We start from the raw sequence: 288358 nt of genomic DNA, 5'->3' as shown, positions 1-288358 counted from the left end.
AATGAAAGTGTTTTCTGTAAAAATTATAATAGTGCTGAAAATTGGTGCTTATTATTTACCTTTCAGATTAGAAAGGTTTTTTTTAATTTTTAAGTTTTTTTTATTGATTTTAAAAAATAAATGACAGCAGAATGCATTACAATTCTTACTACACATCTACAGCACAATTTTTCGTATCTCTGGTTGTATATATAAAGTATGTTGATTCCAATTCGTGTCTTCATACATGTACTTTGGATAATGATGTCTATCACATTCCACCATCATTGCTAATCCCCTGCCCCCTCCCTTTATCTCCCACCCCTCTGTCCTATCTAGAATTCATCTACTCCTCCCATGCTCCCCCTCCCTACCCTACTATGAGTCAGCCTCCTTATATCAGAGAAAACATTTGGCATTTGTTTTTTTGGGATTGGCTAACTTCACTTAGCATTATCTTCTCCAACACCATCCATTTACCTGCAAATGGCATGATTTTATTCTCTTTTATTGCTGAGTAAAATTCTATTGAATATATATGCCACATTTTTTTTATCCATTCATCCACTGAGGGGCATCTAGGTTGGCTCCACAGTTTAACTATTGTGAATTGTGCTGCTATAAACATTGATGTGGCTGTGTCCCTGTAGTATGCTGTTTTTAAGTCTTTTGGGTATAGACTGAGGAGAGGGATAGCTGGGCAAATGGTGGTTCCAATCCCAGATTTCCAAAGAATCTCCACACTGCTTTCCATATTGGGTGCACCAATTTGCAGTCCCACCAGCAGTGTATGAGTGTGCCTTTTCCCCCACATCCTCGCCAACACTTATTGTTGTTTGTCTTCATAATAGCTACCATTCTAACCGAAGTGAGATAATGTCTTAGAGTCATTTTGATTTGCATTTCTCTAATTGCTAGAGATGATGAGAATTTTTTCATATATTTATTGATTGATTGTATATCCTTTTCTGAGAAGTGTTGGTTCAGGTCCTTGGACCATTTGTTGATTGGGTTATTTATTTATTTATTTTTGGTGCTTAGCATTTTGAGTTCTTTATGTACTTTAGAGATTAGTGCTCTATCTGATGTGTGAGGGGTAAAAATTTGCTCCCAGGATGTAGGCTCTCTGTTCACCTCACAGATTGTTTCTTTCACTGAGAAGAAACTTTTTAGTTTGATCCATCCCATTTATTGATTCTTGGTTTTAATTCTTGCACTATAGGAGTCTTATTAAGGAAGTTGGGGCCTAATCCCACATGATGAAGATTAGGGCCTACTTTATCTTCTATTAGACACAGAGTCTCTGGTTTAATTCCTAGGTCCTTGATCCACTTTGAGTTGAGTTTTGTGCATGGTGAGAGATAGGGGTTTAATTTCATTTTGTTGCATATGGATTTTCAGTTTTACTAGCACCATTTGTTGAAGAGGCTATTTTTTCTCCAATGCATGTTTTTGGCGCCTTTGTCTAATATAAGATAATTATAATTTTGTGGGTTAGTCCTGTGTCCTCTATTCTGTACCATTGGTCTACCAGTCTGTTTTGGTGCCAATACCATGCTGTTTTTGTTACTATTGCTCTGTAGTATAGTTTAAGGTCTGGTATAGTGATGCCACCTGCTTCATTCTTCCTGCGAAGGATTGCTTTAGCTATTCTGGGTCTCTTATTTTTCCAGATGAATTTCATGATTGCTTTTTATATTTCTATGAGGAATGCCATCGGGATTTTGATTGGAATTGCATTAAATCTGTATAGTTCTTTTGGTAGTATGGTCATTTTGATAATATTGATTCTGCCTATCCAAGTGCAAGGTAGATCTTTCCATCTTCTAAGGTCTTCTTTGATTTCTTTCTTTAGGGTTCTGTAGTTTTCATTGTATAGATCTTTCAACTCTTTTGTTTTTTGATTCCCAAGTATCTTATTTTTTTTATGAGGTTATTGTAAATGTGGTAGTTTTCCTCATTTACTTCTCAGAGGATTTGTCACTGATATACAGAAATGCCTTTGATTTATTGGTATTGATTTTATATCCTGCTACTTTGCTGAACTCATTTAGTAGTTCAAGAAGTTTTCTGGTGGAGCTTTTTGGATCTTCTCGGTATAGAATCATATCATCAGCAAATAGGGCTAATTTGAGTTCTTTTTCTATCTATGTCCCTTTAATTTCTTTCATCTGTCTAACTGACAAAACAAAAAGTTGGTTCTTTGAAAAAAAAAATAAAATTGACAGACCTTTAGCTATGCTAATGAACAGAAGGAGAGAGAAATCTCAAATTACCAGAATATGTGATGAAAAAGGTAATATCACACTACATAAATAAAGAGAATAATTAGAATTATTTTGAAAACTTACACTCCAATAAAATAGAAGACATTGAAGGCATTAACAGATTTCTTAAGTCATATGATCTGCCCAGATTGAATCAGGAAGATATACACAATTTAAACAAACCAATATCAAGTGATGAAATAGAAGATGCCATCAGAAGCCTACCAACCAAGAAAAACCCAGGACCAGATGGATACACAGCCAAGTTCTACAAGACCTTTAAAGAAGAACTAATACAATACTCTACAATTTATTTCAGGAAATAGAAAAAGAGGCAGCACTTCCAAACTCATTCTATGAGGCCAATATCATCCTGATCCCAAAACCAGGCAAAGACACACACCAAAGAAAGAATACTTCAGACCAATACCTCTAATGAACATAGATGCAAAAATTCTCAATAAAATTCTGGCAAATTGAATACAAAAATATATCAAAAAGATTATGCACCATGATCAAGTGGGATTCATCCCAGGGATGCAAGGTTGGTTCAACATACGGAAATCAATAAATGTAATTCATCATATCAATAGACTCAAAGATAAGAATCATATGATCATCTCAACAAATGCAGAAAAATCATTTGACAAAATACAGCACCTTTACATGTTCAAAACACTAGAAAAACTTGGGATAATAGGAACATATCTCAACATCATAAAGGCTATCTATGCTAAACCTCAGGCCAACATCATTCTAAATGGAGAAAATTTAAAGGCATTCCCTCTAAAAACTGGAAAAGGAGAGGGATGCCTTCTTTCACTTATATTCAACATAGTTCTTGAAACACTGGCCAGAGCAATTAGACAGATGAAAGAAATTAAAGGGATATGTATAGGAAAAGAAAACCTTAAATTAGCACTATTTGCTGATGATATGATTCTATACCTAGAAGACCCAAAAAGCTCCACCAGAAAACTTTTAAGTTTTTAGTTCACCTCATGTCTTTTACAGATTATAAGGACATTTTAAGAAAATGAGTGATTCAAGAAAACTCTTAAAAATTGATAAAGTGATCTGAAGTAAGCATATGATGAACCAGGATACCTATTTATAATAGAGCATCAGTTCTTCTTCATTTTAATCAACATTCAATCTCTATATTGAGGAAAATAATAATGCAAATAATAAAAAACACAATAATCAGAATAGTTATTCTCTTTATAGGGTGCATTACAGGAGTTCTGGGAACAGACTTTTCTTTCTGTTTTTCTCAGGCTAATGTTAAATGAATTTATGTTTTTTTCCCCAAGAGAATATCCTGGTCAGATACACAAAGAATGTAAAATTTGTTGTAATTGAAGATTACACATACACACCCAGAATATAGTAACAGACTAATCTTAGTTATCCATACAAGGTAGATAGAATTTTTTATAGAGCATTAAAGTATTCTCACACAAGGGCTGGAGTTGTGGCTCAGTAGTAGAGCACTTGCCTAGCACATGTGAAGCACTGGCAAGTGCCTCAGCACCATGAAAGAGAAAGAAAGAAAGAAAGAAAGAAAGAAAGAAAGAAAGAAAGGAAGGAAGGAAGGAAGGAAGGAAGGAAGGAAGGAAGGAAGGAAGGAAGGAAGGAAGGAAGGAAGGAAGAGAGAAAGACATTATGTCCATCTACAACTGAAAAAAATTGTTTTAAAATTGTTCTTATGCAAGAGGTGGCAAAGTACGATGTTCAAATCTGGGTAAATGTATCTATCTCCTCAAATTGTCACCATAAGGGGTTTGAGGTCCCTCTCAAGGCAGAAAATACCTCTCCTGGGACCTTTCAGGCTTTTCAAATGTCACAGCAAAGAATATAAGGATGAGTCAGGCTTTAGCAAAGAAGGACTTAGAAAGTGAGAGGTGAAGATATGTATTTTCAGGGCAGAATGTGGTCTATATGGAGAGCACAAAGCAGCACTTCTAGGGTCTCAATCTCTTCTTTTAAAGGAGAATTTGTGAGGGGTGGGCCTGGGAAGGATTGTGGGGATGGCATCAGCCTGGTGATCACAAGACAGTGTGTGGAGGGCTGATTTTTTTCCTGGATCATCAGGTTGACATGTCTCATCTATCTAGATAACATCTGGAATGTGCCTGTTACAATAGATTTTGTAAAATTCATCCCCCTTTGCTTTATCTAATCTGAAAACACATTGTATAAGCTAACTAACTGGGCTCATAAGCATTAAAACAAGGTAATTTCCCATAGATGAGAGAACTTACAGTAACTTTTAAGATTTATAGATTTCTCAAGAATTTGGGAGTGACTGGGAAGGAAGGAGGACAGGCCTGGGGAGTAAAGTGTGAGTCCGTACCCTTGATCCTGGGGCTTCTAGATTTACAGCTGCAGTCTCTCTTTCTTCCCTTTGTCTTCCTTCTACACATCTTTTATTTCTTTTCTACCTCAAAACTTTCATCATTTCTATATAACGAAAAGATTTCAAATAATTTCTGGCCACTTTTTTGAAATGTAAAGTACATTATTGTTACTGATATTTACCCTACTGTGCAATAGCATCCCAAACATTCGTTCTCCAGCTGTAACTTGGTGCCCACTGATAACCTTTTCCCATTTCTCCTTGCTTTTTCTCTCCCCAGCTCTGCTTAGCACCATTGTGAGCCCTGATAGTTTTTTACAGCCATCATCTTTATTACCAGGCTTTGGATTTTTATCTTACCATCTTGAGTAAACTGTCAAATTGCCAGGATGTTTGTTTTTGTTTTAACAACCAGGGAAATAAGATCTCTTCCCACTAGCCTTGAGGATTTATTTTAAAATACCCTTAAACTTAAAACTGACCATTAAATGGGATATTTAATGAGTTGCAAGTTATCATACATCTCTAGCACTGGCTACTAATTGTTGGGGAAATTCAGTGTATTTCTATTCCTGGGGTCACTTTCTTTCTGAATCCTAAACAAAAGATGTATGTATGCTCTTTTGAGTCTTTGTGTTTTTGCTGTCAATCAGTGTTTCCTGAACACCCATGAAAGGAGGAGGACCACAGTGAAAGCTGTGTTTGTTTGACAGTATTGACTGTTGCTTTGCATATTTTATATTGGCCTTTGGGACTCTATTTTAATTGTCTTTGGGACCTTCTCTTTTCTGGTTTGGTTTGAACTGGTTTTACCAGTTTGAACCATAAATGTCCATTGAAACTTCCTTTATAAGTCTTTCCTTTTTCTTTGACTTCTTCCCTTGGGATACGTCTACATTGATTTCAGTTATATCCAGAACTGAATCTTCAATCCTAATTAGAGTGATTACAGTAAATAACCATTGTCCTTGTGTCAGATCTTTCAAAAGATGAGTGCATCTTTTTCTTTCTCAAGTGTTTTCTCATTATCATGATCTCCAGGCTCAAATCATAGGAAATTCTATTCCTCTCTCCTATGCCCACACACCTGATTTCTCTTCAGAAGGGCTTAAGCTAATGCTTTTCTCCTTCCTGAACTTTGTGTCTTTGCCTGCACCATCATCTGTAGCTACGAGTCCTTCCCTCTCTTCTTCAAAGTCGACTTCAGATCATTCGTCATGTGAGGTCTTTCTTAGTTGACTTCAAGTGATTGTTCATACCCTCATTACCTAGTCTTACATATTCAAACTAAACCAGTAAGCATTCATAAGCAATTGAGTTTCTAGATGATTAACAAAAGCTACACAAATCTTAGAACAAGCTAGATTCAATGCAGCAAAACTCAAATAATAAAACACTTAAACTGTACCTAGAAAATTATAACTGTAGTTGACCTTAATTTTTTAAAATATTTTTTAGTTGTCAATGGACCTTTATTTATTTATATGCAGTGCTGAGAATCAAACCCTGTGCCTCACACATGCTAGGCAAGTGCTCTAACCACTGAGTCATGACCCCAGCTCTTAATTTTTTCTTTATCAATATGTTCTTGTTAAGAAGTTATTTCATGGCTGAGGTTGCAGCTCAGTTGGTAGAGCGCTTGCCTAGCATGTGTGAGGCACTGCGTTCTATTATCAGCACCACATATGAATAAATAAAATTCTATCAACAACTAAAAATTTTTTTCTTAAAAAGTTATTTCATCTCAGAAATTATCTGCAGCATTGTAGAGTCTACAGAGACAAGAAATGTTTTTCTACAAGTTTGTGTTAGAGGGTGCCTCCGTTTTTTTTCTTATTAATAGCTATCTTTCTACTTGATGACTTATAAACATGAAATAATTTTAACACATGAAATGGTTTTACAATCCCCAATTTGTACTCCTCAATGGCACCCTTTCAAGTTATTTGTATTAGGGAGAACTTGACTTAGGCAATGCCATTTTGAAATATATTCTCCACCTTAGAACAACTGTTAGCCCATGGTCACTCTGACCCAGAGCCAAAGTCAGCTTGACCTAAACCCTAGACAATACCCTGTAACAAGAACTGATTTGGGGGACTGAAATCTTGAGAAACATCCTGTTCAACATGGAACAGAGACCACCACAAAGAATGATGGTGACCCCTTCCCTAGATCCCCCTAGCAACAGCCAAAGCACAAAAATTTTCCCACCCCTTCACTGTCCTATAACTTCCCTAGGCTGTAAGTACATGATGGACTTCAGTCTCACTGGGACCCCCTTTTGCAGGTTTATCCCAAATAAATCTGTGTGCTGCTGAGCCTCCTCTCCTCTCTCCTTATTCCCTCCATTCTGTTCTTTCCTTACATTTTGACTGATCTTTTATTTAATATTATTTGTTGACTATGAAAGAGTCTCATGTTTCTATTGTGAAAAAGAAAATTTCACCATCTCTATTCACCTCATTTCACACATACAGACACACTCCCTTTTCCTTCCTCCAATAACACTATAAAATCATTTTTCTCCTACCATATGCTGTGGCTCATGCCTACAATCCCAGCTGCTGGGAGGTTGCAGCAGGAGGATCAAAGTCTAAGGCTAGCCTTGGTAATTTAGTGAGACTCTGTCTCAAAATAAAAACTAAAAAGGGCTGGGATGTAGCTCAGTGGAAGAATGCGCCTAGGTTCAATCCTCAGTACTGAAGAAAAAAAAAATCCCCACTTCAGTTTAGTTCTGGTGTTTGTGGCAATGTAGTTTATTCAGGATTAGAGTACTGATTGTCAAAGTATTGTCCCAGGGGTTCCTAGAATCTAAAATAAAATATTATCAATGATTCTGAATCAGAATAGAATTCTCAGGATTCGAAAAACATATTTTATACTAGACTTAATGAAGAAAAGATGTCAAGATATCTCAGAAAAATAGCAATAACAAGTTGAACAAAGATTTCAAATGAGTATTAAGATAAACTTTATTTGACTAGCAATTTATGTAGTATTCCAGGTGATTCAGCATGTATTATTTCATTTAATCCTAATGATGTCTCTATGAGTTAAATGCTATACACTTTTTACAGATGACTGACCCGGGTCTTCAAATGGTAACTGACTTGAGCTAAATATTAGGTGTTTTGACTTCTGATCCTTAACTTGTACTGTATAAAAACATCCAAGTAGGATGGTACCCAGTCATATCCTGGTGATGGTAGCATCTTCCCCTCCAGAGGCCTGGAGGCCATGTCTCTGCCTCCTGCTCTGGGCCCACTTGCTCTGGGTGGTGGCTGGGATGGGGTTATGGTTGTCCTCCTAGAGGACAACACATTGCATGAACAAAGACTGAACTTTTTGTTTGTTTTCTTTTTCTTTTTTGGTACTAGGGATTGAACCCAGGAGTGCTTAAACTCTGAGCCACATCCCCAGTCCTTTTTATTTTGAGACAGGGTCTTGCTAAGTTGCTTAGGGTCTCACTAAGTTGCTGAGGCTGATTTTGAACTTGCAGTCCTCCTGCCTCAGTCTCCCCAACCACTGGGAATACAAGCGTGTACCAACATGCCTGGCCAAAGACATGTACATTTTATAAAAGGCATCTGTGGAATAATGCTTCCATTTGAATAATAAATGAGTTCCCATTTTGAGCCCCCTGGTTCTTAAACAGCCTCACTATCTGAAGAAAGTTCATGCTAAAAATCTGATATAATGAATGGGTAAATATGATCAGATATCTGCACCAAGTTCTCAGCCTGATAAGGAGAATCCTTTTGTGTCAACCTAATGAAGCATTCAAAGAAGTCATATGACTCTTTTCAAGATGAACTTGAAGATTATGTTAAAGCACAGAAAGACTTGTTCCAGGAAGATGATAGAGAACTATTTGGAAACCTGTGGGTACAGAGAAGAGGTTGATTCCAGACCCAGATATAGAATGTTTGATCAAAAACTCCCATCTGGAACTGTCCAGACCTACCCAAGATCATGCAATATTTCATAAACAATGGGAAACCAGTTATCTCAGTGCTTACCAGCTCAGGACGGCAAGCTGAGACTAGACTCTCTGAGTACCACCAGTTCCCCAAGGACTGTTTCTCAAAGAAACCAGTGCCCATGAGCCTTATTCAGCAAGAATATAATTATGGTTCATAAGAGGTAGAATGCAGAGTTCACAAGCACCTCTCCTCAAGAAATCATCCCAGCCAGCCATAAACAGGTCCATCAGAGGAGGAAGAGGCACCCAGAAGACGGCAGAGAAAAAACAGAGGAGGAGTGGCCCATGCAGCAGAGGAAAAGTGGTTCTGAGGAACTGGATTTAGACAGGCCCAAGAGCAAAGAAACAAAGGTGAAGACAGAAACTGCACAGGTCAGTGGAGAAAAGCTTAGTGAACAAAGAAAAAAGTGCTGAGATATAGCCTCTCAGGAAGAAGATCATAAGCGTAGAAAAACAAAGAAGGACCAAGGCAGGGAAAGGACAGAGGGTGAAATGCTTTGGGACCAGTCCATCCTTGGATTTTGAAACTCTATAGCTGATTCTCCTGAGGTTAAATTGGAAAATAAAGAGAGAGAGAGAGAGAGAGAGAGAGAGAGAGAGAGAGAGAGAGTTGAGGAGATGGTTTTTATGGTGTTCATATCTGTATTGCTTTTCTTTTGTCAATAGGTACTATTAGAACATCTTAACAGAGGGACTGGGGTGGTGGCTCAGTGGTAGAGCACCTGCCTAGCATGTGTGAGCAACTGGGTTCAATTCTTAGCATTGCATTTAAATAAATAAATAAAATAAAGGTCCATTCACAACTAAAAAGATATTTAAAAAAAGAAAAAAATACTTTAATAGAGGCCACAGGAACCTGAAGCATTCTGGGTGCCTGCTCCCCAACATAGGAGTTACTGCATTTCCTCATTTTCTAAAAGCACTTATTACCTTTTTCTGACATATAATGTGATTTCTCTTTAAGAGAGTAGCTCTGCTTTTATTCATCAAATTGCCATAATAGTGAGATTATTTTTCCTTGGGAGATCATTTATTTTAAATTGAAGGATGAATAAACTTTGCAGAATCTATTACTTGGTTGAGACTGTCTTAGTTTTGAGTGGGATTTTTTAAGTTCATTGTTTTCTCTATTCAGCAATTTAGATTTTTTTCTTTGTTAGATCTAAGTTGGCAGTATATTTTCTAGGTTGGGAAGTGGGAAATGAGATACATTATAATAATAATAAACTTATTAGTTTTTGAAGTTTTGAAGAGTCTCAAAATCAGTTAATAGGGGTTGGGGTTGTGGCTCAATGATAGAGCGCTTGCCTAGCATATGTGAGGCACTGGGATCGATCCTTAGCACCACATAAAAATAAACAAATAAGAAAAGGTATTGTGTCCATATATAACTAAAAATATTAAAGAAAAAGTTAATATTCTGGAAATATTTATAATAAAGTGTTCTAGTTTCTGGAAAAAAAGACTCAAAGAAGTTGTCTTTCTGCTACACATCAAGATATTTTGGAGAGTATAACAATATCTAATTTAAAGGACCTGGCCATTGTAAACTCACTTTCTAGATAAAATAAGAATTTTCATTCTAATTATAGAAAATATAAACTTTGTGAGAGTTTAGACTCAAGTGTGAGAGCATAGTTTTTAGCTAAAAGGAAATTTTTTTATTGTTTCAAACTATTCGGAATCTTCAAATACATTGTTTTACTGAATTTAAGGGCTACAATCTCTGATTCAGAACATTCAGCAAATATGTTAATTAAAAGATACTCTTTTGCCCACAAGTAGTATTAATTTCTTTTTAAGTTTTTTTAAATTTAGTTGTAATATGGATACAATACCTTTATCTTATTTATTTTTATGCGTTGCTGAAGACTGAACCCAGTGCCTCACGTATGCTAGGCAAGTGCTCTACCACTGAGCTACAACCCCAGCCTCAGTATTAATTTCTTAATGAAATATCCTAAGAATTACATGGCTTAAGAGATTTGCCCACATGCACAGATTCAAAGATTCAGTCACCCATACTAGCACAGAAAACTCAGCTATTAGAAGTCTCCTATTAATTTGGTTATTTGTTTATAAGTTTTAAAATTCTCTCTTCCTCTCCTCAAAAGTTTGCTAAAAGAATGGACTTGGTCAGACAGAGAATGTTGAATCAGGGATTTCTGAAAGAACAAGGTGAGGGACTGGGGTTGTGGTTCAGTAGTAGAGTACTTGCCTAGTACAGGAGTGGCACTGAGTTGGATCCTCAGCACCACATGAAAATAAATAAAATTTAAAAAGGTATTGTGTTCATCTACAGCTAAAAAAATTTTTTAATTAAAAATAATTTTAAAAAAGAAAAAAGTTTCAGCACAACTTTCAAGATATGACATGGTGAACAATGGCATAAATTTACACTTTCGGCTTTTGCTTGTTTTTGATTTTTTTAACTTTAAATTTTTTTGTTAAAACAGAGTTGATATGTAAACTGGTTTCCAAATTTTTGTAGCAAAGGACACACAGATCATACCAAGTGATTTCTATTGTCATCTGTCCAGTCTTGCCACTTTTTGTTCAACATTTTACTGGAGGTTCTAGCCAGGTCAATTAACAAGAAAATTAAATAAAAGACATCCAAGTGTAAGAAGAGCAAGAAAAACTTTCCGTTCAAGGATGACATGTTATTGAATGCAAGGAATATACTAATGACTCACCAAATTACCAAATAAACAAGGTCAGTGAACATTCAGAGTATAAGATCATCATATGAAAATCAATTGTATATCTAGACACTAGTAATGAATGGTCTGAAAATAAAATTCAAAAGACAATTTCATTTATCATAACATCAAAAAGAATAAAATACTTGTAATAAATATCACAAGAGAAAAACTCCCGGGAGGGGGTAACAGGTGCCCTGTTTCCCACAGTTGGAATATTTTGCAGTCTTTCCCAGGCACTCTTGAGATAACCAATGCATGGTTGGCCAGAGCACATGTCTAATCCTAAGCAAAACATCTTACATTGTGACCAAATGTAACCTATTGATATAAGTAAAGCCAACAGCTCAGACAAGCGGCCATTTTGCCACTTAGCCATTGCTGCCTCTGCATCTTGCTTCTCTCTCCTTTTGTTTTCTTCGCAGTAGAGCATGTGCCTAGCATGCGTAATGCCCTGGGCTTGTTTTCTGTACCTCCCAAAAAAGCAAAACAAAACCCAAATGTTCAGAATATGCATATCCATAGAAACAGTGGTTGGCCAGGGCTAGAGAATGGAAGTCATTGATAACGGTTGTAGGCTTTCTTTTTGTGGTGATATGAATGTTCTAAAAGTAGATAGTGATAATGGTTTTACAACTCTGTTAATATATTAAACACCATTAAATTGTACACTTTAAAATAATAAATTTTATATTCATGTGAGCTATTTATTTTTCTTTCTTGGAGACAGTGTCTTGCTATGTTGCCTAGGCTGGCTTCAAGCATCAAGACTCAAGTGATCTTCTTGCCTCAGCCTTTCAAGTAGCTGGCACTATAGGCATGAATCACCCACCACTCCTGGCTATATATGTTATTTCTGAATAAAACTTTGTGTGTGTGTGTGTGTGTGTGTGTGTGTGTGTGTGTGTGTGTGTGTATGGTGGGGATTGAACCCAGGCCCTTGTACATGCAAGGCAAGCACTCTACCAACTGAGCTATATCCCCAGCCCCTGAATAAAACATTTTTAAACAGTTTGATGAAACTAAATTTTATTAGCAAAAAAATATGGCCTCTTGTCTGTGTGTCACCAGGATGAGTGAGAGTCCTGAGGAGTAGTCCCCTAAAAGGGAGGTAGACCTCAGTTCAGGTAATGAGGATCCTTGACATTGTCAGAGAAAGGAATATAAGGATGAGTCAAAGTGAGGCACAATTTGAATTTATTGAGAGAAAGAAAGAAGTCCACACTCGGAGGCAGTATAGGGTGTGGGTATTGGAGAGGATGTGTTAACTTCACCTTACCAAGGCCTATTTATATGTGTATGATGATCTAAGAGATGTTTTTAGTTCTACTTTGTGTTATTATGTGGCCATGTTGACTCTTACTGGGATGCAAGTCATTTACTGATATGTTGACCATTACTAGGACAGGGTAGGGGGTCATTTTCTTCTTTGATTATTTTACTTTGTGAATTTAGACTATACCTAATTGTGCATCTGTGGAAATTGTTGTGATCAGGCATTTGAAAATGACTTTTAAATCTGGACTTTAAATCCATGCAAAAGCAGACTTCATATCTGAACTTTGAATCATGACCACTCTTGTTTCTTCCTTTCTACCTGTCTTTATGTCTTCTATCCTACCTCATGTGTCCATGTATAATTCTTTCATAGATCAAATTTCTCTGATTCCAAAAGCAATTCAAGTTTGTATAGTCATAAAACAAAACAAAAATTAAATTAATTTTTCAAATGAGGTGATTTTTTGGAGGAATGTTGGGGGTGTAGCTTAGTGATAAAGTGATTACCTAGCATGCATGAGGCTCTGGGTTCCATCTCCAGAAGAGAAAAACACGTGTGTTTGGTTTTTTTCCCAAATATTTTGTCAGCATGAATTTAGTTCTTAGCAAGGTTTTTGTTTTTATTTTTGTTTTCTTTTTGGTGGTACTGGGGATCAAACTCAGGGGCATTCTTCTACTGAGCTGTATCTGCAACCCATTTTTATTTTTGAGACAAGGTCTTTCTGAGTTGCTGGAGCTGGCCTTGAATTTGGAATTCCTCCTGCCTCAGCCTCTCAAGTTGCTGGGATTACAGCTATGAGCCACTACACTTGGCTTCTTAGCAAGGATTTCTGTGCATGGTTATTCATTCATCATTATACTTGAATTATGACCCTATTGTAGATTTCTAAATGAACATGTAAAAGGCAATTGAATTGCTTTTAGCACTTTAATAGTTGCTATTTATTTTTATTATTATTGTTGGAGAGAGTCAAGAAAGGAGAAGCAATTCTTTACCTCTTCGTCAGACATTCTTGTTGCTCTTGCTCCCAACCCCCATACTGGTGGTTGAACTCAGGGGCATTTTATTAATAAGGTTCATCCCTGTTCTTTTTATTTAAGACAGAATATTCCTAAATTCCAGAAGGTCTCAATAAATTGCTGAGTTACTAAGGCTGGCCTCAAACTTGCAGTCCTCCTGCCTCAGCCTCCTGTATCACTGGATTACTAGTGCCTGGCTTCTAGCTGCTTTTGAAATGAGGCTGTCACCACTAAATTTGACTTTCATGAAATATGTAAATTCTGATCTGCTTCACCCCACAAAAGGTAATATAAAACTGCTCGAAGGATATGAACAATCGGCTCCAGAGAGGAAACTTCCCTTACTGTTTCCCTCCCTGCCCTCTTGCCCCACCCTAAATTAATCCCACCACCAAAACTCCTTCCAAGACCTGGCTCTGCTAAGGCCCTAAAAAACCCAGAGCCTCACAGCGGCCCACCGCCATTCGCTACCTACAAGATGTGCCCGTCCAGTGCTGAATAAAGCATCACTGGTCTATGAGGTCTCCCTCCATTTTCTTTTTCTTTTTGTATTCTCTTTCGGGTGCTTTCACTGCTTACCCAGAGCAGTTGCTGGAAGAAAAAATTTTAAACTAAATAAAATAGCCAGGTAGGGTGCTGCACACATGCAGTCCCAGTGACTGGGGAGGCTGATGCAGGAGGATCCAAAGTTCAAAGTCAGTTTCAGCAATTTAGTGAGGCCTTAAGAAACTTGGTGAGACCTTGTGTCAAAATAAAAGGGCTGGGGATGTAGCTCAGTGTTTAAGTGCTCCTGGGTTCAATCCTGGCACCAAAAAACAAAACAAAACAAAAATACAACAAACAAACAAAGAAACCCTAAATGAAACAGGTAGGAGGGGAAAGTTAAGGAAATCACAAGTAGAACAAGAAGACAAAATTGGAAAATGAGTTAAAATGAGAATATAGGTAGTTCCATGTTCAACTACCTATATTTGTTTGCTAAACAGGTAGATTAAAAAAAAAAAAAAGAGTCTTCCTCACCCATACTTGCATACAGGCTTAAAAAATAGTATAAAATTCATTATTGTGACAATTTAAACGTACGCATGATACAACTAACTGTGTGTTAGAAATGTGGTAGTTGTTCACCACATTTGGGATGTACCATACTTTTTTAAAACTTAAAAATATTTTTCACAATATATTACTCCAAGCCAGGTTGGGGTTCTGCAGGTGACACACACACTTCACAAATGTTCTAAGAACTTGCTGTTGTTAGAGATGGTGAAGGCCAATGTCATACAGCTTGCACAAAGCAGCTCAGTGAATTTCATGCTATAGATATTTCTGAGAAAAGCACAGAAGTTCCCTGTAGGTCATTGCCCCTTCAAGTGTGGTCCCTGAAACAACAGTCTGAGTCAAGTAGGAGCTTCTCTGAAATGTAGGCTCTCGGGCCACATTCTGGACAAAAATTTGCATTTTAACAAGATCACCAAGTAGTGAACTTTAGAATTTGAGGAGTGCTAGTGTTGGATACTCCTGCTACTTTGAAACTAAACCCTAACCAACTCTTAGTTCCCCATGTATGCAGCAATCATAAAGAAAGGTGGGGTGGAGTGGGGAAAGTTTGGAAGAATAATAAATTTAGCATTGGCCAGGGACAGCTTTTATTCTGAGACCAGCAGAAATCATGGCAATCAGCCAACCCAAACATTTGGAAACAGCTTCATCACCTTTAGTGTCATAGAAAGTTTTTTCTATTAAAATCCCCATCTAGTAGGAGACCAATCACCAAAATTTGAGAATAAGGACTATAAAAATACTCACAATATCAATAAGAGTCTGGTAAATGTGCTGTGCTTAATCTTTTAAAGAGAATACTAGGTAGCTGTAAAATGAGAAAGTACTTTTTATTGTGGTAAGGAAAAATCCTCAAGGCTTCCAATTTAAATATTGAACAAACATCTGAAAGTAGTAGATTTTACAGATATTTGTGCTAAAAAAGAGGGAAATAGTATACTGCTATCTAGTTGGATGTATATGCATAAAGAACTCTGGAGAAAATATACAAGAGTGTATTTTGATAAACATAAGTTGATAACAATGGTTATATTGGGGGCTGGACAATATAACAAGGGGGATATGTTAACCTTTGGTAATGAGGAAAACATTCTATGCTTTGTGGTGGTGGTGATATGGGCATATTGCAGTTGTCCCATTTAAAGAATGAGGGGTTGGTACTCCATTCACAATATCCCCCCAAAAAATAAAATACTTGGGAATCAACCTAACAAAAGAGGTGAAAGATTTATACAATGAAAATTACAGAACCCTAAAGAAAGATATAGAAGAAGACCTTAGAAGATGGAAAAATATACCCTGCTCATGGATAGGCAGAACTAACATCATCAAAATGGCGATATTACCAAAAGTTCTCTATAAGTTCAATGCAATGCCACTCAAAATCCCAACAGCATTTCTTGTAGAAATAGATAAGAGAATCATGAAATTCATATGGAAGAATAAAAGACCCAGAATAGCAAAAACAATGCTAAGCAGGAAGTGTGAATCAGGCGGTATAGCGATACCAGACCTCAAACTATACTACAGAGCAATAGTAACAAAAACAGCATGGTACTGGTACCAAAACACGTGGGTGGACCAATGGTACAGAATAGAGGACACAGTAACCAATCCACAAAACTACAACTATCTTATATTTGATAAAGGGGCTAAAAGCATGCAATGGAGGAAGGATAGCATCTTCAACAAATGGTGCTGGGAAAACTGGAAATCCATTTGCATCAAAATGAATCTGAATCCCTATCTCTCGCCATGCACAAAAGTTAACTCAAAATGGATCAAGGAGCTTGATATTAAAGCAGAGACACGGCATCTGATAGAAGAAAAAGTTGGTTATGATCTACATACTGTGGGATCGGGCTCCAAATTCCTCAATAGGACATCCATAGTGCAAGAGTTAACAACTAGAATCAACAAATGGGACTTACTCAAACTAAAAAGTTTTTTCTCAGCAAAAGAAACAATAAGAGAGATAAACAGGGAGCCTACATCCTGGGAACAAATCTTTACTCCACACACTTCAGATAGAGCCCTAATAACCAGAATATACAAAGAACTCAAAAAATTAGACAATAAGACAACAAATAACCCAATCAATAAATGGGCCAAGGACCTGAACAGACACTTTTCAGAGGAGGACATACAATCAATCAACAAGTACATGAAAAAATGCTCACCATCGCTAGCAGTCAGAGAAATGCAAATCAAAACTACCCTAAGATACCATCTCACTCCAGTAAGATTGGCAGCCATTAGGAAGTCAAACAACAATAAGTGCTGGAGAGGATGCTGGGAAAAGGGCACTCTTGTTCATTGCTGGTGGGACTGCAAATTGGTGCAGCCAATTTGGAAAGCAGTATGGAGATTTCTTGGAAAGCTGGGAATGGAACCACCATTTGACCCAGCTATTCCCCTTCTAGGTCTATTCCCAAAAGACCTAAAAAGAGCATGCTACAGGGACACTGCTACATCGATGTTCATAGCAGCACAATTCACGATAGCAAGATTGTGGAATCAGCCTAGATGCCCTTCAATAGATGAATGGATAAAAAAAATGTGGCATTTATACACAATGGAGTATTACTCTGCATTAAAAAATGACAAAATCATAGAATTTGGAGGGAAATGGATGGCATTAGAGCAGATTATGCTAAGTGAAGCTAGTCAATCTGTAAAAAATAAATACCAAATGACTCCTTTGATATAAGGGGAATAAACAAGGACAGGGGAGGGACGAAGAGCTTGAGAAGAAGATTTACATTAAACAGGGATGAGAGGTGGGAGGGAAAGGGAGTGAGAAGGGAAATCGCATGGAAATGGAAAGCGATCCTCAGGGTTATACAAAATGATATATAAGAGGAAAGGAGGGGTAAGACAAGATAATACAAATGGAAGAAATGATTTACAGTAGAAGGGGTAGAGAGAGAAAAGGGGAGGGGAGGGGAGGGGAGGGGGGATAGTAGAGAATAGGACAGACAGCAGAATACATCAGACACTAGAAAGGCAATATGTCAATCAATGGAAGGGTAACTGATGTGATACAGCAATCTGTATACGGGGTAAAATTGGGAGTTCATAACCCACTTGAATCAAACTGCGAAATATGATGTATTAAGAACTATGTAATGTTTTGAACGACCAACAATAAAAAATAAATAAATAAATAAAGAATGAGGGGTTGGGATGGAACTCAGTGGAGGAACACATACTTAGCGTGAGTGAGGCTCAGATTCAATCTCCAGCACCAATAAATAAACATTAAAGAATGCACCTTAAAATGGGTATGTTTCAATATTAATTTTAAAAGATGATAACAAAATCATCAATTCTTCTAACATCTTTCACTTTAACTCCTCTTTCCATTGCCCTCTCTGACATTCACAGTGCTAAGACTCAAAGATAGCTAATGTGCACTACTATACATTACGCACTTATGTATATAATTTCACTAGGAAATATTTGATCATGTGGATATTCTATACCAGACCTTGTTTATCCTCTCACCTGCTAACAGATAGGAGTGTTATTTCTAGATCATTATCAGTTGAATCTGCCACGTGTAGTTATGTACTAGACTTGAATGCGTTCAGTTCTCTAGGGAGAGTAGCTAAAATGGAATGGATGAGTCACATGTAGGTGTATGTTGGCTTATCACTAGATAACTTTGGTGGGGGGTTTTGGGAGAAGAACCCAGGCTCTTGTGTAATTCCAGGCAAGCAGTCTACCACTGATCTACATTCCTAGCCCCCTATACTTTTTTTTCTATTTTGTAACTACAGAAATTATTAACTATTCAAAAATTAAACTAACTGCTGTGGTCTGAATGTTTGTGTCCCCTCAAAATTCATATGTTGCAGGATGCAGCAGCCCACACCTGTAATCCCAGTGACTGGGAAGGGTGAGGCAGGAGGACCATGAGTTCAAAGCCAGCCTCAATAACTCAGTGAGACCCTGCCTCTAAATAAAAAACATAAAAAAGGGCTGGGGATGTGGCTCCGCGTGGTTAAGCACCCCTGAGTTCAATCACTGGTACCAAAAAAAAAAAAAAAATCACAGTTGAGGTCTAATTCCCCAGATGGGATATTAGGAAATGGGACTTTTAGAGGGTGATAGAGATTAGTACTCTTACAAAAGAGACTTCAGAAAACTCCCTCACCCTTTCTGCTGAGTGAGGTTATAGTCAGAAGATGGCAAGAGGCAACCTTGACCAGACCCCAATTCTGCTCTTGCCTTTATCTGGAACTTCTCAGCCTCCAGAACAGAGGAAATGAATTTCTGTTGTGAATAAGCCACCCAGTCTATGGTGATATGTTAGAGCAAGCCAAATAGACTAAGACATTAATAAAAAGAAAAAAAAAACATATTATCTTTTTTGTTTGTTTAATTTTGAGGCAGAATCTTGCTAAATTGCCCAATCTGTCCTCAAATTTGAGATCCTCCTGCCTCCACCTCCTGGATTACTGGGATTACTGGCATGTATCACTGTGCTTGGCATAAATTTCATTCTTTTGAAAATAGTATGAATTTACTATAACTGAATCTTGGTACCTTGATTGAGGTATGGAGAAAAGAGACTTTAAAAGAACTGATGGTTATCTTATCATCTTTATTACTGTTATGGAGGAATTCATTAATCAAATACAATGTGGCCATTTTTAGTGTATAGTTCTTTAAATTTGACAAATGTAATATACCCACATCACCACAATCGGGAAACATGTTTTTTTTTTCCACCCAAAAGTTTTACTTTGACCCTACCCCCAGACCATATCCCCAGATCCACTCCAGCCTCAGACAAACACTGATCTGCTTTTGATCACTATAGATTAGATTTGTCTTTCTACATTTTCATATATGAAAGAAGTCAGGCCAGGGCTGGTGGCACATCCCTGTAATCCCAGCAGGTCAGTGGGCTGAGACAGAAGGATCATGAGTTCAAAGCCAGCCTCAGCAATGGCAAGGTCTCAACTCAGTGAGACCCTGTCTCTAAATAAAATATAAAATAGGGTTGGGGATGTCTCTGTGGTTGAGTATCCGCAAGTTCAACCCCCAGTACGAAGAAGGAGAAGGAGAAGGAGAAGGAGAAGGAGAAGAAGAAGAAGTCATCAGACAGCCTTGTATTTTTCCCCTGAGTAGGGCTTCTCTCATTTAATGTATATTTTTAGATTCAAGCATAGGGATGCATCTCATCACTATAGTTTTCTATCATATGGATACACTGGATCAGAATTTGTTTATCCCGTCACTTACTTATAGACACCTATGTTGTTTCTACCTTTGAGTATATATAAAAAATCTGCCATGAACAGTCATGAATAATATTTTCATGAACATGTTTTTACTTCTCTAGGAAAAGTACCTTGAAGAAGAATGGCTGAGTCAGTCAAGTGGCAAGTGTATGTTAAGCTTCATAAGAAACACCAAACTTTTTTCCAAAATAATTAGAACATTTTACCTCCTGTCACGCATGTATGAGCATTCCAATTGTTCCATGTTGTCATCAACATTTCATATAGTTGGCCTTTTTAAAATAAACTTTATATATGTATATGTATATAGATATATTGATATATTCAGCTGCAGGTGGACACAATACCTTTACTTTATTTTTATGTGGTGCTGAGGATTGAACCTAGTATTTCACATGTAGTAGGCATGCATTCTACCACTGAGCCACAACCCCAGTCCCTGGTCAACCTTTTTCTAATAAGGCAATTTATTAACTCAGCAAAATTTGTTCTAATGCTAACTGCCAGCCCCCTCTTAGTTGCTTACCACCAAAATGCTCACTGTTTTGCATACACCCCTTCAGCTTGAAATACCTCTATAGAGTGAGTTCTTTGGGGTGAATTTTGAAGCTCTCTTCCTCTGGCCTGCCTCTCTGTCTCAGCACAATCCTAGTCTACCAGTGGAGAAATAAAGGGAAGAGCAGTGGCTTGCGTCCCTCTTAAGGACAGCCTGGCTTTATAAGCAGGGTGCTAGGTTGAGCTGGCCGCCTCTTGTCTTCTTGGCATGCCCATTCCATGGGCAATTGGGGCAAAGGTGACTGATTTGGTCAGCTAGGATCAGGAAGCAGAGAGCGATTTCTCACTAGGCACAAGTATATGTCTAAAGCCACGCCCCCAATGCCCCATGTCCTCCAGCCACACCCCACCTGCCTTCAGTTACCACTTAATTAATCCCATCAGGTGATCCATTCACAGATTGGGTTCAGGCTGTCTTAACCCAGTCATTTCTTCTGGGAACCTCCTTACATTATCTCATATATGAGATTTTGGGGGACACCTCACAGCCAAATCGTAGCAGTGATGATGTCTGAGGACTCAGCCTGCCACAATCCGTGTAGAGCCTCCACTTATGAATGAGTCAAGGATGGGAAGGTGAATGGGGCCCTTTACTACCTGGCTTCACTCCCCTGGATTTTAGCCTCTGCCACACAGAGCAAGTAGACAGGGATGAGAAACGCTGGCAACCTATTCTGCCAAGGAGACACTGTGGTCATTGACAGGGAGATGGGGGGATAAGGAGCTCTATCTTTTAGGTCACACCTTCCTGGAGTGGAGCATCTGTCATGCTAAGCTGGAGTTGAGGGGAGAAAGAGTAGTGTCATGCTGCAAGTGCCATAGACACTTTTACCGTATGCACTTAGGACAATTGATAGAGACTTTAAGTAGTTGTTAGAGTAGTTTTGTAAAAATTTTCACCAGTTATGATGGATCCACAGAGCTACTCACCCCTTCATTCTGGAAGTATTGCTGAAATATTACTGGTTTGTGCCTTTGATTTACATACCCTTGATCAGTAATAATGGTGGGTATTTTTTTTTTTTTTTACATCATCCTGGGCCATTTGCCCTAGTCTGTGCCTGTTTGCCTTCAGACCCATGCCTCAATGTTTTCCTGTCTGCACTGCAGAGGGCCCTGGCCCTCTGTAGGTTCTGTTTCCCGTGCTCCAATGCCAGCTGGATTCTGGCTGAGTCTGGCTAATGGGAGACACGAAAGAAAAGAAGGGAGGGAGACGCCAGTGATTTCTCCCTTCCTTTATCTACCTTAGGCTTCACCTGCTTTCGCTCCAGCTCTGGCTGTGTCTAACCACCATGACTCCTGCCTTCACTGGGTAGTGTAGCATATTCTCCTACCTGAGGAGGGATCAGGAGTGGACTGTGAACTCTGGCAATTGTCCTCCCTGTCCCCATTTGCTTCTCAACAATCCTGCCCCTTGTGTATCCAGTGCCTTGCAATAAGTTCCTTCTGTTACAAATACCTGGCACAGTGTCTGTTTTTTTGGTCAGACCTTGACTGAGGCAGCACTAATACCTCCTTTTTTGTTAAATCTTTCTTTATTTTGCTTATTTTCCCCCTATTCTTCTGCCCCTATTTTCTTCTTGGTTTTTTAAGAGTCCTTCACATTTTATCTACTAATACTTCCTTGATTGTATTAGAAATATCTTCTCTCAGTTTTTTATTTATCTTTTCATTCTTGTTTATTGTGCCATATTTAACAGTTTTTAATTTCAAAGAAGTAGTTTACTTTTAAAATACATTTTATCTTTGCTTGTTTTTAGTGCTGGAGATTGAACTCAGGGCCTTGTGCATGCTAAGCCTATGCTGTACCACTGAGCTACATCTCCAACCAAAAATATGTATTCATGATGTTTTGCACTTGAAGACATCCCTCCTAACCCTTTCTAAGTAATATAGTCTCCTAAATCCAAAAGTTTCTTGTTTTACATTTAAATTATAAAGTAAGTTGAACTAACTTTATTGTTCAGTATGAAGTGGGTTCAATTTCATTTGAAAATTTTTCCTTTTCTTCACTGAACTTCTAGTTCACATACTTACAGGATTTATTTCTGGACATTCTATTTATTTATATAAATTTTATCCATGTAATTATCATGATTAAAAGGTTGAACTTAATAAAGAATGTTTTATGTACTTTTATGAATTAAAATCTGACCAAGCTTCCCATAAGCTTATACCTGTCAATACCATTTTTAGCTCTCAAGTGAATAATTACTGAAATGATCATAAAAGTGAATTGCCTACTTGAAAATTTAAAAAAATGCGAAGGGAAACATCTATCTAGAAAAGCATCTCCATTCCAAAAGTATGATTACTCTCATCTGAAATTTCCTAATATCATCCAGAACTATTCAGATTTATCGAAGCTTTTAACAGTAGACTGGCTAGAGTGTTCCAGAATAACTGGTATGATTACAAATCATTTGGCAAGACCAACAAGAAGATATGAAAGCTAGATAATGCATTAAGAACTTTTGAAACTCCAAGGTATTTTATTTATACTTCTCTTAGTTTACTTTTCTGTTCTTAGTAGACATTAAGAAATTTTAAAAGTACAAACTAAAAAATCATGCTTATACAATCAATAAAGATATATCCAACCTAGAAAACGCTATAAATCAAATGGACCTAACAGACATCTATAGAATATTTTGCCCCAAAACAGCTGAATTCACCTTCTTCTCAGCAGCCCAAGGAACCTTTTTCAAAACCATATTCTATGTACAATATAAATCTTAGGAAATATAAAAGAATTGATATAATCCCATGCATTCTATCAGACCATAATGGAATAAAACTGAAATTAACAGTAAGAAAATAATAGAAACCACATAAATATATGGAGATTCAACAATATTTTTAAATGAAGAACGGATCAAAGAAGAAATGAGACAAGAAATTTTTAGAAACAAATGATACAAAATCACAAAATCTCTGGGACAGTATGAAACCAGTACTAAGAGGAAAATTCATTGCATTGAGTGCTTACATCAAAGAGAGAGAGAGAGAGAGAGAGAGAGAGAGAGAGATATCCCAAATAAATAATACTTCACCTCAAAGCCTTAGAAAAAGAAGAATAAGATAACACCAAAGTCAGCAGAAGACAAAAAAGAATAAGAATCAGTGCTGAAATTAATGAAATTGAGAACTTAAAAAAATAAGATCAACACGACAAAGAGATGGTTCTTTGGAACAATAAATAAGATTGATAAGCCCTTAGCCAAATTAATCAAAAGAAAGAGAAGACCCAAGTCAACAAGATTAGAAATGAAAAAGGAGATATTATCACAGACACTTCTAGAATTCAGAAGATCATTAGAAACTATTTTGAAATCTTATACTCCAATAAACTGCAAATTCTAGAAGACAATATAGTTCAGTTGGTAAAGTGCTTGCTTTGCATACACAAGGCCCTGTGTTCCATCCCCACCACCACCACACACACACACACACACACACACACATACACACAAACACACAAAAAAAACTTGAAAAAAAATTCTAGAAGACAGATAGATTTATAGATATGTATAACTTGCTCAAACTGAACCAGGAAGATATAGAGGACTTAAACAGACCAATATCAAATAATGAAATTGAAACAGCAATTAAAAGCCTACCAACAAAGAAAAGCCCAGGATCAGATTGATTGTCAGCAGAGTTCTACCAAATCTTTAAATACGAACTAACCCCAATCTTTCTCAAATTATTCCATGAAATGGAAAGGGAATGAACACCCTGCACAAAAGTCAAATTAAAATTTATCAAAGACTTAGAAATTAGATCAGAAACCTTGCAACTGCTAGAAGAAAACTTAGGGTCAACACTCCATCATATTGGTTCAAGTACACAATTCCTCAACAAGACCCAGAAAGCTCAAGAAATAAACCAAGAATCAATAAGTGGGATGCCATCAATTAAAAAGCTTCTTCTGCACAATAAAGGAAATTATTAAGATCATGAAGAAAGAACCTACAGAATGAGAAAATCTTTGTCAGCTACTGTAACAGGAGATTAATATCTAGATTATATAAAGAACTCGAGGACTGGGGATATAGCTCAGTTAGTAGAGTATTTACCTTGCATGCGCTAGGCCCTGGGTTCAATCCCTAGCACACACAAAACAAAAAACAAAAAACTTCAATGCCAAAAAAACAAATAGTCCACTCAATAAATGGGCAAAAAGCACTAAACATAAACTTATCAAAAGAAGAAACACAAATGGCCAAGAAATAAGTGAAAAATGTTCAGCATCTGTAGCAATTAGGGAAATGAAAATTAAAACTACACTAAGATTTCATCTCACTTCTGTCAGGGAAGTAATTATCAATAACATAAATAATAATAAATGATGGTGAGGATGTTGGGTGGAGGTACACTAATACATTGTTGGAGGGTCTGCAAATTAGTACAATCACTCTGGAAAGCAGTGTAGAGATTCCTCAAAACACTAGGAATGGAATCAACATATGACCCAGCTATCACACTCCTCAGTATTAATCTAAAAGATATAGAATCAGCATACTATAGCAACACAGCCATCTCAATGTTTATAGCAGCACAATTCACAATAGCCAAATTATGGAATCAATCCAGATGCTCACGGATGGATAAATGGATTAAGAAAATGTAGTATCTATGTGTCTATTCACACACAATGGAGTTTTACTCAGTCATAAAGAAGAATGAAATAATTGCCTTTGTCAGTAAATGAATGGAAAAGGAGAAAATCATGGTAAATAAAATAAGCCAGGCTCAGAAAAATCAAGGGTCGAATGTTTTCTCTCATAAATGGAAGCTAGAGCAAAATAAAGGAAAGAAGGTGGGGAGGGGGGACCAGATATCATAGATACAAGAAATATTAGTGGAGTAGAAGAAAGCGAAGGATAGTGAGGGAAAGGGGAAGAAATATGGAATAAATTTAACAAAATCATGTTATATTCATATATAAAGGTACCAAAGGGAATTTCATTTTTATATGTAGAAAAAAGAAAATTTAAGAAAGAAGAGGAGGGACAATAGGGGGAGGGAGGAGGGGAGGAAAGGTGGGGGATTAGGGCTTAAAATCAAATTCCTTGCTTGTATGATTTATCAAAATAAACCCAATTACTATATATAATTATAAATCTTCAAAAGTTTTTTTAAAATTTTTTTCTGATTCTTGTTAAATTGGCAAGGAAGACTTTATTTAGAGGAGCTGAGGATGTGGCTCAGTGGTGGAATGCTTGCCTGGCACGTGTGAGGCACTGGGTTGGATCCCCAGCACTACATAAAAAAATAAAAATAAATAAAAGATAAAGGTATTGTGTCCATCTACAACTAAAAAAAAAATAGTGCAGAGAGATTAGACTTGACTCCAGATACAAGGAGAAAAAATGAGCATTTACATATTTATTTTGGTACTGGGGATTGAATTCAGGGGCACTTAACAACTGAGCCACATCCTCAGCAATTTTTATATTTTATTTTGAGAGAGGGTCTCACTAAATCGCTTAGGGTATCTCTAAATTGGTGAGGCTGGCTTCAAACTTGGGATCCTCCTGCCTCAGCCACCCAAGACACCAGGATTATAGGTGTACACCTTTAATAAAAAAATTTTGAGAAAAATTTGAAAAAACATGCTTAAATGTAATTTAAATAGGCATCAATCCACATAACAATTTTGTAGCTCAAGATCTTTGCCTTTGTCAGAATGCCAAAATTCACATTTTAAAAAAATCTACATTTTTTCAAAGTCTGCATGTATTATATTATGTATATATACTATATTATATATCCCTTCATACAGCTCCTGATGTTTTGCATTTAAGAGTAAATTTTGAAAATCAATTCGTATTAATATATATAACTTCTGCATTTATAGTGGTGGCTTAGCATCACTTTGCATGGTTAATTGCACGTACCATAATTTAGTTGTTTTAGTTTAGATATACTCCCTGGTATTTATCTCCAAGAAAATCTTTAAAGGAACTATAGACACAGTGCTATTATCACACTTAAGAAATTTATAATATAATTAATATATTAATTAAATGATCTCATTTCAATTTTTTAATATTTATTTTTTAGTTTTAGGTGGACACAATATCTTCATTTTATTTTTATGTGGCGCTGAGAATCAAACCCAGTGCCTCACGCATGCTAGGCAAATGTGCTACCACTTGAGCCACATCCCCAGTCCCCTCATTTCAATTTTTTAAAAAAATTTTTGAATCAGAATATTAATGAGGTCAACACATTGCATTTGTCTGATTTTTTTTTTAAGGGAAGTCTTACAGATTTCCTTTCAGATTTTTTTTTTCCTCCCACTGGCATGGAAGTGGTAGAGAGGAACAACACAGTTCCTGCTGCTGCCCCTCCAACTTATTTCCCACTGCCATTCCATACCGGCATCTCGTCCAGCCCTGCATTGCTCTCAGGGCTGGTTGTGAGTGCCAAAGAGGGGGTGCTCTGGTTCCTACCACTGCTTCTTCATGTGCATTTGGGCTCAAACTTCAAAGTGGTTGAAGGAAAAGTACTTCAGGCCCCTTATTACTGCTAGGGCTGTCAGTGCCACAGTCCCTTGCTCCTGGTAAGCTAACATCAACAGTGCAGGAGGAAGCCCCTGTTGCCTGATAGGAGCCATGACTCCTATGCAGGAATAATCACAGAGTGAGCAGCCCACACCCATGCGGTTACACCACACTTATCTGAATTTGCAGAGTATCCCCACTGTTATGTGGCCACCAGAGACAGTGGGTTTCTTTGATGCTGCCACCGTATATATTGTACCCAAAGTCATTAATCACAAGAAAAGAAATCATAGATTGACTCCACTAGGGTGCCCAGCTGGAAATAAAGCCAATATTGCATAATAAGAAATGACAGCTCAATGCATGTCTTCAGGAGAAAGCCCAAGAAGATCACCCTACAAAATTGGGGATACCTGAAACACCAGATGCAAAAATCTTGACATAGGAACATAAAAAATATGAAAAAAATAAGGTAATGTGATGCATTCAAAATAACATAGTATTCTAGCAACAGATTTTAAGGAGATCAATAAGAATGAAATGCCTGGTAAAGAATTTAAAAGAATGGAGGGCTGGGGGTGTGGCTCAGTGGTAGAGCGCTCGCCTAGCATGTGTGAGGCACTGAGTTCAATCCTCAGCACCACATTAAAAATAAATAAACAAAGTGAAGGTATTGTGTCCGTCTGCAACTAAAAAATAAATCTTAAAAAAAAAAAGAATTGGTGGCTGGGGTTATAGCTCAGTGGTAGAGTGCTTGCCTAGCATGTGTGAGGCACTGGGTTTGATCCTCAGTACCATATATAAATAAATAAGTAATAAATAATAAAGGTACATTTACAACTAAAATATATTTTTTAAAAAAGAATTTAAAAGAATGGAGCTGGCACACAAGGTGGCACACACCTGTAATTGTAGCTACTTAGGAGGCAGAGGCAAGAGAATTACAAGTTCAAGGCCAGATTATGCAATTTAGTGAGAACTTGTCTCAAAATAGAAAGAGCTGGGGGTATAGCTCAGTGGTAGACCACCCCTGGGTTCCCACAAAAAGAAAAAAAAAGGATATGAAAAAGCTCAATGAGAGTCAAGAGAATACAGATAAGCAATTAAATGAAATTGGGAAGAAAATTCAGGATATGAGTCTCTCAACAAAGAGAGATTCTAAAAAAAAAAAATCAAACACAAATCTTGGAAATGAAAAGCTCAGTAAGGTCAAATTTTAAAATACAGCTGAAAGCCTCAACAACAGATGAGATCAAATGAAAGAATATCTGAACTTGAAGGCAGGTCTTTTGAAATGTCCCAGTCAGATAGACAAAAGAAAAGGAAAAGAAAAGAAGAGGGGCCCCTGAGGTGAGCAGTGCAGGCAGTGACTGTCTTCCCTTCCTTCTAATTGCTGGTTGAGTAAGAACTGGAAACAAGATGTAACTTGCTGGTGGCAGTGCCATGAGGACATTCCCACATACGGTTCAACGCCCAGGAATCCGACGACATATATTTGCATCTCTGGTTTTGCCATTTCTTAGTTGACTTGACTTTCACTGAATGTTTCTTCATCAGTAAAATTGAGGTGTGGTTTTGTTTTGTTTTGTTTTTTGCTATCTGTGGAAACTTTGTAATTCATTTTTCCTCACTGCAATACTAAGAATTATACCAAATTGAAAAGTTATGAGTGAGTATGCTAAAAAAGGAAAAGGAAGACTTTACACCCTTCTCATTCTTCAGATTCCTCTGGAATAAGCAGAATTGCAGATGGGTTCAATGGATTTTATCTGATCATTGTTACAGTGTCTGCTCTATGTATGAGACAGCCAGACTTAAAGTATTTTGACAATAAAGATGATGATTCCGATACTGAGACATCCAATGACTTGCCGAAATTTGCAGATGTAATTAGGCCAGAAACAGAAATCAGAGCTATCCGGTTCCCAGTCCTATACTTAGAATGATAGACCACACTGCCTTTTCTACAGAAAAATCTGCTGATATAGAAATTTGTGACAAAGAGTGTGACTCACCCAAATCAATTAACCAGCAAACTCAAGAGGAGAGTTCTATACAAGTTCACAACACTGAAGATGTCCCCATTCCTGTAGAAGTACATGCAATTTTTGAGGATTATGACATAGAGACAGAAAACAATTCCTTAGAGAGCTTCCAAGATTAAACGGATGAAGAACCACCAGCTAAACTTTGTAAAATTCTTGACAAGAGCCAAGCTCTGAATGTGACTGCCCAGCAGAAATGGCCTTTACTGAGAGCTAATAGTTGTGGTCTCTATAAATGTGAACTTTGTGAATTCAATAGTAAACATTTTTCTGATTTAAAGCAGCATTTGATACTGAAGCATAAACGTACTGATTCAAATGTGTGTCAAATATGCAAGGAATGCTTTCTCTACCAACATGCTTCTGATCAAACATGCCAAACAACAAGGGGATCCCTACATTTGTAAATACTGCAATTATAGGACAGTAATTTTTGAGAACCTCTACCAACACATTGCAGACACTCCCTTTAGTGATCACCTGTATTGGTGTGAGCAGTGTGACATGCAGTTCTCCTCAAACAGTGAACTCTACCTGAATTTCCAGGAATATAGCTGTGATGAACAGTACTTGTGTTCTTTTTCCGTGAACATGAAACAAATGATCCAGAAGACTTACATAGCCATGTGGTAAATGAGCATGCATGTAAATTAATAGAACGAAGCGATAAATTCTCCAGAACAATGGAGAACATGGACAATATAGCCTCTTAAGCAAAATTACCTTTGACAAATGTAAAAACTTCTTTGCATGTCAAGTATGTGGTTTTCAGAGTAGACTTAATACAAATGTTAACAGGCATGTTGCTATTGAACATACTAAAACATTTCCTCATGTTTGTGATGACTATGGAAAGGACTTTTCAAGTATGCTTGAATATTGCAAGCATTTAAATTCACATCTATCCAAAGGGATTTTATTTTGTCAATATTGCAAATATTTAACAGGATAGATCAAAAAAATCTTAAAATTCATCTAGATTTCAAGCATTCGGCTGACTTACCTCATACATGTAGTGACTGCTTGATGAAGTTTGGAAATGAAAAGAATTAATATGTCACCTTCCAGTCCATGTAACAGCTTAATTTTGACTTTTGTAATGTTTTTGTAAATTAATAAATTCAACTTTTTTTAGATGTTAAAAAAAAAAAGAAAGAAAGGATGAAGAGAACATTCAAGACCTCTGAGACACCATTAAATGAACAAACATTTCGGAATACCAAGAGGTGAGGAGAAAAAGTTAAGAGCATAGAAAAATCTATTCAATGAAATAAAAGAATGGATTACCTAGTCAATGAAAACTGTCCCAACCTTGAGAAAGATATGGATATCCAAATTCAGGAAGCTTATAGAACTCCAAGTAGACATGACCAGAAAAGATCTCCATCATGGTGTACTATCATCCAATTGTCAAAAGTACAAGAGAAGGAAAGCATTTTCAAATCTGTAAGAGAATGTACCCAGTCACATTTAAGGGGATCCCCATTAGACCAAAAGAAGATTTCTCTGCAGAAAACCTTGAAGGTCATGAGGAAGTAGAATGATATATTCCAAGTCCTGAAAGAAAATAACTCACAACCAAGATTACTATATCTAGCAAGGCTTTCAGATATGAGGAAGAAATAAGGACTTCCCAAGACAAGCAAAATCCAAGGGAATTCATGGCTGCCAGATCAACTTTACAAAAGATGTTTAAGGGAGTCCTACATCCAGAAGTGAAAGATAACTATCATCCTGAAAGCATATAAAAATCATAAATCCCTCTAGAATAGTAGATACTGAAAAAAACTAGAAAAAAATCAAACATCACAGTAGTAAACCATTAAATCACAAAGATGAACAAAAGAGTAAAAGAACAAAAAAATGTTCAAAACAATCAGAAGAAAATGACAGGATTAAGTCCTTATTATTGAATAACATTAAATGTAAATAGACTAAATTATCCAGTTAAAAGATGTAGATTAGGGGCGGGAGTTGTGGCTCAGTGGTAGAGCGCTTGCCTCGTATGCGTGAGGCACTGGGTTCAATTCCCAGCATCACATATAAATAAGGAAATAAAATAAAAGTCCATCAACAACTAAAAAAATGTTAAAAAAAGATGTAGATTGGTTGAAAGGATTACAAACAAAACAAAACATTATACCTATAACAAACTCATATTACCAATAAATATTCAAACTAAAAGTGAGTGGATGGAAAATAATATCTAAGCAAATAAAAACCTAAAACAGAAAGCTGTAGTTATATCTAACAAAAGAGACTTGGGAGGTGGCAGGGGAACAGTTACTGGAGATTAAATCCAGGGGCATTTAACCACTGAGCCACATCCACAACCCTTTTTATATTTTATTTTGAGACAGGGTCTCACTACGTTGCTCAAGGCCTTGCTAATTTGCTAAAGCTGGCTTTGAACTCACAATCCTCCTGCCTTGGCCTCCCCAGCTGCTGGGATTATAGATGTACACTACTGCACGTGGCTGCAAAAGAGACTTTTAAGATAAAAACTAAGAGACAAAGAAGGGTGCCATGTAATGATAAAGGGACCAATTCAACAAGAAGATACAATGATTATAATTTATATGCACCTAATGTCAGAGCACCCAATTTTATAAAACAAACACTATTAGCTTCAAAGGGAGAGAAAGGCTCCAGTACAATAAAAGTGATGGGCTTCAAAACCCCACTTTTATCAATGGACAGATTATCCAGACAAAAATTCAACAAAGAAACATCAGTGTTAGCTATATATGGTGACACATGCATATTGTAATCCCAGCTGCTCAAGAGGCTGAGGCAGAAGGATTGCAAGTTCAAGACCAGCTTCAGCAATTTAGCAAGACCCTGTCTCAAAATATAAAATAAAAAGGGGTAGGGATGTAGCTCATTGGTTAAGCATGCCCCTGGGTTCAAGTCCCAATATACAAAAAAAAAAAAAAAATTAAAGAAACACCAGAGTTAAACTATATTATAGATTGAATGGACTTTACATTTACAGAACATTCCAACAGTTGCAGATTATACATTCTCTTCATTAACACATGGAACTTTCTTTAGAATAGACCATATATTAGGCCACAAAACAAATCTTTAAAAAATTCAAAAAATTTTGATATCATATCTTATATCTTTTCTGATCACAATGGAATAAAACTAGAAGTCAGCGACAAAAGAAATTTTGGAAACTTTACAAATACCAGAGACTGAACAAAACAATTTTAAACAAATTATATGTTATCAAAAAAGTCAGAAGGGAAATTTAAGAATTTCTTGAATAAAATGAAAACACAATATGCCAAACTTGTGATACAGCAAAAGCAATACTAAGAAGGAATCGGATAGCAATAAGAGCCTACATTTTAAAAAAATTGATTTCAAATAATCTACTGATGCACCTTAAGAACTTTAGAAAAGCAAGAACAAATCAAATCCAAAACTAGTAGAAGGAAAGAAATAACAAAAATGAGAGCAAAAATAAACAAAATAGAGCCTAACAGAATAGAATACTAAAGATCAATGGAAGGTAGAGGGATATAACTCAGTAGTAAGATGGCTATGCAAGCCTCAGGTTAGAATCTTTGTACTCTCAAAAAAAAAAAAAATCACTGGAACAAAAAGTTTATATATTGAAAGGTGACAAAACGTTAGCTAAACTAACCAAGAAACAGACAAGACCCAAATAAATAAAATCAGAAATGAAACAGGAGACATCGCTGCGCAGTCTGGCTGGGCACAATTCAGGAGCCACTTGTCAAAAGAAACGAAATTTATTTTTAGAACACAGGCCAAACCACACAGCTCTTCAGGAAAACCTTCAGAGCCCAACTGCCACCACAGGCTTCCCACAAGCCTCTCAACCTCCCCCACTCCTCCTGCTCTTGAGGCCCATTGGCTGGGTCATGTGGGCGGAGCCAAAAAAAGTCCCCCAATGAGCAGCTGCATAATCTGAAAGGGCGGGGAAACAACCCAATGAGCATCACTGCAGAGGAGCCAATCAGTTGAAAGCTAGTAGTTTACTGGGGCCGCTGTTAGCCAATCATCAGCTGGCAGCTGGAAGTTTGCTGGCAGCTGGAAGTTTGCTGGGGCTTCATGGGCTGTGGCTCTCAACACATGGCAGCTGATACCACAGAAATGCACAGGATCATTAAGGATTACTATGAAAAACTATATACTAACAAACTGGAAACCTAGAAGAAATTGATAAATTTCTGGACACATGTGATCTAGCAAATTGAATAAGGATATAAAAGACCTGGATAGACCAATTACAAGTAATGAGATTGAATCAGTAACATGAAGTCTCCCACAGAGAAAAACCTCAGTATCAGATAACGTCATTGCTGAATTTTACTAAACTTCTAAAAAAGAACTAATGCCAATTTTTAAAAACTATTTCAAAGAATTGAAAAGGAAGGAACCCTTCCAAACTCATTCTGTAAGGCCAGCATTACCCTATTACAAAAACAAGAAAAGGATACAACAACAACAAAATAAAACTGGAGACCAATATCCCTAATGAACATAGATATAAAACTCTCAACAAAACTAAATCCTAGGGAGTCTAATTCAACATGCATCAAAAAGATCATCCACAGGCTGGGGATATAGCTCAGGTGGTAGAGTGCTTGCCTGGCATGCATAAGGCTCTGGGTACAATCCCTAGCAACACACACACACACACACACACAGAAGATCACCATGATTGAGATGATTTCATCCTAGTAATGAAAAGGTGGTTTGACATATGCAAATCAGTAAACACAATGCATCACATCAACAGAATGAAGGACAAAAAAAAAAAAACCAAGAGTATCCCAACAGAGGCAGAGAAAGCATTTAATAAAATTCAGCATCCCTTCATGATAAAAGGCCTAAACAAATGAGGTATAGAAGAGTCAGACCTTAACATAATAAGGGAATATATGACAAACACATAGCCTTTGTCCTATTGAATGGGGAAAAGCTAAAAAAATTTCCTTTAAGATCAGAAACAAGATAAGAGTGTTACTGTCACTGCTCTTGTTCAATAAAGTACTAAAAAAATTGGTCAAAAACAAGCAAGAAAAAGAAATACAATATAAACAAATAAGAAGGGTAGAAGTCAAATTATCCCTGTTTGCCAATGGTAGGATTCTATACATAGAACAGCCTAAAGACTCCAAAGACTGTTAGAACCCATCAACAAATGCAGTAAAGTAGCAGGATACAAAATCATATTTTAAAACATCAGGAATTGGGAGCTGGGGTTGTGGCTTAGTGGTAGAGCACTTGCCTACCACATGTGAGGCACTGAGTTCAATCCTCAGCACCATATAAAATAAATAAATAAAATAAAGGTATTCAGATTGGAGTGAGATGAAATCTTAAAGTAGTTTTGATTTGCATTTCTCTAATTTCTAGAGATGTTCAACATTTATATTTGTTGATTGATTTTATATTTTCTTCTGAGAAGTATCTGTTCAGTTCCCTAGCCTATTTATTGATTGGGTTATTATTATTATTTTTTGGTGTTAAGTTTTTTGGGTTCTTTGTATATTCTGGAAATTAGTGCTCTATCTGATTTGTGTGTAGTAAAGATGTTCTCCCACTACGTGGGCACTCTCTTCACATTATTGATCATTTCTTTTGCTGAGAAGAAGCTTTTTAGTTTGAATCCATCCCATTTATTGATTCTTTTTTTTTTCATCTCACTCTAGTCCTAATGACAATTATCAAGAATACAAGCAACAATAAGTGTTGGTGAGGATGCGGGGGAAAAAGGGACACTCATACATGGTTGGTGGCACTGCAAATTGGTACTCTGGAAAGCAGTATGGAGATTCCTTAGAACACTTAGAATGGAACCACCGTTTGACCCAGCTATCCTGATCCTCATGTATAATTGCTCCTCAGTCTATACCCACAGGACTTAAAATCAGCATACTATAGTGATACATAGTATGTGACACAGCCACATCAATATTTATAGCAGCTCAATTCACAATATCTTAACTGGAATCAACCTAGATATCCTTCAATAGATGAATGGATAAAGAAACTGTTGTATATATACACAATGGAATATTACTCAGCATTAAAACAGAATAAAATTATGGCATTAGCAGGTAAATGGAGAATATCATGCTTAAGCAAAGTAAGCCAATTCCCCAAAACTAAAGGCCGAATGTTCTCTCTGATAAGTAAATACTGATCCATAATGGAGGGTGGAGGCAAGGGAAGAATGGAGGAACTTTGGGTTAGATAAAGGGGAGGAAGAGGAGGGAGCATGTAGGTAGGAAAGATAATGGAATGAGAAGGACATTATTACTCTAGGTACATGTACAATTGCACAAATGGTGCGACTCTACATTGTGTATAACCAGAGAAATGAAAAGTTGTGTTCCATTTGTGTACAATGAAACAAATGCATTCTGCTGTCATGTATAACTAATTAAACAAACAAATTTTTTAAAATATTAAATAAAAATAAAAGTATTGTGTCCATCTACAACTAAAAACTTTTTTTAAAATCAGGAGCTTTTTAGCTGGGTGTGATGGCTCATGAGTATAGTGACTGGAGGCTCTAAAGTCTGAGACAGGAGGATCAAGAACAGCTTGGGCAACATAACAAAAAAAAATCAAGAGCTTTTTTATATACCAACAATGAATTTAATAAGAAAGAAAATATGAAAGCAATTCTATTCACCTTGCTATAAAAAGTTAAATACTTAGTAATAAACTTAACCAGGGAAATAAAAGACTTCAAAAGTGAAAATTACAAAATACTGATGTAAGAAATTGAAGAAGATACCAAAAAAAAAAAAAAGGAAAAAACCTAAAATGAGACACCATCTTACCTGTTAGACTTGCTATTATAAAAAATATATATATGCTATTCTTTTAAAAAAAATGCTGGCAAGGATGTGGAAAAAAAAGAAAATCTTATACACTGCTGTCGAGATTGTAAATTAGTACAGGTATTATGGAGGATAGTATGGAGATGCCTTAAAGAACTAAAACTAGATCTAACATAGGATCCAACTATCTCACTGAATATATATCCAAAGGAAATGAAATCAGCATACCAAAGAGATACCTGTACACCATGATTATTATGACATTATTCACAATAGCTAAGATATGGAATTAATTTAAGTTCCCATCAACAGATGAATGAATAAAGAAAATGTGGAATGTATGCACAATAGAATATTCTTCAGCCACATTTAAGAAAGAATCTGTGCCATTTGTATAAAATGGATGGATTTGGAGAATTAGGTTAAGTGAAATAGGTAGCTGTAGAAAGAGAAGTGTGGGGGTATGTGTAAGTATACAAGTGTGTGTATGTGTTTATATTTTAGTTTACTTATTTTTTTTCAATGAAATATCAAAACTACCACTCAGAACCATCAGATTATACTTTTAATTTGTCTACGCTTAATTAATTCTTAGGTTGTGAGAATGTTTAGGTATACCTTTCATGCTTTGTTTTTGTTTCCCCTCATTACATGTCTTAGTCCATGCATAGGTAATTACGAGTTTTTTTTTTTAAATAATCTACACGACACTATGTAGAATATGGTTAAGCACTTCTTTCTATTGTTTGTAGTAGTTTCATACATTGATATCTCACGTACATTGTCTCTTTTTGCTCAAGGATAGAGGTGTCACTTAAAAGTCACTCAAGAACATTTTGTAAATGAATAAACTAATTATATGCCTTCATTATACCACACAGTGCCTCACATATTGTAGGACTCAATAAATACTTACTGACTGATAAATTGGTATTATTACATCCTTGTATCATTTGAAAATACTGAGCTACTGTGCTTTCTGAAGAAAGACGGAAAGTTCATTTTGTTTTGCAATGGCTATAAATGTCAGCAGTAAACTAGAATGGGAGGGGAAAAACAACTCAAAGGGCATTTGTTTGATAATAGTAAGGGCTAGGGACTAGACCATTATTAGTGGGTAAAAGAAGAATAAATCATAAGAGGGCTGGGGATGTGACCCAGTGGTAGAGTGCTTGCCTGGCATGTAGGTGTGAGGCCCTGAGTTCAATTCCCCAGTAACCCCTCCAAAAAAATGAATCACAATACTTCCCTTACTGCTATACTTTCACAGAGAAATAGTATGTTTTTAACAGCCTTATTGAAATATAAGTCACATATAAAATTCACCTACTTAAAGTTTACAATTTGCTGGGTTTTAGTATAGTCACAGAATTTTTAGAGTATCACCATCATCTAATTTTATTTATACTTTTTCCACCTTTTTGTTGGTTCTTTTTAGTTAAACATAACATTAGGCTTTATTGTGATATAATTATAAAAGCATGGAATATAATTTGCTCTAATTTCAGTCCCCAGTATGTCCTTTTCCCCTCCCTTTATTCTCTTCTAGGAGGTAGGTTTACTCTATTTTGCACAGGTTGTCCCTGAACTCCTGGCTGAAGTGATCCTCCTGCTTCAGTCTTCAAAGCAGGTGGGAATTATGGCTTGCACCACAGCACCTGGCCAAAATGTGTTCTTAAACAATTGATTTGCATTTTAATTCTCTTCCATTGAATTTTAGAACATTTGTTATCTTAAAAAAAATTTCTGAACCCATTAGCAGTTCTCACATCCCTCTACTACCACTTGCCAGTCTTAGGCAACAACAAACCTACTTTCTCTCCATGGATTTGCCTATTGGGGACATATAAACAAAATCACACAATATGTAGTCTAAGTTTCATTCGTGTTCTAGTATGTGTCAGGATGTCATCCATTTTGAAGTTAAATATTAATTCTTTTGTATGGCTGGACACATTTCACTTATTCTACAGACATTTGTGTTGTTTGCTCTCTGGGGCTACTATGAACATACATGTGGAAGGTATTGAATGGATGTATGTTCTCATTTTTCTTGGGTAGGTATCTAGGAGTGGAATTACTGAGCAATTGGTAATTCTATGCTTAGAATTTTAAAGAACTGCCAAATTATGTTCCAAAGCAGCTATATTTCCAATTTTTAATTTTTGTTGTAGTGCTGGATCAAAGCCAAGGCCTTGTGCTAGAGAAATGCTCTACTACTGACATTTAACCCCAATCCAGCTGCACCATTTTACATTCTTACCAGCAATTAGGAAGGTTCCAGTTACTCCCCATCCTTGTTATTGCTTGTCTTCTTTTTATTATAGCCATTCTAATGGGTGTGAAACTGAATCTGTGGTTTCAATTTCTGTTTTCCTAATGACTAATGATGTTAAATATCTTTCATGTGACTATGGACCATGTATATGGCTTTTATGGAGAAATGTCATTTGGATACTTTGCATGTTTTTAAACTGGTTTATTAATTGTAAAATTTTAAGACTACTTTGTATATTCTGGACACAATTCCCTTGTGAGATAAATGATCATTCAAACACAATCTCTTATTCTGTGGATTGTATTTTCAGTTTTAGGATGTATGTGTTTATGTTTGTGTGTGGGGGAGTACTGGGGATTGAATCCAAGGATACTCTACCATTTGGTTATATCTCCAGCCCGTTTTTATTTCAATTTGTGTGTGTGTGTGTGTGTGTAGTGTATACCAGGGATTGAACTCAGGGGCACTCAACCACTGAGCCACATCTTCTGATAGACCCAACTTGATCTTTTCTTAAAATTGGGAGCCATCTCGCCACAAAGCCATGAAAAGATAATTTCGGCTTTAATATAAATTACTGCAAATTCTGAACCTGCTTGGAATGACTGCCCGTGCCTTGAACTCACCCATGCCAGGTTCTCTGATCAGACAGCAGCCCTCTCTGAAACTTTAGTGACGCCTCACAAATCTTGGCCTTTCCTGGCCAGATAACGACCCTCTCTGAGGCTCTAATGACCTTCATAAATGCTGTTGTTGGGGCCAGCAAAAATGTAAACTACCATTAGTGTTGTGCTCCTCAGAGTTCTGTTATCTGTAACCCCTCTTTGTGTAACTTTCTGGGCTATAAATCTGGGCTGCAGGAAAGCTGCAGCTGCTGTCTTGTTCCTGTGGTTTTGGGTGAGAGAGGCAGCCCGGCCGGTCAAAATAATAAGCTTGCTTTAATTTGATTTTAATTGGAGTCAGTGGTCTTTTCTTGCATCCTGGTCTAACACTTCAGCCCTACTTTGTATTTTATTTAGAGACAGGGTCTCACTGAGTTGCTTAGTGCCTCTTTTTTGCTGAGGCTGGCTTTGAACTTGTGATCCTCCTGCCTCAGCCTCCAGAGCTGCTGGGATTACAAGCATGCACCACCATGCCCGGCCTTATTTTAAATTTTGAGATAGGCCCTCTCTAAGTTGCCCTGGCTGGACTCAAACTTGGAATCCCCCTGCCTCAGCCTCCTGAGTAGCTAGGATTACAGGTGTGTGCCACCCACTACACCCAGCTGGCCCCATTCTTTAAAATTCTTTACCGGGCATTTCATCCTTATTGATTTCTTTGGAATCTGTTGCTAGAAAACTGCATTGTTTTGGAGACATTATATTACCTGATACCTGACTCTCTTCACTTTTTTGATGGTATCATTTACAACAGAAGAGATTTTGATACACTTTGTCTACTTTTCTATTTCATCACTTGTGTTTTTGATATAATATATAAGAAACCATGAAAGCAATGAAGATGTACTTCAATGTTTTCTTTAGAGATTTACAGCTTTCTTCAGTTTAGGTCTATGATTCATTTTGAGTAATTGTTTCATATGATCTAAGGAAGACATCCAACTTCATTCTCTTGCAATGTTCATAACCAGTTGTTCCAGCATCATTTGCTGAAAAGATTGTTCTTTCTCCATTTCATTATAATGGCTTCCTTGTACTACTGACTTTTATTTTTTTTATTTTTATTTTTAAAGAGAGAGTGAGAGAGGAGAGAGAGAGAGAGAATTTTTAATATTTATTTTTTAGTTCTCGGCGGACACAATATCTTTGTTGGTATGTGGTGCTGAGGATCGAACCCGGGCCGCACGCATGCCAGGCGAGTGCGCTACCGCTGAGCCACATCTCCAGCCCCATCTCCAGCCCCTACTGACTTTTATATACTGTTATTGCTTGTGAAATTTCACTACAGAATTTCTTGGGGTGATTTGTCTGAGAGAACTATAAAAATATAAGTTTCATAGTCTTAAAAATACCTGTAGAATATATATTGTGTTCTATCCTTTGTCACATGTGTTGATTTAATCATGTTTTACATAAGATAAATATGCTGGAGATATAACCAAAGGTAAGACATGTTTTAATACATTAGAATGTAGCACTTCTATATTTGGGGGCTAATTTTTCTTGCATGAATATCAAGTTGTGATGTCATAGTATTTTACAAACTTTACTATCAGAATACAATCCTTCCCTGTAGTAGGTAAACATTTGGTAAAGTCTTGAATAGAGGGAATATTATCATTTGGAGATGAAAAAGCCTAGTTAATGTGTTAATTATAATTCATTAGTAACTAGGTACTTTTCTACATTCCTGATTTTTTTTCTTACAGCAAAGTATCCAGAGATAAAATTTTTTATGAAATCTTTCCAACTTGATATGGATTATAATTATAATGGTTCTCACCCAGCTGGTTGCATTTTACTTAGTAAAAGACTTGGACTGGAAATGGGTCCTATTTTGGGCCTCCGTCTTTGGCAGCTGCATTAACCACTCAATGACTCTGGCTATTCATGAGATTTCCCACAATTTTGCCTTTGGCCACATAGGCACTGTGGAATCGCTGGTTTGGAATGTTTGCCAATATTCCTATTGGGGTTCCATATTCGATTTCCTTTAAGAGGTATCACATGGATCATCATTGATATCTTGGAGCTGACGGCATCGATGTGGATATTCCTGCTGATTTTGAGGGCTGGTTCTTCTGTACCACTTTCAGAAAGTTTCTATGGGTTATTCTTCAGCCTCTCTTTTATGCTTTTCGACCTCTGCTCATCAACCCAAACCAATTTCTCATCTGGAAATTATCAATACTGTGGCCCAGATAATTTTTGACATTACAGTTTACTATGTTCGTTTTGGAAATTAAATCTTTAGTCTACATGTTGGCAGCATCTCTGCTTGGTCTGGGTTTGCACCCGATTTATGGACATTTCATAGCTGAACATTACATGTTCTTAAAGGGGCATGAAACTTACTCATATTATGGGCCTCTGAATTCACTCACCTTCAGTGTGGGTTACCACAATGAACACCATGACTTCCCCAATGTTCCTGGAAAAATCCTCCCACCATCAAATCCAAAAAGGATTTGATGCATATTTTGATTTTTGATGAGTATATAAGAAAATTAGTTTTGACTGACTCATTTTAAAGAATCTAGTATATTTTGTCAGTTTAAACTACTGGTCTACAAAAAAGAAAAAAGGGGAGTTGGACTGGTATTTAGCTCAGTGGCAGAGCACTTCCCTAGCATGTGTGAGACCCTAGGTTCAATCCACACTACTGCAAAGATAAACAAATAAAAAGTAAAAACATAAATCCTGTGTCTGGGGCTGGGGTTGTGGCTCACTGGCAGAGAGCTTGCCTAGCATGTGTGAGGCACTGGATTCGATCCTCAGCACCACATACAAATAAATAAAATAAATATCCATTGACAACTAAAAAGAAAAAATATTTTAAAAAATCCTGTGTTTGAGCTGGGCATACTGGCACACACCTGTAATCCCAGAGGCTTGGGAGGCTGAGGCAGGAGGATTACAAGTTCAAAGACAGCCTCAGCAATGGTGAGGCACTAAGTAACTCTGTGAGACCCTGTCTCTAAATGAAATACAAAATAAGGCTGGAGATGTGGCTCAGTGGTTGAGTGTCCCTGAGTTCAATCCCTGGTACACAAACCCCCCCAAAAAATCCTGGGTCTGCCAGCCTAATTTTTTTTAACATTTGTTAGTTGGTCACAATATCTTTGTTTTATTTATCTTTTTTTTTATTTGGTGCTAAGGGTTGAACCCAGTTTCCCACACATGCGAGGCAAGCGCCAACCACTGAGGTACAACCCTAGCCCTGCCAGCCTAATTTTGCAAAGGCTTCACTCTCATGGATCCTTAAAATTCATGGTACAAAAGTGTTGAAGGATATATTAAATCTGTTGTCTGGTAAAATGATTCAGAAAAACTCTGCAAAGTAGGCACAGTTCATGGAACCTTCATTGCTATTAATCCTATATGCTTTGCTAAGAGTTATATATTGGTTTATGATAAAGTACCGAAACCCGTCCGGCATGGTTGCACATGCCTATAATCCCAGCAGTTCAGTGATTCTCTCACTCAGGAGAATCGTGAGTTTAAAGCCAGCCTCAACAACTTAGCGAGGTCCTAAGCAACTCAGGGAGACTCTATCTCTAAATAAAATAATAAAAAGGGTTGGGGATGTGGCTCAGTGGTTGAGAGCCCCTGGATTAAAATCCCAGTACCAAAGGAAAAACAAAAGTACAGCTATTCTGCATAATTGATCTGCAAAATTAATCGACAGCATTTTCCAATACCATAAATTTCCCTAGGCAGGGACTATCTCTTTACCTTGACAACAAACTTAGTATATTGTACTTTTACTGTAATGGTGTTTGTTGTGCTTTTTTGGAGAATGCTGTTAGGAATACATGTTGAAATATTTAGGGGTGAAATATTAGAGGTAAGTTGTCACATAATGTCTGCAATTTACCTTCAAAAGATTTAGAAAGGAGAAAAAGTGTGTGTGTTTATTATAAATGATATAGTATACATAGAGAGAAAGCATGTCACCGGGTTAATCATTAGTAAAATGGGTGAGGGCATATGAGTTCATTATACTATTCTTTAAACTTTTCAGTAGGTTTTATATTTTCAGAATAAAAATGGGAAAAAACAGCACACTACTGTCTGAAATGATGTTGCTAGCTCCCAGCTACTGGTTATCATATTGCCCTGAAGTGAAAATGTAGCCTTTGTTTGCCTCCTCTGTGACTGGAGAAGTGAATTTTTTATCATTTTTTCAGGGGATATGTGTTAAAGAGAAGGCCAGTAACCCTTAAAACAAAACAAAACTTTTCCATTATAAACCACATACTCTTACTTGTAATTTTCTGGAACATTCCCAATAGCGAAAACTTAGTTCCATCCACATCACTTGGCTTAAGTTCCATGGTACATCAATGAAGACTTCTCCCACTCTTCCATGGTCTCTTATTCCTTTGTTAGTTTATAACAAACAGTGGTAAAGTTGCTAGTTCTGCCTTTCCAGATCTTTCTGTGCAATGTTTCAAGGAACATCTCGTTTTGTTTCCTCAGTTACTACCCTAGGTTTATTGCATAGTTAAATTATAGTAGTTACCTTGTATATAGCTATTACATCATTAATAGATACACATAATAAAGTGGTTTCTTAACAGGTATACTGAATTGTAGCTCATATACAATCTGCCCATTAATAGTATATAATTCAGTGGGTTTTAGCATATGCAGAGTTACACAAATATTACTTATCAATTGTGGAACATTTTTATCACTGTCTTTCATTTAATATACTCATTTTTTAAAGTTAATTTTTTGCTTATTTTTACTGAGCACTGCTATTCACAAAACATTCTAAGTGTTTATCTTCCCATTTTCTCACAATTTTGTGACATACAGAAATATCAGGAATTTATTATCAATGTTTAAATTCTATACATGGCAGATAAATTCCTTAGGGTTTCTAACTCTTAGTATTTATTGATTTTCACTTCATGTCTTTGAAATACTTACAGACTATCAAATTTTAATTTTCATTATGATCATAGAACCACAGTATGATTTTAGTGTAAAGGGGTATCTCGACTAGTGTTTATTCAGGATCTAAACTGTCACTGTCATTTTACATTTTTGGAAAAATGGTATCTTTCTGTTCTAGCAGTTAAACTGATCACTTATGGCTTTGACATAAGTTCACTATGGATTATGATCAAAGTGTTCTTATATGTGTATGGACTGTAGATCATCTTTATTTATAAAAGAATTTTAGGAAGTTTGGAAGGAATAGGATCAAAGTTACCTCCCCTTGGAGGGGGATTTGATATTTCATCCTTTTCTGTTTGTGTCAGACATTCACCAGTCATCCTTGATAGGCCCTAGTGAAACACTTGCTATCATCTTGCTGTATTTTGTCCCTTCCAGGTGAGGAAAATAGCAGCTGAATACTATGACAACCTCCCCCAGTACAATTCCTCGGTGAGAGTACTGTACAAAAGGGAAGGAGGTACTGGAGTAAGTATCCCCACAGCCAAAGGAATTCCTCCCTGAAGCTTTAAAATAGCTGTCAAAGTGGAATTTTTGCGTTGTTAAACTGAAGATCAGTGATGCTGAGAAGCTATCATGACACAATTTCAAACTAGAATCTTCTGTTGTTAAGAAACGAAACTGGGGCTGGGGATGTATCTCAGTGATGGAGCACTTTCCTGCAGCATGCCTGAGGCCCTGGGTTCAGTCCCTGCCAAAAAGAGACAAAAGCAGCAGCAGCAGCAGCTACTCAGGCTTCAACAGGCAGCCTTACCCCTTCATGCTCAGCTTTACTCACTCACTGTATTGTCATAACTGAAGGATCTTCACCCACTTCTGTCATTTGTAAACATATCATAAAGAGTATTTCTAGTATGTTATTTTCACTATAAAGTTTTACTTTATTAAAACATCTAATGAACTGAGCTATAATCACAGTATATTAGTATTTGTTGCATTTTTGTATTTCAGTGTCTTTATAATATGGTTACCTGGGTATTAGGGGAAACTTTCTTTAAAATTTCACTCCAGAGATATTATACCCCAATTGATTCAAATGTATGAATTGCCAAGATCATTGTAATGTCATGTGTAGCTAATAAAAAAAATTTTCACTCCAAAAAGAAAAAAGCAATAATTTCAGAAAGGCCCAAGTTAATATAGTATAAAAGATTGAGATGGAAATGTCTTAAGCAATAAGATGAGCTACTTATTTTTTATTGATTTTTTAAAAATGACAGCAAAATGCATTATAATTACATTACAATGTATGCAGCACAATTTTCATATCTCTCTATATAAAGTATGTTGAAACTAATTCGTGTCTTCATACATGTACTTTGGATAATGATGTCTATCATATTCCACCATCCTTGCTAATCCCCTTCTCCCTCCCTTTCCCTCCCACCCCTCTGCTCTGTCTAGAATTCATCTATTCCTTTCTGCTCCCCCTCCCTACCCCACTATGAGTCAGCTTCCTTATATCAGAGAAAACATTTGGCATTTGTTTTTTGGGGATTGGCTAACTTTACTTAGCATTATCTTCTCCAGTGCCATCCATTTACCTGAAAATGCCATGATTTTATTCTCTTTTATTGCTGAGTAAAATTCCATTGTGTATTATGCCACACTTTTTTTAATCCATTCATCCACAGAAGGACCTGAACAGACACTTCTCAGAAAAGGATATACAATCAATCAACAAATATATGAAAAAGTGTTCATCATCTCTAGCAATTAGAGAAATGCAAATCAAAACCACTCTAAGATATCATCTCACTCCAGTCAGAATGGCAGCTATTATGAACACAAACAATAATAAGTGTTGGCGAGGATGCAAGGGGGAAAAGGCACACTTATACATTGCTGGTGGGACTGCAAATTGGTGCAGCCAATATGGAAAGCAGTATGGAGATTCCTTGGAAATCTGGGAATGGAACCACCATTTGACCCAGCTATCCCACTCTTCGGTCTATACCCAAAGGACTTAAAAACAGCATACTACAGGGACACAGTCACATCAAGGTTTATAGCAGCACAATTCACAATAGCTAAACTGTGGAGCCAACCTAGATGAGCTACTTATTTTATTTTTTTTTAAAGAGAGAGTAAGAGAGAGAGAGAGAGAGTTTTAATATTTACTTTTTAGTTTTCGGCGGACACAACATCTTTGTTTGTATGTGGTGCTGAGGATCGAACCCTGGCCGCATGCATGCCAGGCGAGAGTGCTACCGCTTGAGCCACATCCCCAGCCCCATGAGCTACTTATTTTAAAATTTCCCTGTTGTACATGAGACCTAAGTTAGATTCTGCTGAATTCTGTACAGTCTAACTCATGAATAAAGTACTTACTGAACTTAATCATGGCCAGCATCCAACTTCCTTTCAGATGTGTTGGGAAAAGTATAAACGGCAGCCGTACCCCAGAGAAAAAACCCCAACATGGCGCCTAAGGACTTCTTTTTCCTACCTTCTTCTCTGCAGTGGCGCGAAAAGTTCCCGCCCTTGTGAATTCTCCCGCCGGCGCCAATTTCAAACCTCGCTGGCGGGGAAACTTAGCCCCAATGAGAACTAATTCCCGGGCGCGAGAACTGATATCTGGAAGAACTTGCCAATAAACGGGTGGCCTGCCATTTATCTAAGCCCTACCATCTCCCCTTTAGTTCTATATAAGCACACAGCGTTTTGCAATAAAATTGGAATTCTCCCGGCGAAGTGTCTTTGCGTGGGGGATTCTTTCAAGATGTACCTACACTCTCACACATTAGTAACGGCTTAACTGATAGAATTCCATGATCTTCATTCCAGGGGAGACTGATTGTAGGCTGATGGCAAGTATTTAGTTTAAGGAGCCAGTATCATGGGCTATTAGACCAGCAGTCCTGGTTTTCTCAAATGGGTCACTTGGGTAAATATAGTATAATATGGGAAACTATTGTTAAAGTATATCAGCTAGGGCTGAGGTTGTGGCTCATGATAGAGCACTTACCTAGCATGTGCAAGGCCCTGGGTTCAATCCTCAACACCACATAAAAGTAAATAAAATAAAGGTATTTTGTCCAACTACAACTAAAAAATAAATATTAAGAAATATATATATATATATATATCAGCTAATTGTGCTTTCCTGTAGTGGCAGGCAACTCCCAGGCAGCTAAGTGGGAAGAGTAGAATCCTCCAGAGGCTAGCAAACCTACTTTACATGACCAGTTTCAGCCCAAGTGCTTTGCTTTCCTGACTCCCTAGCCTAGGGAAATTCCTAGCAACATTGAGTCTTAAATAACCATTGATCTAAAGTATAGAAGGCTAATAGAACCAACTTTGCAATTCAGATTTACTCTGTCACTAAAAAGGTATCTGTGAAACATATCCATGGATTTACTACTACATTTAAACAGATCGTATTCTCCCCTACCCCCCCATTCCCCTCACCTATAAAATTCTAGTCAATGGCAACAACTACCGTATCTCTGTGTGCTGAAAACTCCCAAATCTCTCTGAATTCCACCACCTGCTAGGTACATAGTGTACGTTAGCATACCTGCCCATAATTTATTTTCCTCTTACATTATCACTCTTGATGGGTGGACGTTTCAGAGTTCCTTCCAGGTCTAACTAGTTTGGATCCCATGCCAACTCAAGTCTGCCAGTTGGGGCAGTAAGAAGGCTGGGCCCTGACACCTTTAAGGAACAAGGCTTGAGAAATCATGCAGTGGCTGTACACTAGCGCTCCCTTCTGTCTCAGCTTCATTCCCCATTTCTGATTTGATTATCTTGTCTCAAGCCTCAAGGCCTTCCCTGGTCCATCTCCACCATACAGCAGGTGCCACTTTTTTGGACCCTGAGGACAATGTTTACATCCCTTTTGTCTTGTCTTCAGCCACACTTTCTGTAAATAGACATTGTTTGTTTTCCCCTGAGGTTGTAACTCCTCAAGGGCAGGAGGATCTTCTGTTTCTCTATTTTGAAACCTTACAAGGTCAGTGCTGGACTTGGAGTAATTGCTTGATAAATGATTGAGACCACCAGAGAGAGTCCTTGAACTTGAGAAGCTCTATCTAAAACAGTCCAAACAGAGGGTATATGTATATATTAAAAACAACAGAGGTTTCTGGAGAATCCTTACTTTTCACCTATACCAAGTGATTACCTGCATAATCTTATTGAAGTCTCAACAATTCTATGATGAATTAATATTTTCATTTTGTAGATGAGAAAACCAAGGCTAAGAGAGATTAAGTAACTGGTCCAAAGTCACACTGAGTACATCAGATTCTGCAGAAACAGAATCTGAAAATCACACTGAGACTCCAGAATCAAAACTCTTGACCAGGCTCCCCATGGCTTGTCTGGTTAGCCCAGGAAAGGGCGAAGAGAATCAAAACCTCATGTTCTGTTACTAAATAGGTGCTCACTCCCACTGCCTTGCTGACCACTGTAATCCCAGCAAGTATGAGATAGGAAGATCAAATTTTCGAGGCCAGCCTCAGTGACTTAGCCATGTTCTAAAATAAAAAAGTCTGAGGATGTAGCTCAGTGATAGAGAACTCCTGGGTTCAATTCCAAGCCCCAAACAAAAGAGAAAGATGATCAAACACATGCCCCACTATCAAACAGGTACTCAGTCCACTGACTTCCCATAGAAAAACATTTCTGTATAGACGTCTGTTTTTTTCCCCAATGCTTAACAATGTTGTAAGCAAAAATAACCAAAACCGTTTCGATACCATAATGAAAGCACAAATAACCAGGACAGGAACAGCCTTCATGGATCAGCAATGCCTTTTGTTCATCAGCAGAGTCAGACATCAGAGGGGCTCACTTTCTGGGTAGAAAATGGCCCATGGTTACAGAAGGGGTCTGGGTTTTCATAGGTTACACTGAGAGTTTATCTTAGCAGATTTAGTTACACTAAACAGTGTAACTTAATCATTAGAAACTGCAGACATGCAATTAGGCAGTCAGGAATAGTTGTGCAGATTAAAAATTTAACTCAGGAAAACAACTATAAAAGCTTGAAATTTATTGTCACTGGGGTAAAAATTTAGAGCCCAGAGTTCATTTGTTTGCCTTCCCTTCAGGACTCAATGTTACTGGGAAAGAATAAAAGCCCAGAGGGTGAAGCTCATGGCTTATCTTCTTCCTTTGGGATCCATTGTTACCCAGAGCTTCATTATTTGGTTTTCTCCTTCCAGGACTCATCAGCAATGGGAAAGGGTGAGAGTTCAGGGCCCAGTGTTCAATATTCACCTCCTTCCTTCAGGACTCATTGTCAATGGGAAGGGATGAATATTTGCTTTAATCCCACCCCCCTCTCCTCCCAGGCCACAATGTTCTCCTTTCTCTCTGGGAGTTGTCTTTGGGGATGTTATTTTAATATCCTTCAAATATAAAATTCAACTATGAAATAGTCATGTTTGAATCCATAGTAAAAGCACATCCATTCATTCGTTCATTTTGTATATTCCTCACCAAATATTGCACTAGAGAATGAGAACATAAAGGGGGGTGCCAAACAAAGGAGCTGAGGCTTTAGTGCTGGGAAATGCATGTCCTGTTCAGAATTCAGCAATAAGGGACTTCATGAAAAAGGGAGAGATGATATGTGGCTATGATGGGGTGGAGGGTGCATATCTGGACCTAGTTCTCTGCCAGCCAGTACATACAGATTCTAACTCCTGTCAGACTAATAAACTAGCTCCACACTTTCCATTTAAAGAAACTGAAGCTCTATGGACAGGTGATTAGCCTGAGGACACAGGATGGGAGCCAGGGCCAAAACCCATGTCCGTCAAACCTTATGCTCCTCTTCTATGCTACCTGCCCTGCTGACTTGGAAGGACTTTCATTGTACAAGGAAATGTGCTGTTTCTTGTTAGGCAAATCTTCCTGGAGCTTCAATAATTTGCAATGAAGCAAGAACAGTCTGATGACCTAAGGCTGGGAAGAAACCCAAAAGTGTTACGATCACCTTAGATCCTTTCTGTATTCAGTTCTGAGACTAAGGACCAGCCTGCAGAAGCCTGTAGAGGGAAGAGAGGGCACTGAACCATCTGGAGGTGAGGCCTGAGGCTGATTAGCTAAGAGCCCTGCAGTGGCTATAGTGTCAGCAGTGGGTAGGGAGCATTAGCAATGGAAAATTAGGACAGCTGGGGATTCCTGACTAGCGAGGAGGTGTAGGATTGGACAATATGTGGATATACAGGTCAGATCAGGGAGGTACTGTTTGCTTGGAAAGCTACTAATAACACAGGAACAAGAATTGGGAGTATCATCCAAAAAAGGGACAGCTTTAATTCTGCCAAGTTTCAGCTGTATTGACAGATGGCTCAGGAAGCCAGTAACTGGACTCCACCAAGGGGAGGTTTAAGGTGGCACTGAGTGGTCACCTCACTGTAATTCTGAAGGCAGTGGCTCTCACAAACGTGAATTGGCGACAAGACCCAATGCAAAGGCTAAGTACAATTTGGAGATCCTTGGGAACTGTGGCTGGGTGGGGCTGCTAGTATAAACAGCACCTTCTGGGAAGGAAGGTGGAACCCAAGGAAACACAAGGTGCCCTATATCACAAGCAGACCATTGGTTAGTAGGCACACATCTCTATCCTTGCAGTTCCTGGGGGAAAGGACTGAATGGACGCTGTGTGAAAGATGGAGGAATCCAACTGCCAACAGTGAGATGCTAAATCCTTGTGGAGCAGCAATCTCCAATCCAAGCAGGGCCTCTGTAATCCCCTCCCCTGTGAACTTATTCTCAAAGGCTACCCCAACAAACCTTTGGGGAGTTTCATAAGACCCAGAATGACCCTTCATTTTTCCAGGTAGTGGTATGAGCCTCAATGAGCAGCCGAGAATTCTTTTGACATAAGAGGGTGTCACCCTCTCCACCCCACCCCCTTTTCCCTTCCCATGCTGAATAGTAATCCCCCTCTTGGCCATAACCACACACGGAGAAACCTGTTTCCCCTCCAGGCTGGGCATTCCATATGCCAGAAAGTGGGTTCCTTTCTATCTTCTTCAGAAGAAACACACTCATGTGATCTCTCCTATTTTTAAGCTCATGTCTGCTTCAGCACCAACAAGGAGAAGGCCCTGCCTGCTCACACAGCCCTATTAGAGGCTCCCTGTCCACACTCACTGAACTCTGAATCCCCACCTCTCAGGGCTGAGTTCTTCCCTCTGCACCCACCTCTGCTTCCCAGAGTGGAGTCCCTGGGGAATCTTCCTTACACTTCACTATCCAAGGATTCTCCTCAACCCAAGGGGTCAGAGGCCCCGGGGAAGCACCCCAGATCATGAGGGGATTACTTTACAGAGACATGATCATACATCAGTCTGGCATCTCCTCACAATCCCCGCCACAAACACTTTGAGAACTCTTTTCGAGTGAAAAGAACAACTTCAGATTCTAATTTAATTCTAACACCCTTCAATTTTGTAATAACAATTCTTTATTTCCTGTTACCTTCTCAAAAGTACATATGTGAAAACAAGTCAGGTCATCAAAAATCAAGACTAAATGACAAACTCAACCCACGTGAATATTGCCCCTCAGGCCTCATATCCCTGCTGCATGATGTTTTCTGTGTGCCCAGGTGTGCTTTCCCTCAGAGCACCTGCTTCTGTCCTTCCTCAGCTCCAGCCCAGCCCTGGGACCATCAGGGGAGATTTTGACTGCTTAAAGCAGTCTGCAGCCCTTTGTTTCCACTAGGAGTTGGGGCTGGGCAGAGGAGAGGGTTATAGGAAAATCTCAGAAACCTCAGTCCTTTGGGAAGTGAGTTGGCTCTTAGCAAATCAGCTTGGAGTTACCTGACTATGTGTTTCTCGATACACTCAGGCCATATCCCCTGGACACTTTGGAGAAGCTCCCTGAGTTGACCATAGGAGAACCATATGGATGCATCCCTTTGATTCCTCTGTTGTCTCCTTTTTCACAGATTCAGACAGGTTTAATCATATATAGGAAAATGATCATCCTATTTCAATCCAATTTAGCACCATTATGTCCTTTTAATTTATATAATAGAAAATAAATTATCTTATCCCCTTTTAAAGAAAGAATCAAAGAATTTGTTACTTGCCAAAAGGTGACTAGTTTGATCTGATGCTGGAGGCAGAATCCGAACATGAAGTGAACCACCCTGTTCTAAGCCCAAGCCCTTGCCAATACCCTCTTACATCACCCTTCAATTGCATCTACAAAGAACCTCTGTCTGTTCATGTATGCAGTGAGGAGTTGGGCAATAATGTATCCATGTGGGAATCGAGAAATTTCAGTCAGAAATGGTACAATTGGGAGAATATTCTGTGGTGAGGGCTGGGCCCCTTCACTCCTGTTTGTCTCCCCACAGTCCAGGAGACACAGTGAGCTATTCCCTGTAACCAGCTCAAGCACATGGCTACAATGGAGGAAAAACAGTGACATTGCTCCAGGCCTGTTTGGACTTGGCTGCCCTGAAGTTTAGTTACCTTGGCTCTGGAAAAGTTTGCTGAGTAGATTCATACATAAACAAGGGTGTAGAGAGAACTTTAGCCTACCTCACAGAATTATATATTAAGGATCCAAACTATTTTAACTAAAGCACTAGGTACAGAAATGTGCAGCTTATCTTCAAAGAACTTTAACTGGGAACTCAAGTACCTTACTTCTACCCTGTGCCAACCACTGTATCAGTCTACCTATGGTCTGTTTAACCCTCACACAGGTATTATCCTCATTATGCAGCCAAAGAAAATAATAGGAAAGAATAAGCAACCTGTCTAAAGCCAAATAGCTATAATTCAAATCCAGGGTCAAAATTCAAACTCCATTAATTTGCAGAAAGGATCTGACAATGAACATTTTCCTCAAATTCAGAGTATTCTTCCTAAAGACTCCAGCACATGTGAGTTTTGTAGTCATAGTATGAGTTCCACCATCCCCAGGAATAAGGGAAGCAGGCAAGCCATGGCTCTCAGCAAGGGTGAGAGTGTGTCACGGGGTGTGCAGTCAACTCCCCAAGCTCTTTACACACTCAATTGCTCATAAAATGCTGAATCAGAAGCTAGGTCAGGAGCTTGTGGCCTGGAGCTCACACTTAACCAAACATTTTTCAGATCTAGCCTAGACACATGGGTTGTCCAAACTCCACAGGTCTGTAAAGCCAAGTTTCAGTCATCCAATTGCCATGCTAGGAAAAGAGGCCAAACCAGGGAGGCCCAGGTTGTTAACAAGAAAGAAAGGTGGACATCTGTACACTGTGAGATCCTAAACCAGATGACTCCTCATGACCAGGAGGATGATTAGCTGCTGTTTAACAAGCCTCAGCAGTCAAACCCAGTCACAGGGCACAGGAAGAGCTCTGGTCTATGAGTGCAGTTTGAGGCAGAGCAGCCATGGGGATGAAAGACGGGATCGGCATGGCCTGTGTGACTGAGTTCTCTGAGTTTATCTGCCAGCCTAATCCCAGGCTGTGTCCTGGCTTCGAGATCACAGGAGAAAGACACAGCTCTTTCTCCCCTGGGTGGACTTTAGTTGTGCTGGTTCTCATTGCCAGGGTATATTGGAGCTGTCATTTGGGACAGGTCCAGCAGCAAGTGGTTAGGTCACAATGGTTCCAAACTATAGCAGTTAATGCTTGATGTCCAAACGTTGGTCTGAATAATTTTGGACGTTTTTTTTCTTTTTTATAATATTGTGGTGGAATACACGAAATGAAACATAAATTATACCATTGCTACACTTTACTTATTTTCACTTTTTTTAAAGATATAGATGACAGTAGAGTACATTTTGATACATTATTGATACATGGAGTATAACTTGTTCTAATTAGAATCCCATTCTTGTGATTGTACATGATGTGGAGTTTCACTGGTCATGTATTCATATATAAACATATATATATCCAACTCATTCTATTGTCATTCCTATTCTCATTCCCCCTCCTTCCCTTTGACTAATTCAATTAAATTCTATTCTTCCCTCCCTTTTCCCCCATTGTATGCTAGCATCCACATATCAGAAAGAACATTTGGCAATCAGGTTTTGGGGACTGGCTTATTTCACTTAGCATGATAGTCCCCAGTTCCATCCATTTACAGGCAAATGGCATAATTTCATTCTTCTTTATGGATGAGTAATATTCCATTTGTATATATACCACATTTTCTATACCCATTCATCTATTGATAGGCATCTAGGTTGCTTTCATAGTTTACCTAATGTGAATTGAGCTGTTATAAACATTGATGTGGAAGCAATGTTGTAGTATGCTGCTTTTAAGATCCTTGGGTGGGGCTAGGGGTCTAGCTCAGCGATAGAGTGCTTACCTAGCACATGTAAGGCCCTGGGTTTGATCCTCAGCACCACATACAAATGAATAAATAGAATAAAGGTATTTTTTTAAAAGTCTCTTAAGTATATACCAAGGAGTGCAATAAATGGGTAAAATAGTGGTTCCATTCCAAGTTTTCTGAGGAATTTCCATATTGCTTTCCAAAGTAGTTGTACCAATTTGCAGACCCAGCAGAAATATATGAGTGTGCCTTTTCCCTGACATACTCTCCAACATTTATTGTTACTTGTATTCTTTTTTTAATATGTATATTTTTTAGTTGTGGAAGAACCTTATTTTTAATTACTTATTTGTATGTGATGCTGAGAATCCAACCCAGTGCCTCACACGACAGGCAAGTGCTCTACCACTGAGCCACAACCCCAAGTCTGTTACTTGTATTCTTTTTTTTGTTGTTGTTAAAGAGAGAGTGAGAGAGGAGAGAGAGAGAGAGAATTTTTAATATTTATTTTTTAGTTCTCGGCGGACACAACATCTTTGTTGGTATGTGGTGCTGAGGATCGAACCTGGGCCGCACGCATGCCAGGCGAGTGCGCTACCGCTTGAGCCACATCCCCAGCCCCTGTTACTTGTATTCTTGATAACTTCCATTCTGACTGGAGTGTGATGAAATCTCAGTGTAGTTTCCATTTGCATTTCTCTAATTGCTAGATATTGAAATTTTTTTCACATATTTCTCGACCATTTGTATCTCTTCTGTGAAGTGTCTGTTCAGTTTCTTTTGCCTATATATTGATTGGGCTATTTGGATTTTTTTGGTATTAAATTTTTTGAGTTGTTTATATATCTTGGAGATTAATGCTCTACGTGAGGTGAAGGCAGCAAAGATTTTCTCCCATTCTGTAGACTTTCTCTTCACGTTCATGATTGTTTCCTTTGCTGTGAAGAAGCTTTTTAGTTTGATACCATCCTATTTATTGAGTCTTGATTTTACTTCTTGCACTTTAGGAGTCTTATTGAAAAAGTCAGTTCCCAAGCCAATATGATGAAGAGTTGGGCCTATATTTTCTTCTAGTAGGCACAGGGTCTCTGGTTTAATGCCTAGATCCTAGACCCACTTTGAGTTTTGTGCAGAGTGAGAGATATGGGTTCAATTTCATTCATATGGATTTCCAGTTTTCCCAGCACCATTTGTTAAAGAGGGATCTTTTCTCCAATGTATTTTCACGGCACCTTTGTCTAGTATGATACCTGCGTTTATGTGTTTGTCTCGGTGTCTTCTATTTTGTTCCATTAGTCTTCATGTCTTTTTATGCCAATAGCATGCCATTTCTGTTACAATAGCTCTGTAGTATAATTTAAGTGGATGCCTCCTGTTCCACTTTTCTCCCTGAGGATTTCTTTAGCTATTCTGGGCCTCTTATTTTTCCAAATGAATTTCATGACTGCTTTTTTATTTCCATGAAGAATGACATCAGAATTCCATTAGAAATTGCATTATATCTGCATAGTGCTTTTGGCAGTATAGCCATTTGGACAATATTAATTCTGCCCACCCAAGAACATGGGAGGTCTTTCCATTTTCTAAGATCTTCTTCAATTTCTTTCTTTAGTGTTCTGTAGCTTTTATTATAGAGGTCTTTCAACTCTTCAGTTAGATTGATTCCCAAGTATTTTATTTTTTGAGGCTACCGTGAATGGGATAGTTTTCCTAATTTCTTTTTCAGTTGCTTCATCATTGGCATATCAGAAAGTAACTGATTTACTGGTGTTAATTTTATATCCTGCTACTCTGCCATTGCTACAGTTTATAGTGTACAGCTCAGTAGTATTAAATGTATTCACACTATTGTACAACCAATCACTGACTTTTTCATGCTGTAAATCTGAAACTTTGTACCCATTGAATACTTCTCCATCCCCTCCCCCAGCACCTAGAAACCATTTCACTTTTTTCTTTTACATTTACAGAAATGTATTTCCCATAAATTCGACTAGAGGATTTTTAATACGGTAAAACTCTCTAATTTTTCCTATTAATATACACAACAAACAGTCCATAGAAGGCCTATTTCACACACACATAGTAGCAAAGACAAATATTACTCATGGGTGGAGTCACAGCCTCCCCTGCCTTAGACGGGCTCAGGTTCAACACCCTGATTCACTGTCTGCTGGCAGCTGCAGGTGCTGCTGAGGGGGCTGGCAGGAGGCGCTCAGCTAACAGGGCCCTGCTCTGCAGCTACCCCCACCCTCCTCATGCCTCCCCCTCAGCGGAGCTTAAGTCCATGAGCTTTGGCAATGGGAGCTGGGCTTCCATGATCAGCCAACACGACAGACATTAGAGTTGGATCCAGGCAATTCACACCTGCGCATTTCCTGAAGCCCATGTGGACAGGGTTTGGTCTTTTCACTGCTTGATCTACACAGACACTTGTCCAGGACTGGAATGGCCACATGAAATGGGTTTTCAAAACTGAACCTTCTGGGTGGTGAGAAGGAAAGAGGAAGAGAGGCCTTTCCTGCCACAGGATGCACACATCCCACAGGATGGGAAGCCCCAAGGACCTGGCTCCTGCCTGCCTCTCCCATGTGCCTGCCCCTCCCCACACAGTGTCCTAGCAAGGCAGGCTTCTTTTCTGTTGTGTACACACTCAAGACCACTGAGAGTCAGGAACTCCACAGCTCCCTCCATATGGACCCCTGCACAGCAGCTCCATCCCCACACTCAGCTCTCAACATCTATCTTTGAAAGACGGTCTGAACGACTTCAGCTTTACCAGAAAGTGTTCACTGAGACAACCACTGTGACTTCTTTGGAAGATATCCCAAGACAAGGGTTAGGGAGTGGGAAGAAGTCAGAAGAGGTGGGTCAGTAAAGGAGCAAGTAACCATGGGGCAACCAGTCATCTAGACACCAAGTCCTAGAACAAGACACCCTGTCGGCAAGGGGGGACACTGAGGGGAATGCACCTCACAACAGTCCCACCAATGGTTTTGCAAGTGTCACTTTAGAGTACTTCATGGGGCTGCACATTTGTGTATTATCATGTATCAGCACTTTACAAGATTCTTAAAAAAGTCCTGAGCAGTGAGGAAGGCTAGGTGCACACTCACCAACTCCTGTCCATCTTTGTTGAGAGCCACTTGTGGGGACACTTCTGGCAGGGAAAGTCCTTAGGCAACAAGACGCAGGAAGGCCTCTGCACAAGGGTCACTATCCAACGAGGACAGGAGGCCCTGCAGATCTGCTGTGCCACTCCCTGATGTCACACCCACCTCTCTTGTGCCTTTCTGAGACTCCTAGGGGCCTAAACTTCAGGGTCCCTCACTGTCCCAGGGACGGAGGTGACACTAACCTCCTGTTTGCCCACTGACAAAGTGACATATAAGCAGTGAAAGGAACCTGCCCAGAGCTAGAGAGGCAGAGTAGGGCTAGTCCTACCACTGAAGCCCTTTAAGAAAACAGAGCACAATGATGAAAAGGTTAGAGGTTTAAGTCTTACACAATAACCCCTGTGTGGCCCAAGGCAGAAGTGGGTGACCCTTGAAAGGAGAGAGGACTTAAATGCATATATATATATATATATATATATATGTATATATATATATTATATATATCTTTATTTTATTTATCTATGTGGTGCTCAGTATTGAACTCAGGGCCTCTCACATTCGAGTAGAGCACACTACTGCTGAGCCACAACCCCAGCCCCCAGACTTAAATGCTCTAGGAGCTGGCACGGTGGTTCACAGCTGTAATCCCAGTGGCTCCAGAGGCTGAGGCAGGAGGATCAAGAGTTCAAAACCAGCCTCAGCAAAAATTGAGGCTCTAAGCAACTGTGTGAGACCCTGTCTCTAGATAAAAAGTACAAAATTGGCTGGGAGATGTGGCTCAGTGGTTGAGTGCCCTTGAGTTCAATCCCTGGTACCAATAAATAAATAAATAAATAAATAAATAAATAAATAAATAAATAAATAAAATGACTTAAATGCTCTTAATGACAGGTTTTGGTTAGTACAGGAAGAAGTGCAAGGAGCCAGGGACAGGTTGCCAATTTAGGTTCCAGAGAACAGTCTGTTAGTCTGCTCGGGAGCATGGGTTCACTTCATTTTTAAGTTACTAAAGTAACTCATCATATTCACAGAAAGGTAGCAAACAGGTGTACAAGTCATTGAGAACCCCACAGCTGCAAGACCAGGACTCTGAATGCTTTTGTAACATTTGCCTTGAAGCTTTTCACAGGTCAGATGCTTTGAGTGTTTTTTTTTTTTTTTTAAACAAAACAAAACAAAACAAAAAAACACAGGGCTTCACTCTGCTGCCCAGTCTGGCCCTCTATATCTGGAATCAAGCCATCTTACGGCCTCAGCTTGCCAATTAGCTGTGCCCCACTGCACTCTGCTCAGCTGGAGTGACTTTCGTCTGTCATCAAAGTTGGCGGTGTAGGAGGTCTTTCTGGAACCCCTCTCTTGTCCCCCCAGGTGCTCACTCTGATTGTAAAATCACCACCTCATGAGGAGAAAGGGCACCAAGGTGGAAAGCTCTGGACAGATGACAATGGCTGGATCCCTTCCCAGCTGTGCCACTTTCCCTTAGCCTTCCCACCAGCTGCTTCATCAGAACCACATAAAAAAATACTGGTACCTGGCCCGCCCCCACCTTGTGCAAGGGTGACATGCAGCTCCCTGACCTTCCTTTCAAGCCTGTCACAGGCCAGCATGGTGGTCTATAACTGCAGCTCTGTCCTTCTCACTGTACTGGAGACATCTCCCTGGTGGGACCTTGCCACTCACTGCCCAGCATTCAAGTTCTTGGCTCCTGTGGGTCACAGTGAAGGGCAGATGAGGGATGGTGGTTGAATGATACTGCATGTGTCAGTCACCTAGGTGATACTGTAAATGAAGGGAAAAAATCAGAAATTCTTAAGCTTCATTTGCTTTTAGTTATTTGCTTTGTTGTCAAGTTTAGAGGTAACAGTTATGCAACGTAGTCCCACTGCTTTACTACAGACAATATCTTTCATGGGTCAAGATGGTAACAGTTGTCCAACTTTTTATCAGGAACTTGGAAGTATCTCAAACTGGCTGAAACCACCCACCTCTCACACAAGTGTCCAAAGGGTCACTTTTGAAGTTAGAAACTGAATATTCCACCCTGATAGCACATAAACACACCATTTTCTGTGGATGTGTCCCAGGAAGATGCCCACACTTGATTACTCATATGCAGAACACTGATTACATCACTTTCCCCTACTGCCAATCACTTCTCTCCACAACTCAGACCACCCTGCTGCTTTATATCACAAATACCTGAAACTGTATCCTTGGAAGGTGTTTTGGAAACCTGGGACTACCATCTTCTAACATTTGACCACCTTGTGAATAAATATTCTATTCTTACTATTTCAGGGTAGATCATACATCATACAAAAGAGATTCCAGCGAATTGGATACAAAGACACATCAAAAAAAATTGTGCACTATGATCAAGTAGGATTCATCCCTGGGATGCAGGGATGGTTCAATATACGGAAATCAATAAATGTTATTCACCATATCAATAGACTTAAAGATAAGAACCATATGATCATCTCGATAGACGCAGAAAAAGCATTCGACAAAGTACAGCATCCCTTTATGTTCAAAACATTAGAAAAACTATGGATAACAGGAACTTACCTTGATATTGTGAAAGCTATCTACGCTAAGCCACAGGCTAACATCATTCTGAACGGAGAAAAATTGGAGGCATTCCCTCTAAAATCTGGAACAAGACAGGGATGCCCTTTATCACCACTTCTATTCAATATAGTTCTCGAAACACTGGCCAGAGCAATTAGACAAACGAAAGAAATTAAAGGCATAAAAATTGGAAAAGATGAACTTAAATTATCACTATTTGCAGATGACATGATTCTATACATAGAAGACCCAAAAGGGTCTACAAAAAAACTACTAGAACTAATAAATGAATTAGGCAAAGTGGCAGGTTATAAAATCAACACGCACAAATCAAAGGCATTTCTGTATATCAGTGACAAAACTTCTGAAACGGAAATGAGGAAAAACACTCCATTCACAATATCCTCAAAAAAAATAAAATACTTGGGAATCAACCTAACAAAAGAGGTGAAAGATTTATACAATGAAAACTACAGAACCCTAAAAAGAGAAGTAGAAGAAGATCTTAGAAGATGGAAAGATATACCCTGTTCATGGATAGGCAGAACTAACATCATCAAAATGGCAATATTACCAAAAGTCCTCTATAGGTTTAATGCAATGCCAATCAAAATCCCAATGGCATTGCTTGTAGAAATAGATAAAGCAATCATGAAATTCATATGGAGAAATAAAAGACCCAGAATAGCAAAAGCAATTCTGAGCAGGAAGTGTGAATCAGGTGGTATAGCAATACCAGATTTCAAACTATACTACAGAGCAATAGTAGCAAAAACAGCATGGTACTGGTACCAAAACAGGCGGGTGGACCAATGGTACAGAATAGAGGATACAGAGACTAATCCACAAAGTTACAACTATCTTATATTTGATAAAGGGGCTAAAAGCATGCAATGGAGGAAGGATAGCATCTTCAACAAATGGTGTTGGGAAAACTGGAAATCCATATGCAACAAAATGAAACTGAATCCCCTCCTCTCGCCATGCACAAAAGTGAGCTCAAAATGGATCAAGGACCTAGATATCAAATCAGAGACTCTGCTTATGATAGAAGAAAAAGTTGGCTAAGATCTACATATTGTGGGATCAGGCTCCAAATTCCTTAACAAGACGCCTATAGCACAAGAGTTAACAGCAAGAATCAACAAATGGGACTTACTTAAACTAAAAAGTTTTTTCACAGCAAGAGAAACAATAAGAGAAGTAAATCGGGAGCCTACATCATGGGAACAAATTTTTACTCCTCACACTTCAGACAGAGCCTTAATATCCAGAGTATACAAAGAACTCAAAAAATTAGACAATAAGACAACAAATACCCCAATCAACAAATGGGCCAAGGACCTGAACAGACACTTCTCAGAGGAGGACATACAATCAATCAACAAATACATGAAAAAATGCTCACCATCTCTAGCAGTCAGAGAAATGCAAATCAAAACTACCCTAAGATACCATCTCACTCCAGTAAGATTGGCAGCCACCAGGAAGTCAAACAATAACAAGTGCTGGAGAGGATGTGGGGAAAAGGGTACTCTTGTACATTGCTGGTGGGACTGCAAATTGGTTCAGCCAATTTGGAAAGCAGTATGGAGATTCCTGGGAAAGCTGGGAATGGAACCACCATTTGACCCAGTTATTGCCCTTCTTGGTCTATTCCCTGAAGACCTTAAGAGAGCGTACTACAGGGATACTGCCACATCGATGTTCATAGCAGCACAATTCACAATAGCTAGACTGTGGAACCAACCCAGATGCCCTTCAATGGATGAATGGATTAAAAAAATGTGGCAGTTATACACCATGGAGTATTACGCAGCTCTAAAAAATGACAAATTCATGGAATTTGCAGGGAAATGGATGGCACTAGAGCAGATTATGCTTAGTGAAGCCAGCCAATCCCTAAAAAACAAATACCAAATGTCTTCTTTGATATAATGAGAGCAACTAAGAATAGAGCAGGGAGAAAGAGCAGGAAGAAAAGATTGATATTAAACAGAGACACGAGATGGGAGGGAAAGAGAGAGAAAGGGGGAATTGCATGGAAATGGAAAGAGACCCTCATTGTTAAAAAAAACTACATAAAAGAGGTTGTGAGGAGAATTGGAAGAAAAAACAAGGAGAGAAATGAATTACAGTAGATGGGATAGAGAGAGAAGATGGGAGGGGAGGGGAGGGGGGATAGTAGAGGATAGGAAATGTAGCAGAATACAACAGTTACTAATAGGGCATTATGTAAAAAGGTGAATGTGTAACTGATGTGATTCTGCAATCTGTATTTGGGGTAAAAATGGGAGTTCATAACTCACTTGAAACTAATGTCTGAAATATGATATGTCAAGAGCCGTGTAAGGTTTTGAACAACCAATAAAAAAAATAAAATTAAAAAAAAGGGATTCCATTCCTTAATAGTATAACAAATATCTAAGGTATAGCAATTTGAAAAGAGGAAAGGTAGTTTTTTTGCTTATTTTGCCCTGTTGCTTTCAGTCTGTGGAGGCTCAGTACATCATAGGTTGATGTACATCCATTTACTCCATGGCCGCTATGAAAGGAAAGAGGAAGGGGTAGGATCCCAAATCCCTTTTAAGGACCTCCCCTATGATCTAACTTTTTCCAGGAAGGCCCACATCTTAAAGGTTTTACCATTTCCTAATAGCCACACATATGTACATGTGTGTATATATTACATACACATATATAGACTGTACATGCTGAGGCAATTTATGTGACTAACACAGAAGAAATTCTTAGTGTGCTGACTCACCAAACAGCCAGCTAATTGGACTTGACTACAGGGGAAGAAGGAAACATGCAAAGCATGGGGACAAAAGGGTATCAGTTTTTAGTTTTTCTTTTGTACTTCTTACATTTACCATGTGTATTTCATATTGAAATTGAGATGAGCACAAATGCTTGTCTGAACTGCACTTGGGGGTGGGGGCCGGGGTACTGAGGATTGAATCCAGGGGATACATTACCACTGAGCTACATCTTCAGACCTCTTTTTCTTTCTTTCTCTCTCTTTTTCTTTTAATTAAGACAGGGTCTTGCTAAATTGCTGAGGCTGGCCTCAAACTTGTGATCCTCTTGCCTCGGCCTCCAAGGTGTGTGCCATGCTTGACTAAACTGCACGTATTCCTGAAGACAGATTCATTTGCTCAGTGAGTCAACGGTGGCAGAAATCCAAGGCTTACAGGCCCGACGATTGCTTTCTGCTAGTTGAGCTGAGCTAAAGCTGTCAGCGGCTCACATGAAACCATCTACACAATTGAATCACTTCTGCCTCAGCCAATTATTTCAGTAGAAATAATTACTTGTATTTATTCTTCCAAAAGCAATATGTAACTTTTAAAAATTGCTTTTATTGTGAGACATAAACACAAAAAGAGTACAAAATACAAATGTACAGCTTAGAGAAGTAAACCCCATTTGCTTACCACAGGTTCAGAAAAAGAACATTTCTTTAAATATTATTGTATTTTTTATACCTTTATTTATCTTTATGTGGTGCTGAGGATCGAACCAGTGCCTCACACATGCTAGGTAAGCACTCTACCACTAGGCTACAACCTCAGCCTCAAGAACAATCACTTTTAAAGAAAAAATCGCATGCCTCTTCCCACTCACCACAAGTGACCACTATCCAGATGTTACTTTCTTGCATTTCTTCTTAATTATCTTCCTTATAAGCAAATCTTAAAAACACTGTTGAGTTTTGAGAAGCTGAGCAGCAATCACAGACCTGGCTTGGTCAAGGAAGGGCAATTATGCTCCAGCTAGGTACAAGCTTCCAGAAGATGAGCTGAGCACAGGTGCGGGCTTCAGCTCTTCTCATGTCTCTGGAGACCTTCTGGGAGTGCCAATAGCGAGGGTGTGATGAGGTATTGCTTATCCAGCAAAAATGTGGTCAAAGGTCAGTGGCCACTGTGGATTTTTTGCCTGGAAGGAATATCAATGTCCCCAGGTACTCTTGAGAAGCAGGGTATGTAGTGGACTTGGTACACCTGGGCATTTTGTCTTCAAATACCAAAGCAGTTGGATCCTCCATGGTCATAATCTTAAATGAGTCTGTCTCCTGAGACAGCACAGCCTGGAATGGTGGTCCTCCAGGGAAAATACTGCTATCCTCTGTCAAGCTTCCTTATTATCTCCATCTCTCTGGAGATGTCTTTCTTTTCCCTTCACTGACTTCCTCATTTTAGTGGAGGCACTTCCTCCCATAGTTTCCTGGGGATGGTGAAAGGAGGTAGATAGACGAGGCTACCTGTATGCCTTGGATGGAGGGCTTCAACTACTTCAGACCACTTTTCTAAGGGCCTCTTGACTCCACAGAACCCATCAAAATGAATGAATTCTCAGAAAAGTAGGAAGGGCCAAAAATTAGGTGAGTCAAGAGTTAACTTAGGTTAGCACTTCCCTACTCTTGGGTAAGAGTAGAAAGACAGAAATAGAAAACCTAGGCTTTGCAGTGCAGATGCAAAAAAGGGGAATTTGGTACAGCAAGTTTCCAGGCTAAGGATATGGACATTAGGCCTGAGTTCCAGGAAAATAGAAGGAAAAATTTAATAAGTCCTTCAGTCTCACCTGATTCCAGGTTCTTGCTTCTATTGTCAATTTTACAGATCATACAGCTAACCAACATCTAACTTTAGGCATGCTATAGGTTAATACCTCTGATATATGGGTCTCAGTAATAATAGGTGCCTAAGTTCCTTTTCAGGAACTTCAAGGCTGCTTTTGTCTATCTTAAAGTACCTGAAATAACCAAATCCTCACTTGGGCCTGTGTGGGTATCTGGTAGGTTACTCTTAGAATTCAGAGGACCAGTACACCCCATTATCAGAGTACACTAATACTGTCCCCCACCTCTTTTGTTACTGGGGATTGAACCCAGAGGTGCTCTACTATTGAGCTACATCCACACCTTTTTTAATTTTGAGACAGAGTCTCATTAAGTTGCTTAAGGCCTTGCTAAGTTACTGAAGCTGGCCTCCTGGCAATCCTCCTGCCTCAACTCCTGAGAGCCATAGCAGGAATCTTGAAAGGTAATGACAGCCTATGTTAGGGTGGTGCTGTGAAAACCAATGGGATGGATTTCAGGAACATTTCTAAGTAATCAGTGTCTGAGGACAATTAGAGAAGCACTGAAGCTTTCCACTGGATGGATGTGGGAGGAGGATGTGGGAGAAGAGCCGCTGTGCAGATGAAGGTGGAGAGAAGCTCCTGAAAGTCCACTTACTTTTCCCATCCTGACATTTACCTTGGTCTTGGAAGACTGTCTGTAACATAACATGGGCATCCACTTCTAGGTCAGTGATGGAGCATGTGCTTAAAATGTATGAAGTCTAAATAAAGAAAATAGGTATGTGGGGGTGAGTGTGTATGCAAATGTCAAGGCAGAGGAATGCTTCCACATTATAAGACCAGAGAGACTCAACAACTCACTAAGATAGCTAGAGAAACTTGAGTAGGGCCTGAAGATTAGATGGCAGCAAACTGATAATGCTAATATCCTGATTTTGATGGTTGATTATGTAGAATATCCTAGTGTTTAGGAAGTCTACATGAATGTACTTGGCGAGAAGGGGCATTGGGCTGGACATGTACTTTCAGAGAATTCAGGGGGAAAAATGTGTAGCTTTTGGGTATACTGATTCAAAATAAAAATTTCATTTGAATAAAGTTTTATTTTGGCAGTTTTAAAAAAATTTCTTTGTCTTAAAGAGAAAATAGAGAATATTCCCACAAGGATGGAACAGATGAGAAGAATCTTCAGCTCTAGCTTCAGTACATTAATTTGAAAAATGTTTACATGAGACCACATCTGGGTCAAACTGAAAGTGGGTACTTCAGAGCAGGTATTTTTCTCTGCTAGCTTGATGTCTGGACTCCTCCAAGCAACTGCTTAATATGTCACCGGCTGAGGGAGCGATGAAGAGCTTCATACATCATTTGATCCTGAGAGGAGGAGAGAAACAGAATATAGAGCTGATCACAAATATGCTGAATGGTGTACCCCTCAAATTCACAGGTTCAAGCCCTAACACTTAGGACCTCAGAATGTATCTGTATTTGACATGACTCTCATCACTGTCTACTAAGCTTTGCCTTGAAAAATCAATCAAGAGGAACTGGGGTTGTGGCTGGGTGGTAGAGTGCTTGCCTAGCAGCACTTGTAAGGCACTGGGTTTGATCCTCAGCACCACATAAAAACAAATTAAAAATAAAGCTAAAATAAACAAAGAGATTCTTATGCCCATATCTAATTAGTAAAGCAGGTATAATTCTAAAGTATCACAAATCCAGATGGAAACACAAGGCAAAAGTAGAAAATTCTTAAAGTGTAATTTACATTTCCAAGAAAGTACGAATGTTTTTCAATGTGGTTGAACCATTTTATGTTTATAAGTAACAATCTAGTTGCCTAACATCTTGGTACTATTTGGTGCTGCCAATCTATAAAATTTTATTTCACTCTGAAAGGTGTGTGATGGAATCTCTTAATCTCTTAAGCTGGGTGGTAATTCTACTCCTATATATTTATCTGAAAGAAACACTTGCTGCATGTTTTTGTTTGTATCCTGGCCCTTTAAAATCTATTTTAAAAGGCAACTGTGTTAAAGTTTTCATCTGGATAAGTATATAATATTTATAAGATTTAAAAATATATAAAAATATGAATGGAAAAAGACTCTCCTATACTTCCCTCCCCTACAACCAATGTAATTTATCTTTTCAGATTCTCCTTCTACATATATAAGCAAATGTCATAATTTATTATTTTACCTTTTTTTTGGGTACAAAAAATACTACAGTATTTTCTAAATACAATTCCTAAATTTTTTATTTAATGATATATTTGGGAGATATTCTTTAGGTTTTAGAAAAGTTATATCATAATTCATAATACAAATACTTAAAGTTTTAATCTTTACTATATTTTCTTGAGGATAAATTAACAGAAAACTGGGTCATGTATTGTTACAATTGTGATTTTGGCAGACAAGCCAAACTGCTATCCATAAGGGCTAGAATGATGGATAACCCACCAACTGAGTAAGAGTATGTCTATTTCCTTACACCATGGCCAAATGCTTATTGTTTATAAGCCAACAAGTTTATGGTATTTTTGAGACAGCAGCACTGACAGCCTGAGACACAGACAGAGTAAATATTTCATTCAAAATAGAAAACCATTTCCTGGAAGAAGTAAATTTTTCAAGTAACTTCCAAATTGTTCCAGAGGGAACTAAGAAAATACTGATTTAACTCTTAAATAGGACTAAAGGGCCTTTGTTTCTCAACATCACCACTAAATAACATAGTAAAGTTATCTTAAGCATCTTTTGTTTAATCAGACTAAAAAAATTCCTTTTTTACAAGTAACTTTATTACAAAACTATATCTATGCTGGGTGCGGTGGTGCACGTCTATAATCCCAGCAGCTCGGGAGGCTGAGACAGGAGAATTGTCAGTTCAAAGTCAGCCACAGCAACAGCGAGGTGCTAAGCAACTCAGTGAGACCTGTCTCTAAATAAAATACAAACTAGGGCTGGGGGTGTGGCTCAATGGTCAAGTGCCCATGAGTTCAGTCCCTGATCCACCCCAACCCCCTAAATCTATTACAAACATATTAGAAAACACAAAACAATAGAAATAAAAAAAATCCTTCCCAGAAATAACTCTCATTACCTTGGTCTCCTTCAACTTACAACTGTGATTTTTAAAATATTTTAAAATTGTGATTTTAAAATATGAAATGTCATCCTCCACTCACTCAGTCTCCCTCCCCATGAGCAACCATTATGACTACTCTGAGAAGGATCTTTAAGATTAGTTAAGTAAGCCAAACAAGGAAAGAAGACTCTTGACCTTGATGATACTTCTTATTTTTTAAAGGTTCAAACAGTAATAATCCATTTAACTTATCTTCTTTACATTATTCACTCAAAATTAATACTATGCCTTTTTCTAAATAAATAAGTAGATAGATAAATAGTAGATCCTTACTCACTTGATGCTTTCCAAAACAATATGTAAAGTGTAAGACATATTCCCCAAAGATAGCGAAAAAACAACAGAAGCAAGTCACATTTTACTAGAACATACATATACCCTTCCAAGGGATGTTCTTAAGTTCTTGCAACTGATCTACAGATTCGATAAAATGTCATTCAATATCCCATCAGGTTTTTTTCTATAAAAATTGATAGGCCAATTCTCAACATTATATGGAAATACAAAGGACCTAAAATAGATAAGGAAAAAAGGTGGGAGTACAAACTTGGGGCATGTACTCAACCTACTTTCAAGACTTATTATGAATCTGTAATGACTTAGACGGTGGCAAAAAGACCTAGTGGTATAGAGATGAAGATCAATGAACAGAGAAACAGTGCCAAAATAAATTCATACATATACGTATGTGATCAATAAATAGAGAGCATGATAGTTCACTGAAGGACAGAATCATCTTTTAACCAGAGCCAGAGTAGATAGCTATGTGGGAAAAAGTAACTACCATCCCTACCTGACATCAAATACAAATATTATATCTCACCCCGCAAAAAAAGGAGTCTGTACGACATATGAACATATAAGTTCCTTAACTATACACTGCAACATCTATTTACATAGCATTTTGTAGTATAAATGATCTAGATTTGATTTTGGTACCTATGGGGGTCTTGGAACAGGTCCCCCACACATACTGATGGATGAATGTAATTTGAAATGGAAATACATACAAATGTAAAGCTAAAACTATATTATTTCTTTTTTTTTCCACAATACCTTTATTTATTTATTTTTATGTGGTGCGAGGATCAAACCCAGGGCCTCACACCTGTTAGGAGAGCACTCTACCGCTGAGGCACAACCCTGCCCCTAAAACTATAGTATTTCTAAAGGAAAAAAATACAGGATTAAAAATTTTAACCATTTGGGATACCAGAGATTTTTTATGACATAAGAGATTTCTTAATACATAAGCCATGCAAAACAAATAAAAATTGGACAGCATTCAAACAATAAAAATCCTGTTCTTCAAAGGTACCTTTAAATATAAAGATAAACCACACATTAGGAAAAATGTCCTCAATGTGTATTTGATAAAAGACTTCAACCTGGGAAAAATTAAGAATCTATCTACAATTCATTAAGAAAAAAAAATCTAATTTTTTAAAAAGAGCAAAAGATAAGAATACAAAATAAGATATACAAATGATCAATAAGCATGAAAATATGCTCCACAATTTAAATGAAAATGGAAATTTAAATCACAATTTGCTACTAGATATTTCCATTCAGTAGAATGGCTAATGAGCTAAAATTAAAGATTCACTGTATCCAACTCTTAGTGAGAAAGGAGAGCAAAAATATAAAATGGAACAGCCACTGTGAAAAACAGGCTGATGTTTACTTTAAAGTGTATGTATAAAACACACACTCACTACATGCCCCAGCTATTCCATCTAGTTTTTTTACTTTAAGGAAATAAAAACAAATATTCATGTAAATAGGTGTGTGTGTGTGTGTAGGTATGTGTGTGCGCAGAATATCCACAGCTGTTTTATTCATAAAGGCCACATCTGGAAACAACCCAAGTGTCCACTAATAGGTGAAAGGATAGGAAAACTTGTGACATATTTATACAAAGGCATATTGCTCAGCAGAAGAATGGACTCAACTACTGAAAAACAGAACAACAGAGAAGAATCTCAGAACATCACACTGAGTGAAAGAAGCTAGACAGAACTACTGGTTTTACCATTCCATCTAAAAAATGTTCTAAGACAGGCAGAGTGAGAGTATGGTGGTAGAATCAGATCAGTGGTTGGTTATGGAGTTGGTTTTGACTACAAAAGAACACAGAAGTTTCTGAACGGATAGAAATGTTCTGTACTTTGACAGTAGTGCTGGTGACAAAGTCCAAGACTCAAGGAATGGTACAATTAAGCTTGTACAATTTCAATGTAGAAAGTAAGGCTAGAGCTGAAGAGTAACAAATGTGGAGCTAAGTCATATGTTCTAACAATGTGACAACTAAAATGCAGGATCAAAGTAAAAAATAATTTTCTTTAAAAGAAAAAAATGTACACCATTAAATCTTTGCAAGAAAAATTGTGACCTACTCTCTTGTAGATCAGAATGAAAAGGGCCAACAATATCCCTTACAAAACTGATTCTAATTAGTAAGACTATATTTTACTGAAGGATTTTCAGTAAAAGAAAAACATTTTCTCTAGTACCCAAGATGCTGAGAATTCAAAGCAGACTGTTGTTTTCTAGCCATGGTGAAAGTCTCAGTCCAGGTGAGGTCAGTTCTTACTCCAGCTGAAAAAGTCATATGCCCATAAGATACCACACCAGCGCAAACCCTTAACAGGTTACTCACTTCAGTTAAAGCCATAAGATGGTCAACTAAGATAACACGTAGAACATGGGGCATGAAACACAGCACCTCAATTCATACAATTGCTTTGAACCCTGATGTAAAAAGAGTTTCAATCAAAAATCATAATGAGAATTGCTGAATCTGGGGTGATAAATGGCCAATGATTTAAGGGGAGTTTTAATACAGTCAAGAAACAGGTCCTCATGACTAAGGCAGATTCTGGAAACTTATGAATCCCAAGTGAACAAATAAAACATCAAAACTGTGTCCAATTCAGACATTTCTTAGGGTTAGACATTTTTATTCCAACCTTCTATAATCACCACAATAACCTAATTTCACTTATAGCAACCATTTTAGTCTACTGCAGATAGAAAACCTGAATATAGGACAACACATGTAAAACCTGGCACTTTATGGAAGAAGTCAGAGTGATTTTTTTTAAACACTTTTTCTCCTTGTGGTGAATGTATTTCCACCTCCCTGAAATATAAGGGTAATCTCTATGGGTTATTTTGGGTACAGTCCATCTCCAAGAAGATAAAAAACTATTTGTCAAAAATAGTGGGGTAACTGGGCACGGTGGCGTATGCCTGTAATCCCACTGACTCCGGAGGCTGAGGAAGGAGGATCTTGAGTTCAAAGCCACCCTCAGCAATTTAGTGAGGTCCTAAGCAACTCAGTGAGACCCTAATAAAATATTAAAAAAAAAAAAAAAAAAAAAGGACCGAGGATGTGGCTCAGTGGTTAAGTGCCCCTGGGTTTTGTTTTGTTTTTTTTAAAAAGGGGGAAGGTGGGTAGATCAAATAATATTTGAATATCAATGAGTAAGAATTATGAGACTGTGGGAGCATACATGAGTACTTACTATCTCTGAAATAAACAGGGGCTGGACATCTAATGTGTAGAACTATGATTCGGTAAAAATTAAAATTTCCCCAAACATAAAGGTCATTATTTAGCTTGTTTCCAGGTCAAAATTTAACATGCAATTTCTTTCAGAAGAAATGATCTACAAAATATTTTATGAATCACAAGTTCAGGTCTACTGCTTTGACCTCAAATCTTTTTTTAAGATACAGAAGAATGTTTCTTACCTTTACTGATATAGATGGTTTTACTTTCTTGAAAGCTTCTTCAAAGTGTGTATGATTAATCTTGAGCTCACCTGTGAAGCAAATGCACAAATATATACTTCTCAGTAGAGAATACTAACTGTGAGTTATAACTTAGTTTCTCTTGGAAAATGTCAGCTTTCAAAGAAAACTGAGGACACTGAATGAGGAGATGGGTTCTATTCTTTACCCAATATTCCACTCATCAGTTTATAATGCAGTGCCAACCAAAGAGACTAATTACTCATAAATAATCCTTTGTAGGCCATCCTTGCTCTGCTTAACTCAACTCAATGTTGACATTTATAAAGAAGGAGCAAAACTGTTCTCTTTCAGGATGATTCAAATATATTTGACTAGAAAAGGAAAGTAGAATGTCATAATATTTAAGAGTGTAGGGCTGGGGATGTGGCTCAAGCGGTAACATGCTCGCCTGGCATGCACGGGGCATTGGGTTCGATCCTCAGCACCATGTAAAATAAATAAAGATGTTGTGTCCACCAAAAACTGAAAAATAAATATTTAAAAATCTCCCTCCTCTCTCTCTCTCTCTTCAAAAAAATTTTAAAAAGGGCTGGGGATGTGGCTCAAGTGGTAGCACGCTCGTCTGGCATATGAGCGGCCCGGGTTCGATCCTCAGCACCACATACAAACAAAGATGTTGTGTCTGCCAAGAATAAAAAATAAATAAATAAATATTAAAATTAAAAAAATAAAAGGTAAATATAATGCCTGGGGACAGATTTAAAAAAAAAAATTTTAAAAAAGTGTACAACATAGTATGATGTGACTTGGAAAATCATTTACATTTAATATACATATACCAAAGTATCAAAATACTGAATTACACACATTAAATAAGTAAATGAAATAAAATACATAATGTTAAAATACAGTTTGGTTTCTAATGTTAATATGATAACTCGTGTGACAATTTATAATTAAAAATAACAAGTTTTCTCCATAGAATTAGAAAAGAATTATTACCTAAACAGAAAATAAAATGTGTTGCTGAGGGGCTGGGGTTGTGGCTCAGTGGTAGAGCTCTCGCCTAGCGCATACGAGGTCCTGGGTTCGATTCTCAGCACCATATAAAAATAAATAAATAAAATAAAGGTATTGTGTCTGACTACAACTAAAAAATTTTTAAAAAAATTTTCATAAACATACATAAAATAAGATACAAACAAAATTAATACTAGCAGCACCAATATATGTGCTAGGGTCTGTTACTCTTTAGTGACCAAATACACACTAAGAAAATGATCAGATTCATTTTTCAGATGGAATACTGATTTTTCATGTTACAAAATATTCTAATTAGCTGGGCGTGGTGGTTCATAGCTGTAATCCTACCAGCTCAGGAGGCTAAGGCAGGAGAATCACAAATTCTGCTAGGCAATTCAGTGAGACCCTGTCTCTAAATAAAATAACAAATAGGGCTGGGATGTGGCTCAGTTCAATCTCTGGAAACTCCCCCTACCCCCCTCCCAAAATTCTAATTTTGCTCATTGATATATTACCTATTTCCAAAAAGAAATAAAAAAAATTCAGGGGCTGGGATTGTGGCTCAGCGGTAGAGCGCTCGCCTCACATGTGCGAGGCCTCGGGTCCGATCATCGGCACCACATAAAAATAAATAAATAAAAGTATTATGTCTAACTACAACTAAAAAATAAACACTTTAAAAAAAGAAATTCAGATAAATCGTTTTTTTGCTTCTCTTTTTTTGGGGGGCGGGGAGGTGGTACACTGGGTAATGAACACCGAGATGCTCTACCACAAAGCTGCACCCTCAGTCCTTATTTAATTTTGAGACAGGGTGTTGGTATGTTGTTAAGGCTGGTCTTGACGGGGTTGGGGATGTGGCTCAAGCAGTAGCGCACTCGCCTGGCATGCGTGCGGCCCGGGTTCGATCCTCAGCACCACATACCAACAAAAATGTTGTGTCCGCCGAGAACTAAAAAATAAATATTAAAAAAAAAAAAAAAAAAAAAAAGGCTGGTCTTGAACCTGCCTCAGCCCTCTGAGTACCTGGGTATACAGGTGTGTGCCACTACACATGACTAGATAATTTCATCTTAATGAAGATATGTGTGTTGTCAAATCTAATCTAAGTATGTGCTGCTTTAGCCATAAAAAGAATTCAGCTTTGAGATTCTTGCAATGCAAGAAAAAAAGAAAAATCAATATAAATGCATAAAGTCATTTTTAAAAAATCTACAGGCAGGCATGCAATACACACTGGACATTCCCATGAAAGTACAAGTACAGAGGACAAAATACCTCTCGTGAACAAAAGTATTCTGCAAAATTGCAGAAACACTCATAATCTGCAACTGGCCAAACTACTGTTCACAGCAGACCAGCAAAGTAAAGAGTACATGGCATGGTTGGAATGAAGGTCACAAAAATTTTCATCCATAACACACTTTTGTCAAAAGTGAAGGATGCTGCAAAGCTGTTGAAATGTTCCCAAATGAATGCATAGTGGACTACATGGATTGATTAGTACAGTAGGTTTTCATTTTGTTTGTTTTTTTGATGCTGGGATATAGTGCTGGATGAAATGTAGGGTCTACGTGCAAGCTAGACAAGGGCTCTGCCCTGAGCTATACGCCCAGCCCATCTTGTATTTTGAAAGGAAAGTCCCAATATGGAAAGGTCTCTAATTTCCACAACTTACATGTATTTCTAACCTTTGCAATTTAGGCTGCATTTTTTTTTCTTTCCTACATTGTATTTTAACAGGAAAGGAGATGATACTTCAGCAAAAGGATGAGGGCTTCTAGAATTGATAAGTGGAACACTCATAATGGAGAGAATGAATAGATTTGCTTCTACTTAATCACTTGTGTATGATGATAAAATATAATTCTACTGATTTTAGAGAGACAATGATTAATTTATCATTATTATATTATCAAAGACAGAGGTTATATAATATTACAGAACAGCTTCTAAAGGTTCATTAGAGAATATAAGCATTATTGTAACAGAAAATAGATACTAAAAGCTGGTCATTTTCCAGGGCAACAGTGGTTTTAACTATTCAGTGATAAATTGAAATATTGTGGTGAAAATCATACATTTTCCATTTCCACTCTTCTGTCTTGCCATTTCCTGTCTCAGGGCACAGAGAGAAGCTTCTCGTACCAAAGCAGAGAGATCTGCACCCCTGTAATAAAAGAAGTGTTCTTATTTATTTATTCTTAGATACTCCAAAAACCCCTAAAGGAAAAGGTGACAATTTTCTAAGGCCACATATTAAGCAATTAGGAAAGACACTGTTTTTATAACTGTATGGAGAAAGCAATCCAATGAGAAATAAACATTCCTAAGAGCCACAAGCAAATATTAATATAAAAGACCTTGTCAGAAGAAATTCACATATATTTACCATAGTACTTTTACTTATAAGGGCTATGTAACTAGCCCTTATAAACTCATATATTATATAATATCTAAAGTAAGCTTTTATAAAAAGTCACTTATGAGCCAGGAATGGTAGTGCAAGCCTATAATCCTAACTACTTGGAAAGCAAAGACAGAAGGATCCCAAATTGAAGGCCAGCTTGAACAACTTAACCAAACCCTATCTCAACAATAAAAAATAAAAAGACTCTAGATACAGCTCAATGGTAGAGCAACCTCGGGGTTCAATCTCTAGTAGTGCAAAAAAATAAAGAAAGAAAAAAGAAAAAAAAAATCCATGATTTGTTTAAATCTTTTCTCCTCTCAAAGAAGCAACATCATGTACTAAAACAACATTATAGGTATGATTGTAATTAGACGATGAGATGCATCCTACCTCAGTGGAGGGAGACCATTTATAACCCCACACAACCCCTGCCTGAGACTCTTACCATTTCCCTTCACTGAGAATCATTGTCTTTCACTCTATGAGACATGATTGCTAACCACCATGTATTATGTCTCTTAGGATCACTGGGTTGGCAGAATCACTGAGATTCCCTGTCCTAGATGACCATACATGAAAAAACTGGAGATTAAACTGTGTATCCTAAGCACACTCCCCAAAATCATCAGCATAATCTCAAGTAGAAATATCTGAATAAGAGAAGATTACATGAAATTCCACAATTAGAATTAGAAACAACTGGGCACAATAATCACTACCAGTGGATATGCTATTAGACATAAATTTACACTGCTGAATAACAGATCCCAGAAATCTTCGAAGATGAAGACACAGCTTGCCTTACATGGCTGGGAAAACCCCACATTTTGGCCATGCCTTAGAGATATGTCCTAAAACCAAGCATATCAGGGACAATCAACGGGCTAACAGGTGGAGGCAATGTCTCTGTTAAAACATGTGTGCCATTTCCTTCCCAATTGGGAAAGTTAACAAATTTACTTTAAAAATATGAAGATCGGGCTGGGCACAGTGGTGCACACTAGCAATATCAGCAGCTCAGGAGGCTGAGGCAGATGGATCAGAAGTTCAAAGCCAGACCTAACAACTTAGTGAGGTCCCAGGCAACTTAGCAAGATCCTGTCTCAAAATAAAACAAAAAAGAGATGGGGATGTGGCTCACTGCTAGCCCCTCTGGGTTCAATCACTGGTACCAAAAGAAAATGAAAAGAAAAACCTCAAAATTACCAAAACCATAAGCATATGAAAGCTGAGGCAGAAATGTCACGATTTTCCTATTTATTTATTTATTTTATTGGTTGTTCAAAACCTTACAAAGCTCTTGACATATCATATTTCATACATTAGATTCAATTGGGTTATGAACTCCCATTTTTACCCCAAATACAGATTGCAGAATCACATCGGTTACACATCCACATTTTTACAAAATGCCATATTAGTAACTGTTGTATTCTGCTACCTTTCCTGTCACGATTTTCTGATGGTATGGCAGGCTATGTAGCTATGAAGAGGTAATGACAAAATGCTTTCTGTGGTTCTGCAGCATGAAGAATGTGGCACTTGTATATTAGTCATTTCCAAAGGCACCTGGATAATTTGGCAGTCAGTCATGAGTATAATATCTGCTCAAATAGTCTTAAAGCACAATGTGTGACGGACAGCAATATGGGTGGCACTGAAACTTGCCAAAAGGCAACATATGATCTGATTCCCCATTCCCAGGAATTCTATGAAGAAGAAGCAAGGACCAGCAAGACCCTACATTAGAAGCTTCATAGGACATCTCATTAATTTTCCCAATAACTGGGAGATGGACATCATTCCCCTCCTTCTGCAGGTGAAGAAACTGAGCCCCACAGAGTCTACTGACTTGAGATTTAAATACTTACGTATAGCAATCACAGCGAAGATCACCAGCAATTGCTTCCAAATTGACATCTGCATCCAGGGGAGGTTTGGTGCCATTCTGAAGAAGACAGAAACATGAGCTTTCATTGGGGCTTTAAAGACCCTTATGCATCCACATCATAGGCTCTTATGGAAGAGGAGTGGCTGCTAAACTCAGTGAAGAGAATCAACTCCCAAACCAATTTTACTCCCAAACCAGTGTGCCACAAGTTTCAATTCTGAGAAATGAAGGTTAAGGAGCAGACTCCAAATGTGGGAAAGCTAGAGGAAAGCCATTTATGCTTATGAAGTTTCAAGAGTTCATGTGCACTCCTAGGAAAACCACCTCCCAAATAAGAACAACAAAACCCAGCAACACAACCTCTCCACAGGTAAAGCAACACTTCCATTCCCTGATTAAACACCCATTCCACAGGTGAAGCAGTACTTCCACTTCCAGTCACTGGAGAAGTGCTGACTTCCGGTCTGAGGCTGGCTGTAATGGGAGAATAATACTGAACCAAGGCAGGTGGGAATGATCACTAACCCACCTGCTCTCCACTGAAAGCCCCAAGGCCTCTGTGCACAATATGTTCTCTCTTCCTATATGGAAAACAACCCTTACTTTGGAACCAATTCCCATTAAGCTCATATCAAGAGATGCTAGAAATGACAAGGATCAGAATACCTCAGCATTAACACTTAGCAAATACCATGTTCACAATAGTACATATTCAAAAATATTTTTGTAGGTTACAAGACAAAGTAAATAAAACACAATTTTAAATGATTTATAATGTATGGCAGCTAGACAGTATGCTCCTCAGTGTTGGCTCATTGTTCTGATTCATAACTAACATCTATATTGTACACATTCTTTCCTTTGTAGCATATAACAACTTGTGAAATAACTATTGTGAGAAGAATCAAGCATACATTTAAGTGCATAAAACATGCCATTAAGGTTATCTTAGTGTGAAGTGTGAAATATCAGCCCTGCAGATGCTCCCAATGTGGCTCTGATTCTATCAGAGCCAGGAGGCCAGGTGTGGAGGCATCACCTTGTGTATTCACCAGTCACTCTGCCCACTCACACATAGGCCTTTCAGGGTTTCTGAGCAGGGCCTGTTCATGACTTGCAAAATCCATAGCTCTGGTAGTTGCTGTGATCTGATAAAACATGAAGCGTCTTGTATATCTACAATGGTGGGCAATCAACATTCTCCATTTCCAGAACTTTTTCATGTCTTCCCAAAATGAAACTTTGCCTCCATTAGACATTAGTTCACCGTCCCTCCTGCTCCGGCCCCTGTCAACTACCATTCTAATGTCTCTCTCCATGAACACGAAGGGCAATGTTCTTTCCTGATATGAAGGCTTTCTTTGTAACAATTTGTGGAGTTATACACTTAATGATATGTCCACTTTTCCATATTCCCATTGTGCCTCAATAAAGAAGATCAAAACCACAGAGACAGCATTGGACCAGGCATCAGAAACCTGAGTTCCAAGGTTCAAATTTGCAACTGAATGCATCCTTGGGAAGTTCCTTAATCTCTATTATTTTTCAAATGTTTTGATCATCTAATTTCATGCTACACATGGTAAGGGAGGGGGGAAATGGTTTAAATAGTGATGGTGAACATATCACAGGGTAACTGCAATGGCGAAGAACTGGGACTTTCCCAACAGTTACTGAGCTAGAAAGGTCTTGCTAGAACACATCTCACTGAGCATCTCTAGCCACCACTAGAGGAGGTATGGGGTGAAGGGTGGGTGCTATCAAGGAAGGCATGAGCTATTATGAAGGATTTAATGTTCTTTCCTAGACTATCACATAGCACATTGTTCTTCTAATGTATATGCTATGTGCTGTTGGAGATATTTCCCTCAAACTATCTACTGCCTTGTTTAATCATAAGGCCAATCAAAAGAAATAAATTCACCAAGGATTACCTGAGCACAATTCACTTATTCTTCTCAACATCTAAATGAACTATCACATCCTCATAGCTTACATAAGAGAATGATCTGGTTCATTCTGGCTCAATCTGAAAGGATTCTATGTTTACTTCAGGGATTCTGTTGAAGACCTAGTCATCACATGTTTGTGAGCTCTCCATGAGAACTCAGAGAAGGAATTTTCTACCATCTGCATATTGAGAACAGCCATAAGCTTTCAATAATTAGGGTCTCTTTTAAGTAAACTCTTTTATGAAAGAAAGCTCAATAGACAATGAGTCATAATAACTAAATGAGATGGTTTATGAACTTTTTAGAAAATCAACTATTATCTATTTATACAAACACAAGCTTTCTAATTCTTAGCAAATTAACCTTTAAAAGAATATCCTCACAAAGTAATCAACTGCCTTTTTCTAGGACCATGAGATGTGGTCTACATAGTATGCCTCCAAAAGTTTCCGAAGTAACATTATTTTCCCATTATTAGAAAAAAGGGCTGATGAATCATGTTTTATAATGACTTATATGAGCTATTTAGAGTAGGCAAATTCAGAAAAACAAAGTAGAATGCTGGTTGCCATGAAATGCCATGGGGAGTCCAGTTTCAGTTTGGGAGGATGAGATGGTCCATGGATGGTGGTGATGGTTGCACAACAACGTGGATGTGTTCAATGCCACAGAACCACATATTAGAAAACAGTAAATTTTATGTACATTGTACCACAATTTAGAGAAAAAGAATTAGTTAATTTCCACTAATACTTTCTATAATTCTGAATAAAGCAATGTGTTATGGAATCACATGTACAAAAATAATTAAAGATATAATACTACTTTTATACTTTTATTATTTTTAATTTGGTCACACAAATCTACTCTTAGTTACAGAGAATCTAGAATCAGTGATTAATTTTATTTACATAGCAGACTAAAAAACTGAAGAAGAAAAAATTAACAGGTCACATCTTCATAACATAATAATATTAATTTTGCATTTTCTTCGGCTTTTGAACATACACATAAAACACAATTTTGTATCCTATTTTTTTGGCTACAGTTTGCCTATCAGTAAAATATTTAAGTATTCAAACACTTCAAAGGGTACAAAGTGTAAGCATATTCATAGATTAAAGTAGAAACAATACCAAAAGAAGAGTAAATACTTAATAAATGCTAGTTAATATTACATCAGATTTTTAATAAGAAACCACTACACCAGTCATAAGAATTTAATAGATAACATTTAGGTGAAATGTTAATATATGTTGTAGTCTTGAGATGATGGAGTTTTTTCTATTCATTGAGACAGGGTCTCCCCAAAGGCTGGCCTTGAAATCCTTGGCTCAAGGAATTTTCCTACCTCAACTTTCGGGGTAGTTGGAACTATAAGAGAATGCCACTACCTCCAGCAGAAGTATGTCTAAAAAATCCATCATTTTGTGAATACGGCTTTTTAGTGGTATTTTTATCATGACTTTAAAGCCTATATGCTTTCTCTCAAAGTATTTGCAGACATTAAATAACCTTTGTGAACGTGAACAACATGAAAAAACAAGGGAAAAAAGGATTACAGATAATGCAGGACAAGTTACATCTACAGGAGGACCTAGAAGCATCAGAAACATGGACAGGGAAAGAAATCAAGGCATACCTAACTCAGATCGAATGGAATATTAGAGAAGACATGAGACAGCAAGTCCAAGCATTGAAAGTATATTTTGAAAACGAACTAAACAAACAAATTCAAACTGCAAAGAACGAGCTTTACCAGGAGATAGAGATCTTAAAAAAAAAACAAACAGTAACCCTAGAAATGCAAGAAACCATAAACCAGATTAAAAACTCTAACGAGAATATTACAAATAGACTAGATCAAGTAGAAGTCAGAACATCAGATAATGAAGACAAAGTTAATCAACTTGAAAAGAATATAGTCAACACAGAAAAAATGCTTAACTCTCACGAGCAAGCTATCCAAGAGATATGGGATCTCATCAAAAAACCAAATTTGAGAATCACTGGGATAGAAGAAGGCACAGAGGTTCAAACCAAAGGAATGGACAACTTACTAAATGAAATAATCCTAGAAAACTTCCCAGAGATGAAAGATGGAATGGATTGCCAAATCCTGGAAGCATACAGGACTCCAAACATCCAAAACCGTAATAGACCAACTCCAAGACATATAATTATGAAGATAGCCAACATACAGAACAAGGAGAGAATATTAAAAGCTACGAGAGAAAGGAGGTAGATTACATTCAGGGGTAAACCAATCAGGTTAAGGACTGATTTTTCATCACAGACTTTGAAAGCAAGAAGATCCTGGAACAATGTATTTCAAATGCTGAAAAATAATGGATTCCAACCAAGAATACTGTATCCAGCAAAATTAAGCTTTAGATTTGACAATGAAATTAAAATCTTTCACCATAAACAAAAGCTAAAAGAATTCGCAGCCAGAAAACCAGCACTGCAAAGCATTTTGGGCAAAATTCTACAAGAAGAGGAATGGAAAAATAGTGCCCAAAACTAACAGCGGGAGGTATCTCAGTAAAGGGGGAGGAAAATAACCAAAAAGTAAAAACTAGCCAAACTAAAATAAATAAATAAATAAACATGACTGGAAGTACAAATCATATTTCAATTGTAACCTTAAATGTTAATGGACTAAACTCACCAATCAAGAGACACAAGCTAGTAACCTGGATCAAAAAAACAAATCCAACAATATGCTGCCTTCAGGAGACTCATATGATAGGAAAAGACATACACAGGCTGAAGGTGAAAAGTTGGGAAAAATCATACAACTCACATGATCCTCGGAAGCAAGCAGGAGTGGCCATACATATATCGAATAAAATCAACTTCAAACCTAAGTTAATCAAAAGGGATAAAGAAGGACACCATATCCTGTTAAAAGGAATCATCCACCAACAAGACATAACAATTATCAATTTGTATGCACCAAACAATGGTGCGGCAACGTTCATAAAACAAACTCTCCTCAAGTTCAAGAGTCAAATAGACCACAACACAATAATTATGGGTGACTTCAACACACCGCTCTCGCCATTAGACAGATCCTCCAGACAAAAGCTGAATAAAGAAACTATAGAACTCAATGATACAATCAATAACCTAGACTTAACCGACATATATAGAATATATCAACCATCATCAAGTGGATACACGTTCTTCTCAGCAGCACATGGATCTTACTCAAAGATAGATCATATATTATGCCATAGGGCAACTCTTAGTAAATATAAAGGTGTGGAGATAATACCATGCACCGTATCTGATCATAATGGAATGAAACTGGAAATCAATGATAAAAGAAGGAAGGAAAAATCCTGCATCACATGCAAAATAAACAATATGTTACTGAATGATCAATGGGTTACAGAAGACATAAAGGAGGAAATCAAAAAATTCTTAGAGATAAACAACAATTCAGACACAACATACCGGAATCTATGGGACACAATGAAAGCAGTTTTAAGAGGGAAATTCATTTTCTGGAGTTCATTCCTCAAAAAAAGAAAAAAACCAACAAATAAATGAACTCACACTACATCTCAAAACCCTAGAAAAGGAAGAGCAAAACAACAGCAAATATAGCAGAAGACAAGAAATAATTAAAATCAGAGCGGAAATCAACGAAATTGAAACAAAAAAAAAAACATTGAAAAAATTGATAAAACTAAAAGTTAGTTCTTTGAAAAAATAAATAAGATCGACAGACCCTTAGCCATGCTAACGAAGAGAAGAAGAGAGACAACTCCAATTACTAACATACGGGATGAAAAAGGCAATATCACAACAGACACTACAGAAATACAGAAGATAATTAGAAAGTATTTTGAAACCCTATATTCTAATAAAATAGAAGACAGTGAAGATATCGATAAATTTCTTAAGTCATATGATCTGCCCAGATTTAGTCAGGAAGACACACACAATTTAAACAGACCAATAACAAAGGAAGAAATAGAAGAAGCCATCAAAAGACTACCAACCAAGAAAAGCCCTGGACCAGATGGGTATACAGCGGAGTTTTACAAAACCTTCAAAGAAGAATTAATACCAATACTTTTCAAGCTATTTCAAGAAATAGAAAAAGAAGGAGCTCTTCCAAATTCATTCTATGAGGCCAACATCACCCTGATCCCGAAACCAGACAAAGACACTAAAAAAAAGAAAACTACAGACCAATATCTCTAATGAACATAGATGCAAAACTTCTCAATAAAATCCTGGCGAATCGAATACAAGCATATCAAAAAAATTGTGCACCATGATCAAGTAGGATTCATCCCTGGGATGCAAGGCTGGTTCAATATACGGAAATCAATAAATGTTATTCACCACATCAATAGACTTAAAGATAAGAACCATATGATCGTCTCGATAGATGCAGAAAAAGCATTCGACAAAGTACAGCATCCCTTTATGTTCAAAACACTAGAAAAACTAGGGATAACAGGAACTTACTTCAACACTGTAAAAGCTATATATGCTAAGCCTCAGGCTAGCATCATTCTAAATGGAGAAAAACTGAAGGCATTCCCGCTAAAATCTGGAACAAGACAGGGATGCCCTCTCTCACCACTTCTATTTAATTTAGTCCTTGAAATACTAGCCAGAGCAATTAGACAGACAAAAGAAACTAAAGGCATAAAAATAGGAAAAGAAGAACTTAAAATATCACTATTTTCGGACAACATGATCCTATACCTAGAAGACCCAAAAGGGTCTACAAAGAAACTACTAGAACTAATAAATGAATTCAGCAAAGTTGCAGGATTTAAAATCAACACGCATAAATCAAAGGCATTCTTGTATATCAGCAACAAAACTTCTGAAATGGAAATGAGGAAAACCACTCCATTCACAATATCCTCAAAAAAAAAAAAAAATACTTGGGAATCAACCTAACAAAAGAGGTGAAAGATTTATACAATGAAAACTACAGGGGCTGGGGATGTGGCTCAAGCAGTAGCGCGCTCGCCTGGCATGCGTGCGGCCCGGGTTCGATCCTCAGCACCACATACAACAAAGATGTTGTGTACGCCGAGAACTAAAATAAATAAATAAATAAATGTTTTTTTTTAAAAAAAAAAAAAAAAGAAAACTACAGAACCCTAAAGAGAGAGATAGAAGAAGATCTTAGAAGATGGAAAAATGTACCTTGTTCATGGATAGGCAGAACTAACATCATCAAAATGGGGATATTACCCAAAGTTCTCTACAGGTTCAACGCAATGCCAATCAAAATCCCAACGGCATTTCTTGTAGAAATACATAAAGCTATCATGAAATTCATATGGAAAAACAAAAGACCCAGAATAGCAAAAGCAATTCTAAACAGGAAGTGTGAATCTGGAGGTATAGCGATACCAGATTTCAAACTGTACTACAGAGCAATAGTAACAAAAACAGCATGGTACTGGTACCAAAACAGGCAGGTGGACCAATGGTATAGAATAGAGGACACAGAGACTAATCCACAAAATTATAACTTTCTTATATTTGATAAAGGGGCTAAAAGCATGCAAAGGAAAAAGGATAGCATCTTCAACAAATGGTGCTAGAAAACTGGAAATCCATATGCAACAAAATGAAGCTGAACCCCTTTCTCTCACCATGCACAAAAGTTAATTCAAAATGGATCAAAGAGCTTGATATCAAATCAGAGACTCTGCGCCTGACAGAAGAAAAAGTTGGCTCCGATCTACATATTGTGGGGTCGGGCTCCAAATTCCTTAATAGGACGCCCATAGCCCAAGAGTTAAATACAAGAATAAACAAACGGGACTTACTTAAACTAAAATGTTTTTTCTCAGCAAGAGAAACAATAAGAGAGGTAAATAGGGAACCTACATCCTGGGAACAAATTTTTACTCCTCACACTTCAGATAGAGCCCTAATATCCAGAATATACAAAGAACTCAAAAAATTAAACAATAAGATAACAAATAACCCTATCAACAAATGGGCCAAGGACCTGAACAGACACTTCTCAGAGGAGGACATACAATCAATCAACAAGTACATGAAAAAATGCTCACCATCTCTAGCAGTCAGAGAAATGCAAATCAAAACCATCCTAAGATACCATCTCATTCCAGTAAGATTGGCAGCCATTATGAAGTCAAACAACAATAAGTGCTGGCGAGGATGTGGGGCAAAGGATACACTTGTACATTGCTGGTGGGACTGCAAATTGGTGCAGCCAATATGGAAAGCAGTATGGAGATTCCTGGGAAAGCTGGGAATGGAACCACCATTTGACCCAGCTATCGCCCTTCTCAGTCTATTCCCTGAGGACCTTAAAAGAGCATACTATAGGGATACTGCTACATCAATGATCATAGCAGCACAATTCACAATAGCTAGACTCTGGAATCAACCGAGATGCCCTTCAATAGATGAATGGATAAAAAAAAATGTGGCATTTATACACAATGGAGTATTACGACAAAATCGTGGAATTTGCAGGGAAATGGATGGCATTAGAGCAGATAATGCTAAGTGAAGCTAGCCAATCCTTAAAAAACAAATGCCAAATGTCTTCTTTGATATAAAGAAAGCAACTAAGAACAGAACAGGGAGGAAGAGCATGAGGAAAATATTAACGTTAAACAGAGATGAGTGGGGGGAGAGAAAGGGAGAGAAAAGGGAAACTGTATGGAAATGGAAGGAGACCCTCATTGTTACACAAAATTACATATAAGAGTTTGTGAGGGGAAAGGGGGAAAAAAAAACAAGGGAGAGAACTGAATAACAGCAGATGGGGTAGAGAGGGAAGATGAGAGGGAAGGGGAGGGGGGACAGGGGATAGGAAAGGTAGCAGAATACAACAGTTACTAATATGGCATTATGTAAAAATGTGGATGTGTAACCGATGTGATTCTGCAACTTGTATTTGGGGTAAAAATGGGAGTTCATAACCCACTTGAATCAAATGTATGAAAGATGATATGTCATGAGCTTTGTAATGTTTTGAACAACCAATAAAAAAAATAACCTTTGTGGTTTTATGAAATAAGAGTAAGTTTTAGGGGCTGGGGTTGTAGCTCAGTGGTAGAGCGCTTGCCTCACATGCATGAGACCCTAGGTTCAATCCCTAGCACCACATAAAAATAAACAAATAAAAATAAAGGTATTATGTCCATCTACAGCTAAAAGAATATTTTTTAAAAAAGAATAAGTTTTAATGACACTTAAAATGAAAAAATAAAAGTTGTGGGAAAGGGGCTGGGGATGTGGCTCAAGCGGTAGCGCGCTCACCTGGCATGCGTGCGGCCCGGGTTTGATCCTCAGCACCACACAAAAACAAAGATGTTGTGTCTGCCAAAAACTAAAAAATAAATATATATTTTTTTAAATTCTCTCTCTCTCTTTCTTAAAAAAAAAAAAAAAAAGTTGTAGAAAAATCTACTTGTCTAGAGTTGGGGTTGTGACCCAGAGGTAGAGTGCTTGCCTAGCACGTGTGAGGCACTGGGTTCGATCCTTAGCACCACATAAATATAAAATAAAGATATTGTTTCCACCTATATTATATATGTGTGTGTGTGTGTGTGTATATACATGTATGTGCATATACATATATATATATATATAAAATCTACTTGTCCAAGGTGGTTTTCAGCAACATACCTCTTATTAAACATATCATCATGGCCAAAAAAATGACTGTGAATTAGGGAGAAATGAATATTGAACTACATTGAACATATATTATTTTATACTTGAGGTAAAATTGCATATGTATATGGTCTTCTTTAAGAATTAAAATAACCCACATAATTCACTTCTCTAGTGGAATCTATGAAGCTATGGTAAAATAGGTAAAAATTCTTATAATTCTTTAATTTCAACATGGAGGAAAAAAGTGATTCTTATTTTTATGAATAGTCTTTACTTTTTAACACTTTCCATTTAAAAATATGTTCAAACTTCCCTTTACTGTATGTCTAATACAAATCTTATGTGGAAAAAAAAAAAACAAAATCATCACCAGAAAATATCTACAAAGACTAGAATGTCATCCTGTCCTTCCTAAAGAAACTCAGATTCTAAAAGATACCAAGAAGTTGATCCAATCCACAAATCATTTCATATTTTTAAGACTATACAATTTTAGTCCACTCTCTCAGATATTAATAGAGAAAAAAACTATATAAGATAATCTAGAGAATTAAAGTCAAAAGTCAGCAACTTTGAAACAGATTAAGCACTGAAAGATGTTTTTAAAAATGATATTGCTTTTTCTCTCACTTTCACAAACACAAACATGCACATACGCACATTTATTTATTTTGTGATGCTGGTGATCAAACCTGCAGCCTTGCACATACAAGGCTAGTGTGTTAACTAAGCTACATGTTCAGTCCATGAAAAACCAATCTGTATCACTTTCTGTTGATTTACCGAGAATATATGTGGACCTCTGTCCACATATGAATTATCCCTCTAGATGAGATATCTTCCTTCCTCTACTTGTGCCCTGCTTTTAGCTATCATCACATTCTTTTTTAGGTGGGGTGGGGAGTACTGGGAATTGAACTGAGGGGCACTCAACCACTAAGGCACATCCCCAGCCCTTTTTTGTATTTTATTTAGAGACAAGGACTCACTGAGTTGCTTAGCGCCTCACCATTGCTGAGTCTGGCTTGAACTCGCGATTCTCCTCCCTCAGCCTCAGCCTCCTGAGCTGCTAGGTCAACATATTCTTTAAATAAACTCAATCATGAACTCTGGAGGGAGGAGGGAAGATGGGAATGTGGAGCCATTCTCCTTAGAGGCACCAGGAGGATGGGAGCCATCAGGGCAAAAAGGATGGCTGGATGAGGCTACTGCTCCTCCTGAGCAGGTCTGTTCAGCAAGGTTCCAAGGCTGAGAACAGGGCACACCCAGGAAGTAAGTAAAAATACACTCTAAAGTAAAAGAGAATAAACTCCCCCAACCCAGCCTATGTTTAGCACACACGTATGCTGAAACTGAGAAGGGCCTAAGCCACAATGCTATAAAAGTTGCTTTCAAAGTTAAATTGTTTTTCTATAAAAATGTCTCTTTTGGATTTTTCCTTCCTTCCATATTCAGAACTCTGTGCTCAGAGGCTGTAGGCCTTTTCCATCTAATTCTCAGCTCCTCTCTTACCTCCACATTTATACCAGATGATTCTTCTTGCAAACAGACAGAATATACACATACACGGTCAAGATAGAAAAATCTACAAATGTAAAGCAGGTGAGAAAGAGAAAAGGAGACCCTAACATGCAGCATGTGGCCTGAGATAATTAGGTGGACCCTGCTGGTGCTCTAGGCTGGCTGGGCCCTCACAGGAAAGCTGTGGCATTCCTTACAGGGAAGCTGCTGCTAAACAGAAATATTCTCTTAGAACGTGGACTTCAGACAAGGACACTATGTGACCCTGATGGATCAAGACAAAAAGGCTACTCTGTAAAGTCCAAGCACGGATACAGCATGAACACTGTCCAAGAGAGAAATGACCAAACAATCCTCCACCCTAGCCAACAGAAAGAACTGCTGTTTCTTTACCAATCACAGGTCTTTCTCCCTTCTAGGTAATTTAAGAGGATACCAACCCACAGAATGACAGCTGCTTTCTAAAAACAATTGAGAGCAAGGCTCCATAATAAACCTGTCCCAAATCTAACATAAACCCCAAACATTTAGTCCTTTCTTACACCTTCTTACTTAAATGCCCCCTTCCCCTGTTATCTTGGAGTGTACTCTCCCTAACAACAGGCCTCACCTGCTCAACTGTATTCCTGGGGCTCATTGGCTAGACTACACTAACATAGCCAAAAAACTCTATAATCCCACAGCAAGCACAATTAATATTTCAGTGTATTTTCTTCTTTTCTGAGAGCGGGAATTTTAATATATTTTTTTTAGTTTTCGGCAGACACAACATCTTTGTTTGTATGTGGTGCTGAGGATGGAACCCGGGCCACACGCATGCCAGGCAAGCACGCTACCGCTTGAGCCACATCCCCAGCCCTTCTTTTTTCTTTATACTTCTATGAGAGAATTGAAATTGCTAGGGTACTCACTTTCCTTTTTTTCCCCTCCTCAGGAGTGGATTAATATGTCTGTTGTTTCATAAACATTCATATGATCTTTCATCTGAAGGCAAGCTCCTTACTGCTAAAGACTGGGTCTTATGTTTCTTGGTCTGCTCAATAGTACACACAGAATCAAGGATAGAATTAATTTTTAGTGAGTACTTGTTGACTAAGTAAAAGAGTGCTGGGGGCTGAGGCTATAGCTCAGTGGAAGAGCACATGTGAGGCACTCAGTTTGATTCTCAGCACGAGTTCGATTCTCAGCACCACATAAAAATAAATAAAATAAAGGCATGCTGTCCATCTACAACTAAAAACACAAATTTAAAAAAAAGAGTGCTAATTTTAGGTAAATATTGAATTACATTATTTCCTTTATCATTTTATTCTTGAAGCAGATATGTAGAAACATTCAAACCTTAGTATGAGGGTTCATAATTTTTGGAATGGTGATGAAATTCTAGAAAAAGAAAGTGTAAAGTTGCTCCAAGTTGTGGGTATCATTATGGGAATGAACCAGTATCTGAAATGATGAGGTGATCATTCTTTTGGATCCAAATTTGTAAGGCTCCAAACAAATTTGTAAGCCTCTCTTCTAGAAATGGACAGCACTCTATTCATTTCCTTTGATATCCCACATGCAAGTGTGTCATTTTCATTTGTTACCATGACTACAGGAAATTCATATGGAGAAACTAGGAGTGTGTGTATAGACTTACTTATATATACATGTATCTAAATACATACTAACCAAAATGAACAAAATCTCATTACTGAAGTTCTTAATGATGGAGCCAAGGAAATGGAAGGAAAATGCCATTAAATTTGCTTGGTACAGATAACATGTACATACGAATAAAGCAAGCTTTGTTAGCCTTGGGATATTGGCATTTTGTGTTAGATAAATCTTTGGGTAGTGTGTTTGGTTTTCCTGTTTGCTGTAGGATATTTGACAGCAGCAACACTCCCTTTCCTGAAGACAAACATCTCACAGACAATTAAAAAAATGTGGAGTGGGGTTGCGGTAAAACTGTCCTGACAAACAGTGAGCTAAGCAATGCGTTTTCACAGCTTTCACCAGTAATATGACGATGACAGACAAGCTATAACTCAACCAGAGGACTCTTATGAACTCCCAGCCATGAATCCAACTTCCTTTTAGACATCATCACTTGGGTAATGCTCATGCAGAGAATTTACCTGCCTTCATGTTCTCCCTCAACTCTACAGTAATCCAATGTCCCATTAATTAAAAACTTTAAACAATTTCCATCTGAGTCCCTTTTGCTATTCTCTGATATTGCCTTAAGTTCTGGTATGCTGAATTTCAGTTTTTGGTTGAACCATCTTGTCTTCCACCCCGTCCTTCATTAGTGGGAGCTTTTTAACCCACAATGCCTGATCAGCCTTCTTTTCTCATCTGTTCCTCCCTCCTTTTGGAGATAGTTATGAATATTAGCCAATGCAGTTTTAAGTTATGATGGCCTGTGAAAGTTGGATCATGGTTTTCCTTTGTTATCATCCAAAGAATCTATTTTAAAAAGTTAAAAGTTTAAAAATCTACTCAAAGCAACCAAATAAAGAAAGGAGAAAACCTGCATCTTGCAAATGTTGAAAGTGGAGGGGAATGGAAAGAGAAACTTCTGGGGTGGCTCATAATCAAGACTACATTGCCAGGAAGGAGCACTGAGGAAAGGTAAGGTGACAAAATCTTATGATGTCCACTGATACTCAAATATTAAGAGAAGTAGCCTGTGGAGAGGATATCCTTAGAGAATGTTAAAGAAAGTCCTCAGACACACTAATCAAGGGATTTCAGCAGAATCAGGAGGAATTACAAAGTTACACCATTTCTCATGGTGCTCTGTATTCCTGGAACATGGCACCAGGTGAGTGAGATCAACGAAGAGGCCTCAAACATCTTTACAGACACATTCAGAATTAAAAAAAAAAAAAAAAAAAAAAAAAAAATCACACTGCAATATTTACAAAGACAATAGGGAAAACTGTGACCAATCAAAAATTATTTCCAGCTAACCTGTTATCCAGATATAAAGACAACAGATATATTTAATCATGGAAAGAATTCAAGGAATAAAGTAGAATATACTTAATAAACAGAATAAAAGAATAAAGCTAATAAGGAAATACAGATAAAAAGATGAAACAAATTAAATAGAAAAAACTTGTGAAATTGCTGTTGTGAGTACTAGATTTATTTAAATATTAAGCTAAGATTATGACTGCTGGACATAATGTAAGTGTTATAAAACTGGCCACAGACATATATACACGCAACAAAAACTGTGCAGTGGTGGAAGGGAAGATAAGAATGTTGTTAATTACCTTTTTAACTGATTTGTCTAAAATGAAATCTGCACTTCAAAAATAATAACTTGGGCTGGGGTTGTGGCTCAGTGGCAGAGCGCTTGCCTCACACATGTGCGGTGCTGGGTTCGATCTTCAGCACCACATAAAAAAAAATAAACAAAATAAAGATATTGTGTCCATCTGTAACAATAATAATAATAATAATAATGACTTCCTCTGCTTTCTCAGTTTTCTAATCTTTTTTTCCTTTTAACTCTCAGAGCAACGTTAGGAAAGAAAACCTTTTATAACAAAGAAATATTTATAAGAAGTTAATCTCTTTTAATTTGTTCTTTTAATTCTCAAATAAAATTAACTTTCTTTAAATAATGTATTACGTTTATTCCCCCTTTTTCATTCACTCTATCACCTACCAACCCTACTGCATAGAGAGGTTTGCAATGTCTGCACTAAATGTCAATATACATCATTTGGCCATAGTACAATCTGGGATGACTTGCCTCCTCCTTTTTATTTTGTGTCCAATTCTTATTAGTTTTTTTTTTTTTTTTTTTTTTAAACAGAAAAATCAATTCTGTATAGGCATCTTTTTTCTTTTTTGGGATCCTGAGGATTGAACTCAGGGGCACTCAATCACTGAGCCATGTCCCTAGCCCTACTTTGTATTTTATTTAGAGACAGGGTCTCATTAGTTGCTTAGCACCTCGTTTCTGTTGAGGCATTTTGAACTTGCAATCCTCCTGCCTCAGTCTTCCCAGGCACTGGTGTGTGCCACCTTGCCTACTTCTGTACAGGCATCTTAAAAGCTGGAAAACATATATAGCAACAGTTTTTTACTGGATGTGTTTATACTTACATTTGGGTCAAAAGTCAAGCCACTGTAATTTATGATTAAAATAATTCTTAAATATTGTATAGAAAAAAACTTTGGAGGATATTGCTCCCGAACTTACTGAAAAATATTATATTCTGCTAAAAATATTGTGAGTAAAAATGCATGTTATTTAATTTGAAAAATCACTGAGGAAATAGGATATGGTAGGTCCAAATAAGTCATTGATACCTATAATTCTGAGGGAAATGTGGGGAGGATGTGGGAAAATTGTACTCTCATTCATTGTTTGTGAGTCTGCAAATTAGTAAAACTGCTTTGGGAATCAGTACGGATTCTACTAGGAATGGAACTACCATGTGACCCAGCTATCGCATTTCTTGGTATTTATCCAAAAGAACTAAAATCAGCATTCTATAGGGATACATGCAGGGCTGGGGATGTGGCTCAAGTGGTAGTGCGCTCGCCTGGCATGCGTGCAGCCTGGGTTCCATCCTCAACACCACATACAAATAAAGATGTTGTGTCTGCTGAAAACTAAAAAATAAATATTAAAATTCTCTCTCTCTCTCTTAAAAAAAAATTCCTTATGATAGGGATACATGCAGGCCAATGTTTACAACAGCACATTTCACAATAGCCAAGTTATGGAACAAGTCTAGGAGCCTGTCAACAGATGAATAGATGAAGAAATTATGGTATTTACTCAGCAATAAAGAAGAATGAAACATATAATTTGCAGGTGAATGGGTAGAACTGGTACAGCACATCTTGCTAAGGAAAATAAGCCAGACTCAAAAGGCAAAGACCCAAAAGTTTTCTCTCATATGCAGAAAGTGGAGAGAAGTAAGGATTTTAAAAATCAAAAAAACTCATGAAAATGGGAGAACAGTGGAACAGAGGAAGGGGACTGAGGAAAGGGGTAAGGATGAGAAAGGAAAGAAACCGTAGAATAAAATTATAGTATGTGCAGGCATGAATAACAGTTACAATGAATTTAACTTTTACATAACTATAATACACAAATTAATAAAATGATAAATACATAGAAGACAGAGCAGAGGAAGGGGATCTAGGGGAGGGGAAAGGGGAAGAACTAGGGATTGAATTGGAACAAACTAAGTTATATGTGGTTATAAATATGTCAAAATGAACCCGATATTTTGTATAACTATAATATATTATACAATTTTTTTAAGTTGAAATACATAAACGTGGAGGACAAAATTCAACATGGTGTTATCAAAACTGAATTTTTCTCTGGATGTTTACTTTGGACCTACATCGATTTACTTTTCAGCTCCAAATGTTTCTATTCCATTTCAAACATGAACTAATGTTAATTCTTCTAAAAGTAACAATCACACATCTAAAAGAATGGAAAATGTGATTTCAGTGATATGTCTAATATATTAATTGAACAATATCTCCAAATATCCCTCTGCTTTTTCAGTTTTCTAATCTATTTAAGTTGCCTTCACTTTAAGCAAATAAAAATAAAAATGGAAAGGATTTTCAATGATAAAATAAAAGTTCATCTTCCTTTTTGGGAGATCTAGACTGGACAAATATTTAGAGTAAAGAAAGTATTCAGGCATCCTGAATTAATACCCATTGTAACTATAGTTATTGAGAGAAACACATCCAAAAATATTCGATTTCCTTTACTCACTTTTGTGATAGTTTTTAAGATGGCAAGACGGTCTGCTGGGGGTGGCAAACCCACAAAGAGTGTTTTGTCCAGCCGACCTGGGCGCAGAATGGCAGGGTCGATGATATCTGGAGAAGGGAGAACAAGTCTTAAATAAATGAAACAGAATAGATTTTTTAAAAAATTGAAAAGTCCATCCCACCTTCTAGCCCCAAACCTGCTCTTTCTCCAGGATTCCGAATCACACATAATGAACCCCCACCCCAAAACATCAGACTGGTTTCTCCCCTTCCCTCTAAATAGGTACAAGTTCCATCAAGTCTGTCTCTGATTACCTTAACCATCAGTTCAAGAAAACATAAGCCCTTAACTGGTCCAGCTTGTAAACCTCCCCTTATAATGCTGCCAAGGTTACCTGCCTAAAACACAAGTCCATTCTCTCCACTCCTGCTCCTTCCTGCAAAGTAGATGCTACATTTCTAACCATGGCAGGAAAGCCCTTAGGACCTCACCATCTTTCTTTCTAGTTTGATTTCTTCCAGCCCAAAACACTAGTTATCAGATGGCTTGCTGTTCCCTAAAAGATCCAGAAGCTTCAAGCCTCCTTCTCTGTGCTCTCAGCGCTGTCTTCCTCTGAAATGCCCTCCCCCATTCATATCCATTGCAGTTCTCAAAGGACACTGCCTTCTTTCCTGAGTCTCCTCAAAGAAAGTCTCTTGCCTTCTTTTGTGCTTGGTCTCTGGGTGCCAGCAACACTGCAAGCCTCACACCCATGCCTGACAGGAGGCTCCTTATGAGCATTCCTGACTTCTCTACAGAGTCTCCATTTTTTAGCTAAATCATTTCCAACAGTTAATTTAAGAGTGAAATTGAGAGCTCTTATAAGACACAAAGGTAAGACCACTGTTCATATACAAACCTAACTAGAAATAATGAAATTCATGTTTCTAATAAATATATTGCAACTTAAACAATATTTTCCTCCTCCACAAAGAGGCACAATTAATCCTCTTTGTAGCTGACATTCCATCTGTTAGTATTACTGTTTAACCACCAAATGGAAACTATATCTTTATTCAATGCTTTTATGAATATTCAACTACTGTTGGAATTTCTCTTGGGATGGCAAAATGTACCATTTGAAAATAAGTTAAAATATGTGTGTGTGTGTGTGTGTGTGTATACACAAACCTGCCTAGTGGTCATCTTGTCTATAGTATAGAAGTTCTTAAACATTTTGGTCTCAGCATCCCTTTGCATTCTTAAAAATTACTGAGATTCCCTTCCTAAGCTTTCTTAGCTACCCTTCCCATTCCTAGGTATGTATCTCAAGAGAAATTAAACCAAATTAAACCAAAAACTTGCACATGAATATTCATAGTAGTATTATTCATAATGTCCATCAATTGGTAAATAAAAAAACTTGTATAACTATAAAATGAATTATTATCTGGAAATAAAAAGGGATGACATACTGAGATATTCTATAGCATGGATGAACCTTGAGAATCTTATATTTAAGTAAAAGAACAGACAAAAAAGCCCTCATTATATGACTTCTTTTATGTAAAATATATAGAATAGGCAAATTTATAGATATAGTAAGTTAGTGGTTACCTAGAACTGAACATGAGGTAAGGAGAATGAATGCTAAGAAGTATAAGATTTATTTTTAAGAATGGAAATATTTCTAAAATTAAATTGTGATGGCTGCATAACTCTGCAAATATACTAAAAATCATTAGAATGCAGGCCTAAAATGGGTAAAAATTTTTAAAAACCTAAACAAAGATGGAAAACAGAATGAGGTATCTTCTTATGATTGATTAGACAATTATGAGTCTACTACATACCAGCTTACCTACAAATCAGGGCCCAAGTTAATTTTTAAAAAAGTAGTGCTCTGTCAAAGGGCAAGGTATACAGGCCTGACCACAGCATGCGTTCAACTGCCTCCAAGAAGCATTCAACCTTGATACAAGACCAGTCAGACTAGAAGTGAGGGAACAGGTCTGTTTAACTTAGACCTTAAGTGTCTAAATATCTTACTGTAAGACAATAAACAGCTTCTTTGTTAGTCCTCTATTCTTTTATCTGCTAAATAATTATTTAAGGCTTAGAATGAACAAAAGACTCTGAACCAGAAAGTCTCAAATATAAAAGTGCAGAGCTAATTCTTGTCCAGATGGAAGCTTATTTGCTTGTTTATTTTTTCAGCTGTGCCGTATCTAGAGGGCAAAAACTTTTTTCTGCTACAGGTAGGAAACAGACACCATCAAGTAGAAGAGAATGTTAAGAAGCTGGTTTGGCTATATGGGTTTCAAAGTCTACATACTCTGCACAGGAGTATCTTTTTTAATTTTTTTAAACAAGTTACACAGTGCACTGAGTGAGAACAGGTAATTCTCCTACTGAGAATTAGGAGGGCTGGCATTTGAAGAAAGAAATGCAAGTGTGCAGAATAGACTCAAACTAGGGTATCTGTGGCCTAGCAGTACAAAGAGCTGCATCTTCTCTAGCTAAGTACAGGCAGCTGGTTTAACTGCAGCTATACCACACATGAGAAGAGGGTTCAGAATAATCCGAGATGGAACAGTGGATAGTACTTTCAAAAAAGTAATAGCTGAGGGATTGGGATTATGGATCAATGGTAGAGTGCTTGCCTAGCATGTGTGAGGCTTTGGGTTCAATTCTCAGCACCATATAACAATAAATAAATATAGATCCAAGATGGTGGGCCAAGAGAGGTGGCATTCCGTGTCACTCCATGACCTAGGACTCAAGTAGTGAGAATACTGCCTCTCTGTAGTGATATTCCTACTCCTGGGCAGGATACGATTACTGTGCCCGTCCAGGGCTCCAGGCCTCAGTGTCAGGATGCTGCTCCCACGCATGACACCTGGCAGCTTCCCACATGCAGGAACTCTAGCTGCCACTCCCTTGTGGACCCCCATCTACCAACATGGGGATCCCCTGGTTGCTGCAGCAGCAGATAGTCCCTTACACAGAGTAGCCTGCCTACACCAGGGAACTTCACACAGGCTCTGAAGTAAGCTGACAGCCACATACTGCAAGCCAGAGCTCGTCTCTGACCTTCTTGTCCAATGCCATCACTCGGCTCCCCCCACCGACCCGACACCCAAACAATGAAAGCAGGCGCCTCCACCTTGGGTCACCTTCATCACTTTCAGTGGGAGCAAATCCCAACTTGGAACTCTGGCTGGCCAGGTACTCAGTTTCTAACTACCCCCTCTCCCCGGCTACCCTGGCACAATGACACCCTGGTTACCTTCACCATCCTGAGGGCAGAGATACTATATAACAACAGATGACCCCACCTATTAGATAAGAAGGAAAGCAGGAAAGATACTGATCTCCAACTAAAACAATCCCTAACCTTTCGTCCTTCAAGTTCTTTTTTTCCTCTCCCTCTCTATTCTCCCGCACTCACATCCATATGTGAAACCAAGTACTTTGCATGAATTAGGATTTTGAAGACTGGGACTTCTAAATAGTATATTACAGTTGTGTATATTCTTTTTTTAAAAAAAATTTTTCCCAGCAATTTCTACTATTTTAACATTTTTTATTTTTCTTAATATATATCTATATTTGTTTTATGTACTCTACTGTCTTCCCACTTACTTGTCTACTCAAAATTACTTTCTCTCCCTTCTCCTCCTACTAACCTTCCTTGTCAGATTTCTCTTCCACACTTCCTAAGAAGTGTGAAATACAGATCCAAGATCGTGGGCCTCCTACCTCCTCAGCATATCATCCTACTCCTCACCTCTGGTTCTTTGTCCACCATTAGAAACTGTAAACACTTTTATAAACCTACTGAGTATATTGTAGATAATAACTGAATTCACCATTTCTGTACATTTTGACCAAAGTATAAACCTCTTAACAGCAAACATTTGTTTTTAGGGTGTATATTGGTTATATTGGAATCTGTTACCATTGTCCTTCACCTCAAAGGAGAGGTATTAGATCCCTACAGGGGCACTATAAGACTCGGATCCACAGTGCTAGAAGGGAAGACACACAAGCAATATGGAAAGACAAGGGAAGAGAGTGCCCCAAACATATCAAGATATCACATTATTAGAATCCATGGCCAGCACAGCAGAAGAAATGACAGAGAAGGAGTTCAGGATGTACATGATTAAAATGTTCTGTGAATTAAAGAATGATATAAGAGAGCAACTACAGGCAGCAAAAGATCATTTTGACAGAGCTACATGAACAAATAAAGGAAGCAAAAGATTACTTCAATAGAGAGACAGAGGTTCTAAAAAAACAAAAACAACAGAAATCCTTGAAATGAAAGAAATAATAAACCAAATTAAAAGTTCAATTGAAAGCATCACAGACAGATTAAACCACTTGGAAGAAAGGACCTCAGACAATGAAGACAAAATATATAATCTTGAAAAGAATGTAGCCCACACAGTGAAGATGGTAAGAAACCATGAGCAAAACATTCAAGAAATATGGGATAGCATAAAAACTCTAAATTTAAGAGTTACTGGGAAAAAGGAAAGCATAGAATTCCAAACTAAAGGAATGAGCAATCTACTCAACGAAATAATATCAGAAAAGTTTCCAAACACGAAGAATGAATTGGAAAACCAAATTCAGGAGGGTAACAGGGTGCCAAATATACAAAATCACAACAGATCCACACCAAGACACATAATAAAAATGGCTAACATACAGAATAAAGAGAGAATATTAAAAGCCATGAGAGAAAGGAATCAGATTACATGTAGAGGGAAATCAATTAGATGTGCAGATTTTTCAACCCAGACCCTGAAAGCTGGAAGATACTGGATCAATACATATCAAGCTCTGAAAGAAAACAGATGCCAACCAAGTATCTTATGTCCAGCAAAATTAAACTTTAGATTTGATGATGAAATTAAAAAACCTTCCACAAATTTGATCATGAAGTAAAAAAACCTTCCACGATAAGCAAAAGTTAAAAGAATTTATAACTCGAAAACTTGCACTACACAACATCCTCAGCAAAATACTCCATAAAGAGGAATTGAAGGGGCTGGGGATGTGGCTCAAGCGGTAGCACGCTCGCCTGGCATGCGTGCGGCCTGGGTTCGATCCTCGGCACCACATACCAACAAAGATGTTGTGTCCGCCGAGAACTTAAAAATAAATATCAAAAAATTCTCTCTCTCTCTCTCTCTCTCTCTCTCTCTCTCTCTCTCTCTCTCCTCTCTCACTCTCTCTTAAAAAAAAAAAAAAAAGAGGAATTGAAAAACAACAATGAAAATCAGCAAAGGGAGGTATTACAGTAAAGGAAAAACTACTGATGAAAGGAGAAACCAAGTTAGTTGAATACAAAAGATAAACAAAAATGCTGGGAATAAAAATCATGTTTCAATAATAACCCTGAATGTTAATGGCCTAAACTCACCAATCAAAAGATACACACAGGCAGATTGGATAAAAATAAAAACAAACAAACAAAAAACAGACCCAACAATATGCTGCCTCCAAGAGACTCATCTCATAGAAAAAGACATCCACAGACTGAAGGTGAAAGGTTGGGGAAAATCCGAACACTCATATGGGCTGAGGAAGCAAGCCGGGGTTTCTATCCTCATATCAAATAAAGTAGACTTTAAGCCAAAGTTAATCAAAAGGGATAAAGAAGGGTATTTCATACTGCTTAACGGAACCATTCATCAATAAGACATATCAATGAAAAATTTATATGCCCCAAACAATGGAACATCTACGTTCATCAAACTCTTCTCAAGTTCAAGAGTCAAATAGACTACAACACAATAATTCTGGGTGACTTTAACACACTTCTATCACCACTGGATAGATCATCCAAACAAAAGCTGAACAAAGAAATTACAGAACTCAATAATACAATCAATAGGGCTGGGGTTATGGCTCAGTGGTAGAGCAATTGCCTTGCATGTGTGAAGGTCTGGGTTCGATTCCCAGCAACACATAAAAGTAAATAAATTAAATAAAGGTATTGTGTCCATCTACAACTAAAAAAAATTTAAGAAAAAAAACCTAATACAATCAATAACATAGACTTAACTGACATATATAGAATATTTCATCCTTCAATTAATGAATCCACTTTCTTCTCACAGCACGTGGATCCTTCTCTAAAACAGACCATATATTATGCCACAAAGCAACTCTTAGCAAATATAAAAAAGTAGAGATACTACCCTGCATTCTATCATATCATAATGGAATAAAATTAGAAATCAATGATAAAATAAAAAATAAAAGCTACTCCAAAACCTGGAAACTGAACAATGGGTTGCAAAAGACATCAAGGAGGAGATTAAAAATTCTTAGAGGTGAATGAGAACACAGAGAGTATGTATTAAAATCTCTGGGGCACTATGAAGGCAGTACTACCAGGAAAGTTTACTGCATGGAGTTCATTCCTTAAAAGAAGAAAAAGTCAACAAATAAATGACTTAACATTATATCGAAAAGCCCTAGAAAAAAAAGAACAAATTAACACCAAAAGTAGAAGACAAGAAATAATTGAAATCAGAGCTGAAATCAATGAAATTGAAACAAAAGAAATAATTGAAAAAATTGACAGAACAAAAAGTTGGTTCTTTGAAAAAATAAATAAAATTGACAAACCCTTAGTCATGCTAACATAGAGAAGAAAACCCAAACTACTAACATATGTGATAAAAAAGGAAATATCACAACAAACCCTACAGAAATACAGAAGATAATTAGAAATTATTTTGAAAACTTGTACTCCAATAAAATGGAAAATATCGAAGGCATTGACAAATTTCTAGAGTCATAGGACTTGCCCAAATTGAATCCGGATGATATACACAATTTAAGCAGATCAATTTCAAGCAATGAAATAGAAGACGCCATCAGAAGCCTACCAACCAAAAAAAGTCCAGGACCAGATGGATACATAGCCAAGTTCGACAAGACCTCTAAAGAACTAATACTAATACTCTACAATTTATTTCAGGAAATGGAAAAAGAGGGAGCACTTCCAAACTCATTCTATGAGGCCAATATCACCCTGATTCCAAAACCAGGAAGAAGAAACCACATCAAAGAAAGAAAACTTCAGACCAATATCTCTAATGAACACAGATGTAAAATTTCTCAATAAAATTCTGGCAAATCAAATACAATTAGATTAGGCCCCTACTTCCTCAATAAGACTCCTAAAGCACAGAATTAATAAATGCGATGGGTTCAAACTAAAAGCTTTTCAGCAAAAGAAACAAGCAGTGAGGTGAATAGAGAGCCTACAGCTTGGGAGCAAATTTTTACAACTTGCACTTCAGATAAAGCACTAATCTCTAGGGTACATAGAGAACTCAAAAAGCTATAACACCAAAAAAATCAAATAACCCAATCAATAAATGATTCAAGAAACTGAACACTTCTCAAAAGAGGGTATACAATCATTCAACAAATATATTTTTAAAAAATGTTCATCTCTAGCAATTAGAGAATTGCAAATTAAAACTACTCTAAGATTGGGGCTGGGGATGTGGCTCAAGCGGTAGCCTCGCCTGGCATGCGTGAGGCCCGGGTTCGATCCTCAGCACCACATACAAATAAAGATGTTGTGTTCACCGAAAACTGAAAAATAAATATTAAAAAAAAAAAAAACTAGGGCTGGGGATGTGGCTCAAGCGGTAGCGCGCTCGCCTGGCATGCGTGCGGCCCTGGTTCGATCCTCAGCACCACATACCAACAAAGATGTTGTGTCTGCTGAGAACTAAAAAATAAAAATATTAAAAATTCTCTCTCTCTCTCCCCTCTCTCACTCTTTAAAAAATAAATAAATAGATAAAACTACTCTAAGATATCATCTCACTCCAGTCAGAATGGCAGCTATTAAGAATACAAACAGCAATAAATGTTGGTGAGAATGTGGGGGAAAAGGCACAGTCCTACACTACTGGTAGGACTGCAATTTGGCACAGCCAATAAGGAAAGGAGTATGGAGATTCCTTGGAAACTGAGAATGAAACCACCTTACCCACCTATCCTATCCCACTCCTCGGTCTATACCCAAAGGACTTAAAAACAGCATACTACAGGGACACAGCCACATCAATTCACAATTTCTGAACAGTAGAACCAATTCAAAAGTCCTTCAGTAGATGAATGGATAAAGAAAATGTGGTATATATACACAATAAAATACTACTCAGCAATAAAAGTGAATAAACTCATGGCATTTGCAGGTAAATGGATGGAGTTACAGAAGATAATGCTAGGGGCCAGGGTTATGGCTCAGTGGTAGAGCACTTGCCTAGCATGCATGAGGCACTGGGTTCGGTCCCTAACACCACATGAAAATAAACAAATAAAATGAAGGTTTTGTGTCCATCTACAACTAAAAAAAAAATTTAAAAAAAAAGAGAAGATAATGCTAAATGAAGTTAGCCAATCCCAAAAATCCAAATGCCAAATGTTTTCTCTGATATAAGGAGGCTGATTCATAGTAGGGTTGGGAGGCGGAGTATGAGAAGATTAGATGAACTCTAGATAGGGCAAAGGGATGGGAAGGGAAGGGACATGGGGGTAGAAAAGATGGTGGAATGAGATGGCCATCATTACCCTAAGTATATGTATGAAGACATAAATGGTGTGAATATACTTGGTATACAACCAGAGATATGAATAATTATGTACTATATGTGTAATATAAATTGTAATGTAGTCTGGTGTCTACAAATTAGAATTAAAAAATTTAAATAAATAAATGAATAAAAATAATAATTCATCCACAACCAAAAAAGTAATAGCTGAAAAATTAGGGAGGAAAATGAAGAGAAAAGGTGGAAAATGGGAGAAAAAATTCTTAGGTAAGCACATAAATAAACCAAAAATCCACATAAAAAGGATCAGAATGACACAGAACTTTTAAAAGAAAAATACAACTCTGGGGCTGGGGTTGTGGCTCAGTGATAGAGTGCTTGCCTAGCACATGTAAGGCACTGGGTTCAATCCCCAGCACCACATAAAAAAACTAAAGAAACAAAATAAAGGTATTGTGTCCATCTATAACTCAAAAAATACAACATCTGCAAATTATTAAAAAAAAACTAATTTTCAACTCAAAATTCTATAGCTAGCCAAGCTCCCAATCAAAATGACTGTGGAATTAAGGGCATTTTCAAGTATATAAAAAATATCAAACAAGTAAAAAACCCCACAAAAACAAACGACCACCCATGTGATCTTTCTTGTAAAGCTTTCAAAAAACAAGCTTTAGCAGGGTACAGTGGTGTACTCATGTAATCCCAGTGGTTTGGGAGGCTGAGACAAGAGAATCTCAAGTTCAAAGCCAGGCGCTAGGGAACTCAGTGAGACCCTGTCTCTAAATAAAACACAAAATAGGGCTAGGGATGTGACTCAGTGGAGTGCCTGAATGCAATCCCTGGTTAAAAAAAAAAAAAAAAAAAAAAAAAAAAAGCTTTAAAAATAAGTGAGTAAATGTGGGATGGTGGGGGGCATAAGATTAGTAACAAGAGGGTAAACAGTAAAAGAAAGCCCTGAAATAAGAACTATTTATAGCACAGGCCTAGACCAAGAAATCCAGTTTGGAGTAGGCTGGAAAGCCCCAGAAGGAATGTCCCAAGACACAATCAATAGCTGGGTGAGATGTAACCCCGCCTACTTGGCAGGCTGAGACAGGAGGCTCACAAGTAAAGATTTAAATCTCTGAGATCATTCTGGGCAACTTGGTGAGACCCTGTCTCAAAAATAATTTAAAAAATTATATTGTGTATTTTGAGCACGTAATAAAAAATCCAATCAATAATGTAAAACTATAATGTATCAATTTTAAAAAGTGGGAAAAAATAAAAAGGGTTGGGGATGTAACTCATTGGTAGACTGCACTTGGGCTCAACTAAAAGGATAAAGAAAGGACAGAAAGAAAGAGAAAATGACAGAAGGAGAAAGAAAGAGTGAGAATAAGAGAGAAAGAGATAAAGAAAAATCCAACCAAACAAATAACCAAAAGGAATGAATACATCATCTGGATAAATAATATTGATAGTTCTACAGCATACGTAAGAACATGAGCATGGAAAACAAAGAAAAAGATTAAAAAAAGAAAGAAAGAAAGAAAAAGTTATTGAATTCAAGTCTAAAAAGTTATATGAAAAAGGAAACCTAATCAGTGTCATGCTTGGGTATCCAGAGAGAAACACTTATAATAATGTGGACACTTGACTAGTGGCTTTATCAAAAGTTCTGATAAAACTACAATATTGGGAGGATGGAGAAGAGGACAGACGGTGTGGGTGAGACAGTGAGGGTGAATGTGGAGTCAGGGTGCATGTGAGACACCAAATCTTCATCTTCCTTCAAAGGAAGTCAGCTAAAACTGAAAAGAAATATCAGTATGAATATATATTACTTGAAAATGTAGAGGAGACAAAGGGCAAAATAGTTCAGGAATTGATTGTGGTTGCCTCTGGGGCAGAAGATGAAAAACTACAGTTTTTGTTATAAGCTTTTCATGCTCTCTCATTTTTAAAATGATGTCTCTCTCTATGAGTTTCCCTTTTTCATACCATTTACTAATCAGATCTACAAACATGGAGACTTGATTCTGACCACTCTCTTATGCAGTTTGTCAATTTATAGAACCCAAGCATAAAAAACAGATACTGCTCAAAAGTGAACACATAATAAATTCCATTATGTGAAGGAGACTATGGTACAGAATATAAAGGAAATGAACACATGCCTTTGAGCACGTTCAATTCAGGAGATTCTTGGGGCCACCTGATAATGGTAAATTACTTAACTCCTCTGGAGGGCAAAGCAATTAGAACCTATTTCAGAATTTTTCTGTGAGGATTAAATGACATAACATGGGAAGTACTTATTGTAGTAGTTAGAACATTGGAGTCAGACAGACTGAGATTCAAATCTCTGCTCCACCACTTATTAGTTATGTACCTTTCCTTGGCAAATTATTTAATCTAACTGATCTTTAATTTCTGCAACACTAATGTTAATATGAACCTTTCTCACAGAATTGCTGTGAGGTTAACATGGTAAAGTACTTAACAAAAATCATATAACATTCAGTAGGTGCTCTAAGAACCTTGTTCTCACTACTGATGAGTTTTTAATATGAGTTTGCAAAGAAAATTGAATAGCATCTCCTTGAAGTTATTTTTATAGCTAAAAATAAATTTATCCCTTGTCAAGTCTTTCCTATCTCAGTGACAAAACTTTTTACCAGTTTTGTTGGCCAAAAATCTAACTGTAAGTACTACTTATTTACTTCCTTTTCATATCCCACATCTAACTCCAGCAACTGTTATTAATTTAGCCTTCAAAATATATGCAAATTTTACCCCTTCTGACTTTTTTTTTTTTTGGTATTGGGGATCGAACCCACAGGCATTTTACCAATGAACTACATCTCCAGTCCTTTTGTTTTCTATTTTGAGACCAGGTCTCACTAAGTTGCTGAGGCTGGCCTCGAACTTGTGATCCTCTTGACCAGCCTCCCATGGTGCTGGGATTATAGGTGAGGGACATCACACCCAGCACCACTTCTTACTTCTTCCACCAAGCCCCCACCAATTCTTCTCTGGACCATTTTTCTTAAGAGGACTTCTTTTAAAATAGTAAAGTTTATGAAACATTTTTCAAATATTTTTAAATATATAAAAGGAAAATATGTACAAATGGTATAATATCTACTGTAACCAAAGAAAAGTTACAAAGACATATACTTAAACATACAGATACATCAAAATAGTATTCTAAAAGCTGTTCCAATAATCCACACTAAAACAGATAAAAGAAAAATGAGGATGAAAAACTGAACAGGAAACAAAATGAAATCTAAAGCCCTAATATATCATATGTACAATAAATGTACTGGTATAAACAAACCAGTTAAGAATAAGAATAAGAATAAGCCTGGCCATTTCCCATTTCTCTGACTTTCTCTCTTGTGATGTGATTTCTCCCTTTTCTACATGCTTTCACCACTGTAATGCCATCCACAATGCAGCCCTCGACAGTGTCATGCATAAACTGATGCCATGCTCTTGAACTCCAGATCGCTGAACTAAATAAATCTCTTTATAAAGTAAAAAAAAAAAAAAAAAAAAATTGGTACAGTGGATTAAAATAAATGACCAAAAAAAAAAACTTATTTACAAAGAAAATCAATTCTATATAATTTTGTAAGTGTAGGTTGAAAGTAAAAGAATGAAAAAAGATATACCATATAAACATTTATCAAAAGAAAGCAGGTGTGGCTATATTAAAAGCAGATAAAATGTACTTCGGAGGAATGAAGACATTCAGGAACAGAAAGAGATATGAATAATCAATCCACCAGGAAGACAACAATTCTAAACAAGTATGTACAACAAAACAGAAAATGTATGAAGCAAAACTGACAGAAATGAAAAAAAGGAACTGAAAAATTCACAATTATAGTTGGAGACTATATGATAAAAATCTGTTTAGTTTTGTTTAAAAAATCTGACACACTGTCTTCCAAAGTAGCTGAAACATTTTGCATCTCTACCAGCAACGAAAGAGAAGTTCCTATTGCTCCATATTCTTGCATTCTGAGTCATCTGTATTTTGGAAATTGAGCCATTCTAGTAGTTATGTAATGCTATTTCTTTTGTTTTAATTTGCAATTTCCTAATGACATATAATATTGATCATTAGCATAAGCTTATTTACTATCCATCTTCTTGGGTGAGGTTAGATTTTTGGCCCATTTTTTAGAGATCTTTGTATATTTTGACTTTTAAAAAAATATTTTTAGAAGGACACAGTATCTTTATTTTTTTATGTGGTGTGAGAATGGAAACCCAGAACCTCACACATGCTAGGCAAGAGCTCTACCACTGAACCACAACTGCAGCCCTATTTTGACATTTATAGATGCTTTGCATATATTTCCTCCCAGTTGGTGGCTTTTTTTTTTTAATTCTCCTAATCATGTCTTTTGTAGAGCATAAGTTAACTAACTGTAATGAAGTCCAATGTATCAATATTTTCATTCACAAACTTCATTTCTGGTGTTGCATCTAAAAGTTATTAAAATGTTAGCCCATGTTACCTTCTAAGAGATTTATTGTTTTTCATTGTACACTTAGGTCTATGATCCATTTGGAGTTAGTTTTTGTGAAAGGTATAAGGTCTGTGTGTAGATTATTACGTTTCTTTTGCATGTGGGTGTGCAGTTGCTCCAGCACCATAAAATTATCCTTTCTCCACTGAATTGCTTTTGTTCCTTTGCCAAAGATCAGTTGACTATATTTGTGTGGGTCTACATCTGGCCTCTATTCTTTTCTTCATCTATTTTTCCACACTGTCTTGATTACAGTACCTTATATACTAAGTCTTAAAGTTGGGTAACATCAATCTTCCAACTTTGTACTACTTAAACAATGTGTTGGCTATCCTAGGTCTCTTACCTTTCCACATAAACTTTAGAATGTTTGTCAATACCACAAAATAACTTATTGGAACTTTGGTTAGGATTGTTTTCAATCTATAGATTAAGTTGGGAAGTACTGATATCTTGACATTACCGAGTCTTCCCACCCAAGAACACAGAATATCTTATCATTTATTTGTCTCCTCTGATCTCTTTCTTCAGTTTTATAGATTTTCTCATACAGATGGGTATATATTTTGCTAGATATATGCCTAAATTTTTCTCTTTCCCTCCTTCTCTAGCCTTCACTCCCACTACTGCTACTGCAAATGGTATTGTACCTTGAACTTCAATTATTCATTGCTGGTATATACCAAGTGCTTTTTGACAAAGGTATAAAAATAGTATGTTGAAGGAAGAATAATCTTTTTAACAAACGATGATGGAATAGTTGAATAATCATAGGCCCCAAAATAAACTTTAAATCTAAACCTCACATAAGTCAACTAAAGTACACCAAAGATTTAAAAATATTAAGATGTAAAACCAGGGGCTGGGCTTGTGCTCAGTGGTAGAACGCTTGCCTAGCACATGTGAGGCACTGAGTTTGAACCTCAGCACCACATAAATAAATAAATGAATAAATAAAATAAAGGTGTTCATCTATAACTAAAAATATATTTTAAAAAAATGCAAATCATGAAATTTGTAGAAGAAAACACTGGAGAAAAACCACTGAGACATAAGGTTTGGTGAACCATTCTTCAACATGAAACTAAAAGCATGATATATAAAAGAAAAACCTCAAAAATTGGATCTGTTTGGTCAACAGGATGAAAAGATGAGCTATATACTGGGATAAAATATTACAAATCACATATCTGACATAGGACTTATATCTAAAATGTATATAAAAAACTCTCAAGGGGCTGGGGTGGTAGCTCAGTGGTAGAGTGCTCACCTAGCATGTGTGAGGCATTGAGTTTGATCCTCAGTACCACATAAAAATAAAAAAAGGTACTGCGTCCACCTACAACTAGAAAATATTAAAATTAAAGAACTCTCAAAACTCAGTGACTCCAGCATATAGCCACAGCAACAACTTTCTCAACAGGACCCTTTAAAGTTCCGGAAATAATGCCAGGCGTTAATAAATGGAATGACACCAAATTAAATAGCTTTTGCACAGCAAATGAAACAATGAAGAATGTAAAGAGAGAACATACAGAATGGGAGGAAATTTTGCTAGCTACTGTTCTGACAGAATTGATATCTAAAATGTATAAAGAACTCAAAAACCTTACAAAAAAACCTTAAAAACCCACTTAATAAATGGGCAAATGAACAAAACAGATATTTTCTCAAAAGAAATAATACAAATTGCCAACAAATAAGTGAAAAATGTTCAACATCATTAGCAATTAGGGAGATGCAAGTCAAAACTACACTGAGGGCTGAGGTTGTGGCTCAGTGGTAGAGCGCTCACCTCGCGCTTATGAGGCCTTGGGTTTGATCCTCAGTACCACATAAAAATAAATAAAGGTATTGTGTCCAATTACAAAAATAAAAAATAAATATTAAAAAAAACTACACTGAGATTTCATCTCATAACTAGTCAGAATGGCGTTCATCAAGAATACAATAATAATAAACGCTGGAGAGGACATGGAGAAAAGAACATTTTTACACTGTTCATAGGATTATAAATGAGTACAAAATAGGGCTGAGGATGTGACTCAGTGTCGACTATCCCTGAGTTTAATCCCTAGTACCAAAAGAAAGAAAAAAGAAAGAAACAAATAAACAAAAAAATGTGGGATAAAAAAACAAAACAACTGTAAAGGGTTGGTGGCACCCACCTATGATTCCAGCAACTCAGGAGGCTGAGGCAGGAGGATTCCAAGTTCATGAAGTTCAAGGCCAGAATCAGCAATTTAGCAAAGCCTTGTCTCAAAAAATAAAAAGAGGTGGGAATGTAGATCAGTTATAAAGCATTCCTGGGTTCAATACCCAGTACCAAATCAAAAACACAACAACAAAAAACCTCAACAGTGAAAAATATATGCAGTTTAATTTTAGAAAGTAAGTAAAGGACATTAAGTGACTTTCACCAAAGAGAACATAAGGATGGCAAATAAATACATGAAAGAAGTTCAATCTCATTACCCACTAGAGAGAGAGAAATTAAAACCAGGATGTTTTTATTCACTATACAGCTTTTAAAACAGCTAAAGTAAAATACAGTGATGACATAAAACACCGGTGAAGATGCAAAGAAACTGGAGTTCTTATACCATTACTAATAGGAAATGTAAAATGGCACGGCCACTTTGCTAACCTCTTTTTAAAATTAAACATAATTACCATACAATCTAGTAATTATGCTCCTGAGTATTTACCTCAGAGAAATGAACTGCAGGTCTACATAAGAAACTATCCACAGATGTCCTAGGAGCTTTATTTGTAAGTCAAAACCTGAAGGGGGGAAAAAAACCCACTATGGTTTAACAAACTATGGTACATCCGCACGAAAGAATTCAACTCCCTAATAAAAAGGAACAAATACCAATGCACATAAGAACTTCGATGGAAGGCAAGGGAATTATGCTAAGTGAATAAAGATAATCTAAAAGGTCATATTTTGTATCATCACTTTTATATAAAAATTTTTACATCAGTGTTTGTCCTGAGTTGGGGATGGCAAAGGATAGAGAGATAGTCATTAATATAAAGGGAGAGCATAAGGGAAATCCTTTGATGATGGGATAGTTCTGCATCTTGAATATTGTGGTGACTACATAAATCTATACATGTGCTAAAAAGGCACAGAAAGAGCAATACATAAAATACAAATGTCTATTTCCTAGTTTTTATACTGTATAATAGTTACATAATAGTCACATAATGTAACAATTGAGGCAAACTATTATATAGGACCTCCAAACACTATTTTTATAAATTCCTGTGGACCTATAATTGTTTCAAAAAGAGTTAAAGAAGTCACACTATTTCTTTCTGTATTTTTTAAATTAGTTATATATGACAGTAGAATGCATTTATGCTGTTTGATATTCTTACATAGATGGGATATAATTTCTCATTTTTATGAGTATACATGATGTAGAATCATATTGGTCATGCAGTCACATATATACATAAAGTAATAATGTCTGTTTCTTTCTACTATGTTTCCTACCCCCACATCCCCTCTCTTCCCCTCCCTTCACTTCCCTCTACCTAATCTAAGGTAATGCTATTCTTCTCTAGTGTCCCCTGCCTATTGTGAATTAGCATCCACATATTAAAGAAAACATTCGGCCTTTGGTTTTCTGGGATTGGCTTATTTTGCTTAGCATGATATTCTCCAACTCCACCTATTTACTGGCAAATGCCATAATTTCTCTCTTCTTTAAAGTTGAGTAATTTGATTGAGTATATACACCATATTGTCTTCATCCATTCATCTATTGAAGGACATCTAGATTGGTTCCATAGTTAAGCTATTGTGAATTGAGCTGCCATAAACATTGATATGGCTGCTTTACTCTAGTAAGCTGATTTTAAGTCTTTTGGGTATAAACCAAGAAGTGGGATGGCTGATGGTTCCATTTCCAGTTTTCCAAGGAATCTCCGTACTGCTTTCCATAATGGTGGCACCAGCAATGTATGACTGTACTTTTTTCCCCACAATCTCGCCAATATTTTTTATTGCCTGTATTCTTGATGATTACTATTTTTTTTTAAAGAGAGAGTGAGAGAGGAAGAGAGAGAGAGAGAGAGAGAGAGAATTTTTAATATTTATTTTTTAGTTCTCGGCGGACACAACATCTTTGTTGGTATGTGGTGCTGAGGATCGAACCCGGGCCACACGCATGCCAGGCGAGCGTGCTACCGCTTGAGCCACATCCCCAGCCCGATTACTATTTTTTTAAATATGAAAACAAAAAATAAAACCAGGTCCATCACTCATCTGCTTTCAACACCCTCTGATGGCTTCTTATCACACCAGAAGCAAATCCACATCTCTTGCTGTGGCCTATACATCCCTTGCATCTGTCTCTTCATAACTTTTCCCCTCACCTACTTCACTTTGGGCACACTGGTTTACTTCCTGGTAAGAAACCCACAAGCAAAGATAATGTATATATGTATTTTGAAGGAGAGGATTTAGGGAAAATCTAGTGACAATCAAGAATCTATTCTCTAATCTACTGAGATTAAATTAAAAGACAAAGTTCTTTACAATAAACAAACATGAAAAATTGTGAACACTGTTCACAATTCATAATCGGGTATATAGGAAGCCAGACAATCTTTTTGAAATCTGTTAGAAGAAACATGTCTGCTCAGGAAAAGACAGACATCATTCAGGACAAATTTGAGAGCTCTTCAATGTTTCTTTAGGATAAGTGTGATTTTAGGACCTAATGACTATTTCCACTATTATTATCAAAACTGATCAACACTGTGATAATTATTGTATTTACCTGCTATCTACTATCAATGTAGTAGATACATTACCAACATCACTTAACCTTTGTGACAAACCTGCCAATTAGACAGTATTACCCTTAAAATGATCAGCAAGATTAAGTAATATATGCCCAGTATTGAGTTCAATCCCTCGTACTGAAAAACAAACAAACAAAAATCTGGCTGGTCATGGTACCCCAACACCTAGGGAGGCTAAGACAAGAGAATAGAAAGTCTGGGGACAGCCTCAGCAACTTCATGAGACCGTTTCAAAATAAAAGAAAAAAACAGTCCTGGGAATATAGCACACAGGTACAGTGCCCCTGGGTTAAGCCTCTAGTACCATTAAAGAAAGAAAAAAAAAAAAAAAAAGAAGAAGAATACATCTGCTCTTTACTCTGGTTCCTGACATAGAGCTCCAAACATCCCTGCACTTTTCTGATTAATAAGAGTGTCCTTGTGCTAATGAGATGACTCATGATGGAATTCTAAATAGCTTTGGAAAAAATACTGGTCAGAAGAAAGACCAAGTATATGATTAGAGGGTTGGAACTCTGAACTTCTTCTGACCTCTGGGGAAAACTGAGTTCAATCATGTTGCCAAAGAGTTAATCAATCATATCTACATAACGAAACCCCAGTAAAAACTCGGGTCACCAAAGCTTGATTACACTTCCCAGTAGGTGAATACACTGATTTACGGGGAGGGTGACACACATTCTGATGCTATAGGGTGGAACATGGAAGTTCAATGCTCCTTTCAGACACCTTATGTATATGCTTTATAATAAAACTATAACTGTAAATATAGCTCTTTCATGAGATCTATAAGTTTTTCTAGGGAATTATTGAAACTATGAGAGTCATGGGAATCTCCAAACTTGGAGTAGGCTGAAAGAATTGCAGGTATCCCAAGAAGACCACTGGAACGTAAAGTCTTCCAAAGGATTCTCATTAACTGATGAATCTGACACAACTCCACTAGTGTCAGAATTCAACTGTAGCCTAGTTGGTGTTAGACCAGTTGGGGTTGAAATAGAACAGTTAATAAGATATTAAATGGGGGGCCAGGGTTGTGGCTCAGGGGTAGAGTGCTTGCCTTGCATATATGAGGCACTGGGTTCCATCCTCAGCACCAAATACATAAATAAATAAATAAATAAATAAAGGTATTGTGTTATGTACAATTAAAAAAAAAAGATATAAAATGCTACAGCCAGGACTAAAACCCTGTTCTGTCAGATCCAAAGACAGCTTTTCATTATTACCAGGGTCAAACTATTCCAGCTCTCAATTTTTCATCATAAAATGAAATGGTAGCAAATTCATGAATTTCTATAGTAATTTACAGGAGAGGAAAATATTACACCAGCTTGACAATGGTATTGTTTAAATCCATTTAAACAACTAATGTACCTTATCATTACTAACAGACACGGTTACTACAAACATCATAGTAGGAACAGCTATGAAAGAGTGGCTTATACCAAGGGCAAAGCATTAAGAAACATGATGAGTATTTAGGATAAAAATAAAACCTATATTTGGCACTTTTTTTTAATTGTTGGTTGTTCAAAACATTACATAGTTCTTGACATATCATATTTCACACTTTGATTCAAGTAGGTTATGAACTCCCATTTTTACCCCGTATACAGATTGCAGAATCACATCAGTTACACTTCCATTGATTTACATATTGCCATACTAGTGTCTGTTGTATTCTGCTGCCTTTCCTATCCTCCCCCTCCCCTCTCCTCCCCTCTTCTCTCTCTACCCCCTCTACTGTAATTCATTTCTCCCTCTTGTATTATTTTTCCCTTTCCCCTCACTTCCTCTTGTATGTAATTTTGTATAACCCTGAGGGTCTCCTTCCATTTCCATGCAATTTCCCTTCTCTCTCGCTTTCCCTCCCACCTCTCATCCCTGTTTAATGTTAATCTTCTTCTCATGCTCTTCGTCCCTACTCTGTTCTTAGTTACTCTCCTTATATCAAAGAAGACATTTGGCATTTGTTTTTTAGGGACTGGCTGGCTTCACTTAGCATAATCTGCTCTAATGCCATCCATTTCCCTCCAAATTCTATGATTTTGTCTTTTTTTTTTTTAAATATTTATTTATTTATTTTAGTTTTGGGTGGACACAACATCTTTGTTTGTATGTGGTGCTGAGGATCGAACCTGGGCAGCACGCATGCCAGGCTAGCGCGCTACCGCTTGAGCCACATCCCCAGCCCCTGATTTTGTCATTTTTTAATGCAGAGTAATACTCCATTGTGTATAAATGCCACTTTTTTTTATCAATTCATCTATTTAAGGGCATCTAGGTTGGTTATATTTGGCACTTTTGAAGTCTTAAACATTGTTCTTTTTCCCTCACAGAATGCTAAAGATTGAAAACAACTTTAAATCATAATTCAGGATAAGTATAGAAACATGACTTCAGTTTAAAATCTTAAAATCCTATTTTCAACTTTATAGTGAGTGTGTGGTTCTGATTTTCTATAAGCTTGAGAGAAACCACAGGACAAACTTTTAGAATGCTTTTGGGGTAAAAAATGTGTTTCAAGAAACAATAATAAATGCTGGAGAGGAAGTAAGAAAAAAAAGTACACTCATAAATTGTTGAGAGGTCTGCAAATTAGTATAACCACTATGGCAAGCAGTGTGGCGATCCCTCAAAAAACTAGGACTGAAACCCAGCTATCCCACTCCTCGGTATTTATCCAAAAGAACTAAAATTATCACATAATACATATGAAGCCACTTCAATATTTACAGCAGCACAATTCACAATAACCAAATTATGAGATAAACCCAGATGCCCATCAATAGATGAATGGCTCAAGAAAATGTGCTGTGTGCATACACAAACACACACACACAACAGAGTTTTACTCAACCCTAAAGAAGAATGAAATAATGGTATTTGCTAGTAAATGGATGGAGATGAAGAAAATCATTCTAAGTGAATTAAGCCAAACTGAGAAAATCAAAAGCCAAATGTTTTCTCTCATGTGTGGAAGCTACAGCAAAATGAGGGAAAATGTTGCAGGGAAGAAGACTGAATACATAAAGATATAAGGCAGATCAGTAGAGTAGAAGAACAAGAGGTGGGGAGGAAGAAGGGAAAGGGATTGAAATATGGAATGAATTTAACAACAGCATGTCATATACATATATAAATGTACCAAAATGAATTTCACCTGTTTATATATAATAGAAAGTATCAATAAAAAATAAATAAATAGTTGGGCATGGTGGCACACACCTATAACCCCAGTGACTCAAGAGGCTAAGGCAGAAGGACTGCAAGTTCAAAGCCAGCATCAGCAATTTAGTGAGGCCCTTAGCAACGTAGTGAGACCCCGTCTCAAAATAAAACTAAAAAATGGACTGGAGATATAGCTCAGTGGTTAAGCACCCCTGGATTCAATCTCTGGCACCAAAAATGAATGAATGAATGAATGAATAAATAAAATATTAATAGAGAAGAGGAGAGAGATTAGGGGGAGGGAGGAGGGATGCAAAGGGGCAGATGGGAATTAAAATCAAATTCCTGGTGGTGGAATGTGATGGACATCATTATCCAAAGTACATGTACAAAGAATTGAATTGGGTGTCAACATACTTTATATATAAACAGAGATATGAAAAATTGTGGTGTATTTGTGTAATAAGAATTGCAATGCAAAAAAAAGTATGTGTATAAAGGCATGAATTGGCATGAACATATTCTATACAAAGATATGAAAAACTGTACTTTATGTGTAGTAAGAATTGTAATGCATTCCGCTGTCATGTATTTAAAAAATAATAATAAAATCACTAAAAAAAAAAAAAATCAAATTCCTTCCTTGCATGTATTTTGTCAAAATGAACTCAAATACTATGTATAATTATAAAGCTCTAATTAAAAAAAAATGTGTATTCCAAGTGTTCTGCCAGCAAAACAACTTTCTGAGCACTAACAGAGAAAAACAATCTCATAGAATCTAGGCAATAATACTGTGGTTTACTGTAGCTTATAAAAAAGCTTTCTAAGGTTTTATTTCAACCTATGAACCAAAAAGGAATTGCTAAAATTTAAATATTCCTTTACTAAGATGTACATAAACTAAACTGTAAACAAATGCTGTGAGTTTTTAGACTCATCTGTGTGATGTTCTTCTTTCTTACCTGGCCTATTAGTGGCTGCCATAATAAAAACCTGCTGACGTGCTTCCAGACCATCCATCTCTGTAAGCAGCTGATTCACCACCCGAACACTTGCACCTGTCTAAAAAATAAATAAATAAATAAAGTTGCTCTGCTTCCTAATTATCATATCATGAGCTGCTTTCCTCATGACACAATAAACCCCTTATGTCATGATGTTCTGCCTCACCTGGGGCCCAGAGCAATGGAGTTGGCTGTCTACAGACTGAGATCTCTGAAACCCTGCCCTAGGGCACACCTCTCATACACTGATGAATAATGTCAGAGATTGTGGACATTTGGCTGTGTTCCTGATCTTATTGAAAATGCCTCTATTGTTTCCTCATGGAATAAAACACTGGTTTTAGAACTAAGATGAACAGTGTGATTTACTTACTATTGACACTCTCACACTGAATCCCATCAGAGAGGCCAAGGCTTTATGACCTTGGAAATAACACGAGCTATCACTGTAGTACTTCTAGCCTCAAACCAAGGAATGTATATTTTGGGGTTTATCAGCAGCATAAGACAGAATTGTTCTTAGATGTATTTCTAAGCATATCTCTTTTCATAACCCTCAAAATTCTCACTGCAAAGAGCACAGAAATATACAAATAGAAGGAAAAAAAATTTAAATAGCCAACCAACCATTTAAACATTGTGGTAACTGAAATATGAACTCTCATAATATAAAAGAATAACTTTGTTGGGAAGCTTATAGAAGAAGATTCATAAGACTTCATCATAAAATTATTTCTATTTTCCTGTGCCTTTTCTCTGTCTCTAGGGAGGACAGACCATTTTCTGCATGGAGATAGGATGGTGGGAGAACAATGGATGGTGGGAAATCCTAGAACATCCTAACTTCTGAGATGTAAATCATACAGCTGATACAATTCCAGAGATCATTCCTGCCATACAGATATTGTTTGCAAAATCTCTACTAATACAAAAGCCATGCTTTCTATCCAAAGACTATACCAATAAAAGTGTAGCTGTAAGTAAAGTTAGTTTTCAACTTTAAAAAAGAAAGAATAGTTTCATTGGCCCTCAATACAAAGAAAGAACAACAACTTTTCTGTACAAAATAATACATTTGCTAATCTGAATGAAGGCTTTTGCTGACATATAATAATGGCTGTGCACAGTGGCAAGTGCCTATAGTCCCAGCTATGCTGGGGGCAGGGCTGAGGCAGGAAGACCACTTGAGACCAAGAGTTGGGGCCAGCCTGGGCAATATATTGAGACTTTTTCTCCTTAACTGGACCCAGTAGTTTATGCTCACCTGGAATACCAGCTGTAATCCCAGATACTAGGGAAGCTAAAGCAGGAAGATGGCAACTTCAGAGCCAGCTTGGGCAATTTAGTGAGACCCTGTCTCACAATGAAAAATAAAAAGGGCTGGGATATAGCTCAATCCTCAGTTTTAAGAGAGAAAGAGAACAATGACCACTTCCTCAGGAGTCAATATATGGCAACACTGTATAAAACAGGTTGTAATCAGTGGACTCCCTAGCAGTCTTGTTATTATTCACAGGCTAGATGAGGAAACAGAAGCTTAGAGAATTTGTCCAAAGTCTCATCACTAGATAAGGGGAGAGATAAAACTTATTCAAAGATCTAACAGGCACAATAAATGTATTTGGGCAAAAGTAAACTCAGCTTCTGAACTCCAGATTCCCCAGTACCTCACATGTTCTAAATCTTTCAACACAATACAGAGAGGAGCATATAGGGCACTAAAGCTTTTTCCTCTTTTTCTTGAAGCAAACAGCAGTAAGGCGATTCAGGGCAATAATCCAAGAGAAAGGTTAAGGGAAAAAATCACCTAAACATAGAAACAAATAAACAACAATAACAACAACAACAACAACAACAAAACATGTACAATGGAGGAAACGAGAAAAAATGGTGCTGTTTCATTTTGTCAGTACTGCTTTTTTTCAATATAACTTATGCACACAGGTGGTAGCTGGTTTAACCACTGATTATTCTAGAAGGAAATATTTGGTAAGCCTGCTTTTCATTCATTCCTTGGTGACATAATAATTAAAATATTAATAGAGTCATAATCCAGACTCAAAAATATTAAGTGGTACTAGGTAAGAATAAAACCTAACATTGTCCTTTTTAAAAAATTTTCCCTATTTTTTTTATTGGTGCATTATGACTATACATAATGGTGAGATTTGTTGTTACATATTCATAGGTACACACAATATAACTTGGCAAGTATCATTCCCTAGTATTTTCCTTTTCCCTCTCTTCTTCCCTCCCAACATTGTTCTTCTTAAGCAAGAGAAAAATATCAGAATCAATATACAATGGGCTGGGGTTGTAACTCGGTGGTAGAGCACTTGTCTAGCACTCGTGAGGCACTGAGTTCTATCCTCAGCACCACATAAATTTTTTAAAAATAAAGGTATTGTGTCCATCTACAACTAAAAAAAAAAAACCCTTAAAAAAGAATCAATATAAAAATGGTTGATAGTTTATTAAAATTATTATATTCTATAGAAAAAAATTAAGATAAATGAAAAGACTGGGTTATGGTTATCAGTACACATAACTGGACAAAGGACTAACACCATTATACATAAAAAGCTCCAATAAATTGCCAGGTACCAGTGGCAAATATCTATAATCCTAGCGACACAAGAGGTTACAGCAAGAAGATCACAAGTTTGAGGTCAGCCCAGCTTCAGCAATTTAATGAGACCCTAAGTAAATTACAAAGACCATCTCAAAATAAAAAGTAGAAAGAACTGAAGATGTAACTCAGTGGTAAATTGCCACTGGGTTCAATCTTTAATACCAAAACAAAAAGCTCTAATAAATCAACTTTTAAAAATTCCAGGGCTGGGGTTGGGGATGTGGCTCAAGCGGTAGCGCGCTCGCCTGGCATGCGTGCGGCCCGGGTTTGATCCTCAGCACCACATACAAAAAAACAAAGATGTTGTGTCCGCCGAAAACTAAAAAATAAATATTAAAAAAAAAAAAAAATTCCAGGGCTGAAGTAGTAGCTCAATGGTAGAGCACTTGCCTACCACTAGGTATGTGAGGTACTGGGTTCGATTCTCAGCACCACATATAAATAAGTAAAAATAAATAAATAAAATTCCATCAACAACTAAAAAATAATTCCAATAGCAAAAGGGTCAAAAGATATAATAATAAGATTAATTTATAGAAGATGAAATACAAATTTATTGAAAATTATTAACCTCCCTGGTAATCAGGGACATGCATACTAAAGTTTAGTGTTTTGCCAATAAAACTGACAAAAAATAAAGATCCTTTGTTGAAAAAAGTATGGGGAATGGTTATTTTCACGCAACAGTTGATTGGCATATGTGACTGTAGTTTTGTGAAAGATGACAAAATATTTGTTATATTTTAAAATTTAACTCATATACATCTTCAACCATGATTTACACTTCTCAAACTCCATCACACATATTCATACATGTATACACAAATATATAATACAAACATTTAATAGTTCTATCTATAAAAGAAACAACTACCCATGTAAATGTCTAAAATAATTAAGTATATTCTATAATAAAGTTATTAAGTACATAGGAAAATAATCAAAAAGTGAATTTATGGAAAAGGTTCTAGTTAAGGATATGTTTATCCTTAACACTGAATAATTAGCAGAAGCAACCTCCAAGAAAAGCAATAAGGAGAACAGAAAGAAAGGACTTCTTCCCTGCTCCCCACTTCTGTTTTTGGTAATGGGGATCAAACCATGGGGCACTTTACCATGGAGCTACCTCTCCAGCCCATTTTATTTTATTTTGAGACAGGGTCTTGCTAAGTTGTTTAGGGTCTTGCTAAATTATTAAGCTGGCCTCAAACTTGCCCTCCTCATGCCTTAGCCCCTTGAGTTGCTGAGATTACAGGCATGCACCACTGGCATCTATCTGACTTTTACTCTCCCGACAAGGTTGTTACAAGTATGTATTCATGTATAATTAATAAAATTAAAAAGGAATACATTCAAACTTGAAATGTTTTTAGAATCCCTTCAGGGGGAAATGTTGAAAAAGCAACCATATACATCAGAGTATAGAAATGTATGACAGCAGATATCCAAGAGATAACCTAGAAATTAGAAATCCTAATTTACACTTTATGTGGCTACAGAACTCTTTTGAGAATAGTAATTGCCAATAAACCTTTCCAAATTTAGATTTACCAGCTGGTAACAGCTGCAAACCATTGAAAAGCAATGGACAAATGAAATATTTATTTACACTAAAAGAGCAAAGAATAAACAGGAGCAAAATCCAGAGCAAGTCAAGCCCTAACCAGCTGGACATATAACAGGGAACCATGAAAAAACTATAAGATGACCTGTTATGGTACTGATGATTATTGAATGAGGAGACAAAATTGTTACATGAGTCAAAATCATATTAGTCAACTTTTGTTTTTCCAACTTTTGAATGCTTTTGAAGATTTTTAGTGAAATGAGGTATTTAATGTTTCACAATCTAAGAACACACAGAATAACTATTTGAAATTAAATCACAAAGATGTCCCAGGTTTTAGAAGGGCAGTCACCTCCTCAGTGATCATGAAATAAATGTACTTATTAATAGTTGTTTGCTATGTTTCAAAAGGTTATATATTCTTATTCTATGTTTTACTAAGCTTCAAATTCTTAAATTATAGTACTCCTGATAACAAGTGTTTCCTCTACTCTCTGTAGCGAAGTGTGTAAGAACTGTGATTCAGTGTGGTTTACACAAGTAGTATTCAATGCAGGTCACTTATCTTCCCCAGATGGTAATGGTGTTCGGTCTTAAAAATTAATAATGAGGGGGCTGGGGATGTGCCTCAAGCGGTAGCGCGCTAGCCTGGCATGCGTGCAGCCCAGGTTCGATCCTCAGCACCACATATAAACAAAGATGTTGTGTCCGCCAAAAAAACTAAAAAATAAATATTAAAAAAAAATTCTCTCTTTCTCTAAAAAAAAATAAAAGAACTATTGCCTTTTCTTTAAAAAAAATTAATAATGAGACACTATTTTAAGTGTATGACGTCTTAAATTATATGTTGTCTCAAGAACCAATATAACTGAAGAGTACCATAATTACAAGATTCAAGGCAAAGTATCCAAGGCTACTATCACTTCCATTCCCAACTACTCATTTGTGTGAATTGGGATTACTATACACTGTGCAACCAAAAGAATATACATCATAGGGAAAAAAATTATTATGGAATATAACTGTTATCTCTAAGCTCTGATTTCAAATTACTACGTTTCTTCATTTAAAGAATTGTAATGTTCCGAAGTAATGACTTCATAAAAAGTACCTGACTTGGAAACTAAAAAATATTTATGGTATGTAAAAGAAAAAATCTGCAAACCAACAATCTATGATACTTACCTCTTGGTCTGATCTTCGAGGACATAAAGCATCTACTTCATCAAAGAATATCACACAGGGTGCTGAGTTCTTAGCACGCTGAAAAACCTGTCGTACAGCACGTTCACTTTCACCAACATACTAAACATACACAAAAAGAAAATAAAATGCAGCACTGTTCAACTTGGGGTTTGGGCCAAATGATAGTAAAAGTAGTTACAAATGACACTGCTCCAAAAAAATTGTTCAAAAAAATTATTAGACTAAACATATGTAAATGTTGATATTAAACCACTGTTGACCTATAAAAATAACCAAATTCATAAAGTTCAACTTCTTACTAAAATTAACTGTTATTTAAGTTTATTAGGAATTTCCTCATTCATAAAATGAAGACTAGGTAGGATGCAAGGTTTTCTCTAGCTCAAAAAATCCTTTGTATTCTACTGAACTTTAGAAGTGATTTCCTATGCTTTGCGCATATAAAATACCCAGCAATAATTTTCATTAATTCAACAGGATTTTAAATACCCAAGTCAATGACTGTTCTATTCTTTAAAAAAAAAAAATATATATATATATATATATATATATATATATATATATATATATCTTAGTTGGACACAATATCTTTATTTATTTATTTTTATGTGGTGCTGAAGATCGAACCCAGGGACTCGCATGTGCAAGGCGAGCACTCTACCACTGAGCCACGACCCCAGCCCTCTATTCTTTTTTTTTTTTTTTAAGTCAGAGAGAGAGAGAATTTTAATATTTATTCTTTAGTTTTCAGCGGACACACATCTTTTTTTTTTTTGTATGTGGTGCTGAGGATCGAACCCGGGCCGCACGCATGCCAGGCGAGCGCGCTACTACTTGAGCCACATCCCCAGCCCTCTATTCTTATTTCTATACATCTTGCTAAAAAAGGGGAAAAGATGTCCTATAGCAACAGAGGAGTCAGTGAATCAGCTAGGCTTCTCACAGGTTTCACAACGTCTTAGTGTATGTTAAAACTAAATCAAAATATAAAGATAAAGAAATAAGGCTGGGGATATGGCTCAAGCAGTAGCGCACTCGCCTGGCATGCGTGCGGCCGGGGTTCCATCCTCAGCACCACATACAAACAAAGATGTTGTGTCCGCCGAAAAAACTAAAAAATAAATATTAAAATTCTCTCTCTTAAAAAAAAAAAAAAAGACATAGAGCAATTCACAAATAGCAATAATATTTAGACTAATTAATATACAAGTTATACGTAAGTATATGATTTCAGTTTTTAGTTAGACATAAGAACTTGTTCTTGTACAACCATAAGAATGGGAAGTTATACTCCAATCTATGTATGATATGTCAAAATACACTCTACGTTATGTATAACTAAAAAGAACAAATAAAAAAGTAAGAGGAAAATAAAGAACTTGTTCTCATAGGGCTACGAGGTACCTCAGTGGTAGAGTACTTGGGTTCAGTCCCCAGGATCATTATTAAAAAAAAAAAAAAAAAGCAACAGCAGCCTATAAGTCAAATACCATTAATTTCTTCTTTGTCTGTATATATTACAAACATTGAATGAGAGTTTTATACTTATATAGGAATGGACTAGAAATAGCAAATTCAAAGTCTCTTAAATTTGAGGCATAAACTGCTTAAATGTAGAAAGAAGATGTCACTTTAGTGACTTCTTTCCCTGAAGTACTTTTATTTACTAATACTTAACTTATTTGAGTCACACAAGAACAGGATAGGGAAGCATATCAGGAACCAGACAACCTGGGTTCAAATCTCAGTTCTACTATCGTCCTTCCTAGCTGCCACCCTTTGGCAAGATACATTGCATCAGCATACCGAGGTTTCCTTATTCAGAACAAAGAATAATTCATCTCACAGGATTTTTCAAGAATGATAAATGTGAAGCATATGACAAATACTTGGTGCTAGGTAAACACATAAATGTCAATAACTAATAAATTATTTCTCTCTGTAGGTATGAGGATTCAGGGTCAGAGAGGTTATCAGATTCAATCAAGAAAGCATTTATGGGTTGGGGTTGTGGCTCAGTGGTAGGGTACTCACCTAGCACATGCAAGGCATTGGGTTCGAGTTTTAGTACCACATAAAGAATAAATAAAATAAAGATTTTTAAAAAAAAAATCATTAAAAAAAAAAGCATTTATACACTCCTAGTAGTGAGGAAAGCTAAATCATCTCATTCCTATAGCAGTGATTAAGATCTGAGGGGGTTTCATACTGTAATCTTCCCAATTAAAATAATGGCTAATGCCAATGACTTACCATATTTAGTAATTCAGGGCCTTTGACTGATATAAAATTCAGTCCAGACTCATTTGCCACAGCCTAGAAGAGGAAACAAAAAGACATCACCAAAAAGACAAAAACTCAAAAGAGTAATAATAATTTGGCTTTAACTGTATTTCTTCCTTTTTATAGTTGCTTATTTCTCATCAGAAGGAAAAGAGAAAAAATGGGAAAAGGAAAAATACAAAAGGAAAACCAAAGAAAGTAAATATTAGCCTACAACTTTCTAAGAAGTGCTAAGACAACTATAAATCAAATGGGAATAACAAAAATATTTATGTATATATTGTTTGTATAAACATGCTTTACGACACTGTAAATAAAAGTATTTAGAGTCCTAGCTTAGAATGTCAGTGAGATCTCAAGCTTTGCACTTAAGAAATGCCTTGTGCAATGAAAGCAATCACCCATGAATCTACAAACCAAAATATAGAAAAACCTCAGTATGATCCCAGCTACTCAAGGGACTGAGAAAGTAACACCACAAGCTCTATGTCAGACTCGGCAACTTGGCAAGACGCTGTCTCAAAATAAAAATAAAAGAGTTGGGGGCATAGCACAGTGGTACATCCCTGAGTTCAATCCCCTGTATCATGATTAAAAACAAACAAACAAAACAAAACAAAACAAAACCCTTAGAATCAGTCTTTACTGAGAAACACATATGTGTAGAAGAATCTAAGAATAAATAAAACTGGAATAAATCACTCACTGCAACTTCAAAATGACCACGAAACAGTTCTTTTCTATTCCTAGATCCTGGAATCTAAAATCTGAGCTCCAGATCTATATTAAACATATTCAGCATCTCTACTCGAATCACACAAGTATTCAAACCTATCATTTACACAATAGAAATCCTGGTTTTTTCTCTCCCAATTTCCTCCAAAACTCACCTGCAAACTCTTATACCTCATCTTAGTAAATACAATTTTTGGGCCAAACCCTTGGTATTCCCCTGGGCTCATGTCTTGCTTGTCATGTTACCCCAACTATCTGTTAGTTCTATTAGCCATAATGCTAAAATATACGTGGGTCTGATACATTTTCTACATCTCTACATCACCACCCTCATCTAGACCACCCACCATCCTTTCTTGCTGGAACAGATTAGAAAACCCTTAACTGGTTTTCTTTCATTCTTGCTTTCCTCCAATCTATTTACTACACAGCAGTTAAGAGTACTCTGGTAAAGAGCTGGGCTTGATGGTGCATGCCTGTAATCCCAACAGCTCACGAGACTGGGGCAGGAAGATCCTGAGTTCAAAGTCAGCCTCAGCAACTCAGCAAGACCCTAAGCAACTCAGTGAGACTCTATCTCTAAATAAAATATAAAAAAGAGCTGGAGATGTGGCTCAGTGCCCCTGGGTTTAATTCCTGGTACAAAAAAAAAAAAAAGAAAAGAAAAGAAAAAAAGAGTGCTCTAGTAAAAATGCAAATAAGACCATATTATTTTACTACATGCCCCATTCATCTTCAATTACAATTTGAAATATTTACCATGGCTCCTGAGCTTGCATCTTGGGACATGACATCTCCTTAGTCTAACTACTTATTCCTTCCCTGTTTCTCAAACTCACCAAGTCCTTAACCATCTTACGGCTTCTATAACTGTTCTTCCTTCTATCTGAAAAATTATTCCCCTACTTTGCCTGCCTCTTTATGCTGGTTCTTTCACGCTGTTAAATGTCACCATTTATTGAACACCATTATCTAAAGTAGCTACCAATCATTATATCACAACACTATTTCCATAATAACTTAGTGAACCTAAAATTTTATTGTTCTACTTGTTTACTGTTATTCTCTTCCAAGTAGACAGCAAATTTCATTAGAAAAGTCATCTTAACTAGTTTATCCCTAGTACCTCAAACAATTTCTGACAAAGAACAGGATTAACAGATTCCTGGTGAACCAATGACAGGCATGAATGCTTTGCTATACAAACGCTGTTCAATACATGGATTATCTACATCTCTCAATCCTTCTCTTGTCTTCTGCCAGTTTCATAACTTTCCTCTTGCTCAAAACTATAAGTAAAACAGGATACACATCTAGCAACTCATGCATAGTAGGTTTTCAACATCTATATGTCAGCTAACTCGGGTTAAAACCATTGAAACCCCAAATAGTTCCTGATATTGATGGAAATCTGTTCTAAATGAAATATAGTAAACAAAAATGTTTTTCACTATGATGAATTCTGCACTATGGTGTCAGCAGGTCTTTGCTTCCATGTTATATATCTCCAGACAACTAAATGGTTCGTACTATTTATTCTCTTTTCTATTTCCCTTTCATCACTCATTAATTTCCAGGGTGCTGGCTCCAGCAATTGCATGTCTTTATTTTATGCTATTTACTTACTTACACATGCTGATGCTTTGGAAAACTGTATCATTTTATTGTTAAGACTATCCAAGCACTAAAAATGTAGAACAGGCTTGGTGGCACATACCTATACTCCCAGTGGCTTGGGTGGGTAAGGCAGGAGGATTGCAAATTCAAAGCCAGCCTCAGCAAATTAGTGAGGCCCTAAGCAACTCAGCAAGACTCTGTCTCTAAATAAAATATTAAAAAGGGCTGGGGACATGGCTCAGTGATTAAGCACCCCTGGATTCAATCCCTGGTACCAACAAAAATAATAATAATAATGATGTGTAACTATATTGACATGGGAAGATATTCAGAAAATATTGCTAAATGAGAAAAGCATATCTAAAAAACTTCTATTTGTAAAAAACAATATATATTATCTTTTATACACTCTTTAGATATGTATGTATAAAAAAATATGTGGAAGGACTGACACCAAAAGGAAACAGTAGTTGGTAGTAGGTATTAGTGGAAGAACTATAAACAATGCTTTTCCCGTTTATTTATTTATATTTCCTTCTATGAATAAAAATTTTAAAAATAACTTATAAGATACATACAGGATTATAGTAAAATACTTACCTACACCATAGTAGAAAACAAGGTTGGCTATAAACTACAGTTATGTAAAAATACTTACTAAAAAGCTAGAATAGATGAGGTACAATGGCACACACCTATAATTCTGCCATTGGGGAGGCTGAACAGGAGGATTGCAAGTTAGAGGCTAGCCTAGACAACATGGTGAGACAGTCTCAAAATAAATGATAAGGATATAGTATACCCAATATCCCCCTGCAAAATACTAGAATATTATACACAGAAATATGATAAATGATGTGTGAAAACTGGTGAGGTTATAATTGATTTAAACATTTTCTTTCTTTTTTAAAAAAATATTTATATTTTAGTTTTAGGTGGACACAATATCTTTATTTTATTTTTATGTGGTGCTGAGAATCGAATCTAGTGCCTCATGCATGCTAGGCAAGCACGCTACCACTTGAGCCACATCCCCAGCCCCCAACATTTTTCATAGATTTAACTTTTGTAAAACTTCCCTGAGAAAAGTTACCATCTTTGCTAAAATGAATTTCTAACAGAAATTATGCAAAAGATTTATCTCATGGTAACATTTAAAGTTAAATTCATACCATACCTTTGCCAGCAGAGTTTTCCCACAGCCAGGAGGACCAGCAAGAAGGACTCCTGCTGGAGTCACCAATCCAAGAGCTTTGAACTGGTCTGGGTTACGTACTGGTGCCTGGAAAGAGTAATGAAGAGACCCATGACAGCTTTCCCTTTAATACTACATGTTCAAATTCACCTCCAGACATGTATTTTCTTCAACAATGACTATGAGGCCTGAAGATAAGAGCAATATCTGGCTTAACTGTTTCAAACATGAGTTTCATTATGATAAACAGAAAAGTTATTACTCTTGAGAAATTTTCACTTAAGTGTTACATTCTAAGAATATTTTATAAATAAAGATACAATATTTCAACTGGCTCACGCCTATAATCATAGCTACTCAGAAGGCCAACACAGAAGGATCTTAAGCTCAAGGCTAGCCTGGGCAAATTAGTGAGATCCTATCTCAAATTAAAAAGAAAAAGTCCTGGGGATATAAATTAGTAGTAGAGCGCCCGTCTAGAGTGTGCCAAGGGCAGAGCACCATGGCAGAAGACATCAAGAATGCGCCTTTTTACGCATAAACTTGACATCTTTTTATGTTACCAGTCACTGTTTTTTCCTCTTCTATGAAATGTATATTCATTTTCCTATTGGTTCATGTGTCTTTTTATTATTGTTTTAAAATTATACAAAATACTAACTTTTTTTTGTTTTAACCAATGTGTTAGAAATCTATATTCTAGTTTGTAAATGCCCCTGACCTAGGCACAGTGGTACACACATGTAATCCCAGGTACTCAGAGGAGGCTAAGGCCAGAAGAGCATAAGTTTGAGGTCAGTCTCAACAGCTTAGCAAGATTTCTCTCATAAAAAGGGTTGAGGATGTAGCTCACAAATAGAATACTATTGGGTTCAATCCCAATACTCAGAAAACACAGAAAATGAATACCCCTTGTGACAGCCACTTCCCCGCACAGAACCTCACCAGGAACTGCTGGCAGAACTACCTGAATTTCTACTGCCGTGATAAGGGAGTGATAACATGATTTCTGTATGAGTGGTACCAAAACTTGTGCAAGTCCCTCTGCCCTCCTGGGGTCTCAACCTGAGATAACTGCCAGACACAAAGTTGTTTCCTGGGAAAATATGAACTGGCTCCATCCCACTGCCCCTATCCTCTTACCTTTACAGGTGGTAAAGGTGTTCATGGTGATCCCTACCCTGGGACCATGAATCAGAATTTAACTAATAATAAAACTCATTGGAAAAGTAGGAAAAAAGAAAGAGAACATATAATCCAAGTCACTTCAGACATACAACCTGGTTAACATGCATGTAGCTTTATTTCCCTCAACTTATCAAACATACCAATAGCATTTAGCAGCTGATATACCTACCAATATTGCCATCGTGAGCTCTTCTCTAATATCTTCTAGGGCACCAATATCTGCCCATGTCACATTTGGGACAGTGACAAAGCCTTCTCTTTTGGCAGAGGGTTGGACTGAAGCTAGAGCCACAATGAAATCATTCAATTCAATGCACAGTCCTTGCATTTGCTCCTTTGAAAGGGGATCTTGGTCTCTTAATAACCCCAGAAGCCTTTGCAATTCATCCTTAAAAGGAACAACAGGGGTGGGGGGTGGAGGGAATATGTTATAAGGTTTTGTCACAGTTTGTTAAAAAGTTACAAATTATACTTTTAAAAATTATTACTCCAATATTCTGTAAGAAAGTCATAAATAACTTTCTCACTTTGACAGAGACATGTTCATTTATTCTAAACAGATCAAGTAAAGGTAAATCAACTATAATCAAATATAAGAATAACTTCCATGTACTATACTAGGGTTAGATATAGCAATCACAAGCAGTTGGCAAATATCCATTTCACCAATCATGATATTTCCCATTTCATTTATAAATATTCATGAAGCAACTAAATTTTGATGAAATTAAAGCAAAGTTATTTACTCTGGTGACAGTATAATTTCATTATATAGTTCCCTGATGTTTTATCAACTAAATATAGAGCAGACTATTTTCCTAGTATTATGAATCTTGAACTTCAATGGCAGGATTCTTGATTTGGAAAAGTACATGAAAGGATAAATGTAAAAAAAAAATGAGTAAATCTAAAGAATTCAATTTTTAAAATTCTAACTTTGAGTGGGGTGCAGTGGTGCACACCTGTAATCCCAATGGCTTAGGAGGCTGAGGCAAGAGGATCATGAATTTGAAGCCAACCTCAGCAACTTAATGATGCCTTGAGCAACTTAGAGAGACCCTGTCTCAAAACAAACAAACAAAAAAGAGCTGGAGATGTGGTTCACTCATGAGTTCAATCCAGGGTACAAAAAAAAAAAAATCTAACTTTGAGATAAAAAATCCTAACTAATATGCAATACTATAAAAAGAATGAACTTGTTGTGATTTTTAACAAAAACAATGTTAATTTCAAATATGCAAGGGAAAAAACAAATGATTTAAATAGGAAAGGCCTGGATTTAAGTCTCTGCTTTACAAAGCAGAGGTTATGTAGCCTGGGGCAAGTCATAACACATTAAGCTTAGTGTCTTGGATGATAAAATAAGGAAAATAATATTTTCTTCACAAGATTATACAGATCAAATTATATGTAGAAGTCATCTGTGCAAAGTATAAAAATGATATATATATTACACTAAGATTTTACTCAAAAGTGTAACACTGATCTTGAACTGATAAATATTCCTCTCATATTCACAAAATTGGTCTCCAGAGCTGACAGCAGCTAGAAACAAGGATTTGGTTATGTCAGAAAACTATCATTTCCACCTACCGAAAAGTTAACTAGGAAATATATGCCAATGTCCTAACATAAGCTGGCAAACTTTTTCTGCAAAGAACTAAATCTCATTTATACTAACACGTACTTGAATTTAATATAACACAAACATTTATAAGTACCTGAGTTTCACATGTGGGTTCAGTTCCCAATCTTTCTTCTTGGCCTCCTTCAGATGACAAACATTCAATCTCAGGATCTTTCTTCTGCTGTTCATGTAGCTTCATCAAGACCCTGTTGACTGCACACATAGCTGCCTCTCGGCAGAGTGCCATCAGATCAGCACCAACAAAGCCTGGCGTTAAGTGTGCTAAGTGACAAAAGTTAAAAGTCTCAGGAAGTCTTAGTTTTCGGCACAAAGTTTGAAGTATCCTATAGAAAGGACAAAGAACAAATTTCAGATTCATAACCTAACAGAAAAAAAAATTAATCAAATGTATTTATTTGAAGTCCTTTATCAGGTTAAATTCGGTAAATACTATCATAACAAGTAGTAAGATCAAGTAATTCCTTCATTTAACAAATGTTAAATCACTACTGCATGTCTGATATTATTCCAGAAAGAATTATAGTAGATATCTACTTGCTAAGAACTATCCTAAGTGTTGTGAGGAATACAAAGACTTTTAGAATATTTTTCTTTTAGAATTTTACAGTATAACAGAGGGAATAAGATAAATAACTTCTGGGGATACGTATAGAGTAGACTAAATGGGCATCTACCAGATATAAAAGCCTCCACACTCCAATAAAACATTACTTCTATTTATCAATAAAAGTTATCTTTTTTAAAATTATTTTTTTTAGTTGTAGGTGAAAACAATACCTTTATTTTATTTATTTATATGTGGTGCTGAGGATCTAACCCAGGGCCTCACATGTACTAGGCAAGCTCTCTACCACTAAGCCACAACCCCAAACTATAAAATGATATATATATTACAACTAAAAGTTATCTTTTTTTTTTTTAAGTTATAGGTGGAAATAATATCTTCGTTTTACTTTATGTGGTGCTGAGGATTGAACCAGAGCCTCGCATGCCAGGCAAGCACTCTACCTCTGAACCACAACCCAGCCCCTAAAAGTTATCTTTTTTTTTTTAATATTTATTTTTTTAGGTGTAGATGGACACAACACAATGCCTTTATTTTTATGTTGTGCTGAGGATCGAACCCGGGTCCTACCCATGCTAGGCGAGCGCTCTACTGCTGAGCCACAATCCCAGCCCCTTTAAAAGTTATCTTAACATATACTTTAACATCCAATTTTACATTAAAATAGTTTCTTTTCCAATTTTACCTTTATCAACTGTTCATTTCTTGTATTCACGTGTTAAAATTTTTGTTCAACCCAAGTGGCAAGATGGTATGTGTTAAATAATATCTGGACTCCTAGATAATTATTATTAAAAGAATATCTTGAACAACTTCTGATAAGACATACTAGATAAGAATTTAAAACCAGTAAAGACACTCAGGATGATAGATCTAAAGCCAGCTGCATGAGCCTGATACCAGTTCTGTCACTCTATATAACCTGGGTCACTTTTTGCCTCTGTGCCTTGATTTTCTCATTTGTTAAATATGCATTAATCATAGCACTTTCTCATAAGATTATTATTATAAATGCATACATGCAAAATACTTAGAAGAATGGTTGATTAACATTGTCCAATGTTAATTATTAATTATACACTGTGATGTTATATATTAAGTGGGATAAGTAAATGTAATGAAAAATTTTGAAACTTGTATGGGAGACTATTATTTTCAAATGTTAAGCAAATAGAGAATTATGAAAAATTATTTGGGATCATGCAAATAAACAAAATAGAAGCAGAAAAACATTACTGACAAATGAAAAATAATTTACTTAGATACTCTAAAAGACAGGAACCAAAAAGATTCCATTGTATACCTATTTCCAAAAGACATAAACCCAATTTGCTATTGGATAGGAGTACTAAGAAAATTTTACATGATATAAAAAAATGGCTAACAATATAAATAGCATCCTTTCTTAGTTATAATCTAAAGAGACAAGAACAAGGAAAGAAGCATAAACTCCACAGATAATCTATAGCCTTTACTTCCCCTAGTCTATTCTAGAACTACTACAGAAAATGTACATCAAGAAGAGTAAAGCAGGTGACATCACTATACCAGACCTTAAACTATACTACAGAGTAATAGTAACAAAAACAGCATGGTATTGGCACCAAAACAGACTGGTAGACCAATGGTACAGAATAGAGGACACAGAAACTAGCGTACAAAATTACAGTTACCTTATATTAGACAAAGGTGCCAAAAACATGCACTGGAGAAAAGATAGCATTTTCAAAAAGTGGTGCTGGGAAAACTGGAAATCCAGATGCAACAAAATGAAATTAAACCCCTATCTCTCACCATGCACAAAACTTAACTCAAAATGGATCAAGGACCTAGGAATTAAACCAGAGACTCTGCATCTAATAGAAGAAAAAGTAGGCCCTAATCTTCATCATGTGAGATTAGGCCCCAACTTCCTTAATAAGACTCCTATAGCACAAGAATTAAAACCAAGAATCAATAAATGGGATGGCATCAAACTAAAAGGTTTCTTCTCAGAAAAAGAAACAATCTGTGAGGTGAACAGAGAGCCTACATCCTGGGAACAAATCTTTAACCTTCACACATCATATAGAGCATTAATCTCTGCGGTATATAAAGAACTCAAAAAGCTAAGCACCAAAAAAAACCAAATAACCCAGTCAACAAATGGGCCAAGGACCTGAAACAGACACTTCTCAGAAGGAAAAAATGTTCATCATCTCTAGCAATTGGAGAAATGCAAATCAAAACCACTCTAAGATATCATCTCACTCCAGTCAGAATGGCAGCTATCATGAAGACAAACAACAATAAGTGTTGGCAAGGATGTGGGGGAAAAGGTACACTCATACATTGCTGGTGGGACTGCAAATTGGTGTAGCCAATATGGAAAGCAGTTTGGAGATTCCTTGGAAAGCTGGGAATGGAACCACCATTTGACACAGCTATCCCTCTCCTCAGATTACACCCAAAGACTTAAAAACAGCATACTACAGGGACACAGCCACATTAATGTTTATAGCAGCACAATTCACAATAGCTAAACTGTGGAGCCAACTTAGATGCCCCTCAGTGGGATGAATGGATTAAAAAAATGTGGCATATATACACAGTGGAATTTTACTCAGCAATAAAAGAGAATAAAATCATGTCATTTGTAGGTAAATGGATGGTGTTGGAGAAGATAATGCTAAGTGAAATTATTCAATCCCAAAAAAACAAATGCCAAATGTTTTCTATGATATAAGGAGGCTGACTCATAGTGGGGTGGGGTAGGGTGGGGGGGAATAGGAGGAATAGATGAATTCTAGATAGGGCAGAGGGGTAGGAGGTAAAGGGAGGGGGCAGGGGATTAGCAAGGATGGTGGAATGTGATGGACATCATTATCCAAAGTACATGTATGAAGACACAAATTGTGTGTCAACCTACTGTATATACAGAGATATGAAAAATTGTGGTATATATGTGTATGTAATAAGAATTGTAATGCAAAAAAAAACCCAAGTACATGTATAAAGACATGAATTGGCGTGAACATACTTTTATATAAAGATATGAAACATAACTACTCTATATGTGTATAAGAATTGTAATACATTCCGTTGTTGTGTATTTTAAAAAAATTAATTAAAAAAGGATATGTATATACGCATTATTTGTAAAGATATAGATATATATGTCTTGCTAAGTCACCCAGGTTGTTCCCTAATTCCTGGAAGCAATTCTCTAGCCTTAACTTCCTGAGTAGTTGAGACAAGTTGACACCATTGTGCCAAGCTTCTAATCTTTAGTTTTTCAGACAGGCTCTTGTTATTTTGTCCCAGGCTGGCTAGTCCATAATATTAAGAGGTCTTTCAGCTACTAACATTATCTCAGATGGCACTAAATAGAGAGGTGTTTTATACTGATATCAGATACTCCAGGAAACACATATTATGAGGGTCCTCGTATATGCACATTTTACTTTGACCTTCAGTCTTTTCATGTCGGCTCTAGCTGACGTGCTAAATACTAGAAACACCAAGAAAAGTTCAAAATATATGGATTTCTCAGCCTAGATGTCCATTAACAATAAATGAATAAAGAAAATGTGCTATATGGAATAATGGAGTTGTATTCAGCCTTAAAGTATGAAATTATGTCATTTATAGAAAAATAGAACTAGAGAATATTATATTAAGTAAAATATGCAAGACTCAGAAAGTCAACGGTCTTGTGTTTTCTCTCAGATGTGGAAGCTAAAGAGAAAAAGGGGAAAAAGAACACCTCAAAAAAAAAAAAAAAAAAAAAAACAGAAGATCAGTACAGTAGAGCAAGGGAAGCAGAGAGAAAAAGAGGAAGAAAAGGGGACATATTGTAGAATGAAATTGACCACATTATGCTATGTACATTTACGAATATATCACAATAAAACCCACTATTATGTATATTTATAATAAATCAAAAAATTTTAATTAGGTTTCCCAAATTAAATAATTGGTTTTATAATTTATTTAACAAGATGAATTTTAACTATATTTTTAAATAAACTTTTAGTTTACAAACTTATTGCAAAGACAGTTTAGAAAATTCTGTATACCCCAAACTCCTCTTTTATTACTAAGGATAGTTTTTAGAATTATTGGTCCAATATTTTATAGAATGTCCTTCAACTGGGATTTGTCTGATATTTTTCTCATGACTAGACTAGGCTAAGGTATTTTGGGAAGAAGACCACAGAGGTAAAGTGGCATTCTTATAATATCACATTAAGAACACATACTGATTTATCATTGTGGATGTAACTGCCTGGTTTGAGATAATGTTTGAAAGGTTTTCTGACTGCTGGGCCTGGCGGCACATGCCAATAACCCCAGCAACTCCACAGGTTGAGGCAGGAGGATCACAAGTTTAAGGGCAACCTCAGCCATTTAGTAAGACCTTGTCTCAAAATAAAAAATAAAAAGGGCTGTGATGTAGCTCAGTAGTAGAGTGCTTCTAGGTTCAATCCTCAGTTGGAGGAGTGGGGAGGATGAGAAGAGTAGAGAAGAGGTAAGGAGAGGCAAAGAAAGGCAAGGCAAAACAAGGCAAAAGGAAGCAAAGCAAAGGCAGGCCACTATAAAGTTACTCTTCCCTCCCAACCTTCCCAAACTATACTCTTTAAAAAGAAGTCACTATGAATAGCTTATAGTTAATAAGTAAGGAGTTATAAACCACATACTCCAAAGAGATGAATCTACAAAATTTATTTTAAATTCTTCTTCTTCTTCTTCTTTTTTGAGAGAGAGAGAGAGAGAGAGAGAGAGAGAGAGAGAGAGAGAAAGAGAGAATTTTAATATTTATTTTTTAGTTTTCAGTAGTCACAACATCTTTGTTTGTATGTGGTGCTGAGGATCAAACTCAGGCTGCACGCATGCCAGGCGAGCGAGCTACTGCTTGAGCCACATCCCCAGCCCCTATTTTAAATTCTTCTGAACCAGATATTCTCAATCACTTATTTATTTACTTATATCACTACAAACTAACAGACATTTGATTAACTATAATCCTGAACCACAAATTATAAAAGAGTATGGAGAGTGGTAAATGACCTAGAGAGGGAACCAAGTGAAAATTAACCTTCCACATAGAGATGCACTAATAAGACACAGATATTTGCTTGATGTAACTCCAACGACTCAGAACATGAGAAATCAATGTTAAACTACAGAAAGAAAAACCAAGGAAAGGAAATAAAAACACAAAAATTATCTGAAAATTGCAAAAGAAGTACCAAGGTGGCTAGGGATATAGCACAGTTGGAAAAGTGCTTGCCTTGCATGCACAAGGCTATGGGTTCAATCCCCAGCACCACAAATAGATAGATATCTATCTTTCAAATAGATAGACAGACAGACGGATAGATAAACTGTTCTCAAAAAGAAAAATTCATTAAGAAAAAAAATTAAGATCCCACATGCTCTGCACACTTTCAACCAACAGAACACCAGAAATTTGCTCTTGGATATAACTTAACCAGTTAAGGGATGCTCCAGGTTTGTGGACCATAAAATCGACTCCATCAGGAAAATAGGTCTAAGTCTAATGTATCATGTATATAACTCTTTACCCTCCTTCCCTTGCACATATCAGAAGAACAGTAGTTAGATTTATAGTCCCATAGTATTGTCTGAAGATACTTTTCTGAAAATTCTGAACTGACCTAACTCAAAATGTCTACAGAAACTGATATTTTAAGCTTTCCATCTAAAAGTTAGCTGGTTATCAGACTGCTTTATAATAACATTCACCCTACAACAAAGTAGCTTGTATTACAGATGTCTAATCAGCCTTTTACAATATGGAGAGCAAGGACTGCCAACATGAGGAAAGCCACCAAAAAGATGTAACAATAATCATAACAGTGGTAAATTATCAAGACTTATTACACACCAAGTAATGCAGTTTGACTTTACATTTTGTCTCTCACTGCTTCTCAATAGAATGAAATATACAAGACAGACCAAAACAAACATACACACATGCAGTGGGGAAAAAAGAAACTCAGGAAATTAAGAGAATGCAGAAAACAAAAAGCAACAGAAATACAAATTTATAAACATGGAAAAGACAAAAAAACTAGAGAATACAAAGCCTAGAATTGGAATAAGAGGAATTTCCAAAAGAGCAAATAGAAAAAAGAGTATGGAGAAAATTATTAAGGCCCTGTGTTTGATCCCCAGGACTGTAAAAAACAAACCAAAATAATAGTAATTAAAAGAAAAAATTAGGATTAAAAACAATCTGAAAAACTCCCAGAAAGGAAATCACATTATTACACAGTAGGACACTGGACTTCTCAATATTGACAATGAAGCAATGAAACTTTGCTGTCAAAACGATTAAAGGATATTATTTTTGACAGTTTTTCTAGGCAGGGAATTCTACATTAACCAAGTGAAAACAAAGGGAGAAAGAAAGGAGAGAAGGAAAAAAGGGGGAAAAAAAGAAAGAACAGAACTTTTTGCACACAAAAGGTCCCACAATTTGGGCTGGGGCTGTAGCTCAGTGGTAGCGCACTTGCCTAGCTTGTGAGAGGCACTGGGTTTGATTCTCAGCACTACAAATAAATAAATAAAGGTATTGTGGAAAAAAATTATTAAGAAAAGTCCCACATTTTATCTTCACACATCATATCTCATTAATAAAGATGTACTCTGGCAAAAAAAAATGGAATAAACTAGGAAAAAAAATACTAATATGGGTTGTAGGAAATAAGTAAACCAAGATAGAAAACAGACCAGTGGAATTCCCTGAATGACAGCCAGATATCAGGACATCACTCCAGATTGAACACAAAAACAAAAGCATTCTCCTAGGGGATGTCTCCAAGAGGGAAAAATGGAACCTGTAGTGGGTTAGTCAGCTTTCTGTCACTAAAACAAACACTTGAGATAATTAGCTGATAAAAAAGAAAAAGTTATTTTAGTTCACAGTTTCAGTCTATGATTAGGTGGACAAAGTGCTTTCAGGCCTTTGATGTGTGGCAGAGCACATCATGGCAAGAGCATGTAGTACAGAAAAACTGCTTCCCTAGGGCCATGAAGCAAAAACTAGGAAGGAGGAGGGGAAAAGACCAGGATCCCACAATCCCATGTGAAAGCACTCCCTCAATGACCTGAAGACCTCAAACTAGCCCCCACCTCTTAAAGTTTCTAAAACCTCCCAAAAGCACCAAGCTAGGGAGCAAGCATTTAACAAATGGGCCTCTGGGGAACATTCCATATCCAAATTGTATCACTGAAAATTATGATAAGTTTGACCAGGCAAAAAATAAAATGAATTGATATTTAATAGCAGAACAAGAAGATCAGAGAATAAAATAAACAAAGGATAATCATTATTCTAGAAAAAAGGTGAAGAGAGGGAATGTGGTCAGAATATTTTACTTGAATCTTTAGTAAACAATTACATAGATAAGAAATGAAAATGCAAAATGTGGGTATAGTCAAAATTCATAATATATTTGAAAAAGGGGGGGAAAAGGCTATATTTTGAAAAGGTAAGCTATTCACGTACCCTAACGGAAAATCAATGGGAAACAGCTAATGTTACTGGACAACAAGAAAAATGACAAGAAGGTATAACTTTGAAGTGATTAATTCTGTGGTATAATAATAGAAGAAGGAAGCAGGTAGGGAACTACTGTGTTTTGTTAAAAGTTTATTTTCACTGTTTGGCTTTTGACTATGTAAAAAAAGTACCTTCATTTTCCAAACAGTAAGTGTTGGTGAGGATGTGGGGGAAAAGGCACACTCATACACTGCTGGTGGGACTGCAAATTGGTGCAGCCAATATGGAAAGCAGTATGGAGATTCCTTGACCCAGCTATCCCACTCCTTGGTCTATACCCAAAGGACTTAAAAACAGCATACTACAAGGGATACCACCACATCAATGTTTACAGCAGTACAATTCAGAACAGCTAAACTGTGGAACCAACCTAGATGCCCTTCAGTAGATGAACATATTACGAAAATGTGGTATATACACACAATGGAATACTACTGCTGAATAGTATTAAAAGAGAATAAAACACGAAATTTGCAGATAAATGGATGGAGATAGAGAATATAATGCTAAGTAAAGTTAGCCAATCCCAAAAAACCAAATGCCGAATGTTTTCTTTGATATAAGGATGCTGATTCATAATGGGGTTAGGGCAGAGGAGCATGGGAGGATTAGACAAACTCTAATGGTGGAATGAGATGGACATCATTACCCTAAGTACATGTATGAAGACACGAATGATGTGACTCTACTTTGTGTACAAACCAGAGATATGAAAAATTGTGCTCTATATGTGTAATATGAACTGCAATGCATTCTGCTGTCATACATAACAAATTAGAATAAAATTTTTTTTAAAAAGTACCTTCATTTACAAAAAATCAATTAAGAAAAAAAAACTGTAAGAAAAAATATATTTTTATATGAAGCCAGGTTGAAAAATAACAACCCTTGTCCCTAATTCAATAAATAGGAAAAAAGAATTAACCGTGTGCTAAATGTTGGGCCAAGTGAATCTACAAAGATGAGAAAAGCATGGTTTCTATATGAGACTCACATTCTAGGTCCACTGTAAAAGAGGGAATGGCAAATTTTGCATTAAATGTTAATATTAGCTTAATACTAAGGAAATACTACAAACACCAACTTTAAAACCTCTTCAAACTTAAGGAACATGAAAATATTACCCTCTCTTAAACTAATTGAACATTGCCAAGAATGAGCCAAGTGATTCTTTACCATATTACATAGTCTACAAAGTTCAGGGAAAATAAACTCAAACCAGATTATAAATACATTAGGAGTAATTTTTAAGAGTAAGTGTGGTGTATCAGCTTATCTTGAACCACTATTGGTCTAGGGTCTCAAAATATCCAGCTCCAGAAATGAGAATTTCTCAGATTTCCAAAATGTGGCTTGAAATAAGATCCATCAGAAAGGAATTCCAAGACTTCTTTACAATTTTCAAAGCCAGTTATCATCTTTATTTTTTTAATCAACCTACAAAAGACTGGTTAACGAAAAAGAAACCAAAGGACTCACATATTTAAAACCATAACCCAAACTAAGGTCACCAAATGCATGAGAACAGACTACTTCTGACATGATTCACAGGAAATACCAGTAGCACCTAAGGAAGAATGTTGCTAAAAGAACAAAGCTTCTTCTAACCAAACCCTTGTATTTAACGTCCAGTTTGTAGGAAATACAAGAACAGAAGAAGAGGTTAAATGACATATTAACGATACAATGAGGGGCTGACTGGCATTGTGGCTCCATGGTAAAGCGCTGGCCTAGCACATTCGAGGCCCTGTGTTTGATCCTCAGCACCACATAAAAATAAATAAGTAAAATAAAGGTATAAAAAAAATATTTAAAAAAAAAAGGATACAATGAGCCAAATCCAGAAAGTAGGAAATTCTATAGAACAACCACCTGTTTCTTCTATAAATAAAATGGTAAGGAAAATAGAAAGGGAGAAAGTACTAATTCTAATGTAAAAACAAAACCAGGCATAGTGGCATACACCAGCAGCTCTGGAGGCTGAGATAGAAGGATTCTAAGTTCAAGGCCAGGTCAGCAACTTAGTGAGGTCCTAGATAATGAGACCCTTTCTCAAAATTTTTAAAAAATAGCTGGGGTTGCAGCTCAGTGAAAAATTGCCCTGTGTTAAATATCCAGTCCAAAAATGAAAGAAAGAAAGAAAGAAAGAAAGAAAGAAAGAAAGAAAGAAAGAAAGAAAGAAAGAAAGAAAGAAATTAAAGATCAAACAGTATACTATAAGACTGTGGAAAAACAGACAATCCTATTCAGTAATAGTCAATAGTAGTGGAAATGTAAACATGGCCAGGTTCATAGTGCACACCTATAATCCCAACAACTAGGGAGGCTGAAACTAGAGGTTGGCAAGTCCAAGACCAACCTCAGCAACTTGGTGATTCTTTCACAAAATAAAAAATTAAAAGGGCTGGAGATGTTGTTCTGTGGTAAAGCACCCCGGCTTCAATCCCCAGTACCACTTAAAAAAAATAAATAAAAATGGCACAAACCTATTGGGAAATAAGGTGCTATCTACCAAAATTACATATACACCTGTCTTTGACTCATTAATTTTGCTTTAAGAATCTATTCCAAAAATATACTCACAAAACTACAAAAAGATGCATCAGAAGATCAATGAATTAAGTAAGAATCTGGAAGTCCTGAACAAGAATTGAAAGAATCAGTATAAACTCCTCTTGTATTTTATTAAATACATACACATTTCACACGTATTTTTTAATACTTCTATGAATGTGTGTTTCCTACCTCATTCAAAAAATGACTAAGTTCAATGGGCTGGGGATGTGGCTCAAGCGGTAGCGCGCTCGCCTGGCATGCGTGCGGCCCGGGTTCAATCCTCAGCACCACATACAAAAAATGACTAAGTTCAAAGTAACAAGCATCCCTAGTGCCCAGATTATGATTACAAAGTACCACTTCAAACACAAAACAAAACATACACCCCCCCTCCAAAGTACCACTTCCTATTAAAAAGAACCAATACCCCTAAGAACGATGTCTAATACCAAGTCTGGCACAGAAAATACTTAAGCCTGGATCTTCTTGTTCATTTTGATTCTTCTATAGTTCACAAAAACTGTAAAAATGTTAATTGTTGAAATTGGATAGTAAATACATGGGGGTTTCATTATTGTAATGGTTTTTTAAATCGTGTCCACTAATAAAAAAAATGTTGATCACATTTTATTATGACAGAGGGTCTGTGTATCTTCCCCTTGAATTTGGGCTGACTTTAGTGACTAATCAACCATCTAATATGGTGGAAGTGATGGTATATGATTTCTAAGTCTAGGTTTAAAAAAGCAATGCCACTCTGGCCTAGTCAATGAAACCCTCAAACTATAGCTCCAAGCTGTCATGTAATCACCCTACCACACTGAGAATACCTGGCTGTTAGGAAGCCCAAATTAGGCATGAGAAGCCCTAAATTGACAAGAAAAAAAAGGAGAGAATCACAGTCTCTGGGACAGGAGTTCCCTATTTTTCTCCTTTACTAGAAGAGCAATAAGCCTTCTTTTTCTAAAAAAGAAGAAGGGGGTAGAAGAGCAATTAGATAGGTACACAGATAAAATGGGTTGAATAAATAGGTAGATAGATCGATGAATATAAAACCATGGCTCTGATACCCCAATATTCTATCTCTAACTACCAGAACCATACGATACCAAAGACAGAATAAACCTCTGGCTGAGGCTTTTTAAAATTCTTGACATACAGAAATTATGAAATACAATGAAATGACTATTATTTTAAGCCATTAAGTTTTGGAATAGTTTATTTTGGAACAATAACAACTAGGCTGGGTATGTGTCACACACCTATAATCCCAGAGGTGCAAGAAACTGAGGCAGGAGAATCATGAATTCAAAGCCAGCCTCAGCAACTTAGCAACGCATTAAGCAACTCAGTGTCTCTAAGTAAAATACAAAAAAGGACTGGGGATGTGGCTCAGTGGTTAAGCAGCCCTGGGTTCAATCCTGGGTACCAAAAAAAAGAAACTAGAACAATTATATGAATCTCCTTTTATGTACACTGAAAATTTTCCATAATAAAAATGCTTTTAAAGTTCAGAAGAAAAAGCCAGGTGAGGTGGCACAGGCCTATAATCCAAGCAGCTCTGAAGGCTGAGGCAGGAAGATCACAAGTTTGAAGCCAGGCTCAGCAAAACCCTAAGCAACACAGTGAGAACCTGTTTTAAAATAAAATTAAGGGGGAAAAAAGTGGGGGGAGGGGAGCTGGGGATGCAGCTTAGTGGTAAAGTGCCTCTTTAGTACCCGTTCCCCACACTAAAAAAAGTTCAGAAAAATATTAACAGTGCCCTTAAACGTTTTTTCTAGGCCTGAAGGTGAAGTTCAGTGGTAAATTGCTTGCTTAGTATATGTGAGGGCCTGAGTTCAATTCCCAGGACCTGCCAAAAAAAAAAAGATGTGCGAGGTTACATTAATTCTGTACTGGTAAGAAACCTTTAAGCTAAAGTATTATTACCATCTTACAGGTAAATTATTATTACTGTAATACAAATAAATAAAGCTTAGAAATGTTTAATAGCTAGAACAAGGATACCATGAGGAAGTCCTGGCACCTACTCACCGACCTTCCAATCAGTTATGCCCAGTCCACTATTTCCCACTTCATTTACTCTTTCAGTTACACCTCAACCTTATCATCACCTGGATCTGGCTAACCCCTACAATCACTATTTAAAATACCTTAGTCTGTCCAGAGTAGTCCCTACCCTCTAGCTTATGTGCTCCATTACTCCCACTCACCTATTCTTGGACCTCACAAGGTTCTTTGGTTTACAGCCTCATCAAATACTATTTTTACAGTTTGGAGTCCAAAATCTTTTCTTTTCTTCTTCTTTTTTTTAATCTAAACCCTAAATCTCTATTTCTCCTTGCCTGGACCTAGATTGTTCAGCATCACAGGTAAAGAAAAATCATAAATCTGCCTACTGGTACCATTCTATACTTCAATCCTGAACAAGGCCAGGCAATCTTATCATTATTCTAGTCAACTAATCTCAATTTTCCAAAAATAATTTCAGATCTTCTTTTTGGTACCAGGAATTGAATTCAGGGGCACTTAATGATTGAGCTACTTGCAATTATTTTTATTTTTATTTTGAGACAGGGTCTCACTAAGTTGCTTAGGGTCTCCCTAAATTACTGAGACTGGCTTTGAATTTATAATCCTCCTGCCTCAGACTCCCGAGATGCTAGGATTATAGGCATGCGCCACCATGCCTGGCTACTCAGATCTTTATACTCTGCAAACTTCTAATTCATCCAATATGTATCTTTCCTTCATCACACAATCTCACTCTTTTAACTCAGAGGAAACACCCTCAGTTTTCCAGTACCATATTGATAAACCTACGTATTTCATATCCCTTTTGTAAGGCCAATAGAATGCACAAGCACTGAATCACCAAGCCTCCCATCTGCTCCTTCCAATCAACATTTCAATATACTCAAGTTTTTACTACTCTAAAAAGAAATTCCTCTTTATACATCCCATTGTCTACAAGGAATTGTTTTTCCTAGGAACTGGAATTGAATGTTGATAGAGCAAATATCAAACAGATATCCACCAATAAACAAAAGGCTTCTTACAAGCTCCTTATTTCTCTCACTGTGTTGTAAGCACCTTGAAAGTAAGGACTTAAAACTCTTTATATACGCACAATACTTGCCAAGGTAGTATATAGACTTACTATACCTTTATACATGTTTACTGAATAAATATGAGCAACTTAAATATTAAATATTATTTTGCCTCAGGTATAATAAACATGTTAGTAAACAAAGCCAAGTGGCTGATTAACTGTTTAAACAGTGTATGTGTGTGCCTGAGGGTGTCCGAATGCAATTAGCATATGTAGATATAACAGCTTAAGAAGAAAGTGCCAAAAAAATCCTTAGTGAACAAGTACTGGGAAGAAGTGGAGGATGGCAGGGCCCCTTCCAAGCCTTTCTCCTACCCACAGTGCTTTCTGATCACTTCTTCCATCTTTCCCCTTCTTCACTGTTCCTATGACCATTTTCTTTCACTATTTACCACTTTTTCCTAAAAGAGCCTAGTAACAAGTACACCAATTTTTAGTTTCATTAACTTAAGGCAAAGCCATTATAAATGTGACACTTCAGAACATTTCTTCACTAGACTCCAAATGTACTTCTTGAGATATTTTTGTTTATTGATGGACATCTATCTATTTGCTCTGTGGACATTCCACCCCAATTAGTGGGAAAGGCTGACCCTGCAGCAAACACAGACAACATTCAACTCGCTGGCTGCCATTTCATTTTTTGTCATGGGACCATGGTCTAAGTCAGGTTACTATTAAGGATTAAAGCACTATACTCAATGTGAACTAGATGGCACTGCTCTATTCCATAGCTCAAGACACTGTCCCTAAGCTGGTCAGCAAAAGACACAAGCCATTGTTAACAAGACTAGGCAAATGAGTATGAATATGTAAATTCATCATCACTACTGAAAAACAACCTGAAACAATATCCTACTAATCAGTAAGTTGTATTCTTTTTTTTTTTTTTTTAATTTTTGAGGCACTCTTATTTATTTATTTATTTATTTTTAGTTCTCGGCGGACACAACATCTTTGTTGGTATGTGGTGCTGGGGATCGAACCCGGGCCGCACGCATGCCACACGAGCGCACTACCGCTTGAGCCACATCCCCAGCCCCAGTAAGTTGTATTCTTAACCATAATTTGATGTGGGATATTTTTTCTTTTCTTTCTTTTTATTTTTTTTTTTTTTTTTGTGGTGCTGGGGATTGAACCCAGGGCCTTGTGCATGCAAGGCAAGCACTTTACCAAATTGATTTCTTAATTGAGAGAGAGAGAGAGAGAGAGAGAGAGAGAGAGAGAGATAGATAAGGCTACATAGTATTTCTCAACCCTTACTTTCAAAGAATTTAATATGTAGATGACATAATGGCATACAAACTTTATTCTATAAGAATATACCTTTCTCTGGATGCTTCATCAGGGATACCTAGGCATATTTCTCGGTCGAACCTTCCTGCACGTCTCAAAGCAGGGTCTAACGAATCTGGTCGATTAGTAGCTCCAATAACCAGGACTTGAGCTGTAGCGGCCACATTATTCAAATCTAATAAGAACCAGACACAAAATAGTGGTGACAAAGACATCTATCACATTACACAAATCATTTAATGGTTAGAGATGAAGTATTACACACTTTAACTAAAAACTAACATTAAATGTCTCATAGAGACAGACATTATTACCCTATATACATGTATGATTACATTACTGGAGTGACTCTGCACCATGTACAGCCAGAGGAATGAGAAGTTGTGCTCTATTTGTGTACAATATGTCAAAATGTATTCTACTGTCGTGTATAGTAAATAAAAAACTTTTTTAAATTAAAAAAAAAGGTTGAGAGATAAAAAATGTTTTATATATAAAAAGTATCTTAGCAATTCATAATGTATTCAGAAATATTAAGTGTATAATTAAGAATACAGGCTGTAAGCCAAGTTTTATGAAATATAATTATTGGTAGTATAAATGAAACACCACAGCAAAACAAAAAAGATATTGTGAATTCCAACTGAGGAATAAGGGAGCGTTCGTGAAAGAGGTAATACTTCAGGAAATACCAAAGGTGAATATGATGTTAAATTTAAAAGCAGAGATAGATGCTAATTAAATTCTACGGAGAAGAAAAAGCTTGAGTGACAACACAGAGTTGGAAATTGCATGGTACATTTAGGCAAGGTCATCAATCTAACCACAGGGAGTCTGGGGAGGACAGTAACATGGATTTCCGGGGATGAACAGAATGTAGGCCTTAAAGTTTATCATTCCTAAGTTTATTTCTCTTAATTGAGCCAGGATTGAACAGCAAGGAGTCAGGTTATACTCCTTCATAAGAAATAAGAAGGTAGTAAGATACTAATTAAATCATGAGTTTATGCAGTATATTCTTTAGCTAGCAGAAAAGTAATGAAGGACTTTTCTCAGAACACAAACCTCAAAAACACAGCAGAAAAATTTTAGATATATATAAAATAGAATAATAAGCAACTTGCAACCTAGAATGGCAAGGAACACAAAACATGTACTACTTCAAATTTTCTTGTGTACACAAAACATGTGCTGTTTCAAAGTAGGCAGACTCTACTTTCAAAAGCTCTAGTTGATTCTTATGTAATGCTAGTGGAAATAAAAATTGCAAAGTCTTATGAAATGTAATGTGCATGAAAAACTGAAAATGTATAATTTTCAATTACCAATTCTACTTCTAGTATTTATCATGGAAACCTACATGTGCACCAAAAAGACTCTTTTAATGATATTCTCCCTAACTTACTGCAAAAAATTGAAAACAAACATTCATTAATGTGGGAATGTTTAAGTACAATATAGTAAATCTATCTTAAGAATATCATGGCATCAGTTAAAAAAAGATTAAAATGGGAACGATTCTTAAGATGAACTGTTAAGGAACAAATGGTAAGTTGAACAATGTCTATGGTGCAATCTCAGAATTATAAAAAGCAAAATATGCTAGCATATATATGTAAACACATTAAAAATAACAATAACATATACTTTAAGTTAAATTAATGCTATAATCTTTTGTGATAAAGATTTCTTAATTTATACTACGAGATTTATGGTTTAAATATTTTATCTTTGTGTATGACTTAAACTATTTTAAGAAATTTATTATCTTAAAATGAATTCATTATTTCAAACTGACCATCCATGCAGGTTAGGAGCTGGGCTACAATTCTTCGTTCCATATCTTTTGAAGCAACTTCTCTTTTGGGAGTAATAGCATCAATTTCATCGATGAAAACAATACAGGGTGCATTTGACTAGAAATAAAAATATCATAAAAAAAAGATGACTACGAATACATTTCCTATATTGATGCATAGTTAAATACATACATCTTTTCTTTCTTTTTTGAAGTACTGGGGATTGAATTCAGAGGCATTCTACCACTAAGCTACATTCCCAAGGCTTATTTGTTTTGTAGTACTAGGGATTAAACTCAGGGGTGCTCTACCACTAAGTTACATTCCAGTTCTTTTTTGTTTGTTTTTTAATTTGGAGACAGGGTTTCACTAGACTAGGCTAGCCTAGAACTTGTAATCCTTCTACTTTAGACCCCAAATAGACAGGATTACAGGCATGCATCTATATACAATTTTTAAAATCTTAGAGTTCAAGGACCATTCACCAAATGAATAACCACCCCTCAAGAAGGCAGTTCACAGTGTTATTTCTGACTTATCTATCTGAAGAAAAACACAATGTTTAAAAGAGGACAATAAATGACTACAGATCTGGTAGCACATTTATAGTCTTCATCAATTCATGTTTTGTGCTAAATTTACTGAAATTCTTTTATAAATCAGACATGTGTGCTACGCTATGAAACAAACAGTAAGTCTAAAAGGTTTAAATTAGAAAACCCAACTTTATTAAGTGTTTTATGTTTCTACCAATATAAAAATGTCCAAGCTTTTCTTTCAAATCTGCTATAAGAGGAAGTTGAGAAGCAGCAGAGCCAGGTGGCACATGCCTGAAAACCCAGCTATTTGGGAGGCTAAAGTAGTAGAAGAATCAAATTCAAGGCCAACTTAGGTAACTTAGTGAGATCCTGTCTCAAAATTAAGGAGTAAAAAAAAAAAGGCTGGGGATGCAGCTCAGTGGTAAAGTGCCCCCAGGTTGAATCCCAAGTACCACCAAAATCTAAAACCAAACAAACATACAAAACACCCAGATAGGGTACAGACTGAATAAGTTAGGAAATAAGCTAGTTACCGAATGTCAAATTCATTAAGGCCTAAGTTAGAATGTTTGTAGAATTGCAGTAGCAGGGGAATGGGGAATTATTGTTTATCAGATACAGCGTTTCAGTTTGGAAAGATGAAAAAGTTCTGGAGGTAGATACTAGTGACGATTTACACAAAAATGTAAATGTACTTCATGCCACTGAATTGTACACTTAAAAACGGCTAAAATGATAAATTTTGTTATGTTTATCTTAACACAAAAAAGGAGACATAAACATTAGTTAAAATGAAAAATTTAAAGAAAAAATATCTAGATGTTCAATCTAAATCATTCTCAATTATTTAATCCTGAGGGGTAACATTGACTATGTTCAATCAGTCTGGCTAAGACATCTCAAAACCACATGCTAGAATCATTCCTAGCTGGCTCTCTTCCCCAATCCTTGTCGTGACAATGTCTGCAAAACATCATCTAAGACAACTGGAAACGTTACCCAGCTACAAAAGAGTAAAGTTACAGAGAGCAAAATTCTCAGAAAATAAACACATAAGTATTTGCCAGTGACCTAGAAGATTGGGAGAAAAGGAAGAATATGAGAAGGTCATCAGAATTAGCCTTTAAAGAAGCATATAGTTTTCTGCAAAGAACCACCTGATGTGATTTGAATCTGTTCTCTAAACCACATACTTTATTGTACTCACTTTCACTACGAAAGAGGAGACCAGGGAAAGGTGGTATGTATAGTGTTACACCATACATTCGCTGAACACATCCTGTCAGACATCATACTGGTTCAATACTGGTTTACAAAGAAACTTTTAACACAACAATCTACATGCAATTTACTACTGTCCTCTGGCTCTACGTGCCAAATCAAAAACTGAATCAGGCAGGTTTTGGAAAGCAGGTGACATCTGAAAGAATTAGCTGTGCACACTGCCTTTCTATCCTTTCTTTGCATCTTCCTTGTGCTGCCCACACCTTTTTCATTGTCAGGTAACAAACCAAGCAAACAGCCTCTGCATTCTTGCCATTTTAAAATACTTTTCTCAATGACTATTGAAATACAATTTTTCTTCTAATTTCACATCAACATCTAGTAGTTGTATTGGTCATGTTCATCAGCCATCATATACTTTGAATATAAATAAAGACATAAAATTAAACCTTTCATCACTTTTTAGTTTTAGCTACAGTGACTTATGTTTGCTCCAGTGTACATAATAGCATGTCTAATATTTACAGGGCTCTTGTGTATGTGCACAAGGCATTACATTAAAGGTTTTATTTTTTTATTTATTTTTTTAATAAGCAATTTTAATATTTATTTTTTAGTTTTCAGCAGACACAACATCTTTGTTTGTATGTGGTGCTGAGGATCAAACCCGGGCCGCACACATGCCAGGCGAGCGCACTACCGCTTGAGCCACATCTCCAGCCCTACATTAAAGGTTTTAAAAGAATTTTCAAGTGGACAGTGGTGGCTTATATCTATAATCCCTGTGACTCAGGAGGCTGGAGCAGGAGGATCACAAGTTCAAAGCCAGCCTCAGCAATTTAGCAAAGTTATGAGCAACTTAGAAAGACTCTGTCTTAAAATAAAAAGGGCTGGGGATGTGGTAAAACACTCCTGGGCTTAATCTTTAGTACTAAAAAAAAGAAAGAGGGGGTGGCAAAGAAGAATTCTCTCATTTAATACTCTCAACAATACATTTAATACTCCATGAAATTAAGGTATTATTTTTCTTTTCTTTTTTTTTTTTTTTTTTTAGAGAGAGAGAGAGAATCTTAATATTTATTTTTTAGTTTTCGGCAGACACAACATCTTTGTTTGTATGTGGTGCTGAGGATCGAACCCGGGCCACACGCATGCCAGGCGAGTGCGCTACCGCTTGAGCCACATCCCCAGCCCAATTAAGGTATTATTATTACCCTATTTTACTAGTAAATAAATTGATGGTAGAGTGGTTAAAGCTCTAGTTCAATATCACATATAATAGCAAAGGACTTGAAGACATCTTCCTCACTGAAATTACAGACATATAACTACTATCCCATCTGAAAATAAAGCTTTAATAGGATGTAAATATCATCATCCAAATTTTAATAACACAAATTACACATCAGAAAAAAATCAAATCTGAAATTTCTCTCTCTGGTAAAAGAATTTTTTTTTCACAGCTTTCATATACAAATAGAGAGGAGTTTATCCTGCCATGTTTATGGCTGCTTTTATAATATAGTAATCCTAAATATAACAATTTTCATATTTCTTAGTAATTGTTTGGTATAACCAAAGTTGGGAAAGGTATGTTAATGAAAATATCATAAAGATAATATATTTTCAATACATGACTACTGGGTATGAAAGCCCAAAACTTCCCATCAATTATCTTTATTTAATTTCAGATGAAATAGATTTTTTATCCAATAGTCTGTATCATTAAATCCATTTCAAATATTTAGCCAACATGCATAACAAATTTCTAAGCTTATCAAATAATAGCCAGTGAATGAGTAACAAGTACCAGCATCAGAAAAGCAGGATCTTTAAATATAAGTTTATAAGATCTGACAATGATGTTAGTCATTAGCTGACTCACCACAGCTTGCTCAAATAAATCTCTGAGCTTCTGCTCGGACTCCCCAGAAACTCCCGACACAATCTCTGGAGCAGCTACTTTCAAAATTGGCAGGTCAAGTTCCTGTGCACAAACACATAAAAGAATAACCAAAGGCAAAGGGCTGGAGATGTGGTTCAATGGTCAAGTGCCCTCCCAACTTTTTCCTCATGTTCTCTACTTCATCAAAATCACATTTTCAAAATGACCATTTCATTTTCCTGAGGAACTTCATCTTTGTGTGTGAGCCTTATAAAAAGCACTATTGAAAAATCTATGGATTTATGCAAGCACATTAAGCAGATATTTTCTACTTGTTTTCACTTTACAGATGTCAGTATAAAACTCTTTTCTCTCTTGAATCTCAAGCCCTCCCCACCTTAGGGTTGAATCAAAACAATTGTATCTATCATTTACCTACTGGACAGGAAATAGCAAGAGCTGTAACACAGTTGCTTTCCATATATTCAGCTAGCATTCCTCTACTTGCTAACCCAGAGAACCACTTACTACTAGCCAGAAGAGGCAGACATTTTAAGAAACAGAAGAGAAACTATTGTTGTTCCATCAATATGATTGACAACAAATCTGGCAAACTTGTACTCTTTCTTCTGGCTATGAAAATTTTACTTCTTCAACAATATATTCTTTGACTCCAGTTATAACTTAGGTATCCCAATGGTCTACACAACATTCTGCACTTCTTTCTACCACTTTATAGAATTGTTACTATGTACAACATTTATTCATCTGAATAACTTTAATGTCTCTCTCATATTAAAACTAGATTTGTGATACTTATCACTATATAACAAAGTCTGCCATGCAGGAATTATACAAAAGAAATATTCAACAAAAATGAGGCAAACAATCAAGTTCCCCTCTAAAAATGATTTTGTTTCACAAAGTATAAATTTGTTAATGATTAGTATGCTATTCTATTAACTGAAGTTACCTGGATATTTTGCATTTTACTACCCAATATAGTTTCTGAAATATCTGACAGGGCTAAAATAAGATTGTTAACTTTTATTTTGCAAAGCAAGTGTCTTTCATGACCATCAGAAAGAATATTTTAATACCACAAATCATATAAGAACATGTCTCAATGGAAATTTTGAATTAAATGTACCTCTATTAAAAAAAAAAAATCAATACTATGCTTAGCTGTTCTTTTTTTGTTGTTGTTATTGGAGATTGAACTCAGAGGCACGCAAACACTGATCCACATCCTCAGCCCTATTTTTTTTAATATTAATTTTTTTAGTTGTTGACAGACCTTTATTTTATTTATTTGTATGTGGTGCTGAGAATCAAACCCAGTGCCTCACACATGTCAGGCAAGTACACTATGGCTAAGCCACAGATCCAGACTGAGCCCTATTTTTGTACATTCTATTTAGAAACAGGGTCTCACTGAGGTGCTTAGTGCCTCATCATTGCTGAGGCTGGCTTTGAACTCTGGATCCTCCTGCCTCAGTCTCCTGAGCCACTGGGATTACAGGCATGTATCACCATACCTAGCTATTTTACTGTTCTTAAGAACTATCAAGTTAAAGTGAAGAAGAAATAACTAAAGCCTAAATGACATATTTAAAAAGGGAGTTTATTTGCTTCCGACCCAACTTTTATCACATATACAATAAATATACTCACCTATCTTACATTTTAGTTTTAGTTGTAGATGGACACAATACCTTTATTTGTGTTATTATTTGGGTTCAATACCCAGTACCACCAAAAAAAGTGGGGGGGTATCATTTTTCATTGATCATATTCTCTTTCAAAGAGATACCAGGCCTGGCTGAAGTTGATCAAAGAGGAAAAAACAAATAATAACAAAAACAGCAAAAGCAAACGAGTGTCAGAAACCTCACCCCAGCAATTGCATGTGCAAGCAATGTCTTTCCACAGCCTGGTGGTCCATGAAGAAGAACTCCACGTGGGGGCACAACACCCAAGTGCTGGTACACTTCTGGATGACGCATGTGAATGAGCATCTTGCAGACTTCCTAGCAGGGAAAAAGAACAAAAGATGTCTTCTTCTGCCCAAGACAGAAAGAATCAAAGTACAACGAAATATCATAGTCTTCAGACCAGCAAAATACAGTAGGTAAGAGTACAAGTTTTAGGTCTTTACATTTGAATCCTGGCTCTGATAGATACTGCATGACTTCAGCAATGGCCTCTTGGGCCACTATTTCCTAAGCTTTAAAAATACCTACCTTTAAGATATAACAAAAAGAAATTAGCATAGTAACTGGAAAAGAGAAGACACTAAAACAATAAACCTAATTATTAGTACTATTAAAAAATATTATTTATAAAGCATGACTCTTATGTACAATCTAATTTTAAAAGGTGAAAAGAAAAAGGATAGTGTGCTTCATTTCTCCCTCAATACCCTAAAAGGTGTAAGCCATGTCTGCCATTCTTACCTTCCCAATCTCCTTTTCTATTCCCAGTTCATATCAGAAACAAAGAAGTAGGCTTTGTTTGTATAAGTAATTAGTAATATACCCACTTGAGGTAAAATTCTGAATTTGACCTAACTTTTAATGTAGTATCATTGCCTCCAACATCTTCAAACTTCACACTGGATATCTGCAGTTCTAGCGCCCTGGCTTTGGCTGGTAAACAAAAAGAGAGGAGATGAAAAGGTTAATGATTGAATATAAACTAATAATTAAAGGTCAATTAGACAAATATTTTCCAATAAGTGTTTCTGTACACAGAAAGTCTCCTAAGCAAAACAGCTTGGGGAGAAGAGTGATGACTCTCTCAAAGCAAACATAACTTCTGCTACCCACAAGATATGCATTTCACCTTTCTTTTGCAGGACAGCTTCTATTTCTCCATCCACTTCCTGAAGATCTTCCTTCTTTCTTTTGTTTCCTTTGCCTTTTAGCCTACCCTTCCTTTTATTATCACTCTCCAGAAAAGAAGACTCTTTTGAATCCTAGAGAGAAAATAAATTCAAATATGCCACACTTTCAATCACAATGCATATATATAATTTTTTTGTGAGAAGGGATTTAAGGCTAGTGGTAGCTTGGTGGTACAACACTTGCCTAGCATGAGCAGGGCTCTGTGTTTGATTCCCAGGACCACAAAAAAGTCCATTCCTGCCTTCATGATGTAGTACTTTTCTGTTAATGATTCCCAATCTCACTGCTTAAGGATGCTATCTGTTGGTGATGGCCTAAATCTTTCCCATAACCTTACAGATAGGTTTAAATCCTAACATTGGAAAACCTTCTTTCCATATTCTTTTAATTACATTTAATCTCTTCCTTACATTCCCAGAATATGGTGTTTGTAACTATATTACAGGCTACCATAATCAGTTTTGTATTTGAGTGATTAATTTGTCTATGACTTGTTCCTGAATTGTGAGCTCCTTGTTTTGACACTAAAATCATCTTTTATTCTCACTGAGTCTCCTTATAGTTGTAAGCCATGTCTGCCATTCTTACCTTCCCCAAAAAGTCCATTCCTGCCTTCATGATGTAGCATTGATTCATCCATCAATGGATAAAGTGAAGACATTTGGAAAAGGCACATTAATAAGTCAAAGTGAAATGTTTTCCCAAAATCAGTGGCTGTGTGTTTGGAAACCAATTAATGCAACACTGTCCAAAAGAAATATAAAGCAAGCCACATACATAATTTTATATAATTTAGTAGCCACATTAAAAATGGAGCTAGGTGGGGCAGTGCATGCCTGTAATCCCAGTGACTCACGAGGCTGAGGCAAGACAACTGACTGCAAGTTTGAAGCCATCCCTGGCAACTTAGTGATACCCTGTCTCAAAATTATATAAAGGAAAATAGAACTATATCAAATTCACTTAATAATCTTTTTTTTTTTGGGGGGGGGGTGCTAAGGATGGAACCCAAGGCCTTGTACATACAAAGCACTGGCTCTATCACTGAGCTATACCCTCAGACAATAATCTATTTTATTTAACTCAGTATATACCAAATAATCTCATTTCAACACAGACTTAACATAAAAAATTATTAATGAGATGTTTTACATTCTGTTTTATAGTAAGCAACAAAATATAATGTGTACTTTTATGGCACATCTCAACTTTTGACACTAAATTTTCATAGGAAACACTTGATTTGTACTTTATAAAATTTACCCCTAAAATAGATTGAAATACCTACATTGTTTCAAAAATATTTAGAGACTTCCCAAAAATCAAATTAACTATAATTTTAACTTTAGATTTACATTTAAATTAAAAATTCACTTCCTCATTTGCACTAGTCATGCCTCAAGGTCTCAATAGCCACATGTGGCTACTAGTACTACTTATACACCCAGTCACTGTATCATGGGATAGTTACTTTAAACCCTCTCTCATTCTACTATGCTTTAAAATAATCATTAAGAAAGGAAGAAAGGGAGCTGGGGTTGTAGCTCAGTGGTAGAGCACCTGCATCACATGAGTGAGACACTGGGTTCAATCCTCAGCACCACATAAAAAGTAAATAAATAAAAAAGAAAGGAAGAAAGGTACCCAATGTGTTCATTTTGTGATAATTATGCTTTTTTTAAGTTTCGTTTTAAAACTTTTTAAAAAAATATCTGCCTACCAGATGCAGTGGCACATGCTTCTAATCCCAGCCACTGAAAAGGTTAAGGCAGCAGGATCTCAAGTTCAAGACCAGCCTGGGCAACTTAGCATGACCCTGCCTCAAAATAAAAAATAAAAAGGGCTAGATATGTAGTTCAGTGGTAGAGTGCCTATGGATTAAGACAGAAATAAACATGAACAAACAAACAAACAAAAAAAACAAAAATAAAATAAAGGCACCTGCCTAGTCTACATATTTTCACATACATCTATTTATTAGGATTTAAGGTGTTATCCTGAACTGAACATAAATCACATTGCTGTTTCAGCAGCAATCATCCCTTCTTCCTAAATTTATCACCTGTGCAACACATAACCAAAACACTTATTTTTAAACTCTCACTAGTAAATGTATGTTGGGAAGTTCATTTGGCACTACTAATTCAATAAACTGACTGGCTATCATATGATAGACATAATTTAGCCAAGGGCGCAGTACTAAACAAAACAAAGTCCTTGCTCTCCAGGAACTTATATTCTAGTGAAGGAAAACAAAAGGATGAGTTACGAAAAAAAAAAAAAATCACACAAGCTAAAATGACTTTGACTTTGGGTAGTTAGTAAGTAAGTAAATAAACAAATAAATAAATGGAGTAGGAAACAGAGTACCTAACAATGAGCTATCTCCTGTGTGAAAAAAGACCTCTCTACAAAGATTACATGAGAAAAGAGATGTGAAGAAGTGATGAAGTGAACCATAGAAATCTGAAAGTGTTTGATAGAAAGTTCAAATGCTAAGATGACTTAGTGTGCTATAGAACCAATAAGAGGTCACTGTTGCCAAAGTAAAGCAGGGAAGTGAGGGAAGACAATGGTAGAAAATGAGATTAAGAGACAGCAGGACATCCCAATACAGGGCTTTATTTTGGGGTTTGAGACTAAAAGAAGCAACTGAAGGGTTGTAAAAGAAAAGGGCAATGACCTGACTTTTTTTTTTTTTTTTTTTTTTAATATTTATTGTTTAGTTCTCGGCGGACACAACATCTTTTGTTGGTATGTGGTGCTGAGGATCGAACCCGGGCCGCACGCATGCCAGGCGAGCGCGCTACCGCTTGAGCCACATCCCCAGCCCCCAATGACCTGACTTAACTCAAAGAAGGTATCTCTGCGTGAAGAATAAACCAAGGTGAACAAGAATGGATGGATTTCAGTTGCCTGTGCAATATATAACCAAAGCATTTATTTCAATACTTAAGGCAAGAAAGAGGCTCAGGCTAAGAGGGCAATGACAGCAGTAGTGCAAAGTATACTCCGTGCATTACAAAGTCCTAAGACCCATAAAACACAAGTGTCTCCTTAATAATTCAATGAAAAGACTGTAACATATTCAACTACATAGGGCTAAAAAGTTCACTATGAAAATACCTGGATATCAGATACTGGCTTCTTATGGTTACTTTTATTATCTGATAGGTCCAAGAAAAAGCTGTCTCTTTTTCCATATGGGGTTTTATCAATAAACCATCCTCCCTCAGATTCTCTTGCAGGAGTCTTCAAAGGAATGGAACTTGTTTTAGTTAGTCGTGGTGCTGAAGTAGTAGTTTCTCTTTGCTCCACCTCCGGAGTATTTGAGACAGAATCAGGATTTCCTTTCCGATATAAAGAGAGCAGCGAACTGTTCATGTGATTTGCTGACTGGCAGAAACATGATTTTACCATTAATTACTCAGGTATTCATGAAAAGTTCCATTAACCATACTAATAAGGTTTCTACATTTTGCTTTCACCAACTTCTGATATTTATAGTCAGAATATATGGGTGTTCACAATAAGATGATTCACAAACAAGCATTTAATATTCAAAAATATGTACACCCACCACCACTCCAAGTTAATGGAGGGCCAGTTCATAATTGATGATTAAATAAAATAAGCATGGTTACTTTTAAAAATATAACAGAACCAAGTATGGAAATGAACAGGTAGTCACTGGGAGTCACTACTATTCCATCAATTCAAAGAAAGATCAAATATAATTGTGTGTCATCATTACTTGGTTAATATATCCAAAAACTGATTTATCAAGGGAAAAAACAGAAGGCAAATTATGAGTAACTTGATGTATTACCTTCATATCTCCTTAGTCAAGCCCATTCATTGGTAAATCCTAGACAGAAAATATATTCTTTGCTCCAATTTTATGATTAATTCTCTTTCTATCTGTTTGCCCTTATTTCTGGCTACTCCCTTCTTTTTCTCTTTATAACTAACCATAAACACAAACACTGATAGGATGGGTTAATCCATCATCAACAGAATATGTAGCAAGTATTCTATTATTTATTGATAAAAATGTCCAAAATCTCTTTTTCCACTTTTTTAATCATTATTTTTTCCTTAAAAAGTCTCACAATTTTAAGGAAAAAGAATCACAGTGAGTCTATTAAATGTCTGGCTTACCTGTGGATCTGGGTAATCTTCCACAATTGAATCATCCTCAGAATAGCTTTCAGTATACCTCAGAAAAAAGAGGGAAAATGTTTTAAATGCTTTTCTCCTAAAAAATTACTACCCAAAGCAAGTTAAATATACTATGATAACATATTATGGTGGTAAAGAGTTCAAGTTTATGGGCTGGGTTGCGGCTCAGTGGTAGAGCACTTGCCTAGCATGCATGAGACACTGGGTTCAATCCTCAGTATCACATTAAAAAAAAAAGGGGGGGCTGGGATGTGGCTCAAGCAGTAACGTGTTCTCCTGGCATGCATGGGGCGCTGGGTTCGATCCTCAGCACCACATAAAAATAAAATAAAGTTGTTTTGTCTGCCAAAAACTGAAAAATAAATATTAAAGAAAAAAAACCTAAATAAACAAAATAAAGGTATTGTGTCCATCTATAACTAAAAAAAAAAAATTAAAAAAAAAGAGTTCAAGTTTTAAAATCAGAGAAACTGGGATACAAAAATCTAGAATAACCAGTTAGTGACTATATGTACCTAAAGTCTCTGAGGATCAGTTTATCTATAAAATAATAAATAACATCCATCTCAAAGTTCTTAGTACATAGTAAAGGCTAAATAAATTGCAGTTATCTTTATTCCAGTAACAAATAAAAGTGAAATACAAATTCCCATCAGACCCAAGGGCCTCTTTTAAGAATACCAAACTCAGCAAGCTAATTAAGCACTTTGAATAACAAATTCACAATTCAAGCCCTGTAACCAATTGCAACTTTGTGTTTGTTCAGAAGGGAAGTCTTGAAGAAATTTTTCATATAATATATCAAACTAGTTTAGCTCCTAATAACTACAAACTGAGAATATAGTCTCAGTCCATTATAACTGAAAATTGATATCTAACAGTTTCTGCTTCTATTTAATGGTTTCTCTTTTTTAAAATATTTTTAGTTGCAGATGGACACAATACCTTTATTTTATTCATTTATTTTTATGTGGTGCTCAGGATCGAACTCAGTGCCTCACATATGCTAGGCAAGCGCTCTACCACTGAGCTATAACCCCAGAATGGTATGGTTTCTTCTCTTCTCTCTTTCTCTCCTTTCTCTCTCTCTCTCTCTCTTTCTCTCTCTCCCTTCCTTCCTTCCTTCCTTCCTTTCTTTTTTTTTTTTTTTTAGTTGTAGTTGGACACAGTACCTCTATTTTGTTTATTTTTATGTGGTGCTGAGGATGGAACCCAGGCGCTACACGTGGGAGGCAAGTGCTCTACTGCTGAGCCACAACGCCAGCTTCCTCAGCATGGTTTCTTTAGATGATATTTAAATTAACAAAAAGACTATTCCTACTGGGCATGGTGGCCACATCTGTAATTCCAGTGACTATGAAGGCCGAAATGCGAGGATTGCAAGTTTAAAGCCAAGCTCAGCAACTCAGGAAGACCCTCAGCAACTTAGTGAGACCCTAATAAAAACAAAAAGGTCTGGGGATGTAGTCCAATGGTAAAGTGCCCCTGGATTCATTCCCTAGTACCAAAAGAAAAGGAGTTCAGAGCCAGCCTCAGCGACTTGGCAAGGCCCTAATCAACTCAATGAAATCCTGTCCTTAAATAAATACAAAAAAGGGCTGGGAATGTGGCTCAGTGGTTGAGTGCATCTGGGTTCAATCCCTGGTACCAAAAAAATAAGGCTGAGTGGTAAAGTGTTTGCCTAGCATGCACAAGGCTGTAGGTGGTATTTCCAGCACCAAGAAAAGAGAGAATAAGAATAAACTGCAAAACATTATACCAATAAATTCCACACTTCAGATGAAAGGACAAATTTATTTAAAAACACAACTCAAAGGGTATGGTAGTGCCTGCCATTATCTCAGCTACTTGGGAGGTTGAAGTGAGAGGACTGCAAGTGTTAGGTTAGCCTCAGCAATTTAGTGAGACCCCGTCTCGCAATAAAAAATAAAAAGGCCTGGGGATATAGCTCAGTGGTAGAACATTTCTGGGTTCAATCCCCAATACCACTCAAAAAAAAAAAAATCATCAAAATTGACATTTAAGAAAAAAAAGGTGGCTGGGGTTGTGGCTCAGCGGTAGAGCACTCAGCAAGCACGTGCGAGGCACTGGGTTTGATCCTTAGCACCACATAAAAATAAATAAATAAAATAAAGGTATTGTGTCCAACCACGACTAAGAAAAAATTTTTTTAATATTTTTAATGTAAATTTTTAAAAATTTATAAGACAGCAGAATGCACTGCAATTCTTATTACATATATAGAGCACAATTTTTCATATCTCTGGTTGTATACATAGTATACTCACACCAATTCGTGTCTTCATACCTGTACTTTGGATAATACTGTCCATCACATTCCACCATCATTTCTAATCCCCCACCACCTCCCTTTCCCTCCAACCTCTCTGCCCCATCTAGAGTTGTCTCCCATGTTCCCCCTCCTTATCCCACTGTGAATCAGCCTCCTTATATCAGAGAAAACATTCAGTATTTGGTTTTTGGGGATTGGCTAACTTTACTTAGCATTATCTTCTCTAACTCCATCTATTTACCTGCAAATGCCATGATTTTATTTTCTTTTACTGCTGAGTAATATTCCATTGTGTGTGTGTGTGTGTGTGTGTGTATATATATATATATATATATATATCCCACATTTTAATCCATTCATCTATTGAAGGACATTTAGGTTGGTCCCACAGTTTAGCTATTGTGAATTGTGCTGCTATAAACACTGATGTGGCTGTGTCCCTGTAGTATGTTGTTTTTAAGTCCTTTGGGTATAGACCGAGGAGAGGGATAGTTGGGTCAAATGGTGGTTCCATTCCCAATATTCGAAGAAAACTCCATAATGCTTTCCATATTGGCTGTACCAATTTACAGTTCCACCATCAGTGTATGAGTGTACCTTTTTCCCCACATCCTCACCAACACTTATTGTTGTTTGTATGCATAATAGCTGCCATTCTGACTGGAGTGAGTGAAATCTTAGAGTGGTTTTGATTTGCATTTCTCTAATTACTAGTGGTGATGAAAAAAAGTCACCAAAATTGACATTTAAGAGGAAAAGGGGTCTGGGGTTGTGGCTCAGCAATAGGGCATTCATCTAGCACATGCGAGGCACTGGGTTTGATCCTTAGCACCACATAAAAATAAATAAGTAAAATAAAGGTACTGTGTCCAACCACAACTAAGAAAAAAAATTTTATAATAAAAAAAAGAATAAGATTTGAGAAACCATATCTATTAAAATTTATAAAAATTCTTCATAAAAGGAAAACTCTAAGCCTAGATGAATTCTAACATTCAAGAAAATAATTTTCATAGTTCTTTTTCATAAAACTGAGAACAACAGAACAGTTTCCAATTAATATCATGCACAGACAGGAAACAAATCAGTAGCTGCTTGGAAAAAGGAATGGAAGGAAAAGTGAATTATAAATGAGGAGCCAGAAAACTTTTGAAGTTGATGGGAAATTTTGGCATCTTGCTTATGGTGATGGTTTAGTGAGACAGACATATGTCAAAACAAAAAACACTTTTAAAATATACAGCTTATTCTATCTCAATGATAACTTAAATTACTTTAAAGCCCTCAACATTATTTCTTCCTTCTTTTTATTTATTTATTGATTGATTGCAGTAAAGGGGTTTGAACTCAGGGGCCACACTAAAACTGAGCAACAAGCTGGGCATGGTGGTGCACAACTATAATCCCAACAGCATGGGAAGCTGAGGCAGGAAGATTGTAAAAGCCAGGTCCTAAGCAACTCAGTGAGACCTGTCTCTAAATAAAATACAAAATAAGGCTGGGGATGTGGCTTAGTGATCAAGTGTCCCTAAGTTCAATTCCAGGTACCCAAAAAAATATAAAAACAAACAAACAACAATAACAAAAAAATTGGGCAACATCCCCAGACCTTTTCTTACTTTATTTTGAGATAGGGTCTGGCTAAGCTGCCCAGGCTGATCTTGAACTAGGCAATCCTCCTACTTCAGCCTTCTAAGTCACTGGAATCATAAGCATACCCACATGCATGGCCTTGACATTATTTCTTAAGCGATAAAATTAACTGACAACTTTTAATATATCTGGCATTATATTTGGGCAGAGAAAAGCAAAAGTAACAAAAGACAGCTCTGTTGATAATGCTAAAAGGTACCCAAATAATTTGAATGCAATACGATATACTAATGATTATAATAAGTATCTATAACCAGGAGATAAGGAAACACTAAACAGTGTTTAAGAACGCCAGGCATGGTGGCACACAACTGTAATCCCAGAAACTTGGGAGGCCAAGACAGAAAAATCACAAGGATAGCCTGGGCAACTTAATAAGACCCTATCACAGAATTTAAAAAATAAATAAAAAGGGCTATGGGTGTAGATCAGTGATAAAGTACCCCTGGGTTCAATCTCTAGAACCCTCCCAAAAAAGAGTGTTTTAAGAACATCTTGCTGGGTATGGTGGCACACACCTATAATCCCAGCAACTTGGGAGGCTGAGGCAGGAGAATCGTGAGTTCCAAGCCAGCAAAAGCGAGGCGCTAAGCAACTCTCTGTCTCTAAATAAAAATACAAAATAGGGCTGGGAATGTGGCTCAGTGGTCAAAGCCAGGATTTCACATATGTTAGGCAAGTGCTCTACCACAAAGCTACATCCCCAGTCTCCCTTATAAAGATGATAAGACAGACTTGACAAATTGCCATGGCTAGCCTCAAACTTGTGATCCTCCTTCCCAACCTTCAGAATAGCTGGGATTACAGTTGTGTACCATTGCACTTAGCTTCAACTGACTCTTCAAGCTGAGTAGGAACTTATGAAAGGAAAATGAATACCACACAGAAAATCACCCTAAAAAAGCACAAAGAAGATATGTGAAGTCTTTGGGGAGCTGTAAGCATCCAATAAAACTAGAAGACAAGGTATGAAGAGATAAGTATTATGCAGGGCCAGATTATTCAGGGGGAAAAAAATCCTCCATTTTATAATACATACTCATTATCCTCTTCACCTTGCCTTGCTCTTTTTGCCAGATGTTCATCTTCGAATTCTGCCAGATTCTTCACTTCTTTCTCACTACTAATTATGCTGAATACTGAAAGAAAAAAAAAATGGCATTAGCCAAAACAGTTCTATTAACTATTGATTTAGCTCTAACAAGAAAAGACTCACCTTTTTCTACCTGAATCCTAAAAGCATTTCTTTTTCTTCGACCATAATCTATACTAAAAAAAAAAAAAAAGTTTAGTAAAGTGGTCTCCATCAATATTTTTTTCATTAAGCTCAATCTAAATGGTCACATGATTTTTCATAAATATTTAATCATGCCACTCTTCACATTGCCATGAACCAATTTTTAAAGAATTTTTAAGTTCATATTTATACACTGCATTCTCTCAGTATTATTCTGTACTTAACTAGTTGATTTTCTTTGAATATTTTTAGTTTGCGATTTCAAATATCCCAAAATTTTGAAAGAACGTAATGAATATCCATATAATCTTTACCTAAAGTAAATCTTCACTTTGCTACATTTACTTTATTTCTCTCTGCACTAACAGAATCATTTGAAAATTAGTTACCGGCATTTCACCTAAAAAATCAGCATGCCTCTTTGTAAAAAGAGGATATTTAACTATATAACCATAGTAAAATTAGCACACACAAGAAATTTAATATTGGGACTGGTTATAGCTCAGTGGTATATCGCTTGCCTTGCATGCGTGAGGCACTGGGTTCAAATCTCAGCACCACAAAAAATAAATAAATAAAAATATTGTGTCCATCTACAACTAAAAAAATATTTTAAAAAGAAATTTAATACTGATAAAATATTATTTAATAGAGTCTATATTAAAATTTTTCAAATTGTTCCCCCAAGATGTTCTTAGATGGCTGGGTGCAGTGGTGCATGCCTGTAATCCCGGAGGCTCAGGAGGCTGAGGCAGGAGGATTGCAAGTTCAAAGCCAGCCTCAGCAAAGATGAGGCACTAAGCAACTCAGTAAGACCCTGTCTCTAAATAAAAGTAGGGCTGGAGATGTGGCTCAGTGGTTAAGTGCCCCTAAATTCAATCCCTGGTACCAAAACCAAAAAACAAGCTGTTCTTAGATTTTTATTTTCTTTTAATTAGAGCCTAATCAAGGTTCATGCATTCACTTTGTTCTCTTTAGACTCATTTAAATTATAATCATCTTTTCTTTGACAGATGTTTTTATTATTTTTTTTCTCTTTCACTTTTCTTATTGGTACATTATACTTGTACATATAATGAAATTGTTACATGTCTATACATGCATACAATATAACAATGTTATGTGGAATCACTCACTCCTCAGCACTTCCCCTACTTCTTCCCTACCTCCCACCCCCTATCTTTTTTCCCTACTGATGTCCCTTTTATCTTCATGAGATCACCTTTCTTTTTCTTTTTCCTCTCTAGCTTCCACATATGAAAGAAAACATATGACCCCTGATCTTCTGAGTTTGACTTATTATGCTTAACATAATGGTCTCCAGTTCCATTCATTTTCCCGCAAATGACATAATTTCATTTTTCTTTATGGCTAAATAAAACCCTATTATCTATATATATACACCACATTTTCTTTATCCATTCATCCACTGATGAATACCCAGGCTGGTTACATAGTTTGGCTATCATAAATTGTGCTGCTATAAACATGGGTAAGCATGTATCACTGTAGTATGACCGCTTTAATTCTTCAGGATAAATACTGAGGAGTAGGAAAACTAGGTCATGTGGTGGTTCCATGCCTAGTCTTTTGAGGAACCTCTGAACTAATTTCCAATAGTGGTTATACTGATTTACAATCCAACCTATAGTGTAAAGGGTTCCTTTTTCTCCAACATTTATTATTATTTGAATTCTTAATGACTGCCATTCTCATAGGTATGAGATGAAATCTCTCAAGTTTTGATTTGCAATTCCCTAATTGCTAATGATGTTCAACATTTTCTCATATATTTGTTGGACATTTGTATTTTTTCTTTTGAAAAGTGTCTGTTTAATTCATTTGCCCATTCATTAATTGGGTTATTTAATTTTTTGGTGAAAAAAAAACTGAGTTCTTCCTATGTTCTAGATATTAATCCTCTGCCAGAAGAGTAGCTAGATTTTCTTCCATTCTGTAGGCTTTCTCTTCACATTCTTAATTGTTTCCTTTGCTGTGCCGAAGCTATTTAATTGGATGCCATCCCATTTATTAACTCTTGACATTATTTCCTGAGCTTTAGGGATTCTATTGAGAAAGTTGTTGACTGTGCATATATGCTGCAGTGTTGACCCTACACTTTCTTTGATCCATTTTTAGTTGACTTTTGTGCAGGATGAGAGATAGGGGTCAAGTTTCATTCTTCTACATATGGATAACCAGTTTTCCCAGCACCATTTGTTAAAAGGGTTAAAAGGGCTCTTTTCTCCAATGTGTTTTTAGCACCTCTGTCAACAGATCAGATGACTTTAGATGGGTAGGGTTTTTATTTCTGTGTCTTCTATTCTTTACCACTGGTCTATACGTCTGTTTTTATGCCCATTCATGCAGTTTTTGTTACCATAGCCCTGAAATATAATTTGAAGTCTGGTATTATGATGCCTCTAGCATTGCTATGTTGGCTTAGAATTGCTTTATCTATTCTGGGTATTCTTCCAAATTAATTTCAGGATTGTTTTCTAGTTCTGTGAAGAATGTCATTGATATTTTGATGGGGACTACATTGAATCTGTATGTTGTTTTTGGTAGTATGGTCATTTTAATAATATTAATTCTGTCTATCCATGAACATGGGAGGTTTTTCTATCTTCTGAGGTCTTCAATTTCTTTCTTCATGATTTTATAGTTTTCACTATAGAGGTCTTTCTCCTCCTTGGTTAGATTCATTCCTAGGGTTTTTTTTGTTTGTTTGTTTGTCTGTTTTGTTTTTATTTTGAGGCTATTATCAAAGAAATGGTTTCTTGATTTACTTTTTAGCAGATTCATTGTTGGTATATAGGAAATATGTTGCCTACTACCTTGCCAAATTTGTTTATTAGCTCTAGCAGTTTTTTGGTGGAGTTTTTTTGATCTTCTGCAAACAGACGCTGACATTTTTGAAAGGCTCAGACCAGTTAATTCATAAAATTTCCTGTAATCTAGATCTATTTTGTATTTCCTCAGTATTAAATTCAAGCTAAGCATTTCTAGCAAGATCATATAGTAAAGATGACAGATGAAAGCTTGATAAGGAAAAGAATATTTATATAACTTCAGAGTAAATTCTTAAAAATTATACACACACACACACACACACACACACACACACACATATATGCATGCCCTGGGGGAAAGGGAAATGCAGAAAAATCCAAATGTAGGGATTTAATATATAAAAACTATGTTATAATCTTCAAGTGTCAAAATCATGAAAAACAAGGAAAAGCTGAGCAACCAGTACAGATTAAAGGAGACTAAAAAGACAAAACAACCAAGTATGTATTTTGGTGTAGAGAAAAAACCCACAAAACAATAAAGGACATTAATGGGACAATAGGCAAAATATGAATACAAATTAGATAATATTATCATATAACCATTATTTTTTCTAGTTTTAATTAATGAACTACAGTTATGTAATAGAAAGTCTTTATACTGTGGTAGTAGAAGCAAATGTGACTCCATTTTGTTTTATGACTTCATCCTGTAAAACAACCATGCCAAGTAAAAGAGTCATGACTGGGGCAAGATGTTCTTTTCCTTTTGCTACAGAAACCTTTAAGAACACGGAACTACCTAATGGGGTATTGTTTCTGTAACTAGAGTAACAGGGCTCTGTTTCTCTAACTGGGGTGACTGGGATAACTGTGATTGGTTAGGCTTCCCTCCGCTTGACTGCACTGTCCCGCTTCTGTAACCTGGCTTGCTTGCATTGGCTACACCCCCCACCCCCCACCCCCCACCCCACCACGCGAAAACATCCCTTTTGCGGTTTTCAGACTTATAAGGAGTGCCCTTGCAATTGTTCGGGGCTGATCAGGGAACAGCTTTATGTTCTGGTCAGCCGCCACCGGTGTGCTTCAATAAAGGCTTGATTCGATTATACATGAGTGGTCTGGAAGTCAGTTTATGAAACCCTGGGATGAAGCTTTAACTATAACAGATCTACTAGAGGCACAGACCAGCTACTTTGCTGGTTGAAACAGGAGGATCCACATTTGAGGCTAGCAATTTAGCGAGACTACGTCTCAAAAAACTTAAAAAAGTCTACAAAGTGTAGGTCATTAAAGTGTTTGCCTAGCAAACTGGAGGTCCTGGATTCAATTCCATATTACCCCCCACCAACAAATGCACACACAAATCTTTGTTCTTTTGAAAACAGACAATAGGTAAGGAATACATGGGTTTTCTTTGTATATGCTATTCTTTCAACTTTAAGTTTACTATTCTTTCAATTTTTCCTCAAGTTTGAAAATATATAAAAATAAAAAGCTTTAAATAAAGCAAATATTGTACTAAATCATGGCCATTTAAAAAAGCAATTTTTGGCATGGAGCAGTGGTGTACACCTTTATTCCCAGAAGCTGGGAAGGCTGAGGCAGGAGGTTTGCAAGTTCAAGACCAGCCTCAGCAACTTACAGGGCCCTAAGCAACTTAGACTGTCAAAAAATATATATAAATAAAAAGGATTGGGGATGTGGTTCAATGGTTAAGGGATCCTGAGTTCAATCCCTGATGTAAAAAAAAAAAAAAAAAAAAAGGCAATTTATCGGTTAGATTAAAACTCAACAGTACAGCACATGCCTACCATGTATGAGCATGTATGAAGCCCTAGGTTCAATCTGGAGTAATGCAAAAATAAATTAATTAATTTAAAAAGCAACTTAATTGGGAGGCTGAGGCAGAAAAATCACAAATCTGAAAGCCTGGATAACTCAGTGAGACCGTATCTCAGAAAATAAAAAACTCAATGGAAAAAGAACCTGAGCAAAATATGTTAAAGTAACACGAATATATCAATACAAAGTTTTTCCTTCCAAACAGGTTTATGCTTTTAAAAATCAATTAACTAATTTAAATGGGGAATGGGCTATAAACCAGTAAGTTGAAATACTTCTATTAGCAGCAAATCATATGAAAATTTGAGAAAACTGAAAACACAAACCTTAAGACAATAAAAAAGGCTAATAATAGTCACCTACTAAACCTTATATTAAGGAAGAAACACCTACCAAATGACAATCAATATTCAGAACACTAATCCTTACCTTTTTCAACAGAATTACTCTTCTGAACTGAACTTAATAAAACTTAATCAAAAGCATCTAGCAATCAACATATACCTAACACTAAAAAGAGAACTGGAAAATGATTGTAACTAAAAACACAAGGTACAACCATGAATCTAAAACAAAAGATCTAAAACAAAACCATTTTACCAACCTAATTTAAAAAAACAACTAAGAATATATATAGATAGCATAATTTATAGCACTGCTTATGTGATATTCAAATATCAAAAACTAAGGATTATATATTGATACACAAAGTTTTCTTTCCCTTCAATCCCCAAGACCAAAAAAAAAAAAAAAGTCTCCTCCATGCTGTCATATAACTTAATCCATAGGCCTAACCTTTGTTTTATAGTTACTGGTGACTGTTTATCTTCCTCCACTTCTGGACTGTGAATTTCTGATTTACATTTATTTTCATATCTACTATAGCATATGAAACTGCCCTTATATAAAATAGGCACTTAATAAGTATCTGTTATAATATGAAAAATCAAAAGCTCCTGATATCTGATAGGAATGCTACAGTATAAAATGGGAAAATCTGCATGACACACGATCTGGTATAAATCATATTATTCTGCTATATTTCACTAAATATAATCACTAACATGAGACAAAGCAATTTCAATGTCTCTGAAAATGAGCTACATTATTCTGCTTCTAAATGAAGACCCAAGAATCTATTTCTATTTTTGGCACACATTTTTCAACCTATCAGAATAAAATCTTGGTATGATTTGAATGACAAAGACGAAAGAAAAAGCCCTTTCCATACTGAAATTAGCAATAATGGCTCTAATTTCTTTGAGATCCCATTTTTTTTTTTTTAAAGTGTTCAGCCTTCTCTACCATCTAGAGCAGGCCCTCTCTGCTTGTCTCCCAGGCTTGCTTTATTGTTGTCTGTATTCTTTTTTTTTTTTTAAGAGAGAATGAGAGAGGAGAGAGAGAGAGAATTTTTATTATTTATTTTTTAGTTCTCGGCGGACACAACATCTTTGTTGGTATGTGGTGCTGAGGATCGAACCCTGGCCGCACACATGCCAGGCGAGCGCGCTACCGCTTGAGCCACATCCCCAGCCCGAGATCCCATTTTTGAAAAGCCATAAATCAAGCATGTAATTCTGCACCCTGCTGGCTCAGCAAATTTTTACTTATAAATTATTCATAGTAGGTGAGCATAATTTCAGAACTATGTAAATATATTATCTGGTAATAAAAAAAGGAAAGAAATGAAAGTACTAAAGAAAAACTTAAATGACTAAGTAAGGGCACAAGAATTCCTTATAAATGAGCACTTCAAATGCTCTCTCCAAAGCCACTGTGCTATCTTACAATATTAACATGAAGTTCCTCAATAAACCCCTCCATCTGACCCCGTACCATTCTCTGAAAAGAACTAATCTTGTCCCCTCTTTTGATAATTTCACTTTGATAATTAAGCTGTCTAGGAACTGACATTTATTCTCTCAGTCACTTATTCATTCAACTCCTCTGATTTTATCAAATGAGTGTTGACCTCCCTTGGAGAACTAGCCAAGAGCCTGGAACCCAAAGAAGATACTATTCAGGCACTATAAAAACTCTGCCTTTATGCAGGGCACTATGGTGTGCATACCTGTCAACATATCCTAGCAACTCCACAGGCTGAGGCAAGAAGATCTCAATCTGGCAACTTTGTAAGACCTTATCACAAAACACAAAATTTAAAAAAGAAAGGACTGGGGATGTAGCTGAGTGGTAAAGCACCAAAAATAACTCTTCCTAGTTGGACAAACATTTTACACACACATATTATGGTGACATGCAATAACAGAAAGCAATCATGACAATTATGGAGTATGTATATATAAGAAAGAGAGGAGAGACAGTGTTTGTAAGAGAAAAAGAGAGAGATTCCAAATTGTTATTAGATATTACTGGCACATGTAATACAAGGCAGGCAGACAGGAAGAACTAGATCATGAGACCTTTTTGCTTTCTCTTTTTTGGTACCGGGGATTGAACTCAGGGGCACTCGACAACTGAGCCACATCCCCACCCCTGTTTTGTATTTTATTTAGAGACAGGGTCTCATTGAGTTACTTAGTGCCTCAGTGTTGCTCAGACTAGCTCTGAACCCATGATTCTCCTGTCTCAGCCTCCCCAGCTACTGGGATTACAGGTATGTGCCACCGTGCCCGGCCAGATCTTGAGACCTTTAAGCATTTGGGAAAAAAAAAAAAAATCACTGGTAGATTCAAAAGACAAGTGAAGGCTTATAAAATAGGGGCATAACAAGGTTGAATAAGCACTCTAAAGAGATTACTTTGAGACCAATGTGATTTTGCAACCTATACACTCAGAAAAATGAGAAATTATATCTCATCTGATTTAAATGTATGATATGTCAAGGTCATTGTACTAGGGCTGGAGATGTGGCTCAGCGGTAGCGCGCTCGCCTGGCATGCGTGCGGCCCGGGTTCGATCCTCAGCACCACATACCAACAAAGATGTTGTGTCCGCCGAGAACTGAAAAATAAATATTAAAAAAAAATTCTCTCTCTCTCTCCTCTCTCACTCTCTCTTTAAAAAAAGTCATTGTACTGTCATGTGTAACTAATTAAAACAAATAAAAAATTTTTAAAAAAATTAAAAAATTTTAAAAAAGAGATTACTTTGATAGCTGTGGTGTGGCTGGTTTAGAAGAGTAGTTTTCAGTGGAGGTGGTAACACATCTAGAAGACATTTTGAAAATTAGAGGGATGATTTGAGGTGTCACATGTTGGGGAATAGTATGGCACTTTAGTGAGTATGGTCATTAATTGCTGGATACTCTATGTGCTAGACAATCCCACCCTTCTTCATGACTTTCAGTTGTTCTACCAAATATTTGTGATGGTGCAAAACTTGTTTATATGGTTCACTGAGACCACCAAGAACATTGTGGTCATGGTATCTGAGATGCCCACGGAACACATTTATATCAGTCTGCACTTGTTGTTATCATAGTCATACTTATTCTATCAATAAACTCAATGTTCTGACTACCATTATATTTTCTATTGTCGCAATAGGCCTGAGCACCTATGGATTTGAGAACCAGTGTATTAAAGCAGGGGTCAGCAAACTCTGTAAAAGGGCCAGATGGCAAATATTTAGGCTTTAAAGGCCATATTGTCTCTGATGAAACTACTGAACTCTACCTTTATAACACAAAAGCAAAAACATAAATAAACAAAACCACTTAATTTAATGGACACAATTTTCATGTATCCCAAAATATTCTGAAATATTTTTTCAACCATTTAAAAATGTAAAACCGGGCTGGGGATGTGGCTCAAGCAGTAGCGCGCTCGCCTGGCATGTGTGCAGCCTGGGTTCGATCCTAAGCGCCATATACAAACAAAGATGTTGTGTGTGCCAAATACTAAAAAATAAATATTAAAAAAAAAATATTCTCTCTCTCTCTCTCTCTCTCACTAAAAATAAATAAATAAATAAAAATGTAAAACCAAATCCAAATGCAGTTACACATGCCTATAATACCAATTACTTAGAAGCTGAGGCAGGAGGATCACAGTTACAAGGCCAAACTCAGCAACTTAGCAGGACCCTATCTCAAAATACGAAATGAAAAGGGGTAAGGATGTGGTTCAGTTGTAAAGAGTCCCTGAGTTCAATCTCTCATACAATAAAAAAAATTTAAAATAAATACAGTAAAGCCATTCTTAGTGCATTAAAAACATGGTAGGCTGGTCTGGCATAAGGGCCATAGTTTGGTAAGTATGAATTAGAGAGGAAGGCAAGCTAAATGCATAAGAAGTTGAAGACAGGCACATGCTGGTAATCCCAGCAACTTGGGAGGCTAAGGCAGGTGGATCACCAATTCAAAGTCAGCTTCAACAACTTAGCAAGGCCCTAAGCAACTTAGAGTCACACTGTCTCAAAATGAAACACAAAAAGGGCTGGGGATGTGGATCAGTGGTTAAGTGCCCCTGGGTTCAATCCCTGGCATAAAAAAAAAAAAAAGCATGAGAGGTTGAAACGAAGTCTAAACAAGAAATATAGGGCTGGGGATGTGGCTCAAGCGGTAGCACGCTCGCCTGGCATGCGTGCGGCCCGGGTTCAATCCTCAGTACCACATACAAAGATGTTGTGTCCGCCAAAAACTAAAAAACTAAATAAACAAATACTCTTTCTCTCTCTCTCTCTCTCTCTTAAAAAAAAAAAGAAAAGAAAAGAAAAAAATAGAGGCTCTGAATTAAACCAATAATGGGTGGAGAAGAGGGAGAAAAGCCACCACCAAATATTTAAAAGATAATAGAGCAAGGCTTGGTGACTTACTGTAAATGTACACATAAGAGAGGATGGCTAGGTAGAAACAGGAAGACAAAACAAGGTATTTAACCTGAGTGATTAAGTGAGTAACTGTACTATCAACTAAGGAAAAAGAAAAAAAAAGAGTTACCTGGGAGTGAAGGTAATATTCATGATCTGCTCTCTTTTGCTGATACCCCAAACTCTGCCCCCCTTTATGCCCTCTCCCAGTGACACCACCTGCTATTTTAGATCCACTCCCTCACTCCCATCTCTAGTTAAAAAAAAGTCTTTGTTTAAAAAAAAAAAAAAAAAACACCAAGTGGCAAAGCAATTCATACATTTCATTGAATGAATGGTGGAAACAGCAGCAAGCTTAAACCACTCATGAAATAAATTTTGATGAAAAAAAAGAAGAAATATTGAGCAAAAGCAAAAGTGGAGTAAATAAATTTTTAAAAAAGTCTTTTTAGTTATCTTCTTTTCATACTTCTTAAAACAAGAGTTGGTACTGGGAAGCCTGCCTTCCTCTCTAATTCACAGTTACCAAACTATGGCCCTTATGCCAAACCAGCCTATCACATTTGTAATGCACTAAGAATGGTTTTACTGTATTTATTTTTTAATTTTTTTATTATACTAGGGATTGAATTCAGGGGCGCTTTACTGCTGAGCCACATCCTCACCTCTTTTCATTTTGTACTTTGAGATAGGGTCCTGCTAAGTTGCTACTGTCAACAAATATCTAAAAACGTAGAAATGGCTTTGGGACTGGGCAAAGGGTAGACGCTACAAGAATTTTGAGGCATATGTTAGGAAAAAAACCTAGAATGCTGACCAGGCACAGTGGCACATGCCTATAATCCCAGCTACTCAGGAGGCTGAGGCAGAAGGATCACAAATTCAAGGCCAACATGGGCAACTTAGTGAGACCCAGTATCAAAATAAAATTGCAAAAGAGCTGGGGATGTAGCTCAGTGATAAAGCAGCCCTGGGGTCAATCCATAGTATCAAAAGAAAGCCCAGAAGAACAGAATTTGGGGAATAACATGAAGAACTTGTGCAATGAGTTGAACGGGTTTCTCCTACAAACTCATACATTGAAGTTCTAATCCCCAGTACTTGAAGACATAACTGTACTGGAGACAGAGCATTTAGAAGTGATTAAGATAACATGAGGTCACATGGATGGGCTACAATTCATTGTGACTGGTGTGTTTATAAGAAAAGATTAGGACACAGATAGGTATTCACAGAGGAAAGTCCATGTGAAGACAAAGAAACAAACCCTACTGATGTCTTCATCTTGGACTTCTAGCCTCCAGAACTGTGAGCAATTAAACTTATTATTTAAGTCATCCACTCAATATACTTTGTTACAGCAGTCTATAGCAAACAAATTCATAGACTAAGGAGGAAAAGAAAATAAAGACACTGAAAACAAAGCAGAGTCAATGAAAAATAAGAAAGAGAAGATGTGGAATTAAAAACAAAAAAAAATTAATCTTCAGTGGAAAGTCTGAGTGAGTGATATATTTCTAGATTAAAACACTGAAGGAGGGCTGGGGTTGTGGCTCAGAGGTACAGTGCTTTCCTAGAACACTTGAGGCACTGGCTTCAATCCCCCGTACCACTTAAAAAAACTAACTAAATAAAGATATTGTGAACATTTGCAACTAAAAATATTTTTAAAAACCAAAAAAAAAAAAAAAAAAAAACTGAAGGAGATCATTACTGACAGTTTTGCTTTTCTAATGAAGCCTGAAAGAAAGTAATATCTCTATCTCCTGATCAGACAGTGTGAGAGGCTGAAAGGTAAAAAGTAGCCAACACCCCTAGTGAAAAGGACAGCTCACTGCATATAATAGATGCTTACAGACATCATATAACATGAATTGAATTCCAAAGCATATGGATTGAAGAGGTAATGCTAGCAGTCATTGATGTCAACTGGAAATTTACGCTGGATGGAAACTTTTACAATGGTAGAAGTGGGGAAGCAAGGATCTAGAAACTACATTTTTTTACCTGTACATTCTTTGCAAATCAGATGCTAAGATTCCAGTGTCCACATATTTGCCACATCTATTACTGGTGAGGTACTAAAACAGAAAATATGAAAAACATAAAACACTCAATATTTCAAACTCTGTGATTATCAAGAAACAAGAGACCAAGTTATTAAAACATTATACTTTAAATTCTTTATTAATAAAGTATACCAAAATAATTTTTAAAAATCACCAAATAATTATCAATTTGAAATCAGAATTTAATCAACAATATTAATCACCATTACAACACAAGAATATTAATAACTAGACAGCTTTATAGTAGTGAGTGTGGGCTTACTATAACCAATGTTCCCAAATACAACTGAATACAGAAGTAAACTGTTGGGAATGAGAAAGACAGTAGAATGAATCAGACACAACTTTCCTATGTTCACATATGAATACACAACCATTGTAACACCATATTATGAACAAACAACAAGAATGGGAAGTTATACTCCATGTATATATGATATGCCAAATACATTCTACTATAAAGTATAACTTAAAAGAACAAATTTAAAAAAAAATTTTTTTTAAAGCCAGCCTCAGTTGCTAGGCAACTCAGCAAGACCTTGTTTCTAAATAAAATATTAAAAAGGGCTGGGAATATGGCTTAGTGGTTAAGTGTTCCTGGGTTCAATCCCAAGGCTCCTCCCTCCCCCAAAAAAATAACTGATTATTTAAGAATGAAATATAAATATATTAATTTTCATTTGATTTTTGTATATTGTTTTTCAAAAAGTTACTAAAGTAATTTGGACTAACTTCTTACTAACTTACTTGAACATCACTAATTAATAAACAGATTACCTATTATTGGTGACCTAGAGGTACTATGAAAAAACTACTGAGACCCTAAAGTCCCTGTGAACCAAAAGAGTTTGGGAACCTCTATCTTAGGCACTGTTCTCAGGCCTTTTACTTTCTCTTAAAACACTCTTATGAGGTAGATATTAGCTTCCACATTTTATAGGTAAAATAATTTAAATGAGGCTTAAAAAGTTGTCAAGCAGCATATAATACATTGAAGGGGCAGAATTTAAGTTAGACTATCAGCCTATGTATTTCAATATTTGCTAATATCCAGTCTGACTTTCTCACTTCACACAACTTTTTTTCCAAGCACAGGGCAACAGATTCAGTACCCTAAACTGGATCATTCTAGCTCATCTTCTCCTTCTCTGGCCTCCTACAGCATGTTGCCATTTGCTACAGTTATTTTAAATTATACTTAATTATGTGTATCTCATAGCTGCTGTAAAAAAAAAAAAAATAGCTGGGGATGTAGCTCAGTGTACAGCATTTGCCTACAACGTGAGAGGACCTGGATTTGATCCCTAGCACCACAAAATGTAAGTCTAATTTCCATTAAAAAAAAAAAAAAAAAGAGAGAGAGAGAGAAAGAAAGAAAGAAACAGAGGGGCTGGGGTTGTGGCTCAGCGGTAGAGCTCACTCATCTAGCATGAGCAGGGCACTGGGTTTGATCCTCATCAGCACATAAAAATAAATAAATAAATAAAATAAAGGTATTGTGTCCAACTACAACTAAAACAAAAATATTTTTTTAAAAAAGGAAAGAAACAGAATAGAAAGGTGTCTAAAATATGCCACTAAGTGGGAAAAAAATCAAGCAGAAGAAAATGTCTTATTTAAAAAAGAATAAATATATAAGTATGTATAGGCATAAGAAATCTTTAGAAAATAGAAACTCTCCATGGTCACCACTAGAAAGAACAAAGATGATAAGACTTCTTTTCATTTTAAGTCCATCTGTCCCTTTTTTGTTTTGTTTAAAAGATGGAATCTCACTACATTGCCCAGTCTGGCCCAAAACTCCTAGGTTCAAATGATCTTCCTGCCTCAACCTGGTGAGTGGCTGCTACTACAGGCCTGGACCACTACACCCAGCTTTGTCCCTTTCATTTTAAGCCATAAGACCTATTATTTTTACAATGAACCAAAGTGAAAACTATAAAGTTCATAATGTCAAGAATTGAAAAGCAGTCAACTGTGGGCAGGACTGAGAAAAGACCACTTGATTCAACAGTGTTCAGTGACCTGAATACAGTGAAGTAGTAAGCTGTGGGACTATCTATAGGAAGAGTAATTCAAGAGTGAGTAAACAGCAAGAACAAAGGTCCTGTGCTTGGCATCTATAAGAAAGTCAATGTGGTTAGGACTGAGTAAATAAGGGAGAGAGCAAATGGAAACTATTGGGACAGAAAAATAGAGGCACTTTTCTAGATTGGATTTTACTCCAGGTGTCCCAAACCCCATTAAAGCATTTTGTTTTGTTTTGTTTTTGGTACCAGGGATTGAACCCAGGGGCACTTAACCACTGAGCTACATCCCCAGTCCTTTTTTATATTTTATTTAGAGACAGGGTCTCTCTAAGTTGCTTAGGCCCTTGCTAAATTGCTGAGGCTGGCTTTGAACTCACAATCCTCATGCCTCAGTCTCCTGAGCTGCTGGGATTACAGGTATACACCATTGCACACGGCTTATTGAATGGTTTTCAGCAGAGCTCTGACAAGCTCCAATTTAGCCTTTAAAACAATCTCTGGCTGCTCTGTGGGGAATAGATTTTAGGTAAAAGAAGAATCAAAGACATCAGTTAGATGGCTATTGCAATTATATAACAAGGAGATTGGTGGTTTGGAATTGCATGGTTGGAGGAAGAGACTGTAAGTGCTTGGATATGGAATATACACTAATTTAAAGGTAAAGCCAACCAAATTGTTGATGAATTGGATATGGGAGTGAAAGAAAGTTAGAATGATCCTTAAGGTTTTTGTTAACAAATGGGATGGAGGGTGGAGTCATTTCCTGAAATCCAGAACACTAACATACATTTGGAGGAAAAATCAAAAGATTGGTTTAGACATGTTAAGTTGGAGATAGCTATTAGACAGACATTCAAGAAAAGAATCAACTAGGCAGCTGGATATACCAATCTGGAATCCAAGATAAAACCTGGACTGTAGATACAAATTTAAGAATCATGAATATGTAGATAATAAAACTGGATGAGGTAACCACGTAGTAGAGAAAGATAAGTGAGGAGAATGTGGAAAGAGGAGGAAAGAGGGGTAAGAAACCAGAGTGCAATGAGAAGCTGAGGAAGGAAGTCAGAGGTTCAAGGAACCAGAGGCTGGGGCCACTTCCAACATTTCGAGGCCAGTAGAAAAGGATCCAAAAAGGAGATTGCAGAGTGACTGATAAGGTAAAGGCAAAACAAATTAAGTATATAGATCACAAACTCTGAGGTGAAAGAATATCTCTCCTTTCTTTTAACTCAGATTGTTTGCTGACCATACCATTTGCCACATATTGCTTTCTACTAATGGTTATAAAAATGAAAAAAAGTGGGAAGGGAAGAGAGGCGGCATGGGGTTTGAAATGATAGTGGAATGTGATGGACATTATTATCCAAAGTACATGTGTGAAGACACGAGTTGGTGTGAATATACTTTGTAACAACCAGAGATATGAAAAATTGTGCTCTATATGTGTAATAAGAATTGCAATGAATTCCGCTGTCACATGAACAAAAATTAATTTAAAAAGTAAATAAAAATAAAAATAAAAAAGCAAGTAAGGAACCTATTATAATCGTCTAACCCGTGCTTCCTTTCTTACTGTTTCACAATTTGACAGCTACCTCTCTGAGAACCGCTCATTAACGTTTTCTTTATGACCCTCTGAGGGCGTCAGAAGAAAGTTTGTGTACAAGACGTGGTGATTACCACTGTCAGGCGAATTCCACTCTTCGCCCTACCGTAGTGAGAGAAAGCCCTGTCTCACCCTCAAAGGAGTAGAGCAGTCGACAGACCCCATGCCCGAACCCAAACTAGGAGGGAATAAGGCAGGAAGCTAGTCGGGTTCGCCCTTAAAAAGAAAAGCAACGCCCTGGGGTGGAGACTAGAGACCGCTGCGAGGCAGAAACAAGCAAAATATATACCTGGATAATTCGCTGCTTGAGTTTATTATCCACGAACGCGGCGGGTCTGGGCTTCATTACATCTATCTCGAGGCCTCAGTTCCGGCCGCCAGTACCACATGAACCGGGGGCCTTCTCGAGGCTGTCCGCAGCAATCGCCATTCTCGCCGCACCCGAAATGTTCCCCGCCCGGCCTAAACTGCGTCGTTTTCCTCAAGACAAGAGTACTACGAGTGAGGTGGATGAGGACTACTATGGAGAAGAAAACTAAAACCTCAGGGAGTTCGTAATATTATTTTTTTCAGGCTTATCCAACACGCCTTGGACGATTAGGCCCCCTTTGAATATGCTCAACTTTATTGGTTCCCACTTAGGTGGACAAAGAACCGCCGTAGCGGAGGAGTGATTCCATCCTAGGCCCACCGAGGTTCTCGCAGCTCGTGGTTAATTTGGTTTCTTTTGTACATCCAGCCTTCCCAGCCACACTCTTTTCGAATACAGAATTAGTCTTAGGGGAGAACTTGAACAAAACCAAAGATACCATGGGTGGTTAAGTTAGGATGAAAGAGTCTGGGTGTAAAAAGGAAAGGCGCTGGGACACGGTGGTGTACGCCTGTAATCCCAAATGTTTCAGGTCTTATTTGATTTAAGCAATATTAAGTGTTGCCCATTCGCTAGGAAAGCTGAGACAGGAGTATCGAAAGTTTGCGGGACCTCTCCGAGTTCGAGACTAGCCTCAGCAGTTAACGAGATCCTGCCTCAAAATCAATAAAAAATAAAAAGAGATTGGGATGTATCTCCATTGGTAAAGCTCCTATGAGATGAATCTCCACTACCAAAAAAGGAAAGGACTAGTTTACCAAGATAATTAGGGATTTGGCTTTGGTGGCTTTTAAATTAGATAGGTAGATAGATAGATAGATGATATAGATATAGATTTTGTAGTTGAACACAATATCTTTATTTTACTTATGTTTATGTGGTGGTGAGTATCGAACCCAGGGCTTGCCCGTGCTAGGCGAGCATTCTACCGCTGAGCCACAATCCCAGGTCCCCTCTCCCCCACCCCGGCTTTTAAATTTACTTTTAGAACTCATTTGATCTGACGCTATTGTTAACAGATAATTTATTAAGCACAAGTCTCTCAGAATTTTCCTAAAAAGAAAAAACGTTGCAGGTTTTAGTTTCTATTTCTAAAATCTTTTCAATATTGTTTCAGGTCTTACTTGATTTAAGCAATACTAAGTGCTGCCTATTATGTTTGTCACAGAAAAGCAGGGAGCTGAAACTCCAAATCTCCATTCTTGTGGTATGACTGACAGAAAATTTAAAATCATGCAAATGTAAAGAGAAAATGAGGTGAAAGTAAAGTAAAAGCAAAGTGAGGCTTAAGCAGAGAGCACTCTCAAGAGAGTGTGGGCCATCTCTGAGCAGGGAATTGACAAAGGAGACAATAGCTGTTTCCAAATTTATTACTCTTTGATGTTCACCAGGAGAACTGGGGTCCACCCGCTGCACTCATTGCCAATCAGGTAGGTGTTCAATTCCTCCTTCTTGTTGGGACAGTGCAGTTGGGTTTTGTTGTTGCTGTTTTCTGGTACTGAGAACTGAACTCAGGGGCACTCCCGGCCACTGAGCCACAGCCGCAGCCCTATTTTGTATTTTATTTAGAGAAAGGGTCTCACTCAGTTGCTTAGAGCTTCCTGGCCGCTAAGACGGGCTTTGAATTCTCGATCCTTCTGTCTCAGCTGCTGCAGCCATTGGGATTACAGGTGTGCTCCATGGCACCTGGCCAGTTTTTGACCTTAGTTGGTCCTCTCTGGAACTGTCATGATGGCCATCCTATTTAGGGGGACTTTATTCCAAATCAATCCCATATTAATGTGAGCATAGGGTCAATAGCTGGTCAGGGGCTGGGGATGTGGCTCAAGTGGTAGCGCGCTCAGCTGGCACGCGTGCCGCCCAGGTTCGATCCTCAGCACCACATACAAATAAAGATGTTGTGTCCGCTGAAAACTAAACAATAAATATTAAAATTCTCTCTCTCTCTCTCTCTCTCTCTCTCTCTCTCTCTCAGCACCACATACAAATAAAGATGTTGTGTCCGCTGAAAACTAAACAATAAATATTAAAATTCTCTCTCTCTCTCTCTCTCTCTCTCTCTCTCTCTCTAAAAAAAGAAAAAAAGTAGCTGGTCAGAAGTTACCTTAGAGTGGCTGTGCTACTAAAGGAATCTTTCTTGTCAGATGGAGACCTTTATATCTGATTCCTAACTTCACATCAACCTCGGTGGACCCTGTCAAGAGTTAGTCCCATTAATCCTGTTCTCTTCTTGTGATTTCCAACTAGCTCTCTTGCTTTCATTTAGTTTCTACAGATTAACTGCCACCATTTGATTTCTCTTCCACTCTTAAAATAGTTTAAAGAAGGACCTTAAGTAATTTAAAGAACACTTTGGGCCTGGTGTTGTGGCTCAGTAATAGAGTGCTTGCCTAGCATGCTTGAGGCACTGGGTTCATCCCCAGCACCACATAAAAATAAAATAAAGGTACTGTGTCCATCTACTAATAAAAATAAAATATATATTTTTAAAAGAATTTTGTGACCTTACCATGCATTTCACTGCTTGCTCATTGCTAGCTACTACTTAACATATTGAAGAATACCAGATGTGAAACCATGTTAACAGATAATTTTATCTTCTCTCACAAGTCATCCATGACTTATCCTTCAAAACGAGTTCAGATCATATCCCTGCTCATTTCAATGGCTCTAAGCTGAACACTGAATTAAGTATAGATTTTTCCACTCTGATATTAAAATTATTGGTCCACTCATCTCCAACTTCATTTCCCACTTCTTCACTATCTGTTCTCTGTCTTATGGTGGTTTAACTCCTCATTCCTTTCTTACTCTTGACCCCTGGCAAACACCATTCTATTTTGTATCTCTATGATTTTGACTACGCCAAGTATCTCACATAAATGGAATCATGTAGTATGAAATTTTGATGGCTTATGTCACTTAACATGCTTGAGGTTAGCCATGTTGAAGACTATATTAGAATTTCCTTTCTTGTTAAGACTGAACGATATTCCATTGTATGTGTATGCTACATTTTGTATATTTGTTCATCCATCCATGGACACTTGGGTTTTAGCAACTGTGAAGAATTCTGCTGTAAACATGAATAGACAAATATTTCTTTGCGATTCTGGGTTCAATTCTTTTGTATATATACTCAGGAGTAGAAATGCTGAATCATGTGAATTCTATTTTTAATTTTTTGAGGAACAGCCATACTGTTCCCATCAATAGCTACAACATTTTACATTCCCACCAACAGTGCATAAGAATTCCAATTACTCAATATCCTTGCCAACACTGGTTATTTTCTGTTTTTTTTTTTTAAATACTAGTCAACCTAAGTGGTATAAAATGTTATCTCATAGATTTTATTTTCATTTCCCTAATGATTATCAATATTGAACAACTTGTCATGGGCTTATGGGCCATTTGTATATCTTTGGATAAAAGTCTATTCAAGTTTTTGTCTATGTTTGAATTAGCTGTTTTCATTATTGTTGAGTTTGGGAGTTCACTGTATGTTGAAAGGACTGTCTTTCCCCCATTGAATGGTCTTGGCATTCTTGTCAAAAATCATTTGACTAACTAGACATAGTGGTGCACACCTGTAATCCCAGCTACTCAGGAGACTGAGGCAGGGAGTCCCATTAAGTTCAATGGCAGCCTCAGCAACTTAGCCTTGTCACAAGAGCATATCTCCAAAGAAGTGTCCAAGGAGTTTCCAGAGAGGGGTGGAGAACTTGACTCAGGATGGACCAGCTTATGTGACTGAAAGAACTTCAGCAAGTGTCCATCAAAGACATTATTAGAAGTTTATTTAGGAAGTAAATACCTGTTTAAAGAAGAAAGGGGACAATCTCAAGAGAGAGGCCTTTGGGGTTAAAAGAAGAATGTGGGGCTGAGGCTGTAGCTCAGTGGTAGAGCACTCGCTTTGCATGTGTGAGGTGCTGGGTTCGATCTTCAGTACCACATAAAAATAAAGTAAAGGTATTGTTTCCATCTACAACTAAAAAAAAATTTAAGGAGAAGGAGAAAGAGAAGAAGGATAATAATAATAATAATGAGAATAATAATAATAATGAGGGTTATCTCCAGAGGAAGAGACAGCAACCCCTCCGGTGTGGGGTGTTAATGCTTACTGGGCTAGAGGTGGAGGCAGTGTGAAGCTACACACTTCATGCCAATTTCCTTGTGCTTGCACTTTGCCCACAAGGGCATGGGTCAAGGGAACTGGCCTAGGTCCTGTAACTCAGGAGTTTTAATTATTTTTGGATGCTTTCTACATTTTAGTCACTTATGGGCACTTCCTTTGAGACTTAGTATCTTTCCCTTTATTCTCAAATTCCTATCTCAACCCTGTCTCAAAAAATAAAATATCACTGTGTGTAGCTTGGGTAGAACCAAGTTCAATCCCCATTATCACAAAAACAAATAATCATTTGACTATATACGTAAGGGAACTTTTCTAGGCTCTTTATTCTTTTCCATTGGTCTATATATTTTTATTTATTATAGTATCATACTGTTTTAATTATTGTAGCTTTGTAGTAAGCTAAAAATCAACAACTGAATCCTCCAGGTTTTTTTTCTGTTTCAATATTGGTTTGACTATTCAGGGTCCCTTGAGAATTTTAAGATGGTTTTTTTCTATTTATACAAAAAAAAACTTTGTGATTTTTGATAAGTTATGCATTGAATATATAGAAAACTTTAGGTAATATTGATAACCTAACAACATAAAGTCTTCCAATCCAAGAATATAGGATTTGTTTCCATTTAGTTATATCTTTCAACAATATTTTGTAGTTTTTATAGTACAAATTTTGGCCTCCTTGGCTAATTCCTAAGTATTTTTATGCTATTCTAAATAGAATTGTTTTCAGATTGTTCATTGTTGGTGTATAGAAATGCAATTGATTTTCATGTGTTGGCTTTAAATCCTGGGATTTTGATGAATTCATTTATGAGGTCTAATGTTTGTTATGGAATCTTTAGAGTTTTCTTTATATAGTAAAGCACAGTGGTACATGTATGTGATTCCAGCAACTCTGGATGCTAAGGGAGGGGTATTGCAAGTTTGAGGCCAGCCTCAGCCACATAGTGAGACACTGTCTAAAATTAAAAAAAAGAAAAGGTCTGGGGATATAGTTCAGAGGCAGAGTGCCTCTGGATTCAATCCCCAGTAACTGAAAAAAAAAATCATACATGAACAGAGATAGTTTTATTTCTTCTTTTCTAATTTTAATGCCTTTTACTTATTTTTCCTTGCCAACCACTGCAGCTAAAACTTCCACTCTTATATTGAATAAAAGTGATGAAAGTGGGAATAGTTGGCTTGTTCCTGATTTTAGAGAAGTTAACTTTTCATCATTGAATTTGATAGTTACTGTGATTTTTTCATATCTAACTTTTTTTGTTGTTGTTTCGCAGATTGAACCCAGGAGCACTTAACCACTGAGCCACATCCCCATGCTTTTTATTTTGTTTTTGTTTTTGTTTTTGTTTTTGGTTCTGGAGATTGAACTCGGGCACTCAACCACTGAGCCACATCCCCAGCCCTATTTTGTATTTTATTTAGAGACAGGGTCTCACTGAGTTGCTTAGCACCTCACCATTGCTGAGGCTGGCTTTGAACTTGCAGTCTTCCTACCTCAACTTCCTGAGCTGCTGGTATTATAGGCCTGAGCCACTGCACCTGGCTTTATTTTGTATTTTGAGACCTTTTCTTGATAAGTTGCTTAGGGCCTTGCTAAATTACTGAGGCTGGCTTTAAAATTGCAATCCTCCTTTCTTAACCTCCCCAGTTGCAGGGATTACAGTCATGCACTACCACACTTGGCTCATATCTGACTTTTACTGTGTTGATGCCATTTCTTTCTGGTCCTAATTTGTTGAATATCTTTATTGTGAAAGGATGTTGAATTTGTCAAATGCTTTTCTCCATTAATTGAGATGATAATGAAAATTTTCCCCCATTCATCCTATAATATGGTATATTACATTGGTCAAGTTTTATATCTCAAACCATCCTTGCATTCCAGGAATAAGTTCCATTGCTGTATAATTTTTTTTTCAATATCCATTTTAGTTGTAGTTGGACAAATATCTTTATTTATTTATTTATTTTTTATGTAGTGCTGAGGATCAAACCCAGCATCCCACGTGTGCTAGGCGAGCACTCTATCACTGAGCCACAACCCCAGTCCCTTTTTTTTTTAGTTGTAGTTGTACACAATACATTTATTTTTATTTTTTATTTTTGTGATGCTAAGGATCCGACATAGTCCCTCACACGTGCTAAGTGAGTGCTCTACCACTGAGCCACAACCCAAGCCCTGTATAATCTTTTTAATATGCTGCTAAATTCATTTTGCTAATTTTTGAGGACCTTTTTTGACCAGAGAGATTGAACTCAGGTGTGTCACTGAGCCACATCACCAGCCCTTTTTATATATACAAACACACACACACACACACACACATATATAAAGTATATATATATATATATATATATATATATATATATATATATATATTCTTTTTTTTTAAGTTGTCAATGGACTTTATTTATTTGTATGTGGTGCTGAGAATCAAACCCAGTGCCTCACACATACTAAGGCAAGCACTCTACTACTGAGCCAGCCCTTTATTTTTTTATTTTGAGACAGGGTCTTGTTAAGTTGCTTAAGGCCTCATTAAGTTGCTGAGCCTGGCTTTGAACTTGTGATCCTCCTTCCTTAGCCTACTGAGCCACTGGATTACAGCATGCTCCACTGCTCCAGGCTAAATATAGTATTCTAGATAGAAAGGTTTTTAAAAAAAATTTTTTAGTTGTTAACGTTTATTTATTTTATTTATTGTTTGTGGTGCTGAGAATTGAACCCAGTGCCTCATACATGCCAGGCAAATGTGCTACCACTGAGCCCCAGCCCCAGCCCTAGATGGAAAGTTTTTGTGTGTATATGTATGTGGTTCTAGAGATTGAACCCAAGGATGCTCTACCACTGAGCTATATCCTCAACCCTTTCTTTTCTTTTCTTTTTTTTTTTTTAAGAGAGAGTGAGAGAGGGGGAGAGAGAGAGAGAGAGAGAGAGAATTTTTAGTATTTATTTATTTTTTTTAGTTCTCAGCGGACACAACATCTTTGTTGGTATGTGGTGCTGAGGATCGAACCCGGGCCGCAAGCATGCCAGGCGAGCGCGCTACCGCTTGAGCCACATCCCCAGCCCTTTCTTTTTTTAAATATTAAGAAAATAGGGGCTGGGGATGTGGCTCAAGCGGTAGCACGCTCGTCTGGCATGCGTGCTGCCCGGGTTCGATCCTCAGCACCACATACCAACAAAGATGTTGTGTCCGCCGAGAACTAAAAAATCAATATTAAAAATTCTCTCTCTCTCACTCTCTCTTTAAAAAAGAAAAAAAAAATAGCTTGCCACATTACTAAGACTGCTCTTGAACTTGCAGTCCTCCTGCCTCAACCCCCTGAGTTGCTGATGTTTACTTCTACCCTTACCTAGGCTATTTTTCCCACAACACTTTGAATATATAAACCTAGTGTCTTCTGACTTCCATAGTTTCTGATAAGAAATTTGTTAAATATTTTTTTAAATATTTTTTGTTGGAGATTGACACAATACCTTCATTTTATTTATTTATATGTTGTGCTGAGGATTGAACCCAATACTAGGCAAGTACTCTACCACTGAGCCAAAACCTCAGCCAGAAATCTGCTAAATATCTTATTGAGGATCCCTTGTGTGTGATGAGTCTATTCTCTATTGCCACTCTTTTTCTTTTGAAAGTTTGACTACAATGTTTTTTGGTGTGGGTCTCATTGGAATCCCTTGAGCTTCTTGGTTGTATGTATTCATGTGTTTAATCATATCTGAAAAAATTTCAGCCATTATTTTAAAAAATATTTCCTCTGCACCTTTCTCCTCTGCCCCTCTTTTTCCTCCAGGATTCCCACAAAGAATATGATGATTTGTTCAGTGCTGTTACATGGATGAGTTCCTTAGGCTTTTTCACTTGTTTCAATCTTTTTTTTTTTTCTTTCTATTCCTCACACTCAGCAATTTCCATTGTCTTAGTTTCAACTTCTCTGATTCTTTTTTCTGCTTGCATGAATCCACCTGTGTATTCCTTAAGTGAATTTTCATTCGGTGGTTGTACTTTTTAGCTCCTTTTTGGAGTCTTTTGAGTATTTATATCTGTTGATATTTTCATTTTGCTCATACATAATTTTGACTTTCTCTAATCCTTTGAGTCCTTTGAACATGTTTTACACAGTTGTAAGTCTATTCCTGATAGATAAGCTATGAGGTCTTATTCAGGGACAGTTTCTGTTCATTTACTTTGTTTCCTTTGAATGGGTCATACTTTCCTATTTCTTTGTGACTTTGATTAAAAACTGGATGTTTTAACCTAATAATGTGGTAACTGTGGAAATCAAAATTTTTTGCTCCCCAGTTTTCTGGTATTTGTTTTTTGTTTGCTTGTTTATTTTGTTTTTAATTGTTGTAGGCTGTCTACATGCCCAGAATCATTTGAGATGTACAAGTAAGGTCGTCTTAAGTCTATTCTGAGGTTACAGCATGTGTAGTCACTTTCTACTTTGCTCCATATATAATTGCTTTTAGATGTCCTACTTTAATTTCTGGCTCCCAAAAGGGGAGAAAAAGAAGTAGGGGGAACAAAAAGGGACACTGGCCCTTTAAATTTCCTGGAAGTCACTTGATGATGAGTAGTGGTTATGGTACTAAGAACTGAAATTGACATAAATTTCAAAATTTATTGCTCAAGTCTTCCTCTGGAAGTGCAATCCTTCAATAGACTCCAGTGAACCAAAATATTGGTAGTGTGAGTGTGGTCTAGGTGGGGAGACAGTCCTGGTACTTCCTATTCTTTCATCTTCCCCGAATCCTCCTCCATATGTCCTCTGCTTTTAGCTTGGAAGCATTACCTGCATTTTGTCAACAGGTATTTATTAAAGGCCTATTGTGCCATAGGCACTAGGAAGATCTATAAAGAAAGAGAACAGACTCCTGTACTCATTGGGCTTATGGTTTTATTGGAAGATAATAATAGTAAATAATTTTTTTAAAAAATACACAACACTTTAATTTACTGATATTTCTTTTTGACTATAGTGCCCTTCCTGATCATCCTATGACATTCAGAATCTTAGCTAGCCATATCCCATTCAACATTTCCTGATGTTTTCCTTTGATAAAAATCTCTGTCTATTGAACACTCCTTATACTCATTTGAAGAGTATCTATTGAGTACTTACCAATTCCATTTCCTGCCTTGCCCTTTAGTCTTGTGAGGAAAAGCAGAATAATTGAGAATAACTATAATTGTGCCTTGTGTGTGTGTGTGTGTGTGTGTGTTTGTGTGTGTGGTACTGGAAATTGATCCCAAGGCCTTGCACATGCTAGGCATATGATCTACCACTGAGAAATATCTCTAGCTTCTCTAATTGTAACTTAGTAAAACATCATTTTTATTAGCTTATATATTATGTTCTTAACTATATTATATATTAGAAAAGATTCCCTTCAGCAAAAAGCACAAATATAACAAATACCTAGTAATTTTTTAAAATGTAATTTAATTTTGTGCATTTCAAAGTACCATATAGATAAAAACACAGGTAAGAGGCTGATACCATCACAGTATATGCCAAGCAATAGTTTCTACAATTTTTCATTGGCTACTATCCTACATTTTGAATTGACTTCATGGATATGTGACCTAGGCATTCACACTGGGACATATGCCCAGAAAGGCATACACTTGGTTTAAGACTATCAACATCTTAAAATATTTAATACTTTTTGATCAAGAGGCCGCCTCTTAATTTCATTTTTCACTTGTAAATTTTGTAATGACTCCTTCCCGCATGGACTTGAAATTTTCTGGAGTGCCTGCTTCTCAAAGGCAGGAGAGTGGGGTTTTTGTTTGTTTTTATCTTGTAACTCCATTAAGAGCAGTAGGCAACAATTGAGAGTGATTTAAAAATAGATACCAAAAAAGCTGGGTGCAGTGGTGTATCATGCCTATAATCCCAGTGACATGAAAGGCTGTCAGACTGAGGGTAAGGCTTAGGCCTGGGAAGCAAGGATCAGGGATCCAGAATTTGAAAGAATATGCAAGGCACAGGTTAGAATATTGGTCATCCTTTATTCAGAGGCAGCAATAGCCCATAGCCAATCCCCAGCCATTTCCATAGGTCTTTTTTATATGCAGGCCAAACAAAGGAGGCACAGTGCCAACAGGTTACATAAGTGGGCATATGCTCGCAAGCAAACATTTATAACCTTGAGTACATATGTGGAATCCCAGTGTTCATTACATTACTACACACTGACCATAACATGGCGAATTCATGGCTTCAGTCACACGCTAAAAACATAACACAGCCTCAGCAAAGGACATTTGGGACCTGCCCCAACAGAGGCTGAAGCAGGAGGCACACAAGTTCAAAGCCAGCCTCAGCAACTTAATGAGACGCTCAAAAAATAGAAAGGATTAGCTGGGTGCAGTGGCTCATGCCTATAATCCCAGCAGCTCAGGAGGCTGAGGCAGGAGAATTGCAAGTTCAAAGCCAGCCTCAGCAAAGGCTTAGCAACTCAGTGAGACCCTGTCTCTAAGTAAGATACAAAATAAGGCTCTTGTCAAGCGTCCCTGAGTTCAATCCCCGGTACCGCCCCCACCAAAAAAATACAAAGGACTGGGATGTGGCTGTATAGTTAAGTGCTCCTGGGTTCAATCCCTGGTATCAATAAATAATAATAGATACCAACAATAAAATACTTTAACATTTAATATTGAAATTATTTCTAGCAATTATTGCCCTGAAGATAATTTCACATTATTTCCAATGTTCAGATTTACAGTACCATACATCTAAACCAGAAAGGTGATTGAATTGTAACCTATACACCTCACTTACTACAGTTGTTGAAATGGTGTTGGTTCTAATAGTGCAACCCCACCTAGTGGTAGTGGCACATTTCACCTTCTATTCATACTTCTAAACTTTGTAATTACTAGCAAACTGCCTTTTGTTTAGTTGTATTTTATAATTGGGATGATCTATGTCCCAATTTTCTCAGGAAAGTCCTGATTTTTGCCTTATTTTATACCCAGCATAATTATTAGTAGTATACTCTTTGTGGAAATAAATGAAAAACAACCAGATGGGAACAGGCACAGATAGAAAAGTTACAATTATAATTGTTCTGCTTTCCCCCATAAGACTATTTTCTATAGTAATAAAGTCAGTTATCATCACTTGGATTTTGGCAGTGACTCAAAAGCAGGCAGAGAAGTGGGAATGCTTTATAGGGAAAAAATGAAAGTTTTCAGGTGTCTGTAGTTGAAGAATATTGGCTAGATGTGGATTAACTAGAAGCAAGACACCCTAGGTTTTTGGTTAGGGATGAATACTTGCTCATATGTTTGGAATAGGGACAAAAATTAAGGAAACTATCAGTTATTAATGGAGTCTAGGCCCTTTTGGGCCAATGGATATAAGGGATACTGTTTGGCCTGTTATCAGTGATAGTGGTCTGACTTCAACATGTCTGATAGTAGTTTGGCTTTGCAGGCTGGTTACTATAGATAACAGGTTGGTTTGCCAGGATGGCTACTGCAGATTGTGATTCTGAATTCTGTTTTTACATATGGTCTGGCTTTTATTCACTTATATATTCAGTATCTTGCCTTTCTTTCTCAAGAGTTTCCAGTTTGGGCAAATAAATTATATGGCCACCCTATGTATAAAAGGAATCTGAGAAAAAAAAAAAAAAGAGGAGAGTGTACATGCCAGAGGTTCCTTACTGAAGTTTAAAAGCAAGGTTGCCTCCTTGCTGGAAGGTAGATACAGAGTCATTGTCATAATCTTCTTCCTGTTAATTCTATTCACGGATCCTCTCTCACTTAGGTATATTCCCAATCCTTTCAATTTTTTGTGTGAGATAGGATCTTGCTAATTGCCCAAGTGATACTCCTGTCTCAGCCTCTTGAGTAGCTGGGATTAGAGGCATGTGCCATCTCACCCAGCTAGAGATATGAGTTTTCTTTTTTTTTTTTTTTAAATTTTTAGTTGTAGATGGACACACAATATCTTTATTGATTTATTTTTTATATGGTGCTGAGGCTTGAACCCAGTGCCTCATACCACCAAGCCATATTCCCAGCCCAAGATATGAGTTTTCTAAGGTTAAGAAAGAATCTTTGAGGGCTGGGGTTGTGGCTCAGTGGTAGAGAGCTTGCCTTGAGTCACTGGGTTCAATTCTCAACACCACATATAAATAAAAAATAAAGGTCCATCAACAACGAAAAATAAATAATTTTTTAAAAAAATATTTGATTTATTTAACTTGTTAAAGGGCACCAATTTCTTTTTCTTATCAAATTTGTTATTATTTGTGAGGGTTGCCTTATTCACATCCCTTTCCTAAATAGAATTAAAATTATATTTCTATCTTAGCATGTTATACATTCATTCTACAAATATTTACTATGCTGAAGTCAGGAAACAGAAAGTGATCAAAACATATGGTCTTGGAATTTATATTCTAGTGACAGGAATACGACTGATGAGGCAATAAACATTTATTATAATTATGAGAATAAATGGGCTGGGGGAGTAGCCCAGTGGTAGAACCCAGTGGGGTTCTGAATTCTATTCCAAGCACCACAGTAACCAGAAGAAGGAATTAAGATTTCATTGCCCAGAGAATAGAATCTTTCACATAGAAGATTTTCAGTAGGTAATTATTAAGAAAATGAGTGAAAATTATGAAGTGAATTATCTGGGTACTCTGGTTGAAAAATAACAAAGGGAACCTACCTCAGCCCAAATGGACAGGGGAGGTCTGTCTGAGAATGTGATGGTAAGGACCATCAGGACAGCAGAAGAGAGAAAAGAAGAGGGTTTCAGGTATAGAAAGAAGCACATGTGCAAAGATCATAATGCAAGGGGAAAAATTGACCTATTCTAGGAACAGAAAAAGATAAAAAGGAATTCTTTGTTTTTATTTTGTTTTTGCTGTGCTGGGGATTAAACCCAGGACCTTACACATACTAGGCAAGCACTCTATCATGAGCTACCTCCCAAATGTTTTTATTTTATTTCGAGACCTTATCTCACCAAGTTGCCCAGACTGCCTTGAACTTGAATCCTCCTTCCTTAGCCTTCTGAGTAGCTGGCTGTACAGACATGAGCCACCATGCCAGCTTATTTGTTGTTTAAAACATTATTTGAGGCCAGGTGTGTGTTGCACACCTGTTATCAAATACCTTGGGAGGCTGAGAGAGGAGGATGGCAAGTTCAAAGCCAGCCTCAGCAAGGTAAGGTGCTAAGCAACCTAGTGAGACCCTGTCTCTAAATAAAATACAAAATAGGGCTGGAGTTGTGGTTAAGTGCCCTAACTTCAATCCCCCGTACCCCAAAAATAAAACAAAAACATTATTTGAGATCTCTGTCACTAAAACAATATAAATTGAACAAATTTAGGTTATTTGGAAGAATTTCAATATGTGAGCCTGAGAAAGGAAAGGGACAAGAGCCCAAGTATTCGTAAATACGAACCTTATGTTTTTACTATTTTTTTAAACTATGGAGGTGTAATTTATCTCTATTAAAAGGCATCCTTTTAAAGTGTATAATTAAATTATAATTTTATTTATTTATTCATTCATTCATTCATTCATTCATTTTTGGTACCAGACATTGAACCCAGGGGTGCTTAATCACTGAGCCACATCCACAGTGCTTTTTATTTACTTTTAAAATTTTGATACAGAGTCTCACTAAATTGCTTAAGCCTTGCTAAATTGCTGAGGCTAGCTTTGAGCTTGTAGTCCTTTTGCCACAGCCTCCCAAGCCACTGGGATTATAGGTGTGCACCACCCTGCCTGGCAATTATTATTTTAAATTGATGAAAAGTTTATATATAAAATTCTCCATTTTAATAATTTTAAAATATAAAGTTCAGTGACTTTCAGTGCACTTACAGTGTTGTATAAGCATTACCACTATATAGCTCCAGGACATTTCACTTGTATCTGTGGTCTTAAGAGTGGGAGTGCCACTACAAGTTCCCAAATACCAGATCTACCACCTCACTGGCTTCAGTGCTGAAAAGGTCCTCACATATTTCATGGGTGGCTTCCAGAGTGGCTTCCTACTGCCTTGTTAAGGTTATTAAATTGTTGAAGCTGGCCTCAAACTTGAGATCCTCTAATTTTTCTAAAAGTCTACATTTTTTGTCTTGTTTGGCCACTGCCTCCATCTCCTGTCTTGCTGGAATTACAGGCATGTGCCACCACATCTGGCCTTTCTAACCCTTTCTTTCTTCTCCTTTTTTTCTTAGATTCCTATTATACACATGTGGCTACTTTGTGTCCCAAAAGCCTCATATACTCTGATCTTTTTTTTTTTTTTTTTTGGTACTGGAGATTACCCAGATATTTACCACTGTACTATATCCCAATCCTTTTTTTTTTTTTTTTTTTTTGAGACAAGATTTTGCTAAATTGCTTAGGGCATCACCAAATTGTTGAGGTTGAAATTGAACTTGCAATTCTCCATCTTAGCCTCTTAAGTCACTGGAATTGCAGGCCTGTACGACTGGACCTGACTCTGGACATTTTTATTCATTCTTTTTTCTTTCTGCTTGTTAGACTAGAAAATTGATCTATTTTCAGGTTTGCAGATTCTTTTGCCAGATCTCATCTACGGTTGAAATCCTCTAGTGAATTTTTAATCTTAGTCATGCTTTTTACATCCTGCGTTTCTATCGGATTCCTTCTTATAATTTTTCTTTATTAATTTATCTGTTTGGTGGGGCATTATTCTCACAATGTCCTTTATTTCTTTGCACATGGTCTTCTTTAGCTCTTTGAGCATATTTAAAATAATTGATTTAGATTTTTTTGTCCAACAAGTCCATTATCTGGGATTCCTTAGGGACAATTTATATTACTTTCTTTTCATCCTGTGAATGAGCCATGCTTTCTTATTTCTTTGCATTTTTTTTGTTGTTGTGGAAAACTAGTCATTTTGAATATTGTAATATGATAACTCCCTCCACAGTTTCTAATGTCAATGCTGGTTATAGTTATCAATTCTTTTTGGTTACTTTTCTGAACTAATTTTCAAAAAGTCTACAGTTTTTGTCTTGTTTGGCCACTGAAGTCTCTGTTCCTTTAACTGGGCAGCTAGTGTTTCTAGATTTCCTTGAATGTTGAGATTCAGCTGTTTTTCTCCATTAAGCATTTGCCTTGGTGCTGTAATCTTTTGATTCATTTCCAAAGCTCTGATAAAGTTGATTCTGATGGTTGTTCCTAGCTTGTTGTAAAGAAAAACTCTTGGAATTCTTTACTCCACCATCTTCAATGATATCAGTTCAATCTCATTAGTTTTTATAATACATATAATCCTGCAAAAGCAACACCAAGATGTAGAACATTTCCATTAACTCTGAAATATTGTCTTGTGCCATTTCCCGGTCTATCTACCATCCTCTATGCTTAGGCAACAATTGACAAACTTTCACTTACTATATATATGATTTTAAATTGTCAGTTTTCGTGTAATAGGATCAGATAATACGTTCTCTTTTATTTCTAGTTTCTTTTGCTCAATATAATATCTTTCGGATATATCCTTGTTTTGCACATATCAGAAGTTTATTTTTCTATTGCCAGGTAGTATTTCATTGCATGGTTATATCATAATGTGTTTACTCTATTTGCCTGTTCGTAATTGTTGGGTAAATTCCAGTTGAGATTTTCTCCACTATTTTTATTTTATTATTTATGGTGCTGGGAAATGAAACCAGGTATATAGAATGCTAGGCAAGTGCTCTACCACTGAACTACATCACTAACCCTTTTTATTTTACTTTGAGACAGGGTCTCACTAAATTGCCTAGTATAACCTCAAATTTGTAGTCCTGATTATACTGGGATTATAGTTGTGCACTACCATGCCTTGCCTGATTATTGTAGCTTTTAATACATTGTGAAATCAGGGAATGTGAGTCTTTCAACTTTTGTTTTTTATTTTTAAAATTGTCTTGTTTTAATTCCTTTGCATTTTCTATAAATTTTATCTTACTTTATTTTTTTGGTGTTTGGGATTGAATTCTTAGCCTTGCCTATTCTAGGTACATGCTTTATCACTGTAATATACCCTCAGCGATGGGGGGTCGATGTCAGCGTCTCATGGGGGGTTCTTCTTCCTGCCAAGGGAATCTAAGCCATCCTAAAACTTAAGATCTTAAATAATTAGTGAATAACAAAACATAAATACTTGGAAACATATTTACAAAAAGCAAAGCCCCTGATCTAGTCTACTTGGGTTCTGGAACTAGACAGAGATGGCTCCAGTTGTTTATTTAAGAGGGAACATCAAAGGCAGGGGATAAAGTTTCAAGGGCAGAGTGTTGCTTTGTGTTGATTTGCAGTCAGCAGATTGATTGACATCTGGTCAGGTCACACCCATCTCAGGTGCTGTGTGGGATCTTTGGCAGAGCTTGAGAGGGATGTTCACCTGCATCAGGCAGTTAATCCCTGTGTGTGTGGGGATGCCATGGGAAGTTCCCAATGCCAGACTTATTCCCTCATGAGGTTACTATGTACAACAGTCCACACACAGCCCATGGACAGCTTGTGAAACTCAGCCTCCATATAAAATTTAGAATAAACTTCAGAGTTCTTAAAAAAAAGATGCTACTATGGTAGCATAGTAAGATGCTACTATGGATTTGGATTGCATGAAACCTAAAGATCAGTTTGGGAAGAATTGATATTTTAACAATATCGAGTTTTCTAACCTGCAAACATAGCATAGCTCTCCTTGTTATTTAGGTTTTTTATTTATTTCATCAGTGTTTTGTAATTATCACATACATATCCTGAAGATTTTTTATTCAATTTATTCACAGGTATTTCATGATTACTGGGGATATTGTTAGTGGCACTGTGGTTTTAAAATTTTGATTTCTGCCAGATGCCATGATGTACCTGTAGTTCCAGCTGCTTGGGAGACTGAGGTGGGAGGATTACTTGAGCCCAGAAATTTGAGACTAGCCTGGGCATCAGGCTAGTCTTTTTTTTTTTTTTTTTTTTTTTTTTTTTAATAAGCCTCTACTGACTAAGCTATATTCTCAGCCCTGATCTGTAATCTTTTTTTTTAATATTTTATTTACATTTTACTTTTTGGCAGACACAACATCTTTGTTTGTATGTGGTGCTGAGGATCGAACCCGGGCCACATCCATGCCAGAGGAGCACGCTACTGCTTGAGCCACATCCCCAGCCCTGCAAGATCACATCTTAAAACTAATTAACTAATTAACCAATTCATTCATTCATTTTCCTTTTTTTTTTCTTTTTTTCCCCTGATATGGGGCCTGAACCCAGGGAAACTCTACCACTAAGCTACATCCCCAGTCCCTTTTATTTTTTAAGACAGGATCTCTCTAAATTGCCAAGGCTGGCCTTGAACTTGTGAAAGCCTTGCTGACAAACTTGCTCCTAATTTAATTTGCCAAACCATCAGAATGATATTTTCAAGATGTAAATCAACTACGTATAATGGCACATGTCTGTAATCCAAGTGACTCTCAAGGCTAAGGCAGGAGGGTTGCAAGTTCAAGGGCAGCCTCAGCAATTTAGTCTCAGCAAAGTACTTTAAAAAGTAAATCAGATCAAGGTCTTTTCTTGCTTAAAATTCTCCAGTAATTCCTCATCATATTAGAAGAAAATTTAAACTCTTTGCTAAGGGTCTATATGCCCCCACCGTATGACCTTGCCCTACCTACTGCTGACTTCTCAAAATTCTCTTACCACTATTCATTGTGTTTTAGCCACAATGACTTTTTTTTTTTTTTTTTTTTTTTTTTTACTGTTTAAGGATATCAAACTTCTACTGTAATTGGGCCTTTGCAATCATTGTCTGAAACACTGCATGCAAATCTTCAAATTGCTGTTATTCAGATTTCTGTGTAAATGTGTTTCTCAGCTTGGCCTTCTCCTAAGTATTTCCCCATCCCCTTCAATCAATCTTCTTCAAGGTACTTATAACTGCTTTTTCCCTTCTCCTCCTCCTCCTCTTCCTCCTCCTCTTCCTCCTCCTCCTCCTCTTCCTCCTCCTCCTCCTCCTCCTCCTCCTCCTCTCTCTCTCTCTCTCTCTCTCTCTCTCTCTCTCTCTCTCTCTCTCTCTCTCTCTCTTTTTTGGTACCAGGTCTGAACCCTGGCACTTAACAACTGAGTCATATCCCTAGTCTTTTTTATTTTTTTGAGACGGGGTCTCCCTAAATTGTTTAGGGCCTTGCTAAGTTGCTGAGACTGGTCTTGAACTTGCAGTCCCTACCTCAGCTGAAATTACAGGCTGTGACACTGTGGATGGCCTTATAACTGCTTTTTTAAAAAATATATATATATTTTAATTCTAAATGGATCTTTTATTTTTTTTTTTATTTATATGTGGTGCTGAGGATCGAACCCAGGGCCTCATACATAACAGGCAAGTGCTTTACCACTGAGCTACAACTCTAGCCCCATAACTGCTTTTAATTAATAGGTTTGTTTTGTCTTCTGCCTCCCCCACTGTTATGCAAGATATAGACTTGTAGAGATTTTTCTTCTGTTGTTCATTTGTATTCCTAAGGTTTAAAACATATAAGAGCTGTTCAGAAAATATTGGTTGAGACTCAGGAGTCTGAGGCAGGATCACAAGTTCAAAGTCAGCCTCAGCAATTTAGGGAGACCCTGACCGAAAATAAAAAATCAAAAGGGCTGTGGGTGTAGCTCAGTGGTAAAGCATCCCTGGATTCTGATACCAAAAAGAAAGAAAAAAAAGGAAAGAAAGAAAAAGAAAATACTGGTTGAATGAATGAGTGGACGAGTGAATTTATTTATTTATTTTTTTGGTACTGTGAATTGAACCCAGGTGCAATACCACTGAGCTACACCCCTATGTCTCTCCCTTTTCGTACCTGGGGATTAAATATAAGGGTACTTAACCACTAAGCTACATCCCGAGTCCTTTCGATTTTTTATTTTCAGACAGGGTCTCGCTAATTTGCTTAGGGTCTTGCTAAATTGCTGAGGCTGGCTTTGAATTTTCTATCCTCCTTGCCTCATCCTGCCGAGTGGCTGGGATTACAGGTGTGTACCACCGTGCCCAGCCTGATTCCTTTTTAAATTTTCATTTTGAGACAGGGTCTAACTTAGTTGCCCAGGCTGGCCGCAAACTTGTGATCTTGAACACATGCCTGTAAACTCAGGGACTCCGGAAACCAAGTCGGGAGCTTCCAAATTCCAGGCTAACCTCAGGAAATTAGCGAGGCCCTAAGCAATTTAGGGTGATCCTGTCACAAAATAAAATAAAAAGGGGCTGGGGATGGAACTCAGTGGTAAAGCACCTTTGGGTTCAATCTCCAATACAAAAAAAAAAAAAAACAGAACAAAACAAACTTTGTGATCCTTTTGCCTCATTCTCATCAGTAGCTGGGATTACTGGTTGGGCTAGCACTATCTCTCTATAAAGAATGACTGACTTTTCTGTAATTAGCTCATGGAGTTTATCACTGGCTATCTACCCCCGCCCCCATTTAGTTGCTATTATATATCCAACTCAATTCTACTACAGAGGCATCTTGTTTGCCCTACTAATTTCTATATCTCTGGAGCCTAGATCTATTCTTGGCCTATAATTAAGGTGTTGTCAATAACTATTTGTTAAATAAATGAAAGGCTGAGACAACGAATTCAATTTTTAAAGATCTTAACATCTAGAGAGGAGAGAAACACTATTATAAAGAGAATAAGCAAGCAACTGTGAAAGTTCCAGAGTAATTGAGATAAGGAACTGACTGATGGGTCTCAATTTTTAAGCCAGGCACTTTAAGGTTGGAACTGTGCTTTGAGGCATGCAAGTGGGTTGAGAGAAGACACTAAAAAAAATTTCACACATGGCACATAACTTAGTATCCAGCAATTTATAGGCGTTCGGTAAATTCTCAAAGACTAATTGCTTGGCACTATTTCTGGAAATAATCAGATTGATGCTAGAGTTTCCGCTAACCTCTTCGGTTGTATACGAACCACTGGACTACATTTCCCAGCATGCATTAACACCACTGTGGTCGCGTTGAAAAGTGGACTACAACTCCCGGCATGCCGTGCAGGCGAGGACTACACGCCCCAGCAAGCCGGGAAAAGGGCCTATCAGGAGCGGGAGGGGCTCGGGAGCCGGTTTGACGGAAGGAGCGGCGGCGACCGAGGAGGTGGAGGAGGAGGAGGAGGCGGAGGATGGAGGCAGTAGTGTTCGTCTTCTCGCTCCTCGATTGTTGCGCGCTCATTTTCCTCTCAGTCTACTTCGTATCCTTGCCTGAGGCGGGCGGAGGGGGACCTGGGGCCCGCCGCCTGAGGGACCGGGCTGAGGGTGGGCCCGGTGGGCACCAGGGCAGGTCTGTGAGGGAGGTGCCCGGCGGCGGTCTCGGGTTCTCGGGGCACTGGCCTGGCCAGAATGAGGCGTGGGCTTCCAGGACCGGGAAGGGAGCCCCGCTGCCGTTCGGTGCCCTGACCCCACCGCCTGCCCTCCCTGGGGGGTCCGAGCGGGCCTTGCTCCTGGCGCACCCCGGCCTGGCCATCGCGCCCTCCCACTGCAGTACCCGCGACTGGCCCTGCCCTGAGCGACGGCTGGCTCTTGGCCTCCCTTTTGGCCCTCGGGAGAAAAAGGTTCCCTTTTTCTTGGGGAGCCCCGGCGCCATTCCCTTTTTTAGTATGTCGGAGGCCCAGGGGCGGTCTCTCGCGGACAGTCGGACTCTGGGACGATCCGCGCGATTTGCCGCCTCTTGTCTTCCCCAGGGCTACAGCCGGGCTGCCCGCCCCTTTGTTCTTGCTGGCTTCAGTGCTTGTGGGGACCTTGTACTTCCAGGAGTTAACTCCTGAAACTGGCGACGTGCGTCGTTCACAATGCCGTTTTTTATTGAGTGTTGGGAAGGAGTATTTAAAAAACCATCTGTAGGGTGCAGTTGTGACTCTGGTAGAGCGCTCGCCTAGCACGAGTGAGGCATTGGGTTCCATCCTCAGCACCACATAAAAATAAAATAATAATATCGTGTCGACTCACAACTTAAAAAAAAAGAAAAGAAAGAAATCTGCAGTGAATATTTTGGTTGACCCTGACAGTTGAAGACTGTAAATTCAGTGACTACATGTGATGTAGTTTCCAGTAGTTTCTCAACTTTACATTTTTTCTGTCAGTCCATGTTAAACTCCAGTATGTTACACTATTTAAATTGTGCATTCCAACCAGTAAATGGTTGTTCAGCAGCATAGCACTGTACTACTTGTGTAGGGTACAGTGCTTCCCTGTTCTTAAAGAAAACTTTTTATTTTCACTTTTTAAATAATAATAATTATTATTATTATGGTGATTGAACCCAGGGGTGCTTTACCACGGAGCTACATCTCCAGTCCTTTTTATTTTTTTTTTAAAAAGGGCTCACCAAGTTGCTGAGAGTTAATTTTAAATTCTTCTGCCTCAGCCTGGGATTACAGGTGTGTGCTACCATGCCAGACAAAATGCTTCCATTCTTTTTGGGGGGATGTGGGGGGAGGATTGAACCCAGGGACTTGTGCATGCAAGGCAAGCATGCTACCAACTGAGCTATATCCCCAGTCATTTTTTATTTTGAAACAGGTCTTGCTATATTGCCAAGGGCTAGCCTTGAATTTGTGATCCTTCTGCCTCAGCCTCCTGAGTGAGATTAAAATGTGGGTCACTGCTCCTGGCTGTAATCCAAATTTTTTTGTTTTTAATACTTAAAAAAAATTTAAAAAAAATTTTTTTAGTTGTAGTTGAACACAATACCTTTATTTTATTTATTTTTGTGTGGTGCTAAGAATCAAACCCAGGGCCTCGCATGTGCTAGGTGAGCGTTCTACTGCTAGGCCACAACCCCAGCCCCTAAAAAAATTTTTTTTAAGATATATTTATTTTTTAGTTGTAGATGGACACAATACTTTTATTTTTATTTACCTTTATATGGTGCTGAGGATCAAAACCAGTGCCTCATATGTGTTAGGCAAGCTGTCTACCACTGAGCTGCAACCCCAGTCCTGTAATCCAATTTTTGATACATATTCATTGCCAGCATGTGACCATGGGGTTTTATAGTTTTTGTATCTTGTTTTCTTTATTTACATTTTAAGTCATCAAAGATGTTTTCTTGATATATCATAAATAAACACTACTTTTCTAGTGGAAATTAATATTTTAACTTTTTTTTTAAGCTTAGACTCAAACTCAGGGCCATGTGCAGCTGTAACACTGAGATACATCCTCTTCCTTGCAACTGGGATTGCTTTCTGAAACTAAATGCATAATTTTTATAAAAAAGTATAATTCCTTATCTTGATCATCAGATAATTACATTGTCTGATTTAGAATGTGATTACATTAATGCTAGATCATGTTGCTCGAAATTAAACAAGGTAAGACATTTTCTTGCTCACTTTTTGCTATTGAAGTCAGTTCTTCATTTTCCATTTTAAAGATTATTATAATCAACATGCATTTTTTATTTTAGAATGCATGTTGGTTTTAGAGTTCATTTTAGAGTGTATATTCATTAGACTGTTGGTAGAACTGCTGCTTTGCAATATTTTAGATCATAAAATTATGCTATAAGATTTGACTTGAAATTTCATTTCTTTATTCTGTGTATTCCTGTCTACAGTAGGCAGCTTCATTATTCAGTCCAGGCTCAGGTTCATTATGAAGATAATTATTTTTGTTTTCTGTGTCTAAACCTCTTCCTTCCACTTATGGATAAAATTTTCAGTTTGTCTTTTTTTGGATGAAAGAAGACCTTCCTTGTGTGGCTTGCATAGAAGTAAATTGATTAGATTTGTTTTAAGGCCATTTACTTTTAGTATAGTCAGAACTTTATATTGGCACAATATTCTGAACTGCAGAACTCGTCTAGATATAGGGAAACCAGTTGTCCCTAATTCATTTTACAATGAGTAGACAAACACTTTCTGGATGAGAGTTCAAATACAAATAGAATACTTGAGAGGTGTTTTTGGCTTGACCTAAAAACAATTTTCATGGGTCTTCACATTTTCAGTATACTTTAGTTTCTCTGACCCATGAAGAAAATAAAGTTATTTTTTGATTTTGTATTTTTTGAAAAGTGTATCTCTGAAAAAGTTAAAATTAACATGTATTAATTTTACAGATTAATGGGTTTCACTGTGACATTTCCAAACATGGATGTGTTGTATGTTGATCGTATCTACCTTTCCATCTGCCCTCTCCTGCCCTCCCCTTCCTCCAACCCTCTTCCCAGCCCTCTTTGTAATGATTCCTCTTCTACTTTTAAGATTACTATATTCTTCTACTGACAAAGTTGCTCCTTGGATTTGAAGTTTAAGTAGTTTTTTAATGTTAATTTTTATGAAAGTTGTATATATACACGACTAAGTCGGTGGTATTGCAAAGTTTATAGTGAAAAATAGTGGTCTCTTCCTGACCCCTTTAAGTCCTGTCTTGCTAAAGGGGTAACTGATTTTAATACTTGGACAGTTTATTTTTTTTCTGGTATTTATATCTCTGTTTCTTTTTCATTTGTTTGCACTATTTCTGGATTTGTCAGTTTTAAATATTGACTTCACAATATGGAAGAAAAGATTTAATTATTCTGTACTCCTTTACTTAAACATCTATTTTCCTATTATTTCATTTTCCTTTTTGAAAATATTCCATGTTTATATCATAATGCACTGTTATAAAATATAGATATTTTTTATTGCTGAACCTCAGTTGATAGTGATAGTATTTTTCTTTCTTTCCTTTTTTTTTTTTTTCTGGGTATCTTTTCCAGAAAAATTACTTTTCTTTTATTTACCTGTTACTTAGTCTTCAGATACATCTCCAAACCCTTCAGTACTATTTTCTATATGGTAAAATGTTTAAGCTTGAAGCAGGGGTACATACCTGTAATCCCAGTGACTTGGGAGGCTGAGACAGGCAGATTGCAAGTGTGAGTCCAGCCTGGACAAGTTATCAAAACCCTGTCATTAAAAAACTTTAAAGGGATGGGGATATGGCTCCGTGATAAAGTGCTCCTGGGTTGAATCAAAAATACCACAAAAGTACCAAAAAAATAAATGAATGAATGAAAGAAAGGAAGAAGAGAAAAAGAAATCCAGAGTTTGAAAACTACTTCTGTAGGGGTCTGATATTATAAGCTTTTAAAGGATTCTGGAGATAGGAAATTGTTTCAAGATTGATATTCTGACTTAGAAGCAACCTGAAAATGCATATTAACCATCCCAAATTAGAATAAGAGGCTTTAGCATAGATATTTGAATAGAAAATAAATAATACTCTCTATTTTTGCTCTAGTTAGCATTTAAACCTGCTTAGTGATTGACTTTAAGCCTTTGCTTAGGACAAAACACAATTGAAATTTAAGTGCTTTATATTTAAGCTGCTCCCTGATGCATTTGCATGGGGTCAACACTATGCAAATCTGGGACATCTGAGTCTAAAAATAATCTTGAAACAGTAGCTTGTAAACTTTCTTTGAACATTCATTGATTTACTTTCAAATAACATGTATAGTCAGGAAAGACATGGTGGTGGGCATAATATTGTATTCTTTCCTTGCAGTGGGTAATTCCAGAATTGATTGGCCATACTGTTGTCACTGTATTAATGCTTGTTTCATTGCACTGGTTCATATTCCTTCTCAACTTACCTGTTGCTACTTGGAATATATATCGGTAAGTATAATTTGTTTACTATTTTGTCAGGGCAGTTAAACTTTTTTCTTTCTTTTTTTTTTTCTTTTTTTTTAAGTAAACAGCTTTCTTTTCTCCATGAAAATTGCTTTATTAAATCAGTATAAATTTTGTTGTTTCACTTTGGAATATTGGGCAAATGGTAATTGCATGTTTTGATCTTGTGGTTAAAGCACAAATTTACATGTCATGTTTATTTGTAATGTCTAAAGACTTGTGAAATGTTTTTTCATTGCTTTGAGTATAATTTTCTTTTAAGTATAGTCAAAAGTCTGAAAATGTAAGCCCTTTTTGTTTGTAGATAGTTTTTTTAAATTTTTTTAGTTGTAAATGGACACTTATTTATTTATTTTTATGTGGTGCTAAGGATTGAACACAGAACCTCACACGTGCCAGGCAAGCGCTCTACCACTGAGCCATAATCCTAGCATCTGTAGATACAGTTTTTAATTAGAGTGTACTATACTTAGAATACTCCAAAGAAAATTACATTTTTAAAACCTGCAAATTAGGTAACTTATCAGAATTTTTGACTTAATAAATTTAGGAAGTTTGTTAAAAAATAATAGAAACAGTGATTGGATATAATTTTATAGTTGTACTATTATGAAGCATATTGTCTTGTGAATAATTGTGGAAAAATCTTGACAAGCTTAGAGTGTTACTAAGTTGCTGAAGTTGGCTTTGAACTTGCCATCCTCTTGTCTTACTCTCCCAAGTTACTGAGATTACAGACTTGCACTCTTGTGCCCAGCCTCTATATTTTTAGGTTTTATTTTTTTTGTATCTATTTTTTTTAGTGTAAAACCATTCATTGCCAATACTTAAGCATGATATAAAGTACAATTATAATAAAAAGGACATAGAAAAGAACAAAGTGTTGGAGGAACATAAGAAGAATGTGAAAAGATAGTGGAAGGTAGTAGAGGTAAGTAAGGGGTAGATTTGCAGGATGATCTTAAAAAGATAGTGAAACTAGAACCTGAGCTAGGGAAATGTTTCTCAGTCTGTATGGCTTTTCTATTTAGCAACAACATGCCCAACTACATGAAGTTTTAAGGACAAACAAAAAAAGAAAGAAAAAAGAGTGACACTCTTGGGGCTGGAGATGTGGCTCAAGTGGTAGTGCGCTCACCTGGCATGCACGGGGCATTGGGTTCGATCCTCAGCACCACATAAAAATAAAATAAAGATATTGTGTCCACCTAAAACTAAAAAAATAAATATTTTTTTAAAAAAAGTGACACTCTTCTTAGATAACTTGGAAGTCAGAGAACAATAAGACTCTTTGAGACTTCTCTGATATATAAGTATAGGTGTGCTACTAGGATTTGGGAGAGAATTTAAGATTTGTGGAGCTCAGAAGGGCCTTTGCATTTCACAGAGGTGGTAATTCATTGTAGCAAGAATGAGGAAACCAGATTGTCCTAGAAACTTGGACATGAAAGCCAGAAGAAATCATAAACAGTGCTGAGTTAAAACATGTATGTTACACAAACAGCACAGTCTGGATGTTGAAACCCAGACATATACAAAGTAATCCAGTTTTCTTAATTCTCCATATCCTATAAAGAAATTTCTAAGAACTTGATGAAATTAGTTTGGTTTTAGAGTCTCCATTAACCTTTGTATATTGGAAAAGAGCTGTAGGGATGGATGACTGGTTTGGTAGTTTTCTACAGGAGATGGATAAAAGGTTCTCAGTGCATAAAACATCCCTTTTTAGAATATTACTGTATTTGTTTCAGAGGACAAAAAAATTACACTAAAAATTAACAGTATTATAATTTCCAGAGGAAGACTAAGTGGTAGCCCACAACACCATTTCTGTCTATATTTGATTTGAATTAAAAGCTGCAATGATGGGTTCACATTTAAAGGTTGATTATTATTAGTTATTTTTTTTCAATATTTATGCTAACAGTTTGAATTTCTTTTTAATGTGTATATCCTTTAATTTATCAGTTTTATTATGGTACCAAGTGGCAACATGGGAGTGTTTGATCCAACGGAAATACACAATCGAGGGCAACTGAAGTCACACATGAAAGAAGCCATGATCAAACTTGGTTTCCACTTGCTCTGTTTCTTCATGTATCTTTATAGGTGAGTTTAAAGTTTTCTTGGCATCTTTTTAGATGCCATGTCAGCTTTTGATGGATAAGTTATTACTATAGTAGAAGATTTTGCATTGATTTTGAATAACTTTGGGGGTTTTATGTGAATTTCTTATGTGGCTGTGTAGATTCTTTTATGTGTGTTATCGAATCGGCATTCTATTTAGTCTATAGTAGAGTTACTCTGTAGTTATTCCTTAGTCATTGAGGCTATCAACATGCTTAAAACTATCTTGGCTATTTTTTTAAAAAATATTTTTTAAGATATTAATGGACCTTTATTTTATTTATTTATTTATATGTGGTGCTGAGAATCGAACCCAGTGCCTCACACATGCTAGGCAAGTGCTGTACCACCGAGCCACAACTCTAGCCCCTGTCTTGGCTATTCTTTTCCTGCCCTAGTGTTTAGCTGTGAGGGATTACTTGTAGCAGGTTTCACCTATCACAAGCATTAATATATGTACCCCTAGAGACCATCCCTCTTATGGGTTCCTGGGGAGTTAAACTACTGGCAGCTGATCTCAACAACTTACATCAAATTGGGCTGATCTTTCTTGTCAGTAAGGAATTTAGATGTGATGCTGATTTTCCTTGGTTCTAAATGGTCTAATTGTATGTCTTCTAGTTATAATATATGCAAGTAAGAATTAATATGAAGAATTGACTGTCACACACTGGAAGCCTGTGTAGTCTTGTTTAAAACTTAAATTTATTCCCTTATGTTTTAGAGATGAACATACCACATTTTCCTTTATCTATCATAGACTTATAGTACAGAGCAAAGGGGAGGGAAAAAAATGCCACTGTATGATTTGATTAAGCCTGTAGGAAGTTAGAAATCAGGCTTAACTTTAGTATCAAATCTTTAATCAGATGATTTCTACTTTTCTCCTTTTTAAAAAATTTTCATTTTTTTGTGGTGCTGGGCCTTGAACACATGGTCTTATGTGTGCTAAGCAAGTGTTCTACCAATGAGCTACACCTCTAGCCCTTGAAATTTTAATGTTTTGCACAAGTATAAGAACTATTTAGGAAAAATTTATACTACTAAGCTTTTACCCTTGCAAGATTCTTAATAGCAATTATATGGAGATAATGCTTTTTTATCTGAAATAGTTTAAAGTCATAAACTTTGTCAGGCATCTGCCTGACAAAGCTGCCTTATGGACCTCCTTTACTGGGTTGAATCTACCCACTAGCAAAGAATAAATTAAAATTAGAGTTTAGGGCTGCGCATGGTGGTAAGTGCCTGTAATCCCAGTGATTTGGGAGGTTGAGACAGGAGGATTGAAAGTTTGAGTCCAACCTTAGCAACTTAGTGAGACCCTGTCTCAGTATAAAAAAATAAAAAAGACTGGGGTATACCTCAGAGGGATGGTGCCCTGGGTTCAACTCCTAGCCCCTCCTTCCCCAATTCAAAAAAAGTTTAGGACTGGGATATAGTTCAGTATTAGTGTTTGCATAGCATGCATGAAGCCCTGGGTTTGATCCCCAGTACTGAAGAAAAAGAAAAAAGAGTTCAGTCCCTTTTCACCATTCATTTTATTTGCTTTTTTTGGAGTTTTATTTTGAAAATTAGGGCAAAAGAAATCACTGCTATCAGTTTCTGGTTCTTGTGCCCTACCTTAGTGCTAATGGGCTTAATTTTTAATCTAGGTATTAAAGATGAAATTAAAGGTCAAACAGTTTTAATATTAAGAACACAAGCTGGGTGTGGTGGTATGTGCCTGTAGTTCAAACTACTCCAGAAGCTAAGGCAGGAGTTTGAGCCCAGCCTGGGCAACATGTGAGACCCCCATCTCAAAAAAGAAAATAAACAAAAGAATACAATGATGCATATATTTTCATTTTTTAGGTCAAACTATGGGACGGTATCTTTACTGTCAAATGTTTCTTTGTATTTGTTTCTGAAGTAACAGAAACAAAAAAACTAGGTGAAATTGGTATAGCTAAGGTTATCCTTTTTCATTCTCCCCTGAAGGTTTCACACTGTTGGAGAGTAAACTTGAGCAGACATTCCCTGCATCTTGGTAGTGTGAGCTTTCTTGGGTTCATGTTATAGACAGGCTTTTTGAAAATAAACATAGAATTGAGGAGCAGTCATATGGCTTAGTAGACCTGAAGTCTTGAGATTCAAAAATGCACAAGAGTTTCTTTGTCTTGGTCACTGAATTTAAAGCAATGGGAAAACAGGCTGGAGGAATTGGGAAGCCATTAGGGGGACTATAGCTCAGTGATACAACACTCAGTAGAATTGTAGCATGTGAAAGGTCTGGGTTGAATCCCCAGCACCAGGAAAGTAGTAGTAGTTTTAAGATATGGCTTTTTACAACTAAATGAAGGATAAGCAAACTGTATAACTGGTGTACCTGGCAGCTGCTCCTTTCCTTGTTTCTCTCTCTCTCTTTTCTTCCTTTCTTCTTCCCTGTCAGCTTGTCATTTTCAGTCACTTTGCTATTACCCATCCCTTAGTGTCACTCATAGTTACAGGGATCAGGATGAAAGAGAATAGTTTTAGAATATGACCTTGTAGCACTTTTTTTCTTGGTTTTGGTTGCTATTTTTTTAAGTGATTTTATTATCAAATTACCAGCTTTTATTGCAGAGTTTTTATGCTGCTCCTATTCTGATTCTGTTGTCTGCCACACCTGGCATGTTGTTCAATAGAACTAAAGTTTTGGAAACAAGAAAAAAAATGTTCATCTTTCTTAAAGAATGGTGAAATTAATGCCTTTGAGTTTTGGTTAGGTGCTAACCAAGTAGAAGCTGGGCTTTACCACTTCCTGTGTGACTTGGGGCAGGTATATTTACTTCTCTGTGCCTCAGTTTTTCATTGGAAAATGGAATCTTATACCTTCCTCATTGAATTGTAGTGTTGACTAAGTGAGATGGTGCCTGTAGAGCACTTAGATTTATATTGATGTGTATAGTAAATGCTCAAAAGTCTTTCAAAAATACCAGCTACTACCATTAATCTGTGCTGTTCATTGTGTATATTTAATATTGTTAAATTTAGAGAACTAATCATTTATACCATTAGTATCATAAGGGTCTTTTTGTGCATGTTAGTCATTTGATCTCAGCAGAGCAAGTCTGATCCCTGATAAATAAAAGGAAAGGATCGTTTTTTATCATTGTTCAACTGAGGTGATTTCATAAGATTATTTATTGGATGATTGCTATGGGTCAGACACTGTAAAGCACTGCGAGTTACACAAAGGAGCAATGCAGAATCCCTGCAGTGGAGAGCTCTGAGCTTCACAATTGGTGTCCTAGGGTGTCACATAGGACGTGAAAGTGCAGGTGTTGGGATCGTGCTCTCATTTTGGAGGAGCTCATAGATCAGAGCATGCAAGATGATGAGCTATGGAAGGAGCCATGCAACTGCTCTGGTCTGAGGCTGGCCTCCTCAGGAGGTGCTTCAGATCACCTTCCTGATCATGGAAGCCCAAGTGTGTGTGTGGAGGTGTGGTGGGGGAGTAGGGCAGAGGCATTCCAGGCATAGCAATAGCTTGTGCAAAGACCTGGTGAGATAATTAAAGGTTGTTCCCCCCCCCCCCTGCATATAGGCTCTTTTTTTTTTTTTAAACATATACTCCCATATTGTTTTTAGGTTGTACTCCCACTTTCACCCCTAATTACTTATTATTTAGTGAAGAATTAGGCCATCAAGAATCCCTAGTATAAATATTCTTCCTTTTGGGTAAAACATGATTGTCTTCTACTCAAATGAATGTTCTTTGATGACCCTTAGTGATGGAAATCTGGACAGACCAGACTGTAGGAACATTTCTAAAAAGGAAACATTAGTAACATTAATTTCTTCTTTTCACAGTATGATTTTAGCTTTGATAAATGACTGAAGCCGGAGAAGCTGTGGTTGGAGTTAACCTACAGTACAGTGCACAGTTGAGGAGCCAGAGACTACTTACATCATCCTTAGAACCGTGACCATAGCAGTATATATTTTCGTCTTTGAACAAGATACTATTTTTGCTGTATTTTTACCATATAAAGTATTTAAAAAACATGAATTGAGTTTTTGTAGATTTCTGGTTCTCAACATTAGCCTGAACCCCAACACATGAAGGTGTTTTTTATCATCTGAGTGTTGAAGAAGGTTATTTGTATGTAGAAGTAGGACTGTCCTGTCAGCCTTGCATGCCAAAGAAATAAAGGACACACCTTAAAAGGGAATACTTGATAAGCCAGATTGTCTTCAAGTCTACTGAAGAGTCAGAATATAAAACAACACTGTTAATCTGGACAAAAGAAAAAAAGAAAGTTACCTACCCTTTTTGCCTATATTGTGGCAACTTCATAATAGTATGTCTCAAAGATTTATGGGATTGTCAGCTAAAAGTCTTTCTATAAGAATATTAATAGAAAATGACACTTCAAAAATTTATATTTCTTTGCAGAATTTGTGAAATATTATAAGCCATTTGCCCAGATACAATGTAATTCTTGCTTTATAGAAAGGGAAAATAAATTTAAAAAACCAAGATTTTTATCAGGAGCTTTCATTTAAAAGCTACTGTCTCCATAATCACCCCCAAACTCATACAATCTCTTTGGTGCTTGCAGGGTCTTATTTTTGTATTGCAATTGATTCAACTGTTTTTGATCTCTTTTTATTTAATGGGATTGGAGAAGTGATTTGGTAGAAGAATCTTCTATAAGATTATAAGTAGGAAGAATTGTTCTTTGTCAGTGAAATTGAGCCTACTAGTGCTCTGCTTGGTGCCAGGATTAACTGCATTTCTTCTGTTCTTATTGCACTGACTACTTTGTGAACTGAGAACCAATACAAGCCATTTTGTGCTCATAGCAATATCTAACAGAACTCAGTTTCTTGGCGCTATTTGTAAACCCTGCCACATTGAGATCAGTTGCCCCCAGCTGTCTCTCAGCTCTCATGATGTCAAATGAGCCTGGTGGGTCATTCAGGCCTAGCTTATGCTTTAGTATTGCTATCTTAAGCGTTGGCATTTAGGCAAACCACGATTGTTCTATGACAGAGTCCAAAGGGATTATTTATTCTGGCATGACAGAATTGGATGGCTGACACACCTTGTGGTCCCCAAAAGATTTAATGTTGCATAGACTTTCGGCTTTAGCTTTGGTTGAAATAGAAGCAAGGGAGCCACTAAGCTAAATTCCCATGCAAACAGACCATGTTTCAGGGATAGAAGTGGTGCTCTGGCAACAAACACATTTAAGGAAGAGGGAAGTGGAGGCAAAATAAATTTGATCCTGCTGGCCTCTGAAGAGTCACAGAAATTCTCCTTATGGTAATCTTATTTCTGCTAGGCAAAGGGCCAAGAAGCTGTAACAGAAATTACTTTGCTTGCATCTCTTTCTTAACTTTTTCCCTTGGAAGCACATTCTGTTTAAAACATAATCCTCCCTAACTGCCAGTACCTCTCAGTGTTCTGCCCAAGTTTTTAAAACAGTGAAGCTGTTGGAAAATTTAAATCCTGGAAACTGAGAGAAAATGGTTTACTTAAAGTAGCTCAAAGGAGTGGAGAACTTTTGACCAAAATCTTTCACCTTTTCATTCAAGTATTCTTAATAGCCCAAACTGAAACCCACATGGCTGAGAACTTTGGGGCTGCAATTCCACATGGGGCACAAGGTGCTGGGGCTGAGCAAATAGGTGCCTATTCAAAGAACCAGGAATGATTTACTTCTGAAGCATTAACTGGTTAAAAAAATAAAAACTCTCCCTTTCTATTATTGCTTGTCCGTATCAAGTCAAGAAAGGGGTGGAGGAGATCTAGCTTTTATTTTTTCAGAGGCTTTTCTATGAGAGATGAAAAAGAGGGGACAATAACACTGACTTTAAAATAGCTATGGCTAAGATGCTAAAGGTTAGTTTATATTTTTTGATTTGAGAGTTCCAGAGAACCTTGGAGATCATTTGTTTTAATGTCTTAAAACTTGAGGCCTAAATATTGCCCAATACCCCATTAAGTATGAGCATCTGAAATCCTGATGTTTAGTCCAGTGGTCTCCCTTACCCACTCTACCATGTCCCTCTATAAAGGCAGTACTGAGGACCCAGCCAGTGCACACTACCATGAGGAGTTCCTGTGCGTATTTTAATTCGTGTATTGTCATTTTTCTCTTGGCATTCTTTCAGTGATAGCAGGCACCATTGCTAAATCACTGGAACCTCAGCTGAGAGAACTGGGGAACCAAAATCCAAGATGCAGCTCAGTTCATCAGAACCTAGCAGGTACTTTGAGCTGCCTTTTCATGCCTGCCACACAGATGCCGGTGGAATTAAGAGTCCAAATCAGTTTACTGGTCTTAACTTTGAAGTTGAGAACTAAGAAAGCTTCCTGCTGTACTTTATCTCCTGTGGTACTTTCTGTCTCTGTCTGGTATTAGTTATTCACCTGCAAATAATCTCACCTACTAGATTGTACGCTCCTGGAGGGCAGAGTCCACTTTTATTTGTATTTTCATCTTTTCTCTCCTGGCACCTAACTTAGTGCCTTGAACACAGAAACAATAAATGATTGTTGAGTAACAAGTAACTGATTGTGTTGTTCTATTGCTTTTCCAGCAAGAAGTCTAACTGATGTCTTTTAAGTCAGGGAAAGTAAGAAGCAATGGAGCAACATAATCAAAGTCTACTGCCCTCTTTGTTTTCAAGGCAGTCATTTGCAAAATAGAAAATTCTAAGGCTTGCTGGGCTAGGAAAGAAAACTGCTATATCTGGTCCACTTGAGACTGTTGAAATCAGTTTTGCTCTGACTGTAATACTTTGTCAGAAGTGGTTGTGAAAAGTACATGCACTTGATGCAATTAGTTGTCCCCCAAAATGTAAACTAATTTCAAATGTATAAAACTAGATAGCAAGATCGAGAAGCTTAATTTTAAATTCTGTACTTATCATCTAGATCTCTGCCACCTGAGTTTTTGTACTTTAAACCAAATATACTGTTTTTGCTATGCAGTGTAATAGATTGAAATATTTTGGGGGGCTGGGGATGTGGCTCAAGCGGTAGCGCGCTCACCTGGCATGAGTGCGGCTTGGGTTCCATCCTCAGCACCACATACAAACAAAGATGTTGTGTCCGCTGAAAACTAAAAAATAAATAATAAAAAATTCTCTTTAAAAAAAAAAAGAAATATTTTGGTATAATGAAGCTTCAGAAGGCCATTCAAAGAATGTCTATTCAGGTTTTCTAAGGGTTTGTAAGTGAAGTCTTGGGTTTAAGCCACACTTTCAATGAATATTTTGAAAGGCAGAAACCAGTTTTCTGCTAATGACTGAGGTTCATTCAGAACCTTAGCATTATCATTCTGAACTGCGACTATCGCAATAATGATCAGAAAGGTAACTTGGTACTGCACTCAAGTTGCTCTTTAGAAAAAACTTTGGTAAAAGCTTATATTTTCAATTGCTTTCCTCTTGAGGATAGGTGGGAAAGTCTGTGGATGGGTGGTCAAAATCAGCTAGCTGAGATCTCCAAGGTTTGATTGGCTTCCTTTATATTTGCTTTGCTACATCTGCTGTGAAACAATCTTGGTTTTATATGTATCAATTCCCATTAAACATTACAATCAGGGCTGGGGTTGTGGCTCAGCAGTAGAATGCTCGCCTAGCATGTGTGAGGCCCTGGGTTCGATCCTCAGTACCACATAAAAATAAATTAATAAAAAATAGGTACTGTGTCCAACTACAAAAAAAAAAATTTACAATCTAGTCAAGATGTTGAATCCTATTTTCTAATGGAGCACCTTGTGTGTCAAATACAGAAAATAAGAAAGATGTACTCCACCACTGTGCTATACTCCCCCAGGCCTGACACGGTTAAGATTCTGAGTTACACACTAGTAAACCATCACTCTCCAGTCATCTTTTATTTCAGGTTTAGTCATCTTTTATTTCAGGTTTATGTTTCAGGACCCTGTGCTTGATCAGGATCTCCACTTTGTTGCTGACTCTGGATTTAATCTCACCTAACATCCATTATTTTGAGAACCATGCACTCTTGATGTAAGAAACTGGCATGAAAACAGGAGCTTGAATGCTTGGTTCATTCCCACAGCTCAGTTCACTCAAATTGATAATCTTGGAAAGAGAGGAGGATATAACATGGAATTAAATTAGATGAAGTTTCTCTCTAGAGCCAAATGTCTCATCTTGATTTGATCAGCAACTTGTTTCAGAGACTAGACGCATAATGAGTAGGAGCTGAACTTAATACACAACTGAAGGCTGCACGTTTGGCTATACTATTATCTCCAACAAAGAGACCAGTGAGGCAAGGCTAGTAATCCTTTGGTTTTACAGTAGCTCTGAATAAATTTACTAACTTTTGGGAAGAGATAAACAGGTCTAAACCATGTTAATTGGTAATTTTGTATTTACCAGTTGCAATAATCAACTCATTATATTCATAACTTATTACGTTCTCTGCCCCATCCTGCTTTGAAGCAAATTCCAGACATTACACCTGTAATATTTTCATATGTATCTGTAAGACATAGGTTCTTTTTTTTTTTTAAAGAGAGAGGGAGAGAGAGAGAGAATTTTAATATTTATTTTTTAGTTTTCGGCGGACACAACATCTTTGTTTGTATGTGGTGCTGAGGATCGAACCCGGGCCGCACACATGCCAGGCGAGCGAGCTACCGCTGAGCCACATCTCCAGCCCAGACATAGGTTCTTAAAACACATAACCAAGACAGTAGAATAAATTGGATGTAACTTTCCTATGTTTATATGAATACATGACCAGTGTAACTCCACATCATGTATAAACCCCAAAACAGGAAGTTATACTCCATTTTATGTATGTCAAAATACATTCTACTGTCATGTATAACTAAAAAGAACTACAACAATGAAAAAACATAACCATAATACCAATGTTAGTTGGACACCATATATTTATTTTTATGTGGGGCTGAGGATCAAACCCAGGGCCTCACATGTGCTAGGTGAGCACTCTACTGCTGAGCCACACCCCAGCGCCCCCATAAACAACTTCTTAGTATCAAATATCCAATCAATGCTCAGGGTTCCCCAGTGGCTCAAAAATTCTACAGTTGTTGTTCCCACTTAAATCCCAACAAAGTCTGTTCATTTGGTTAATGTTGCAAGTCTTAACCTTTTTACATCCCCCCCCCGTTTTTTTTTTTTTTTTTTTTTGCAATTTGTTTAAGGAACTGGGTTACCCAACATAAGTAATCAAATTATTTGTTGTGTAGAACCTGTAACATTCCAGATTTTGCTAACTGCATCCCCACTGGTACTTTTAAGCCACTCTTACAAAAACCGTAGTTTGACTAGGTGCATTCTCACACAATACAATGCTGTTTGGTAGATACTGTTAGGCTTTTTTATAGATGAGGGAACTAACCTTTGACATGTTAACTTGTCTAAAGACACACATTAAGTGATAGGATTTATATTCAGGTCTGATGACTACAAAACCTATGATTTCAATATGTAAAGATATTCAATGTAAAGATTCAAGTTTCTTTTGGAGGTTTTCCTCTATAAAAATCTATTGTTTTAATAATGTGGAGAAAAGTCCCTTGAATTTCAAGTGCCATTGAAATGAGCAGTTAACTAGAATAGGGGGGCCTTAAATTTTCCAACTATCATTGACAAGTTTTAAGTCAAAATTTCCAGGCATCTCGTTTCTGCTCTCACAGCTATTGTGGTACACTGAGCTCCATAGAGACAGTGCCAGGGCAAATGAGATCCTGATGGTCACTGGGTGACTCTGTGCCTTGCTGAGGAAAATCGACTTAACATGGGCAAAGGAGATGCTAAGAAACCAAGAGGCAAAAGGTCATCATATGCATTCCTTGTGCAAACTTGCTGGGTTAGCATCTGGGTGCACAGATGCTTCACTCAACTTCTCAGAGTTTTCTAAGAAGTACTCAGAGAGGTGGAAGAACATATCTGCTAAAAAGAAAGGAAATTTGAAGACATGACAAAGGCTGACAAGGCCCATTATGAAAGAGAAATGAAAACCTATCTATCTCCCTCCTAAAGGGGAAACAAAAAAGTTCAAGGATGCCAATGTACCCAAAAGGCCTCCACAGCCTTCTTATTCTCTTCCTTGTATTGCCCCCAAATCAAAGAAGAACATCCTGGCCTAACCATTGGTAATGTTGCAAAGAAACTGGAAAAGTTGTGGACTAACATTGCTGCAGATGACAAGAAACCTTACGAAAAGTAAGCTGCTAAGCTGAAGGAAAAATATGAAAAGGATATTGCTGCCTACTGAGTTAAAGGAAAACCTGATGCAGCAAAAAAGGGAGTTGTCAAGGCTGAAAAAAGCAAGAAAAAGAAGGAAGAAGAGGAAGATGAAGAGGATGATAATGAATAAGTTGGTTCTAGTGCAGTTTATTTGTATTGTCTATAAAGCACTTAAACCCCACCATTCACTCCTTTTAAAGAAAAAAATTGCAATGTAAGATTTGCTTTTAAACTATACAGTGTCTTTTTTTTTTTTTTTTTTTTGTATAATTAACACACTACCAAATGTGTCTTTAGAGAGCCCTCTCCTGGTGGTATTTTCAGTAGCTCCAACCTTGCCTGATACAGTATGGGGTTGTGAATTGGCATGGAAATTTAAAGCAGGTTCATGGTGCACAGCCAAATTAGTTATATATGGGGACAGTAGTTTTTCATCTTCAGTTGCTTCTGATGAAAGTTATACAAAATAATTATTGTTCTGTTAACTGAATACCACTCTGTAATTGCAAAAAGAAAAAAAGAAAAAAGTTGCACCTGTTGACATTATGAATGCTTCTAAGTAAATACATTTTTTTTTTAAAGAAAGAGAGAGAGAGAGAATTTATTTATTTATTTATTTAGTTAGTTTTCGGAGGACACAACATCTGTTTGTATGTGGTGCTGAGGATCGAACCCAGGCCGCACACATGCCAGGCGAGCACGCTACCGCTTGAGCCACATCCCCAGCCCCACAATTTTTTTTTTTTTGCCCCACAATTTTTTTTTTTATCAGTTAAAAACAATGCCAAGTGGTGATCTCTAGACCAAGGAAACAATGGATGATGTAGTATTAAAAACATGAGCTCAGAGGCACTTCAATTTGAATCCCAGCTTCTTCATACCAGTTAGTTTTTTTAATCCAATTTCCCTCATTTGTTAAAATGGGAATTAGAGTATCTGCCCCCAAAGCTTCTCTGTTATTCATATGACAGAACATATAAAGTGACTCGTTCATTGTGACTGAACTACAGGTAAGTACCCAGCATATCAGCTCAAATGAATACCTGTCACATATTCACATTGTACAATATGTGTATGTATGAAATTAATGTGGGTGAGTCCCTTTCAATATATTTTTTGCTACTGCTATTAATTTGTGGCCTCATCACCAAAGTAATATAGCATAGTGTTATGGTGTTTAAACAACAATAAGTGGACTGGTGCCAGGCTGATAGCATAAAATTACCTGGGGTATTAAAACAATTCCTTATCTCCCTTTAGACTCAAGATCTGAAAGGTGGCCAGGTGTGGTGATGCATGCTTGTAGTCCCAGTGACTTGGGAGGCTGAGGCAGGAGGACTGCAGGTTGAGGCCAGCCTCAAGAACTCACCTAGGCCATGTTTAAAAAAAAAAAAAAAAGATGGAAATGTGGTTCAGTGGTTAAATGCTCCAGGGTTCATTCCCTGGCACTCCTCCCCACCCACTCCCACCCAAAAAATCTGAAATGTGGCTTAGAAATCTGAAACTTAAAAGCCCTCAGTTGAGTTAGATGTACTTTGATTTAGGGGTTAAAGGCACAGGTTTTGGCATCAAATAGGGGTTATTTCTTTAAGCTTGAGTTTATCATCTGAAAAAAAGTAGGCAATAAGCTTACAGAGGCACTTTACCACTCTACCACTGAGCTATATCCCCAATCCTTTTTGAGTCAGGGTCTGACTAAGTTGCCCAGGCTGGGACTCCTGCCGCAGCCTCCCAAGTAGCTGGGATTATAGGTGTGTACCACAGTGACTGGCCTAAGGCAGTTTACATTAAATACTGTACATAAAATGCTTAGCACTGTGCCTGGCACTAGTAAGTCCCCTAACTGAATACTTTTACTAAAATATTAGTAAGTAGCAGGGCATGAAGCTCAGGGGAGAGAACTTGCCTAGCTTGTATGAGGCCCTGGGTTCGATCCCCAGCACTTCAAAAATAAATTAAAACCAAGTTAGTTGCTCTCTACTTTTTTTTTTTAAGAGGGAGAGAGAGAGAGAGAGAGAGAGAGAGAGAGAGAGAGAGAGAGAGAGAGAGAGAGAGAGAGAGAGAGAGAGAATTTTAATATTTATTTTTTGGTTTTTCGGCGGACACAACATCTTTGTTTGTATGTGGTGCTGAGGATCGAACCCGGGCGGCACGCATGCCAGGCGAGCGCGCTACCGCTTGAGCCACGTCCCCAGCCCTCTATCTTCTTTGTGGACAAGTTAACAGACACTTATTGAAAAGGTCTTTTTATGTAAGTCCATTACTGGGGCAAGAGTCCAGTTAAACATACTTATCAGGGAAATTTTCAGGCATGTTAAAGTCTCCTCCCTACTTTTCAAGCCATAGCATTAAGAACCAATATATTTTGTTTTCTATTAGAAGTGCATCTGTTTCTGATATGCAGATGCTAATTTACAATAAAGTGGGGGTAGTAGGGAAGAATAGTGTTACCTTAAATTAGGTAGAGGGGAGTGAAGGTAGGGAAGGGGCGAGGATATGTGGATAGGAAGGATAGTAGAATGAAACAGACATTAGTACCTTATGTACATATATGACTGTGACTGATGTGATTCTACAACATGTACAATCAGAAAAATGAGATATCATACCTCATCTACGTATGACATCAAAGTGCATAAATGCATTCTACTGTCATGTATAACTAATTAAAACACATAAAAAAAAAGAAGTGCATCTGTTCTGTTCTCGTAAAAGGGCTTTCAGAGTTTTAAAAGCTGTTGATAACTAGGGATCATTGGTATTTTTCAGCTATAAGGGAAATTATTCAATATTTGGAAATCGTATAGAATACAACTTTCAATTCAATGTATAGTTCCATTTTATTTTTTAATACTATCGTGCTGGGGATCAAACCCAAGGCCTTCTTGCAAATTCTAGACAAGTGTTCTACCCGAGTCACATACCTGCTCAATTCATTTCTTAACTATATTCAAAACAGGCAGGAAAGGACTTAAATGAAGAACATTTTGCTTATTTGTTAATTTGAATTCGGAACACGGTCTATCACCACACACCATAGCCAACTATGTTTCTTTTAATAGTTATTTTTTAATTGTAGTTGGATACAAGGCCCTTATTTATTTTTATGTGGTGCTGAGAATGGAACCCAGGGCGTCGCATGTGCTAGGCAAGCAGCTCTACCACTGAGCCACAATCCCAGCCCACCAACTATGTTTTGAGGAAGATTTTTCTTTCTCTTTTTCTTTTTTTTAATAAATGCTTTTCTTTTATTTTTCTTTTCTTTTTTTTTTTGAGTGAGAGAGAGAGAGAGAATTTTTGAGAGAGAGAGAATTTTTTAATATTTATTTTTCAGTTTTCGGCGGACACAACATCTTTGTTTGTATGTGGTGCTGAGGATCGAACCCGGGCGGCACGCGTGCCAGGCGAGCGCGCTACCGCTTGAGCCACATCTCCAGCCCGGAAGATTTTTCTTAAGGCTGCAGAAAGTCTTATGTTGCATGTGAGGAATTCATGTACAGAGTTGTATCTTGTGTGTGTGTGTGTGTGTGTGTGTGTGTGTGGTGGGGATCAAAGCCAGGGCCTTATACATGCAAGGCAAGCACTCTACCAACTGAACTATATCCCCAGGCCAAATAAATTTTTCATAGTGATAAAAGAAGCTACTAATCCTCACATAGGAAATTAAAACTTGTCCTTTTCTGTTTCCTACATCAAGCTCTAATTACATACTGATTTAATAATTTAAACTACAGGATTAGAATACGGTTTCATATATTGCAAGTTCACTTTAGGTTAATTCAAGTTTGAGGGAAAAGAAACAGACAAGATAAATCCAACAGACAAGACTACTGGAAGTAGTGTTTAGATGATGGAATCATTTGGTTTTACTGAATCTTTCTCAACATTTTTTTCTAATGAAAAAAAAATTCTTCCTGGAACCCTACCCTCTCCCTCCCCACCGGGGATGGACCTTGTTCATATTTTGATGTTTTAAACTTGCTTGGAATTCCTACTGGTGCCTTGAACTCACCCACGCCTGGCTTACCCTGACCAGATAACAACCCTTTCTAAAGCTTTAGTGGCACCTCATAAATTCTGATGTTGGGAGTTTATTTTCTATCTTGAAATGTTAAGCCAGGTAGATCATTAATCTGCTATCTGCCATTGCATTATGCTTGTCAAAATCTTGTTATCTGTAAGTCCCCAAGATACCCCACTTTGGTAACTTTTTGTGTTATAAAAATTTTTTCCTGGAGAGCAGGGGATCTGATCTCTAGCCCGAGGTTTTTGGGAGAGACAGTCCTGGCCAGCTTGAGTGTACACAAATACAAGCTTGTTTTAATTTAATTTAAAATTGGAGTCCGTGGCCTTTTCTTTGTGTCGTGGTTCAACACTTACTAGGAAAGGATCAGTGTTTGCCCTCTTCCCAGGGACTGCCACTTTAGGATTGATGTGCCTCCTTCCCAGGAATTGTCTTGTCATTTGCTTTAACTGGGCCACAAACAAGAAATGTTAACACTACCTATTTCTACAAGAGTTGATTTAGTGATTTGTGAACATAATAAAAAATGGGAAAGGATTTTAAAAAAATTCTTCAAGTATAAATCATTACATGATGTGACTGTATATTTTTCATTTACATACTTAGAAGGGAATCAGTTTGTTGTTGCTGTTTGTACCTGGGATTGAACCCAAGGGTGCTTAATAACTGAGCCACATCCCCCATCCTTTTAAATATTTCTTGAGACAAAGTTTCACCAAATTGCTTAGGGGCTTGCTAAATTGCTGAGGCTAGCTTTGAACTTGCAATTCTCCTACCACAGTGTGTCACTGCATCCTGCTAGATTTTTTTTTTTTTAATTGTAGATAGACCTTTTATTTTGATGTGGTGCTGAGGATCGAACCCAGTGCCTCACACATGCCAGGCAAGCATGCTACAACTCTAGCCCCTAGATTATGCTTTTAGTAGAAGTCTGCTCAGGTTTGTTAAGGCAGGGACAATTTCTATACCTGGTGCTGGGACCTGACATTAAACTTTAAATGTTGGTGAATAATTCGACTAAGCTAGCTAAATCTGTCATTGAAGTAGATATATTTGATGAAAAAAGTAGAAAACTTCCTTCTCTTGCCTGTTCAGGAGAAGCTGCAAACTATGATTTCCCCAGCAGTGAGCAGGACTACAGAGGCACCACTGCTCACTGCTCCATCAGTGGATCTGCTATCCTTAGCAGACTCGCCATTACTTGACTGCCAAGTACTGTTTTTTTTTTTTAATTTGTTCTAATTAGTTATACATGACAGTATAATACAATTCGACACATTGTGCACAAATGGAGCATAACTTCTCATTCCTCTGTACATGGTGCTGAGCCACACCAGTAGAGTAACGTACATGTATAAAGGGTAATAATGTCTGTCTCATTCTACTGTCCTCCCCATCCCTACTGCCCCACCCCTCCCCTCACTCCCCTCTGCAAATTTCCTTCATTCTTCCCTAACCCCTGGGCCCCATATGGATCAGCATCTGCTTATCAGAGAAAACATTTGGCCTTTGTTTTTTGGGGATTGGATTATTTCACTTAGCATGATATTATCGAGTTCTATCCATTTACCTGCAAATGACATAATTTCATTCTTTTAAGGCTGAGTAATATTCCACTGTGTATATGTACCACATTTTATCATCTGTTGAAGGGCATCTAGGTTGGTTCCATAGCTTAGCTATTGTGAATCGAGCGGCTATAAATATTGATGTGGCTGCATCACTACAGTATGCTTTTAAGTCCTTTGGGTATAAACTGAGGAGTGGGGATAGCTGGGTCAAATGGTGGTTCCATTCCAAGTTTTCTGAAGAATCTCCATCCTGCTTTCCAGAGTGGTTGCACCAATTTGTAGTCCCACCAGCAATGTATGAGTGCCTTTTCCCCCATATCCTTGCCAACACTTATTGCTTGTATTCTTGACAATTGCCATTCTGACTGGAGTGAAATGTAATCTTAGTTGAATTTCTCTTAATTGCTAGACATGAACATTTTTTCATTTGTTGATCGATTGTATTTCTTCTATTAAGCATCTGTTCAGTTCCTTAGCCCATTTATTTACTTATTTTTTTGAGTTCTTTGTATATCTTGGAGGTTAGTGCTCTGAAGTGCATGTGGTAAAGATATTTTTTCCCATTCAGTAGGCTCTCTTCACATTGTTTCCTTTGCTGAGAATCAGCTTTTTAGTTTGAATCCATCCTATTTATTAATTCTTAATTTTTCTTCTTGTGCCTTAGGAGTCTTATTAAGGAAGTGGGTCCTAAGCCGACATGATGAAGATTTGGGCCTACTTTTTCTTCTATTAGGCACAGGGTCTCTGTTCTAGTGCCTAAGTCTTTGATTTTTGTGCAGGGTGATAGAGGTTTAATTTCATTTTGCTACACGTGGATTTCCAGTTTCCCCAGCACCATTTGTTGACTAGGCTATCTTTTCTCCAATGTATGTTTTTGGCACCTTTGGGTTCGTCTCTGCCTTCTATTTTGTATCATTGGTCTACATTTCTATTTTGGTGCCAATACCATGCTGTTTTTGTTACTATAGCTCTATAGTATAGTTTAAGTTCTGTATTGTGATGCCTCCTGCACTCCTCTTGCTAAAGATTGCTTTGGCTACTCTGGGTCTCTTATTTTTCCAAATGAATTTCATGTTTGCTTTTGCTAGTTCTGCAAATAATGTAATTGGGATTTTAATAGGCCAAAGTACTAATTCTTACATTTGAACTTCCTTTTATTATATAGAACACTCTGCCCTTAGCTATAAAAAGTCTGAAATCTCTCTTCTGTAATAATTCACCCTGATGGTGGAACTGGTTTTTCCTTTTTTCATATATACAAATCTACCATGTCTCTACACATTGAATGCTTTCTCCAAGAAAGTCTCTGGGAGAACATTTCCAAGGAAATCTTTAGAAAACTATATAATTCTATTAATTAGGAAATTAGTTTCCAAATAGAACTAATCAACATATTCACTGCTTAAATGCAGAAATTCAGATGCAGGTTTTTTTTAATAAGGCATATAATTCTTTTAAGATGCAATGCTTCTAAAATTCTTCTATATTTATCCATAATTGCACAATGGCCTTAAAAAGATACCCCAGCGCAGCTGTGTATGTGATGGTGGACACCTATTATCCCAGTGATTTAGGAAGCTGAAGGAAAGTTTGAGGCAGCCTCAGGAACTTAGCAAAACCTTGTCAATAAATAAATAAATAAATAGATAGATAGATAGGGTTGAAGACGTGGCTCAGTGGTAAAGTCTGGGTTTAATCCCCAGTTCCAACAACAACAACAAACCATCCCTGCAGACCCATTCATAAACCCTAGTTAAACACATGGAAGTCAAGTTCTACAAACCAGTTATTTCAGGTAAACATAATACTATTTAATCACTCAGATTAATGGATATTAGGAGATTACACCAAGAATTAGTTACTCATTCTATTTATTAGATTGAAAGAAAGGAATACAAATGACTGGTTAAGTGCTGTGCACTGACATGAAAAAAGTGTATTAAAAAAAAAAAGTCCCAGTAAGGCAAATCAAAGTTAATGTAGTTTCAATGGAACAGAAATCCTGAAGACGTTTAATATACCACACATTTATAAAATAAAAGTCAACAAAAGGGTGTTTTTGTAAATAATTAGTAGAACACGTGAAAATAAATATCAGAGACCTGAAGTTTTTATACTTTAATGAAATAATAAAGCAAAGAAATTGAAACTACTAAATATAATCTGAGGCAGTTAAAAAAACAAAAAACACCCCTCCCCCTAAATTTAAGAACACAATCCTCTGAAACATTTAATCAGTCCATAGCAAATAGTTATTACATACCAAAATCTCTAAGTGTTAACTAATTCCACCACAATGCCATGTAAATCTTGACAATTTAGAAATCTTGAGATCAACACTGAAGTTCTTCTCTTGATCTCTACAGCTTGGTTTGTAAGTACATACATGCTTTTGTGGATCTATTCCCCTCGCCACACACACACATTTTCAAGGAGCCAAAAACATTTCTTTCCATCTGTGCCTAAAAATGTTAGGATTCAATTCTAATACATTGACCCTGATAATGAAAATGGGGGCACAATTTCAATCTTATAAAAATATACCAGTATTAACCAAACATTAAACTCATTGAGAGAGCACTTCACATGTGCACGTGACTTTTAGTAAAATTGACAAGAACCCAGAATGGCAGTTTTCCGGACTTTTTATGAATTAAGTACTCTCTCTCCCACACATACGTACCACACACACATACACACACATTTTTATACTATTAGCTTTATTAAATCCAGGTTATCTGGATTAAGTAAATATGAGGATGGGTTTTTATAGTTTTTGCTTTTGCAACTATAGGGCAGCTACTATAACAATAGCTTAACAACACTGAAAATTTTCAATTAAGTTCACCCTGTTTTTAGAAAGTGTCTAAGTGTAAATGCAAATTTACCTCTTCTTAAAGTTAGCAGTTTGTATTAAATTAGATATGGTTTCCGAAATGGAAGTAATGTTTTGGGCAGCAACTCAAGAGGAGAGTTGTTAAAGTTCAGAAATTAAAACTAAATTAAAATATTTATACATTTTAGAGATGGGACAAAAAGGATATTAAGACAAATGTCTTCTTTCCTCCCCATTCAAAAGCAGCCATTCTTCTGCTGTGAAAGAAACTGACATAGATATTTTCCCTTTCAAGAGATGTAAGATATAGTTACCCACTGTGAGGCAGAGGTGATAGGGTCAGTTCTTGTTTGCAGGAACCAACATCCTAAAAAAGAAAATTTCAAGATGGGGAGGGGTGGGAAAGAAGGATTTTCTATTAATTTCATGGAATGCCACTCTAGAGGCAGAACACTCCTAATAATAAAACTCACCATATTACTACTTGTGTCTTTGCAGATTAAGAAAATATTGACAAAATTGATTTCTTTTTCCCTCTCAACTAGCAGTTATTTTAATTACTTAAAGTTAGGGAATCCCTTTTTGCTTTCCCACCCAGTAAAATGGGCCAATTTGTGGGGATATTTGCAAATAAAATTTCCTCTGCTTCAACTACTTACCTGGATTAATATAACATATTTATCTGGCCAATTGAGCAACAGAAATGTAGCTGTCATGAATACTGTCATGAAACCAAAACTGAAGCTATCATCCCTCCCAACTAACTCCCAATCTCTTTATCACCACCCACACCAATCTCAGTAACTCCCAAATCCAACATTTTACCATTAATAGCCACTTATTTGGAGGAAAAAGACATTTAATTTCATTCTTGCTCTAGCCCTTAATCAATGTATGATAACAAAAACATTTTTAAGCACGTGGAAATGAGCCTACTAACCTGATTTTAGGAGTCAAAATTCTCCACTCTATTTTGATCTATGTGCAAAAAGTATTGGTACTTTTCAATTTGTTTTTACCTTGTGGCTGGCTTGATAGTATTCTCATTCTTAAGCATATTAGAGTCTATAATATTATCAGAAATTTTCAGTTAACAGCTATAGATTAGAAAATCCTGTCATCAGTTATTTAAACCATAAAATCCTAGGTTTCTTCACCTTTCTAGCACAGTCACTGCATGGCATATGTATGAAACAGATGTTTACAGCAAATTGGCACAGCAAAGTACCAGTATGTATAGGAAGCCGCCAGTTACGACAGATCTGGAAAACAAACTCACCTAGCTGCTAGAGAAACCTTTGCATAGTTGTTACTCCGTTTTAATAGGAGTTATGTTCTTGTAAAATGTGCCTCACTTTACTCCACTTTTTAAAAGTGTTTTGAAACTGCACTTCAGAAGTACTCTGAAGACTCAGATCTGGGGTGGCTGGGTGCAGTAGAATCTGAGTGCTAAATTGCTCCTGAATGGGGACAAATCTCAGCAAGTGTTACAGACATACCATAGTAAACTGTAACCAAATTTGTAAACAGCTGTGGAGTTTCCATGCCCACATTTTGTTAGTAATGTTACTATGGAGACTGGGGTGTATTAATGGCTTCAGGGTATACATGAATCACTTAAAATATGATTTTAACTGTACTGAGGTAAAGAGAAGTTGCCACTTAATTATATACAGTTACCAATGAAGATTTTTATTCAAGCTTGAAGTAAAAATTAATTTTAGTCAAGAAAAATGAAGTACCAGATAAACTGTAACATAGTTATTTTAACTTAGAAGTATCAAAACAGGAATTCTTTGATTTCCTAAGTGGTGATCTCTGCAAAACGGAGCTTAAAGAAATCTTTTACATACCAATTTGAAAAAATAATCTGCTGACCACAATCTGTCATTTTCTCTTACTATGGGCTTTTGGGAGAATGCATGCTATTTTTAAGGCCAAATGTGTTTTTCTTTCTTCTCCCCTTCCCTGACTTTCTCCTTTCTGTCTGCTGCCATCTCTTCCTTGCCACCCCAATTAAAGAATTCCTGAATCCAAGCCTTTCTCTTTTTTTGTGGGTCCTGAAGGAATAGTCATGGTAATAATATATTATAGACTTGACTAGGCCTTAAAGGGGAACTTGAGTATAAGTTGTTTCTTTCTTCACCAGAATCTTACTTTGGGGGGTTTTCCCACTCCTCTTCCCAACATAACAGCTGTGGTCACCCTATTTATCCTCTAATGAAAACAGGGAATTTTAAGGGATACTAAGCATGTTGTATTCAGCTGTTATGAGGTGTAAAAACACAATGTGAACATCAGGCTTTGACTTATTTTAAATGTGAAAGTCTCAAAAATTAGAAGTTCTTTTCCATGAAGGAAACCTTTCCTTAAACTAAAAGGGGGGGGGGGAGAGGGAAAGACTATCCACAGCACCAATTTAGAATGAGGTTCAGTATGGCAATATCTGAAAAACTGTGAAGGAATATTCTTTTAAATTTATGTCTCCCTATATGTCAAAATATCAAGGGCAATTGAGAGAAATAACTATGAGGTTTTAATCCCATTTATGTTTGTAATGGGCTGAATTCTTCTTATGGTCTCAATTATACTTAACACTTCCAAAGTGGTTATATCTGCCAATTTTTACTCTTTTGCTAGATCACAAAGTGACTTCTGAAGTTGAAAACAACTTGGAACAAGCTTTGTTGAAAACCTAGACTGACCTAACTGATCTCTCATGTTGGTATATTTAAAGTTCTTTTGAATCTTGAATTTCTTCAACATCAGGTACTGATATTCCTTCAGGAATAAAGCAAATGTGTGTGTGGGGGGGACACTTCAAAGTATTACTCTGAATTTCCTGTGTAAAATGTCCTTCCAAGCACTGTTTCTGACCATGTCTCATGTCTCATGTGGTATTCCAGAAGAGCATGTTATACTGCGAATCTAAGTCATAGAGGAAACTGTTTTTAAGCTGGTTTAGATTCCAAATGTATACAAATGAAGTCACTTTAATCCTATAAATACTTCTTAATTTATTTTTAAAAAATTGTGCTGTTAACCCTTTTACGGGGCAACAAGCTATGTGAAAAGTACAAAACTTTTTGTCAAATGTAATATTGAGAGTGCTTTTGACATAGTTCACTGGTTTATCATCTGGATCAGTATATACTGCGCAACGGGCAAGGCTAGAATCCATGAACCAAGCTGCAAAGATCTCAAGCTAAATAAGGCGGAAAGATTTGGAGAAACAAAAGAAGGAAATTCTTTCCTATCCAATGTATACTCTTCAGACTAATGCACTCTTTCTATCAAGCCTTCTAAACTGTTAAATAAAGTTTTCCAAACAAGCATTTAAACTTCATTACACAGAAGAGCAACAAGAATGGTATCCTGCCAAACAAAAGGCAGGAGGGAAAAAAAATATATATACTGAGTTCAATGGGTAAGCCTGAATGTAGCACAGTTCTTCACAACCGATGGGGGAATAATTCAACATGGTGTCCAACAACGTTCTAACGACGTGCTTCATCTCAACTGGTTACTATGAAGCAAGGTGTAAATGTTTGGCCCCAATCGGGCTTCAGAAATGGTTCGTTTTTTCATGACGAGCATGTCTGTCCAGCTATCAATCATGTTTGTTTGCACCAAATCCCAAGCCATTAAAATACGACTAATTTTAAGTTAAACAGAAGTCGTCTGCTCCAAATTCGCCATCAACTATCCATGCTACTGCATTCCTCTGAATGAAGAGAAGATGAAATGTATAAGGAAGAAAGAGAAAGAAGAAGGGAGGGAGAGAAAAAAGTGACTGGTTAGAAAGTTTAAAAATCAGCATCATGACAGAACATAATATAGTAACAATATAAAATTCTTGATACTTTAATTACCATAATCATTAAAACAATATGTCTAACTCATTTCTTAGGCTATATATTTCTAATGTAAAGTCATAATTATTTTGAATACTGGAGAAACTCAAGTGAAGTAATTTTGTTGGCATTTCGTACTTTAATTTAGACCATTGTGTCTGGCATCTTTCACTTTAATGTTTTCAAGGTTTTGTTCATATTGGACAGCTATTAGTACTTCATATCCCATTTCATTTAAACATTCCTCAAAACACAGAACAAAACCAAAATAAAACAAATCAATCTTATAACTGTTATAAAATTATCTTTTGAAATAGAGTTGTCAAGTGACATACTTTAATACTTATAATACCTTACTCTGGTTTCTGAATATCATCTTCTTTAACTTCATCTATTTTTCAAAATTTTTATTACAAACAGGTATTACTTTAATAAGAAAAAAGTGTTTTCAAGGTAAGAGGAAAAGACCCCCAGGCATCAGCAAAAAAGGCATATAACCAATTATCTGGTTAGAGAACTGGGGGAGTAGCTTAATGGTAGAGCATTTGCCTAGTATACTCAAAGGCCCCAGGTTCAATCCCCAGCACAATTAAAACAAACAGCAAACAAAAATCACCCCCCCCCCCCAGATATCTGGTTATATAGAGGTTGTTTTTTCACTTCAGGTGACAACAAAAATATTTTTTAGAGCCATGCTGGAAAGTGCTGAATTGAGCTCAGATCTTACAACTAAGCCAAAATTTGGCTCACCCATCACATTAATCAGATTTCCCAAACAGAAATGAAATTCTTATTTTACTGGAGTGAAGACACACATATCCTTGTCTGGGGTAAATCTGCTACTACTACACAGTTAAATATTTTCCTACTTTTTCAAATCAAATCTGTTTACTTGAAGAAATAGCTTCTGAATGACTAATAAAATTAGAAAAGCCAGATAATCACAGATGTAAATCTATGTATATAGATTTCTATATCTTAGAAAGCAGGTCTTGAAATTTAATAGGACAACAAAAGAAGATAAGGCCTTTTGGTCCTAGCTGACTTTTCCAGAGGATTCTTATTCTATTACATAGTGACCTACAAATATAAAAAGGCCCTTCAAGGTTCAGAGCAACTCAATAGTAGTTCTCCATCCCCACTGCTGCCTGCCCTTTTGGTGGTACTGCAGATTGAATCCACTCACTTTACCAATAAGCTACTTCCCGAACCCCTTTTCTTTTTATACTGAGACAGGGTCTCACTAAGTGTCCAGGATGGCCTTGAACTTGTGATCTTACTACCTCACTTCCCAAGTCACTGAGATTGCAAGTGTATGCCACTGCATCCAAGCTCTCAAACTTTATGATCTAAGGACTTTTAATACTTTTTTACTTTGACTGCATATCCTTATACCCCCATCTGGCAGTAAATGTGGCCAAGCCTTCTGCAGTTTGTACCACAAGATCAAAAGAAGAGATCATACTTTTTCAAACCATAAGCGCTACCTTGATAATCCTCCTCCTCTAGGAATCACTTAATTGAGAACAGTCAGTCACCTTTCTTAGTATCTAACATTTGAACATATTGACCAAAAAAGCTCTGTTCATCTGTTTTTAGGTAAATTACTTCTAAGTAAATTAAACACTTGTTCCATTTGGACAAAAAAGATCAGTCATTTACATAAAGTTTCTCATTACCTCTCTTTTCTAGTACTGATATTATGTTCAATTAGGCTTTTGTCCTTAACTGCTTTATACTGTGGGCTTTCTTTATCTCCAAGCATCTCCAAGTGGTGAGTAAAAACTTTTCAGACCTAAATCTGAAGACCCAGAAGCACTCAACAAGTCAATTAGCCTGCTGTGCTTCAGTTTCCTTACCTATAAAAATTAGGATAAAAACTCTTTTCTGATAGGACTATGAAGGTGTTATGCAAGATAGTGTATATAATAAAGGGCTTATTAGCATGCCATTGGTACATAGGTGCATGCTGAATTTTAGTTCCTTTCTCTTTTCCTATGCTTCTTATGTAGTATTAAATTACTATATTTATTTTTGTATTTTTTTAAATATTTATTTTTTAGTTATAGGTGGACACAATATCTTTATTTTATTATTTTTATGTGGTGCTGAGGATTGAACTCAGTGCCTCACGCATGCTAGGTGAGCGCTCTACCACTAAGCTCTAGCCCCAGCCCACTACATTTATTTTTACTAGTAAAATACACAATCAAGATCATTTAAGGGGCTGGGATTGTGACTCGGTGGTAGAGTACTCGCCTAGCATGGGCGGGACCCAGGTTTGATCCTCAGCACCACATAAAAATAAAGGCACTGTATTGTGTCCATATACACCTAAAAAATAAATATAAAATAAATAAATAAAATTTTTTAAAAAAAGATAATTTAAACCAGGGCTGGGATTGTGGCTCAGTTGTAGAGCGCTTGTCTAGCATGTGTGATACACTGGATTTTATCCTCAGCACCACATAAAAATAAAGAAACTGTATCCATCTATAAAAAAAATGTAAAAATATGTTTTAAAGAAAGATCATTTAAACCATCTGAAGTTTTTCAAATTTTGTATACTGGCTAGTTCTCAAGTTCATAAAATACTTCCTGCAATATTATATTTAGGCAGCATAATAAAGCCAGATTTTCAATAAGGTTTTTACAGTGACAATACTGATTAGATAACTGAATATGAGGTCACATATTCCACCTTATTCTCTTCCCAGTGTCCCTCTCTCATTTTTTTTTAAGAGAGAGTGACAGAGGAGAGAGAAAGAGAGAGGGAGGGAGGGAGGGAGGCAGGGGGAGAGAGAGAGAGAATTTTTTAATATTTATTTTTTAGTTTTCGGCGGACACAACATCTTTGTTGGTATGTGGTGCTGAGGATCGAACCTGGGCCGCACGCATGCCAGGCGAGCGCGCTACCGCTTGAGCCACATTCCCAGCCCTAGTGTCCCTCTCTCTAAGACAAAAATCACCACCGAATCTTAGATTTCTTATGATAGGGTATAATAAAAGAGAAAAATTAGGTTTTCCTTTCCTTTTTTTTTTTTTAACTTTTCAGTACTGGGAAATAAACCTAGGGTCTTGTGCATGGAGAGAGAAATTAAAGCATATTCCACATTTTAAATTACTGTTTCAAAGTGCTGCATCTTCACAGTAAGCAGGAAAATGTTTCATTTGGAGAAAACACAGGAACACTGTACAATGATATTACCTTCAATATTCTGGTGGTCTATAAAAGGTGCTGGTCCCCATATTCTAACAGTGCCATCATCTGAGGCGCTGGCCATCATGGATGGAATCTGTGGGTTCCAGCTCACACAGTTTACTGTACGCGTGTGCCCTGTCAGCTCCGCAATTGGCAGTTCACTACGTTTGTGCCAGATGTAAACCTTGTGATCTGAATGTACAGTAATTCGGAGGAAGAGTTAGGGAGTTGCTTAACATCAACAACATCACTGTTAAATTTATTAATTCACTACACATAGAACATGACTCTTCATTGCTAGAATTTAAAAGGGAGAACAAATACAATATGAATAGTTTAACAAATTACCTTATGAAAAGCCACGTTAATTAAAAAATACACATTTTCCCTATTAAAGGTGATCAGTTCTCATTAAGCTACAAAACCAAAATTATCTGCAATTTTCTGTGAATATATGATTAATAAATAATTATAATCAATGTCTTTGAACATAAACAAGTCCTGGAGAGAGAGAATTTCTGTGGAAATGTGAGATGACAAAAAAATCAATGTATTATTCATATACAAAAATAGTAACAATGAAGATGACAGCTATACCTTTACTGAGTGCTTACAAAATACTTAGGACCAAATACTTTATATATATAAAATTTAATATTCACTACCATTTCATGACATGGGTACTATGCTTATCCTATATGCTTTTATGAATAATGATTGAAGTACTGAGAGGATAAGTGACCTGATCATGGTTAACAGCTAGTAAATGGTGAAGTTGGGATTCAAATTCAGGCAGTCAAGAGCTTCCTAACAAGTTCAGACAATATCTCCTCTCTGTACCATCTGCACGGCTATGTAAAAAACTATAAATCTTGTGAATTGACCACAAAAAACAAAACCCCCTATAGCTTTGTTTCATTGTTATAAACTATTCTTGACACAAAAACAACCAAACTGTATAGAGTGGAAGTTTAAAGTATGGACTCTGGAATCAAGACTACCCAAGATCAGATCCTTCCTCCATCACCGACTAGCTGTGTAACTCTGGGCAAGTTACTCACTCTTTGCAACTCTTCATCTGTAAATGGGGATACTTACCTCCTCTTGTTGTTATGAGGACTGAATACATTTGTATATGAAAAAGTTTTCTGAACAGAATTGAACACCTTATATTACTGTGAAGAGATTAAGTTTAGGTGATGGTTCTAAATAGAAACAGAATCCCAGGGTAAATGAGAAAGGTGTTTAATCTGATAATCAATATGTGGTCAATGTGGAAACTCTCATAAATGTGCTGAGAGCAGAGGAAACTTTAGAGAATGTGTCCTGGTTTCAAAACTTTAGACATAAAGGCAAGAAGTCAGCATGGTATTTGATCTTTTTTTCTCTAAGTCACTCAGGCTAGTCTTAAACTGTGATCTTCCTGTCTCAGTCTCCCAAGTCGCTGGCATTACAGGTGTGTGTCACCATACAAGGCATGAATGAATGATATCCCTAGTGATATCAAGCATTTTTAAGACCAACTGAAACCTAAGCCTAAAGAATAATAAAATTAAGTCATTATATTCTGGTTAGGACTAAAAATGAGAACTGTAAAAGGACTAAAAATGAGAACTGTAATGTAAAGAAATTGGTTTTCTTTCTCATTACTCAAGTGATTCACAAGATTCTAAAAATGTTTTGAACACCAATTGAATATAGTGAATATATTGTCTCCCAAGATGCCCACAGTAATCATTAGCCATTTATTTGCCAGGAACATATTTTAAAGACCCACCAAAACTCCAAATATATATAAGCCAGTAAAAAAGAGCTTTTTCTCTGTACTGGCAATATATAGAAAAACTACAATTATTTTTTACTGTTGTATAAGTAGTAGATTTCTAAGACGGATAGAGCAAGCAGAACTTAATCATAAAGCTTGTCATTCTGACCTTACCCACTTGAAATCCCGTTTTCCCTATGTCTTCAGTAAATATTTTCTTGCAGTACATTTACAAAAAGATTTTTTTCTTCCAAATACAGGAATATTCCAGATAAGTTCATACTTTTCAAGCCTATTCTCATTCTATTTTGTGGGCTTTTTAATTTCGGGAGGAACATAGCTAAACTTTTTTTTTTCCTTTTCCTAATTTCCTTTTATACAAGGGGAAAAAAAATAATGTTTTCAAGGCCAGGCATGGTGGTGCATGACTGACTGACTTGGGAGATTAAGGTAGAAAGATCACAAGTTCAAGGCCAGTCTCAGCAATTTAGCAAGATGCCGTTTCAACAAAACAAAACAAAAAAAGGATTGGGGATGTACCTCAGTGGTTTGAAGCCCCTGAGTTCAATCCCTAGTACCGACTACCCCTAAATAAATTGTTTTATAAAATTATTGAACAACAAAATCATCTTAAGATAAATTTAGTGGTTCAATTAGTACCTTTTAGCTTTTGCTTCATAAATAATTGCTCAAAACAAAAATAAAAAGGACTGGGGATGTAGTTCAGTGGTAAAGCATCCTGGGGTTCAATCTGTACTACAAAAACGTAGCCATTCGTATCTTTAAGCACCTCTAGGTTACATGTTTTCAGAAAAGGCATGGAAAATTCTGAGGCATAATTATTAGGGGAAAAACAAACAAAACAAAAACCCAAAACACAAAAACCATCATAAACAGGATTGAATGGAGCATGGTGGGGGAGGGGGTGTGGGAAGAGATCTTAGAAAAGGAAGAACTAAAAGGTAAGTAAAGGGGCTGGGGCTCAGTGGTAATACACTTGCCTGTCATGTGTGAGGTACTGTGTTCAATTCTCAGAACCGCATACAAAAAAAAAGAATAATAAAAAAAAAGGTCTATCAACAACTAAAAAAATATTTTAAAAAAAAAGTAAGTAAAGACTTCATGTATTTAGACCATAGGAAAAAGTCAACTGAAACCAATGAAGGATCCGGAAGACTATAACATAATTAAACACGGTAAGAAAGAATATGTATTACTAAAGAAAAAAACCTCATGTGTCACTTTATGATTTTTTTTTTTAATCTACTGAGGTCATGTTTTTATGTTGTCAATAGGGAAACATAAACATATAATAAATGAAATATAATCAAATATTCATAGGGCTATCTCATAAAGCTTGAATATTTAAGAAAGTGATTTGAATAAGTTACTGTTGCAGTACTTAGAATAGTATGGTGGGAATTAAAGAAAAACATGTTGAATTAAAATTTGCAATAATATGCCACTAGTTATAATGTTATCTATCACCTTTAAAAGTACATTCAATTTTAATTGTGCTTACATATTTTAAACAATTCTATTTTATATTAGTCTGCATTTAGGCACAAGCTTGCCTAGAATACAGATACTTATATGGGAGAACAAGTTCATTCAAAAGAACAGTAGGGACGATTCTGTTAATTTCAGCTTTTTGGAAGTCGCAAGAATTAAAAATTATTATTATTTTAAAAAAATTTTTTGGTTGTAGAAGAACAACAAAATTTTGAACAACAAATACATTTATTTATTTTTATGTGGTGCTAAGGATTGAACACAGTGCCTTACATGTGCTAAGCAAGCACTCTACTACTGAGCCACAACTCCAGGCCTAAAAATTATTTTTGATGGCCATGTAAGATACAGAGAAGATCTAATAACAATTAATTCTGTTCAAGTAGTAGGTAAGACATCATAATTAACCTTGACTTTTTAGATACTATCAACCTTTGAAAACTATCAGTCTCATGAAAAAAACAAGTCAACATTTGAAAGTATAATGATCTAACTAAGTCTTGATTTGATTCATGCATGGGCCAAAAATGTTTCTGCAAGGTCAGAATAGGTACTACTGACTTGTGACAATAAGGAGGGCTTGGAACCAGGAGTGTGGTGCACATCTGTAATCCCAGAAACTGGGGAGGCAGGAGAATCACAAGTTCAAGGTCAGCCTTGGTGGGCTGGGGTTGTAGCTCAGTGGTAGAGCACTTGGCTTGCATGAGTGAGGTACTGGGTTCAATCCTCAGCACCACATAAAAATAAAGTTATTAAAAAAAAAAAAAAAGGTCAGCTTTGGCAACTTAGTGGGACTGTGTCTCAAAATAAAAATAAAAATGGGATTGGAGATATAGCTCAGTTGGTTGAGTGCTGGCCTTGCACGCAATAAGGCCCTGGGTTCAATCCCCAGCACCACAAAAAACAAACAAACAAAAACAGGAGATTTAAAAAAAATAAATAAAAAGGGCTGGCAATGTAGCAGCAGAACACTTGCTTAGCATGTGAAGGCCCTAGGTTTGATGCCCAGAACTGGGGCAGGGGAGGGAAGGAATTAACAGTGTATTAAATAAATTGCTCCAGAGACATGACTACTTTCATAAATTGAGACAGAATTACAGAACTTTAAACTCATCAATATATGCAAATTGACAATAACATAAACAATTTACCTTCACTGCCACTAGCGATGAAGTCTTCATTATGGCCTCCAAAACATGAATGAATTGTATAAAACCCTTGTGTAACACCTTGATACTTTCTTACTAAAACTCTGTCTTGCAAGTCCCATAAATGAACTCCCTGTAGGCAGAAGAGAACACAGGTATTCATTCCATCTCAATTCAAAGAAATTTTTAAAAGTAAACTTTGCCTGGTGGAATATTTTCATTTTCTATTTATGCAGAATGCTACCATTCTTAGAAGTTTATGATTGATTTCGCACATTTTAAGGATCAAACATATGCACTCCAATTTAAGAATAAGTAAAAAATTTTAACATTCATACAAAAAAATCAATTAAAATTTTTACTGAGCTAAATTTTTCTGAAAGTTTTAGTAACATACCTGAGTTGCTACATTTAACAAAGCTAATCGGCCATTTTTTGAAATAGTAAAAGACATAATAGGATGATCTTCTTGTACTCTGTAATCAGAAAATGTTGGAAACAACAAATTAAGTCAAGATATTCAAATTATCAGAATATAAAATGTTCTAGCTTAAATACAACAACTTTGTCTACAATCACTTTTTTGGTGGTGCTGGGAATTGAACACAGGGCCTTGTGCAGCCAGACAAGCACTCTACCAACTGAGCTATACCCCCAGCCCTACAATCACTCTTATACACTATATTTCAATTAAGAATTTGAGTTAAGATTAAGTACCACCAAACCATCAATCCAAATTACCAATGAAATGAAAAGCAAAAAAAGTAATAAAAACAAAAAAATAAAAATTGTTCTTTTGAAAAAGCCCTATCACATACATATTTTAATATCAAATAATTATTATTTAATGGAAAAAAATAGTTACATGTTCCTATCTGTAAGGTCCTCGAAGTTATATCCCCGAATTCGCTGGTGTGTATCTGATGCCAGAACAGTCTTCCCGTCACTCAAGCACCAAAGGCATTGCACTCTCACTCCTTCCCAAGAGTCAAGGAGATTACCATCTAAATCCTGGGCAGGAGAAAACCATTATTAACTCCATGACTGAACAGCACTCAGAAAGCAAAGAGCTGAAAGAATCTTTTGGCAGTATTTCTCTTAGAAATATGTCCCTCCCCGCCCACCCCCAGACTGACTTCAATCTAATTATTCTGTGTTTTAACCATAAGAACTGGAATACAAATCAAATTTCAAAACAATAATATTTAAAAGAGGGTGGGAAGTCTATCTTCTTTTCAATAACCCACCATGCATAAATAAATACTATTAAAATAAGCAAAGTAACAATCTCTAAGCTCTATGTAAGAATTTTAGTTTTAGTAAAAAAGAATTCAAACATGCCTTTAAAACTCACTTTATAGTCAGCCCTCCTAATCCTGCACCCAAAGGATTAAAAATATTTGAAGAAAACAAAAACCCCAATAAACCCCAAACTGCGTCTGTTCTAAAGATGTATAGACTTTTCTTCCTTGTCATTAGTCCTAAACAATATCGTACAAGTATTTAGGTAGCATTTTTATTGTATTAGGTATTACAAGTAATCTAAAGAAGATTTATAATATATGGGAATGAGAGTATGTGTGTAGGTTATAATGCAAATATCAGGCCATTTTATGTAAGGGACCTGAGCAACCAAAGAGTCTGGTATCTGTAGGGATTGCTTGAACCAAAAACCCCTACAGATACCGAGGGATGACTATATTAGGATTTGTTTTATAATATTCAGGAATTGTGATTGGAAAAAGATTACTAAAACATCTTATAGCTTTATATAGAACTTAGGAATCTTTTATGACATTTTTCTTCTTCTTTCCCACATTTTTTAATAGGTGCATAAAATGATACTTTTATAATAATGGGACTTGTTGTTACATATTTGTACATAAACATGATGTAACAATATAATTTGGCCACTTTCACTACCTTGTTTTCATGACATTTTCCAAAATGTTACCAAATTTGTAATAGGCTTTACAGATCAAAGCTCTTACAGACATTATCTCACTGACTAGTCACAGCTCTAAGAATTATCACTTCCATTTTTCAGATTAGAGAACCAGGAAGTCTATATCCTGAAGATTTAAACATCATATGGGGTAGCAAAATCAGTGAAACTTACATGGTTATCCTTTGCCTAGAGAACTAAGATCTAATGATTAACAGCCATATGTAGATAATACTATATCCTATTAGTTTCAAGCCATCTCTGTGTTTGTGTGCTTACACACACATGTTGCTGGGGATTAAATCCAGGGCCTCCCACATACAGGGCAAGTGTTCTACCACTGAGCTATCAAGCAACTTTAATAACTTGTCATGGTACATAAAAATCTTTGTAATAATTGATCTTTAGGTACATTAAGTACATTTACTATCTTGTTTGAGTCTTAAAAATAAATCTGATGTTCTACTGAAATCATGAAAGGCAATGATATGAAACACAGAATCCATACAGAATGGTAAGACATGGCAATTCTATCATAGGTTACCGTGTCATAGAACTTTTAACTTGCTACTTATTTTCATCATTCTAATAATTCAAGATAATCATCAGAATACACCTCAAATACTGACAAATTCTCCAGTAGTACTTATCACCCCTTTTACTCTCCAAATGTTTATAATTGTTATAATTTGGATTTGGAATGTCCAAAGGCTATGTTTTGAAGGCTTGATCCTCAAAGCAACAATATTTAGAGGTAGGGATTTTGGAAGTGATTGATCATGAGGGCTATGATTTTTCAATGAGTTAACCCAATTAACAGGGATTCATAGCTAGTTTATCAGGAGATGGTGGAAAATGTAGTGGGTGGAATCTAGTTGAAGAAAGAACGGTCTTAAAAGGCATGCCCAAGGGGACTGACTACATCATGTTCCTGGCTCCTTTTACTGCCCTCCTCTCTCTGTTTCCTGGCTGCCATGATAAGAGAAGCTTTCCCCTGCCATGCCCTTCCACCATGATCTTCCATCTTCCCTTAGACCCAAAGCAAGAGAGCCAGCTGATTATGGAATAACACCTCTGAAAATATGAGCCAAATAAGAAAAACCTCCAAGGTTTTTCTTCTCAGGTATTTTATCCTGGCAATGGAAAAGTGACTAACAAGTGACTAACACACATGAAATTCAGCAAATTTTTATTACAAAATTTCAAAAGGCTGAAAAGCTCAAAAGAAATTAAATCCTAAATCTTTCATTCCAAAAAATTAGAAACTTTGTTCTTAAAACAAAAATGTTTAGCAAAACTTTTTTTTTTTCATTTTTTAATATTTTGCTAAACTCAAGGTCTACACTTTTACAAAATTGGCATGGTAATGCATGCCTATAATCCCAGATACTGGGGAGGCCAAAGCAGGAGGATCCCAAGGTTGAGGCCACTCATACAAACTCAGTGAAACCCTGTCTCAAAAAACAAAAAGGGTTGGGGGTTAATGAGTGGTAAAGCACCCTTGGGGGTTCAATCCCCAGTACTGAATAAACAAACAAAACTCAACAACAAAAAAAGAGTGAAAGAGCAATAATATACATAATTGTTGATGGACCTTTATTTTATTTTATATGCAGTGCTGTAAATCAAACCCAGTGTCTCATATATGCTAGGCAAGTGCTCTACCACTGAGCCAGAACCTCAGCCCAATAAATTCTATTGGATAGTGCTTATTTAGGAGGATGGCAAAGTAGATCTTCATATTGCATATTTTATAAAAGAAAATGAGTCAAGTAAATTATTTATTTAAACAGAACTAAATTAGCTTTTAAACAAGTAGACACTGGAAAGGGGGCACTGAATACTCACACACTGATAGAACTGCCCGCGCTGACCTCCAGTCACAAAGCGTTTTCCATCTGGATTCCAAGCCACACTTGTTAAACTGTCCTCATGAGACTGGCTCATTTTTGTCCTTAGTTCTCCTGTCTACAAGGAAATAAAACTGTGGATAAGACCTTCAAGATACCTCTCTAAACAGAAATGTAAAGAAAAAATGCCCTTAAACTATATATCATAGTCAAATGCTTACAATACAGTAAGAAAACAGAAATGAAAATTATTTTTGATACGTAACATTATTCCAATTAAAAGTTGCAGAAATAAAGAGGAACCTCTGTTCTTTTAGGCATAGTCATGCTACATTTGTTTCCAACTAAGTAAACATATTTAGTGATTGTAACCTTCAGATATTTTCTTGCTATAATTTTATAAATTATTCAACTTAGAAGGTATTCACATACCATTTAATCTAGTCCTGGTTCCGTTTTGTTCAGGGATTAGAAAACAGGATCTGAGAGATAATAGCTGCCCTTGGTATAATAAAAGTACATGGGCATAAATTTCCTGTGAGAAATGGGCAATCAAAAGTAAAAATAAAAGGGTGAAAACAAAGGGTAAGATTAGGAACTGGGGCCAACTAATAAAGGCAGAGGTTACAAAAACAAGAAAACCAGATGTTTTCCTTACACTAAGGGGAAAAAAAGTTCAGCAATCTTAAATCCTTTCCCCCAAATTGTTCAGCTGTTCTCTTTTTTATTTGATTACGCTCAAAACAGTTAAGTATTATGAGGTTATCAGATTATTAGAAACCTACCTAAAAACACAAAAGAATAATTGAGAAAGTGATTAAAAGACTACTCTTTTAGAACAAAAGTAAAAAGTATAAAGTAGTGCACATAGTAAAACAGACTAGAACACCGTTTGTCCAGAATTCAAAATTGACTCCAAGGAAATCTATATAGTTGCTATAAATGATGTTCCTATTATAGAATTAAAGTTACATATTTTCTATCTTTGAAGAGGAAAAAAAAGAAATTTTAATGGGAAAAAATTTCTTTCTTTTGTCTAATCAGATTTACTTACAGCTCTGTTTTACGGGGAGAAAATCATCTATTTTCTTCTCTGTTTTGCCAACTTCCCTGAACTCAATCACAAATATACCACTGATTAATTGCTACCTTGCTAAAAATGACACGATTACACATTTAGGGAACAACTGGAGATTTTGATGAAATGAATATTAGATATAGTTAATGTCAGCTATCACAGTATTTAATTATGTAGGATAATGCTAGTTTTTAGGAGATACATACTTCCATATTTAGGAGTAAAATATATCTGCATTTTCAAATGCTTTCTACATGGACATATTTGAAGGTATTTATATATATATATATATGTACATATGAAACAAAAAAGTGAGAACTATCAAACCTATGATGGTGGGCATATGGGTCATCATTATATTATTCTTTCAACTTTATTAACATTTGAGAATTCTCTGAATGAGCATAAGGAAACCTTACTATTAAAACAATAGAATTAGAATTATGTCATTTCATCTAAGATGCAGGTGCATCTTAGTATTCATTCTGTTCTCTATACCATCTTCATTATTTGAATTATCTGTGTGGTTTTATTTTCACACTCCTTATTAAAAGTTCCTGCATTCAAAATCCTGGCCCACCAAGTTATACTTTTTTTTTTGATACTAGGGATTGAACCCATGAACCCATTGAATTCATGGTTGCTTTACCACAGAGCTACACCTCCAGACATTTTGTTTTTTATCTGACAAAATCTTGCTTGGTTGGTTAGGGCCTAAGTTGCTGAGGCTGGCCTGAAAATCCAGCCTCCCAAGTTGCTGGGATTACAGGCATGTGCCATCAGGCCTGGCCAGGTTATTCTTTTATACTCAAACCATATTCTGGACCATTCATTTCCTGAGATGTTGAACAAACAAAAATCACCTCAGCTTATATAAAAAAAAAAGTTTTAAAAAATTTTAAATTATTACCACAGGTATTCTAAAACATATAAATAATGGAGCAAATCTAATGCTGAGTTTTTCTTAAATGGGACCCTGGATAAAGTTCAAGTTTTCAATTTAAAAATAATAAAGCCTTTATAAAAATAAGTACTGAAAATATTACTCAGTTTTGCTAAATCAGCTCAGAATATTAAGTGTAGGTACAGAGATGAGGTAATTGCCATTAAAATGGAAAATTTTATTTAATGCTGATATTTTACACTTAGAAGTTAAGTTTTATGTACAACTGTGAAAATATGCAGCAAATGTAAAATCTTTTCTGAGGCACCACAGTAGTAGTGTTCCATGGAACAAAAAGAAAAACATTCTGAAAGTGCTTACTGATCCATTCTTCCCAAAACTCTATTATTCAGCATATTTAAATTTATAAATCGGACACTTAAGTTTCACTTTCAGAACTATTCTTTGTAAGATACACTATAGTAATTTAGGTTGAATGGCTCTGTTCTATAAATCAAGAATGAAGTTTTTTCAAGAATATGTTTATAAGGAGTATGCTGTACTTAAGCTAAATAAAGAAAGGATGGAGCTTGCTCACTTGTACATTCCAAAGCCAAAGCTCAGAGCAGTCATCAGGGCCACAGGCAACAAGATAGTTGTCATCTGGACTCCACGCGATATAAGAAACACCATAAGCATGTCCTTCTAATGTTTTAAGCAGTTTTAGCAGGTGTGTATCCTAGAATGGAAGACATACAACTCAGTTAAATCCCATCCCTATAAGAACTTAAACAGCTATAAAGATGTGCTTTGAAAATATTATTTAATCTAAAGAACTTTTTGTATCAATACTTCCCCCTCATCAAATAGCTTGCTTCCTAAAAAACTGTTCAAATTTCCACATCCCACTATATATAGTAGGTGTATATAAGACACTGTGTACTAGATGAGAAATATGAAGATGACACAGAATTTGTCCAAGGGAACTAAAAACATATGGGCAGAACAAGAACTCACTCTTAATTTAATAGCTTGAGATATAATTTAGCACAAATTAATCTTTAGAAAGTGAGCAATTTATGGTCTTAATATATTCACAGAGTTGTGCAATCATTACTATAATTTTATAATACTTTTACTATCCCAAAAAGAAGTCCCTTAACCATTAGCAGTTACTCATTTCCCTTCTTAAAGGTTTCTGAAAACTACCATATCCTATTTCTATGGATTTGCCTATTCCAGACATTTCATATAAATGAAATAATATGTAATCCAGTCTCTTGCAATTGGCTTCTTTCATTTTCAGGGTTTATCCATGGTATAGAATGTATTATCATTTTTACTGAATAACATTCCATTTTATAGATATAGTACACTTTGTTTAACCATTCATCAGTTGATGAACATTTAATTTATATTTTTGAGTACTATGAATAATATGACCAAGAAGATATATGAGTTTTCATATGCATCTGTTTTTCTTTCTCTTTGTTATATACAGAGCAGTGAAATTCCTGGGTTATATGATAACTCTATGCTTATCATTTTGAGAAACAGCCCATCTATTTTCCAAGTGTCTATACCATATTTTATTTCCATCAGCAAGTTACCATTTATTTAGCATTAATAAATATTAACATTTAATACTAACCCATAAACAATATTTCATTTAATCCTCACAAGTATAGGAGATGGGTCTTGCCCCTCCCTCATAACATTAAAATGAGAAATTTTATTTAATGCCATTAAAATGGGAAATTTTATTTTTGGGAAGGAAATGAGGCTTTATAAAGGTTAGAAACTTGCCTGTTTATAGCATACAGGAAGAATTTGAATCTGGGCTGCCCAACTTTAAGACCCATACTCTAAAGCTCTGTAGGCTGCATGGACATGAAAGTGGCAAATAACAAGGCTGGAAGAGTTGATATGTTCATTTTAGAAAAAGGTTCAATTTTATCCAGTGGGTGAAGAATCACTTAAAAATGTCAAGGTAGAGAATATATAAGATATTAGGTATTAAGGAAAGGACTGGGACAACAAAATGGAAGGTAAATTGGAATGAAGAGACAGGATAAAGAAACCTATAAAGAGCCAACACAACAGTAACAGTTCCCTAAAAATGAGGCTCTCATAATGTAATCAGGACTATATGTCAGATGAAAAGATACTTTGGAGATAAAAATGACATGACAGAATGTAACAAGAAAGTTCAAAGACAACCTCCAGATGTCTGGTTTAGGGAATGTGGATGAATATTGGCAGGGGGAGGGAAGGAGGAAGGAAGGAAGGGAGGGAGGGAGGAAGGGAAGGAAGGAAGGAAGGAAGGAAGGATGGATTGATTTGGCTAAAGGTGAAAAGAAATGAGTTAAGTTTTAGACTTTGATGTAAAGACTGATTGAGCTTATTTTTGAGCCTGGTACCCAGAATGGGTGGTGGTGGAAGTGGTATTGCAATACCAATGACATCCAAGCAGTTACAAATGGGTCTGAAACAGTCTGATAAAGTTAGGTGGTTCCCTTGTTTAAATGTCACTCAGAAGTGGTTATGTTTACTACGTTCTGTTTCTTCACCGGTGGGACTCTAATTTTATCATTCATATAATTGTCTAGTCCAAATATCCACTATTGACATAATTAAATAATTAATAATGCAACTACTTCTGATTCTTGGGAAGGAGGCAATGGGCACGAGGTATTTCTATTAGATGGACAGTATTAGGTCAAAGTGATATGCAACATTTACTATTTCTGACTAGTTTAACATCTTCCAGGAACAAACTCTTAAGTTATAGTAATGGTATGGGGCAATAAAAAAATTTGCTTCTAAATTGACTTAACTACTTTAGAAATATTTAACTCAAAGCCTTTTTTTCAGAGCTGGGGCTATAGCTCAGTGGCAGAACGCTTGCCTAGCATACGTGAGGCTCTGGGTTCAATCCTCAGTACTACATAAAAATAAACAAATAGGGCTGGGGATGTGGCTCAAGCGGTAGTGCGCTCGCCTGGCATGCGTGCGGCCCAGGTTCGATCCTCAGCACCACATACCAACAAAGATGCTGTGTCCGCCGAGAACTAAAAAATAAATATTAAAAAAAAAAAAACAAATAAAAAATAAAGGTATTCTGTCCATCTACGACTACAAAAAAACAAAAACAAACCCCCAAAAGCCCACCTTATTTATTTCATGAACCTTAATGAAAAAAAAAAATCATCCTATTAAAGATGAAGTGGAAAACAAGAATATACCTTCACAAGTACAATGTCTTTATACTAACTTATTCACATGGAGTTCATTTGAATTTTATATAGAGACAGGGTCTCACTGAGTTGCTTAGCCCTTCACCATTGCTGAGGCTGTTTTTGAACTCACAATCCTCCTATCTCAGCCTCCCAACCTACTGGATTACAGGTGTGCGCCAACATAACAGCTGTGAAATTAATTTTTTGGACAAAATTAAGAAAAACTGTAAGAAGAAACTAGGCACTGGAATAACATAAGATTAAATTTCACGGTTCTCTTTTTTTCTATCCATTAAAAAAATAAAACACCAGCCAGGCATACTGGCATATATCTGTAACCCCAGCTATTAAGGAGACAAAGGCAAGAGTATTATAAGTTTGAGGCCAGTCTAGGCAACTGAGACAGACCCTCAGCAACTTAGCAAGATTCTATCTCAAAACAAAAAACAAAAAGGACTGGGGATGTAGGCTCAGCAGTAGAGTGCCTCTGGGTTCAATCCCCAGTAACACAACAAAGCAAAAACAATAACAAAAAAACTCCTTAGGAATGATACATTAGAGATCTTTCTTGATCTGCTGCTACTTGCTTCATTAATCTCAGTCTACACAAAACTCTTCCACCAAGCTGCCATATGCTAAGCCATATTTTCTTTCACCCAAGGGCCACTCCTAACTACTTTTGCTTAAACAGTTCTTTATCCCGTACTTCATTTAAGATTTAGTTTTCTTACTTTCCTCAGCTGCCCAGTTTCTAGAGAATTAATTCTATGAGCACCCACTATTAAACAATTATGGTTTATCATAATATACTTACTCTGTCTAAAGCAAAAGTACAGTAGGCACTTATTTTATGATGCTAAATGAAGGGGGACTTTCATATATAGCCACCAGGAAAAAAGTTAATAAAGCACCCTTTTGATATTGTTGCCTTCCTTTTCAGATACCTTGTAAATAACTAAGTGAAAACAGAACTCCTTAGAACAGAATTCCAAGGCCATGATTTGATCCCACTTCTCCGTTTTATTTCCCACTCTTTGACATTATTGATTCTATTCTTTTTTGGAGTGGGAGAAAATAAGAGATGTTCCTTCTCTTCCTAGAACGTTTTCTTTTTTTCTCTACCTATGTGATATACAGTCAGGCTTTAATGAGGTACTACTACCTATGAAGCTCCTTTTGTTTTTCATAATACTTCATATGTATTTAGTATGATGCTTACTTCATTGCATTTTATTTCCCTTTCTAAACTTATATCCCCTTTACTGGGGTTCTTATGCTAGGATGTATGAGGAAGAGTCTAGGGATACACTCAGGGGTCTTTGAACACTTAAATGGGAAAAAGACAAATTTCTATTTTCATTTAACACACTGAAATTCACTATTTTCTTCAATCTTAATGAGGGCAATTAACAAAATAGTGTTAGTATATTATATTAGGTAGCAGAGGGAGCACTAATATATAATATAGTACTAATTTACTATATTAGGTAATAGAGTAAATTAGGTAATATTATGTGGTTCTTTTTAATATTTATTTTTTTAGAAGTAGTTGGACACAATACCTTTATTTTGTTTATTTATTTTTATGTGGTGCTAAGGATCGAACCCAGTGCCTTGCATGTGGCTAGACGATCGCTCTACTGCTGAGCCACAATCCCAGCCCCTATGTAGTTCTTATCATTAAAGAAAACAAATACTCTCATATAATAGTTACAAATATTTATAATATTATTTTCATATAATATTATAGTTACATATATTTATGATATTATTTATGCCCATCACTAATTTAAAATTCTGGCAGTTTTTAGATCTGCTGCTCTTATTGTGTTAATATATTGCTTCTTTCTCTACATAATGATAACTATCTTTCAGCATAATTGGGTTTCCTAAGAAATCAGAGTCTGTAGGCTTGCTGGACTGCCAAAAGGGTATATGGTAACAACAAAAAAACCCAAACCAAACCAACAAACAACCCCCAATTCCTGCTTCACATTAAAGAATGTACCTTACCTCCCATCATTCATTGCATATCACAGGTATAAGAATTGCCATACGCTCTCAAATTTGATTCTTTTTAAAATTATTTCCCTTATGGTTTTTATCCAGTTTCTCAACATAGGAGTGATCCCAAAACTTAATCCTGAGCTAATATCATATTTTAATTCTAAACTTTAAAATGAGTTTATTTACTTCATGATTTTAGATGAACAGTTCCTAAATCAAGTATAGCTCCTCAATCATGTACTTCTCTGATTACTCAGTAAATGTTGAGGTTGAAAGAAAAGAAAATCTGTATGTCACCTGGTAAAAAGATAAATCTGATATTTATTTATTTATTTTTAAGTACCGGGGGATTGACTCCGGTGGTGCTTTACTACAAAGCTACATTCCCAACCCTTTTTATTTTGAGACAGGGTCCTGGCTAACTCACCAAGGTTAGCTTTAAACCTTTTATCGTCCTTCTACCTTAGCCTCCTCGTTTTGTACAGGAGTACAGATGTGCACACTGTGCTTGGCTGTAGATCTAATGTTAGCGAGAACTCAGAATTTTAAATTCAGTATCCAATATTTTCATGTATACCACTGGGAAAAGGGGGAAAAGGTTTTACACAACAAGATCCATGAATTCTGCAAGATAATGAAGGATTTTAAAAGGCAAAGCAGTAATTAAGCAGTAATTAAGACACTGTATTAATCTATAAAAAGTACTGCTAACACCCAAATTGGCAGATATTCTCAGTTTCCTGAAAACAGGAGATATTAGCACCTCACAGAGTTATTCAGGGAATTAAATAATGTATACAGATTTACCTATCACTAGTACCTAATACTCAACAATTTAAAGAATATTAATTTACACATTATCTAAACAACACAGGAAGAGATAAGAAGTAATAAATATAATAAAAAATGTACTTGGAAAAGAATATTATCTATACCTTCACACTTTAAAATAGGTAACCAATGAGTTATATTCAAAATTATCTACTTTTATAATCTAACCATTCATACTGGAATACATACCGGATCAACTTGCCATATGATCACTGTTGTATCTTTTGATCCTGTTGCTAGTTTAGTGCCATCATTAGAGAATTTACAGAACCATACTTCATTACAATGCTCCGTAAGTATCTGCTGAGTATAACAGGGGAACTGTCTCCTAAAACAAAGAAGTCCACACACAATCATTATTTCAAAACATTTCTGGAGATCACATCATAAACTTTAAAAATATAATATGAATGCACTTGCACATCTTAAGAATCAAGTTTACACTGGCACGTTAAAATACAGAAACCTTTTAGTCAAGGAAACCTTAGTGGGAGTCAGTAATCTAAATCTGCTTCAACTTAAAATTTAGTTCTTCCCACCTCTTTTGATAATTATTTGATCTGATTTAAGTCAGTTCATAAAAGCAACAATAAGGGATCATGTAACTTGAATGGCATTAGCTGTTGTTCCAGAAATGAATAAGGAATAACATAACATCCTCAACTATAAAATCCCAGTTAAGCTTAATTAGAAAAGCAACTTGGTATCATGAAAAGAGAACAGGCATGACAAAGAGTTTGGGTCCCTTCTTAGTCACAAGCTTTAATATCTTTAGCAAGTCATGTAACTCCTTCCTCTGAGCCTCAGTTCTCTCATTTATGAAAGGAGATTAATATCCATCTGACAAGGTTCTTAGGATTCTTGGAAGAATTAGAAAAAACACCTAAAATTCCTGGAATACATTGGATACTAAAGTGAGATAAATGGCATTATTTTGGAGGAGCACAGAAGTACAATATATGCAGGGGCTGCCATAGTTTAAATAAAGTATTAAGAATAGGGGAAGGAATCTGACATATGCTCAAAACTAGCTCAGCCACTTACTAGCTATGATTCTTTAATTTTTATTTAATTTCTCAACCCAATTTTCCAACAATAAAGATAATGGTGCCTGCCTTACAGAATTCCTTATATAAAGAGGATATAAGAGGATGAGATAATGAATGTAAAGCATGTAGATCGAGTCTGATACTTAGCTAGTACTTCATAAATGGCAGCTATTATTATATGGTAAGAGCAAAGAATTCTCTGACTTATGATTAAGTCTAACAAGTTAAAAAGGCAAAGTTTTAGTATAAGAATGACTATTCCCATTAACTACTCACTTTAAAAAATCATTTCATCCTTTTTCAATCTGCCCATTAGCAATGTCCAATAGAACTTTCTGTGACAGTGAAAATGCTATATACTTGTGCTGCCCAACAAAGCTACATATAGAAATATGGGTAGTAACTTCAAAGAACTTAATTTGAATTATTTTACACTTAAAGTTAAATGGTCACATACAATTAGTGGCTACTGTTTGGATAGCATAACTCCCTGTATAATCCATAAACCTGAAATGTTCCAAAATCTGAAACTTTTTGAACATTAACATGACAACACAAGTGGAAACTTCCATCCCTGACCTCAATATTGTACAGAATTACCCTTAGGATAGATATATGAAAAATTCAAATCCAAAACACTCTTGGGTCCCAAGTATTTTGGATAAGGGACATTCAAACTATATTATAAATTCTCTATATTATTAAAAAATTACTTAAATATTAGTATCTAAAATTTTAAGTTTATCTTAAAAAATGTTCTTCCCTATTTTTTCTCCAACTACTAAATCATTTAGAGGCCTCACATGGTGATATGCACTTAGAGTCCCAGAATTTAGGAGGAGGTTGAGGCTGGAGGATTGCTTGAATCCACAAGTTTGAGCCTGGCAACATAGCAAGACCCTATCTCAAAATAAACAACAAACCCCCACAAAACACACACACATATTTAAAAAATATATTTATTTATATGTTGATAGTTGTATGTCAATTCATCAACCTGATAGGTAATAATATATTTAAAAATATATTACTATTCTTTACCTGGCACATATGACAATGACAATCTGCCTCAATGGCTGCCTATTTGGAAGCTGCTTTAACCTTTCAGATTAACTACAAATTGCTTCAATATTAAATGAACTATTATTCTACTCTAACCTTAATCAATATTAAATGAACTATTATTCTACTCTAACCTGAATCATAAGCAATATAAGCTGGCATTATTAAGCACATACTAGGTGCCAAACACTGTGTAAGATGCTCTACATACAACATTTCTAGTTCTCAAAACTACCTTGTAAGAGAAATTCCATCATCCTGGTTTTCGTGAGGTTCAAAGAAGCAAATAGTTCATCAGATACCATAAAAATGATAAGGAAGTGAAACAGTTTTTCTGGGGGGGCACACAGGGGGGACAATTGGGGATTGAACTCAGGAGTGCTTTACCACTGAGCTATATACCAGGTCCTTTTTATTTTATTTTGAGATGGTCTCACCAAATTGCTGAGGCTGGTCTTGAATTTGTGATCCTCCAGCCTCAGCCACCCGAGTTGCTGTGATTACAGGTATGCACTACCATGTTTGACCTGAAATACGGTTTGAACCTATGGCAAGGCCAGTTTTCTTTGCATTTGTTACTTTCAAATAATATTTTTCAGACTGGATAAAATTCTGATCAAGTAATTCAAATGGCTTAAACTGATCATAAGTAAAAAGTATCTGAATCAGGGTAGTAAAATATCTTTAAGGAAGGACTGATTCATAATCAAAATTATAGGCACAAGTCATCTAATCTGACAATCAGTTATACCTGAGTAACACTGAAGTGGCATTTAAATCATCATTATTATCATTATTTAAACAATCTTTTAAAAAGACTAATAACAGCCCAATTTACTACAAGCCCATTTTTAGGTATATACAAGTGATAGTTAATATTCTGTTGCTATCAAATATACTTAAGATGATGTTAAAAGCAGTACCTTCTGATATAAGACTGATTAAAATGTAGCATTTTAACCAAATGAATCTTCAAAATGTACCTATATTTTATAACAATCCTTTACTAAAAAATTAATACTTATAAAAACTACCTACAGACATCCTTCCATTGGTTGTTGGTAAAAAAAAAAAAAAATCCACAGAATTATTTTTTTAAGTAAATGACTGTTTACTGGTCAAATTCAGCCTCAAGTATGTGTATACTAACGATGTGAAGAATAGAAATTATATGCAATATCTAAAGAAAACTTTTTAATGTTGATCAGGATTTTTAAAAACATCCTAACTTGGTTACTCATAATCAATTCTTTATACACCAGAGAGAAGAGAAAAAAGCTGATGGTTAGGTTTCAGTACTAAAATTTAACTTCAGAAAATAGTTTTCTAATTTCAATGCTAAAATCTAGTTTCTAGAAGAATGTAAAGCAGATAAATATTATCAGCTCTTCTTTTGAAGATCTCTAACTGAATACCAGGAATTAAATCAAATTCAGGTTCTATTTTCCTAGTTCAGCAATGAAGGGTATAATTCATTCTCAAGACTGCAGATACTGACTTAATGCCTTAGGTCACCCCCTCAGCATCTTGAAAAACCCAACTTGAGTGAACAGTTAAGGCTGACTCCTTCGTTTCAGGTATGGGGAAATTGGGTAGATCCTCACAGAGAATTCAAGAAAGGAAGTTCGATTTTGAAAATGCTGTGCTTAAAATACTTGAGCAACAAGTATTTGTTATTACAAATTGTTGTATTAGGTCTAAAACTTAGAAGGATTCTGTAGCTCTAGTCTATTTCTATGAGTCACTGGATCCACACAAGTATAACTTAAGTAATAGAGAAAGATGAGAAAAGAAACAACTCTGGAATACACACTAACTAAAGGGAGAGGTAAAGAGGAGGAACCTGAGGAGGAGTCAGGAATACAACCAAGAGTCTGGAATATGAATCAAAGAAGAAAAAGGTTCAAAGCAAAATGGTCAAATGCTATAGAAAGCTCAAGATACAGCTTAGAAGTATCCAATGAATTTGATAAAGAGGTTGTTTTGCATCAACATCAGCATCTGTTCTGATGTGTTAGCTGTTACAGAAATCTGGAGTGAAGAAAAAGTAAAGAAGTGAACTCTGTAAATGCACAGTTGGGCAATGATTTCAAGAATTTAGTAGCTCTGAAGGAGGGAGATACAGTGGTAGTAACTATGAGGAGCAAAAAGTTTTTCTGTTTGTTTTAAGATTACAAAAAAAAAAAAAAAAAAAGACTGTCCAGGGGCTGTAGCTTAGTGGTGGAGCACCTGCCTCGCATGTGTGAGGCACTGGGTTCGATTCTCAGCACTGCATATAAATAAATAAATAAGTCCATCAACAACTAAAAAAAGAGACTGTCCTACCAATGGTTCTTTCTTTTTTTCCATTTTAGATGGACACAATACTTCATTTATTTTTTTGGTACCAGGGATTGAACTCAGGGGCACTCAATCACTGAGCCACATCTCCAGCCCTATTTTGCATTTTATTAGAGACAGGGTCTCACTGAGTTGCTTAGCACCTCACAGTTGCTGAGGCTGGCTTTGAACTCACAATCCTCCTACATCAGCCTCCCAAGTGGCTGGGATTACAGGCATGCGTCACCAAGCCCCGCTACCAATGGTTATTTCTGAAGAACAACTCTTTCACTTCTATGTAAAACCTTGGAATGCTTTCTACATTGGATTATGAGAACCTGACCCAATTTGGAAGACAGAAAAAAATTAAGCTAAGTATTCACTATCATTTAGTTTCACAGGTACTGATAGAAAAATTAAAGCAATTGGGAAAAATGCACACCACATTCCCATACATTTCAGTCTCCAAACAGGAAGGTGAGCTCTTAACCTTCTGATGCCTCTAGTTATCACAGCAATACATTTATGAACCACGAAAATGATGTGAGGCCACAACTGCTTTCATTTTATGTTGTTCTCAAAACCCCTAAAAGAACTATGAAACATGAAACTATAGCTTTTTAATCAATTATCTTCTTATTTTTCAATTTAAATGAAAAGATTTAAAAATTCTCAAACAAGTCAAAGAATAATATTTAAAAAGAGTGAAAAGCTAGTCACATTGTTAGAATACTTCAGAGATGTACCAAGTAATAATCTAATACTTTAAGATGACTAATACTTCTAAGTAATTTAAGACCAATAGTTCAGATAATTTAATTTTTTAAATTTTAAGAGGGGAGACTAGGGTCAAAATGACATCCCCAACTGGGTTGTGTGGCTTAGGTTTAGCTTAATGGGAGAGTCCTTACCTAGCATTCATGAGGTTTTGGGTTTCACCCCTATACCAATCACCCTCCAAAAACAGTAGTTTATGCATACCTAAAATATTATTTTATATAAAAGTACAGATGTATTTTATGGTTATTCAGAAGTTCTTCATGTTTATCCAAAGCTGTCACACATGCCTTTTTTTTTTTTTTTAATTAGTTTTGGAGATTGAAACTCAGGGTTACTCTACCAGTGAGCTACCCCTCTAACCCTCTTCATTTAAAATTTTTAACACAAGGTCTATATTGTCCAGGCTGGCCTTAAACTTGCCATCCTCCTGCCTCAGCCCCTGGAGTATTTAGAATTACCTGTGTTTGCTACCACATGTGGCACATGTACACCTTTGTCCTTTTTAGTCATGCTACTTTCACTAGGTCTTTGATTGAGCTTTACTAAAAGCAATGTAGCATGTGTACTACATCTGTTCACCTTTCTGTCTGGTTTCATCAGAACCAAAGTAATTTCCTTCCTAGTTTGATAGACTTCCAATTTGTTTTTCAGTATTTTAAAATTAAAGCTCTGCTTTAATTTTGGAGATTATTAAAATACAAGGAAGACTTTTATCAAAATACTCCTGATGTTGGAAGACAAGCCTGCATTCTTATAAATTTGGTTATATATGTAGGTAAGTATAATACCAAAATGCACACTAGAAAGTTAATAACCATTATTCTAATTATTTTGAGAATATCTCTTGTCTCAACAAAACTTTAAGCCAGAAAATAATGGGCCAAAGTTAAACTGTTAGATACAGAAAATGACTAATCAAACCCATAGATAAGAAAGAGGAGAAAAAATTGGCTAATTTCTGATCTTGAATATAGTTTACTATATAGGCATGTACAAATTTTTCTTAATTTTCAATTTTAGTAGTTTTAGCTTTACTTATGAACAAATGCTAAATCAGACAATTTGTTATATAGCTACAGGGTAAAATTCTAAAAAAGAATACATTCTATTGAAAAGTTCAAAACTGTGTTTTTAAAAATGTTAGCATTTTCCAGAATATAGGAAGTTTTTCTCTTACCTACTACAAACATGATCTATAAGTAGAGACACAGAATCTAGATTATTATCAAGTTTGGTATTGTGATATAGGCACCGATCCCTTTGTAGTTCCACCGCCTGCCGCAGGAGAGTCTGTAAACGCCGTGGGGGAAGCATCACTGATGGTGGTAAATAGGCTTTAATAAAAGATATTTTAAAAAAGAGAAATAAAAATAATAATAAACAGTAAACTTTAATTTAGACATTTACTAATCATCTGCTGTACTTGTCCCTATCTCAATGATATTGTGTTTCTTAAACAGACAAGTTCTAGAGGGTGTGATATAATGTGAATTCTAAGAATATTTATCAAAAGTTACAGTGATGATGCCTCTAGATGGGCATATACTTGGGTAGGAGGGCTTTATTTTGTAGGTGAATCTTCTGAAAACCCCAACAAAAACAAAGAAAAGTATAAGATGATCAAAAGAAAATCTAATGATGATTGTGTATTAGTGGGAAGTCAATTACATAAAAACACTCCAATTAGCAAGTCAAACTGCTGGAACAGGTTAAGTTCTAGTTCCCATCAAATGGCTCCTAATGCCAAGGATACTGTGGTAATTCAGATAATAACTGGTAATACTTTTTCCCCCCCTTTTTGGTACTGGGGATTGAACCTGGTGGTGGTGCTTTATATTCATATCCCTTTTTATTTCGAGAAAGGTTTCCTGGATTGCCCCACTAACCTCAAACACAGTCCTCCCATCTCAGCCACTGGGAATACAGGCATGCACCACCAAGCCCAGCTGAGGTGTTTTGAAATCAATAACAACCTATTCCTTCAATACCTTATGCCTTTCCAAACTCATGGTTTTCTGATTCTCAGGATTTCTACCCCTACTTCAACATAAAAACTTCATAATAATACATAATAATTTAAGCAAAGAGAAGATCTTTTACTACAATTTGTAAGTTATGTAACACAGTGGGGTAAGAATAAAACAATGTACCTAAAAAAATTAACAAAATTTGAAAATGCTTATGGCTTAAGGCTATGGTTTACATACTTTTCTCTAACCACTGTACTTTTCCTCCAAAGAAAACTTAAGAAAAGCATCACTATATAATACAAATAAAAGGAAACTGTTATGGGACAAGCACCCTCTCACTGACTCCTGAGGTTAGATATGGTAATTTGAAAATCTTTGGTTTAAAGGACTTCTCAATGGATTCTCATCATCTTCTATAACCACTCAAAAAAAGTATGTCTAGATATAGATCTTCTTAATTGATCTATAATATCTATTTCTAATCTTAGAAAAAACAAAAAAGCAGTGAATATTAAGATTCTTACTCTGGAGTTTGTCCAACAGTTTGGATCGGGAAGCTGTCCCTTTGCCTTCCCATTCTGCTTTTGCACGTAGGTCTTCTGCATGACTACACATCAGATACCTAAAAATCAAAAGAGAAAGCAACAAACATCAAACCCTTTTCTTTGGAATATAATTAAAAAATACTGACTAAATTTTGGTTATCCAGTTCTTACTAATACATATCAAGAATGAATTTCTACAGTGGACCCAACTCATTCATATAACCTGGAATCTATATATAATTACTAAAATGTAATGCAATAATTACAGCTAAATATAAAATACTGCTGTTATCCATTAGATTTTACTCTTATAAATTATGTATATGTAGCTCTTATTGTGTGCCAGGCTCTATTCTGAGCCCTCGACATGTTTCACTGAATGTTCAACACAATCCTGTATGAAATAAGCACCATTATTATTCTACTTCTATAAATGAAGAAATCTAGGTACAAAACTAGCCTGGGGGGAGGTTGGGTAAAGAGACAAACTGTAATGTAGAAACCTAGGCATTCTCATGGCAGGCCTTACTTTTAACCACTGCTAACTTCATGGCTTCTGAACAATAAATCAAAACAAAACATAACTACAACAAAAAAAAACCCTTAAATGATATTTACACTAATTAAACAAAAAACAACATACCTTAAAGAGTTTACAACAAATAATCACTTAAGAAATGGTATAAATAGATAACATCCTTGTCATCCTGTGAAAGGCACTGAAATCCTAGAGCACAAAATCTGGGATTTTTTTGACTCACTCTATGTACAAAGTGGCATAACCACTGAAGTTCATGGATTCTGGAGAATACATAAGAGTCCCCTGCTGTGTGGCTCTAACTTGGTTCTGGCTCTTCTAAGAATGGAATTTAAGAATAAAAGCAGTGAAGGCACTTGATTCAAACATGGAAATTAGACCTGGCAACTAACTCTCTTGCTGTTTTGTCTGGTATTCTGCCAAACAAATCTGACTTGTAAAAAGGTTATTCAACAGGGCTGTTAGGATTAAGATGAAGTATATGAAATACTTGCTCTACTACCTGCTGTATGGTAGTATAAATGATAGGTATCAGAAACCTCTCAGTTAATAGGAGCACTGTCACTTCCTTTACTTTCTGTATTCCTTCCCCACCCTGATAATGGAAATTGAACCCAGGGATGTTTTACCACTCATCTACATCCCAGCTCTTCTAAATTTTTATGAGACTGGTTCTTGCTAAATTGTCAAGGCTGGCCTAGAATTTGTGACCTTCTTGCCTTAGCCTCTTCAGTAACTGGGATTACAAACACGAGCCACGATGCCAGGCGTGCCCCCTTCTCAACTGCAAAACACTTATCTCACTTAAGAGTACAAATAATTTAATGGCTTCTTACCCAACAGAATTATCTATTCTCTTGCTATACAGTATATAAATAGTGACTTAGATGATGAAAAGATCTTACTTTAAACAAAACAAAGTGCTACATATACATGTACAAAAAAAAAAAAAAAAGCCCAAAACAAAACAAAAAAACACCCAATGAGAAGTTTTATAAGTGAAAATTTTGTTTCTAAAATAACTTTCTGGGCTAATTCACTATCCACTATCAATAACTGTATGGGGTGGGGGTGGGGTGGGAGCTGGCTGGGGTTGTAGCTCAGTGGTAGAGTGCTTACCTAGCATGTGAGAGGCACTGGATTCAATCATCAGCACCACATTAAAAAAAAAAATTATATATACACACACAAACACACATATGTGCACGTGCACACACACACACACACATATATATAATTTTTTAAAGGTATAAAAAAAATTGCATGGGAAAATCACTAACTTTTTAAACTTTGCAAAAGTGACTTGTGGTTGCTTCTGTGCCCTTTGGAAAACATAAAGTAAACCTGAGGTTTTAAATGAATATCTGTTTATGTAAAGTCACACAGTATAAATGAAAAGACAAAAAGAAATCAAGAATTCTGATCCCAGCTCCACATCTTGTCATCCCTTGGTCAAAATTCAGGGAATAAACTTGACACTGAAGTCTACTTTAGAATAAAAGCTAAATACTAAATTATAAATTCTGTTATCAGAGCAGACAAGATAAACCCATTATGTGAATGATATTTAGGTGACAAAGACATCAGATACCTTATAAAAAAGATAATCAGAACAAAGTAATTTGTCAACCACAATATCAAAATATCTAGCAGAATTTTTTTGTTTCAAGACTTATGACTTTGGAATAAGTCAAACCAGGTTTGAGAATTGGCTCTTTGATTTATTAGTTTTATTTTGGGCTGATACTTCTATAAGACTTGGCTTTCTTATTTATAAAATAACGATCTGCTTCCTTGGCCCATTTTTTGGTCTAAAAATTTGTTATGTATTAGATATTCTCTAGATGTTGGGGCCACGGTATAGTGAAATATGCTATAAAGAAAAACATTTCAAGCCAGGCATGGTGGCACATGTCTAAAATCCCAGCTAATTGGGAGACTGAAGCAGGAGGATCACAAACTGGAGGGCAGACTCAGCAACTCAGCAAGACCATGTCTCAAAAAATACAAAGGGTTGGGGCTGGAGCTGTGGCTCAGTAGTAGCACACTTGCCTGGCATGCATGAGGCCCTGGGTTCAATTCTTAGCACCAATATAAATAAATAAAATAAATGAATAAAGGTCTATCAACTTAAAAAAAATAGATACGTATATATAAAATACAAAGGGCTAGAGGTACAGCTCAGTGATAGAATGCCCCTGGGTTCAATCTCTAGTATTGCAAAACAACAACAAACAACAGTGGACAGTTGCAAGAGAGGACATTTGGGCTGGGACCTGAGGAACTAGTAGCCAAAGCTTAGGGAAAATGCATTTAAGACAGAGGGACAGGCTGTGTAAATGACTTAAGGTTTGGCAAGTTAAGGAAAATAATTAGTGTCACTAGAAAGTAATGAATAAAGAAAAAGCAAGAAAGGATGGGGGTGTGGATTTTGTGTGCTTAAATAGAGATTCTGGGTTTTATTTTAAATGTTCCAGAAAGCTAGGGGAAAGTTTTAACCAAGGGAGTGAAATGGCTTAATTTATGTTTTATTATGTATTTTTCTGGCTGCTATGTGAAATATGCATGGTTAAGGGCTCAAGGAATGCAATAAGGTAGGAAGTTACTATAATATTTTAGGAGACTTGAATCTTAAGGATTAACCAGGATAGAAATTGTGGAGCTGAAGAGAAATGGACATATTTGGAATGTTTTTGAAGTTAGGCCATATGTGTCAAAGTTAAGAGACAAAGAAAAAGCAAAGATAAGGCTTAAGTTTTTTGTTTGAGCAACTGGGTCTTCCATTTACTAGAGGCAACATGAAATAGGTCTGTAGGGGCATGGGTGGAAAGTAAAACTGCAATCAAGAATTCTGTTTTGAATATATAATTTTGAGATACATATTAAAATCCAAGTGGAGACTGTTAAGTAGGCTATTAAGAGTTCAGATGACAGGGTATATTTAAGAGCCGTTAGCATTTAGATGGTACATGAAAGCATATTATAGTTTTTCTAAGTTTATAGACCAAGAAAAGAAGAGGGACCCAGAACCAAGATTTTGGGTATTCTAACATTTAAAGGATTATCCAGGCATGGTGGTATACACCTGTAATACTAGAGGCTTAGGAGGCTGAGGCTGGAGGATTGCAAGTTCAAAGCCAGCCTCAGCAACTTAGCAAGACCCTGTCTCAAAATAAAAAGTTAAAAAAAAAAAAAAAAGGGCTGGGGATGTAGCTCAGAGGTAGGATGATCCTGGGTTCAATACCAAAAAATCTGCAAAAAATGTTGTATGCACTTCATTGTTTACTGTGATCCAAGCCACAGAGTTTGTAAAAATTTTGAAATAGCATTTCACAGGCATTACTTATTTCTTTTATTCTTTCACCCATTTATATATCTTCCTTTCTAGGATGATAAAAATAGGTTGTACACACATCAATGAATTTATCCACGGAATTTCCAGGTGTTCACATGAAAAAATATTACTACTTTGGCCAATGGTAACTTTTGTAAAAATAGCCTCTTCATCAACCTGGAGTCTTAAACTCAGCTTCCTTACCCACTAAGAACATGAATGCGTTCTGTATTGTATTTCAGTGGCGTCAATTCACAGCGTAGAACTTGAAGTGCCTCCAGGACCTTGCCATCCTCCAGGTATTCCAGGTACTTCTGCTGCAGCAGCAAAAACTTCATCCTCTGACATGACAGAAAGCAGCAGTCAGGGGAAAAAAGTTGATGGAAGTTTCAGAAAATGTTTGTGCCTAAACAGAACAGTAGAAACCATTCTACTATGCCCTTTGAAAGTATTTTTATAAAGCTTCAAGATGACTCAAAATATGTGGCTTAATAGAGTCATAGCAGATTAAATCTGATTTTGCTCAATTTTACATCTTAGGAAAATTGCCTTGACTCTTAAACCAGACAAAACCATTAGTGACCAAGGCTTCATCAACACAGGAAAAAAATGAATTCTGCCCTACATGTTCCTTCAGAATTTTATTTCTTGTATTAAAATTTTTAACTATTCCAAGAATTCCAAATTTGCTTTTTAAAAATGTCTGACTTTTATAATAAGGTACTGAAAGGTTTTATGCAACAAGTTTCGAAAACACTGGAGAGAAACCAATTAACAGAAGAATGATTTAAAAGCCATGACGTGGTAAGCTAAAGGTGTAGCTTAGTGTAGAGCACTTGCCTAGTATGCCTGAAGCCCTCAGTTTGATTCCTCATACCACAAAAACAAAAATTATTAACACAACAACAAAAAACCCAAAACAATGTAAAAGATGAATTAAGCAGTTCAGAAAGTAAGAAACAATATCTAACAAATGAACTAGAGGTTGATATATGAAATACTGAGCTTCCTATGACTAAAGCAGGCAAGTACAAAAGCTCATTCTCACTCTCTTTGTAGGCAGCTATAAAGGGATGCCTACCTTGAACTTAAAGGTTTTTAAAAATGTTCAATATTTATATTTGTGTATTTGTAACAATCTGATCACTGATCAAAGTACAATTATTATCAGCTCTTTTCTTCCAAAAGGCTAAATCACTTTTTTTTTTTAGCTTGCTGTGAGGCACTTTCACATTTAGTTTTTTTCTGAAATGTGTTTTACTTTTAACACCCTCCCCCAGAACCAATCATGTCATTTTTTGGGGGGGGGAGGGGTTGTTTACTTGTGATTGAACCCAGTGGCGATTTACCACACTGAGTTACACCCCTAACCCTTTTTATTTTTAGACAGGGTCTCACTAAGTTAGGGCCTCCCTAAGTTGCTGAGGCTGGTCTCGAACTTGCAATCCTCCTACACTCAGTCTTCCAAGTCACTGAGATTACAGTCATGTACCACCATGCCCAGCTATTTTTTTTGTTTTAATTCTTTTAATGGTATTTTATCATTTAATGTTTTACTTGAAATGATTATCATCACAATTTTAGCAGCTTTTAACTAGAGAGGAGAGATATTTGTGAATATCATATCTGTGAATTCCACATTAAAACTTCTTTTAAACTTCATAATTAGGGACTACTGCTAGGAGGGACCCTTTCATCATATTTGTTACTTGTGATACTTGAGCAAGCCAATCAATGTAAGTAGAAAAGTCAGAAGGTAGACAATGTTCATTGTTTAGAGACTCCAAAGGGTATAGTTCTAAAGATCTTAAGTCCATTTAAAATAAAAACCTAAGTTAGGTTTTTTTTTCTTAAGATGTTTACTTCAAACTCATTTTTTAAAAAAATGCTGTCACAAAATAGTATAGAGAAATTACCATATATTTACAGAATTAAGAGTATAATAAATTGGTTTTATAAGATTTTCTATTAAAAAGTATTTAAAGGCATAAACTATAAGCTTCTAAAATTGTTTTAGAGAAAGCAAACAAAATAAAACCTTTTATATATGTTAGGTAAACATTTAAATACATCCGTCATAAGACAAGTTGCTTATGTTTGAGAATGATCTAACCTTACATCTATAGTTAAAGTACAGAAAAAATTTCAAACTGAGACAAGATCCAAAACCCCAAGAAAATTACACATAAAATTTTACACATAAAGATAGATTAATGAATCTGACTAATCACCAAGGTGCCTTGAAAAGTATGATGCTGTACATGTACTCTGAAATTAACCTTTATATATTAAACAAAAAATACTCTGAAGTTCATCAGGTGAGAAAAACAAAAAACTAGACAAAAAACAAAAACAAAAAACAACAAAAAAAAAGTTATTGTGGATATTCTCACCATTTTATCTTCTGGAAAAAATTCAATTTTTTATAAATGAAGAGTTCATATATTTCCATATATCAATACAATATCAAAAGTTTAGTGTATTTCTGATTTAAACATGAGAATCATATCTATTTGCAAAATTTTTTCATTCAAATGTCATGTGGAACTGGCCAGCATGTGATTGAATTTCTTCACTAAATTTTCTTAGTAACTGAGAATTTGAGGTGACTTCTTTCTTTCTTTTAATTCAGGACAAATCCTTCCCCCATTCCAATGTGTGTAGGGGAAGTACTCCAAATGCTATTTCCCCCTTATTTTCCCACTAAGAGCTTTGACTGAACATGTTATTTTCATTCTATGGGGCAGAAGGGAAGCAAACGGCAGACTAAAACTTTGACAGAAGCTGATATAAACACCTATTTATGTATGTACAGGGAATGGTAGTAGTGCAAGAGCATTTCTCTCTGAGTCATTTTTCCAGATTAGATAAAGAATACCCTCAATAGACATCAGATTTTGGGACTATGCAATTGACATGTTGCTAGCAAAATATAGCTGGAGATCTGATTGAAAGAGAAAATGATTTTTCTCTTAAAAATCAGTTCAACTTAAGTATTTGATACATGATAAGCATAGAGAGCAAATCTGTATTTTATCTCCCCAAACTTAAAGCATAAAAATATAAGTATAATCAAGAAAATAAGGGAGCTGGAGTTGTGGCTCAGTGGTAGAGCTGGCATTTGTGAGGCACTGGGTTCACTCCTCAGCACCACACAAAAATAAATAAAATAAAGATATTGTGTCCATCTACAACAAAAAATTATTTAAAAACAAGAAAGTAAAGACCTTTTAGTTCACAAATAATATTAATCATTTACTGAGAAAGTTTTTAAAATGAGGTAAAATAAGAGCTTGCTTAGATGGAGACAGGACCCTACTAACTTATAAACTTTATTTTTAAGATCACTAGCTTCTTGAAGAATAAAAGAACAAATGAGAAAAAGAGGGTTAAATAAGTCTTTTTTATATCTTTTCCAACTTCGAATTAGACCTCTAAGAGATTATTTCTGTTCTTAAATGATTTTTCAACACCTTTGGGCCTGGTAATATTTCTTTCTCTTAACATCTAATAAAATCCGGAAACTGATAAATGACTAGGATATAGATTGACAGCTTCACATTGCAAATTCTGCTGTTGCCTCACACATTTCATACCCCATGCTTGGACTCTTTATTCTTTTCTCTCCTATTGTCAGAATGAATTTTAATGTGGAAGAAAAGCTCAGAAACGATATACAGAAAGTCAAGTTATGGAGGGCAGTTTCCTAACTTTGTAATGGTCCTAATTCTGGGATAAAGTTCTAAGCAAGTTATATCAATTAAATCATGACTCTGAGGAAATGAAAAATGAATTATATTTAAGTCATGGCTCTTAAAACTCCTCTTTTTTGACTTTAAATTATACTAGTTAATTTTTGTACGTCAAGTCAACATTTAAACATTTTTGTTAGGCATATTCCTGTTATAATCAACCTTTTTAAATATACAGAAATTTTCTGTTATTGGTCTCAAATATCCATTCAAATTCCTCAGACATGGCTATGCATATTTGAATCCAAACTAAAAACTTGATTCATAACTTCAGCTTCCAGAAAATCCAGAGCAACTTCTGCTATTCCTAGTATATCACATGACTGAAAACCATTTAAAAATGAGGATGAGGTGAGTAGTTTGGGTCAATAAAAACATTCAGGTTTAAAAAATAAAGTGCAGACTGTCATCAAATGTGTCTGAATATACAATTAAAATAATTATAATAAAAAATCCAAATAGTTATCTTCTAGGTATTATTACAAATTTAAGCTTACATTAGATTATCTTCTGGAGATGAGGTGGGGGAGAGGAGTAAGTGTGAATACAATTAGAAGGGTGAAGAGCAACTTCAAAAACTGCTGAATTGAATTTTTAAAAGCAATTGATTCATCAATGCCGAAAGTGAGATCAAAGTTGGAACCCCTTTCTTTGTATAAATACCTAAACAGTTTGATGGTGTGAGGCTCAGCCAGAGATTTAATCTTCATCTTTTATTAGATCCTAGAATGTTCTACAGACTGAACAGGCTGTAAAAAGAAAGGATTCCTCCTTATTATCTACAACTATCTTTCCTCAGTTTACATGTTGCTTCTAATGAAGGTTTCTAATGAGAGTCATAATCTAAATCCAATATAGAAGTCTCAAATTACTATAAACAAATTTAAAAAAAAAAAAACAGGAAGCGAGTCCATTAAAATTTTAACTACTAAATTACAAGTATAATTTGGGTAAGGAAAACAACCTCTAAGAAATCATATACACTTATTTTTAAAACAGTCCATAGGCAAGTTCTTTATGATCATCAAGTAAGTAGTGCTAACTTGCCCAAAGGGAAGGGAACCCCAAATCTTATTTTGGCCCTTTAACTGTTTGAGTTTAGCTTATTCAGTTAGAGCCAAAAATGTATGAAAAACTGCTCAATATCATTAAATTTTAAATCACAAAAACACTGGTTGGGAAAACTAATTTGGTTACTAAAAAACCTGTAATCCTTTTGAGTATATTTAACTATTTTAACTTCTATTTTTAAATATTATTGCAGAATTGATTATTCCCTAAGTTATCAATCATCTGACTTGATAGGTAGTTTAAATTTTTTAATCTTTGGGTATTTTGCAAGAATAGAATGTACTTGATCAATTTAAATGAATCCATGTTTGTTCATATGTGTTTGCATCTTTAAATCACCTGAAGCCTATTTTCTAGGATCATATTATTGTAAAGAATGATATTAAGAATTTGAAAACTCTTTTGTTAATAAGGTCTTTGAAAAAAGAAAACAACAACAACAACAACAACAAAAAAAAAACAACCCATCAGGTTCTATTAAGTTTATAGAAAAAGGTTAATGTTTGACCCAATTTAAAAAAAAAAAAAACCCAAATGTTAACAGTCATTTACTAATATTTAACAAACAGCTGGTTTCCCTACTTCACTTCCTATTCCCCTTATTTCCCTCCCCCACCGGACAGGAAACTGCTTTTGACAACAAATGAATCAGCTAGAAGTTAAAAAGCCAGCAGCCACCAGCTAGCAGCTGATTCTTCAGGGTTTCCAATCACCAGTACTTAGAAAAAACTTCTTCCCTCCTCTCTCTCACCAACATCTACTGAAGAATTAAAGCCCATTAGTATAAAAGATTTGTCAAAATTTATGGAAGAGGCGAACAGGTTAAACTACTAAATTGATCTTGTCAGGGAAATAAGGCCAGTAAGCAAGGCCCAATGGTCAAATCTGCATACAAACCCTCTACCAGAGTGATACATATTATATAAACTTTGACACTGTCAATTCACATCACTCAGAATGGAAGGACAGAAAATGGTGAGTACACCAATGGTGTTGATTTAAATTAACTATAATTCCCAAAAATTAAAAAAAAAAAAAGACAGTACCAGCTTTATAAGGCTGTATGGATATATATACACTCCCAAACACATTTTCTCTTTAACCAGAACATTCAATATTTTGAGTAGTTATAAACGTATACTTTATCCTTAACTCTATAAATGTAAAATTCCTACTAATAGCACTGAAAGCATGAAGGTCTTTCAATATAATTTTTGTAAACCTTAACTAATAAACTAGATTCAAATGACACATTTATTCATACTTAAAACATCTTAGTCAACTCATCCTATTTACAAATTTAATTATATGAAATTTAATTACTTTCAAGCCTTATCTTTTATAAGAGGCAGATGCCTAGAGTTATCAATAACCTACTAAAATAAGCATAAATGTGAAACTAAGAACAAAAGTGTATTTACCACAATTATTCCCAACAACGTTTGAGAGATTTCAAGTGCGCCTCTTACCACAATAGCATGAGGAGAATGCACTAAAGGCTTTAGTTCATTCAGGTCATTTTCTGCCTGCAAAAATTGGTATAAAAGAAAAACAGAAATGTCATAAAATGCACATCAAATATATAATTTTAGCAGCAGTCACACAGCTCTATATGCCCTACTTTACCTTATCCCAGTCTCCTTCCATGACATGATTTCGGAATTTGGTAGCAGAAGGATGTTCTAAACGACATCCTGACTCTTGCATGAGGAGATCAACAGTCTGGCTGCAGGAGAGATACAGTGTAAAAAAGACCTGACCAACTTCAGGGTTTTACTCTTCCAAATAAGCTAATGTCTATGAAAACAGTTGCAAAGTTTTTAAGCTAACCTCACCGTGAAGGGGAAAAAAAAAAAAAAAAAAAAGGTTTGATGTGCTTGGGTGAACAAACTTGATTTTAAAACTGCAACCTAAAATTTATTTCTAGTAAAGTTAAAAATCTTGAAGCCAGAATTAAGTTCTTTCTACTTTTGCTATTTAATGTAATGTATCAGAATTTTAATGAAGTATATAAACTTTCTAAAAATGCATTCTAACCAACTGGTCAAATAAATGAAGCAAAACAAACCAACAAAATCCCAGGAGCGAGATACTACAGATGGTTCTACATTTTGAAAAATAAAATCTTTAGTACCATACAGGTAACAGATGACCTGTCAGGCAGAGTCTTCCACCCAGATATTATGGTCACACAGAAATTCTACTAGGTCAATCTCTAAAATTAAAATAAATCCAGCATCAAAAAACATTTCCTTTCTCTCTATACTAAAAATAGCAAATTTACTATGGTGTAGGTTCCAAACAGTCACGAGTTATTTCCTCCTGCTGCTGTCAGCTTGCTTCTTGTCTCAGTAATATGTTCTGTTAGCATTTACAAAATCTGTTTTCATACTAATCCTTTTCCTTGGGGAATAAAGTGAAATCTTCCTACAATATATTTCTCTTTGAGAGCTTAAAAGATTTATCAAATGTAATTTCTCCTCTCACATACTTTGAAATCTAAGAACTCCATTTATCCGTCTTATATATTTTGTTTCAATGCAATGCTTTCTTCAGTTCTACTTATTTTTCAACCCAATAGTGCAACGATCTGCCTGAGAATCAAAATACTTGAATCATTTTCAGAAAGTGTGGTCCTTCTCCCACTCACCAACAAATTCATAAGTACAAAACTACATATTGGCTAACCTAAGAGTTTATTTTAATCTATGCTTTGAAGCTAGGAAACTGTTGCATGGTTTCCCCTTCATATCATTCCGATTCTGGCTCCTCCATTAGGCTTCAGGGCACTCCCACCAATCCTACCTTCCATCCTCTTAATTTTTCTTTGTGTGTATACAGAATGGTGGTATTTGGTAAAACCTCATGTCTATCTTCATCCTATGTTAGTTACACAAGGCCTCTTAAACTGTATTTGGAAACAAATGATTCACCAGTTCAGATGTTCCTTTTTCAGAGGCAATCATCTTGATTTTTACACTGGGATTTCAGCCTAGTGCTAGGCCTCTTGTACACACACATATGGGTCTTCAAATGACATCAACACAATATCTTACTTCATTATTCCCATCAGATTTATTCAACCTCTTTCCAAATTATTCCAGCCCCCCAGTTTCCATAAACACTTGTCGGTGATTGTCTTTCCTGATTGGTAGTTTGCCTGGGTTGTTGTCATGGTTGGGGGTGGGGAGGTGTCCCACAAAGATGCCTCTGAGATATACTTGAAAAACAAATCCTCCAAGGTTCATTATTTCCACCAGCTCTAATCCACCCCTCCCCCAACATACAGAGACACACTCCCGCATCTGTCTTTATTGACAGACAATTAAGCTCTGAAGGTGCGTGGAGAGGGATCATTATTTGGTTGCTACTACCGCTCCCCAACCCCTCAACTGCCCAGCTAGTCTCACAATTTGTCAAACCGACTGATATTCCCTGATTTCCCTTCAGTTCTGCTCCTCCTCCCCGGGTGGGCCTGTCTGGGCCGTGTCCTCCTCTGTACTGGGCTCTGCGTGTCCAGTGGCATTCTCTTTGAGCAAGCTCTTTCCAGCCTTCCTCTCCCACTCCCCCCTCCCCTGTGGCCTCAGTCCCTCGGTCTGTCCATCACCAGCTGCCGGCAAGTGATACTTACTTGAGCCCTAAGCCATTCAAGTGCTGTCCTATTAGCCTAATGACATCCTCATCTGACTGGGAGAGCCGCTTCTTCTTCTTGAGGCTGCTGCCCAGTTCTGGGGTGGCCAGGGAAGAGGAGGCGGCGGTGGTGGCGGAGGCAGCTGCGACGGTGGCGGAGGCTGCGGCGGCCGCCCCGCCGGGAACCCCGTTATTGACATTCAGGCTGTTGCTATTGTTGCTGGCGGCGGAGGGGGCGGAAGGCAGGAGCCCATTGGCGTGGGCCAGGTCCCCCGCGGACGACGACGACGAGGGGGACGACTCTCCGTTCTGGGCCGACAAGCAGGCGAGTTCCTGGGTCTGTCCCTGGCCCCCGCCGCCCCCTCCTCCTCCACCGCCGCTGCCACCGCCTCCTCCTCCTCCTCCTGCCCCGTTGGCCTGCATGATGCTGCCGCTGACCAGGCTGTGGCCGCTACTTCGGTGGGAGACGGCGGCGGCGGAAGGGGCAGCAGCCGGGGGGAGTCCCACCACTACCACCACGGAGGAGGAGGAGGAGGAGGAGGACGACGACGACGAGGAAGAGGACGACGAGGACGGAGGAGAGAGGCCTGCTCTGCCTGCCGAAGCCCCGGGCTCTCCTGCTCCCTCCGCCGCCGAGGCTCGGGGTTTCTTCCGCGGGGGCGGGGAGGCTCCGCCGGTGTCCGAGTCGGAGGAGGAGGAAGCGGAGGCCAGAGTTTCCTCGCCGAGAGAGGCCGTGGTGGGAAGCCGGTGGGGCGAGGCGGGGGAGGGGAGACGGGGGCCGGGGCGAGGGTCGGGGTGAGGGGGGGCCGGGGAGGCGGGGAGGGGGTCAGGACAGGAGGGTGGGGGTGAGTGGAGGGGAGGAGGAGGGGGAGAAGGAGGATCCGGGCCCTTTCCCCCCCCCCTCCCGGAGGCAGCTCAGGGTGCGCGGCCCGGGGGTCGCGCCGGGGGCGCCGCGGGGCAGCTGCGGGGGCGCGGGGCCCGCCGCTGGGCTGAGCCCCGACGGTGGCGGCGGCGGCGGCGGGCGGCAGTGGAGGCAGCTGCCGCCTCTGTCCTCGGGTCCGCTCCGCTCTGCTCCCTGGTGTGTTGATTCTTCCCCCAGCTGCTGCCTAATGGAGTCCAGGCGCTCGCGTCACAGGAAATGCCTATACTGCCCTCCTCACTCACTTCCGGTGGCAGGTATGGAACCTATAGGGGGCCTGTCACCCGGCACGTGTGCCGGGGGCAGGCCCGGGGGTGAGGAGAGGGATACCTGCGGGTCGCCGGGGTCCGACCCGACCCCGACCCCTACCTCGGCTTGCCGCTGGTTTCGGCCCCGGCCCCGCTCGGGCCTCTCCTCCGGCGCCCTGGCGGGGCCGGCTCGGCGAGCAGTAAGTTCGTGGCCGCCCTCCGAGGCCGGGCGTGCACAGGATGGCAGAGTTCGCGTGCGTGCGTGCTTGTGTACACCAGTGTGACCTAGAAATGTAAGATGTGCGGTGGGACTGCAGTTTCACTGTCACAGGCCGAAGGTGTGGGTAGAGCAGATGGCCAGGTTTGGTAGCAGAAACTTCCAGGCACCGGGATGTGGTAGGCCTCTGCTGACTGGCTTAATGCATTATATCCAGGACTGAAACCAGGATTAACCAAGTTTTTCATAAGAGGATGGAAAAACTTGAATTTACACAGCCAAGTGCTACTACACACAGTTGCTTTACCCGGGGCCATCCCAGGAGGTTTGAGATGTTGAGCAAAGTAGACTCTGCTCCACCGTTGGAAGATAAAATCTTTAGGAGCATAACTGATGGCAGAAAAAGTCACAGAAAGGCAGAGATTGTATGAAGTAGGGGAGGGACTTTGCTTTAGTTCTCCACACTTTGTTAGCATTTTCCCAAGCACCACCTCCTCCCTTCTAGCTACCTCTTATTGAGTCACTGCCCAGTTCAGGGAGCAGTATCACAGAGCAAGCAGGTACCTCCAAAATATGCATTTAGATCCAAGCTTGAAATTTTCAAGTGACCGGTGAGGCTTCTTTGCCCTTGTGACTTACTAACATGGAATGTAGAAATGAAGTAACATATGGCTGAATCTTAATCATTGGTGAATAGATGGTCTATATGACCCCCAGTTTACATGTATGTTGTTATACATTGTTTAAAATTTTTTGGAAGTTTGAAAAATCTTTCTTTAAAGTAGTTTCCCTGTGGAAAAGACTGACTGAAGTAATACATCTTATATCCCCAAATTTACAATATCAACTTTAATTTGGAGGTCTTTGGAAGTAGTTCTTTTTAAATTTAGAGGTATAATTCAAATGATGCTGATGAGAAATTAGTAAAGAATTTTGAGCTCTCTCAACCTTTAGATTGAAAGAAGGGAGAAGACAACAAGGCAGGATCTTACAGAGATTTAGCTTTGCAGTTCTCATCTCTTAAATATGCTTCCAGGTGGCAACTTTAATTGCAAGGTGACTCACGTACAATATTTATATTCACCTGAGACAGACCTGAGTTCTAGTCAAGGTTCACAGGGCACTGTCACTGTATCCAGCAAAGCCAGAATTACTAGACAGTTAACACATTTAGAGATCTCTGTTTGTATATTAACTGTAGAGGCCTTATTATTAAAAGGTTGTTATTGTTTAGGCAAAATATACTTTTTGCAGAATGGTTTGTAGTAATTTATTAGACCCCTAGCAACACTGAGAATGAATAAAGTCTGTAGATTCATTCTGAATAGTCTATAGCTTTCCTATAAAGGAAATAATCACTTAGCTACAGACCAGGCCTACACTTCATTAGCAAAAGAAGAAAGAGGAAAGGAAGAAGAAACTGGATTCTGTTGCTATCTAAACTCAATATGTATATCCCACTTTTCTTACTTTTAGATGACAAGATTGCTTTCATTAGAATTCTGAATTTCTCAAGTCCATGTGTGCTTATATTTTTCTTTAGACAAAAACAGACTGGGAACTTTTTGTCTGAATTCTAGGTCTTTTCAGAGCCAGGTTTCAGGTCTACTTGCAAATGGATAATTTTGAAATACCATTCTACACATTCAGAAACTTTCAGTAATACTGTATTCCTGCAAGATAAAATCCAAAATCAAATCCACAGATTGATTTCAACTTTAGTCTTTTTGACTTTCTCACTCTTTAAAGACTTCTATTATTTTTTCTTTTTAATTAACACATGATGATGGTACATATTTATGGAGAAGTTTTATCTCTTATTGATCGTCTTTATGAACCTTTCACTACTGTTCCCCAAATATGCTGGGCTTATTTTTCTGAATCTTTGGTTCCACCTTCCCATCTTTTCTCCACTGTCTGATTCCAGTTAATCCTTCAAAACTCAGCTCATTTCAGACCTCTTCTGAGAAGCCTTTCCTGACTTCCAGCCTCCATCCGTCATTGAGAGTATCATATATTAGGACCCACAATCATGAAGACTGCTTGTAATGTAACTTGCTGAGACCTATTCTCCAAGCCATCAGAACCTTTGGATACCTTTGTTCCCCTGACTTGCTTTCCCCTTTTCATTCTCATCCTGGAAAAGATTAAGTTGGGTTTAGGAATAAAGGTAAAATTGTCTTGTAGGAAAAAGAAATTGAAGATATATTTTGATATTTGATTAAATTCATTTCTGTACTGTTTTAACAGAACTCTGACCAACCAACCCTATGCTGGGTTCCAAATAAGAACCTAAATGTCCAAAAATATTTAGGCAAAGGCTTTCAGGTGTATCACTCTCCTCCAGGGATGCAGTATCCAATTGACTTCTGTTGCCTTTCCACCTCTAAAATATCTGTGAAGTATGTGTATATGAGATTCCCAAGTAGTGTATAAATTCTGTGAATGCAGGATCTGTGTACTCATCCAAGCCAGTATTTTTCAGACTGTGGGTCATGACCCATTTGTGAGTCATAAAATCAATTTTTATTTTAAGAAGTAAAGTGGAAAAGTACAAAAACATAGAAAATATTCAAATAAACCACCCATAGGAGGGATGATTATTATTTTGTGAAACTTTTGTTTCAGTGACAGATATATGTCTATGCTTTACAAGGTAAAATATGTTTCTTTTGTAGGTCATTCTCAAAGTTTGAAAAACACTCATCTATAGTCAGTCCTGATTGACTCAAAGACAGCTCAAGAAATAGGTGTTAGATATACAAATGACACTTCATTGGACTGTTCATTGTAAAAAGTAAAAGCTATTAGATTTTAAAAAGTGAAGATAGTGTGGGTGTTTATAATAAAACGTGAAGCCAAATTTTCACAAACCTTTGTAAAACTTATAGAGAGTTATTTTTCTGTTAAGATATAAGTTTAAAGCCTGGGAATATATACCTTAGTGGTAGAGCACTTGCCTAGCATGGGGGAGTCCCTGGGTTCAATCCCCAGCACGGCAAAATAAATAAATTAATTAAAAATAAATATAATTATATATAAAATAAATATAATTATATATAAAATATTTAAGTGTATACCTCAGCCTAGCATTTAATACCAATTTATTTAATTTCTGTTAGGAAGAGATGTTTTTCAGAAACTCAGGTATCCTGAGAAAGGGATATATTTATGTATAGTTTCATTTCTAGTTTTTCTTTAAGGTAAAATTGGCAAGCTAGACTTGTTGGACTTGGTGGGTTTGGAAGTATTAGGGAATGGATTTGAGAGCATTCTTAGAGTCAGAATACTTAGTCAGCTGATTGTCCTTTGGCAAGTCATTTAACTTTGTTGCTCCTCAGACACATCATGTTTTACGTAGGGACAATGACACCAGGTAGCTTGTCTGATAGAGTTGATGTGGGGGTCAAGTGAAATCACAAATAGAACAAATACTTGTAATATTTCACTATGTTTAATTGTTTCAAGATAAATTTAAGTCCTTCAAAATTTAAAAAGAATTTGAGAGGGATGAGGATGTAACTCAGTGGTAGAGTGCTTGCCTGCATGCTTAAGGCCCTGGGTTCAAGCCCAACTCTGCAGTCAACCAGTCAATCAATACATGATTCGACACAGCTAAGTGCAAAGGTATGAGATAGTTTTAATATTATCAGTATTTCTGAGCTGTGGACTGTAGTCACTTTCCTATTCTGTTACTTAGCTGTGTTCTTATGTAGCTTTAGGCAGACAACTCTGAATGTCATGCTTCATATTGGTCTTCCATGAGGGGATAAAGGCACAGTAACCTGGCAATTTTACCTACTGTTCCATGCATCTCTCCTGCTCTTTCTTACCTCCCAAAAACATTTGATTCATGCCATGAGCATTCAGTGTACTCCTGTACTCAGTAGTTGGGGTGGCAAACCAGGTATATCTCTGTGCAAACCCAGGACGAATTTCTGCTTTACAGTCAGAAGTGAACAGGTATTCACCTCCCTCTCATCTGAAAATGGTCCTTTTCTCAATATCCATCTCAAGCTGTTCCTGAGATCCACTTGGCATAAATAACAATGTCTTGGGAAGTTTTTTGAAGGAATCAGAATGGACCATAGAAATAAGATTCATTTTTTTCCTACCATACTGCTGGTATAGACTGCTTGGAGTAGTTTGTAATTGCTGGACTGACTTTGTGGTAGGGTTACACTAAAAAAACACATGTAACATTAACCTCTGGGTTCAAAGATATTCACTGAAGCATTGTTTGTTTGTAAGAGCAAAAAGAAAATGGTAATCACAATGTGCTGATAAGTACATAGTGGCAAAATATGTTATTAAGTAAAAAATGCATGTTACAAAACATTGTGTATAATATGATGCATTTTGGTGACTGAATAAATACATATGCCCATATTTTTTCCTGGTAGGACAGAAAAGCATAAACAGTGGTTTACCTTTGGGTAAAGGACTGGGATAACAAAGTTCTTATTTTTCATTTTATGCTTTTCCTCAGTGTTTGTATTTTCCACTATATAAATGTATTTTTAAAAATTGTCAACAGAGTTTATTTGAGTTATGAAGATTACAGATAATTTTACTTTCTTTTTTTGTATTAATGTTATGCTTTTAAAGCCCTCACCTTTTTAAAAGAACACTCAAAAAACCATCCAAATATTCATGAAAACTTATTCATAATAAAAACAGATAAAGCAATGCTGTGCATATTTTATTGACATTAAGTGTATTTTTTTTAAAAAAATCTCCTTTTTATCACCTGTACCTCCTGTATTCTCAGACTGCTGTCTCTATACATATATAACCCATCTCTCATTTGGTTAAATTCATCTGGGGAATAAAGGGCAAAAAGACATTCCTATTTATTAACTGAAAAGTAGGTAAATAATTAATAGCCCTGGGAGTCTCTGCATAGACTGTAGACAACAGGCCCTTTGGGCAGTCTTCCTCATTCTTATTTTCAAATGTACTAGTTATCCCTCTGGAATTATGATAATCATAAATAATAATGGAAAAATGCAATTATGACTATTAAGTTCTAATTATTATGAAGAAAATATGTATACACAGGCCATATAGAGACGACAGACCAATGATTAGACACTTAAAACTGAAAAAATTTAAAGACTGTAGTAGATAGTTACATATAAAAAATTATTGAAAGGATATCTGGATTTCTTCAGTTCAGCCTTTTTATCTTGTTAAGGGTGTAACTCAATGGTAGAGTGCATGCATAGCATTCTAAAAGTTCTGGAGTTCAATCCCCAGCATCTAAATAAATTAATCATTTTAAATTGTGCTCTTTAGTAAGTAATAGTAAATATATAGGCAAGTATGAACTATAATAGCCTAAATTTGAAAAAAATTGTTGAATAAAAGGCCATGAATGCCAATATTAACAACATAAAAGTAAAACAATACTGTGCTTCCTGAGGCAAGTAGAACAGTGTTGGGCTAAATCAGACTAGTGGAGTTTTAGCGACTTTTAATACTAGTGGAGTTTGCCTCTTCACACATAAAAGCCAGCTTTCTCCTTACATTTCTAAAAGATGAGGATGTCCATTTTTTGTTATCCCTTTGACCTCTTATCTCAGAATGTCTTTTTCTCATATCCCCAACTTATCAACAAATGCTATGGCATAGAAATAGTTGTGTTCATAAGGTTTAGCCAGAGTTTCTACACTGTGCTTGTCACTTTGTTTTTTAGTGGCCATTTGTACCATTCTTATCCTTTCCTGTGATGATAGATATCCACAGTGGAGCTTCTTAGTATAAAATAATACTAAGAGCTAACACTCTGGGGCAGGCATTATTCTACGTGTTTTATACATATTGTACTATTTTAATTTTCCATTAATCTTGAGGGTTCTACAATATCTTAACCTCTACAGATGATAAGTTGAAGCACAGAAAATTTGAGGTCATATAACTGGTTGTGTGGCAGAATTGGGTGCACAGGCTTCAAAACAGGTGCTCAACCCCTCCAATACATTACTTTTCAGAGATGGCTGGTGGTAGACTCTGAAAGGAAGCCGTTATTTAGTTCTGTAGGTGTTAAAAGAAGAAATGGAACAAATTTTGTAAGTTAAATTTTGAACTTAGCCCTTTTGTGTGCATGAAGCCTTATCCCCTTACCTTTGAAGCCTGCATCATTTCATCAGCCAAATGAGTAGTAGATAAGTGAACCCTTAAGGGATACTAAAAGGTTTTCTTTCCTTCAGAAGCTATCACATGGGGGTGCCTTATCAAAGATATAGTTTATTTCTCCAAGAAGTCCTTGTTGAAATGCAGACATTCTGCCTAACAGGGGTAGTAGAGCAAGCTAGGTATAACCTGGAGATTTGTTGATTTAGGACACTACATCTAGATGTGGCAAATGACAGCAAGAAGGAATAAGTGAATTTTCTTTCCTTGTGAGTTAGGAAAGCACCCAAAACTGGAGTTCCTGAGAGACACATTACATCCCGAGGCCCTAGCCAGGTTTATTTTTTGCAACCACTTTCATCTATCTAATGAGGATTTCTAAACTATAATAGTCGAGGATCCTGGAATAAGAGCCAGACTTGATTTATTCAGGGATTTCATACTTGGTTATTTTACTCTGTTAGCAGTTTTAGCCAGCCATTGTCAGGGGAAGCCACCAATACCTAAGTGAGATGAGGCTAGATAGTATGAGCTTGATATATAGGGACTTGACAGAAAAGGTCAGCTTAGGGAGGCTGTAGGAATCTACTGCTTGCTGGGGGGAGGGCGTGAAAACTAGGCTACAAGGTATTATTTTAATTACAACATACTTCTATTTCAATATGCAGCTCTAAAAGATAACAACTCTTTAAAAACATTGTTGCAATACCCTTGTAACCCCTAAAAAATTAATAATCCCTTAATTATCAAATATGCAGTTAGTGCTCAAATTTCTCCAACTGTCTCACAATTTTTTTTTTAACAGTTGGCTTGTATGAAGTAGGAGCCAAACAAGGCCCACACATTTCATTTAGTTGAAGTGTTTAAGTCTCTTTCTTTTTTAAGTTAAAGTAACATACATAGAGAAGAGTATATAAATTTGTAAGTGTACAACTCAGTTTCCTGTGAAATCAGCACTCAGGTCATGAAATAGAATGCTGCCAGGATCCAGTGGCATCTTATTGTAGTTTTAATTTGCATTTATCTGATGACTAATGATGTTGAGCATGTGTGTGTGTGTGTGTGTGTATAGACACACATATACTTAATTTTTTCCATTTGTATGCTCTCTTTTATGAAGTTCTTTTTCAAGTCTTTAGTCTCTCATCATTTTTTTTTTTTTTTGGTACCAGTGATTGAACTCAGGGGTGCTTAACCACTGACCCATATCCCCAACCCTTTTTTTGTATTTTATTTAGAGACAGTTCTCACTGAGTGGCTTAGCGCCTCACCATTGCTGAGGCTGGCTTTAAACTGGCCATTCTCCTGCCTCAGCCTCCTGAGCCACTGGGATTACAGGTGTGTGCCACCACACCCAGCTCCACTCATCCACTTTTAAGATTTCATTGATTTGTGGAATTCAGTGGGGGATATGAGTCCTTGGTTAGATGTGTATACTGCAAACTTATTCTCCCATTGTGTGGTTTGCTTTCATTCTTAATGGTATCTTGATGAGCAGAAGTTCTCTAATGAAATCCAGTTTATCAATTGTTCCCTTTATGGTTTGTGCTTTTTGTATCTTACTTTAGAAGTCATTCCTCATCCTCAAGGGCATGAAGATATTCTCCTATGTTATCCTCTAGAAGTTTCAGTGTTTTGCCTTTTACTTTATGTCTGCAGTCCTGAGTTTTGTGACCAATGTAAGGTAGGGGTCACTCTGCATTGTTTATCCATAATGGATATCCAGTTGATACACCTTACAGTAAAAAACAAAACAAAACAAAAACACTCATTTTGTCTCTGTTCTGTAGTGAGGTCATTAGAGGACTGTACAGTATACTTTTATTTCTAACCTCTCTGCTTTATTCCATGGGTCTATTCAAGAATCTATATGCATAAGTAAAGAAAAATGTGTGCTAATTCCATGCTGACCTCATTGCTGTAATTTTGTAACTTTTACTATCTGGTAGTATAAGTAACTTTTTCTTTAAGATTGTCTTGGCCCTTTCTTTGTGTTTCTTTAAAATGTAGAATCATCTTATTGATTTCCACAAAAAAAAAATTGCTGTGAATTTGATTGGAATCGCAATAAATTTGTAGCTCAATTTGGGAAGAACAAACATCTTTGTTTTTTATCTAGGAATTTTTGTATCTGGGAGTAAGGTATATTTCTCTACTTTGATAGGTCTCCCTTAATGTCATATTTAATTTTTTTCATGGTTTTCTGTGTAGAAATCTCACACAATTTTCTAGATTTATTCCTAGGTATTGGGATTTTTTTGATACTAATGTAAATGTTATCATGTTTGAAATTTTATTTTCCTCTTCCTGTTCTAATGCTAAGACTATTGACAAGTAATTTCATCATCAAAGGCAAACTAAAAGCTCATAGCAGGGCTATTCTTTAGTTTTGAATTTAGTATGTTTTGACAAATTATATTTGCTTTTCACCTCCAAATAACAATACAGCTGATATCTCAATCTTTGTAAGTATTAGACTTAAACTCTCTCTTTGGCAGAATTGGGAAGAGGGGGCTCCAGAAATCCATTTAGAAGGAATGAAGGAGTCTCCTGGGCAGAGCTCATCCTCTGGGAACTAGAGCCAAGCTGGACCCACTTGACCTTGTAACAAAGCCCTAAGGGAGAGAGCTCTAGAGACCGTGTGGTGTCTGTCACTCATTTGTCTTCCAGTCTGGGTATCTATGGACTCATGTCTCATTGCAGTCCTTGGAGGCTGATCTTATAAGAAGCAGGGGGTGGGGGGCTTTGAGTAGAAATGTAAAGAATTACTTGAGCAGTAATTTCAGAAAACACTGGATATAAGCTTTACTGCTTTTTTTTTTTTTAAAGAGTGAGAGACAGTGAGAGAGAGGGAGAGAGAGAGAGAATTTTTAATATTTATTTTTTAGTATTTGGCGGACACAACATCTTTGTGGTGCTGAGGATTGAACCCGGGCTGCACGCATGCCAGACGAGCGCGCTACCGCTTGAGCCACATCCCCAGCCCAGCTTTACTGCTTTGTTACCCTTTGATATCATATCACAGAAGGAGGGAAGACATTGTCCTTTACTTTGTACAGAACTCTTATAGTTTTGACACCTTATTGCAGGACCTACCAAAGCCATCGCCAGGGCCAGCAGCAATAGTAGTTATGGGAATCTATTTATTGAGTGATTGCTAGGTACCAGTCACTATTCTAACTGCTCTATAAATATTAACTCATTTAATCATCATAACTACCCCCATGATGAGGTTAGATAATGTTATTTAGAAAAAATAAAAGCAGAAACTGAGGCACAGAGAGGCTAAATAGCTTGCCCAAGGTTACAGAGCCCATATGTGGAAAAGCTGGGATTCGAACCTAAACTGGCAGGTTACAGAGTCTGTGCTTTTTACATTATATAGCCTTTTAGGTGATCACAGCAAGTGAGGGCCACAGGAGGAAGAAAGGGATAAAGTCGGGGGGGTCCTTGCAGAATGCCTTGCTAGGTAGCCAGTTGTATTTGATCTTCAGCACCTTTGAGATATCCTTTGAGTACAGAAATATCTTGAGATAGGGATGGGGCTACTTTAGAAGGGGCTGGGGGCTACATTAGCAGTTAAGATCCAGAGAAGTGAAACACAGGTGAGATAATCATAACTTGATCTTAGAGCAGATTTATAGACTTAAGAAATGTAACATCCATTGATTTTTCAATTTTATCACCTTAAAATTTCCTTAGAGTAAGTGGAGTCATGACTTCTTGTCTGTTCTTTCTCTGAGGCGACAGGCACATCTATATTTAGACGGATAGTCATGCTTCTGTGGCGATGGACCAGTGTGTGCCTCCAAAAATGGCCGTGCATTGAAACAACGAGTATCTCCATGGACAGAAAAATTATCAACATTGTAGATTGGATGTACACACAGCAGAAGGATTTCTACACAAATTTACTTATGAAGCAGATAAACTAGCATTTGTGCTAGGAACATAGATGACCACTTAGGCCACTGTCCATGAGTTTATGGAAGCAAACAAGCTCAGATTTGGCTGCATCACAAATAGAATGAATCTAGGGCTTCAGAGGCCTGATGCACCAGAACCATTCGTTCTGATGAAGAACATCAAAATTTTCCCCACTGACATGAACCAGAAACTTGGATTTTTTTTAACCCCATCTTTTCTTTCCCTCCCACATCTCATGTGTCACCAAGCTCTATTGATTCTGTCCTTTAAATAGCTTTTAAATCTGGCTCCTCTTTTCTACCTCTGTTGCTACTAATAGTTTGTATCCTTTACATTTTTTTCACCTGCATTAGACAACAGCCTCCTAAATTCTTTGTTCTTTTCTATAATTAGTTACCTTCACTGCCACCAAGATTATCTTCATAAGGCATAAATCCATTATGTCACTTCCCTACTTAAAACTGTTTTGATGGCTCTCATTGCTGAGAGGATAAAAACAAATGTCCAGGGGTTTAAGAGCTATCCATGCCTCACTTTCATCACCCCCATCTTTTCCACTTCCTCGAACCAGTTATGCTAGACCTCTGGGGTTCTGGGAACCCAGGGACCACTTTCAGACTTGGTGCCTCTGTTGTTATTTTCCTCAGTGCCTTGTCTGCCATCCCTGCCTCACTCTTGTCCTTTTGGCCACCTCTGCCTTTCCTTGGAGATTGTCCTCACACTCTCTTGGGGAGAAGTCTTGATACCCTTCCACAAGCATTCTCACCCTTGTACCCTGAGAAGGTCTGGCTTCCCTTGTAGACTGTGGGGCTCTTGAGGAATATCTTGTTCCTCGTCATATTCTCAGTTTGCTGTGGGCACTTTGTGGATATTTGCTGAATGGTTTCTCCATCCATCCAACCCTCCAACCATTATTTCAACTAATATTTTTGAGTACTTCCTGTATTCAAGGCACTGTTCTAGTAGGTGCTGCAAATATGCGGTGGACAAGAAACATTCTTAATTCCATGGAGCTTATATTCTTAGAAATTCATCCAAGTTTATATTCTAATCTTATATTTTGTCTTCTAGGGAACACAGGCAATAAAGAAAGAAATAGGAACTATTTCAGGTGGTGTGGGGTAATAGGCAGAGGATTAAGGTAGGGTCATAGGACATAGTGTGTGGATAGGCACTTTATTTTAGAAAGTCAGGGAGAACCTCTCTAAGGGGGATTTTTGAGCCTGAGATATGAATGAATTGTTCTTGTGAAGATCAGGATGATATGCATTTCAGGCAGAAGAAACAGATAATGCAAAGGCCTTATGATAAGGACAAGCTGACTTTTGGAATAAGCACTCTAGTTAACTAAAGTTAGGACAGGAATAGAGCACAGTGAAGAAAATGCCTGTAAGGGAGATGGAACCAAACAGATAGATAGTAGCTGGTTTGGGGGCCAAAGGTAATTTACTGTTTAAAACATACTAGATATTTATTGGCAGCTGTCAGTAGCAAAATAAAAAGGCCCTGTTGTTCATAACTGATACACAAAAACACTTAGGAATGTAGGTGCCAAATACCTTTCTCAGTGTCACTTGGAGCCAAGCTCTCTGTGTCAAGATGGCCTGTGTGAAGAAATCACCTGCTTTTAATTTGCTTGGGTTTCCATTGTTCTTTGGGCCTTCACTTTGTTTAAGCCACAGGGTTGATAAAGCCACAAGAATGTGAACACTTTCATTTGTTCTGAAATGTGCTCACTTTAACCTTTACAGTGGGAAAAGCTTTTAATTTACCCATCCTTCAGTATTTGCCTGCTTAATATTTTTATTTCCTTTCTTTGCTTCCTGAAGCACATGTGCCAATCAGAAATCCTGTGTACTCTTGTGCAGGGCAAGCCATGTGCTTGTGTACACACAGGCCATGGTGGGGCATCATATCAGAAAAGCTGTTCCTAGTATAGTTGGCTCAAGTGGGAGGCCACTATGTGGCAACTACAAAGCTCATCACAGGTAGGCTGAACATTGAACTTGCCAAGCAGGAGTTGTGGCTTGGGACAACCTGTTGATCAACTTTGTTCTGACCCACAATGTTCCCTTGAAACCCTGGGGTTGGGTTCAGAAGACCCAAAAGAGTTCTGTTTCATAGAGAGATTCTCCTTGCTACAGAGGTAATGTATGGGAGATACACAATTTTTATTTCCCCCAGTGGAAGTGTGGGTGTCATATGGGAAAGCTGGTCTGATAAAAATGTTCATATTATTGTGGTTATATTAATCAAGTAGCTTGGCCATACCAAGACCATGTCTAGACAGCATAATAGAACCCACCATGGCTCAATTGTCTGGTTTTTTTTTTTTTAATTTTATTTTCCATTGTATTATATTCTTGGTTATTTTTGTGGGAATTGACCATCTAGAAAAGTTATTTAGTCATATGTTATAGTAATTTAGGATTAAAAGGAATTTTGAACCTCTAAACTTTCATACAAGGTAAATGAGGCCCAGAATGATTAAGTATCTTGCTCAAGGGAAGAGATTGGGTTGCTGTCACAGCTGGCTCTACTAGTCTGGGGTTCCTGACTTCCAGGATGGTTTGTCTATCCCTAGTCATGTTGCCTCTAATTAATACAGGGAGGTAGAAAAGTGGACCAGATGAAAAAATATTTAAAGCTCATAGTCCATGTTTAAAAATTCAGAGATTAAGGGCTCGGGTTGTGTGGCTCAGCGGTGGAGCACTTGCCTTGCATGTGCAAGGCGCTGGGTTCGATCCTCAGCACTACATAAAAATAAATTAGTAAAATAAATATTTTGTGTCCAACTACAACTAAAAAAGAAATATTTTTTAAAAATCTAAAGATTACACAAAAGAATCTGAATTTCTAGTTTTTTCTTTTCAAAGATTTGGGTCCAGACTTTCGCAAGACAAACTGTTGATATTGACAGTAGCTTCTGATTTTAGGCAGAATGTGCACACTCCAGTTTATCATAGTCTCCACTACTTACTCCGTATTGCTTCCTAGATATGGAGGTTGACTGCCAGTTACTACTTATGGTCAAACGTGCACTGTAGAGTTTCTGATAGAATTAAGAAAAAAGTGAAGTATTTCTCATACCCATGTAGGCTGTATTTCAAGAAGAAATGAATGTTTTAAAAAGTAAAGTATTTCAGGGCCAAAGGATACAGCTCAAGACAATATTATGAAACAAATCTATTTAGCACCTTTAGGCATTAAAAGTTGCAGCTTTTGTCAAAATCTTAACAACATAATCAGAAGAAATTTGGGTACATCTTTTTACTGTGAGATTGTGGTACACCTTTGACAAAAATTTGAAAGTACATTTTTCATGGTGTGGAGAGGAAACAGTGGAAGAAACAGAAGAAACAGGACTCTTGTCTGTTTTTCCCCTTATCCTAGAACTATTAAGACATGTGATCAGTTTGCTTAGACACTGAATCAAGTTACCCAAAAAGGTTGTGTAGTAAGAATCTTTTCATGTTAACTACTTTCAATGGGGTCATCTTGAAATGTTCTGATAATCATGGCAGCACAGCTACTGGCAAAGTCAGAACTGAGAGCTAGCTCTGTGCTGTTTGCTGAAGTAACAGTGAAATAGCTTGAAGGAAATGCACCATATTACTCTAGAAATAAAGTACAAATAACGTCCCACAAACAGCTCCTTGAGTAAAAGGTGTCATTCTTTCCCCACCCCACTATTGTGAAAAATATACCATTTATAGGCCCATTTCTATTCATGAGTTTTGGATTTTTTTTTTTTGTCTCCAATTCTGCCTATACTTAACCCCCACCAACTAATGTTTCTGTTGCAAAGCCAGAAGTCTCTGTAAGGTTAAAAATAATTTTGCTATATTGTGTTGAACATAATTGAAATGTCATGAGCCATCTAGAGAGCAGAAGAACCAGTTCTCTCTTGTTGCCATTGGTGTAGTCTGTTTGCTTTTCTCGGCCCTCACTGAAGCTTGAGCTGAGAAACCTGGTGAGGAATGTTTCCTCTGGCGTTTCGACAGGCACAGCTATTTGTCACTGCCTCAGAAGCTGCTTGGCTGCAGGTGAGGAAGGCTGCCCTTATGGGAGGGATAATTATGGTCAAGGACCTGTCTGAACTTTCGGCTGGCCTTGCTCTGTGCCCAGACTGATATCTGATGCAGGAAGTCTTCTCTTAAATTCATATTCATGTTCATATTCATGATTTTCTTACTCTCTAGAAAGGACACTACCTCAGGTCCTGGTGAAGAGACTGGATATTCTGAAGCAGGCCTTTGGCTTGGCTTAATGCAGGGTTGGGAGGTGGTGTCTCTTGTGGAAGAAGGATTAAGTAGAGGGAGGAGTCATTGTCATTAGGATACCCATACACAAAACTGAACATGACTGCTCACCTCACTGACTCACTATCTGAAGCATGATTAACCTGGAAGGGGAGGGGCAAGCAGATATTTGATTCAGTGGAGTGGGTACCAGAATTCCTTCCCTTTCCACCCCCACACCTTATTGATTACTCCTTTTCCAGAGGACCTGGAGGCCTAGAAATCCTGACTGGTAAAGTCTGTCTTGGCCTGGTGAAACCCTTGTCATTTGGCCCCACAGAGTAGAACTTGTGATTGAGAACAAGAGGTCTGGATGCTCTTTGACTTAGCAAGAACCTGGTAAACAGTGACTAAACAATGACTTCAGTGCCCAGAGGGGAGGCCCGTCATTAACTTGGCCTCTTTGAGAAACTCAGAGATGGATTAGGGTGCTATTGGATTGGCTTAGTGTAACCTTCATCAAGAAGAGCATGTCCAAGGAATTGGTCAGGGATAGAATATGGATAGCATTATGAGAGATTATTTTTTTGTTCTATACTTTGTATATCATAAATAATCGGATAATTGCCATATCTGTATTGGCCACATCGAAGCAATAGTTATTATTCCAGTCATGGTAAATTAATGTAGATCCCAATATAAACATTGTTTTACCCCCTTTTTATTTTTATATGAGGCATTTGGCTTGTACATTATGTTGGAAACATCAAACATCATGTGTAGTCATTTGAATATGAATACCACTTATGTTTTAATAATAATTGGCATTTTTAATATGTGTATGGCAGCACCACAGGTGTGTCATTTTAAATTATGGTATAGCATTTAAAGCGTATAGTGACTAAAATAATTACTGTTGCTTTATGTGGCCTATATAGGATATACCAGTTTAGCAGATTTGGTCATTTAGCACACATAAAAAGGTTACCTTAATTTGCCTCTCAAAAACCATGGAGATCACAAGTCTCAAGTAGAATTAAAATTTCCTTAACATTGTCCATAAAGTCTTTTATCTCTTCCTGTCTCCTTATACCACATCCTGCCGTTTTGTGCAAGGGTGGTGTTTCTACACAGTAAAGTTCCATCCATGAAAAGCCCCAATACATAGTGGGTCTGAATCCTGTCTAATCCTTTCCCCAGCCCTGTGGCCCAGAAGTGGGATGTCGTCCAGGGAACAGCCTAGATAAGTGCCAGCTGTGACATGGTGCAAGAATTCTCTTTTCTTTTTGATATTCTTCTGTTATGCCATCCCAAGGAAGAGGTTTGCTCATTCTTGAGCCCCTCCTTGCAAGAGGCTGTGTTGTAACCACCTCCCATCCCCCTCTCTCCTGGGATGGATGTTGGTGATCCTAGAAGATACAGGATGAGGCTTGCCCCAGGAGTCTCCTGGCGTCCTCCACAGTGTGTTGACTCTAGAGGAGTTGGGTGCAGGGAGTCAGCCAGAGTGAGCAGCAAGGGAAGAAAGCAATGTAACTCACCCTGGGCGACAGCCTGTGAAGGGAACATCTCTTCCCTGTGCTGTAGTGTAGAGATTGGATGCTTCTAGGTCAGCAGCTTGTCAGGCCTGGTAAAGAAAGTATGTGAGGAGTCAATAGGAAGTGAGCAAGAGGCGTGGCGTTTCAGGTTAAATAGGAAGAGCTTCTACACATAGAACTGGATTTTTAAAATAAAGATGGCTGTAGCTGAACCTCCTATTGTTTGTGTCCCACTCATCTGATCTCCCAGCTTGGTATAAGAGAAATGGCTCTGGCTTCCATAAGTTGCCTTGCAGCTAGCTGTAGGAGGACCAACCATGCATAGCCATTTTTATATTTCCCATGTAAAATTTAACAGTGTTTTAACAGAGCTTTTCTTAAGATCAAAGAGTACCTGACTGAATAAGATTCCGTGTGTGGTCTGAGAATTTAATATTTGTTTCCTGTGGCTCCTTTTATTCCCCCCCCACAGTTCCAAGTAAGTGAAATATTGGGCCAAAGGGCCAAAGAATCCTGTTTAGGGAGGAATCTTGCCTTCCTCTCCAGCCACGCACTTTTCCCTTCTTGTAACTTTCCAGTCGTCATTTGGGTAATACTGTTGGTAATTCTGACACCTGGTGGTCGTTTAAAAAACTGCTCTCTGGAAGAGCTGAATGTTCACTTTTATTGTTTTTAGTTGTTTTAGTTTTCTGCTTCCAAATTCAATGTAAGACACATTTTATAGATTAGAGAGTATTATTATTAATTAAATTGCTTATAAGTAAATAAATACATTCTATGGTATACATTTGGATAGACAGAAATTTTAAATATTTTTAGTTGTAGATGGACACAGTACCTTTATTTAATTTATTTATTTTTATGTTGTGCTGAGGATTGAACCCAGTGCGAAGCAAGTGATCCACCACTGAGCTACAACCCCAGCCCGTGGATAGAAAATTTTTAGATAGATTAGAAACTATATATGGTGGTCCCTGGAGAGTGCAGCTAGGTGTGGAGGCAAGGAAAACTTATTTCACTTTGTACCTTGTAGTTCTCTCTGAAATATGTCTTAAGCAAAAATAATGTATTGTTCTAATAATTATAGTTAAGTACCACACTTGAGCAGGAGGCCTAGAAGTCTACTAGAAGTCAAGCTCCTAGACTCTCCTTCCTTTATATCCAAGGACCTGTAGTGTATTTGTGTATTTCAAGGGAGTGGAATGGCTGGAGTCACTCTGCTCATTCACTGATGGTGGCAGAGGGGGCCCAGAGCTGAGTTGGAATGATATTTGGGGAGTAGTGTGGCCAGAGTGCCAACGCCCAGACAAACTCCTTGGGTGGTCAGTAGCAAAGGCATCCATGCTCCTCTCTGTGTTGACTTCTCAGGATTGGGCTGCCTGCTCTGCAAAGGGCTCCCATCCCTCCAAGTCCTTGATGCCTCCCAGGTGTAAGGCCATCAGGAGCTAGTCTCACCAGGCCTGGCAAGGTAGTTGCTTCTGGCTCTTGACACCAAGGAGCAGGGTTAAAGGCGGATGTGGCCTGTAGTTGGCTGGCAGGAAAGCCATGTCTGATGAAAGCAACCATCCTTTGATTCCCCTGTGTGCTCTGTTTGATTCCAACAGTACTGGACAAACTTTCCACTACCATTTCTTACCAATGATAATACTTTTATTTTGTTGAAAAATTACCACTCCCCCCCCCACCAAGTACTGGGGATTGAATCCAAGGTAGTTCTACCCCTGGGCTACATCCCTGTCCCTGAGACATTACCACTTTGTAAGTGTGTGCTCAGGGACAGCATGCCTTCTTCTTGTCCCCCCACCCCTAAATTCCCTGGCTCACTCCAGGTATCCCATAAACACTGGAGAGTGAGAGACTGAGTATACTCAGAGGAAGCTGAAGGTATTCTCAGGCAGAGCATTAGTAGGGTCTCCCAGGACTTTTCTGGGGCCACTGTGAGGAGAGGCCCTGCCTGTGCTTGTAATGCAGTCCCTGAAGGCTGGGGCCAGAACATAGGAGGGGTGCTCTTTTGTAGCAGCTTTTCAGGGAAAGGAAAATCTCAGCACCAGGCTCAATAATGGGGTCCTCATATCCACATTTTAGCTGCAGGAATCAGCTCTTTTCATGTTATGGGAAAGGGTCCCGGTTTCCATCATCTCTGACTCCAAACGGCTATATTCTTATTGAGGTGACCTACCTCTCTATCTCTCACAGCCTGGCTTTTATCTTCCAGGATGATCAGGGCAGCTCCTTGCCTCCCTCCTACTATTCAGATCCAAGAGCTTTAGCAGATATCATGTGACCTTGAGGATGGAAGTCACGTGCTAGAGGAGACAAGAAGGTTGAGATCCTGATGACTTCATAGACCTGCTAAAACAGTTCCTGACTGTTCACTCCTGGCCTTTATACAGTGAAGAGAATGAGTCCTTGCATGTAAACAACTGGGTTTTCTATTCCATGCAGCTGAATTTGATTAAAACAGATAATGTGACCCTTAGTGACATCCAAGTGTTCTTCTGTTCTCATTAATACTATGAAAAAAGGAGCAAATATTTCTTAATAAAGAATAGAAATAACATGATTTGAATCTCTGGTGAGGCATTTCTTCTGATAGAATTCTACACAGTATACAGTAGGTCTGTGCTATCTTTCTTAGAATTTTTGAATTTGAAGTCTTTTCCAGGGTGGGAGTAGGGTGAAGTTGGATTTTCATATAACTTCTGTTTATGAAAATAGTGTAATAAGAGGAAATAAGGACTTAGAGGGGAGAGTTGGATTCTCTGATTCCTTTTGTAAAACGCATATTTGGAGCTTGTGCAGAGCACTGGTCCTGAGTTCAGAAAAAGCAGCTGGAGTAGGGGACCCTAGGTTCAGTTCCTCTGAGCATCCTGAATGGCAAGGCAGAGGGTACTTGGAGAGTTAGTCATGTGACCACACTTATTGTAGTCTTCTTTTCTTTTCTTTCTTTTCTTTTCTTTTTTTTTTTTTGGTGGTATTGGGGATTGAACTCAGAGGCCCACTAACACTGAGCTACATCCTGAGCCCTTTTTGGGCTTAAATTTTTAAGAAGCATCTTGATAGTTTTGGCAAAGTGGTTATACCATTTTAAATTCCTATCAACTATGTAGGATGGTTCCAGTTTCTCAACATCCTTGTCAATGCTTAGGATAATCAGTCTTTTTAATTTTAACCACTATAATAGGTTTGTAGTGAGATTTAATTGGGACTTTAATTTTTATTTTCATAATGCATTTTGTGCATATTTGCCATATAAATATCATCTTCAGTCAAGTATCCATACTGTATGGTGAAAAGAATTTTGTTAAAATCCTTTGCCTACTTTTACAATTGAATTCTTCTTGATAGTTTTTGAATTATTTTTTGGTACTGGGGATTGAACTCAGGGACACTGGACCACTGAGCCATATCCCTGCCCTTTTTATATTTTATTTTCAGGCAGCATCTGACTAAGTTGCATAGGGCCTTGGTAAGTTGCTGAGGTTGACTTTGAACTTGCAGTCCTCCTGCCTCAACCTCCTAAGCCTGGGATTACAGGCTTGCACCACTGTACCAGGCTTGATAAGAATAAAAAATATATTGGGCTGGGGATGTGGCTCAAGCGGTAGCACGCTCGCCTGGTATGCCTGCGGCCTGGGTTCGATCCTCAGCACCACATACCAACAAAGATGTTGTGTCCGCCGAGAACTAAAAAATAAATATTAAAAATTCTCTCTCTCTCTCTAAAAAAAAATATATATATATATATATTTCATGTGTTAACTTCTTGAACATATATAATACAGTCATAATAACTATTTTTTATGTCTTTGGCTATTTATTCTAACATCTGGGTCAGTTCTGGGACAGTTTTTCTTGATTGATCATTCTCATAAAGGGTCAGCTTCTTCTATTTCTTTGTATGCCTGGCAATCTTTGATTGGATATTATACATTGTTAATTTCATCATGTTGAATGCCAGATATTTTTATATTCCTATTAATACTTTTGAGATTTGTACTGGGATGAACTTAAGTTTATTGGAAACAGTCTTTTGTTATATACTCATCCTTGGTTCATAAGCTTTGTATGAAGCCACTCTCAGCTTCTCCATATTGGGCCAATCTAGTGCATCTTTAAAATAGTGGCTTTTCTTTATCATTCAGAACCCCTCAGTTTGAGCAAGAATGCTCTTAGGTTGTAACAGGAGGATCTTTCTCTTTTTTTCCTTGAGCCTTCTTGGAATCTTATAGCTACTGATCAACAGCAGAAAAGAAGCTCCTTCATAGATGA

At 36.8% G+C, this 288358-nt stretch overlaps 4 protein-coding genes, 1 non-coding gene and 3 pseudogenes across 6 annotated transcripts; 6 read left to right on the top strand and 2 right to left on the bottom strand.

Moving 5' to 3' along the window:
* Positions 1-8379: 8379 nt before the first annotated feature.
* Positions 8380-9115, top strand: LOC113195557 (lysine-rich coiled-coil protein 1-like; annotated as a pseudogene).
* Positions 9116-28262: 19147 nt separating this feature from the next.
* Positions 28263-30098, top strand: LOC113195562 (zinc finger protein 639 pseudogene; annotated as a pseudogene).
* A 7752-nt stretch (positions 30099-37850) lies between these two features.
* Positions 37851-58869, top strand: LOC113195561 (sphingolipid delta(4)-desaturase DES1-like; annotated as a pseudogene).
* Positions 58870-64705: 5836 nt separating this feature from the next.
* On the bottom strand, positions 64706-177998 carry Nvl (nuclear VCP like). The gene is made up of 23 exons (XM_026407153.2): positions 177807-177998; positions 173817-173890; positions 162379-162431; positions 162202-162301; positions 157196-157253; positions 156161-156430; positions 152973-153105; positions 152700-152776; positions 152024-152158; positions 150129-150230; positions 146480-146597; positions 144712-144856; positions 129656-129905; positions 128104-128322; positions 126729-126833; positions 123170-123232; positions 120896-121015; positions 115470-115569; positions 93399-93505; positions 76501-76577; positions 74298-74386; positions 71191-71261; positions 64706-65655 (listed from the first exon to the last, which is right to left on the bottom strand). Exons 1-23 carry the CDS (start codon positions 177861-177863, stop codon positions 65611-65613), a joined length of 2568 nt encoding a protein of 855 aa, XP_026262938.2. The 5' UTR covers positions 177864-177998; the 3' UTR covers positions 64706-65610.
* On the top strand, positions 85535-85607 carry Trnav-cac (transfer RNA valine (anticodon CAC)). The gene has a single exon. It is a non-coding gene; the product is annotated as a tRNA-Val (tRNA).
* A 20149-nt stretch (positions 177999-198147) lies between the features above and the next one.
* On the top strand, positions 198148-211380 carry Cnih4 (cornichon family member 4). Its single transcript, XM_026407151.2, has 5 exons — positions 198148-198278; positions 200331-200399; positions 202585-202697; positions 204681-204821; positions 208671-211380. Exons 1-5 carry the CDS (start codon positions 198210-198212, stop codon positions 208696-208698), a joined length of 420 nt encoding a protein of 139 aa, XP_026262936.1. The 5' UTR covers positions 198148-198209; the 3' UTR covers positions 208699-211380.
* An 11138-nt stretch (positions 211381-222518) lies between these two features.
* Wdr26 (WD repeat domain 26) lies at positions 222519-267678 on the bottom strand. Of its 2 annotated transcripts, none has more exons than XM_026407161.2 (14): positions 266866-267678; positions 264861-264960; positions 264656-264760; positions 258616-258752; positions 254519-254616; positions 253202-253358; positions 247004-247142; positions 241336-241476; positions 238775-238894; positions 235847-235992; positions 235379-235457; positions 234985-235114; positions 230563-230748; positions 222519-227224 (listed from the first exon to the last, which is right to left on the bottom strand). In XM_026407161.2, exons 1-14 carry the CDS (start codon positions 267285-267287, stop codon positions 227199-227201), a joined length of 1986 nt encoding a protein of 661 aa, XP_026262946.1. In that variant the 5' UTR covers positions 267288-267678; the 3' UTR covers positions 222519-227198. The 2 variants fall into 2 exon arrangements, with proteins under 2 accessions (XP_026262946.1, XP_026262945.1); XM_026407160.2 differs by having other exon boundaries at positions 264704-264760; positions 266866-267382.
* Positions 267679-267695: 17 nt separating this feature from the next.
* On the top strand, positions 267696-286606 carry LOC144256908 (uncharacterized). The gene is made up of 2 exons (XM_077802712.1): positions 267696-268231; positions 286302-286606. The coding sequence occupies exons 1-2, from the start codon at positions 267974-267976 to the stop codon at positions 286368-286370; spliced, it is 327 nt and encodes a 108-aa protein (XP_077658838.1). The 5' UTR covers positions 267696-267973; the 3' UTR covers positions 286371-286606.
* The last annotated feature ends 1752 nt before the right edge of the window (positions 286607-288358 follow it).

This window comes from Urocitellus parryii, chromosome 9 (assembly GCF_045843805.1).
Source record: "Urocitellus parryii isolate mUroPar1 chromosome 9, mUroPar1.hap1, whole genome shotgun sequence".
Lineage (NCBI taxonomy): Eukaryota > Metazoa > Chordata > Mammalia > Rodentia > Sciuridae > Urocitellus > Urocitellus parryii.
This window is presented reverse-complemented; position numbering and strand designations above follow the sequence as displayed.

Coding starts and splice junctions, on each gene's coding strand:
- Cnih4 (XM_026407151.2), top strand. CDS start 198,210: ATGGAGGCAGTAGTGTTCGTCTTCTCGCTCCTCGATTGTTGCGCGCTC. Junction 198,279..200,330: donor TTTTCCTCTCAGTCTACTTC/GTATCCTTGCCT, acceptor CTTGATCATCAG/ATAATTACATTGTCTGATTT. Junction 204,822..208,670: donor TTCTTCATGTATCTTTATAG/GTGAGTTTAAAG, acceptor TTCTTTTCACAG/TATGATTTTAGCTTTGATAA.
- Wdr26 (XM_026407161.2), bottom strand. CDS start 267,287: ATGCAGGCCAACGGGGCAGGAGGAGGAGGAGGAGGCGGTGGCAGCGGC. Junction 253,359..254,518: donor ACTGTTGGACAAACTCCAGA/GTAAGAATCTTA, acceptor CTTTTATTAAAG/CCTATTTACCACCATCAGTG. Junction 235,458..235,846: donor GACCTTACAGATAGGAACAT/GTAACTATTTTT, acceptor TTCTGATTACAG/AGTACAAGAAGATCATCCTA.
- LOC144256908 (XM_077802712.1), top strand. CDS start 267,974: ATGGAGTCCAGGCGCTCGCGTCACAGGAAATGCCTATACTGCCCTCCT. Junction 268,232..286,301: donor CGGGGCCGGCTCGGCGAGCA/GTAAGTTCGTGG, acceptor TTTATCTTCCAG/GATGATCAGGGCAGCTCCTT.
- Nvl (XM_026407153.2), bottom strand. CDS start 177,863: ATGAAGCCCAGACCCGCCGCGTTCGTGGATAATAAACTCAAGCAGCGA. Junction 128,323..129,655: donor AACCCACATGTGAAACTCAG/GTACTTATAAAT, acceptor GTTCCTTTTAAG/GATGAATTGCAAAGGCTTCT. Junction 115,570..120,895: donor CTCGAAGATCAGACCAAGAG/GTAAGTATCATA, acceptor TTTATTTTTTAG/ACAGGTGCAAGTGTTCGGGT.